The 235000-nt window shown below is 37.5% G+C and overlaps 9 protein-coding genes, 1 non-coding gene and 1 pseudogene across 12 annotated transcripts in view; 8 read left to right on the top strand and 3 right to left on the bottom strand.

Annotated features, from left to right (window-relative positions):
• The first annotated feature begins 31512 nt into the window (after window positions 1–31512).
• znf710b (zinc finger protein 710b) lies at window positions 31513–41177 on the top strand. Its single transcript, XM_041993104.1, has 5 exons — window positions 31513–31587; window positions 32986–34557; window positions 38219–38410; window positions 38689–38860; window positions 39107–41177. The coding sequence occupies exons 1-5, from the start codon at window positions 31543–31545 to the stop codon at window positions 39286–39288; spliced, it is 2163 nt and encodes a 720-aa protein (XP_041849038.1). The 5' UTR covers window positions 31513–31542; the 3' UTR covers window positions 39289–41177.
• Window positions 41178–43616: 2439 nt separating this feature from the next.
• Window positions 43617–52792, bottom strand: LOC121650641 (isocitrate dehydrogenase [NADP], mitochondrial-like). The gene is made up of 14 exons (XM_042002268.1): window positions 52187–52792; window positions 51646–51891; window positions 49303–49530; window positions 48006–48330; window positions 47008–47099; window positions 46703–46868; window positions 46376–46536; window positions 46137–46280; window positions 45890–46026; window positions 45624–45775; window positions 45411–45523; window positions 45056–45153; window positions 44883–44975; window positions 43617–44742 (listed from the first exon to the last, which is right to left on the bottom strand). Exons 1-14 carry the CDS (start codon window positions 52328–52330, stop codon window positions 44658–44660), a joined length of 2184 nt encoding a protein of 727 aa, XP_041858202.1. The 5' UTR covers window positions 52331–52792; the 3' UTR covers window positions 43617–44657.
• Window positions 52793–53378: 586 nt separating this feature from the next.
• Window positions 53379–57090, top strand: si:ch211-107o10.3 (uncharacterized protein LOC407663 homolog). Its single transcript, XM_041993116.1, has 7 exons — window positions 53379–53662; window positions 54220–54360; window positions 54560–54751; window positions 55062–55223; window positions 55394–55510; window positions 55642–55846; window positions 56026–57090. The coding sequence occupies exons 1-7, from the start codon at window positions 53587–53589 to the stop codon at window positions 56120–56122; spliced, it is 990 nt and encodes a 329-aa protein (XP_041849050.1). The 5' UTR covers window positions 53379–53586; the 3' UTR covers window positions 56123–57090.
• A 20145-nt stretch (window positions 57091–77235) lies between these two features.
• LOC121644629 (ras-specific guanine nucleotide-releasing factor 1-like) lies at window positions 77236–105723 on the top strand. The gene is made up of 27 exons (XM_041992716.1): window positions 77236–77856; window positions 82071–82177; window positions 84429–84576; window positions 86642–86734; window positions 87792–88045; window positions 88156–88235; window positions 88710–88903; window positions 90162–90271; window positions 90555–90673; window positions 90974–91134; window positions 91453–91516; window positions 92436–92578; window positions 93007–93089; window positions 93547–93795; window positions 96896–97269; window positions 97599–97715; window positions 99089–99259; window positions 99931–100037; window positions 100155–100267; window positions 100624–100684; window positions 100811–100917; window positions 101082–101166; window positions 101316–101513; window positions 101859–101938; window positions 102079–102196; window positions 102309–102377; window positions 104031–105723. The coding sequence occupies exons 1-27, from the start codon at window positions 77581–77583 to the stop codon at window positions 104121–104123; spliced, it is 3774 nt and encodes a 1257-aa protein (XP_041848650.1). The 5' UTR covers window positions 77236–77580; the 3' UTR covers window positions 104124–105723.
• Window positions 105542–108815, top strand: LOC121650558 (annotated as a pseudogene).
• Window positions 108816–111088: 2273 nt separating this feature from the next.
• On the top strand, window positions 111089–116464 carry wdr76 (WD repeat domain 76). Its single transcript, XM_041990356.1, has 15 exons — window positions 111089–111252; window positions 111491–111607; window positions 111688–111777; window positions 111874–111966; window positions 112498–112553; window positions 112723–112840; window positions 112942–113043; window positions 113229–113266; window positions 113397–113550; window positions 114186–114344; window positions 114442–114557; window positions 114681–114779; window positions 114878–115030; window positions 115121–115174; window positions 115292–116464. The coding sequence occupies exons 1-15, from the start codon at window positions 111220–111222 to the stop codon at window positions 115545–115547; spliced, it is 1638 nt and encodes a 545-aa protein (XP_041846290.1). The 5' UTR covers window positions 111089–111219; the 3' UTR covers window positions 115548–116464.
• Window positions 116465–116665: 201 nt separating this feature from the next.
• Window positions 116666–202615, bottom strand: LOC121643108 (FERM domain-containing protein 5-like). 2 transcript variants are annotated; one of them, XM_041990333.1, is made up of 14 exons: window positions 202213–202615; window positions 133330–133434; window positions 132094–132136; window positions 131853–131931; window positions 129453–129550; window positions 128034–128157; window positions 126643–126730; window positions 126387–126475; window positions 125288–125351; window positions 124995–125086; window positions 124836–124910; window positions 124611–124679; window positions 124406–124512; window positions 116666–121032 (listed from the first exon to the last, which is right to left on the bottom strand). In XM_041990333.1, exons 1-14 carry the CDS (start codon window positions 202312–202314, stop codon window positions 120443–120445), a joined length of 1725 nt encoding a protein of 574 aa, XP_041846267.1. In that variant the 5' UTR covers window positions 202315–202615; the 3' UTR covers window positions 116666–120442. The 2 variants fall into 2 exon arrangements, with proteins under 2 accessions (XP_041846267.1, XP_041846275.1); XM_041990341.1 differs by lacking the exons at window positions 131853–131931; window positions 132094–132136; window positions 133330–133434; window positions 202213–202615 and adding an exon at window positions 130671–130926.
• Window positions 202616–203749: 1134 nt separating this feature from the next.
• Window positions 203750–203821, bottom strand: trnah-gug. Its single transcript has one exon. It is a non-coding gene; the product is annotated as a tRNA-His (tRNA).
• Window positions 203822–204152: 331 nt separating this feature from the next.
• Window positions 204153–208464, top strand: cry5 (cryptochrome circadian regulator 5). Of its 2 annotated transcripts, XR_006011224.1 has the most exons (12): window positions 204153–204256; window positions 204627–204851; window positions 205197–205391; window positions 205476–205594; window positions 205734–205888; window positions 206098–206238; window positions 206358–206525; window positions 207228–207368; window positions 207595–207746; window positions 207821–208041; window positions 208149–208283; window positions 208350–208464. XR_006011224.1 is itself a non-coding variant. In XM_041991802.1 (11 exons), exons 2-11 carry the CDS (start codon window positions 204637–204639, stop codon window positions 208208–208210), a joined length of 1569 nt encoding a protein of 522 aa, XP_041847736.1. In that variant the 5' UTR covers window positions 204153–204256; window positions 204627–204636; the 3' UTR covers window positions 208211–208442. The 2 variants fall into 2 exon arrangements, 1 of the variants encoding a protein (XP_041847736.1); XM_041991802.1 differs by having other exon boundaries at window positions 208149–208442.
• A 5581-nt stretch (window positions 208465–214045) lies between these two features.
• LOC121641308 (serine-rich adhesin for platelets-like) lies at window positions 214046–227309 on the top strand. The gene is made up of 14 exons (XM_041987384.1): window positions 214046–214062; window positions 214315–214481; window positions 216074–216195; window positions 216468–216585; window positions 217130–218372; window positions 219809–221921; window positions 222585–222732; window positions 222870–222997; window positions 223116–223151; window positions 223230–223504; window positions 224680–224768; window positions 224885–225102; window positions 226161–226209; window positions 226333–227309. The coding sequence occupies exons 1-14, from the start codon at window positions 214060–214062 to the stop codon at window positions 226646–226648; spliced, it is 5025 nt and encodes a 1674-aa protein (XP_041843318.1). The 5' UTR covers window positions 214046–214059; the 3' UTR covers window positions 226649–227309.
• A 5575-nt stretch (window positions 227310–232884) lies between these two features.
• The window catches only part of sec11a (SEC11 homolog A, signal peptidase complex subunit), an 8444-nt gene continuing 6328 nt past the window's right edge, over window positions 232885–235000 (top strand). The window contains exons 1-2 of the mRNA XM_041990143.1: window positions 232885–233066; window positions 233462–233571. Of these exons, the coding sequence (XP_041846077.1) occupies window positions 233016–233066; window positions 233462–233571 (161 nt within the window). The 5' untranslated portion in view covers window positions 232885–233015. The remainder of the gene's footprint in view (window positions 233067–233461; window positions 233572–235000) is intronic.

The raw sequence follows: 235000 nt of genomic DNA, 5'->3' as shown, positions 1-235000 counted from the left end.
ACTGGTTGTCAGTAGCAGTCACACATTACTCACTACTCTCACACTACTCTAAAGGTTGTGTAGATGGATTTTTAAGCACATGAAAGTCTATCTGTTTAAAGTGAGAATTTTGGTTTAAAATTTTCTGCAAGCATAATCTTTGCCCTCAACCAAAGCCAAGGCCAAACAAACCGTTGGCTAAGCCAGTGCTGAGGGTATATGACCTGCTCATTTACATGAAAATGATACTGAAGGCGCTAGGGAGCTGAGTGTTAGCATAAAACTTAGAAGTCTGTTGCCAGTGAGGATAAACATATTTATGCAGTCTTCCCTCACCTTTGGCTTCAAGAAAACATTGATCCATGTGTAGGGAAAGGCAGTTTCGCTGGTTTGTGAAGCTGCATAATTGTGCCTGCTGAGGCCGCTCCCACATCGTCAATAGACAATACAAGGCAATAACAGATGCAGCTTCTGCAATACAATGGGCTCTGACAACATGAAATTACAGCCTGTGCAGCTGAAAAGTGGCTTTTTATTTCTGTGCTCCTGGGAATGGCAGTAAAAGGGTGGGACATTGAATAAAAGCTCTGATTCCCATACAAAATGGCTAAAAAGGAAAAAAGAAGGGAGAGACATACTGGATGTGAGATGAATCATGCAGAAACAGACGTTGTGAAACAACAGTTCTTTGGTTCTTCCAAAACCACACAACTCCTGAAGAGATCAAATTCTGTGGTGCAGAGCTGGGTCGTCATTCATGTGGGCCTGGTGCCGAGCTCACTGAGCAGCTGTGAGGCTAGCTGCAGGTGAAAGATGAGTCAAGTCCTATGGGGAGACATTAATCATTGAAGGATGGACACTTCTAAGAAGAAAGGCAGAGAGAGACAGAAGGAGAGCCTGAACAGGGAGCAGGCAACAAACGTACCCTTACACAATTCAGTCCCGACCTTTTTGGGAATTTAAAAAGTAATCGGTGTACAGCCCAGCCCGGCCCAGAACATATGAATTCAATCAGCCAAGAGGGGAAAAGAAGGATATGATGCAATGCTTGACAAGGGCTTGGACTGTACACACACTCGTCCAGAGACTCTCACCATTTCCTGTACTTCAGCGCCATTCTGCAAATCAATCTCTGCTTAAAGCCAAAGCTTGGTTTTTGTACATCTCTATGTCTTTTGGTGTGTCAGAATAAAAATGAAACTGTTTACGTGTTTGTTTTTCATTTAAGATTGAGGTCATACATTAATACTGTAGCATGGAAAAGGTTGGAGCAAACAACATATTTATGGCCACTAAAAAGCTATTGAAAAAATGTTGCGTACCTTATGATGAAAAATAGTTATCTTTATTTTATATATATATATATATATATATATATATATATATATATATATATATATATATATATATATATATATATAATTTTTAAATGAACTTGCCTTATCTGATGTTTGGTGCAGAGCAAGTAATGAAGAAAAGTTCTAATTGAAGGCTGCATAACAAAAATTAGTAGCTAAAATATCATTAAAAAAAGATCTGCTTAGCTGAGGATTGCTAAAATATTTTGATTTTGCCCTATGGTTTTCACACTGTGAAAGCTACATGGCTTTTTGGTGTGGCTTTTTTCATCACACACTGTCATTTGATCCGTTGTTAATAAAAAATGTTGACTAATGAATCTTTGAGGATAAATTAATCATTAACAATAGATAGGAACATATGTGTGAGCATTGGGCACAGCTTTAAAAAGCCTTTCTTTTGTATACAGTCATATTTCAAAACCATTTGTGTAACACTTTAACCAAACAAACCAATATCGATTTTTTGACTTCACATTGTTTAACTTTTTCAAACTAAGTAAACCCAAAACAAAACCAAATAACACTTCTCCTGTAGTACCATTAAAATCCACTTCAGCCACATTGATATTTAACGTACTGGATCTTTATACTCACAAATTCAGAGGCCAAGTACTCATCTTATATTTCAGCAAATAGTCTTAGAATGGCTTAATGCACCTCTGAGAAAAGAGAAGAGTAATAACTCATCCCTGCCTACAATAAAGCCAGAGAGTCGCAACGAACAAGGCCGCTGGGGCTTTTTGCTTCTCTTTAATGATGTGATACAATCAGTCTTTGAGAGTTAAAGTGACTCAGTGGTAACAGGAAGTGCTGAAGCATCATTACAGCCTTCTCTTTTGATCCAACGGATAACAAATAACCTTTGAAAGGTCGGATTTAATTGATACATAAAAGCATGAGTGAAACTGCGACACAGGAATGTATCGCAGTGACATATGAGTCAGTGACCAGTGTCACACGTTCAGCTCATATAATGGATGTGGTTTTTTTTTAAACAAAAGAAATGCTAAGGAATACTCAAAAGCTGCAAAAGGTGATCAGCTAATTGTGTGTCTTTAAAATGCAATGATAATAAGTTTTCTTCCACCAGCAGATCACACTAGCAGCCTGCCTGTCTGCACCAAACCATGCAATGACCAATTCTATGGTGGTGATGGTGGAATATAGTTGAAATAGTGTCAAAGTGGCAAAACACAGCTTTTTGTTTGTTTGTTTTGCTTGTCAAGTGTGCTGTAAAACAAACAAACAAACAAACAATAACTATAGACAAATGACCTAAATGGTGTTTTTACAGAATACAGGTAACCAGGGCTCGAATTACACCGGAGCTTTTGGGGGAGTCTTTGTCGGGCGTGCACCATGACTTTGCACATCATATGCATGCACAACGCTGCTGTCCACTGTGCTAAAGGAAACAGAACAGATCACATTTGGAGGATTTAATTAATAAAATAAAATCAATAAAAAAATCACAAAGCTGACAAATTAATGTTATTCTTTTCAAGACACATCAGGAACCTTTTTGAAAGATTAAATGTAACCTGAAAGTGAACTATTTTTAGGGCTCCCCCTCAAAGTATCAGTTGAATGTGTTTAGGGGAGCTCCTGTGCCTTTCAGGGGAGCCGTTCTCCCCTTACCTCCCCTGTAATTCAAACCCTGCAGGTAACAACTTTTATTTATGCTTTAAGAATAAGAAATCCCAATCTAACTGCATGCAAAATGTTTTAAAAATTCATTAGACATGATAATTTTCTAACCCTAAGCAAGTTATGTTGTTGCCCAAATCCAACTAGGATGTGATTAAATAGGTGTTATGTTTACTTGTAACTATGATAACCAGCAACATGGTGCCTATGAAGTTGGCAGGGGTGTTGGAGCAGTTGTCATTTTTTGGTCTTAGAAATGTCATGAACACATGAATGACTGAAAGCGCTGTACATAACATGCTTTCCAAATTTTTTTTTACCTCCTATTTTAAGAAATCTTTTGCTTATTAAAGTAAGATGCAAACTTTTATTTGAAAATGTTCATGGCACCTGTAGGGGTGCAACTTCACAGGATAGTAGAATAGAATAGAAATACTTTATTAATCCCTTCAGAGAACCCTCAGGGAAATTTGGGTACCAGTAGCAATACAACACCAACAGTAAAGCAGGACAAGCACAAGACACAATATATACAAGTACAAAGCAAAATAGAGGCAAATAGAATGCAATAAATATAACAATATTAACAATAAGATAAGTTAAATAAAACAATATAAACAAGCATTGCACACAGTAGAGGTGGTACAGATTCCCAGTTCACTAATGCACGTTATTGCAACTGTTTGTATGGGTAAAAATTAATAAAGAACTTATTGTGCATGTGTTCTATCAGGCGAACTGCACACCTCCCTCTCCCCCCTCCTTCTCCCCCTCCTGCCTAATGCAGAGTTGTACAGTTTGATGGCTCGGGGGACAAAGGAGTCTCTGAGCCGGTTGGTCCTACTCTTGGGGAGGAGCAGCCTGTTACTGGTCAGGCTTCTCTGTGCACTGATGACAGTGTGCAGAGGGTGACTGGCATCATTCACAATAGCCAGTAGTTTTTTTAGTGTTCTCCTCTCTGCCACTGTCACCAGGGAGTCCAGCTTCATGCCAACCACAGAGCCCGCCCCCCTGATGAGTTTTTCTAGCCTGTTAGCACACCTTTTTGTCATGTTACCCCCCCAGCAGACAACAGCATAAAAAAAGTGTACTAGCTACCACAGACTGATAGAACATCCACAGGAGTTTCCTGCAGATGTTAAAAGATCTCAGTCTTCGCAGGAAGTACAGACGGCTTTGGCCCTTCTTGTACAGGTGATCTGTACAGCATGTCCAGTCCAGCTTGTTATCCAGCCACAACCAGAGGTACCTGTAGTTGCCTACAATCTCCACCTTATCGTCCCTGGTGGTCACTGGACGTGGTTGTGGGCTGGACTTCCTGAAGTCAATAACCAGCTCCTTAGTCTTTGAGATGTTAGGCTGGAGATGGTTCATCTGACTCCAGATGACAAAGTCACTAACCAGATTCCTGTACTCAACCTCTCCATCATCCCTGATACACCCCACGATGGCTGTGTCATCTGCAAACTTCTGGATGTGACACAGCTCTGAGTTGTAACAGAAGTCTGAGGTGTAGAGTGTGAAGAGGAGGGGGGCCAGCACCATCCCCTGGGGTGCTCCTGTGCTGCTAATAACAGTGTCAGATGTGATGTCCTTTAGCCTGAAGTACTGCGGTCTCTCTGTAAGGTAGTTATCAATCCAGGACACCAAGCAGGGGTCCACCTGCATCTCCCTCAGTTTGTCCAGAAGCATCAGGGGCTGGACTGTGTTGAAGGCACTTGAAAATCCAAGAAGAGGATCCTTACTTACTCCAGATGAACTTGGACACGGTGTAGGAGGTAGAGAATAGCATCCTCCACACCCACACCTGCGCGATAGGCAAACTGTAGGGGGTCCTGGGCCTGTTGCACTTGGGGCTTGAGGAGATTGAGGATGAGCCGCTCCATCGTCTTCATCAGCTGGGATGTAAGTGCCACCGGTCTGTAATCGTTCAGCTCACCAGGACATTTTTTCTCTGGAACTGGAACAATACAGGATGTTTTTCACAGGGTAGGCACTTTTCCTAGCTTTAGACTGTGGTTGAAGACATGCTGGAGTGGTTCCCCCAGTTCACCAGCACAGGTCCTAAGCAGACAAGGAGGCACTCCGTCAGGGCCAGCTGCTTTCCATGGGTGGAGCTTCCTCAGTTCTCCCCTCACCTGTTCAGCTGTTATGTGAGGAGGGTGTTGAGATGGGGGGAGGGGTAAAGGTTGACAGGGGGGCTGCACAGGGGATGAAGTCAGGGAGTATGTGTACTGCAGTGGGGGAGGGGGGACAGTGGGCTGGTCAAAGCAGTTAAAGAAGATGTCATTGGATGTCAAGGATGTCATTGTGTGTAATATTTTATGGGTATGAACAGAAAACCCACATAGCTGCTTTGTTTGGAGAACTTCTTTCTGAGACTACTGATGATTCAAAACAGAAATCCTCAATCATAACTTAATGTCTAGTTAGCGTATTGTGCTCATAATAATCCATGGCCTGGACATTTAAAAAAGAAAGAAATAAAAAATGAGCATGCTCAGGTTGAGAACTTATTGGATTTTTATTGTAGGGGACTTTAAAAGGGGCTTTTACTCATTTGAAATGTGCAAGATTAGATCATTTCTGAAAACAGCTTTCTTTTTTCCATAAAATTAACAGCTACATATGTTGGCAAGTTGGGTTGGGTACCTTCTTCAATCAATCCCGTCTCATATTTTTAGCCACATGGTAAATGTTGCCTCTGAGACGCTTCATTCACCTGCTTCAAGTACTCACCGGCATTTCACTTTCCTCCACGTCAAGAAGTAGAAACAAATCATTTAACGTTGTTTAATATTTTTATGACTTTCCCCCAAACAGATTTAAGACAGTTTAGGTTTTACAAAGAACTTTTGATATGACTGTTTACTCCTCTACTGCTGACCGTAGAATAACTGATGTAAAGTTTTCATCAATTCGTTTTTGCATGACTTCAAATAAAAAAACATACACACGAGATATGATACCCATAATAGATCAAAGGTGAGGTGCATGACCTGTGGCTAACTCTTAGTTGTGGTCAGAAAAGAAACCCTCAGGTTAATATCTTATTAGTCCCCACCCCTTCTATCACATGCCAAACACACATTCTTTATGTCCACTGAAAAGCCCACTTTAAATTCAAAGAAGAGAACGTTTTCAATAACCTCCACAAATGCAGGTGGATGGATTTCCCCGAGTGTGTCTACATCAAACAGAGGCAGCATCTGCACTAGTATTAGCCCCAGGCAACAAATGCTCTCTTTTTCAATGAAGGGGGGGGGGGGGGGGGGGGGGGGGGGGGGGGAGGGGATCCCATACAGGTGCATTGCTTACAACCTCCCCCCCCAAAAAAGTTTTTTGTCAAATAAACAGGATTGCTTTCTTGTACATGAGCCATCAGTTTTGGAGGGAGATGTTCCCCTCATCTAGGCATTCAGATAGACGAGGAGCAGTGAATCCTCTCTATCCTCTTCTTCATCTCTGCTTTGTAGCTGCTGCATGTCAAAGCTTCTGACTAACAAGACACAAGACTGGCAATTTGGCAAAGGAAAAAGAAAGCGCTGAATACAGTATTCACCATTTCTTTATAAACCATGCTCTTTTCCAACACATTGTCCACAGTCTCACATCTGACAAATGTCACTCTCAAATTTGAGCTTTCAAATTTTTCATGTGCTCAGTCCACCTACACAGCACACATACACACTTTCACACACAAAGCCTCAAATGGTTGATTAGTCTATAAAAATTTTCAGAACAGAGAAAAGCTCTTTATTAGAGAGGTTTTGAGTCAATGTTGTGTACTCAGTAGACAGAGCAGTAAAATCCGACTCCATTCTGTTATCAGCTATGGCACAAACAAGAATGACTGCTGTAGGCGAGCGGAAACCCCTCCACCCCAAGTTTTATTAAGTTTTAGCAAAGTGTTGAAATCAGTATAGACAATCCTTCAAAAAGTTCTACAGTTTTCTTAATGTAACTTATTTTTTCTTGTTGCTGTGAGTGCTGGATTCCTGTGTGTGTGTTCGAGAGAAGATTAAGTACGCTCAATTTACTGTCCTGGTGTTCAGGGGGTTGCAGTAGCATGTGTTAATGTGTTCTGAGTATTAGGAGTGAGGAAACATATGTTCGGTGCAACAAGTCTGAAGGACTAGAAAAACAAATTGATCAATGATGGTTTTTTTAAATTGGGACAGCGATCTATTTGATCAATAATTAATCTTTTATGTTTTCACTTCTATGTTTTATGTTTATCATGAGAGAATTTCTGACTCTGCACATATAATATTAGATAATGAAAAAGTTTTAAGTGTTGCGTGGAAATGTGTTTGAAATCCTCAAACAGAAATTATAAATACCCATAAAAGAAAATCAAAGTGGCAGGGGAAGTGTGTGGTTTTTTTTTTTTTTTTGCATTCATACTGAATATAAGTGCAGTTTTTAAGGAAAACTGGGTGTTAATGGCATTTTCAGCACCATGGCTGTCCTCCACAGACATGTGAACATTCTTTAAATAAAGAGAAAGTTGCATTTGCTGCAAAAACCGCTCTGAGGACATGCTAAATTTATTTAGATTCTTTTCTGTCGCTGTTCTCATGTGTACCTAAATTCTGCTCCCTTCATAAAATTTTTGTTAGTGGTGGCCCAACTGTTCTTTTGTTAAGTTTGAACAACCTTTAGGGACAAGAGGAGTTTATAGAAGTAAATGCAGTGGAACCAGCATCATCTCATCACAATCAACATCACTGTCAAATCTGAACCATCTCTGGGGATCCATGCTGGTGTCTGTGTAAGCACTGAGCCGTCCCAATCCAAGGCAGGTGTTATTATAAAGAAACATCAGGAAATGCAGCGTAATAAAGATTTTAGCCCCCCCGTCACTCACTAAAGCACATGTGGATTTTTGTGTTTATGAAGTAATTATTGCTAAACAGGGACTATTTAAACTGGGGTACCCTGAAAAGAGGTAACCCCACAAAAAATTCAGAACATCAGTTATTCTGTGTTATGTGAATCAAGAGTTTGCTGTTCTCCGTGTGTTAAAACAGGAGCCCAGTTGTCCAGGAGTAGATAAGTCACAAGTGTTTTATTTGTCAAGTGCCTTCAGACATTATGCCACTCCTGTGCATTCCCCTCTCCTGGTAGGGAGAAAGCTTGCTTGAAATGAAACATGTTCCATATTGACCGAACTGCTGGTTGAAAAATGATTGATCTCTATGTGAATAATATAACCATGCTGTAAGGCTTGCTGCATAATCATAATCAAGCACTTGATGCACTCAAGTAATCAAATCAAGAGCATATTTCAAAAGTGAATGCTTCAGTTAAGTTAAAGCCATGACACAAGTCTGGCTTTTAACTACATAGAAGTTGGGATGTAAAACAAATTCTTTGATTGCGTTTTTGAGTGTTCTTTTTAGTAATTTGCTTTTTTATGTGATTCTTTTTTTTTCCCATCATCTGTCCGCATGCTCACGTATTTCTAATTCTCCACTTCTGAACAAACTAAACCGGAGCCATTTATCCTGAAATAGGCTCCGGTGGGCTGGGGGGCAGGATGTCAAGCAGGCGGAGAATGCCCCCCGTCTTAATTACTGGTCTCTCATCAGGGGGTGAAAAGGACCTCTGCTATATTAAACTTGAGGGGTTCTTGAGACACTCTGACCCCGCTGTGGCCCTCACGCTGCCATGATGGTTCACACACATCTCTAACGACGGTGTGGAATGTCAGCAGTCAATACTTTTTATAGATTTCAGACTATTTGTAGTCTGATTTGGCTTTTCTGTTGCAGCGGTGCAGCAAAATCTTCAGTGTTTAAAGTTCTTCATGACAACATAGGATGTTTTTTTTAAAGAGTGTTACACAACAAGCTTGTGTGATCTCACTGGATTTGAGTTTGAACATGTGAACTTTGGCTGTCCCAACACGCCCTGCCTGTACATCTCTGGAAAGCTCAGAAGGCTTGGAGTGAGCTGTCAGAGTGCAAATGAAGTAATACTGTTACACCCTAACAAAAACACACGTTCGAGTGAATAGGAAAATAGAATACTACTCTGCCCGGGGTGAACAACAAACATATGGCAGTGGAAGAAAAACAACCATTGATGTAACAAATCAAGCTCGCTGGGCTCTTTAATTTTAATAAATGTCTGAAATTTGTGAAATTGGAAGTATGATAAGTTTTGTCTTCAAACTGCTACAGTTTAACCTTACAATACATTAACATGTAATATTCAGTTTACAAATGGAAGTTCCTCATAACTGCATGGAGAAAGAAGTAGTCACACAATGATACTGAGTTAAACAATAACAATATAGGTTCACAATGATAATGTTACTATGGTGATGTGCATGGTGATGTCACCATAAAGACAACAACTCTATTTTTTACTTTCTTTGTGTTGCTGTCAGTTACACAACTCTTGCCGATGACATCACCTTTGGCTATATGTGTAGATTAAGAAGAAAATTGTATGTGATCACAGAATAAGTCTCTGCCAGCTGAGGCCATAACAAGTGGCCAATTCCCTCCCTGATCTTATTTCCCTTTAAGAGATTGCCTGTTTCACATTAATCATTGTGCAACCAATCTCTCATCCTGAAAAACAAAAGCAGTCATGGACTCAAAACTCATCTCACTGTTCTTGCATCTGTCAGGATATTTTGTGCAGGATGAGCATCAACCTCTAATGTTGTAAATTTTTGTGTACATTAGAGAGAGAGAGAGAGAGAGAGAGAGAGAGAGAGAGAGAGCACAGTAAACAGTGGACCATCCTGAGTGATGAAGCAGATGGTAATCACAGTCTAGACAGGCAGGACAGAGAGTAGGTGGGTGAGGAGGAGAAGATGGGCCTTTCTGTTAAATAACCACCCACAGGTGCAGCATGTTGAAGCTTTTTTGAAAAAACTACACAGATTTCTGCAATGTGAGAAAAAAAAGCAGGCAGACAAATCATCATGGTAGGTTTTAATGATCAACCAGCAAAACTAGACCTGAATATTAATATGCTGGCTTGGAAATGGAGGAGGCTAAATTATTTCACATACTGAGGAGGGTTTGGGGAGCACTTTCTATGCTAATAAATGACTCTGAGGCATATGCTCTGGTGAAGCCTATGACAGACTCTCAGATGGCCAGTGTTAAACAGGAATGAGCTATAAAACCTGTTTTCCTAACATCTCCATACATGTGGAAAAAACAAATTCCTGCTCTGACAGTCTGCTGTATTCTTACCCTTGAATCTTTTACACAACACGGAACACTCGTTTCACTCAGCTAGCCCCACTGACCTGCAAACATTTAAATTCACAGCACAGTATATTTACAGACCTGTGAATATCCAAGGGCACAGTAGGATTTATTATGTAAAAGAGCAAGCTCTATCAATAACACAGGATAAGCACAGGCTGCAGGAGGGCTGACACCACAGCCTCCTTGTGGACTGATTTCCACAGAGCAACAGTAGAAGGTCTTTACATTGTGCAAAAACTCAGTAATTCCCTGAATGTCAGCGGCAAATAATCTTGATCAGGTGGGTTTTACTTCATGTGTGCTTTAAAAGCAGGTCTTTACTGAGCATGTCACACAGTCAGATGGTGTTAGACCAACTGTACATTGATCTTTGGTGACAGGTTGTAAAAAGGGACACTGATGTAGTTCCTCACACGCTGACAGCTATAATTTCATTAAGGAATTTTAATCATATGAGATGTGAATAACTTCAGAGACGGAAAGAGCAGTGAGCCATGAGTTTAGTGGAATGATTGTGCCCTCTAGTGTCGAAGATGTACACTTTCCTCATGATAGCTCAGTTTGTAGCATTCCATCAAACGGCACAGTTACTGGATCTGTAATTAATCTAAAAATAATCACAAGATTTATTTAAACTACTCAAACTATTTTGACCAAAATGAGGAGATACTAACTATTCAGTTAAGTTGTTTTTCATGTGATCATCTTTATATGTTATGGTTAGTTTATTATAGTCAAAACCTATGAATGACAATAGAAAAAAAATCAGGATAAACAGTTTTAGTGAGTCATTAAGGCATGGTGTGTCATAACAGAGAGATGGAGTAGATTTGGTGTTTTGATGATGATGGTGCAGGTGCAGTTGACCACATTGGTCCAAAATCTCCAAGAGGTGTTGAGTTAGGTCAAGATCTGCTAATTACTTTGTTTTATACTAAGCAGTCTGCTCTTTAACCATTCATGATCTATTGATGGAAACTTTGTCAGCCTGCAGAAGTACAACCCATCAAGACAGAGATGTTATGACAGGATAAAAGTGATGTCACAGAACAGAATTTGTGTTGTTTTGATGTCTTCTAAAAGGATACAAACTGTGACAAACAAAATATTTGAACCAACAGATCCCCTTATTGTAAGTTTTTCCTTCCATTTGCCTATCTGCAGAAATCTTAAGAAACAGCATGAGGATGACATCACATCTGATGAGGTTTGGAAGTCAGATATTGTGAAGTATGCAACATTCTGGCCACTTTACATTATTGAGTGCACCTTTCTAATACTGGGTTGGACCCACCTTTGCCTTCAGAACTGACTTAATTCTTTGTGGCATAGATTCAACAGGGTGTTGGGAACATTTCTTGGTCCATACGGAAATGATAGCATCACACAATTTCTAAAGCTGCATTGTCTGCACATCCACGATGCAAATCTTCTTTTCCACCACATCCTGAAGGTGCTCTATTGGATTGCGATCTGGTGGCTGTGAAGGCCACTGAAGTACAGTGAACCCATTGTCATGTTTGAGAAACCAGTTAGCGTGGTCTTCTACTGTTGTATCTGCTTCAAGGTTGGACATGTGTGTTCAGAGATTGTATTCCGCGTACCCTGGTTGTAAACAGTTACCTTTGTAACATCTCCAATCAGTCTGCCCATTTTCCTCTGATGTCTGGCATCAACAAGGCATTTTCATTAAGCCAACTGATACTTACTGGATATTTTCTCTTTTTTGGGCCATTCTCTGTAAACCCTAGAGATGGTTATGTGTGCATGTTCCAGTAGATCAGCAGTTTCTAAAAGACCAAATGATCATGTTACGTTCAAAGCCACTTAAATCCCCTCTCTTCCACATTCAGATGCTTGGTTTGAACTTCAGCACGTCATCTTGACCATGTCTAAATGCAATGAGTTGCTGCCATGCAGTTGAGTGATTAGCTATTTATGTTAACAAGCAACTGAAGAAGTGTACCTAATCAAGTGGCCAGTGAGTGTATACAAGGGTGACGTAAAAATTCTCAGTAAGCTTTATGGGATTCACTTTTAGTTGCAGTCTGCATTTAGCTATACTGGTTTGGCCTCCTACTGATGGAAATATGCCAGGTCAGACAAAACAACTTAAGTAAGATATGGATAATGACCCAGTTTTCGTGAGTGCTGACACAAGTTATTTAGTTTTTGACCATATTTAGAGGATCAAAACATAGTCTATTGTTATTTGACATTTCCCTAAATGTGCAAATTGATACTAAAATATGCACATTTGGACATATAATGTTGCATTTTAATTAATAATAATTAATAATTAATAAAGTATGTTTACCATTTCATTTTCATTAATTTAATTTAATCAAATACACAACCACAAACTACCAAGAAACCATGAGGAAAATCAGACACAGCGCCACCTCGTGGATTGTTTTAAAGACATCAAAATGACGTTTTCCAGGGGAAAGAAAACAGATATTTAGCTTAATACTGAAAATAAAATAAAACAATGGTGCAGTTTTGATATAGAATTTAAAGCTGAAAAAACAAACAACAACAAAAAAAAACTTACTTGCGTGCATGCAAAAACCGCCCTTTTAAATGATATGATGGCAGAAGCTAACACTAGTATTAATCAGTATAGGGTACATAAATCTGATATTTAATTCGTTGTGATTAATTTATTTAAAGTCTGTGACATTACGCTTTACTTGTGGGGCTGAGGAGGAGCTCGGTTGTTTATTCATTCACGTCAGACCCTTTTCCCTTCCCTTCCCTCCTTCCTGCTACACACAACGGGGACCCACCGTTAACTGTTTTTCTAATTTTAATATCAACCACAGTCACGTCGCCACCATAAACCGCTTTTGGAACCAGGTGAGTAGTCTTTTGTTAAAACGTTTCTCTTCTTTTTTGGAGAGGTTTCGTGGAGAACGTGAATGTGTGGAGCTGGAGCGTTGACTTGTCCGGCCCGGCGAGGCGGAGCAGGAGTGTTTCAACCGTAACTTATCAAATTCCTCCTGACCAGGCTACAAAATGTACGCGCGTTTTGTGTAGCCATATATGTGTATATATTTTTAAACTGCCGGCTTAATTTTGACAACTGTCTTTCGGAGCGGCTTCCCTCGCCGTGGCGAACACAAACGCGCGATGTAGGTCAACAACTACAGTCAAAATGTCGTCTTTTCTTTTTTCCTTTTTTTTTGACTTCCACATTCTCTCGTGCCACAAACAGATGGCGTCGAGAGGGGGATGGAGAGAATGGGGAAAAGAGACGCATAAAGGAGTAGGGGCGACACCAAGCTCCATTAGCCCCCCCATCACTAATCTGTACCAACAACCATCCCTTCATGCCAAGACACGAGAGGCTAAAATGTCTGTTAGTAGGCCTGTTTGGAAGAAAAGTTTATTTTTACTGTTGAGTTATGGCGTATTCACAAAGATGCAGCGCAAGTTGTTTTTCGGAAGGGGGGAGATTGTTTATTTTGAGCAAGCGAACGTATTCACGGTCTCAGCGTTGAGACAACGCCAATGTCTGTCAGCTCTAGAGTATGTAACATGCAGTCGAGGACATATTTTGGCCCCAACCAGTGCAGAGCAGAGGGATATTTTGACACCGCAGAGCACCTGGAAGATGCACTGCAGCAGATAACCTGTAGCCCGGGCTGCTTACTGCTGCGTGGAAGACAGCCTGCCTGCCACCAGTTGGCTGACTCTCAGGGCTGTCAGAGATCATTGATAGACCACACAGGTATTCTCCACTGCACTAATGAGGGCAGTGCATCTCACACTTGCTTCTCGGGGGGATATAAGGGACCTGTATGGCTCGCAAGTTCTCAGTGCAGTTTTATGTAATGAAATGCAAAGTCAAAATCTGCAGTCACACTGCTGACCCCTTGCATTACCAGCCATGCGTTGTCTAATCAAGTAATGAGGATGGTGCACTGCATGCAGCAAGTCAGATGCATACTGTACCAGTTGGCAGCCTGGGGCCTATAGATGTGCTCTGATGCAGTTGGGTGTCAGTGCACTTCAGTGGTTGACAGTAATTAAAAAGACGTCCTCTCCTTGTGGTCTTGGGGGTCATCTGATTGATGGTTATTTGGATGGAAATTTCCAAATGACTCAGCAATGTTCACTAAGGTATCTCTGCTTTGCAGATATTAATTCATGCTGCAGAACCAAGTGTTGCAGTTTTGAAAATGACCCATATGTGATGCCGGCTCAAACCAAAGAAAATCCTGAAATGATGCTTTGACTTTATTATCTCAGTGCTCAGGGAAGCACAGGATGTCAGCCACAGCTGTCCATGTGCACCCTCTTACGGCGGTCTTGTAGTGGTTTCCCAGGAGATCCCATTTCTTATAAGCTCTTCATCGAAGCATCTTGGCCTTCTATTCCTGCCTGGCGGGTGTTTAAGTGATATCAGCCTGTTACTCTCAGACTGTAGAGCTCTCCTCCACTCTTCCTTTTGAGAGAGAGTGTCTGTTGGCTCTTTCTGTCCTTTTTTCTGCTGAACTGTGAAGCAGTCCTGGAGGATGACCAGTCATGGTCACATCTATTGCAGTACTCTGCCTCTCTGAATGCAGTTGTGAGGTTCTTAAACTTCGCCTGTTTCATGATACATAATCTCACCTGTTTTTGTTGGAAGGCATCTAAAGCAAATTCAACTTTTCTTTGCAAAACATGTCTCTTATATTAACTAAATGTATTCACCTAGTCTGCATTGTTTGTCTTACCGAATGACAGTGTTTACACTCTAGGATAGGACAGTCATTTTATTCCACAGTTCCGACTAACAAAAATGGATTGATGAGTTGTCAGTAATTTAGGATCATGTTCTGTCTGCAGGATTTCTGCCTGTAAGTTTGACTTTTTTTTTCTTTGACCAGTTGAGGTTACACAATGAAAAATTAATTCACTCAAGTTTGGATCAATAATATGTTATTGCACTGCTGCTGCCACACAATCTGTATGCTGCTCAGGGAATCATAAGCCAGTCGTTCATGGATCATCAGCAGCAGCAGGGTGTTGAATGAAGTCCATCAGGGCCAAACGGAAAACATATCCACAATAATGCCCAACAATTAACAGAAAAATGACTAAAAACTGCCCAGCCAGACACTGAGAATTAGACACATTTTTTATCAGTTAAGACAAATGTTAAAAAAAAGATAGTTTTTCCTATTTTTTCCCCTCTATCAGGAGGTAGGAATGTAGCTGTGGTAAAAGCTTTAGAATTGCAGCTGATGGTGTCAGCACATTGCAGCGCTTAGCTGTGCTGCAGGGAGGGTTAAAAAAAAAAAGAAAGAAAAAAGGCTGATGTTTCCCAAAGCACAAAGGCCTAATGTGTGGTGCCTGTTGGTTACAAGCATGCTGAATGACCTCCAGCATGCACTGCCAGTTTGTTTCTACTTGCTGTAATAAGGGAGAAATCACAATGCTCAGACCTTAAGGACAAAAAAAGGCGTTGTAATGTTAAATAGTTAAAAAATAAAACCAAATTAATACCTTACATAAGCTGACAGTTTACATTGCATGGATTCATTAATTAATGCGCTATTTTGCATCGCCTAACAGTTTGATAGCAGTTTTGGCGAGCTTGTGCTTGATTGTTTTGTTATTAATCTGTTATGGCCGTGTGGGTGAACGTGAAAGCAACCTCAAACAATAGCAGTCTTGTCAACTGTCATTATCACCAGGAGCCTTGCAACACGGGTCGATTCCTTGCAAGTAATATGTACTTTGTGTTTGTTTTATGAGACAATAGGCAAAATATGCTTAGATTAACCCCCATTCTCTAATGAGCAAAGGAACTATTTACCTTGTGCTTGTGGCATGGCTGAAGGAATTGCAGTGTCTGTTAGTTCAGCTTCAAACATCTCAACATCTTATGGGGTGAATTGCAGTGATGTGATTTACAGACATAAATGTTGACGTTTAATCCTGCTTGCTTTCAGCTGACTTATATTTCTAGTTTAACGTTGCACCTCCCCAGGATCAGTTCTAACTTCAGTGTTCGATTCTCTTCTCATCTAAAACTACTATCACCAGGCCGCATTTTAATTTAGTCCAGTGCATTGGTATATAACATGCATTTAGTAATAACCTGGAAGCAACACTGCTTCTAAAACTGCATAGTTCTTTCTTCTTCTATGCTTGTAATGCAGTTGTGTTGAATTTCTGTTCCAAATTCAAGAGGCAGGCAGAATAAAGTGATCTGTTGACTTAAAAACATACCACTGAAAATGGACCATTTTATTTAAAGAGTATTTTTATGAAAGCTTAGGCCTGCTTTATGGATTGTACTCCAAAGAGTTTTTTAATAGACAGCTCCAGTATGCTGTGCTTAATAGGTGCTAGTCATGCCTGTCAGTTTTGGTCTCACTGCTGGTCTAGCTAAATGCTGCCCTTGCCAGCCTTTGCAGTGTGAAGTTGTTACTAGTTCTGTCGTGAGTCGGTTTGGCCCTCTCCGTGTACCCCAATCATGCACTAAAAAGATTAGCAGTGTTAAATATATTGTGTTGCAGCTGCTATTACATGTACATTAATTATGCTATAGCTGGAAACAATTTCTAAAAGTCAGCTTATCCTTCTTTTTCCTCTCACTCATGAGCAGATCTATAATTATCAGTCTGCACCTATATATATGTTGGCAGCCTTTAGCATTCAGGTCTCTGCAAGCCTCTGTTGAGTTAGCTAACTACCACTTTCAGAATAATGCAGAGCAGTGGCCTAGTTCATGCCCTCTTCAGTGTAATTTTAGCAGTGTGTGTCTTAGCATGCATGCATTGTGGGTATGTCTCTGCTTTTGCTTCTGTGTCCTTTCACGCTGTCCCTGCATCTGGGTGTCATTGAGTGATAGGAGTCAAGTCATGACACTGTGCAGTGCTCAGATGTGCAGTGCTGAGCTAGTGTCATTAGTTTTATGGTTGTACCAATGATTTATGTTTAGCTTCCTTTCACATCTGTGGCTGGATAGAGGAGACCCGTTGTTTTAGGGAGTTGGTGAAAATATAGACATTTTACATTGATGGACCCGTTGTTGCTGAGGAATTAATGCCGAGACCAGGTTTAAACAGAGGCTGTGATTGGGTGGAAAAAAGTTCTCTAGTTGATCTAGAGCAAAGAATTTGAAATGTCTTTTGTATTATTTCAGCAGTCTTGAGGAGTGATGAGTTTAGCTTTGTTGGGAGGAAAAATAAGAATAAATATGAATGTAAATGTGGTTATTTTTGACATTTCCTTCAAGGTGTGAAACTTCCAAGAATTTTGGACAATTTCTAAAAGTTGAGGCAAAAACTTATTTGTATCAAGTTCATCATACAGCTTTCATAATGCAGATGGAGATGTAAACAAAAATGATTTGTTTACATTTTGTAAAACTGTGAGGAGGAAGTATGCAGATATTTATATGAGCAGTTTATTTAAAAATGTGCAGACACCCTTGTTACTGATAAAAAGCTGAAATGCGAGAGTCCTCAGGCAGGTTCTGGTGGTAGTGGAACATCTGTCCTGTATGATGCCTGTTGGTCTGGGGAGCACTTTAGGATACAGATACAGCGAAGACCACAGAACTGTGAGAAATAATTTAAGATGTTCAGACCAAGCATTCTGACAAATTCCTTTTAAAAATAATCTTGTAAAGTGTACTTATTATTGAAGAACTTTTGAATTAGGTGTTTTCTGTTTGCTAAGCTATATTTTATTTGAAAGTAATTGATAAACACAAACCACCATTATTTCTATACACACAGTATCAGATTTGTGAATACTTCCATCCTTTTCGTTTATAGGTGTGACTGACTGCTGCATGAACATCGTAACACAAAAACTTAGTTCACGGTCGGAGCAAAAAGGATGTCTTTTATATTAAATACACTATTTAAATCTCGCCACACCGGAAGTGCCCCTGTGCAAGTCACTCAGTCTGAGACTCATCTCTGGGAGCGCTGTTGTATAGCAGGTCTCTGTCTGGTGGAAAACAAGACAAGAGAAATCTTTACTTTAAATATCCTGTTTTGTATTTCCACGTGGCTCTGGGAGCAGGGGGTCAAGGGATGCAGTGTGTGACTTAAAGGAGATCTGTACTAAAGTCATTTGTTTTGGGAGGGTGAATGGCAACCATGGAAGGGGAAGGATAATAGTCAAAGGGAAAAGATAAAAAGGAAGGGATAAAATGCAAAAATGGCTTGGAGAGAGAAGAAAAGGGGGGTGAAGTATCCATGGAAACATGAGGAAAGAGTGATGTAGTTTGAAACTGCAACAGCCACAAAACACTGGAACAAAATGGTAGGCCCACAGCAGCACTGAAGGAGCTGCAGAGTTGACATGTATTGAGACTTAAAATTGTTATTACCTCCACCATGGACAGATTTAGCGGATTTTCAGGAAATCTCCAGAATGGAATAAGGAACAACTGGTTAGATTTTGGGGGTGATCCGGATCACTGCCTGGATCCAGGAATTATTTTTAACGCTAGAACTGTCAACAATACAATAACCCCTAGAACTGCCAGACGGGGTCATTTTGATACCGTGCTGATGCAGCATAAAAATGATAAAAGTTGCGTTTACAGAGGCCAATTTTTTTTCTCCCCTTTAAATATTTTTTCTTATCATTTGGAAGTAGACAAAGCTTCAATAAATAATGAATTAATTAGCATGTGGGATTACTTTAGGCTTGTATTTCAAATAGAAAATATCAAATGCTTACTAGCTCACAGCATTCACTAATAAGCTAACACAACAAAATTAAATAATTTTTTTAATTTGTTTATATTTTTTATCAATTATTTGAGGGGGAAAATTAGAAAAAAACATAATCTATTTCTAAAGTAACAAATCAGAGCACTGGATGTCAGCTGATAGTGATTTATTGTATCTCACATCAACAGCTTAATAATGAACGCACATCGGGTTCACTCAGTGCAGCCATGTCCAAAATGTATCATGGCAGATGTTATAATCCGACATTGTTTAACCCCAGCCATGTCGATATTCTGGATCTGGTGAAAATATAGGGGGTACTGGGTGAGCTGCTGATCTCAGCCTCCGAAAAGTTGATTTTTTTGTGAAAGGACCTCTCCTCACCATGGTTTGACCTTGCTGGGCGAGACATGTGGACTACAAATAATTAAGGGCGTGACATTTCAGCTGCCGCTTCATCAAGGCCTGATCATTCGTAAGCTGGAATCGGTCTGATACGAACATTTCATAAATCCCACGTGGATCCAATCGTAAGATCATTCCTCCATCCAGATATGCTCTTATTTTCACGTTCGTTTGATAAATGTGGGCCTTTAGTGCTGCTAGTTTTCTCATAATTCCACTCAAAGCGATTGTGTTTGACAACTTCAGCTCCTGAAATTAGGAATGCACCAAGATCCCATTTTTACAAACCAAGTACATGTACTTACATTTGAATACTTGCTGATACTGAGTACTAATAAATCCCATTAGAGTTCAATGGTAAGAAGTGTGAACCTGATGAGACGACTGAGTGATTGTGTGTTATATGAGTCATCCTGCAGCATCCTCTAAATGTAAGACTGGAAAACTGTCAGAATCTTCATACATAAGGAGGATAAAGTGGTTTTTAATGGATTCTGTTCACCGCTGTAATAAAGCACCTATATGCCCAAAATAAGGTTCTTTCACTGAGATAATGCCAAATTCATATTTTTATTATGGCACAAGTAATAACTTTGTTAAAAAGAATTAAATAAAAATAGTAGGTTGAGGAGAAAATTTTAAATAAAAGAAAACGTTAAATAAAGGAGAATACTAATAATGATTGTGATTACCACTTAAACTTAAGGTAGCTATAATTGACGGGGAGGAGCGATGACAATCCCCTCTTGTATCGGGAGGACAGCACTTTCTTGAATTCCTTCCTCTGGTCGAGCAGCTCCAAGGTTTAGTCTTCATAAACTCTGAATGAATGACCCTGGTTAAGGGGCGTACCTCTCCCCCGAGCCTCCCGGACTAGCTGTTCCCTTCTCTGGAAGTGGTGGAAGCAAGAGGATAACAAGATGTTGCTTTGGTTTAAGGGCCGCACAGCGGAGATGCCTGGTCCGGGTGCGGAAGAGATTTTCTCAGGGCCTCTTGCAGAAATTTTGAAAAGAGCTGCATAGGTTGTGGACCTTAAATTCCCCCAGGGAGCCCAATAAGCCAAATGTTGCAGCATCTGTTTCTCTCCTCCAGGTCAGTTAGCTGAGTGCATATAGTTAATACCTCCTCCAGCAGCTGGTAAACAGTGTCAGGTTTTTCTTCCAGTGACGACAGTCTGTTGTGGTGGCTAGCATGGTTGTTTGGACTCTGTCCAATTTGTCGTAAAGTTTTTGGAAGGGTGTCTTGAGCTTGGAGAGCAGGGCTGATCTGTGGTCTTCTATAGTGCTATAATGTCATGTTTGATAACATGTGTCAGCCTCTGACTTTTCACCTTGTTTAGTGGTTTTTGTGTTAATGCATTTTAAAAAATGTGCGTCACTTACACAGATTAATCTCTTTGCATTAACGTGTTAAGTTTGACAGCACCGTTTTTTTTTTCTGGTATTGGTTTTGTAGTATCGCAGCACTTTTATGAATACAGAGTACAAGTACACATAAACAATACAGAGTACAAGTACACACACACGATACAGAGTACAAGTACACACACATGGTATCGGACCGATACCCGATACTGGTGCATCCTTACCTGAAACATTATCTTAATGTTGCAAGTAAACCAGAAATATACAGTAAGAGAAATGCATTGCTGGAATAAAGGAATAAAATTTATTTTGATACAACTGATGATTTTTGTTGCCAAGAACTAAAATCATCAACAATCATTTGACTTGTTTTTTATGGAAAAATTATGTTGCCCAGTAGGGCAGTGTGTACATGTTTATTTACCAGAAGTGGTTTATACACCATGTGTTGGGAGTTCGGGACTTTATTCCCAGCATGTTTTTTTTCATGAATTATGTCAGTATATTTGCCTCAAGTGCTGCAAAAAGATTTCCTTTCAGGTGTTGACATGTGCCGTGCACTCTAAGGGCATGGGTTCACATAAAAACTTGAGGGAAACTTAAAAACAGTTTTCTCTTTCTTTATATCTTTACATTTACTTACAGTCATTCAGGAAACCTTTGCAGAAACAGAGCTGCATCTGACCTATAGGTCAGTTCGTTTTGACCTATCACCAGTGGTGTACGACCTCTGCATTCATCCCATTGATGCTGCTTAGTGTAATGGATGCAATTTAGCTTCTTGTGCTGGAGTTTTTTCTGATGTTTGTGCATGTATGGTCCCAACAGGCTGCTAATTACTGTGAGATTCAGGGTTACTCAGATAGTTTGTAAAAGTTTGAATTGGAATTTAACTTTGGGGTCAAAAAATAATTAATAGCACTGTGTAAGATGTCAGTGTAGGGTTTCAGGATTTAACAAAGCATACTGGGTCTTTGTAATGTGCTGATCTGCCATAAACTTTAAGTACAGAATTAATTAAACCATTGTTCCAAAAGATATTTTCTCAACATTGTTTCAGAACAATCTGGGTTTTCCTGCTGAACTGAGAACTGTTAATATTATTTATGTTTGATAGAATTTCACATATAAACACAACAATGAATTCAGACTTTGTTCCTTTAATGGAACAAAATGTGGAATTTCAGCATGTATTGAATTGTAAGCAAACGTGTTATTTAGGGTTTGTATCACTTTTACCAACAGATAAACTCAGCAACAACTAACCTTTTTTCTTTTTTTACATTAAAACCTTTTAAACATGGAGCTTTATTCCACTAAGCATCAGTGTAAGTCGACACTGAGGTTTTTTTTTTCTGTACAGAAAACAACACGTTAATGGCAGCTGTAAAATTTTGAGCCTTGACTATTACACTATGTTGCAAAGCTGCTACCATTTTCATTCTTAACACATTAACAAAAAAATACAGAAGGATTGTTGATACAAAATCATAATGGCTACGCTCAGGCGTTTGCTTTTAGACATAGTTAAATTAAAATGTCCAAACCTCCGTGGTATACTAAGCTGACAATTCAAAAAAACATTTTTCATGTGTTTATTTGCACTTTTAATTACATTTAGGGATAACAAACATATAACTTTATCATTTTAAGATTAACAAATAAAAAGTGAAAAAAACTGCATCAGTTACTGATAACAAACAGCTGTCGGTTGAGCTCAGGTTTTGTGCTTATGTGCAGTAATTTATGCCAGTACCTTCTGTTGTTAAAATAAAACCTGCTTTATTATTCACTTAAAGTGATATGAGGTCAGAGATTGTTATGGCATTAAAAAACATTGAAGAGAACAGAGAAGATTTTTTTTTATTTCAATAGCCTTAGAAAGAAAGGGCATTTGATGCATATGAGTCCTACCTTTAACCTTAAAACGTCTGTTACTCAAACAACCTGAGTATGGGATCAGTATAACATTATACTTTTTAGGACTGTTTTACTTGTATAATTTATCACTTATCTGAACATGTCAGTTTTAGAATAAACTTTCCACTGCCCTCAGGTGAATAAAGAAGGCGATGTCAGAAGTAGCATGTCATTCAAGATTCAGTTTGATTACTGTTATGTAACACAAGGTGGAATAACAGAACTTAAGATCCCCTTATGCTACAGACAGAGGATGAATCCAGTAGTTGCACTGCATCTTCATGTTCGTCTTTTTGGTATTTTCTTTTGGTATCTTACTAAAACCACCCATCTCTACTATAAAGAAGTAAAGAGCAATTTAACCTTTGGCTGATTTATTGTTTTCTTTAAAATCTCATAAGTGCACCAACTATCTCGTGATCTTGCAATTTCTGCATGATCGTGTGAGCTGGACAATCCAGCCCTGGCAGAGGCCACTGCTCTGAAACGCTCCTGGTGTGACAGGGTACCAGGCGGAAAGCTCGGTGTTTGCCGTCTGCAGCGCTTCTGCATTCTGTGAAACAGCAGGGTTATAACTTATTAAATCATGTCGGAGTTTGACAAGAAATTATTTGTACTACCTGCAGGACTTCAGTTTACACTAATTTAAATCTGTTCCATCTGCTAAACTTTTACTTAAAAGGTATAAACTCAAGAGGACATACTGACTTTGTTTTGTTTCACATCTGCTTAAATTAGCTGCAATGATGAAAAGTAGAATTGAACTAGAAATTAACATTGAAGAATAAGATGATATTTTTAATAAGCATTTGAACTACAAAACCTGATGACCTGTATATTTAAACCTTTTACTTAGTTCTTGTCATTTTGTTGAGATGAAAATCTGGCCTACCATGTCACTTACTTAGCTATATACTTATCTTGGAACAGACAAGTAAAATATGTTTGCAAAGTTGTATGACAAAATGTGTGTACTGATTAGTTATTGACATCTAATAATGTTTTGGCTGTATTTGCATGTAACTTAGACTATTTTGTTGTGTCCAGCCATCTCATTGTTTAGAAAAAGGGAGAGAAATTTGAAAAAAAAATATGATTTTTGATTATTGAAGAGTTTAATTTAGGTATTCATATTAATCAACATTACTCAGAGTATTTATTCAGCCATTAGGATTACAAAGTTAGTAGCTTAGTTTGTACATGTATGCAGTCTGTAGCAGCTACCAGGTATAGCCTTACTGCTGTGTAAGTTACATCTTGCTGCTAAATGCAGGGGATAAGCCCATGTGGGATGGCAGGTAATGTGTGATGACAGCCTATTTTAGGGATGAAAGAATTTAATGGTGGGGCAAATTTCCAGACTGAGAGCTGAAACTTTCTAGTGAACTGTCAGTGTTTCACATGTTTACTGACAAATAATTTAAAACTCGAAACAGAGGAAAGATGGGAGTGATATAATTATCTAATAAGACTGTAAAAGTGCAGTATTTTTCTGTGCTTTTCTGTACATAATATTTATTTAGAAAGGGGGGAGATTGCATTTTTTTAAACCATAAATATTTAATTTCCTGGCTGTACATGTTAGACACAACACTACAAACATTTAGCCCACATGCAAACTGGCCCTTATGAATAAGTTGTTAAACAGAACTGGTCCATACCATCTCTTTACTGTCATTTTGCTAACTTATCAAGCACTTCAGCTTAACCTTTTTTCTTGTTATGCTGTTATGCTCTTTCCTGTTAAGTCCGACTTTGAAATCCCTTTGAAAATGGTTTTGAGAAGCCCTGCAGTACACCCATACCGACACTGTACAGCTGTGGTGTCAGAAAATGAGCTGACGTATGCTGTTGAAGGCCTCAGCAATTCAAAGCAGTAAGACCGGGGTTTTTGAGAATCATTACTAATATTAAAATGTAATTGTGTTAAAAAGAGAGGACTTGCAGAAACCAGCAATACCATTCTTTTCCTTTTTTGGCTGCAGCCATGTTCGTGAAACCACAAAACAGAGCGAGATCGGTTTTGCGCTCTCTTCCACTCTCCCTCGCTCTCTTATTTTCTACCTCTTTCTGTTTTTCTCTCTCCAGTTCTCTTCCCCTCCCCCTCTTTCTGTTCCTCTCTCCCTCTTTCATTCTCCCTCCCTCCATGTATCTGTCTTTTTTTTCTCTCTCTCTCTTGCTCTGGCTTTCCATCATGCCTTTCCCCTCCCTCTCCTCTCTTTCTCTCTCTCCCTCTTTTTCTCCCTCTTCCTCTCTCACGTTGCACACTGCCCCTCCTTCCCTCTCTGTCTCGGTCTAACGTCGCTCCCTGTCTCATCTCTCTTTTTTTTTCTGTCTCGCTATCCGTCTTTCTCTCTCTCTCTCTCTCAACATCCTCCCCTCCCCCACAGCCTCTCATTTTTTCCTTTCTCTTTCTCTCTCACTCCTCCATTTCACTCACTCGCTCAATCTCACCCCCTCCCATCCGACTCTATCCCCTCCCCTCCCTCCATTTCAATCCCTCTTTCATTTCATGCAATCATCTTTTTTCTCCCTCTTTCTCCCTCTGCTTCCTGTATTACGCCCCCATTTTGTCTTCTGCCATTTCCCGCTTTCTCCCTTTTCTCCATGTTCTCTCTATCATGTTGTTTACCACACCTCTGTCTGACATTTCTGATACAAAACTTTATTAACAATGTTTTCTGTCAGAAACAACAAATACAAAAGGGTTGAATCGGTTAGAGTTTCAGAATATAACCTAAATCTAGAACATAAATAATATTTGTTTGTGTCTGTGTTTTTTTTTTAAAGCCTCGTGTTGCCATTTACAACATTTATTATCCACATTAACATAAACACAATACACTGCCTCCTCTAACAGTGTGGTTTAAAGTTAGTTGTTTATCAGCAAACATAGTAGTTTCTTTGTTTGCACGTATTCAACAAGTGGCCAACTTGCTTGGCTGCAACTTAAGCACAAAAGACAGTCATGATCCTCAGAGGAGTGGAAGCTAGATGAACCAGGTGCCTCAACTCAGGTTCATAAAGAAGCCTCATTAGCTGAGCTGCTCCCTCTGCACATCTAGAAGCTGTAATCATTAATGGTTTACTCAGGTTTTACTGCATGTCAAGTACAGGTGCTGCTCTGTGGTGCTGTGTCATGCCACACCTGTGCTGTTTCCCCTCTAAACAGTTCGACTCGACTTGCTTTTTTCACTGTGTAAAACCGCAGCGAGAATATTGTCTCAAATATGGATGAAGCTACAGGGTCTGAAATTTGAAGCCAGTTAGGAAGTGGCCTGAAGTGTAAGGCTTTGTGCACCAAAACTTCTCTGGCTTCAATAGATAGACGCTACAAAAAACAAATGATTATGTTAGTCTGACAAAATAACAGACAATCACACTGATTTTGAATAAAATTGAAGCTGTCTGAACTAGACTAACATTCAGCTGAAGGTCGAATAGCTCCTACCTGTACACACTCAACTAGACTCAAATGAAGCTAGGCCCTCCATACTTGCTCCAGATATCCATATATTTGCATCTTTTTGCATATTTATGAAAACAGTAAAGTGTAGGTGTATATTGATACAGCAAAATTCCCAGTGAAGCCGCCCCCATGTAATTATTATTTTCTGTTTTTTTATAGTCAGACTGCAACCTGCATGGAAAAATTGTGAATGAAAAGCTGTCCATTAAATGTGTTTGTTAACTTGCAGTCACCTAAAGCATTTCCAGAGTCTTGCTTCGCTCTAATAACAGAAACTTAAAGAGGTCTGTGCACTGAATTTGGCTTTACTTTTATGTCTGATGATCTCCCACTGAAAAGGCTAATTGGTTGAATATCATCAGCATTTCCTTGTACAGTCCCCAGCATTGCAATGTTGGGAATAGTAGAAGGAATAACTCAGTCATTCTATTAAGTGGGTGTGCACCAGTCCAGTTAACTGGCCAGTTTAAACTCAACAGTAACCTGACTCAACTGCAACTCAACTTAGAGTGAGCTTCTATCATGTAATACTATTACTAGGAAAATAAAACTGGTCTATTATGATTGCATTATCTAGATTCTCTCCTGCTAAACAGTGGATTGGTGTTCCATATTTAAAAAGGCATCAGGCTTCAAAGACAAACATTTTAATCTGTTAGCATTTAATTACTAGTATTAACTAACTTCCAGTATTAATAAGGAATAATTTAATCCAGCCAGAGCAGCCACATTCTGTCATACATTCCTCACACATCCATTCAGAAATGTTTGTATTGTGCATGAATTGTTTGAAATTTGTGCAAGATTGGACTGTCCTCACTGTAGTCTGTGTGAAGTCTTGAATTTCTTGTAAAGTTTTCTACATATCTTAGCTTGTTGAACACTTTCTATTGTAATGTAATATAATATCTCTAATAGTATTAGGTGAAGCACAGGGTACACCCCAGACAGCAATGCCATACAGCCCAGGTATACATGCAAACACAGTTTCAAACCATACTTAAGAACATCACAACTATTAAAAATCTATGTATTTGCTTGACAATTAGTAGGTCTGCAAGAACAAATAAGATTGTCTACAGAAAACCACCAGGATGCTCATTCAGACATGATGCTGATACATTCAGCATTTGCCACATGATGAATGTTAAGTGTAAAACCGCCATGATGAAAAGATGTACTATTTGTGTTGGTACTAGAGCTTCCACTGGCACTGAGTACAAATTTGTTGCTCCTCTTCAGAGAAAAATAAGGACATACACCCCTTTTCAGCCAACTTGAATTAGGTACTGGTGCTGACACTCTGCTAGTCCAGTTTGGAATTGGTTTACTTAAAAATCTCTTCAGAACTGTTTTATTTGGCACGGACCATAGTCACCACAGAGTTATGTCTTTGTCACTTTAAACATCTGTTTCGACACTGGCTAATTGTCTTTTGAATTTCCGTCTAGTGTATTCTGAATTTTTGTGGAGAACCACAGTGCAGGAAGAAAGCTCATCCTCTCCGTAAATCAGTGTTTGTCTTGCTTTTCCTGCAACTTGATGTCAGTTACCAGTCTGGGATTATACATGCTGCTGCACACAGCAGTAGGTGGATTTGATCATTTCAAAGTGGGGTTTTTAAAATGCCTGCTTGTAACACTGTTGCAAATGGTGACAGTGATTGGAGCTTTCTGCAGTGTACAGGGCAGCATTTACAAAAGCCAGCTACCAATAATATTTTACACTGTTGCTTTTGCTTTAAGTCAGTGTTAGTGTTTTTTTAAGCCATACTAAATGCTACACTTGCTCTGTTTTAATTTAAGAATAAGAAAAAAAAAAGTTTTTCTGGTCGGTCACCATAATCCCACCTCCAGTTCCTGACAGGGCCAGTTCTTGGGTCTTACTCATAGGTAACACACTGCCTGACTCAGACCAGCTGACTTCAGAAAGTTTAAATGTTGGGCTGTAAACAGGACTCAAAAAAGCAGGAGTTGTTCTGCTTGAAGCAGAACTTGCAGCAGTTGGCGTGCAGTGCAGCAGCATTGGGAAATAATCCATTTGGTTTCTGTAAATGGAATAATATATCTCTGTGATACTGTCAGCTTAAAGCAGAAATTTATTTAAAGTAAGCATCACTTTAAAGGCAAAATAAGTAGCATTGACACCTTGTATTTCATATCAGAACTGCAGTCGAAAGAGAACAACAAGGAGAACGTTCTTCCTCCTTCCCCCCCTCTCCCTTGGAGAATTTTGCCAGGTTGCCGGTTTATAAGAGGACAGCTCTTTTATATACAGTCTATGAAGGACGGAGAACATAGCGCCAGCAAACATCACGATGATGAGCGAAGATGATTCACACACAGTAAGTTGTTATGCTATGCAATGCTTGCGCTAATTTCATGCTCTAATTTACGTTAACATAAAATAGAGTGTAAACAAACGCTACATTAATCAACAAATGCCACGCAGCGGCTGTTTTCCCTTAGTCTTACTTAATAAATTAATTTGATAAGAACAAACACACTATTCACTTGGCCAAAACATCATTATATTTGTTGTTGTAAATTAATAGGCCACCAATTTACTCCACTAATACATCCATACAGTCACACAAATTAATTTAATGAGAAATAAATTAGACTAAAATCTTTGTAAATAAAGATAAACTGTTTGGTTAATTTAAGCAAAATTCCAGTGTTTACCTGTCAAAGAAAAACTTTGCCAGCTCTGCATCCATCTTGAAATTAATATGGTCTCTTAGACTTCTCCATCTTTTAAAATATCCTCCAATACTGATCCTCGTTTTATTCTGTTTTTGGCCGTTTGCTTTTTAGCAGGACGCCGAGGCTTTTTAGGTTTCTCTGAAACTATTTCTGGTCCGTTTCTTTTACTAGCTTCCATACCTGCACGCTGCTGCTCTTTTGCCGACATAAAATACCAAACGCTGCTGTTGTTGTTAGGCAACCGTGGGGAGTCGCATATGATTGGTTAAGGAACCAGGAAGTAGGAAAGAGCAACAAGTTATTCTGTCACGTAATTTTTATTTTGAAAGGAGAAAAACTTGACAAAGACATTGTTGATGTAGGAGACAGATTGTTTATAGGGAAGCTTCCTTTTATCCCTCACAATTTTAAATTATTTTTACAGAAAAAAAAAAATTATTCAGCCTTTAAATGATCAGATTGAAGGGGAACTATACAAAAGAAACTAAAAAGGCCACAATGAGCAAACTACATTTTATGACTTTTAAATTCTACCCCAGCTTCTACCAGGAGTTTTCTCCAAGTTTCCTGTAAATTACCATGTAAAAGAAGGAATGTTATCATCCTAGTATTTGGCTGCTCATAAACACAGCACTTCTCTTCACATTGCATTTAAAACTGGCTTCAAGTTAGTGTTAAGAGAAGTTAGTGTCTGTGTTGGGAGGGATGTATGATTGAGGTAAAGGGAATATTGCCCCTTTTATGGGGATATATGTTGCAGAGAGAACAAACCTTCCACACTTGCTGCTTTGGCTCACACGCTCATTAATAATGCACACTGCTGTCAACAGCTTATTTTTGGCAACTTCCTGTGACTTGCAAACCCTCAATTAATAGGAATAAAGTAATAAGCCTTTTGTTTGCTTTTTTTTAGAGCAGAAAGTAAAATTTTTTTACAGGTTTACTGACAGAATGAGCAACTGTTATGATATTCAACAAATTGTTAATGTCACTTTATAAAGAAAAGTAGAGAAAAATTCAGTACCATGTAAAAAAAAAAAAAAAAAAGCAACAACAAAACAGTTGGTTCTGACATTGGTGTAGGTTTTGCATTGTTTATTTATTTTTGTGCTGTTTGAATTTTATAAGCCAGAGAATATGCATGTGTAATAATAATATATATTCATATAAGTCCATACTGAACTGACTATAAATTCACTTTTAACCTGCCAGCTCCTTAATAAAAAGTCAACTTAATGCCCAACTTAGTCATTATAGTGGGTGAGTATGCGCTGGTAACAGTTGCTGCTCTATTCAACCTTCATACATATTGCTTTAACTTTTCTGTACAGTAATCATTACAAATAAGTTGGTACTCATCTGTCATCCCTTATGTCATCTTCAGCTGCCAGAACTGATTTCCGTGGTGCGCGTTTTGCATCATGACTTACTTCCTGTACGATCTGGTGGCACTTGGGTTTTCAGTAGTGAAAATGCATCTCATAATCTCCTGGTGTTGTGAACCAGCTCTTGAGACATTTTTGATGGATTTTGATAGAAAGATTAATGCATAATGTGAAGAATAGTCAGTTAAATTCCAAGTTTATTATAACTTGTGCCTCTTGGCTTCAAAATACATCCAAAACAACACTGACAATGCTGGTGTCATTCATAGTTTGCATCTTAGCGCTGTCTCAGCTTCATCATTGGCAGGGTATGCATGACCTTTGTGGACTTTGGTCATTAAACTCTCATCTCTGTGGCTATCTTATCTCCTCATCCAACCTTAATTTCACTAGAAGTGTGTAGAGCTTGAGATGATTTAAAAAGAGATCAAAGTTCTTCCTTCATACCCAACCCTCAATGTTTCCTAACGTGTCTATCAGGAGTTGAGTTTGTGTGTACATCTATCATTGAAACGAGGTGTTTGATTCAGCATTAAAAGAGGAAAAATTGCTTTGTTCTCTTCTTCAACTCTTCTCTTTCTTTCCTTCTTTCAGCATGTTTCTTTTTCTTTTTCACTGCATTCTGCTCCCATCCCCCTCTGTCTCTTTCTCTCATTCTGTCTCTCCCCTCCCCTCTCTTTTTCTTGAGTATTCTTTCCATCCAATCTCACCTTCCGTCTTCCTCTCTTCCATTTGCTCATCTCCTTGTCAGTCACCTTCTATCTCTTTATTTTCTTTTCCTCTGATCTTCCTCTTTTTCCCCTGTCATTCACTTGAAGCTGAGTCTGTGCATGAAACAGTCTTGCAACACCGTATTTACAAACCTCACTTGATAAATGGGAGAAAGAAACAGTGAGGATGGACAGAAAGGACTGAGCTAAAGATAAAAGAAGAAAGACAAACGGCTAGGCAGAAAAAAAGATGAAGAATGACAAACAGACATGGAGGAGAGACCAGTGGGTGAGGCTGAAGGCAGCCTGGAGAATCCATAATTTCACACCGATATGTTGATTTTATTTTATTTTTTATGTTTGGTTTGTGTGTTTTGTTGTGTCTTTGAAGGTGACTTAGTCCATTCATCACCAGACAATCAAGGAGTCTTGTGAATCAGTGATGTGTGAGCTGATTAGCCATGTGTTTGTTTTAAAACCTGCTGGCCACATGCTCATTTGGCAGAACAACATTTTGTTTGTTTGTGTCTGCTGGTGTGACCGGAGTCACTACTGAAACCGTGCTGAGGAGGAAGGAGGAGGGTAATGCTAGCCCCGCCTCCCTCTCATCCTTCACATATAAATAGGAGGCAAGCATAACCTATTCTCACTCAACACTCGCACTGAAGAATGAGATCCTTAAAGCACCTGAAACCTCACAGCAGGAGGAGTGTGGTGAGTTCATTAAGTGTCACTCTTAGCTTCTTATGTGGTAGATTAGAGGTGGTGGTAACGTGCTTGAATTCAGCGAGGCTGAAAGATGAGCAGAGAACTGTCTGTAGGGATGCTTTGATTCTTTTAAGATTTTCTTTGTTTATAAAGTTGCCATTAGTGAATTTTATATCTGTCCTAGATTAAGAATAGTGTCAAACATGGACTCAACACCTTTTCTTTTGCGATCCTCTAAACTCTTCCTCATTGCTCTTTTTCTACCACTTGTCTGTTCCACCTCACATTTTTCATTTAGTCTGGCTTTCATTTGGGCTTTTTCTTTTCTCTGTCTGTATCCAGGTTACTCACTGCCTCTCTGTCTTCCTTTCTCTCTCTCTATCTTCTTTTCTCTTTCTTCCTCTTGCCGTCTTTTGCCCGCTGCCTCACACTCACCCTCTCACTCTTTGACTCAACCTCCCTCCTCCCTCTCCAGTGTCTTTCTGTCTTTCCAGCCTTCCTCCTCTCTTGCCCACCCCTGTTTTTCTTCATCTCTCCTTCACTCTCCCTCCATTTCTCCATTCCTTTCATTTTCTCTTTTTTCCTCTACCCTTCCTCCCTCCATGAGACTCTTGCCTGCTCTGAGCCTTTTCTTCCTCTTTTATTTTTTCCTCTTCTCTTTTCTCTGCTCTCATCTGTTTTTGTCTCCTCTCCTGCTTTTATATTCTTGTTTCTTAATCTTACTCAGTTTTTTTTTCTTCCTCTTGCACTTCAGTGCGTGTGTGTAGATGAGTTAGCCATCTAATCCCCCTCAACACACACACACACACACACACAGGCCATACATGGTTAGCACAGTAGATTAGGGATGTTGTCTTTTATAGTTCCTGTGTTTCAGTCACCAGATTTCAGGGTTACCTTTAGGTCAGCTCTCATTCAGGCTGCCTACTTTTACAAGACAGGCTGATTGGGAAATAGGTTTGTGTTTGCAGGAAAACATTTCCTCTCCAGTGATGAAATTACACAACTCTTAAAAATCAAAGTCGCTTTCTTTCTTCCTCTTGACAGCAGGAACAAAAATACTGATCAGATGATGAGCCTCAAATCCTTTTTTCCCAGTGATGATTCAGATTTGATGAAGGATACATTCTTGTTGGAGGATAGCATGCTCTAGTTTGGCTTTTGCCAAAATGTAGTTCAAACTTTTCTGCCATTTGTGGTTACAATTTGCATATGATTTACTTTTTTAATGATGAACACTGAGGTGATAATTTGTAAAGTATTCTCATGTGTCAGTTTTTGGTCCTTTTTCATAATCTGGCTAAAACAACAAAGCAGACATGTTACATATAAAATTGCTATTTTTTCTTTGACATGCCGATATTTTGACTGATATCTGTGCATGCATGTCCTGTTCTGTTCCAGGAGGAGGCGAGCCGGCGCCTGGGTAGATGTGAGCCCAAGGTAATGGCCAGGCTGGTGGACATAAGCACACAGACAGATCCTGTAGTCGTGCTGTCCTTGGCCCAGGCCGCCGTGCTAGGTCTCATCTCCCAGAATGAAGTGTTTGGAGCTACCATTGCACCCAACGGCTTCTATACAGGTGAACCCAAAGAGTCCCCTGCACCCCCAGTAGACGGAGTTGACTACGAGTACGCGGACCAGCTTATTGGAGCCAACGGAGATTACCTAGGAGACAACTTGGGAGAAGACGGTCAGATGCAACCCAGCTGCAGTCAGAGGAGGTGGCAACAGGGGCTGCCTCAACATCAGGATGAAAAAATGGTTGTCCCAGACCGTCATGGTCTTCAGGGCACTATTGTGCCCTCTTCCCATGTGAAGGGGGAAGGGGTGACCTCTGGAATGTCCTCCTGTGTCCACATGTTGAACAATATGGCTCCCCGAGGTGGTTTAGTTCAAGTTGATCCGGCCACCCTCAGAGGCACCAATAAGAACTGTGCAGAGTGTGAGCGGGAAGTAACTAACCAGCAGCAGGCTAGCACACACGGCCATCCTCCTCCGGCCCAGGTGGCCCACAGAGGAGCAGAGCAGGGCCACAGAGGACTTCAGGGCCAGCGCTCTATGGGGGGTCACAGTCAAGGTGGCAGAGAAGATGAAGAGGATGTAGAAAACAGGGGCAACTCCATGATGAAGCCCACACAGCAGGAGGAAGCCATCAGCAGCTACTTCCAGACTAGCGAGGTGGGCAGCTATGATTCAGCAGAAATGGCCATGGGTGGCGAGTATGAAGACGGCAGCCAGAGCATGATGTGGACAGATGGGGGCGGCGGAGCACAGCACCAGCAACCTCCACACCCCCAGCCACCTCGTCGTCATGGCGGCCGCAGGGTAGACCGGCTAGATATCAACATCCAGATTGATGAATCTTACTGCGTAGATGTTGGAGATGGATTGAAGCGCTGGAAGTGCCGCATGTGTGATAAATCTTACACTTCTAAGTACAACCTGGTCACACACATCCTGGGCCACAACGGCATCAAACCACATGCCTGCCCACACTGCGGGAAGCTCTTCAAGCAGCCCAGTCATCTTCAAACCCATTTGCTAACCCACCAAGGTACGCGGCCCCACAAGTGCACCGTCTGCAAGAAGGGCTTCACCCAGACCAGCCACCTGAAGCGACACATGCTCCAACACACCGACGTCAAGCCCTACAGCTGCCGCTTCTGTCGCCGTGGCTTCGCCTATCCCAGCGAACTGCGAGCGCACGAAGTGAAGCACGAGCGAGGACGCTGTCATGTCTGCTCGCAGTGCGGCATGGAGTTTCCCACCTATGCCCACCTCAAACGACACCAGACCAGCCACCAAGGACCCCACACCTTCCAGTGCACAGAGTGTAACAAGTCTTTTGCCTACCGTAGCCAGCTTCAGAACCACCTCCTGAAGCACCAGAGCCCAAGGCCTTACACCTGCTCCCAGTGTGGCCTGGAGTTTGTGCAGCTCCACCACCTACGTCAGCACTCGCTAACTCATAAGGTATTAGAACCAGACACTTCCACTCAGACTTTATGACTGCTGTAATTATAGACACACTATAGATGTTACTTATATAGATTATTAGACTGTTGAAGTACTATTTTATTGCTGGGGAGAGTGAAAGCTCAAACACAGAGATACAAAAAGAACAACTTCTGATCCCCAGATGGAGGCCACGCCTCTGTCATACAAAGGCCTCAGGTATTTACCGGCTCTTTATTCACTGAGATCTGGTTGAAGTAGTTGAGTAAGAATTCTTAGCCTGTCAGGTTAAAAGTCATGCTTTCTTTTTGTTAGATTTATGTTGTGGCAAAACCTTTTTTGGGATTTTTGAGGTGAGAATTTTCACAAGATTCAAACCATTTCCATTATGATTCAGCCCAAGTTACACTCAGTTCAAATTTTCATAAGGGAAAAAATAAATAGTAAATACAGGAAACTTCATTGATATACAAGAGCAAACTGCCAATATGAGCTTTTGTCAGTGTGGTGGCAACATGTCTATAAAGAAATGTTTTTGCATGCTGTAACTCTGAGCTCAGTTTATCACCTTTTCACTTTTCATTCGTGTATGCTCCATGACAGGCTGGGTATCACCACTAATTTCCTAAGTCGATTTGATTAGATTCACAACAACCTGATATGATTAATTTGTATTAAATCTGACTGTATATCAGTTAATTTACAGATATTTATGTAACACCATTTTTTATATTAAATACATTCTCAGATAACTTTTTATAAAACACTGCTCCATGACAACAGTCCATTTACAGGAGCATCAAAATCAGATTTCTGGGAATAATTAGATAATTTTAACAATCTGACGTGTCCACATGTGCTTCTGAAATGCAATATTTGAAAGATCATTGTCTACATTTACTGGACAGTGTTTCCTTCAGGTTCACAGCAAGAACTGATCACCGGTGCGTGCACACTTGTCTTTGTATGTGGCATCAGGGCAGAAGTCTGCCGTGGACACAGAGAGCAGCTATGATATGCCGTCATGTAAATCACATAAATAACATCAAACTGTTGACTTTGTTTTTTTATATATATATATTTTAATATAAGAACGAAGTGTAAATCTGTTCTAGAGGAAACAAGACTTTAAATGACTTTTGCTGAGACAAGACAAGAAAACAAAGTAAAAATTTTTTTTTTTAAAAGAAAATAAAAACTACAAAGCCTTGTATTTGGGATGGTGGGTCTGGTTAGAATAGTTTGGGTAACGCTGCTGGTCCATTTTCGGATTAATTTCATAGTCCGTATGTGCTTGGTGATGTCCCTTCCTGTCATTTTCAAAACATTCTGTGTATTGAACATGGTGGAGCCCACGGCCTTAGCAATAGCTGCTAATGTGAAAGGCAATAAGCTGCTAAATAGTTTACTGGTGAATATAATCCAATGGTGAATGAAAAAATAAAATCTGAATTTGGCATCATCTCTGCAAGAGAAGGTAACAGAAGCAACCCTACACTGGCAACCTTGCAATTGTGCTAAAATCTCCTCTCTAAACTAAACTCCTGACTAAACTTTTAGTCACGTGAGTCGCTGTTGTCACCTTACAAGGAAATGATTAATTAAATTTGAATCTATTTAAATCTATTGAAAGAAAAGAAAAAAAAGAACTTTTACTTTTAAAAAAGGTGTATGTATGTTAACATTTCAGATCAAAGCTGTTAAGATTCTAGAAATGGAATTCTTCATGAATAAAGGGTTTTAATCACCCATCTTCTGCATATGATGGCGCTTTATATGCTGAACTTGTCATCTAAAAAGCCTTCTTTGCAGTTTAAGGAGACAAAAAAAGAAACCTTGGAGGGAGATATGGGTTTGTCTGTTATGCTTTTAAAATTCTGATCTGTATCTGCACAAAGCCAAGCATCGTCATATACTTTTCATCACAGTCCTCTGAATGAAATATGCTTAGTTGCCCTTGCCTCTTCTAAACACATTAACACAGATTAAGAAGATAATGTCAAAGAGCTCAACAGCCTCTGTATTCCTAATGACTCCCCGTCACTCTAAAATCCTTCATCTTGCAAAGACAATCTTAGTCTGATGGATAGAATGATAGAATTATATAGATACATAAAAATGAAGCACAGTAATAGATTTAAAAGAAAACCTTAATACTAGATCTACCTATAAACTACACTCATCATCACACTGAACCTCACTGCTCCCCCTGGTGGACATGAGCAACATGACCCATTTCCTGTAGATTGTGGGCGGACCAGCAGTCTGCCAGACTTGTTTCCTCTCACAAACCTTGGCTTTCGACCTTCTAGTGACTAGTGTAATTCGCATTTAGTTTTCTCAATAACCCAGAATCTACTCATCCAATCTCCAGCCATTTGTCTGCTGCAAAGTGGAATGGACGAGGAAGCAGCAAATTGCAATGAACAACAGAAAGATGTGCATCACATGGTTTTAGATGAGTCTGGATTATGACTTGAGTAGTGGTATTTGAGACACTTTCTCTAAATCTACCAGGACATAAATCAGAAAAGCTTTCATTGCTTTAATGTTGTTTAACACCTTTTTGTTACCTTTGACTCTAATTTAAGTTTTGTCACTTTCAGGAATCGATATTACCCTCTTTTTTTCACAAGCTGACACATTTTCTTGAGGTCTTAAAATGTCGGACATGCTTACTTCAAATTACCATGGGTTTAGAGGACTGCAGTACCCTTCTTAACAAGGAATTTATATCTCTGTTGATAGCAACTGGTTTTAGAGGTTGGAGTGAACAGCTCGACTCTGCTCCACCCCTTCCTTCTGCAGCATGTGTGAAATCTGAAATCAGTTTTACTGCTTTGCATTATCCAAATTACATCCAGTAACACTTAACACACACTACTTATCGTGAGAGCTCACATTTGCACACACTAACGTAAGTTTATTTATAAAAAAAAACTTTTCCCTCAGCTGTTTTTGTGTCTTTGTAGATTGGGGTGTGTGCTCTGTTTTATCAGTAAGTGCAGATTGACTAAATTGTCAAATTTTGCATTTGTCTTGGTTCTGTTTGCTTCATATGTCAGTATTTTCTGTTGTCAAGACATTATCTGGGTCTCACAAGTGACTGAGACACAGACAAGGTTCAAAGGAACAGGAAATTCTGAATGAATGGCTTGTCAAGCTATAAAATGTCAGTTTAGTGTTGTGGTTTGTGTAAATGGGTGAAGGTTTTTTTTCCATTATGGACAATAGGACAAAATAACTGGTAATAATAAGATTTCACTTCTTTCAGTCAAATGATCAGACTTTGTTTGGTGCAGGCAGCAACTTACTCCGTTTGTGGTGTGCTACCCACGAAACAGGAAACATGCGGTAGTGTTACATGGTGATGCCATAGAGTCATAGAAGACAAGTCTGAACTACAAACAAGGTGTTTTGGGCAGTTTAGGGGCAACATGTGCTGTGTGAGAGTTACTGTCCTGTGGAGATTTTATTCTTTTCAGGAGCAAAACAGTAATGTACTTCTTATTATTTGAGGGCATGTATAAAAATTGTAGCTGTAGCCTTCATGTCTCCTTTGCAATTTTAAGAAGTGACCGTAATCGGCCCAATTCTGCCTGACTTTATGCAGCCTAGTAAACATCAGCCACTATTACATTTTGTTGACTGACCCATGTGCTCCTTTTGGACTCCGCAGGGGATGAAAGGCCACAAGTGTGAAGTGTGCTCTCGAGAGTTTACGCTGTCTGCCAACCTGAAGAGGCATATGCTCATCCACAACAGCGTCAGACCGTTCCAGTGTCATGTCTGCTTCAAGAGTTTCATACAGAAGCAGACCCTTAAGACCCACATGATTGTCCACCTGCCTGTGAAGCCATTCAAATGCAAGGTGGGTATTTGAACTTCTCATTGCCAGCAGCAAGAGCTCAGTTCAATTCAATTTAACACACCAGGATTTAGCAACAGGAAAAACATGCTATGAGGAAGTATCTCACAGGAGAATTATACATTAACATCAGTTATTTCTCTGAAGTTAAATGGAACAAAATTTCTAGGATTTCAAGGCAACTGTTTTCATTAACTACCATTTTCTATCTGCTTTTGTAATGTATTAGTTCGATGCATCTGTCATGAATTTCAGCCTTTTGATTTGTTTATTTTGTCCAGGTATGTGGCAAGTCTTTTAACAGAATGTACAACCTCCTGGGCCACATGCACCTCCATGCTGGCAGTAAGCCATTTAAGTGTCCTTACTGCACCAGTAAGTTCAACCTGAAGGGCAACCTCAGCAGACACATGAAGGTCAAGCACGGAATGGACGTCTCACCAGAAGGACAAGGTGGGGATGTGTTTGGTTGTTTTTTTCTCCCCGTCTTTTAATTAAATGTTTTTGAGTAAATGCACCTTGTATTTTCTGTGTTATATCCTTAATAAATGATAAAAGCATGGTTTTGAAGCCAACCAGCTGTAAGAAAAACATAAGGAAAGTCATGACTTAAAGGCTATAAGGTTATTCATTCATTGCAAGAATTCTTATTGGCAGCTTTGAAAGGGTTATAATAATGTAATGTTTTGAATTTTCCAGAAGTTCTTCCAGAAATGGAAAGCCAGGGGGAGTATGAAGGCCAGAACTTCAGCTTTACATCACCAGACAACATGGACAATGGTAGCTCCCAAAACCTCACTAAACTCACTACAGCAAACATGGAGGACATGGAGGAGTATTACAATTTTGGGAAGGATACAAGCAGCTACACTACACCATGAGTGTTAATGGACCACAGAAGATGGGTTTCTTTTTTTTTTTCTTCTTGTGAAGACTGAAGAAAAATGAAAGAGTAGTTGTGGAATCTTTGGGGGAACTCTGGGAAAATGGTTTTCTTTTAGTTTTGGCCTCCTTCCATAAGAGCCAGATCTGAGGGACAATGATAGGAGGCCAGAAAGGAGGAGCACTTCAAAGGAGACGTTTCAACTCTGCTGCCTATCGCAGAGACGCTGTTCACGCTGTCCAGTGCTCCTTCTACGAGAATACTACACTTACAGACTCAAAGACTTTCACTGATGAACAGTCAAATTGTATGTTGTGTGTATGTATCAGTTATTTGACAAAAAAAGAAAAAATGTTGCAGTTGCAGAATAAAGGTTGTTACATACTCCGCGAGGAGCGAGAACTTTTTTCTTCTTGTGGCCTCGAAAACAAGAACAAAGTTCTTGCTTCTCGTGGAGTATGTAACAAGCTTTATCAGTTACATTTGATGTGATAGAAACTTAGTCTGGCACCTTGTTTTCATTCACAACCTGTTAATGCCCTTATATTTTTTACTCAAAGTGCCAGCTAGAAACAGATTTCAACTAAGCTTCCACCTTGCCAGCTTTTTACTCACTATATAACAAAGTTTTGATACATGGTCACAGCATATCCATTAGTCTGAATGCTCATATTTATCATTCATTCATTTTCTGAACCGCTTAGTCCATTAAGGATCGCCATTAAGCTGGAGCCTATCCCAGCATCACCAGTACATTGCAGGGCCAACACATAGGGGACAAACAACCAGTTTCTAATTTTAGGTACCTGTTTCAGCCCAGATGTTGGTGGTAAGTTTGAACAGGTTCCGCTTCCAGTGTATTTGTTCCTTTTTTTTTTTTTTTCTTTTTCTTGCACAGGACACCATAGCTTTTCTCTTTGGTAGGCACTTACTACCAAAGCTGCTACTGTCCCATGTTAGCTAAAACCTGAAGACATAATTGCTGGCATGTAAAGCCCTTTCACTGTACAAATGATTCTGCAACCCGCAGTGTGTTAACCACCATTTTTGTTCCACACAATTTAGCTTTTCATTAACAATCTATCCCGTGCAGTGAATATACCGCTCTAGTTTTTGAAATACTGAGTGAACAATACAAGCACTTTTTCACTTAACTTTTCTTTTCCCCATGAAGGCAGTTTTCAGTAGTAAATTAATTTGCCTCAAGGAGAGGAGCAGGGTAGGGAATAAGATTGTAGGATTCTTCAAACCCCCATGATGGCAATATTATTAAATTCAAATTTGTTTTCCTCTTAGGTTTTTTTTGTAAACTGCAGATTACATGATATAGATATTTCACAGTTGTCTGTTCATATATGAGATGAAGAATGAGAAGTTTGTTTGGAGAATCTAAAGTTATGGACTCTCTTCGTTGTTTGTGGTTTCAGCACTCTTAAGTTCAGGGCTGGTTTCACTTCACTTTTAATTTAGTTTTGCTTTTATTTCAGAAAAGGGAAAAAAATTATCAACATTGGAAATAAGTATACATATATATATGTGTATATATATATATATGTATATATATATATGTATGTATATATATGTATGTATATATATATCTGTAAACTTAAAAAGACTAACATATATAATTTGGCAGTCCTGCTTAATGAGATTTGGAATGATTGGATTGAAAGTGGACTGACACTAGTCCTGCTCCTCAGATTCATTTTTGGGGAAGACTCAGCTCCCCTTGTCCTGCCATGCAGGTAAGCCTTGATATGCACACTAAAACCAGAAGAATGGTCTACTAGTTTTTTTTTTTTTTTTTAGATGAAAAATATTAAACTGGGACCTCATGGAAATTGACCATGAATTATTTAATAAAGGTTCTCTAGTTTAAATGATGAACACGGCTGTTTTAACCTCTCACTGTTTAAGGGATTGATCCTGAGAATATGCCTTTTTTTTTTTTTTTTTTTTAGCTACACCAGTGTTATGACTCTGGCCAATCCAACACTTTGGTCCGTAGTGAAATATCCCAGTGTGATGGATAACCATGAAAATCACTGTTTTCCCCAGAAGGATAAACATAATGTGCTCACGTTTCCTGATTGGCCACTACCAGACTGGCATTCTGCATCACAAAGGGATGATCCAGGACTTCCATAAGAAATTAAAAGCTTGAGATTCATCAGAGAAGTAGCTCTTTTAAGGCTGCAGATAACATAAGGTGGGAGGTTCTTTAGCAATTTTTGAGGAATGTTAATCCAGCAGGAATAGAAAAATGGAAGGAGAGTCATGTAAATGCTAATTTTTCTGATTATCTTTTATACTTTAATTAAAAAAAAAAATTGTGAAATGGGGTTAGAGCAGGAGACTTGTCTATTTGCAGGTCAGTGGTGGATTATAAAGTTAGTGTGTGTGTTAAAGACGTTATTTTCAGATAGTTGAGAAACACAATATTAAGTAGGTATATAAATGACTAAAAGCTATTTATTTGGTTACTTCAAGGTTTTTATACGAAGATTTAGACAAGATTAATAATAACAATAATGGATTATATTTATAGCACTTTTCAAGGGGACCAAAGTGCTTTGGGTGTGAATGAATAATGGACATTCTGTTTGTTATTCATTCACTCATTCATACCTGGTGATGGTTGCTGCAGCTGCCCTGGGTGACACACACCAGAGATACAGATGCTGGAGGTAAGTAGGATGAAGTGTCTTGCCCAAGGACACAACAACAGATTAACTCGGGGATTCAAACCACCAACATTCCAAATATTGTACAACCAATGTACCGTCAGTTGCAAGCAGTGTGGTTATCATTTGTTTTAGCTTAGAAAGTTTCAGACAAGCGTCAACCACTTCAGGCCAGTACTCAACTGGCTGATGCTGATATTGTCGACATCTAGTGGTAAAACGTTGTAATTACCACCAAAACTAAAAGCTTTGTCAAAACTGTCAGACAAGCCACCTGCTGGCGTCAACACTACTCCCTGCTGGGCACTGGAAGGAGCATGTCATGGCTTCTAAGGGAGCTTGCAGCGCTAGTGGTGGGTGAGCTACATGAGCCAGTGTGTGAATATAAAATATAATTGCATGAGGACAACTCTTGCCTAGCTGTTGACTTGCACATCTGGATTTGTTGTCTATTGCCCCCCCCCTTCACCAACATCAGTATAACCACAACCCAAACAAGTCTGTACAGTGTCTGGTAAGTTTTTTGTGTCTCAATATTATGTTGACAAAACATCAGTGACAACCAAGCAGAAAAAAGGCAATCATCTTTTATTCAAGTTGATTGTGCAAAACACAACACTTGTAATTAGTATATACTGTTCCCTGTATATATATATTTATATATATATATATATATATATACACACATTCATACGGTACAATCATATAATTTGTGTGATTTAAAAATGTCAGTAGGGAAAGGCAGAGAAACATGGGCATTGTATAAAATTGGCACAAAAGACAACAAACTGGTTTCCATTACAAAAGTAAAAAGCCTTATACTGATAACTGATAAAAACTAGGGATGGGCATTTCAGGTGTACTTTGAAGTCGACTAGTCAGGCCAATCAAAATCGATTAGTTATGACATCATAAATAGCGAAATGAATAACACTTCGTCTCCACATGGAAATTGTAAAACATTTGTGAGACGTTGATGTTCCCTACACCAGTGGGGTTTTTTTTTTTTTAAGCTTTGTTATATTTTAACATTGTGTGGGCTCTACTGTCCTTTCTTGTACAGTAGGTAGGTAGGTAGATAAGAAAGTGGGTCAGGGAGAATGGGATCGAACCTGGGCCGGCTATGTTTGAGGGGTGGCTGCTTTGCCAGGTGAACTAAACACTGCGTCTACAGAAGTGTTAAGCAACAACAAAACAAGTTATTTTTTTCTGTCTGTCTGGTGTTTTTGCTTCTGAGGTGCAACATTTTTTTGGATGGTTTAGTAATCGCTCTGCTCTGGTCTGCTGACTCCACTATCAGTGAAAACTCTGACAGAAACAGCTGTTAAACTTTACCTGCTTCCACTTCCAAACCAACGTAGGGAGACGGAGACGAGGTGATTCCTCCTGGGCTGAAGCTGAAGCTAGTAGTGATGTGCAGTTCGATACTGAAATATCGATACCTCAGATACCAGCTTTTTTTTTTTTTTTTTCTAGAATCGATTTTCATGTTAGAATATTAAAAAAAGTGTAATTTGGTGGTTAACTGGTTAAACTGTTAAAATGGAATACAGTGGAAAGTAACTATACTATCAGGATCTTGTTTAAAGTATTCTCAGTTGGTAGAAACTACTTTTTTTTCTGCCTGCCATATTCTTAAGTGAAATAATGCACAGCAACACACAGCTCACTCACTCAGTCCATTGCAGTTATGTTTGGAGCTGAACAGCATCGGCGACTTATAGTGTGTTTGGGACGACATGGATGTTTTGTAGTGACACCACAAACCTTAAACAGCTGATGGTCAATCATAACAGAATATGCTGAAATTATGCTGAGAAGGTAGGCAGGTGCTGCAAGGGTGAGACAGATGTCACTCTTGGATGCTGCAGGCAGGTACTAACCACTTCAGATGGAGAAAGGTTGGAGCTGTGTAGCACTGATGCTGAATTTAGGGAAAGTGGTTTTCATCTGTCTGCTAGATTTAGGTTTTAGTGTTGATGTTTAAACAACAGAAATCCCACTCATTCTTAAGACTGCGGCATCCTCTTTTGTTATGTACATTTATGACATAAGAAAATGCTGCAATAAATGGCTGTATGATTTCGGTTGTGTTCCTAAGATCAACCCACAGAAGTTATTGTGGGGTTTTAAAAGATAAAAATATGGCTGAAAAACATAACTTCAATCGTTCTCATTCTCTTTAGTGTAGCTTTGAGAGTGATTTTCCAATCACATTAAGTTTTGAATTTTACTTTGTATTGGATCGGAAAGACAATCAGTGGTATCACACATCACTAAAAGCTAGCTTCGGAGTGAACTCCCTGCAGTTTACCCAGTGGCGGTAAAGCAGACACGGGACTCTGCTGTAACTAGAACAGCTTTGTGGTGTTTACTGTTGGAGAAAACAGCTAACTTTCTCTGCTCCACCGCCCACTTTGACTCAGACCTGTGCGTGTGTCTCTCTCCCCTTTGCTAGCTCGACATTACAGGGTCACACCGTTCTTTTACCACAGCGCTGTCAACAGCACTATGTCTGCATGTTGAGACTCTCATCCAAATAAAAACAGTCGACTTTTTTTAAAAGCTGCCAACTTTTGCCCCATTTCAACTAAATTGATTAGCCGTGCACATCCCTAGTAAAAACAGACAAAAAATATCTTAAACAGGATTTTACACTGTAAGTGTGCTTTCTGATTGTTCTTCATTTGCCCAGAGCTTTGTCCAGGTTGGTCTTGATGGTATCCAGGAAGTCTGATGTGTTGACAAAGTGTTCATTCAGCTTACAGCTGCAGGATTGGAGTGCAGTGGTTAGAGTATGAACATAAATGCTAAAAAATAAAATCTGTTCTGATGTTAAGCTATCAGAGTAAAACAAATATACATACAACATACAGCTAGACAAATATGAAAAAAAATTCACACTCACTTGGCCAAGCCATGGATGCAGCCTGCAAGGTCTTTGGTCATTATACCATTTTCCACAGTTTCCACACAGACTTTTTCTAATGTCTGGGTGAACCTAGAGAGCAAGGATGTAGTTTGACAAAAATTATTATATAAAATTTACACACTCATGAAATGGCTTACTGAACAGCATACTTTATTAAATCAGGATTTCCATCCAGCTTCCCTCTGTGTTCCAGTCCCCTGGTCCATGCAAAGATGCTGGCAATGGGATTGGTGCTGGTTGGTTTTCCCTACAAAGCAATAATGCAAATAATATTGATTATTTAAAAACTTAAAAACCATCGACATTGGGTTGATTTTCATAAATTCAAATATTTCACAAAATACTTCAGATTTTTTTTTCTTTCTTTAATGATCTATTCACTCCAAATATGATTTGGCACATTTGTTGTCCGCTCTGAATCATTGTCAAACCTTAAATGAAAACTGCATTTTTAACTTCAGTTTAACATGATTGTCCTCCCACTGTGAAAACTGTTGACCTTACCCTCTGGTGTTCACGGTAGTGCCTTGTGACAGTGCCATGAGCAGCCTCAGCTTCAATAGTCTTACCATCTGGACACACCAGGACAGATGTCATGAGACCGAGAGAGCCAAAACCTGCACCAAAGAAAAGAAAAAGGAAAAACATGCCATAAAAAGAAGAAAACCACAGTGAGAACTGTGGTTGCGTTGCCTCGTCCAACTGTCCTCCACCTACCCTGAGCCAGAATGTCGGACTGCACATCTCCATCATAATTCTTGCAGGCCCAAACAAATCCTCCAGAGGACTTCAGGACTTGAGCCACCATGTCGTCGATGAGCCGGTGCTCATACCAGATCTTCAGCTTATCAAACTCTGGCTTATACGTTCTGAATTAGACCAAATGATCAAATACTTAACACAGACAGTCTAATTGATTGCGGCCTGGTGGTTTTTAGGAAAACTGTGACAAGCCGACAATGCTTTTCTGTAGTCCGTCTTACTTTTCAAAGATGTCCTGGAAGATGTCTTTGAAGCGGCCATCATAGGACTTGAGGATGGTGTTCTTGGTGCTCATGTACAGTGGCCACTTCTTCTGGATGGCATACTGGAAGCAGCTGTGAGCAAAACCACTGATGGACTAAGCAAAGAAGACAAAAAAGAAAGGTCCAGATTTTAATCATAAACAATCACAGCGCAGAAAACCTGAGATTCCACTCAACTTGACAATTCATTGGGACTAATTCTTACCTCATCAGTGTTGTACATTCCCATCCCACAGCCCCCTGCAGGAAAGTTGTACACCTCCCACTCCGCCGGCTTGCTTCCATCAGCTGGGGAAAACACAATCTTAAACGTGCCGGGCTTGTCAACAACAAAGTCTGTGGCCCTATACTGCAAGATCAAACAAGAGTGTGAAAAAATATTTTAGTTTGGATGCATTTATGAAAAAGAAAAATACTCATGTATGCATATTAAAAAAAAAATACCTGATCACCAAATGCATGTCTGCCAATGGTTATGGGTTGTGTCCAACCAGGAACAAGGCGGGGAATGTTTTTGCATAGAATGGGCTCACGGAAAACTGTGCCACCCAAGATATTCCTGATGGTTCCATTGGGACTCTTCCACATCTTCTTTAGTTTAAACTCTGGCAAAAGGATTAAAAGGATTATACGGTTAGCTTCTGCTCTTTGAGGATGTAAATAAAGCTTTGCACAATTAAGAAACCAACTGGTAAAGATCTAAAAAGCATGTGGAACAAACATTTTGGTGCAAAGTTAGAACAAGAGAAAAAGCATCCAAGTCTGACTCACCCTCAACTCTGTCCTCATCGGGGGTGATAGTGGCACACTTAACGGCCACATTGTATTTCTTGGTTGCCAGAGCAGAGTCGATAGTGACCTGATCGTCTGTCAGATCTCGATAGGGCAGACCCAGGTCAAAATACTTGAGCTCTACATCCACATTGGTAAGGATGAGCTATATAAGATGTCGATTTGTTACTTGTGTACAACACTGCACAGCAATTCCACAAATACAATATGTTGCATTCTTTATTGCATTCTGTTTAAATAGTCACCAGAAAGTTAAAGAGATTTTACAGCTCTGTTCACTTTACCTTCTCTTTGATGAACTCCCATATAATGCGAGTCATCTCATCTCCATCCATCTCAACCACTGGCTGGTCCACCTTAATACGATTAGTTGCATCTGAAAAATTTGGTTACTTTAACTTTAAGGTTTCATTTCCACTACAGAAGGAAGAAGGATGGGAATTGGATTAATGGTGGAAGAGAAACAAAGGGTCAAAGTTTGCACATAGCCAAGGCTGTCACTTGCTAGATTATCTTCTAAAGATTTTTAAATGGTAATGATAGTTCTTGCTTTCTGAATTCATTCTGACTGTTCCCACTCTGTCTGTAATCTACAGCCCAAGCTAATCAGCAAGCCTGGAATAGTGGCAAAATATTTTTTTTATGTTATCTCACCTGTGAGAGTTGCCTGATATACAACAGAACAACTCACTTTTATATAACCACACTTACAGATACAATGATACTACAGACTGTGTATGAAGATCTATTAAATCCTTCATATGAAGTTTTAGAAAAGAAACTAAGTCTTCAAGCTGTGGCCTTGAGAGCTTTGATAGCATTTATTACCAGTCAAACCTTTATTGTACCTGATAACACATGGACCTAAAAGTAAAACAGGCTGAAACAATATGCAATGACACACTTCTTAAAACTAAGTATGCAGGTTATATAACTTTAGGAATTTGCTGGTGATTTAAACATGTTTCTCTTCAATATTTAACATGAATATTAAGAGACAAACGAAACTGTCTTGGATAAAATGGTTGGAATCATAACTCTTTGTTCCAGTTAGGTCTGATTCACCAGTGGCTAAAAGCCAAATAGTAACTTCCTGCCGCTTGCCAGAGTCATGCTTTATAAATATATATATGTGTGTGTGTGTGTGTATTACACACACAACTATTTCAAACTATTTACTCATTTTACGCAGACATAAAACACATTAAGCTTCACTGACAAAACCAGCTGCAGTGCATATTGAGTCACATTGTGGTTTCAATCGACGGCACGGCTGACTTACAGTTCCTGTGGTGCAGTCTGTGAAGGCAGAGCGCGGCGGGTGAAAACACTGCGGGGTTGTTTTGCGACAGCGCAGCAGCCGCGCTCCTCGACGCTGTTGTCAGAGCTTTCAGGTAGCCCGCCATGTTTTCAGGGGATTGACTGATATCACGAACCACTGGAACTACACTCTTTCTGTATGAATGAAGTAAAGCCCTGTAAAGTAGTGACGTCGGTCGGATGTAGGCGAGGGTAAATTCCAACACGTCAGCGTAAACACAAGGCGCTTCGATCTGATTGGCTAAAAAGACCGGCTCAAACTGAGCAAGACACTTCCTGGTCTCATGCTGCAGTTAAAAGTACCTCAGAAATGGTCATTCAGACCTCCAACTTAGAATAGAAGGAAACTTGGAATAAAAGAAGACGCTCTCGTCTGCAGCTTTTTTTACTCACCAGCTTCGCAACTCAAAATGAACTATCGCTCTCTCTCTATATATATATATAAAAGTTCACAAAGAAATCATTAGGTGATACTGTTAATAAACAGGACACTGCACTCAATCTTGCTTTTGCATCTTCGTGTTTTGACAATATAACAAATTGGTCTGAAAACACAATTTGATAAATATATATATATATATATATATATATATATATATATAGTCACTTTCTATTGTCCAATAATGTGAAATGAACTGAAGAAAACAGATTCCAATCAAACAATAATAACAAGATGACAGATATTTAAATTAAAAACAAACTTAAGACACAAAGAGAAATATGTGTATTAAGGCACTTAGTACAAGACAGACAGGGACATAAGAGAGACAGGGTTCATAAAGGTTGTAACAAACGTATTAGACACTAATAAAACAAAATATATTTATAAGCCATGCCTCTTTGGTTTCTATCCATGTGCCACGATTTTAACTGTAACTGCTGGGCATCACGATAAGGACCCACAGAGACCCTACTACAGAAGTTTGAGCAGTTCTGAGCTCATCTAACAAAACCAGCTTATGTTGTATTTCTATTAAATTATCATAAATATTCACTGAAATGTTGAAAGACATCAAATAATGCATTTGTGGTGGTTCACCTCAGTTCTACTTGTTAACAAAAACAAACACGAAGAAAAGAATCAGGTTTGTTGGACACAGTAAGCAACTGGGAACAGAATAATTTTTTGCTCTACCTATTTAACAAATCCTTGTTAAAGAAACAAATATACAGAATGGACTTGTGTCCAAATGCACAGTCACATGGCCAAATTTTAACTGCTCTGCCTGAAGGCAGATCAGAACCAGTGAGTTCTAAGTTGTGGCCATCACAGAGCCTTTCTTCTCACTGAAGAAGCTCTTTAGCAGCATAACTTGACCAATACCGATGACGAACAGCAGGACGGTCTCTCCGATGGACCAGTAGGTCACCCGCTGGAAGAGGTGCTCTGCTTTCATGCGGTCATGGGCTTCTCTTAGCCTGTACCATGTCTGCGATTCCGCTACCACCTTCAAGACCTCATGAATGGCAACGCAGGATGACTCCAACTGAAAACAGAAAGGCCAACACAAAACAATCAACATTTCCAACAAATCTCAGGACTAAAAGAAGAGATGAGAGAGTTTACTTTTATACTCGACCTGAATAAACTATAATAACTTTAAAACCAGCAGGTGTAGTACACAGTAACAATCATCTAGTTAAGACACAACGTTCAGTTGAGAACCCTTCGGTCGTCACATTCATATTCATGTTGTTTTGAAGTCTATGTTACACGGACAATCCCATTTGGATGAAAGTGTTACTGGAAGACAAAACAAGCCAGTAAACACATTTTGAGCCAAGTATCACACACTGCCTGGAGGAAAAAAAAAAAAAAGTATCACACTTTTTATCACTTTTTTTTTTTTGCTTGGATAACCTTTGGCTTTGAGTATGGCTGCATTCACAGCTGCACTGTTTTTATAAGCTTACAGTGTTGGATTTTTTCTAGTCCACAGTTGCATTATTATTATTATTTTTTTTTTTTGCCAAGATCTTGTATCTATGATGGGAGGCAGCAGCAGCATAAATTTTTGTGCAGCATATCCCAAAGTTTTCCAGCTGGGTGAGATCATGGCTCTGTTGTAGGCAATCCATTTATAAAAGTATCTCCTGTCTCCTGAACCATTCTTTCACACTTTAAGGCCGTCTGAATCGTTTTTTTCATGTAGGAATATATCCAAGCCATCAGAGAAGAAAAACTAAATCTATAGAAAAAAGATTTAACACAGACCGTACCCACTGAAGCAACCCTAGATCCCAGCTTGATGAACTCAAAACTCTGGAACAAGGTAAATCTGGACTCCTTAGTCCACATGACCTTTTTCTGTGCTCACGTGGTTTTTTAAGGCTACACAACTGCCTGGTCTCCATACATTGGGCTCTTTTAACACTGTACTTACGACCTGCGAGTGCTGATGTCGATTTCATCAAACGTTTAAGTGAACTCCATTCCTGGATTTTCTTTTGACCGGAATTTTTCCTTATGTGTTAGACACTTGTTAACCCAATTTTGGTAGTTTCAGTAATCCCCTTACTTATTTTGTTTACTTTATGTGGAACAATAATGTGACACTTTTGAAACAGTAGCATCTTTTCCACAAGCACAAGCACATCATCTGACCTGGTAGCTGCTCGCTGCATCAGCTAGGGTTAAATGGCTTTCATTAATCGCTGCAGTACTTCTCCAATGGAAGACACTTCTCTATTTGATTGACTTAATCAAGGTGGTGACTTTTGCTCTTTGGCCAGACAGTTAATCGAGTTATATAGTTGATCCTTCTGATTTCCCCAGTCTGTGTTGTGTCACTTTACCTAAGCCCAAGTCAAAATTAATAAAACTGATTAACATGTGCAAAAGTATCATTCTAATATAAAAATCATGGTGAATGAGATTAAATACTAAACCTTTATTGCTGCTTCATTCTGTAGCCATACCCAGGTATACTTAGAAAAACCCAGGACCACAGGTTATTAGACACCCAAATTAGGTACCTGTCCTGATGGATCAAAGCTAATTTGGTGGTCAAAATATGAGGCAGGTGGTCTTCATTGTGTAGTTTATGACTCTGTATGGATAGAATATTAAACTAAGTTATTTAGTAAAGCATAGAAAAACCAAGAAATCTTATATTTGATATGACGCCACTAAAAGTGGCCACTGATTGATAAAGTTTATTTTTTGTATATTTTCCCATTTGATTGAATTAATCAAATTTAATCAAATCAAATAAAAAAACAAAAACAAAATTGTAAACATTCAAAATGTTATTAAAGTCACAATAAAACACTTGCAAAATATATTTAGTCATTTTTCAAGTTTTGCCTTCCGACCTAGATGGGATGAAGTCCAAGACAACTCTGGCACCACCCAGAGAACTTGCTTCATCAATTAAATTATTCTAATAATAATAATGCATCAGTGTTTTCACACTTACCACAAAGTCAACAAATAATTAAACCTAATATATATATATATATATATATATTTTTTGCTTCAGTGTTTTGTCCATTTGGTTCATTGCTCGATTCTAAAATATGTATAGCATAAACGGCCACGTCTCTTATTTGTATGCTTGCTTTTGCTCCCTCTAAATAATGCACCACGTTCCTCGACTTACTTGAGTCAGTGCTGTACTCCCGGTCATACTATGTAGAAGAGGTTCCTCATCACCATGACGGAAGTCCAAGTACACTATTTTATGTGTAAAAGTGGAGAACTCATTGCTGAAGCAGACCTTGTAGATTCCTCTCATCGCTGTGGTGTGAGAGAAGCTGTCATACTGCTTCTTCCTCTCATTATACAGGACATTGTTTTGGGGATCAGTGACAAAGCAGTCCACATCATAGTTGCCTCCTGCAATGACCTAAAAGTTATTAAAATACAAAAACATATTGATTACAAGAGAATGTAAATAACAAGGTAGATGTGACAGTGTAACATGCTACTTTAATATATTTTGGGCTTTTCAAATACTGCAAATAGGTAACAGTATCACTTCAAATTATTTTTATTTTTTTCCCAGCAATTGAGACCCAAATACCCTTTCTTTCTGAGAGCAAAAGTCAGAAAACATAATATATAATCGCTTGAACTTTAAGAGTAAGTTTGGCAGCATCTTGCACACACAGTGCCGTTAACAAGTTTTGAGACTAACTCACTTGGAAGTCTATGTCAAACTTCACGTCTTTCTCCAGTTCCTCGTAGAAACATTGCTTTTCGTTGTCAGGGAGTTCAAATGTGAGCTCTGTCCCAAACACCAAGCAAACAGGCAGCAGCAAGCAGCACAGTCCCAGGTAGAACATGATGAAAGTAGAAATGAAGCGTAAAAAACTGTAGAGGCTCCCCTTTACAGTGATGTAGAAGATCACAATGGCGCTGCTCTGACGTGGCGCGAGTACAAATAACTTCCGGGACAGGTTCGCATATTTTGTGGTCAAAATAACACAACTGTCACAAAAATGTCAAACAGGGCTGAGAAAAGCCTCCTCGTGTCAGGCAAAGAGATTTAATATAGATTAAAGATAAAAGATGACTAAATAAACTGTAACAGACATTATGGTAACCCGAACCAATAAGATCTTTACAGCAGTCAAAGACTACGGAAGCGTAAAAAAAGGTCTGTTATTCGAAATAACGAAATAATTAAATACATAAGTAAATAAAGCGATAGATACGTAATTTAGGCCAATAGGTTTCCAATCAGAGGTTGAAGTCTCAGGAGGAAAGTCGACAAACAAATATCACTAAGCTCTTTTTCTTTCTTTCTTTCTTTCTTTCTTTCTTTCTTTCTTTCTTTCTTTCTTTCTTTCTTTCTTTCTTTCTTTCTATAATCTCATTAATTCAGGTAAACTGATAGATAGATAGATAGATAGATAGATAGATAGATAGATAGATAGATAGATAGATAGATAGATAGATAGATAGATAGATAGATAGATAGATAGATCTTGTTAATTAAATACACAAATACACACAATGGAATACACAATAGACCAAAATAACATATTCGAAAATAAATTTGCAATATTTTAAAAGGCCCCCAATCCTTTTGGCTGGAGGAAACAAGAATAATAAACTTTTATTAAATTCCAAGGTCAACCTTTGTTAGTCGTGGAGGAAGTTTAAAGTAAAGGCACTAAATACATTCCTACTTGAAGTACATGGTCAAACTTTGCGTGTAAGATTGTGTCAGCAACTCACTGGATTAAATGACACTCTGGTAACCTGTAGAAGTCTTGACACGAGCTAAAAACATGAACGAAGCAATCCAAATATGCTGATTATGAATGCGGACGACTCCTCAAATAGGAGAATTACTTTGAAAATCTGTCCTTGCTTGCCACTCCCCCACTTCCGGCTACGAGTCTTTTATTACAACATACAATATAGACCATCTATGCAACACAGGGAAGGGAAAACGTCTATTTGAATTATTTTCCTTAATATTTGTTTTGTTTTTGTCCAGGGTACGAGGGAGTTTCCACGAAAACGTTTAATTAAGTTAAACTTTGCTGTTACATTGAATTTTTCAAATTTTGTTTGGCGAACTGCCTAAAATATGCAAAACTACGCAGACGCTATCAAGGATTTTGTAGAGAGCCATGCAACGGGTCTCACAGTTGTTGTTGTAGCAGGTAATCCGATCGTTTCATTATATCAATGTGTAATGCAGTGTTTTATGCCATTTGACATTTTCTCTACAGTCAACTCAAGAGAACAGGCTGCTACTACAAATGTCCACAGAATAGCATCGTGTAGCCTACCGTATGCTGACCTCATGGTTCATGTAGAAACCTTGTAAATCAGGTAGATAGCCTGTTCCATCATAACAGCGATTATTGGTCATTATTGGTATTGCACATTATTGTTAACGTTTGCGCATGCGCATGCATTACATTAACTATAAAAGGTGCCTTTGAGTAAATAGCTTTTGTTTCTGGACCACAGTATTTACCATCATAAACATGCCACAACACTTTGGAGCTCAAACTGTTTTAAAAAATAATATTTTATACTCTTGTAATAGAATTTGTAGTATTTTTAGTTTTTTTCAAGGTCAAGTAAACAAAACTAACAAGAATTCAACAATATGTGGGTAAATGATAATGATTTTTTAAAAAGTCCTTTTCAGCTAATTTAGTCTCTATTTGATCTATTTATTTATTTATTTATTTTTTTACATTTTCTTCAGGGGTTGGTGTGTTAGCCTTGCGAAGATGGATGGCAGGGGGGGTGTGTCGGAGCAGGGCAAGGCTATACGGCAAAACAGTCCTGATAACAGGAGCCAACACTGGCATTGGGAAGGAAACGGCCGTGGATATGGCCCAGAGAGGTAAGACTTTTTTCCTAAGAAGAGGAGCCCATCTCTTATATTGTGTTTAAATATAAAGTCTGTACACTGAGACAATCAACAATAAGTTGAAAGAAAAACACACCTAAGAGTACCTTGATTATTACTGTACCAGCAATTTGTCCAGTGTGAGCATATTAAAATTAAATGAATGAAATTCATGTTTCTTGTTTTAATCAAGGAGCCAGAGTGATCCTTGCTTGTAGGGACATGAAGAGAGCCAACACTGCAGCAGATGAGATCCGTCAGAGAAGTGGGAATGGCAATGTGGTGGTAAAGAAACTGGACCTTGCCTCTCTGCAGTCCATCAGAGACCTGGCCAAAGATGTCCAGGAGAATGAGGAGCGCCTGGACATCCTCATTAACAATGCAGGTATCTCCCACAACTGCGATGGACTGGTGACCTGTCCAGGGTGTACCTGCCTCTCACCTGCTAATTGCTGGGATAGGCTCCAGCTTCCCTGCAACCCTGAATTGGACGAAGCGGTACAGAAAATGAATGAATGTATCTCCCAGTATTTTTTCTTGGTCTTTCACAGAAGAGACTTCAATTCTAGAAGGGGGAAAACAATAATATAAATCTATTATATTGTTGGACTAAATGGTACAGAAAATGAATGAATGAATATAAATGTATATTGTTTTTTTGTGTATTGTTATTATTATTATTATTTTATTCTTAGGCATTATGATGTGTCCCAAGTGGAGTACTGAAGACGGTTTTGAAATGCAGTTTGGTGTCAACCACTTGGGGCATTTTCTCCTCACCAATTTACTCCTTGACATGCTGCAGAAGTCCGCTCCAAGTCGCATTGTCATCGTGTCCAGCCTGGCACATGAGAGAGGTAAAATCGGTTTATCATTTGTATATATATATATATATATATATATATATATATATATATATATGACACATTTCCTCCTAGTCCGCTGTTCTATCTTAAATAACTAATATTATTTTATGTGTATTATATATAGTTTTTGCTTAATAACTATTCTAAACTGTTTCTTACAGGAAGTATACACTTTGATGATATTAACCTGGATAAGAACTACCAACCTGATAAGAGCTACCGTCAAAGCAAGCTGGCCAATGTTCTCTTTGGCAGACAACTGGCTGCAAGACTCCAAGGTAGTGTCCAGTGCTTGTTGATGAATCTGTAATGTTCTTGGTGATCTTGAGTGTATTATTTTCGGAGTTAACAGCAGTATTTTTTCTGTGCATTGCAACTAACATTTGATTAATTGGATCTCTCCTATTAGGCACTGGTGTGACTGTGTACAGTCTTCATCCGGGGGTTATTCACACAGAATTGGGTCGCCATTTGTTCCCTGCCTTAGCTCTGTGGAAGAGGGTCTTAGCCTCCCTCTTTATGATGATAGTCAAAAGTCCCTGGGAAGGAGCCCAGACCACCATCTACTGTGCTGTGGATGAGAGCCTGGCAAAAGAGAGTGGTCTCTATTACAGGCAAGTACACATGACAGTGAACATAACAAAGTCTAATATGGAATTTTTAAATTTTGATGGCCCTTTTAGTTCACTCCTTTTGTGGGATCATTTTCTCAAAGTCGATGAAATCAAATTTTCTTAGAATCCATCAACAACAACAAAAATCTCAATATTCATTGATTTATTTCTCTATACAGTGATTGTGCCCCCAAAAAGCCGGCACCACAAGCTCTAGATGACGCTGCTGCCAAGAAGCTGTGGAACCTCAGTGCGTCCATGGTTGGTTTGGCTTAAACACAGCAGCCTGCCATGTTGCTACCAGTCCTGCCTGCCGATGGTGTGAGCAGCCTTGTTTAAAAGGGTGAACAATGTGCTCCAATTCATTATAATTGTCTAATACGCTGAGGGCCAGACTATTTAATGAGATTCTTCACTTGCTCTTATATTTTAAATCCGAGAGGGTTGCAGCACAACATTTTGCACTATTACACTGTTTCTAGTCACCTGACACCTGTTATAAGCAGGTGTCATGCTTTGTCTTTGTCTTATGTAAATTTTTAATACCTTTATGATTTATTCTATATCTATGCTTGTGCCATTATATTTTATCCAAATAAGGTAATATAAGTTAATTAAGCTAACATTTATGATTATTGTTTTTAATTTCTGTTAACATTTTTCCATTGCGTTTTTTTTTGTGCATATAAGCCAAAACACTCAATGATTTTTCTCAAAATTACAAGACACTATTAAGACCTTAAAAAAATCAGTTTTTATTATTGACATTTAACATTTGCAAACAGGGAAAGCAATACATTATTTGTATAATCAATGTGGTACCATCAAAATTAGGAGCACAACCGATCTGAAATGATATGAAGCAAAAAGGTAGAATGTGTTGCATAAAGGAAGTGACCTTTGACCCTGTGCTGATAAGAGGTGAGAAGACTGTCACACTTGAGAGGAGAAATGATGCTCCGTCAGGTGTAGGGAGGGAGTGGATGCTTCAGGGGCTTGGAGCAGTTAGGATGCACCCGGTCTACCCAGAGGACTCATCAGCTCACTGAACACCCCCAGTGTTTGTGTGTGTTTTACACAGGGGTGCTGTTTTTTGTGTACCGATGAGGTTTTTTATGCTCATTCTTTAAATTGAACATTAACCAGTGCGTGAAGTTGTCTGCTGAACATACAATAAACAAAATGTACATCAGGAAGCTAATAGCAGTGAAATATTTTATCAATAAAATGTTTGATGAAAAAAGTGATTTCCTTTAGTCTTTTTATTGGCAGCCGCAAACACACAGATTCATACAAGTATTTAAACAAATTAATGACATCTTAAGTTTTTAAATTCTTAGGGATTTTGTTTGAGACTAAAGAAAAATCTTTGAACCATTTCAGATCCAACATGAAGCTTTTTCAAGTGAAATTGTAAAGTGTAAATTATCTGGATGTTTGGGAGAATTTCTAATCTGATAACTAAACACATTTCCACTTTAAAAGCAAAACCCTTTTTTTTTTAAGCTCATACTAACTTATTTTAGTTTTCCTGCTTTAGGCCATTAGCCACCAGTACAAGAACTAACTTGTTCTTTCACAGAACTTACAGAGAACTAATTAAAGTGTAGAAATGTACATTTTGTGCTTGCAAATATCATAAGTAGAAACACATAAAACACTGAATTTACTCACCCAATTATGTGCTCCATTGGTTGTGCCGTCCTCAATGTACAGTACATGTTAAAGTTAGCCTTACTGTATCAGAGTGCCACGCAGCTGGTTTTTAGACTTTTTTGTGAGGGAGCATGTCAGTAGTTTTGTATGTCCCATTTTTGTGAAGTCCTGCAGTGACAGTCTAAACTTGCACTAAATGAAAAAAATTAAATAAAAGCTCACCATTGACAAATTAAAAGACATAGCACAATGCAGAGAAAATGTTGGAGTGGGCACTTACATAAGTTCCTGTCATATTTTGTAACTTTAAGCTCTATTTTTCTAACATTTCTTTACAGCTTGAATAAAACAAGAAAAAACAAAACACCAAAAAACAGCTCCAGTAAACTAACCAAAAGTCTGTTTAGCTGCAAAGTAGAAACACTAATAACAGCATTCAACATGATTATCAATAATAAATTTGAATGACTGAATTACCCCTCAAGCTCCCTGGCTCAGATGTTGGCTCTCCAGTATCTGTAGGTAATGTCATGCACATGCCCTTATCAGTTCTCCGTCCAACGGATACAGAGTCTATAGCTGGGCTGGAAAAGTGATAAGGAGATGTGAGCGACCACAGTACCACAACAGCATCTGACTCCCTCGTATAGTGATGAGGGAACTATTGTTTTCAGGATAAAAATGATTCCTGAGACTTGGAAAGTCTGTGGAGAAGTTTTCAAAACTCCAAGCAGAGATTTTTTTTTTTTTTTACAAAGCCAGCTTTGCTTTCCTCATAGTCCTGAAAGTGAAGCTCCTGAGGTTTCAAGCAGAAAAGATTTGCTGTTTCATTTCCTTCATTTTGCCAACGAAGATGTAAACCATCTCTGCCAGCTCCTCAGATCCCCACGCAGCAGAGGACTAGTTAAGCTTTGACCAGTCGAAGTGGGTTCCAGCAGCAGTAGCCCTTCACTGTTTGACTGCTGACAAACTTTTGAGACCCACCCCATTGATGAGTTTTATTTCACTGCAGCCCCGCCTGGCCAGCAGGGATTTCTCTGCTGCCATTGGTTCATACTGTGAACTCACCATACCTGCCCCCTGGCTTCTGAGGACCTGAGCCAAATAGTTCTTGCAGTTGTCTGTCATGGGGGAGATCAGCCAGTAGGGTGCAAGAAACCAGGTTTGGTGGGTGTGTTCCACACAGGTGTGGCTAAGAAGCACATTCCAGTGTACACATACCTGTCTGCTCCTCTGGTATTCAGCTGCTCCTAGAAAGTGAGACCTCTGTTGACCATTTGCTCTCCCGTTTCGTCTTTCTGAGGCCCACACATAGGGTGAAGGAAATAACTCCTGTTTCATTTGCACACATAAACAAGCCATGCTGCTTTTCTCTTCAATTCTTTCTTTAAGGACTCTGCTTCATTTTTCAGTAACAGTGTCCTTGTGAACAAAAGGAAAACGTGAAACCAGTGACACCTCTACTTTATAGGAATGAAAAAAGTGTCTTTGTGACTAGAAAGTTGTCCTAAGTGTAAACACAGAAATCACCAAGAAGTGTTTTCTTTGTACTGATGAAGCAACAGTTTTGTGAATAAAAGTGGCTAAAGGTTTTCCAGAAACCACAGTTAAATCCAAAGCATACACCCTGCCATGTGGCGTCAGTTAGTGCAGGTGCAGGCAGTGGCATGTACTTCCCCCCCAGCAAAGAACTAAAGATTATCTGTGCCTGTTTTCTCCCCCTGGAGATCATAAACCCTTATAGAGAATGTGTGTGAAGTGGAGATTTGTGTTGTCTGCCCCTCTGGTATGCAGGTGTCTCTCTCTCTACCTTTCAATTCTGGTCATTTTGCTTATGTCTTTCTCTCAATCTCTCTCTCCCCCTCCTCCTTTGAGTCACTCTATCTCTCAATTGCTATTTCTCTGCCAGAGTACAGACATGAACAGTGTATGCCTCAGGCAGGTGCGGGAATGCAGGTTTGCTGCATTTGCAGGCCTAAAAGGAAACAGGACATATCAGCCCATGCTGTGTCTACTAGTGAACGAGTCTGTACTTGTGTTGAGCTGAGTCAGAGCAACCACAGTGACGAAGATTGTGTCACCATTCATGCACAAAAAGTACAGCTGATTTGATCAGCACTTAAGTCCTCGTTTAGGCAGCAAGAACAGAAAAGAAAGTGGTTAAATACATGAAGATGGCTTAAACAAAATCTCATAAAAGACCAATGAAAGTGCCAATTATAATGCCACAATGTGATATATGGGCTTTAAAAGGCTGTCTAGTACCCTAGTACACAGACAGAAGTATTCATTTAAATCAAGGCAATCCAAAATATAGAAGCAAGAACATGAATACTCCCAGGCCAGTCCAAAGTCTTCTATGTAGCAGGTCCTGGATCAAGTCTCAATTCATGGCTCTGCATACCGCATGTTATCCCCCTTCTCTCTGCCTACTTATTTTTGTCTCTTTCCTTTATTTACTTAAGGTCAATAACAGCAATAAATAACTTCAAACACTACTAAATCTGAGGTTTCCAACAAAATGAGATGCAGGTTTTAGAAATATTTTTGCTACTTGGTGCAATTTAGTTCAATAGGAAATACAGTGGTGTATAAAAGTGTTTGCTCCCTTTCTGATTTCTTATCTTTTTGCATGTTTGTCACATTTAAATGTTTCAGATCAAACAAATTTAAATATTAGTCAAAGACAACACAAGTAAACACAAAATGCATTTTAAATAGAAATAGAAATAGCAATATATAAAGTTTCTCTAGCTATACCTGATTACCAGGCTCGATTACGCCCACATCTGTTCTCAATCCAGAAACCACCTAAATAGGACCTGCATGACGAAGTGAAATTGACCGAAAGATCCTCAAAAGCTGGACATCTTGTTGAGATCCAAAGAAATTCAGGAACAAATGAGAAAGAAAGTCAGCAAGTCCACCTCTGAATAGCTGCAGAAAAACAAAATGAAGATTTTGGAGTGGCCTAGTCAAGACCATACCTGAATCCTATTGAGATGCTGTGGCATGACCTTTTTAAAAAGGCAGTTTATGCTCGAAAAACCTCCAATGTGGCTGAATTACAACATTTCTGCAAAGATGAGTGGACGAAAATTCCTCCACAGTGCTGTAAAAGACTCATTGCACGTTATCTCAAACGTTTAATTACAGTTGTTGCTGCAAAGGGTAGCCCAACCAATTATTATTTTTGGGAGGCAATCAGTTTTTTTAAGTCTCTCTACATAACTCTTTCTGTGTTGTCTTTGACTAAATTTGTTTGATCTGAAACATTTAATTGTGACAAACATGCAAAAAATGAGATTCAGAGAAATTTGTGTAGACCAGTTCATGGATTAAAAACTTCTGAAAACCATTATCAGTGAAGATTGAGCTGAAGTGGAAAAGGTCCTGTGATCTGAGGAATCGAAATGTTATCATTTTAATGTTTCAAAGCCAACACAAAGACTAATGTTGGTAATAGGATAGCATTTTAGTTTTTAAAAGGAGCATCAACTCCTCCAAATAGTTTCATTAAAAGAGGTGATGCAACTCTGTGTTTTGAAAAATAGAAACGTCCTTTAATTTAAGAATTTGATACGCTATATTTCTACCATTTCCACCTTATTTTAGACTGATTTGCATTTGTTTTTAATTTATACTCCCAAAGTTATAGGCAAAACAGATTGTAAAAGGTCTAATAATTAATCTATGTGCTCCAACAGACCCAAAACACGAGTAAAATATGTGTAAGACACATGAGCGACAATGTTTTCCTCATAATATAACTTATTCTTAAAAAAATAAGTTTGCTACAGATGTTTCTGTATATATAAATAAATATTTGTTCATAAATAAAATATGACATTTTTACCCCAGAAAATAAAAAAGTAAAGCCAGTGTGGATAAATTCTGAATGCTTCTATTAGTGTTATTGACTTTAACAGAAAGCCACCAGCGGGGCATAGCTGGTGTGGGTGGAGCTGAGACTTCTAAAGAAATGAAAACACAGCATGTTGGATCAAAACTGCTGTCTTCTGTATTTGGCACCTGTACACTAATGTAGTACTGAAAAAGCATTATAAGTTTGATACTCATGGTTCTGGTTTTACTTTTGAGAGGCCAGAAAGAGAGGAAGGAAGAATGGGTCGACCAGAATCAGGAGCAGGGGTGTCTACAAGAATATCAAGGCTGGGTCCTGGTGGAGGGGTTTTCAGAGGGTTGTGGGGGGGTATTCGGGCCCTGAGGCTGTATTCTGTCACTGGTAATAATGACATTGTTCATTGAGCACATAAAAAACATGGGAGGCGCTAAGTCAGCTGTCTGCCTGGTTTAGCACACGCTGTGCTGCTCTGGACTTTTCAACAAGTAGTTCCCATCAGTTCCTCAAGTCAGAGGTCATCTCCCACATTTATGCTCAAAGAGGCAGCTTCTTAAATCGTCGTTGTTAAGTATTTTAAAAGCTGACAATGAATGTTTTTACTCTGTAAATTCAAAGCCACAGCAAATGGAAAACATTTCCCAAACAAATAAGGTAAAAATTGGCAAAAGTGACCTTCAATGGTCTTTTTGTAATTAATAAATGCTTTAAAATAAACATGAATATCTAAATTTGTTCATAGTGGTTTTGATAACATGATAACATAATGATAACATTTAACAGAGGTGAGTAATGGCAGTGAGAAAATGTGGTGACTAAGCAGCGTTTTAATATTGAGCATATAGCTTAACTTAGTTTCTGATTGAATGTCCAACATGAAACCATTTACATGATCATTTTACATTTTCAGCATCCATAAAATTACAAAATATTTACTCTTCCCTTGTAGTATTATTCCATTAAATAAAACGCAGCCCTTTTTCTGCATGGGTTGACATTCTGCTTTTAATGTTTTGTGATGTCTTAGCATACCATCGCCAGAGGAAGGACTGAGGCTATCTCTGCTGGCATTGTTGTCGATTATTTAGTTGAGTTCCTCTTGTCAGTGCGAAAGTCTGGTGCAAAGCAAACAGGCACCAGCTCCTCTTTATCTAGTTCCGGGGGTTTTATGGGAACATCAGACGCCAGGTTTACTCATGTGGAGCAGAGGAGATCTACTAAAACATCTTCCGTCCCTCAGTGGGATTAGAGAGAACGCATTCCTGACCTCTTTGCTCTGAGTCTCCCATCAGTCTGCTCCACATTGTTCACATATGTGTGATTACTCACACTTGCATATTTGTTCAGTAAGAAAATATGCAAAGACAAAAACATGGTTAATGACTTCAGTTAGTTTAGATTTATTGTTCTGAATGTGTTTACAAATTTTAATTATTCTTGAAATCATACAAATAAAATCACTCACTAATATACACTGGCATCTCACGTAGAAAGTCAAAGACTCCACCTAAAACGTGTTTTTAATGCAGTAAAAGAAACAAACACACATAAGAAAACCTGTCAACTATCAAATTTCATATTTAACATCATGAGCAAACTGATGGGATCAGTGATTCCTAACAGAGACGACCAAAAGAAAAACACTTTCCTTCAGTATCTTCTTCATGTTCTGTCTACATTAGGCCATAAAATGTTGTCCACACATCACATACCACATGTTGGTCACGGCCAGGTGGAGAGGGGGCAAGTACCCCCTGGAGTGTTGAATCCTCTCCTGGATAGACTCCAGTGGAATGCCCCCACATATTTCCTTTGGCTCTGCAGCAGGTTTCCTCACCTGTAAAGATTCCTGTTGCACATCTTATACCACCAGGCTGATATACTCCTACCGACTCCTGCTTATTGATCCTGAAATTCAAATTGCTGTGGAATTGTTGCCGTTAACTGTTTATGTGGCAGGTTTGCACGTGATGGCTCAGGTTAACCATCCTGGCTGGTGGAGCTTCATGGATGAATACATGATGGAATAGATCTCTTTTCATGAGAACATTTATTTTCATAGAAGAAAATGCACAATTGTATGTCAATAACTAATGACCACTGTCTTCCACGTAGTCATCAAACCTTGCTGGTTCATTGTCATGCAGGAATTTTTCTATGAGGCCAAAATGATTTCTGAAAAATGTTTTTTTGAGTTCTTTATAAAAGATTCAGCATATTTGGAAAATGTATAAAAATACATGGGTATAATGTGATTATTGGTAAATAATATTATCTTTTAATCCCAGCCATAAAAATAAAAACTGGAAACACCTAAATGCTACTAACAAAGATGAGTGACATGAGGAGCAGAGTGCCACCAATGAAAGGAAAGGGAATCTGTCCTGCACCAAATCACAAAATAACTGTAATGTTTTTATTCTTTTAGAATATGCTGTATTTGTACAGCTGCCATATTTGTGCAGCCATTTTTACTACGGTATCTCAGAATAGACAAACAGCTGTGCAAAGTGAAAACCCTCTGAGTTTTAATGATACAATACCCAAATTTATCTTATAGGGCACTGAGAGGAATACAGTACACATGCACACAGTTTTGAAGTTGTTATCTGTAGTGTGCTTGTTGTGTATTTGACATCATTGCTATGCCCATCTTTACCGTTAGATGTCAGTAGTTCTTACTGACATCTTTAACCCCTTAATGCTTGATGTTGCAAATTTATGACAAACCTTTGTTTATTTTTTTTTATTAAACTGATTTATACAATTTATTTATGTCTTTATTTTATATAGATTGTTTATCTCTATTTATTAACTGTTATTAATTATTTAATATTTTATTGTATTTTCTTTTTTCCAGTCTTATTCTTTTTTTCCAGATTTTTTCCTGTATTTACTTCATTTTTATATGATTGTAAATAAAATTTAATTTGTAAGGGGTTAAAGTAATGACAAAATTTACACACAAAAAAAAAAATCATTAAAAATGTGTCATGTAGCCTAAATCATCAAACAACAGTTCCTGGGAACATAAGTAGTTAAACAGAACTCCCAAACATCCTGTCACAGCAGAAAAACCTCAGTATGTTACAGCTATCAACATCAGCATCAATCATTTCTCAACTTAGAATTTACACAAACTGCATCATTTGAAATCACTTAAAACAGGCATGACATTAACTAGTCTAAAAGTGTGAGGTTAGAGTGCAGGCACATCCTCAAGCCTCAACACTGACCTCTAGGCAGTTTCCAGGCACACCAACAGTTTCCAGTCAAATGAAATGTGGAAATAGACATAATATCAAAGGACCATTCTACAAGTGTGCAATTCTAGACTTCTAGTGGCTGAAATAAAAGAAACACAATAAGAACTGACACCGAGTTTAATGTCTAGGCTGAGATTAAACTTAAATAGCCAATATTGTGCTGACAACACAACTTTCAAGAGATGTTGGCTTGTTTAAATATTTGCTTTGCTTGGTCTTATACCAAACTACAGTAATCTCTGGATATGGATTTGTACATATTTGTATTTTGTACAAACACACACACACATAGATAGATAGATTTATACAGCCCTACATGACTGGTTCAGTGTTTTATGTGTTAGTGTATATGTTTTTTGTTGTTGTTGTTTAAAGCACATTATAAGAACCAAAAATGAAATGAAACTAAAAGAAGGTCCATTTTACCAACTTGGATTCATTACTGCAGTTGTCTTGGGTTAGGTGTAACCAGTCCAAAAGAAATGTGTAATAATCACAGATATATCCTCTGGGAAAACACACCGACTCCAGTGTCTGAATAGTATTATTTGTACAGTCTTTACGTGTATAGCAAGCTTGCATTTTTGTGTAAAACATACTAACCATACTATCCTACTGAAGCCTAATGGCCTTCATCGTTCTACCTGACTTGACTTTCTGTCCAATCCCACTAAAAGTCACTTTTATATTTCTCCACGTGAAGCTGTACAGAACAGCAACACACAAGTGAGCAATACTTGAATAACTAAAAGTCTTTATGCTGATAGATCAATACCATGAAATCTATGTATCTAAAGTCTTTTAAAAGCTAGGTTTTGATGGATGGTTTATATTTTAGAGGGAAAGTGATAACCATGTTTGAATTTTAATTTCTGATCAGCCACAAAGTGAAATAAAATAAACTTTATTAATCCAGCAGGAAACTAATTTTATTTAAACTTGTCCATATTTTCATTCGGCCGCTTAAAAAAGAAACTTTGCATTTTTTTTCTCCCCTGTAATCCAACGTGCTCACTGTTACACCATCAGACTCTGTCACGCCAGCTCCATAATTATCTGTGGAAGTTAAATCACTTAAATATATCCAGCTGAGAGAAGGGGATATTTGTAATATTTGCATGTTTGTAGCAAAAAGAAGAATAGCATAAAGATGAACATCACCATAGTTTATTGAACTGGCCACACAGTGGTGCCATTGTTTTAGTTTCTGATGATGAAAAGCATTTAGCCAAATTCAAAAAGGTAGCTCCTTCAAAATCAGGTCCTTTACCACAGTGTTCTCAATCCTGGTCCTCAGGACCCACTACCCTGCATGTTTTAGAGATAACCCTACTTTAACACACTTGAATTAAATGAATGGTTCGTTAACAGGCTTGCAAAGAACTTTATGTGGAAGTTCATTAAAATGAGTCAGGAGTGTTGGAGTAGAAACAGGACATGCAGGACAGTGGGTCCTGAGGACATGGATTGAGAAACACTGCTCTTGTGAGCCTGAGGGTTCTTCTATAGCAGGGATCCTCAATTCTAGTCTTCGAGGGCTGGTGTCCTGCACTCTTCTGCACAGGCATCTGTCACAGTTGGTCTTCCTAACATCTATAGAGGCCACTTTCTCAGTTTTTGGGGTCATAGCAAAACTTAACTGGGTTGGATGGAGCTCAAACTTGAATATTTGTGTAACAGTCAATATCACCAGGCATACAGAAAAATATATTTATGTTAACAAATGATAGCATTAAACATTGCATTTTTGTTGATTAATTTATTTTTAAATCAGGTTTAGAACTGACAGTGGTAGCTGGCATGAATACTGAAGTCTTCCAAAACTTGTTAAGCCTCAGCAACATACTCTGTAACCGCGCAGGTATCGTCTGGAATGAGCTTAAATCCTTTAGACAGAAATCAATACTATGCAACCTTATTGTTTTCTGTGGTACGGACACATAATTTTGATGCTTCTATAACAAAATGTTGTATTGTTATTGTTGTTTTGTTGTGCTCATTTTACATTTTTAGGTGAAACCAGGCTGGCCCCAAAAAAATCATTAACCCAAGCTGGAGACAGACCCCAGAACATCTCGCTCACAAACTAAGCCTTAGGGACACACAAGCTTTCCAATGAGACACAGTACTTGCAGTGACAGTTGGCAGGAGCATATCATGATGCCACATAAATGCTGTACACAACAAAGGAGTTTGCAGTCACCATTACTGGGACTGGGTAGCAATGGGGTGAAAGGTCAAAGGTGCTTGACTTTACAATCTGTGTGATGTTGACTGAACTATCCATTTATTGTATAGAAATGATTAATAAACCCACTATACAATGAAAAGGTATGACAAAATTAAAATTTTTCTGTCTCCTGTCAATCTTTTGGAAACAATGCCTGGCAGTGGGAGGGCTTCTTTTTGTTGTATTGCTATATCATTAATTCTACTACATTTTTACCACAATCTCCCAGTTTTAGTGTAATATTAATTGTTTCGATAATAAAAAAACATTAATGCAAAGAGCTGAAAAGTTAATCCGTATGTTTCTGTACTTTAGGACGTGAGCTAGAGGAAATAACTGAAGGAGAGCTTGTCAGCCTTGCTGAAGCCTGAACAGATGAGAAGCAACACTGTGAAGCTTGGAGAGCTGCGGCTGCCGTTGTGCTGTGCTACACCCCTGCTGTTCACTGGAGGGTGAAATGTGATCATGGAGGGCTGCCAACACACATCAGGACCTGGTAGTTGAAACGGCAAACCCAGCGAACTGTGATCTGACGTGTCTCTACTGTCACTGTAAGCGTCTGAACGCCAGAGGGCGAGCATCACATTCAGGAGGATAATAGTGACTCTTACATAAACCTGAATCTGTGTGTCCCATACAGTGGAAACAAAAAAATATAGAACTTTGAGCAGACAAGAAACACTAGAGTCAGAGACAAAGTGTGTGTGTGGGTTTTAACTTCACCATGGGGACTGTCAATGTCCTGTTGCGTCTTCCTAAAAAAGTACATAGAAAATATTATCATTGGAGTAATCCGTGTTCAGGGTCTAAGGATTGAAGATGTTCTGTAATAAGGTTTTTTAAGCTTTGATTAAAAAAATGAATAAATAAAAAAGCTGTACAAAATTGGTAAACTCTGAGCTTCTATCAGAAAATCATCATTTTAAGATAATTTAAGAAGATACAGCAAGATAGAAAACCAGAAGGCTGTGTTGCCCCTCTCATAAGCCATTTTGTTTTCATTTCCCAAATTTGCTTCCTAGCTTTTCATTTAGTTTTCTGAATACATAATAGTCACCTATGCTTATCTACATAATAGTTCTTCCTTGTCTCATATTTAATCTTTCCTATTTGTTTATTCTTACTTTATGTTTTTGCGCAGTGCTTTCACCATAAAGATTTTCCACAAAAATATATAAACAAAATTAAAATCTTTATTTTCAGATAATGCAATGAACCTTAATAGTTTGCAAATATGCAATAATTTCATCATGTCATAATCATATACTTTCTCATTACCCAATAACATAATAAAATAGCTACGCCATGATTATAAAGACAAAGTATAAAGATGTAATAAAAAAATAGATTTGTGGTGTGCAAACACCACACAAGGTTTTGTTTTTATGTTGTACTTACTAAACTACAACACATCAGTATGTGGTTTCCAGCTGCCAGTATTAGATGGTTTATCGGATAATTAGTGAGTTATTAGACAGTTAAATGTCTCTCACACACATCTTCACTGCATCCCCATTTTTAAAATATCACAGTAGTCTTTAACTCTTAGTCTTATACAATAACCTCCACAGTTCAGAGCTTCAGATTAATTAGGTGTGGCTCAAATCTCTGGAAATGGGGACCTCTTGTGGTTGTTTTGGTGATTTTCACACACCAGGTGAGTTCAGGACAACCCACAGCTTCAAATTAAACTATTGTTTTATGGTACAGTAGGCCAAAGTTATGTTTATCTTAATAACAGGGGAAAACTAGTTGCAACTTTTGAAGTGTTTTTTGAAATCCTAATGTGACACGACTGACCAGCTTTATGATCTCATCTACCTGACATGTGTCCTGTCTTACTTTGCATCTCATGATTTGACTAATCTGCTCGGACTAGCTGCTTATTTTCTGTATGTTTACCATCATTTTCCACTATAAAAATATATGGAAATGCTTTATTGCGTGTGTTGAAGTTTTTAATAACAACGATGACTACAATGTCAAAAAAAGTTAAATTGTTTTCTTGTAAAGGTTGAGCAATGCTCCTCCCCTAAACAAAATGTATAACATGCCGAGCTCTAAATATAGCTTGTGAATTACAGGCTCACAACAGAAAAAATTAGCCTCATAGAGAAGGAGGATATTAAAAATTTTAGCATTCCCTCAAAAGTAATCTACTTATTTATCCAAAATCATTAGTTAACTGATACTCTAACATACTCTGTGTTATTGGTTATCAGACATAAAATGATGCGATATTTTAAAGTTACTTTCCATAAAAATGAGAAATGTTAGGTGTTTATAAGAAAAAAAACTTTCTACAAGAGACGCTGGCTCTCTCACCCTGGCTATTGGCAAAGAGGGTTTCAAAACAAACTGCCGAGGTCAGGCTATCTATTCTTCCAGTTATGCCGACCCTGTGCTCTGTGCCCATTCCACGCTTATCTGTATATTCATGCTTTGTTGTTCACTGCGGGCTGTGAGTGCCAGTTCTGCTGCAGTTTTCAGACTAAGCAAGGCATACATTGGGGAGGTTTATTAGTATCCTCCCTCCCTCGTTTACACTCTCTCCTCAGGGCATGGCGAAGGCAACTGGGGAGAGACACTGCCACAAATAGACTCTCTAAATATGGAGGAATTCAGTCAAGAGAAAATACATGATCGAATTTTTGGGTCCTTTCCACCAAACAGCTTCTATAAAAGGTACAGGACAGGGGAGACTTTGACTCAATGACACTTTCTGTGGTAATAAATGTTTTGAATGTTTAGCTTAGTAAAATAATGTGATTGTAATTAATACTGTAAATGTGTAAATGTTATCTGTGTGTGGTTTGTGTTTAGCATAATTTCTCAGACAAAATTTTCTGTTTGCTGAGATTTTAATTGCTGATCCTGTGATGCATTACTGCCACAACTGACAATAAAATGTAGCTTTGTTTTTGTATGAAATAAACAACTGGATATTGTGGGACACTGTGTAATCACAGTATTTTGAGCACAACTACCCATTGACAGTGTGACTGGTTTTGTGTTTAGCCTAGTCCAAACTTTGAAGGCGCACAGGAAAAAAATGGAAAGCCACGTGGTTCAGAATCCTTATTTTTAACTTGAACAAAAAGATTATTACAAACAATTATATATCTGCAAACCGATGACTTATGAAGCATGAGTTGGTTACCTAAACATCCACTTAAATACACTGTAAAATCCAATTAGTTTAACTTATTTTGACAAAGCTGGCAAACATGATTTCCTTAAAGCAAGCAAACAAATGGAATAGAAACTTTTATATTTTGCTTATAAATGTTTACAACACATGTTATTAAAAAATACAATGCAATGAGAACTGAGTGCCAACCATGCATTGCTAAAATAAAATTACTGATAACAGTGTTACACACGCAAGAAGTTTCATCACATACTTTACGGTTGTGCAGCCGCTACACATTTTGATGGAAACATGTTTGCTGAACCTGGACTCGCATTCTGTTGCTTCACATGCTGCAGTGCTGCAGTTGGCCACAATGCCCTATGCTTGACCCTTTGTTCTAACTTTGAACATATGTGCAACAAATATACATATATATATATATATATATATATATATATATATATATATATATATATATATATATATATATATATATATATATATATATATATATATATATATACATATATATATACATATTTATCTTTTTTAAATTTATTTTTATTTTTTGCAGGTAGTAAATCCCGCAAACAAAATTGAATAAGCAAGCAGTTCAGGTCTGTAAAAATCTTCCACATATTTAATCTGATCAAAAATCTGATTCCACACTGACTATATTATAATAATGAACTCATGCCTTCATGAGTCAGCTTTCATCCCACAGCTAGAGCTCTGTGTGTGTGTGTGTGTATGAGAGTGAAGTGGACGGAGTCTGTTTGTGCAAATGCCTGAATGTGAGCATGTTCATAAGCACACGCGACCCTGATGCATGTGTCCCTCGAGCCACGTGTCGCAGCAAAATGGTGCCTAAAGCCTCAGTAGTGTCTCCAGTGACGTGCTGTCCGTTGACCTCTGCTAACATTTGAAGATGCGGCAGCCTGCTTGTCAAGGACAACGAACTCTTCTGGCTGATTATAATGCTGTGTATTTCATTAATATGCTTCACCTTCAGATCTGTTATATGGCATTTGCATGGCATTAGCATATATCATTGGGCCAGCCGTTCGATGCCACAGTGGGCTGAGCTTGTGGGAACGACACCTGTTAGACAGAGCTGCAGATGCCACTCTGGCAGGGTCACACAAAAAAGGAAAGGCAAAAATGTATCTAGGATCTTTGCTTGATTCACATCTTTGTCAATGAATTGTTACAATTTCACATCTTAAATGATTATTCAAATGAGCAAAAAAGGGTAATGATGGCTACACCTTTTATGTTTAGATGTTTATATTTTTTCCACTGTAGCAAGCTTCTAAAGAATTTTGATTATTTAATAGTCTCACGGAAGTTTACGAAACATTCACAAAACATTTTTTTTAATCGCTCTCACGTATGTGGACCAAAGAATAGCTAAAATTTGACTCCAGTCCCACGGCTTTCTATACTTCCTTTCATTTTATTTTAACTTATTTTCATTTGCAGTTTCTGTTTGATTAGATATTGACATTAAAAATTCCCTTTTAGGGAAACAAAAATGCCCTGGCCTGCCTTAAAATAGACCGCAATATCTACCACATGTCATTAATCTGCTTTTTCTGGCTTGCAGGACAACAAGTGCTGCCTTCTTTCCAAATGACACTACTGTGGTGCCGACACAAAAGAAGGCTTCCACCAAAATGAAATATGTTCCATTATGCTGTGGGCTGCTTGATGTCAAACTATACAGCTCAGGAAGCACCACTCAAAAGGTAACAAAACAAGAATGGGATAAACTGTCTCAAAAACACGACGCAACAAGTCTGCCTCATCATTCAACTCCTTCAGTCAATCTGTTTCCCATCTAGTGTTGGAACACAAATGCAACATGATGGTGGGATCAGTGATTGTGTCTGTTGCTGTCTAAGACTTGTGCTTTTTGTCAGATCTGATACTGCTCAGCCTGAGATAGCTGCAAGCAGGTGGTGACCCTGCATGCAGTACCTGGCACACAGCAGAGTGCGTAGAGCTGCAGCCAAGTCCCAGAGTCACAGAGCTGCTGACTCTGGCCAACCTGCCACCAGGGAGTAAAAGACGAGAAGCAAAAAGCAAATCATGTGGTATGTAACACATCACGGTTTAAACTGCACAAGAGTCATTTGTATTGTGCTGATTGTTTACCATCAGCGGAATTGCTTTTAAGACAACTTGTCTCACAATAAAAACAATGTTAACAGGTTAATTTGCATAAACATCTCACACAGTCTGGCATCGCCTCTAAAAGTGTGTGTGTGTGTGTGTGTGTGTATGTGTGTGTGTGTGTGTGTGTGTGTGTGTGTGTGTGTGTGTGTGTGTGTGTGTGTGTGTGTGTATGTGTGTGTGTGTGTGTGTGTGTGTGTGTGTGTGTGTGTATGTGTGTGTGAGACAGAGAGAGAGAGAGAGATGGGGGGATGGGGGATATATCTTATTGTAGTTGAATGGATGCAGACTTGGGAAGTTTGTAGGGGATTGTTTTATAAGCCAAACAATTTTGGTTCTGCATTAAACAGTATAAACAGCTGTAATTTACACACAAAAATGATATACCAGGCATGCAAAACCGTACAAAAACACAAACAAAAAAACACATGTAAGGTATAATATTTGCAACAACAGAAATGACTATTTTTTGAGCTGTCTATAACCACCATACTATCATTTTGGTGATATTGTCTGGCACTCAGAGACTCAGAGTCAGAAACTTAAGGGTCTTTAAAAAATTGAATTTGGTTTTCTTTATTAGCAAGCTTACTCTGCAATGCAAGAACTGATCCTGTGGTTTTATTCACAGGAGCAAATTGGGGGCATTTATTAGGTTTACTATTGTGCACAAGTTCACTTCAACATATAGACTAAAGCAGCCAGGGGCTGAACAACCAAATGTCTGATCAGAGAGTGAGTAATTTCACTTTGATGCACCCTATACCTTAGATAAACTCCTGCAGAAATCAACAGAAATGAGAAAAGAGTTTACTCAAGAAAACCTAGGTGTTAAATGGTTAAGCATTTGACCAAAACGTAGCTTGAAAAGGAAATACTTACTTTAGATTGCCAGACATATGACTCTAAATAATACAAATAATGGTCTGTGTCTGCTGTATGTGTAAGCAGACTACTGTCTTCATCGTGCCTGAAAAGGATTTTATAAGTCACAGCTCTAGACTTATTACTTTTTTTTGCCCTCTAGTGGCTAAAAAGCCATAATCATGCAACTTTAATATTCACTTTGATTATCTGCACTTTCTATTAACCCCATTTTTATCTCTTCTTTGTTGATGAATAACTGTTGACACAGCAACCCAGAAACCCAGAAAGGATGCTTCAAAATCCTGTTGCACAATATGTCTCAAATCACCCCAACCCCCCTTGGAGAGCTGCTCTCTGATTGGCCGCACTTTCATGGGTTTGAATCCCCTTCATGACCTTTCTCAAATGTCATCACTGCTCTGTCTCAACAATCATCTACATCACTTTCCATTTTGAGCCGTCTATAATAGGAAGCCATAAAAATAATCTTTACTATCAGCCGCGGTCAGTGAGGAGAATCACCACCTCATTACCACTCCTGTCTGTGGGGCTGATTATGGGATGGATGGAAGGAACTCAGACGCAGAGCAGAGCCTGGGGTGCCCTGGCAGACTCAGTTTTTTAATGGCTGCATGGGGTTAAGCTGCAGCTCATTCCATGTTGTAGCTCTAACACTTTCACTTTCCTCTTTCATTGCACCTGTTACCAATATGGGAAAAAAAAGGAAAGAGAAATGAAATACTTAAGAAAAGTGGAGAGCCCTCTCTTCTGTTCAATAAGAAAGAGCAGCAATGAGCTGAATCTCACTCAATTATACCCAGTTACCTCCCTGGATCATTTTAATGATCCCACACAGGCACAGCAGTGTGATCCCACTGTGAAACGCCCTGTGATGAAATAAACCATTGTGCGTGTCCTCGCCCCAATATGCTAATCCAGGATTAATTATGGGCCAACCCTAATGAGTATCTCTCTGGCCCTCTTAGATATGTAAATGTACCAGCAGTGGACAGCGTCAAGAGGCTTTTGTTAACTCTCTGGGTTGAATAAAAGGTGCAGGATAGGATAGAAAGCGACAAGGACAAAAGGTTTAGTGCTGAAAGATTATTACAAAACATATTGTTGCTGGAAGAAAACATATTCTCATGTAGTCACAAAGTGAATTTACAACTCTGAAAAATCAGCTAAAGCTCAGTAAATGTTACTTAAATTTCAAATAAAAATGTAAGCAAGTTAGAGCAGAAATGTTAAAACTTGATATGTACTCATCTGACATGGTTGTGGGGGAGTAGCTCACTGTTAGTACCAGTGTCTCTGCAACATGGATGCTGATTAATTTATTTTGTCTATTAATTAGAGCGAAAGTATAAAGATGGACAGAGCCAAATTAAGTCTGCTTTCTTAATACATTCATCCTCTACATCTTCACTTTAAGTGAGAGTCCAAAAGAAAGAAAGACATTCAGCACTTGCAACTTTGGATCTTACCAGAGATGAATATACTGTTTCAGCATCAACCTAGTCTGAAAGTGGCAGTATGTGAGATCTTTTGCCTCCTCTTCTGAGAAACACAATCAATTGATTATTTTTTATAAGGGGGCTGAGCAGAAGTACAAGCGTACAGACTGGGAAAAAGGTGGCACATGTAAATGACTTATGAAAACTTTTAAAAGAAGGAACTTTTAAAGGAGTCAACACCTGGAAATTGCACCTTTTCAAGTTAAAACATGTGTAATAATGTTGGACCGAAGTGTTAACTTCCCTGAAAGCCTTTGTTTTAAAGAAGGTGGAGTTTATTTGTCTGGGCCCTTTGTTCACAGCTGAACCGCACACAAGAATGAAATCTCGCAAATGCATGATTTTAATTTGCTCCTGGAATTTTGTCATCACAAGAGGCTATTTGAATAAGCCAGCCCCTCTTCAATGCCTAAAGTCATGCTTTAGGCGTGAAATGATATAAAGATATAACAATATAAAGTCATGCTTTATCGCTGATGCAGCTAATGCTAATGCTAATGCTAATGCTAATGAAAAGGGATGAACCTTAAAGTTTAACCCCCTGCAATTTACAAATGAGCCTCGTGTTTTCTTTTTTTTATAAGTGGGGTGAAGTGCTCTGCCACGTAAATTTTTGTAAACATTTTGTTGTAAACGCGCTTCTTCTATCATCTCGGTATCTTCACTCTGCTATTTGCGGCCGTTTTAGTCAATGGTTTGGTTTCCACCGGGTGCACCACAGCGCGTATCAGAAGCGTCCCAAACGCGTCCCAGAAGAGCATTGTCGCGGCTCTCCGCTAAATTTATGCACGAGTCTATTTTTGACTCTTTACACACCCAAAATGCATCAATTTCCGCAGTTCAGATAGGGGCAGACAGGAAATCAGACGTAATGTTTACATGGTTCAGCAGATTTGTGCTGCTGAACCATGTAAACATTACATTTAACCGGTCATGGGGTCTCAAGTGTTTTCTTTGTCATCACAGACGATGAGACGTTTCCTCAAAAAAAAAATTGAGGAAATTGTGTCAAAGCAATTAGTCGTGTTTTTATTTATAGTAACTGTTTAATTTAGGATGATCTTGTATTAGGGATGGGTATTTTAGGTGATTTTTTTAAGTCAACTAGTCAGGTCAATTAAAATTGATTAGTTGTTTAATAGATAATTAAAACGATTTTATCCCCATAGGGAAAATTCAAAATGTATGTGAAATGCTATGTGTATAATGTGTATGTTCCACACAAATATTTCTTATTTAGTTTTTTTTTTTTTTTTTTTAACATTCTCTGGGTTCAAGTGTCTTTATACAGTAGGTAGATTAGAAATGGGGTCAAGGAGACACTGGGATTGAACCTGGGCTGGCAGCCTGGGGCAGTTGATATATCAGGTGAACTAAACACTGTGGCCACAGGAGCGTTAAGCTACTGGGCTGAAGCTGCAGCTAGCTTCGGGTTTAACTCCCTTCACTTTAGCAGTGGTGAATCAGACGCGGAACTCTGCTTTTAGCAAAACATTTACCGCTAAACAGGTAGTTTACCACAGCTAACTGTCTCTGCTTTAACCATCCCACTTTCACTCAGACCTGCCCTGTGTGCCAAACTAGCTGACATGCTGTAGGCTCTCACTCTTCCCCTCTCTAGCTTCTTCTTAAAGGGGCCACACCATTCTTATTAACAGCACATATTTGTCCAGTGACACATAACTGTCCTTCAAACAAAAACAGTTGACTTTTAAAAATAGCAGTTCACTTTGTGCACCGTTTTGACTAGTTGACTAGTCAAACCATACATCAGCCCAAGTTGATATTGTGTGATGAAATCATGCACTTATGACCAAGTTGATATTGTGTGATGAAATCGTGATCTTGTATTTAAATAAAATGCTGTGTATGCTGTGTATTATGCAGCTACTTAGTATTTTATAATATTCAGTATCATTAAAGGTACAATGTATAAGAATGACTGACATCTAGTGGTAAAGATGGGCATAGAAATTACTTGGCCTCAGGTGCAGCGTTGACTGCACTCCAGCTAACTACTTCAAAATTATGCATGTGTGTGCTGTCTTCTTCTAAGAAGTTACTTTAACCAAACGGTGCTCTAGTACCTAAAGCCAGTAGAGCAGTTTTAAAGCTCAGAGGGTTTTCACGTCAGAGTTGTTCGCCTATTCAGAGACACCATACTAAATATGATGGCACAAATGTTGATATTAATGTCTAATCTAAGCTATTATTTTCTCCATCAAACTACTCTACAAATACTCTTTGGTCTTATAATCCAGACCTGATTGTGTCCAAAGAATTTTCAGGACAAGAGTGAGAGGCAGAGCTTTGTTTATTCCCCATCCCCCATTAGTTTTGTTAATCATTTTAGTAGCAATAGTCTGTCAGTTTGTGAATTGTTTCTTCTGCACCCAAGTAAACATTAGATTGTGACATCTTCCACCTTTTTGAGCACTGCAGGTTGTGGCTGTAGCATGCTGTATTTAGGTGCATTGCCGTGCATTTTAGTACTAGTATGTCATGTTGCAGTTGTCTGAAGGCAAATCTATTCATTTTATTACTAGTGTGATGAAATTACTAAAATGTTGAGGTTTGCGTCTCTCCGTCCGTTTTTTTTCTCTCCTCGGAGTCTCTGTCCAAGGTGCTAAAATCTGCTGCTCCGGGGACAGACCACATGACCGCGCTTCCTCCCTCTGAGCAGAGCAGGAGTGTGCGTGCGCGCGCGCTTTTGTAGGCTCTGCACGCGGCCAGTTCAGTCCTCATCATGAGCGATTGAGAAAGCTTCTCTGAGACGGCATCGAGGCTGCTGTAGTGTGCCTGCAGCGTGGAGAGGTCTGTGCAGTTGAACGCGTGACTGAGACTCTGCATCATTTTCTTCTCCGTTCCCCCTTAGCGGTTGCAAACGTTTGTGTGGCAAGTGGTGATGGGCACTCGAGAGTGGGCTGCTGCCCACCAAGTGTGACTGTGTTTCGGAGGCGCTGAGAAAAAAAAAGAACATGTAAAAATCCGCAGGCAAGTCCGCAGATCCCTTGGATTCACGGCCAAAATGCAGAAAGGGATGAGGCTCAATGATGGCCATATCACCTATCTGGCTCTTTTGGCGAAGAAGGATGGGACGAGGCGAGGTTGCTTGAGTAAGAAAAGCTCAGACAACACAAAATGGCATTCAAAGTGGTTCGCTTTGTTGCAGAATATGCTGTTTTATTTCGAAAACGACTCCAGCTCACGCCCCTCTGGACTGTACCTGTTGGAGGGATGTGTCTGTGATAGGGCACCGTCACCGAAACCGTCTCTCTCAGCGAAAGAATGCTTAGAGAAGCAGGTAAGATGTTGACCAGAGAGGAGCAGGAGTTTTCCTACTGGCTGAGACTGCCAAAGTAATCTATTTCCCTAAAAAAGTAATTAGTTGTGAAGCTTTTAAACTTGTCTATATCAATTTTGGCTGTACGTTATAGGCACGTTTCTGACTACAACTCAGGTGGATTTTTAAATGTACAAAATAAACACGCTGTACCACGCAAGCAATTTCCCAGAGATGCTTTTGTAATTATAGTTCACTTGACGTTCGTGGTTACGTAATAGCGTCATTCAAACTGATTGATCCCGAACTAAAATATTCTCACACCCTACCTCAAAAGGTAGTAACTCATTAAAAGCATTAAATACGAACATCAACACAGGCTTAAAGTTTACAAGATCCACGCAAACTCATAGCAAACTTTGCAAAGTATTTTCCTCTAATCATTTTCTCGTTTTAATCACTTCTGTTGTATCACACTTTTTAAAAATAGTGACGCTGTATTTGTAGACACACACAAGCGAGCAAACTTAAACTGCAATCCAAACTTTATAGGTTGCCATCTTGTGGCGGAGAGCTGCCCCTTCCTCGTCGTTTTGACGTATAGATTTAATTCCTTGTCCTGATATTAATAGCACCCTACCTTGGCAACCGTGTCTTCCTAGTTTATAGAGGTGGTTCAATTGACAGGGCTCTCGTTATTATGAGCTGTTAACGACAGCCACGAATGACAACCAAACGATGTTTCAGCCACGGTTTGGTAATTTGGCATTTAGTAGTGAGGATTAATATGAGTCAGGGTTGAACAGTAACTGTATTATTAAAAGCCAGAGACACAAAATAACCTAATTTAAAGAGCAAATTAATCCAGTGAAACCAGTTTGCTGTGTTGCTGGAAGAACTAAAGATTGTGGCGTGCAAGTGTTGAAGAAGCAGAGAAGTGCTCAAGCTGCTGTGAGCTATGACTGCAGTCACCTTCTGAAATCTGCTCTGCCAGCTGCAGTCTCTTGCTTTCCATGCAACGGAGGGGATAGAGACTGCCAATTAAAGGCAAAGCAAGGGGTTATTTAGAAGCAGAATATTGGTTTGAATTTTTGCAGACATGTTGCTATGTTTCATAATTGTACAACTAGGCATTTAAATAAAGTTGTTTAACACAGTGGCATTTTGCAAACTTGCAGACAGCATGATTTGTCATTTTCATAAAATATATTTCAGGAATGTTTAGTTGTTGTTTTGGTACCTTCACATCTTGTTGTAAAAGGCAACTCTAATGGAACAACTCTTATGCAAAATATGGCTATAGCGATCAGCTCATACACAAGTACAAATAGTACATAAAGTTTCATGAGTTTACTCAAGACTACAATTTATGAAACCTATCAATAAAAAGGTGGGGACAAACAAACAAACCAATAACAAACAAACAAAAAAACAGCTTGACTGCAATGTACTTTCAGAAAGGAAAACTCTTTCATTAGCGTTTCATCCATAATGTTGAATGTTCCCCAACCCTGTGTCTGGCACATCATTCAGTTATCTGTTACTCTGTCATTCAAGTCTATCTTTTAACATTTGCATTGAACTGAACAGCTTTTAAGAAGATAAATAAAGAATGTAAATTCATTGTGTGACTCCTCCAGTGTGTCCTACAGTTACTTGATGTTTGTGTCACTACCTTGGTATCATTGTCTGTGGTGTTGAACTCTGATACTCTCCTCTAACGCCTCCTTTTTAGCAAGTAGAACTGTCAGGATTAGTATCAGTGTTAGTGTCACTGTACATATGTACCAGTAGAATTCAGATAGCTGAGATTATTTTATGTTATCTAACTGTCCATGCGTTTTTTTTTTTATTTTTTATTATCTTTTTGCTTTGGATTCTGGGGTAACATATCTGCCCACAAAAAGAAACGCTTGTTTGTTAAGCACTCTCTTTTGGACAAGCAGCGTCTTGAAGATCTGCATGAAACATGTACTGAGTGGCATCTATTACAGCAGCTGTTCATGCTGACTGCGCTGATGAATTTATTTCAACACTGAATTATATTTATTTGAAAGGATTTAGGATTTGCACAATGCAATACTGTCTTCGGCACATGTGCTTTTATGAAATGTGTGTCATAAATGCATTTTAATGTTTATTTTTTTCTTATTTAATGTGAACTCAAACAGTTCTTTATGCATGAAAAGCGCAGTGTCCAGTCAATCACGGCTGTGTGTGTCCATATCGGCACATCTTGTGCAACTCATCTGATCTTGTGTGTTTGCCTTGAAGTCTATATTTGTCTCACTGTGTCATCCTTCATACACCAGTGTCGATCTTTAAAACGGAGCGGCTCAACAACAAAGGTGAAATGAGGACAGAGATACTAATCAATGCTCCATGTTTCTCAGGGTATGCAGATTTTAAATTTTATTTTAATTTTCCCCACTCTGAGAAAAACAGAAAATAACTCCTGAGTCAATGTGTTGACTGCAGAGGTCATCAGAGGCAATTCTACTGTACACTCCTGGCATTAAACCTGTTACATGTCTGGATTACAGCAGGTTCCAGGATTTTGTCGAGCAGTGTGAACCCATATTCTGCATGTCAGTGAGTGTGTGTGTGTGTCAGCGCTGCAGAAGGAATGGCCAGGAGAGTACTGGATCTTATCTGTGTGTGACAGGGAGAGGGACAATGCAGCAAATAGATGCCAAGCCAACTGCCACCTTGCAGGGCTACAGCGCTTTTTATAGCCCTCACTCCTCAAAAAGGCAGAAGATCCTTCTCTCTCTCCTGTCTGTCTGCCTCTCCATTCTCATTGTATTCTTTGGAGTGTTCTACTTTTTAAATGTTCTTATTCCCCATTTAGAAGGCGAGTTACGTTTAAGCCCATGTTACTATGGCAACCCCTATTTGCATCTGAAAAAGTGCATTTGAAGGGGCCAACAAAATGTACAACAACATGCTTTGGCATTGTGCTCCATTTAGCAAGTACAGAAAATATGGACATGTGAAAAACAGAAAGTGGGCCATCTGAGTTGGTGACAGGGAGGACTGTGTTTTCTTTTATGTATTTACTGTTATCATGATGATAGAAATGAATTAACTTTATAGTAGTCTACATCAGTTTCCATAAGTGTTCTGCTGAATTTATAAACCAGAGGTCCAGCTTATGGAGTGAATTATTTTGATGAAAACAGCATGATTGTAGGGATTGTTGTAGCCATCTTGACTATTTTTAACAAAATTTGTTCCCTATTGCTAAGGGATTTATACACTCCACTAATACATGTGTTAGACACAACAAACAAACAAACAAAAAAGCTACCCAAAGAGCTTTGTAAATACAAATAAAATCTTTCATGGCTTTAGTAATTGAAAATTAGCAGCTTTGTCAGTATCATCATATATTCATGATCTGTTTTTCCTTATTCTGGATTAAAATTCAGTCATTTTCTTTCATTTTAAAATAGGACTTCCTCAGTTCTGTGTTGTCTCACTTAACAGCGACTGAATCTGTAGCGAAAAATGTAGTGACGTGGAGTTAAATATAGCTGCCTAAAAGGCTTGACACACCAGCTCACAGGATGCGAGAGATGGGAACCACATTATTGACAAAAGCCCATTCTGCTGCTCATCAGGAAATATGGAACATTACTCCCCTTCACAAATGATTTGCTCCTGGCATTTGGGAGGGATAAAAAAAATCCAATATATTGGATTTGAGGGGGGTCTGTTTACAATGCATCACTGTTATATAATTTGATGCGTTTCAACTACAGATAACCGGTCTGTACTATTAGGGCAGTGACCACCACTTTGTAGACCTGAGGTCTTTATCTCATCCGCCTATTTGAAGACAGTTGCACATGCATTTGCCTGAATTATTGTAAGTTTAAGGTTGCAAAATCACTTAACAGAGTTAATAATAGAGTAAAAGGGGTAAGGACCCTGAGGTGCTTGTGTCACTGAAAGAGTGTCAGATCACTAGAACACAGCAAAACAAAACAGAAGATGGCATCAGTCGGGAGGCTTCTGCTAACTCAGAGGTGAGTTGCCAGGTTACAGAACAAATGCACAGAGGCTTTATAATGAATCTCTGAAGATTTTTCTCTCTGGAGCCCTCAGTCCCTCTTATTCACATACATGTCCAATCTGGATTTATTATTTATTTCAAAACACTTTAATATATCCTAATTATCCTATTAATTGTTGGGAAAGTTTAACTTCCTGTTTATGTTTTTGTATTCCAGTATTACTTCACCATCACGTTCAGTCATGAAAACCAGAAAGCTGTGGAGCTACGCACAGAAGATGTCAAGGACTGTGACGAGTGGGTGGCAGCCATCACACAGGCTAGGTAACACACACGTCATGACCTCCCTCTCATCTACTTACACACATGCATGTCTTCATGTGCATTTAGCATCAGTTTATTTGAGCAATGAAATACATCTCATACATAATAATGAATTCATTTTTCTTTCAATTTTCAAGAATATAAAAAGTTTTTCTTTGTTTGCTTTGAAGTGACCTTTTTATTTCTGTGTCTTTAAATCTATCACCATACGTTGAGCTGCAAATTTTCCACTTAAAACCATGATATTAGTCATTAAGAGGGTCGGTGGCCTCTTACGGCCTGATATTTGACCAGTACAGTGAAAAGCATCCTAGCAAGCATCAGCTGACCTTCCAGTGACTGCGTGAAGCTGTACGTATGCACAACTGTTAGCACTAATATTAATTTGTTATGTTTACTAAGGTCAGCTTCTCCAGCCAGGATTTTAACATTGATAATTTTAGTTAACAGCTAGCTGATGTTCAGTCTGATCAACTCAGACCCCTTTTGCTGCCTTTTCAACCAGCTTAAATGCATTTACAACATTGACATGACACAAAAATAATGCGTTTGTGTCATCATATTGATCTGTTAAGTATGCTAAAAAGGGTACAGTTGTTAGATTGTGTGCTGTCAACTAAAAGCCTTAAGGACAGCTTAATAGGAAAAAAATGTTGATGTAAGATAGAAAATTGTGCTCTCTTTAATAATCTTGTATTATTATTCTGAGGGTATGTGCTTCCTATCCTACAGAAATCAGTGAAACTGTGTTGTTGTGTTTAATTTTTCTTATGTTTCTATTAGTTTTATTTATTCTTTTTATGACATCTAATCATTTGTTTATTGCCAGAATTTAATTTGTTTTGTTTGAAAATGCTAAATATATACAACTGAGCTGAGTTCAGAATTTCCATGCAATGATTGGATTCCAAATAGTAAAACCATAAATTTCCTATTTCACCTTCTTTTTCCTTATTGATCTAAGATCTCTAGCTATGTTTTTAAATAGTCATTGAACATGTTCACTTTTACGTTTTTACATGGTTACACAAGCTAACATCATTGTAAATTGAAAGTTTATTATTATAGCTTTCTTAAAATATAACATATAAACATTAATAATTTATATTAATATTGTATTTTATGATAAGAACATAAACTGAATCACAATTGAAATTTGTGGTCACAAACCCAAGTATTCCTTGTCTGTTTCTTGTCATTTTTCTATTATGTTGTCAACATATTAATTATTTCTGCCGTCCTTGGAGTTGCACTTTTTATATGGCTTAGTGGTTAAGTCTTTTCTACTTCTGAAATATACTGTAAGTGGATAAATGCTTTTTGGCTTAAAAACAGAAATAGAGCTTACAAATGAACTTGTCCACCATTCTTAATTCACAATCATAATTATAATTTCCTGCTTGGAATCCCACAAGATGTGTATTGTGTATCTCAAAATTTGACGTTAAAAATCAATATAGTTGAATACTTTTCATACAATCTGACTGGAAAATCAGCTAAATACATGAGGCTACAGCTCAGCAATGAATTTCCAACAAAGGGCAAACAAGATTTGCTAAAAAGAAATAAAAGTTCTTCATTGTCTTATTTGTGTAGGCTAACAAAATCAAAACAAACAAACAAAATGCAGTATTAATTGCTGCAGAATCTCAGATAATTAAAACAAATTGCTTCTTTGCGGAAGCACCATCACTCTAAATGTCAGCAGTGTGCATTAATTTGGCAAAAAAAATCAATTGGTTTGACTCCCTCAAAATTAAATTGATTAGAGGCGCTTGCTGTACAAGGACAAGCCACCCGATAACACTGTAATTGACTGCGGGAGATAGTGTAGATTTATATATTTTCGGATGTTCCTTATCAACCATTTGCCTTTTATTTGACAGTCTTCTTTTAAGACTATATGTACTGTTCAGTCAGAGTTAACCGAAATGCTTTCTGAACATTTTTTTCAATCCTGAGCTAACCATATTACAACTTATTTTAAGCCTCACAGGGCATGTACTTAAAATTCAGAAGTGTATAATCTACAGATAGTTTTGCTCATGCAGAAGCAGCTTTTACACACGGTGTGCTAAGCCTAAGTATTTAAAGAATGGGTTGCATAACTGCACTGCTCTGTGTGGCCGGAAGGTATATGGTTCAAACATATGCTGACCGCAAGTCTGTTTTTGCTTAGATGAATCTATGAAGAGCTCATAAAACATGTTAATAAGGTCCTTACAAAGCCTGTGCATGTGTGTCTTTATAGTTACAGGAACCTGGCGACAGAGCACGAGACCCTCATGCAGAAGTATCTCCATCTACTCCAAATAGTGGAGACAGAGAAAACGGTTGCCAAGCAACTTCGACAACAGATAGAGGATGGGGAAATCGAGATTGAGCGGCTAAAATCAGAGGTAATTTGCCTTGTAATTTTTATGCTAGTATTACCTGTATGTGAAGGTGTGTTTTGGCTTACTGTACAGTGCTCAGTAAAGAAGGAGAGAACTAAAATTATTGTTAGACAAAGAAGACAAAGGCACAAACTGGTCACAGGTCAAAGGTTCTGTCCCAGATTACAGACCACAACTTCATAGTGGGAGTTCATAGGGAGTCTTGTAGCTTGCAGTGCCCCCTAGAGACTATGTACTACAATTCAGCGTTTTGTATCCTCATTATTCAGTCTAAACCAGATCAAATGGAGCTCTCTTTAATGTGCTAATGGAGCTTCAATTGAATTCAGTTTTTTCAATATGCATGAATCAGCTTTTGTTCTACATGATACCACAGCCTGCACTACAAAATGAGGATCTGCTTTTCTCCCTTTTTTAAGGCTAAAGTGTGTACTAGTAATAGACTTTTTTTTTCATCACTGCTTTACCCTAAGTTTTTCTTCTTTGTATTATGAGTAGAGTGGTTGTAAATGTAACCGACTTGAATTAAATACAATAGGTACATTTGGATTTTGTGGGTTTAGCTTCTGGATACACCAATTCTTTGAAGCAGCTAATGGACTAAGACAAAGTTGATCAAATGGTAATTAACATAATTGAATAAAACATTAATAACCATTATTAAATCATGCAGTGGAGTGAGAGAACATGAAATCACCAAGATCGCAAGAAGGATTTTGCAGGCCATGAACAAAAAGACTGTGAACTGTGAAGAAGAAATAAAGAGTCATTGCAATGATTTCAAAATCAGTTCAAACTTATTTTTGTTAGAAATAGTGCAAAGACATTCTAGCAAGGAAAAAACACATTTATTTGATGTGAGGGCATAAGGTTGCTAACATGACTGGCATAAGAAGGGCATCCCAAAGAGGCTTTGTCTCTTAGAAGGAAAAATAAATAGCTTAAGAATTAAAATTTTCAGTTACGTTTTTGTTTATGCATTACTGTGGTTTATTTTTTTATTTTTAATGTCCTTAGTTTGTTATTTTGTGAAATACTGTTATTGTGTTATGAATGCTGTGTCCCCTGTCTTTCAGTAAAAAAAGAAAAGAATAATTATAAAAAAAATCTGAAATGTAAAATTGCAATGAATTTAGGGAATTTAGGGAGTTCATAAATACCATTGAAAGACTCCGAATGAAAGAAGAAAACTTTGCCTGTAAGGAACAAAGCCAGAAATTAAGTAGAAAAGTTTGCATTCAAAAATATAAAATAAAGGCAATTTGTTCGATGCACTGTTTGATGAAATCGTGATCTTGTATTTAAACAAAATGACTTACAAAAAACTGAAATAAAAATGATAAAAAAATTATATGCACTACATGACAACACCTGGATCCAACTGGACTCACAGCAGTCTGACTTAATTATGATGTCCCATCTTGTTTGAGTTCTTACTTGTGTTGTTCTTACTCTCAAATGTAAGTCGCTTTGGATAAAAGTGTCTGCTAAATGACTGCTGAATGTAGAATGCTCATCTGTGAAGGCACCACTATACTCAGCAATATTTAGAGGTTTTGAAGCAACATTTGCCACCATCTGGATGGCATTCTTTCCAGAAAGACTTTAATTATTTCAGCAAGACCATGCCAAATAGCATTCTATGTATACTGTAATATAATGCAGGAGTCTTGGTGCTAAACTGGTCTGCCTGCAGGTCAGATCTGTCACCCATTTAAAATATTTAGCTCATTGTGAAATGAAGCAATAGAAGCAGAGACCTTGAACTGTAGGGCATCTGAACTCTGATACCAAGCAAGCTTGTGAAGATGTTTTACTTTCCACAATATAGCAACAGAATATTAGAACAAAATATAATTTTTTTCTATTGCTGGTTACTAAAATTCCTCTCTTTTATTATTTGTCATGTTATTGTAAAAACTACTTTCCACTGAACTTTACATTAAAATATTGTGCAAAAACAATGTTTATATTTCCATTTGGCACCATGTTAAATCTTTTAGAAAAATGTAGTTTTAGCTTTATGTAGTATGATGTACTCTTTGTAATCCCATAGTCTAAATTTCAGATTGCTGGACTTCTGAAGGACAATGAGAAGATTCAGTCAAATCCAGAAGTACCACCCAGTGAGGATGACACAGAGATCAAGAAGATCAAGAAAGTGAGTTTTATCTGCTGTGCTGATGTGCATTTTTATCAGGGAAATCCAAGTTCACAGTTTTTAGTCAGGGAAAATTAAGTATGCACATGCAAAGAGGGAGTAAAGGAGGGAAAAGGATCAGTGGTTTAGGAAAATAACCCTTCCAGCAGCTACACCATCTCTACGAACTTGAGGGTTTCATTCTGAATCTTCATTTATGCAGTTCAGTTTGCCTTTACTGCAGGAAGCACCTTACTCATGATGATCACATGCTTCCTCCTATACTGAAAGAAATACTTGATCCTACCTAAAGCTGTGAAGTTTTAGAAAACCAATTACGTACTATAAATTAACCTAAGATAATGAAACACTACATGACTGTAGTGCATTTTCTCTCAACTCCACAGAGGGTCTCGGTGTCTTTTAGCTGATTTGTTTGGATTTCATGCTGTTTGATCATGAGTTGGTAATAATTTTAGATAGGAGTAAACAACTTACATGTTTCACATCACATGAAGAATAGATTATTATATAATAATAAAGAATTAAAGCAATAAAAATCCTGATATTTGTCTTAGAAGTTTGAGAAAATGAAAACTACCTCAAGGAGCATGAACTTTTTCAGGTTATATAAACTTGACTTCAAATAAATGTTTAGGTTAGCTGGGTGTCTAAAACAACATGCTAGCTTATATAGCAACATCATAACACAGCACTGCATGTGTCAATACGCATGTCTGACTGCCTCAAAGCGACAAATCAGCACAAAATCTCAAATCTTATCTTATCTTTTGTTTATTTTTCTGCTTTGAAGTTGTAAACTTGATTCTGCTGTTTGTTTTATTACTGGACATGCACAGCTAAAAACCTGAGGTTGGAAAATCTTCAAGTTACAGTCCAAAAAAACAAGATCTGCATGTTGAATACTGTGTGCAATGTAGATTTTTCTAGTAATTTCTGTCGTAATTTTACATCATAACAGTTATGTTAATATCTTCTGGAAGTCCAATGAAAACCAGGTAATGATATTTAGGCTAAAGGCTTTATAAACAATATGTACTAAATATTTCCATCACAGGTCCAGAGTTTTCTGCGAGGTTGGATCTGCCGCAGGAAGTGGAAAACCATCATCCAGGACTACATTCGTTCACCCCATGCTGAAAGCATGAGGAAGCGGAATCAAGTGGTATTTAGCATGCTAGAAGCAGAAGCCGAATATGTCCAACAACTCCACATCTTGGTCAACAACTTTCTGCGGCCGCTGCGCATGGCAGCCAGCTCCAAGAAACCCCCCATCACCCATGATGATGTCAGCAGCATCTTCCTTAACAGGTGGCTGGTGGTTAGACTGGTTGTGAAAGTGATGTGACTGCTGACATTTATGAGCAAGAGACAGAAGAACAGTCGCCCATGACCAACATGTTGCTTGTTTGTTTTGTCAGTGAGACCATCATGTTCCTCCACCAGATCTTCTACCAGGGCCTGAAAGCCAGGATAGCCAGCTGGCCAACACTTGTGCTGGGTAAGAGACACGCCGTCAGTCACCAATTTAATTGTTTTCAGGGGTCAGTTCACAAAAAGAAGAGACAAAAAATAAATTTCAACTCAAACAGTTTTGGAATGACTTTTTATATATGTATATATGTATGTATGTATGTATGTATGTATGTATGTACGTATGTATGTATGTATGTATGTATGTATGTATGTATGTATGTATGTATGTATGCATGCATGCATGCATGCATGCATGCATGTATGTGATTTATTCAACTGTACTTGAATTGAACCTTACTTAAATACTTTTAATCACTGTACAAATCAAGTGCTGCATTCAGATCAATACAAACACAAATCTGCATTATACGTGTGAAAATGTGTAAACAGTTGTGAAAATACAAAGAATCTAACTTTACAAGCATCACTTATTTATGGTGTTAATGGACATCAGTTAATACTTTAACAGTTGTTAATCATTACATTTCTGTCTTTTCAGCTGACCTGTTTGACATTTTACTGCCCATGCTTAACATTTACCAAGAGTTTGTGAGGAACCACCAGTACAGCCTGCAGATCCTGGCCCACTGCAAACAGAACCGAGACTTTGACAAGCTTCTGAAGCAGTACGAGGCCAAGCCTGACTGTGAAGAGAGGACGCTGGAAACCTTCCTTACTTACCCCATGTTTCAGGTACAATTCCAGGACCAGAATGTAAATGACTGCAGGAGTTTTACACAATGCACATACAGTTTAAAATATTTTGCAGCATGTATAGTGCATGTTCTGCAGTGCAAAATTGTACATGACCCAGGCGTTATTGTTCTAATTCAAATCTTATGAAATAATAAAATTAACTTTGTGAAAGGGCTGAAATAAATCAATCTTATTTTACTTTTAGAACTGCAACATTTATGTTGCTCTCATAAAAAATCTGAGGCTGTGTGTGCAACTTACATTTTGCCATTTATAAATTCTGCCACAGTTAAACTAAACAACATTGTACACTAGTGAAATACCTCACATGGTTTTGTTTCTTGCCTATCTCAAACTGAAATAGATAACATGAGTGACAACATATTTTCTTCACTTGAAGTGGAAAGCACAGTTAACACTAATATCAGATGATGTTTTAAAAGCTGAGGTGAAAGCATGGAGGGCAGCTAAAAAATTCAGGAACACTTTCTGGCCCAACAGTGATGGAATTCAGTGGCTCTGCTAAACTGTGGGGGGTAGTTTGTTGGCAGGATCTGGCTCCAAATGTACCTCGAGAGCAGTGGTTCTCAATCCTGGTCCTCAGGACCTACTGCCCTGCATGTTTTAGAGGTAACTATTTTAGCACATCAGAATTAAATGAATAGCTAATTAACAGCCTTGCAAAGAACTTGATAAGGAAGGGTATTAATCTGAATCAGGTGCGGGAAGGGTCTCTGCAAAGTTGTTCTGATCAGGATCCTGATGGGAACTGTCTCCCCCAGGGAAGCAATGCTCCATAGGTCTCAAAGGGTTCCTGAATGGGTTGATAACTTTAAATATAATGGAAATCATAAGCTTTGGCTTGTATAGTTATTAGATTTTACCTCAACTGAAAACTTATGTTAGAGTTTAGACCAGTCTGTTATGCAATATTCTCCACTACCTTCATCTAAACGCCAAATGAGGGAACATATTGTGGAGGAGTGGTGATGCATACCTCCAAACAGAGTTCCAGAGAATTGTACAAATCAATGCCGAGGTGCACTGAAGCTGGTCTGGCAGTATCATCACAACTTAACCCCTTGCTTACTTGATGTCTATTGTTTTGTTATATTTTTCTTCATTTAAATTTTTATACAAACAACAGTGTGGCAACAGTGTGTGATTTTTTTTAGCTTTGCCAAAGTGAATGACACATTCAACACAAAATGATTAAAAGTCACACTCATTTAAAGCATATCTCTCTGCCTCTTAGATCCCTCGTTACATCCTGACATTGCACGAATTGCTGGCTCACACTCCCCATGAGCATGTGGAGAGAAATAGTTTGGACTACGCAAAGTCAAAATTGGAAGAACTTTCCAGGTAGATCTACCTGTGTACACCTCCTTTTATTGAGATCTGCAAGTCAATTAACTAAGATTGTTCTTATTAGGTCTTTACCTACACTTAATTCCTTATTAACTGAAGCATGGCTATGTATATCACACAAATATTCTATCAGATTCATATACTTTTAAGATCAGTCTTGTTTGTTAAGGTTATTGAACATTCATACATGGGTGAGGAAATCCATTTAGGTGATACAAAAGAACATATAGTTTTGAACTGAGAAAGCTGAACTGATGTGGATTTATTGGCCTTTCAGAATTATGCATGATGAGGTGAGTGAGACAGAGAACATCAGGAAGAACCTTGCCATTGAGCGCATGATTGTGGAGGGTTGTGAAGTGCTACTTGACACCAGCCAAACGTTTGTTAGACAAGGTAAGAGAAGTTTGTTTATTTGTTCCACTAGTGCACTGACGCTGATTATTTAATAACACTTATGAATTTGAAAACAACACCAACCTCTCTGAAGCCTGTAACTAAAAAATGTATTTATTGTGCAACTAAAAATCATTAATGACCAACACACAAATGAATGCTTTACATACTAAATTCAGCCTGATATAATACATCTTTAAATGTTTACATGTTGCATACTTTTTATAAGCTATTTAAGTTTTAAAAACAAGTTAGGAAGTTTCATTATTTTTTCATTTTAAAACACATGTGTTTTTATAGGTTCTCTGATCCAGGTGCCAATGAGTGAGAAAGGGAAGATCACCAGAGGCCGACTGGGCTCGCTGTCTCTGAAGAAGGAAGGCGAGAGACAGTGTTTCCTCTTCTCTAAACATCTCATCATCTGTACTCGAGGGTCTGGAGGGAAACTTCACATCACTAAGGTGCAGCAGGATGTACTCAAAATGGCCCTCTTCATATATCATATTTACATAGAAAGCAGATCAATTCTTTTGAGTTTTAATTGACAATTTCTTGGATGTATTTAGTAAAAGCTAATATTTGTTTACAGCAGTTATTCAGTTATGGTACTGTATTACACCAATAATTTGTAGGTTTCCATATTTAAGTTTAGTTTGTTTAACCTGTGTAATCACAACCTTAAATTTTAGGATCTAAACATTATCTAGAAAGCGTGATCTAGCATACCTTAGTATTTCTGATGGCTGATAATATGCTGTAACTTCTCAACTTCATCACAGAATGGAGTTGTGTCTCTCATAGACTGCACCCTGATGGAGGAACCAGAGGGAACAGATGATGAATGTAAGTTACTCTGTGCATCATATCCAAATGTTTGTAAACATAAACATTAAAAAATTCTTAATTTTTAGTACATGTTGTCATCAAACCAGTAAGCATTACAGCTTTTCTATTATGCCATTCATGCCATATACAATGAGTTAGCATCACCTTTTTCAGGAGAAATTAAAAGATGTGAAATGTAAATTACATAGTGTGTTCCTCTATTTTTTGATGAGTTAGGCAGTGTGTTTGAGCACACTGGAAGAGAAGACTGAAAATCAAGACAATTGTGGTTTTCTTGAAGCAAGGCATTGTTTCTTGAGTCACCACCACAACATTAAATCAAAACAACTGCAGGCCTAATTGTTGGTTGATTGATGATTGCTGCATGGGATTTTATAAAGTAAGCACAATAGATTATTGTGTGTGTATTAGTGCTGTGGTTTCATCATGCACCTTTTCATTATGTGGCAACAGATGGAAAACGCTGCTGTTTAGTTGTCAATCTGTTTCAGCATAACTGGTTCCAAAGCATTTGGACTGTTGTTCCACATTTGTTATTTTTTATAACAGGGGTGTCCAAAGTCGGTTATCAAGGGCCACTGTCCTGCAGGTTTTCAGTGTTTCCTGCTTCAACACACCTGACTCAAATTAAATAGATCCTACAGCCTATTAGGTTTTGCACAATGACTCATTCATTTGAGTCAGGTAGTTTTGGAGAAGGGACACATTGAAAACCTGCAGGATTGTGGCCCTCGAGGACCTGAGCTGGGCACCCCTGTTCTATAATGTCTTCTGTTTTCTTGTAAAATTGGGGAAGATTATTTTTAAAAAAACTTACACAGTAATTCTGTATTGATACATGTCAGAAATGATCATGTAAATCTAATCTTGGCATTTTCAGAGTGACGTTAAGAAATATTCAATTTGTGCATTGCAGCCAAAGGGGAGCGGAGCGGCCAGGACACTGAGCACCTAGACTTTAAAGTCATGGTGGAGCCCAAAGACAGCCAGCCTTACACTGTTATCCTTGTGGCTTCTTCCCGACAGGAAAAGTCAGCATGGACAAGTGATATCAGCCAGGTATGTCTCACCACCTGTGAGTATTCATTAAAAAAAATGATTATGGGTGTTTTAGTGGGTTGTTTTACTTTAACTGCAAGTTTGTTAAAATACATCTGCTGATGCCTCTGGACAAATCTTTAATGATGTTCCTGAAGACTTTAATTAGTATTGTATGTTGAGTTATGATTTATGGTCAGATGGTGTAAAAATGAGAGTACAACACTGGACAGCAATCATGGAAAAACAAAGGCAACAATTAATAAGCTCCTAGTTTGTCAAATGTCTAATGTAATAATTAAGAGGACCAGAGGAAGAAAGCCTTATGCCATATGGTAGGAGAGGAAGGGTTTGAAGCTTATAGTATCAATATATTTGTGAACTGACTACCTTCTTGCATAGTTACACTTACAGAGAGCACTTTTTCTGTCCATTTCCCTGCCTTACAGTGCATTGACAACATCCGCTGCAATGGTCTGATGATGAACGCATTTGAGGAAAACAGTAAAGTCACCGTGCCACAGATGATTAAGTAAGACTTGCGCGACACACAACAATGCACATACATTATACATGCACAGTCAGGTACTAGTATCAGTGTTACATAAAAAAATGATAAATGCATGAAAAATTTAATAGACAACTCACACGGTTGTGCTTTTATTCTTGTGGGGAGCCTCAGTGACATGGATACAATCCCCTGTCGGAAAACTTATTCATCCCAGCTAAATGCCTTAAAACAACAATTTTACTTTTTGGTAATAAGATAATGTGGTAAACCACAAGCCAACATCAGGCCTTATTAAACTACTCCTCTCCTCTCACTTTACTCTAAGTGGGGAAACAAACAGCTACCCATATCAATGTTAAAGCTTTCATCACTGACTCGCACATGACCATTATTGTGCTCACTAGAATTTGACAGAATTACTACTGGGACCTAAATTCATGCGAGTAACTTTCCCACCCTCACTTGAATACCCAAACAGGTCTGACACCAGCTTGTATTGTGATGATGTTGACATTCGCTTCAGCAAGATGATGAACTCGTGCAAGGTGCTGCAGATTCGCTACGCCAGCGTGGAGCGCTTGTTGGAGAGGTTGACTGACTTGCGCTTCCTCTCCATTGACTTCCTGAACACCTTCCTCCATTCATATCGTGTCTTCACCAGCGCCGATGTAGTGCTTGACAAGCTCATCACCATCTACAAGAGGCCAATCAGTGCCATCCCTGCACGGTAAGCAAGGAGACTTTAATGGGATTAGATAAGTTCCCTGGAATGAGCTATAAGCCATGCTTTATATGTTAGAAATTATTACAAAGTATTTGTATTTGCGTCTGCAGCATACCATCAGTTTTAAACATAGACTCTAGATGATGGACATAATGTCACCTGTATGCTGATCAGTCTTAAATGACTCTTCATTGATTGCATGTGCATCTGTCTCCCTATAAAAGTCTGTCAATTTGTATAGCATACAGTAAACTGCTCTAACCAATATCAGCTAAGATGGGCTGGGGCCTATGGCATTCCTGTTCCATATAAGTTGATTATCAATGTGGCTCATCCTTAGTTTATATGCATTCAGACTCCACTCTGACTAAGACATATAAAGCGACATAAAAAGGCATAAAACATTATCACATCCACCAGAACCAGTCATGAGACTATCACTTAAAGCACTCAGCCACCTATTAAGTAATATTTAAGTTTAAGCATTTAGACAGTTTAAACAAGGTGAGTTCACATCCTGTTCAGGTGTCATGAATGGGAGAAGTTAACTAAAGAGACCAAAATTGTAAACATGTTATTTTCTGCTTTTAACATGGGGCTGATTAGCGCAACCAGCACAAAATTACTCCACTTCATGCCGACTTAAAATGTCAGCCTTGGAGGATCCCGGTTAGCAACAGTATTTCATAATATGCACTGCTATCTCTTTGGATCATTGGAAAGTTGGTAGTTTGAGACTGCAATTCCTGAAAGACAGATATTTGGGTAAATGTGCTTATTCAATTTCTTGCTAATAGAAAATTCTCTCAGACCAGTCTGTGAAGTATGAAGCTCGATATGGCCAGAAGTTAGCTTAGCTTAGCATGAAGCCAGCTAGCCTGGCAGTGTCTGAAGAGAAGAAAAATCTGTGAAGAGACTTAAACTCTGTAAAATCTAAGTCTCTGGTAACAGCCTGACAAAAGTAAGACCTCTAGAAACTATGTATGTACTGAACAAACAAACTAACATTTTTTATTAGCCTTTAGAGATGAAAATGGTCTTTTGCTTTATGTTATAAAACTTTATGCTTCGCAAAGCTAATTTTGTTCACATGAAGCAAATGGACTTCTATTCTTGATTTTTGGGAACAACTCACCTCTTTTCTGAAAGGCTCCTGAAGCTTCTTGGATGAAAAGGTGTAGGCTATTTAAGTATTTAGACCTGTTTTTTTTTTTTTTTTTTTTGTTTGTTTGTTTGTTGTTGTTGTTTTTTTTTTAAGTATTTAGACTTCGATCACAGAGAATCTACAACAATATAAGCTAGGCTCACAGATAAGAGAGGTACTGTATAATTTCTCTTCTCATCTGATCCTAAACAATAAAGTCAAAAAGCACACCACTCAACACAGCAACACAGCAAGTTAATATTATTTTACTTTTAAACCAGCATGGGATGACTGGATGATTTTCTTAGCCAGTTAATGGATCTGATCTTGTTATTTTCAGAAAAAAACAAACATTAAAACATACTAGCCATAACATCATACTCACATTTTGAGCTAAAACTTATACATGCATTTAAACTTGCTTGTGTTGTTTTTGTAGTGTTAAGATTTCTGAATCACAGCTGTTGCCCTTTATATAACTTTATACATAACTACATTAATGGTCTCTGTTAGCATCTAGGTGGAGAGCTTTTTACAGCAGTGCTACAATGATTGGCTACATTAAACTCTTACAAGTGCCTCTAGGTTGATCCCTGCAACTTGTGATAACTGAGACAGGAAGAAAGTTTGAGATTTCCTCATATTTTCTTCTGAGGATGCAACAACAGTGCTATAATGGTGCAGTGAAGAGGTGGGACTTCCCCAGTGTCTGAATTAGTCTTTGCTCTCACGTGGACTGTCTGTAAGCAGCCCATCATGCTATCACATCCAGTCCAGGTGAGAAGGGACTAGAGAGGAGGCAGTGAGAGGTCACACCAGTACATCCTCTGCCCGCAATCACAGTTAATTGGGTCCAGAGTCCACCCACCTCTCTCTAACTCCTCCTCCTCTTCCTTATTTTTTCTTTACCCTTTTCCATTCTCTCGCTTTTATTTTTCTTTCCACAAGTCTGACCATCCCTCTCTCCGCTGCACTGTCACCATGGCAACCCTGTACTCTGCTGCAGGACCCCACCCTCTCCCCCTCTCGCCTGTATTCTCCCTCCCTCTCTCCCCCATCATCTGCAGCAGCTCCACTGTATTAAATATTGATGGTGGTGTTTTGCACCCTGCTCTCTTCTCCTCCTTCCTCCTTTTTGTCATACTTCTGTCTTGTCTCCTGTTCATTTAGCTCACTTTTCTGACTTAACATGTACCTCTCTTGACCATCGATTTTGCTTTTCTTATTTACTGTTTGCCTCGTCCTTACCTCTCCGCAGAGACAGAGACAGAGACAGAGATTCCTCTCATCTCTTTGCATTACTGTTTTGTGAGTTTTAGGAAGGAGACACAACATGGCTACAGTGAGCACCATATAGGGTTGGAGGCTTCCCATTCGCCCACTCTAAGCCAGCAGCTTTAGATGTGGTGGAATCCACATCCACTATTTTGCTCTTCTCTTGTGCCCTCCCTCTCTGTATCAGTGTTCCGCCCCTGCATTTTTTTTTTTTTACATTGTACCTCTGTCTCCTTCTCCCACTTTCCCTCTTTGTCTCTATTCGGCCCCCTTGTCTCTCTGTTTCTCTCTCCCATGTCTCTGTGGGCCTCCCCTGGGCTGGTTGCTGCTGGCAGCACCCGTGCCTCCCACACTGTCACTTGACATGCTATTTATAGGCCTTCAGAGGGGGTGGCTCTCAGTGCAAGGAGGATGCTGTCTTAAACAATGTGGCTTAAATAAAAGAGGCAGGAGCTCCTGAGGAACCCTGCAGTTAATGTGTTTCCTCTGCTTCTGACACCAAGTACACCATACCCCCCATTATAACTATCTCTTCTTTTAACAATACCTTATTCTGATCACATGGTTTTAAGCTCAAAATTAATAATAAAAAAAGTTGTCTTTTAGTTATGAGAGATGTTCCACCTACAGTTCATCCTTCAGTCTCTCTTTTTTTTCTCTCTTTGACTCTCCCCTCTCCTGCAGCTCTTTGGAGCTTTTCTTTGCCAGCAGCCAGAACAACAAACTCCTCTACGGCGAGCCACCCACGTCGCCACGTGCCAGCCGCAAGTTTTCCTCCCCTCCTCCTCTCTCCATCACCAAGACGTCCTCTCCAAACCGCCGCCGCAAACTTTCCCTCAACATTCCCATCATCACAGGGGGCAAAGCCCTGGACCTGGCTGCACTTAGCTGCTCTCCCAATGGCTATGCAAGCATGCACTCCACCATGTCACCCTTCAGTAAGACCACACTTGACATCAACAAGCTTTACGTGTCGAGCACCATGGCCAGCAAAATCCCTGATGAGGGAGAGTCCAAAGCCGAAAGCAAAGCTGAAGAGTCTGTCCTCAGCAAGCAAGGTTAGGGATTCTGAGATTTTGTCAAATTTCATTGTCACATAATACACAAATCTTTTATAAATAAGCAGTGTTCTATCAAGTTTTTGAAGTGTGACTGTAAATTGTAAACTGTATATTTGTGTACATAAAAGGGAAAAAAATAATTCACTTTTTAAACACTACCCACCTTAATATGAAGAGGAAATGAGCAACCGGTTAAATTTTATGCTTTTGTTTTTTCCTGACTTCTCCCTCTCCAGCTATGTCCATCGCTATTCTGAAGCCTTTACACTTCTTACTTTTCATTATCATTTTCTTTCTCCTAACTGCTTAATGCTATATATGTCCAGATCTGTCTGTCAGTGAGGAATGTGATGAAGCTCCAAGTCAGAGTGATGAGGCTGAAGCAGAAACGTCTCCTCCAAAGTCACCATCCACACCCAAGAATGTCAAATCCAAAAACTCTGGTACAGTAGCACTCTGCCTCCCCACTGATGTGCTGATGCCCTTTCTGGGCTGTTTAAGCTGTTCCATGTCAACAGCCTGTTTATGAGGTCTTTTGATCTACTTATGAATCCTGGCTCAACAGCACAAATGCAAGCATGTAAGAACCAGCAAAATGCTGAGGCTTAGTGGTTAGTGCTACTGACAAGTCATTCTTGACAGCAGAGTGTGTTGGCAAATGCTCATTAATAATAATGAAAACGATATTAACAGGCCCACTGCAATATTACATCCTTATTGCCCACTTGAATAAAAAATAACTACTGGCAAATAACTTGAATATGCTTTTTAGGAAACCAGTTATTAGATGAGCTATATGGATATTTAATGAATGGATGAATAGAATAAAATTAAAATAAAAAGAAAAATGTTTAAAGACAACCAGTAGCAGAACAAGTCCATCTGGAATAAAAATCATGTAATTTATTGACTATTTACAGTCAAACTGGCCAAACAGAGGTGTTTATTGAAGTAATGTGATCTGTACACTTTTTTTTTGTTCATCTTTTTTAAAAAATTGAGCTAAAACACAGATACTTAGAGCCCCTGAGAGGATGTATTTTCAATGCTGAGAAGATTTTTAGTCACTTGTAGTTAATGCTTGATGTCTGCATGCACATTTAACTTTTTAGAGTAATGAAACAGTTTAAAAATGACAAGTTTGAAACCAGATTTTAGCTCAACAACAGAGGTATTTTTATTATCTAGTCATGGCGTAGGACTAGAAGGATGAACACTGTGCACTCACATTGATAAAAGTAAATAAATATAGCCACAGCAGACTTATTGCAAAGTTTTTTTTCTTTTAGAGAATGATGAGCACAGCTACAGCCAAATAAGGGCTTGGTAACAACCACCCACAGCATCCTGGCCCTCCCCGTACCGCATAGAGAGGGAGCATCCACCTCGTAGGTAGTCAAGCACAATTCATCCCCAGTGTGTTCTCTTCCCACGTTGTTGGATACAAGGGAAGCCAGTGCCTTGTGTGAGTAGGTGGAAGGAAACCTTGTACCTTAGCAACCATGTGCGTGTTCTTCTATGCCACCCCCGGCTGAACAGAGGAAGGCAGGGAGGGAAGAAGGCAGTAAAGGAGGGAGGCAGGCACAGTATAGAGTACACTGTCACTGCCACGAGCTGCAGGACATACTGTGCTGGCTCAATTTTAGCTCTCTGTTGCCCTCCAATGGTCAACAAGTTAGTTTGATCGTCTTCATGTTACTGTATATGAAGTGACAAAACGGTCAGGCATAATGAAATGTTGTGTGCTTTAATGTTCTCTTTTTTTGCTGTGTGATGATAAATTTAAAACTATTTTTAATTTGGCTCATTTCTGCAGAATTTTCCCTGTTTTCCTTTAACAATGGCATGGTGGTGTCATCTTGCCGGGAGCTGGACAACAACCGCAGTGCCCTTTCTGCTGCCTCGGCCTTTGCCATTGCCACAGCTGGTGCCAATGAAGGCACGCCAACCAAGGAGAAGTACCGTCGCATGTCCCTCGCCAGCTCAGGTCAGTCACCTCAGAGGCTGGCATCTCTGTTTAACATTTGGGACTTTTTGTTCTCGACTGGAAGTTTCCTGTGTCTACCATTGTCCACTTGTTTAGATAGGTGCCTGAAGAATCAAAGGTAAACTGGTTGCAAGAGCTGTATGTAAAATGTGTGTTATCAATGACCAAATAACCTGCAGCTGCAGAAAAAAGCAACTGTCTTTGTTGGCCCCAAAGGTTTAGCGATTAAGTGTCTTCTGGCCACTAGAGGGCCCCCATACCACATTGAGCCTGCAGTTCTCCACAGCCTTATCAAAGCATACATTTAAACAGTTTTATTTTCTCATTTATAAAAGAAAGAAAATTTGATGTGGTTATTTTTTTTCCATACATATATAGGTTATTGGTGATGATTTTCTGCATATTGCAAACCTGTTATATGGCAAATTGCAGATTGTTTTAAGCAAGAACTTATAATAATGTTTGATTTTCTGCACTCCAGATTAATAAATAAAAATATTCTCTGCTTATGTTGCTTTTGCTTTCATTCTCTGTGTGAGTTATAGTTGTATAGTTCTGCTTATGAAATGCCTTGTAGAGACCACATGAAGTAAAATTAGTAAAATGATTTAAAAATAATGGTATCAAACTATGGAAGTCAGTTTTAATGTAACTATTAAACCTGGTTTTAGGCTTTCCTACAGACCAGAGGAATGGGGACAAAGAGTTTGTTATCCGAAGAGCTGCCACAAACAGAGTCCTGAATGTGCTCCGTCACTGGGTGTCCAAACACTCACAGGTACAGTTTACCTTCTTTCTTTTCGTTTTGTTTTCTCCGTCTACCTTTCATTGTCTATGAAGGAGATAAAAAACACCTCTATAATGACAGTGTTGTTTTTGCTGTGTGCGTCCTCAGGACTTTGAGCAGAACACAGAGCTGAAGATGCGGGTAATTGGCTTCCTAGAGGAGGTGATGCATGACCCAGAGCTCCTGACACAAGAAAGAAAGGCAGCTGCCAACATTATCAGGTTGGAATTCTTGCTGAAATCACTTGATTGTGATAAAGTAATTATACTGGCACATCTGTTTGTAAGTATCCTGTGGAAAAGCATCTTTGTACCAACATACTTCACCACTAAATCATTTGAGATAGTAGAAACAGGAAGTGGAGATGAAATGCATCAACACACAAACAAAATTTACCTGGACAGTACAATTAAATGTTTTATTCTGAAGGAGTGACTGGTTAGTAACAGATAAAAAAAAAAGTTCATTATGGTGTGTAAACTTCATCAGGCTATGGATTTGCACAAAAGATAATTTAGTACCATGTCAGTAAATGAGAAGCTGTTTAATAAAAGCAGTTGTTTCTTTTTGCGTGCAGGACTCTCACTCAGGAGGATCCTGGAGACAGTCAGGCCACCATTGAAGAGATAACACAGATGGTGAGTGAATGATAACAAATCGGGTCACAAAAAAACCCTTCTTACATTTTGAAATCACATGGTGTTGTCTTGCATTGTTTTTTTTTTGCTTCATTTAAATGATATTTGTCAAATATCTGTTTTCAGGCCTTGGAGGAAAGTAAGACTGAACCGTTTGAGAGCCACTCTGCCTTGGAGATTGCTGAGCAACTCACAATGCTGGACCATCTGGTCTTCAAGGTCATCCCATATGAGTAAGTACATGCACGTGGTGTACTTGCATGCAAACAAAGTCAGAGACTTAGTCATGCAAGACAACAGTGGGAGGTTAGAGAGGGTAAAAGAAAGTTGAATATTTAGATGAACAATTTCTTTTATTGCATTTATTTTCTTTTATTTATTCATTTATTTTTTACAGGGAATTTTTTGGTCAAGGGTGGATGAAGAACGACAAGAATGAAAGAACACCGTACATAATGAAAACAACCAAGCATTTCAATGATGTAAGTTTTAACAATACTAAGACGGACGGACGGACGGACGGACGGACGGACGGACGGACGGACAGACAGACAGATAGACAGACAGACAGACAGATAGATAGTTAGAAAGTTAGATATTATTGTGTGTATTTGTTTCATTTTTTCATCAGATCAGCAACAGGATTGCAACAGAGATCCTGCAATGGGACGATGTCAACATGCGGGTGGCCGTGATAGAGAAATGGGTGGCAGTGGCTGACATCTGTCGCTGCCTCCACAACTACAACGCTGTGTTGGAGATTACGTCCTCACTCAACCGCAGCTCAATCTTCCGTCTCAAAAAGACCTGGCTGAAAATATCTAAGCAGGTATCTGTCATCTGACACCTTCTCTTAGATGTTCTTGAGATGTATTTGCTGATCAGTCAGATGATGAGGTGCTGGTAGGAAATTTTTTGTTTTTTTCTTGGGTTGATGTGGTTTCAGCTTTAGCTTCATTCTTAGCATAGAGATGTGACAGTGGTATTGATTACATTTTCTCAGCTGACTCTTGGCAAGTGAGCAACTTTCTGGTATTAATGTAGTTTTAAAGCTGATGATCAAGAATGGCCAAAGTTACTTTGATGTGGAAACAAATGCAGCACAGTGTTGCAGGAGCACAGTGACACGTCTAGCCAGTAGTGGTAACAGTTTCTGTTTTGATCCCCTTTCTAGACAAAAACTGTGGTTGACAAGTTGCAGAAGCTGGTGTCATCAGAGGGCCGATTCAAAAACCTGAGAGAAGCTCTGAAGAAGTAAGTCACTGTGATTGTCCTTATCAAGTCCTCTCATATCCTGGTGGAGTAAAATGGATTCCTCCTTGTATATGTTCCTTTGTGTGCACTTGAACAATCCTATCTCTGACATTCCTGCTATCCACACCTGCTGTCCACAGCTGTGACCCTCCCTGCGTGCCGTACCTGGGCATGTACCTAACTGACCTGGCCTTTATTGAGGAGGGAACGCCCAACTACACTGAGGATAACCTGGTCAACTTCTCCAAGATGAGAATGGTAAAGGATCAATATGATGATATACACTTTTGGTGAAAGTGACTGAGAAAAACAGATTGTTAAATTTTATTATAAATATTATATTATATTAATCTGTTGTGTTTTTCTACAGATATCTCACATTATCAGAGAGATACGACAATTCCAACAGACAGCTTACAAGATAGATTTTCAGCCAAAGGTGAGTTTACTTACTGCTGTTTTATAGTTTTTTATTGAGCACATTTCTAGGAGTCTAAGCTTTATAATCTGACAAGTAAAAATGATTGCCTTATGGGTGGAAAAAGGACTAAGCAAAATTAGTGATCTTTTTGAGGAGGGAACAAGTATCCACTAAATATGGTATTCCAAGAAAGAACTTCTTTAAATATTACAAATCAGGAGTTTTATTCTCTCTATGCAAGATCAGTCTGTAGAGTTGCCAGCACTTTCTTCTTTGGAGGAATTAATTACTAAGAAGTGCAATAATAGGGGATTAATATCAGTTTTTTATAATTGGCTCTCATCCGGATCTACCGAATCAACAATCCCCAAACTGGAATAATGGAAGATGGACTTGATGGAAACAAATATGTGTTAATTCCCAGAGACAATCGGGTAACGTTAGCTTAAAGTTACTCTGGTAATAACTGGTTAAAGCAGACATATATAACTCCTGTCAAATTAAGTAGATATAATGAAAATATCCCTGATACATTTTTTAGATGCAGAGAGACTCAGGGGACATTTGTACATTGTGTTTGGGAGTGCAGCATTATTAGAGAATTCTGGAGGGAAAGGATCAATATTACAAAAGTAATTTTATCCAAGTATATCCCATTAGACGCAAAAATGATTTTGTTGCACTTGTATCCAGGGAATCTTAAACTAAAATATCAGCAGCACAAACTTATAGATTTTTCAATTCTACAAGCTAAAAGAATGATAGCTCTTTGTCAGAAAAAGCTTGATCCACCTAATATCGGAGCCTGGATTAAGTCCATGGCACAGTGTGTGGTACTGGAAAAAATAACATATTTTATTAAAAATAAACTGGATGTATATAAAAAAATCTGGAAGCTATTTACTAATTACATTGATAAGACTAATATTGGTAATTTCTTACAAGAGGTATAAAACTGAGAGCGATACCTTGTTCTATGTTGGGGTGGGAAATAATAATCTACTATAACACTGTTCATTTGTGAACTGTAATATGTAAAAGGGAAATTTAATAAAAATATTGTTAAAAAAATGACTGCCTTAAAAAGATAAGTAAATATGACTACTAGTCTAAACTATCTTTGTTTTTATTTGCAAAGATGACATAAGATTTAGTTTAAGTTCATATTAGAAGGTTTTTATACCTTAGCAGTGGCATGAGTTAGCATGTCAAAGTTTCCAGACTGCTCAGTTTTTAAATACATCTTACTTCCTGTGCATGTGCACTACTGAGTTCCCTCTTCGCACCAGGAACAGAAAGCTGCAACTTAGTCCACAAAAGTCACAAACACAAGAACATTTCAATAAAAATAAAATAATCACTTTATCTGACAGCAATTTAAGTGATGTAAGTGTAAAAATATATTGTGTCATATGGATTGGATATTGTTCTCCTCTTGTGGGACAGATTTGTGCCCTTGTAGTTTGTGAAGCAATTAAAAACAAGAAACAAAAAGGATTGAATAAATACTTGTGCAGAAGAGGCTGATATAACTTACCAACCTACACAATAAAGAACACTGAGAACATGTTTGCATGTTTAATTAAACATGTCCATGCTAAACTAAGATGCTGAGGAGTAATCAGTCTTGTGCACTCTGCTTTGTCACTATGTTGCTCTATGTGGCTGCAGGTGGCAAAGTACCTGCTGGACAGCAGTACAGTGCTGGATGAGGAGAGCCTCTACGAAGCATCTCTGAGAATCGAGCCAAAAACTTCATCGTGAAGAGGATTTCTCTTGTTCTGCTCACATACAATGAATACAGAAACATGATTTCAACATGTACATTTATTATTATTTGTATTAGACACAGTAGGCTGTGCCCTTCTAGTATATGCTCCCCAATGGACTTGTTGTGTAGACTTAGTTTAAGCCCAGAGATGTTTTATTTCTATAGTTACAGAGTATTTATATGTTATTTATTGTCTAAAATGTTATATTTTATGACAAAGTTATTTTAAACCACAGAATAAGGATGAAAGAGTTTAAATATTTGATATTTAGCTATGTCCAAATGAGAATGTGCAGCATGAAAAAGGCTCTCATACATGACAAATGTTGACTTTGGCACATGATGATCAACTTTCACTTTTTTGCTTTGATGGCAGAAGTCAAGAAAAAACAACATTTACCAGCAGTCTTTTAATAATCCCCACAAAACCTCTTTATTCCTTGATTGTGAATATGCAATTTTACACCAAATTTGATGTTTAAGAAGTCTGTGGTGATTCAACTCCACAGCAAAATATCAAATGCACATTAATCTGAATGCCTGTTTAAACTAAAACAGACAAACATTCAAATCTTTTGCAATTAAAACAGACTAATATAGACAACCATAAAGGAGGCAGAAGGTGGGGCTGCAGTGGCGAAAGTTTGAATCATGTGTTCTCTTATTTAATGTAGCCACTGAATGACAAAGAGGTTTGGAAAGATTGTGGTGAAACTTACATAGTTTGTTTTTAGTTTTGTTAAAATTATTTTTTATGCTTTGCCTATTATCACTTTATTCCCCTGGTGGGCAACCTGATGTAAATACAGTATAATCACCAGGCAATGTATGTAGCAAATGTAACCAATATCGAGCCACTTCAGGAAGTTAAATTCCCAGCTTCTACACTCAAGACATTGTGAGCGTAGTCCTTATGGTTAATCCTCTTTGGCCAGTGCATTATGGTTTTGCCTTAATCATGAAATGGATTATATACCACAAAAGTATGTAAACTATTTTGTTCTACAATTTGCCAATGAAGCTGAAATATTGGCTTTGTACTATATTGTGTACAGGCAGTCTGATGCATTTCCTAACGTGCAATGTGTTAAAAACATATCCCTCAAAATGTGTTATCCTTATGATCGTTCAACTCTGTAATAACTTTTCTGTGTATGATACTTTAAAACAAATGTTGAAAACAACTTATAAGTGTAACACATTCTGTATCCTGTCTACTCCAATGCGTTAGCAGGAACTATACATTAGTATTATTGTGCTTCTTCTTGGAATATTTATATGTATTTTTTACAGGCTTTGTATAGAAAAACTCCTAAAGCTTAAGTGGCAGGCATGTACCACTTTCATGTGTTCAAATCAAATATATATCTAAAAAAGGTATGTGTGCTGTATTTAAACCCCACCCTTGCACATGAATCTTTACCCTCTAACAGGGACATCAAATGTTTGCAGTGAGCAATACCCAGTGATACGAGAATTATCTTTCAGTCTACTTCAACAGCTTGAGTAGTATTTCCAGTTTTGTATCAAAGTGTATTCTTTCTTGATTACCTCTTGTTAATAAATCTATTCTTTCTCAGGGGGAAAAATGTCTCTGAGGCTGCTCCATATGTTTTACATGGTGAGCTCAGCTATGTGTACTGAACCATGAAAACTGTAGCTTTTGCATGTGAAGTGGGAGTCAGGGTAAAGGGGCTGTTGTAGTCATCCAGATCAGTAAGAGGGAAAGTCCCTTGACATCCTTAAAATTTGAAGTATGGTTCTCAGACTTGTGTAGTTCAGTACTGCCACTTTTAGTTTTGTCCAATTCGCACCTTTGAATTCACTGGAAGGTAAGTGATCTCTTTTGCGTTTTCTTTCCTCTTTATTCAGCTCATTTTGAAACGTTATCAGCAAAAGCAGCTAAAAAACTATTCAGATTGTTTTGTTTTGTCATGAAAAGTTGTAAAAAAATGTTCAGATCAATAGTTTTTATTAACTAAATCAGGGATCACCAACTCCAGACCTCTTGAGCCTATGTCCTGCAGCTTTTCAACATGCCCGTGCTGCAGCACACCTGACTCAAATAATGGATCATTAAGAGGCTGGTGCAGACCTTGACAACATGCTGTTGGAGAACTATTTAATTTAAACCAGGTCTGTTGCAGCAGGGACTCATTGAAAACCTGCAGGACACTAGTTTAAGAGGTCTGGAGTTGGTGATCCCTGAACTAAATGTTCAATAAAGCTTAGAAGTTTACATTCATCCCTATTATCTTTAGCCTAAAAAACATTTTACTTCTGGTCATAACAGAGATGAAGATGATTAATGTCTTGTTACTGACACTGTTCTAAGAAATATTTAATTTAAGTAAAAATTTCTATAAAGTTTTGTTTGGTGTCCTGTTAGAAGAGTTTAATTTAATGTCAAAGGTGGAAACATATAAAAAAACTTACTTATATTTTACATTCTATAGTCCTTGGAACATTTTTATTTTGCATGGTTACATGGATGTAAAGAATGCTTCTTTTCATTTTATGCTTTAATATACTTTTGTTTTTGATTGTCAACATCAAAGGATACAACGTTTGTAACAGCAAGGAGTATTACCACCAGCTCAAAGTATTCAATGAGAATAAGAGAAAGATCTCTACAGTGCCGGTTAGCATTCATTCACAAGTAAAGTACAGCTCTACACTAACTCCAGCTTCAAAATGTATATAGTGTCTAGACCACTGCATCACATCTAAAAGGGTGATTTGTTAGTGTTGAAATTTAATTGAACAAATCATAGTTATGAAGCTGTTATTCTCAAGTAGCTGTCCATTATATATTTTTTAATGTAGTGGGCCTGAACCAGTTCTCAGACATGGCATTTACAGAGTTCAAAAAGTTCTTCCTTTTGACTAAACCTCAGGTTTAATCAGTGTTGGACATCTTAATCTTAGCTTGCCAGCTGTTTGCATTAGTGAACCGAGAAGCCTTCAAGTTGTGTCAGTACATTGTATTCCTGGTTGTTTATCTGTGTGTCAGTCAGACCAGCAGCTGATGTACTGTTTGAAAAACTCTTCAACAACTATGGATGCTACAGGTAAGATTCATGCATTGGATACTAAACTTTAGGCTATAGCTGTAAAACAAAGCTATAGACAAATATAAACTTTAATGTTTGTTTTAGTGGGCTCCAGGCATTTGACTACATCAAATACAACACAGATCTTGTGACAGGGGAGGATTTTCCTTACAAAGGTTGAATGAGGGCCGCTGTGAACTAAGCTCGGGGTTATCTGCCAGACGCGTGTTCCCAATTACTCTAAAGCACTTCTGTGTCAGCAGTGATACATTTACTCTTTCCATCAATATTTCCATAATCCATGCAGTCCAATTAAAGAATAGTCTTCCAACTAAGACAGACTTTCTATACACAAATATGTGCGTCAACAGAATGTGTGACCATCCATTCATTCCAAACATCAGTGAGTCGGTACGTGCACCTTTCAAACTGACACACACGCCCACAGCAACACACCAATCACCCAGATGCTGATGCTACGCGTCACCTGTCCCACTTCACGAATAATTCAAAACATACCAGTATGGCTCTTACAACATATATGTTACTGACAACTGTTTATAGAAAAGATTTATAAAAAATAAGTTTTGTTTTTCCTGCTTCAGGACAGCACTTGCCATTTTTAGCCAAAACTTGCAGTGTTTTTTTTTTTTTTTGTCCAAGAGGTTGTTAACATAACATTTGTATGTATAAGACTGTGAAAATCCACAGGGCAAAAAAAACGGTTTCACCCATTTAAACTTGTGTGTCCATTCACAGCATGATGAAAAGGCCATGCTTGATGCTGTGGCCTGGCTCAACCCCATCACCTTCAGTTTTGATGTCACTGTTGACTTCAAGCACTACAAAGACGGCATTTACTCCAGGTGAGATGACAACATCAATAACTACGCAGCACTTACCTTACTTTTTACATTTTATTTACTTCATACAAATAATGTTTGGTCAGACGTGGTTAGAGCTGCAGCATTGTGGCTGTTTTTTGTTGTTTTGGTGAAATATTTAAAATACATTTTGGCATTTATGGGAGGAATGGGAAGAGAATTTTGGAATAAGTGTGGCTACCAATAAAGTCTCTGGTGACCAGACTTTTAATTTATGAGTATTTGTGGTATGTGACAGAAATCTGCTTGTACCATCACAAGAACATCACACATATGTTAGACTTTAGTCTATAAAAATTCTTCCTTATTTTAATGTGTATTTGAAAGATTTGATCTACAAATTGTGTATGAATCAAATTTCCAACACTGTTTGCATCTACAGAAAAAAAAATGTCATAAAGAGTCCTTCAGCCCCCTCATCCCACAAAAGTAATGTTCTCTATTGATCTGGTTTTGTCTGTTCAGCACCTGGTGTAAGAACACAGCAGACAGCGTGAATCATGCCGTTCTAGCAGTGGGTTACGGCCCTGATAAAAATTATACTCCATACTGGATTGTAAAGAACTCTCAGGGAAGAGCCTGGTGAAACAACGGGTAAAAATAGTCTATGTGTGAATTTCAGTGTTTGGACTGGTTCAAGCATCACTTGCATCTTCTGTTTTTATGCCATCAGATATTTTTGATTGAATGTGGAAGAAACATCTGTGGGCTGGCTTCATGTTCTTTCTACCCTCTATCTGTAAATTGAAGAATGTCGCAATAAAGCGGGAGAAACTTGGGAAAAATGCCATCCAGAACCCATGCTGTTGGAGGAAAAGCACCAGGAGGAGGTCGCTAAGGAATTTTTTTTTATATCCCGAAAAGGTCTTATCTACAAAGAGGGTTCTGACTCTGAATTAGTCCTTATTTCACTATGTTGTCATAAAATTTGATCTAGATAGTTAAAATACAAAATACAAAAAGTGTTTGTGTCAAGAACTGTAATCATATTAAACTAAACACATTTAAATCAGATAAAAGAACATGGGCTTCGCTCTGACACAGAGGTACATTTCAAGTACATTCTTGTGCATTTAGCTATGACACTGCATTAGGGTATATGCACAAGTACATGCGTGCATTGAACTTGAGATTTCAATTTACTGTTAATTGTGTAAAAGCATGCCAAAAAAAAAAAAAAAAAATCTATTTCTGTTTACTCTTTCCTAAAATAATAAATCTGTCTGTATTCAATAGGAGAGGGAAAGTTTTCAGTGTCATAGGTTTTTGTTTTCTTAATCCATATATCATTAATGAAAACAATAATAACATCACATATGAGCTTTTGTCAAATCTAGGAAGGCTTCACGCTGCTATGACATAACGATATTACGTAGCTGATGCATCTCTCGCTATGATATACTGATGTGCTGCCTACTGGGTAAAGGTACGGTTGACTGGGGAAGCACAACAGAGATCAACGTTTACCAAACTATCCCATATCGACCTGAACACGTTGGTAAAAACGTGGTTTTGGATACTGATATAACCACTTCCTAGAGGCTGTTCTTCATTTGGGTGAATGTTGTGAAGAGTTTTTCTTTGTGTTTTGTTTGTTTTCTCATAATATACCAAAATGGTGATTTGACAAGCCTTAACATTTCTGCTATTTCTCTGATGGATTTCTTCTTTTTTTTTCAACCTAAGGACCATCTATTTGACAGTATGTTGTGAGTCCACAGCATCAGCTTCCAAATGCAAATACCACACCTGGAATCAACTCCCTGCTTGACTGATGATGGGAATAAACCATACAGCCCATGAAATAGCATTTGAGTCAGTTGTTCTATTACCTTTTTACCCTTGAAAAAGGCGAATTTCCCTTTTCACCTTCTGCCACAACCAGTGATGTTACTTAGTTTTATCTTCAGTCATCATGGCAACCTGGAGAACATTGTACATAAACGTGTAAGCGTGTCTCAATGGTACTACCTGTATAAATAAAGGTTAAATAAAAAGTTGTTGCAAAAAAGGCACACTGTGTACCTCTGAAGCCTTTGCCTTGTTGCTCCAGCAGAGAGGAATTTTTCACACAATAGCCTAGCTGCTAATTGATCTGTTGAAATGTCTCAACCTGTCAGAAGACCTTTGCATTCAAATTACCATTCGACCACATTATATATATATATATATATATATATATATATATATATATATATATATATATATATATATCTCGCTATATATATATATATATATATATATAGCAGGAGGTTGCAGGCACCTCCTTAGCGTTCCATGGCCAGTTTGGTAACACTGTTGAATTGCTATCCAGCAAACAGCACTGTGACAGATTTAGCTGAATGTGAATGAGTCCACTCCTTTACCCTCAGCAGGGGGATGACCCGGGGGAAGTGATGAGCAGGGAAGGAGGAGTTTGCCAGTAGGAAGAGGTGTTACCAAACTAAAGGAAGGATGGATCTTTCACCACAACTACTACAACTACTAATACAAACAAAATAACTGAACAATTTTGCATGCATTTGCTTCAGACTGTTCTGTTCTGTAAAGTTCAGCTGTGTCCATTAGGGTCAACAAAGGACAATGCATAATAACAGGGGTTGGAAATCATTTTGTTGCCTAGAGCATCTGTATCATTATATAAGTTTATCTGCAGACCGAGTCTGATTTGTCTGTTCCCCTCACGTGTTTAAGGGGCGTTCTCGCCGAGCACGTCGTCGGATCTGAGCGGGTCATCCGGCTGCCCGCCTATTTTAAATGTGGTGAACACTCCGCCGACCCGCTTGGTCACCCGGGCAATAAATGGAGCGGACCCTTTTGTCATCTCTGCTGCCAGGATGTTGAGGTCGCTCTTTCCTTGAAGAGCTCTTAGTTCTTGTTATGGAAGAAAATGACTTGATTTCAACCAAAGTGACGCTCTACCGGGAACAACCCCTTTATTCTGATGACGTTTTGATACTATCCAATGAGCTACAAGAATTCTGTTTTGCAACGCAGACGGGAGGGACTTGTTACAAAACATTTCTTCCATGTGGCGCCAATAACTCTCCTTCACATTACGAGTATCAATAGTTGGCAGCTGTGAGGTGCGCGTGCATCGCCTTCGCTCGTCTCTAGAAGCTACTGATACATCCCGTTACAAGTTTACTGAAATGACCACTCAAAGACGTAAAGCTTCTGTTAAGGTACAGTAACTATCGGGGATATTTCGGATAAGGTTTCGTTTCTTATTACTCTGACAGCCGCTGTCGTTTATTAACATTAGCTAAGTGTGGGCACAAAACTGGAGATGATGTAACAGATGTTAGAGGCAATATTTGTAATTAATACACAAGTATGTTAAATATAAACTTCTTTGGAAAAGCTGCAGGAGCGGCTTAGTTTCTGGAAAGTTGTTAATTGTTAACGATGCCCACCTGGCAGGACCTGACTCCCGAGGATCCCGAGGCAACAGTTCGACGATCATCTCGGAGCGTCCTGACACCGAAACGTCTCCAGTACTCTCCAGACACGACAAACGGAACTACCGTAAAGAAGCGGGTGAGAGGAGTCAACAAAGTCTGTGATGTTGGAAAACTTTTTAGCTGTTGTTTTAGTAATATACTCATACTGTCTTTTAGAAAACAAAAGTCTACAAAGAAGAAAATAGTCAGATGAAAAGACCAAAGAATGAGGAGGATGTTGAAAATGGTGACATGGAACGTACATCTGTAAGTACCAAAACTGTGTAATTCTGTATCTTTACATGTTTTCTCGACACCAAGTTTTGGAAGTTTAAAAAAATATCCCGTGGTATTGTATAACAGGATGACTGTGGAGGACTTTCTGCTTATGAACTGGAGCGCCTGGAGAACATCAGACAAAACCAAGCTTTCCTCTCCTCTATTAACTTATTCCAGGTAGGCTGATGGGGTGGCTGTGGTCACACCAAGTCTGAGTAGTAGTCATCAGATACATTGCTTAAATTCCCAATTATTGACTTGGCTTTACCAGAGAGGACATCTATCCCAACAACATGTTGGAGCTGGTTATATCGTTGTTCTAAATTAAAAATTGCAGTACAGGAAATGTTGCACTTAATTTTATTAAAGTGTGCCTTTGCCCTGGTAATGTATATCAAGTTTTAAAAGACAGTGTGTGTATATATATATATATATATATATATATATATATATATATATATATATATATATAAATAAACAAGATCAGAGTCCATAACCAGCTTTCTAAGAAGGGAAATGTTGGTGGAGCTACATAGTAAAGAACAAAAGGAAGGTTTGAAGTTGGAAAAAGTTCTGACCCAAACCCTTATGGCACAAAATGACTTGATTTAGCAAAAGCTTGTTTGGCTCACTTTGACTATCTTGTGATCTGTTTCATATACTGACTGAACATACAGTATTGGTATTACTTGTTTTCTATGTCAAAAGGCAACTGTGGAGTTGAAGCAGTTGACACGACCAAAGCCTTCACAGAGGGGTCTGAGGTACAGTCTCCCACCAAACTGTTGCCACTCATCTCAGAGCTCATTTATCAGCATTTTATGAATGATGGAATTTCAGTAATAAAAAAGAGAAGAAATCCCTAATAACAATATTATAATTTCCCTTCAGAAATTATTTTTCTATTATTGTCAATCTAATCTGTATTTGCAGGCCACAGGCTGCTGTGAAGGAAGTGCTGCCAGCTCGCAAATCCTTGCGCCTCCAAAATAAAGCGGCAGAGGTATTGACACTTCCTCCTGAACCCAGGGGGACATTCGTCCATGAAAGGGTACTAATATATGTCTATTTATATACAATACCCCATTTTTTTGCAATTCCACATTTATCTTGTTCTCTTTCAATATTTTTTTTTATTTTCTTGCTTTAAAGTCAAAACCAGAAAAGAAGCCTGCTGGCCCTCTGCCCATGGATCCAATCAACATGGAAGAAGGCTCCAAGCTTCCTTCACAACTTCTTGAACTCTGCTCTGAGGTAGAAGTTACTCTTCTCAAGTGTTTTAAAACAAGACTTTTCACATTAGGTGCTTATATCTATCCTGGGTGATCTGATCATAAGTGACGTAGATAATGTTAAAAGTTGGATATTTAACCAAACTTTTTAGGGCTGCATCTTTAGTAAGTAATTCTTTAATATTCACCCTGTTTTTCTTTCTATAGGACACAAAAGAACGAAAGATGGAGCTTAACTTGAAGGAGTGAGTTTTGTTTTTCTTGTTAATGTTCAGAAACACATTAGTACTTTTCTTAAATGAACTTGCATTTTAAAGTGTTTATGCTATCTTTGCCATGAAAGCTCATTCAGTCTACACTGATATCTAAACACAGCTACCGCTCTGCACTCATGAGCATGAGGATAACGGAGGAACAAGTGGTTAAGGTGGTGAAAGATCGCATCTTCTCTGCAGCCTTCCACCCCTGCAGCAGCAGCCTGTTGATGGCTGCAGGAGACAAGTGGGGAAAAGTGGGTCTCTGGAATTTGGTGAGTTTTCTTTGCTCCACGAAAGTTTGGGCATCTACGTCATTCCACAGTGCATTGTGGGACGCTGCCTGCATATTTGAGAAAACAGCAGAGTGAAACACCACAACAGAAGATCAGATAAAAAAAAAAAAAAATAGATGGAGAAAATATAAGAGTGCTGTTCCATACAGAGAAAAACTGAACAAGCAGGCAAGGGAACGTTATCTAAAACAAAATCCAGTTAGGTGGAGTTGGCCCATACAAGCATGAGGACTGGTCCCAAAAATCTAGATACTCGCTAAGGCACTTACAGCCAATGATATCTGATACGACAAAAGAGCTGCCTGGAGACACTGGAGTTGTGGACACTGAGTTTGTGTTTTGTTTCCAGGCTGGAAAACTAAAAGACTAACACCATTTTGCAGTGATGTACCATGTCAGCCCTGAGGATGGTTGGTTGTGGCATTTTAAAACACAACAAGCCCTCATCATAGTTGAAAATATATCAGAAAGAAGTTCACTTCAAGCTAGCTGTTACTAAACTTGTTAGCCATGATATTGCCGGCGTGTCTGCAAAATCCCACAATGCGTTGTGGTGTGACGTCACTAGGTGCGTGTATTAACACACACCTAATGTAAGAATGTGTTCGTATCAGGGTGGAGGTTGGGGCGATGATGGTGTTCTGCTCTTTGAGCCCCACACCCGTCCTGTTGTCTGCATGGCGTTCTCCAGGGCTCATCCCACCCAGCTGCTGAGCCTCAGCTATGACGGATCTCTGCGCTGTATGGATGTTGAGAAATCTGCCTTTGACCATGTAAGTCACCGTAGCCATATTTTCTCCACTTTTTCTAGCTGAGATGTATCTGTTTCTCCCAGAGGGGATGTATAAATAGGTTTGTACATTCTTCCAGGTTTATGATATCGGCGATGGCCTGAAAACGTTTGCTTTCATGTCACATGACTGCACAACACTAGTAGTTGGGAACTGGTATGGGGAGGTCGCTATCGTTGATAGGAGAACCCCAGGGTAAGACCATTCTCCTCTTGAGCTGATGAGAAATTTCATCTTTTTTGGTGGTGCTGAAAATTAATTGTATGATATGAGCATCATAAAGTGGTGGTTGTAAATTGTTTTTAAATTCCTTCGAAGAAACTCCCATGAGTCTCTCCATTCACTGGACCCCAAGACCCTGCGCTGTGTCAGCGTCCACCCTCTCCAGATGCAGTACTTTGCAGTAGCAGAAAGCAGGTACGACTGAATACTAGCTTAATCTTTACTATTTACCGTTCTCCATTTAGTCTTTTTATTTTTTGTTGCCTGTTAAACAAATGTGTTCTCATTTGCAGTGAGGTGAGTATTTATGACAGTCGATGCCTGAAGAAAACCAAAAGTCAGGCAGTCTCTCAGCTGTATGGCCACAATTTAAGCATAACCAGTGCTTATTTCTCCCCGTGTACTGGAAACAAAGTTCTCACCTCCTGTATGGACAACCACATCAGGTAAAGCCAGCAGATGTTAGTAATTAGACTAGTTTATTACTGGGGTTGACACCTGAATGAACTTTTATTTTTCTACGTTTTTTGCCACAGGATATATGACACTGCAGCGATGAGTAGTGAACCTCCCTTGCTGGCATCTATCAGGTACAATCACATGTTACTGAAACTTGTATTGCTTGTTTTTTCATTTTCACATTTCACATTGTCCTGTTTTCTTTCTACTTTTATGCCTTTTTTTTTTTCTACGACTTGAATTTGCAGACATGACATGCGTACAGGCCGCTGGCTGTCGAAGCTATCAGCAGTATGGGACCCCAAACAGGAAGACTGCTTTGTTGTGGGTAGCACAATGAAGCCTCGACGGCTGCAGGTGTTTCATGAAAGTGGACAACCCCTGCACTCTTTTACAGATGATGAGAACCTTAACACAGTTCTGTCTGTCACTGCTTTCCACCCCACAAGGAATGCCTTGCTGGGGGGCAATGCATCAGGACGCCTGCATGTCTTCTCCAGTTAAAATGAAGACCAAAGAGTTGGTGAGCCACATCCCTGGTCAGATTCAGCAAGACAAGACGAACTGTTGGTTTGGTCACAATCAAGTTGTGCAACCCAGAATGTGTAGATGGCTTTTTCACTGTTGGACCGTATTCCTTCATGTTTCCTCATCCTCTTTGTGTCTTTATAGCTTTAATACATTAACTGTCCTGTAACAAGTAACGTTCTGAAATATTGAGGCGCTAAAGTAAGTTTTCAGATAGATCTTAACCTTAGTTGTAGTATAAACTTTCATGTTGTGTACTGTGGCCCTGTATCAGTAGTGTCACAATTTTGTTTAATTTCAACAAAATCGATATTGCTACATTTAGTTAGTGTTAGGAAATAGTTAAACTAATATTCAGCTGGAATAACTTCAACTTGGTAAATGCTGTATCACAGCATCAGGGATTGATGCAGTTTAAATAAAAACAAAATGGGGATTTTCATGTTTTGTACTTGAGGTGTATTAAATTAGTGTATTCAGACTTTCAGTTTTTCCGTTTTTCCAATTTTTTTTCGTTTTCCTTAGTCTGCACAATCTCTGGTTCAGTCACTTTTCTTTCCCATTTTGACTTGTTATGCAGAGTTGCCAGCCCATGACTTGATTAAATCTGTGTTAATGGAAATGCAAATGGAATACACTGTATAACCAAGTTTTCTGTTAATCATTTTGGTGATTCCTACATACTTGCCTTACAGAAGTAATGAGTATATGTAAGTATATGAAAATGTTATGATCTAAATATCTTATAGAATTTAAGTAATTTTGGTTTTCTCTGTAAAGCTTGTACCACAGTGAAAGAGCAGAATGACCATTTGTAAAATGTGTTTATCTTCTTTGATATTTTCTTTAATAGTTGTGGCTACTTTAACAGAATAAATATTTTTCTTGTTTTAAATATTTCACTTCTGTTAATATTACCTGAAGATTTCAGCAGTGTAACAAAGTGACCCTGTAAATCATCCAGGCATTACTCTTGAATGTTTTTCATTCTCAAAGCCTTTTGCTTGTTTTTTTTTTTTTTTTGTTTGTTTTTTGTTTTTGTTTTTTTGCTCTGTGGATTTAGCATCAAAATTATAATTAGAATAGTTGCCAGTTGTAAATAATATTTATTCATAGATTACACCAGTCTTGTTTGGAGGTAATAAATGCAGAACACATGCTTACAGAGAAATTGCCATGTGCAAGGCCTTGGTACAGTAAGGAAGCTTATGGTAAGAACATATGAGACCTTGTTCCTGTTGACATGATTCAGTTAAATGAAAACAAGAGTTGCTTGTCAGTGAAACTGTCACAGCTTTTCATTACTGTGCCACTCTAGTTGTTAAAAAATCAACAGAAAGTAATTGCACAAACAAGAAAATCAAGGCAGTAGAAAATGCTACTTTTGCTGTTTATGACCAGCTGTAGAAAAGCTAAAATGATCCGTTTCACCTTCACTGCTGTAAAACTTTTTTTTTTTTTATCAAAAACAAGTGATAATGGGTGACTTAAGAAAAATTAAAATTGATCAGTCAAGCACTAGCAGACTTAAGATTTGGCGGCTCTATGGGATTTATATGAAAACGTCTCCAGGAACAGGAATCCGTTCCTTTCATTCATGCATCTACAGGCTGTTTTTTGTGACAGGATTTTAAAAATATTTTGCATTTGTTGAAGACTGAGCCTTTTAACTGCAGTTAACAATTCATGGTAATTATCCTAAACACACTATTGCTGAGGTTATGCTGTACTTATTTTTTTTTTTTGTTGCACTTGAACAAAATAGGCAGGTAAAAAGCAAAATGACTGGCTTTTTTCCCTCCTCACTCCTAATTACCCAAGTACCATGTTAATAAAAGCATATACATAAATGTGATAAGTTACTATATATATATATATATATATATAGTAAATGATCACATTTAAAAACCAATGCCAAAATATTTTTTAATAATATATAAACATATCCGTTACTGTTTCTGTTCCTTATGCAACCTTGAACAAAAGGGGAATAAGAATAGAATTATTAATGCTTCTTGTGGTGATTTGTTTTTTTGTTTTTTTTACCATGTACATATATAAAATCAGCATTTACAGCTTAATAATTAACACTATGTGACTCTAAAAGTTATGCTTTGTATTACCTTGAAAACTGGGAGTTTTTGAGGAAAGACTTGGAATATTAATATCTTTTCACACTACATACAAGCACCTAAATAGACAGAATCCCTCAGCCAATCACTGATTTAACAGTAAATACATCAATTACATCCATGTACCTGCTGATTAACCATAATTACCATTGATACACACTCTTTTATACATATCCATATCTTGAGCAACCACCTGTAGCATTGAAAAGCAGAATAATACTGAACCTTCAAAACTTTTGGGACTAATTCAGTTGATCTGGATTTTAAAGACACACAGTAGGTTAGTTTGCAAAATACAAGTAATAAGGCTAAAGAAGTACAGCAGAGCATAGACATTTCCATCTGTTGATGCAAACGCTAACATATGAGACAACAGAGGTTTCTTTGGTAGGTGTAATGATAAAGTTTTACAGTATTGGACATAAACATAACTTATCTTAGGCTCTCTTATGCAGGGTTGAAAACCACATATTCACTGTAAAAACAATGCTTCACACACATTAAAGTCACTGCGAGGAAGCCTCAATATGTTAACAGGACAGTAGTGCACAAAAATCGAAAACATGACTTTAAACTCAGCTTTTACTGATAAATGCAAAAGTCTAAACACAGTAAAGTTAAAGAAATTTAAGCTAATCACTTCATAAGGGTTTTAAACTAAAAATGAATTCTTAACAACAGTATACACTGCAGGAAATAGCGCTAATTTTAAAATCTCACAAAGATGAAATAAAGACAAATTTCCCTTAATGAAAAAAGGATTTCTGTTCTTTGTTTTCTAATATATATCAACAGTATTGCACATCAAGATGAACCCCTTCTGCTGCTTATGGGAGTTAAAGAACTAACCAAACACTTTACTACTACGGTGCTAGCTCACATTGTCCCATCACCTTTACATCTACTGTAAAAGTACCTACAGCAAAGTGACAAATTATTCCTCACACACAGAAACTGATTGTAGTCACTAGTGCTAGTGTTATTTGGCTGCTTTTTAATCAACTGTAAACTGATAACTTCCATTATTTACTTAGAGTCACATGAAAAGAAAATTACACCCTTTACTTCCTTAGCAGGTCTTAAAATTAAACAAATATAACCTCAGATTGAGCAACAATTCATGGTATATTATTCTACTGTTATCTGATTCAGTAGTTTATTAAACCACCTTTAGCAGCAATAACTTGAATTGTTTTCTGTATAATGTTATCAGTCTCTCACACTGTTGTATGATCAGCTGTCTTTAGATAATGCTGCAATGTTTTATTGAAGTTTGGAGGCATTTGATCCTCTTCTGTTACAGCTATGGTGGTGAAGATATATCAGTGTGCTCTGGATCATTTTATTGTTAAATGACCCAATTCCGGAAAACTTTAGTTGTTGGACAGACAGTTTTTTTTGGATGAATTTGATGGGATGTTCACTTGTGGGAAGATTGGAAATTGTCTTGAATGTTTTCCGCCTGTACATAATCTTTCTAAAAATAAAATGATGGACAGCAAACTGTTTGGAAATGGCCTCATGAGTCTTTCCAGACTGATACTTCTGAATTGCTTCTTTAGGATAATTGGTGGTGTGTTACCTAAATGACACTGTTAACACAAAGTGATTGTTTCAAGCCTTCAGTGCTCCCACTTGCTGATGATCAATTAATCGAGTGTATTGCCAGCTGATACTTACCCTCTTAATGCCTGTGGAAGCAGTAAGGGTGTAATGCTTTTTGCCAAAATAAATAAAGATATGGTATAAATGACTGGTATAAAATATTAAATGGTGTTTTTCGTCTGAGGTTGTATTTTCCTCATTTTAAAACCTAATAAAGAACAAATACTTTTTCTATTATATCCTATTAGTAAAACTGTCTTCTAGTGTTCTGGACAAAAACGTGTGATAACATCTAACAAAGCTCTGACCACAAACAAAGTTAGCGTACTTCAAAAATAATTATCCAACCCCTCACAGGGCAGCACCTACATCACACATGCTATAAAGCTATTGCAACTAACTTTTTTCAGTTGTTAAATTTATTTATAAAAGTTTTAATTTAGTTCCATACCAGATTTGGAAAGTTGAGGAAAATATATAAAGTGTATTTGCATCTGCTTTAGAACTAAATAATACAATAATATTTAAATTATCATCAGACTCAAGTCACATCTGCTTTCAAGACGTGCTGCTTACGTGTTCATTTCATACATTCTCCAACCCCCAACAAACTGGTCAATCTTCAAACGATGGCCATCAGGAAAGTCACTGATTGTTTGATATCATTACAAATAAGCAGGGTTGCTCCTGTTCTCGTTTTCTCTCTGAACTTTACTTAACTCTCTTCCTGTAACACACACCTTCAAACTTCAGGTCATTTTGTCCCATCCTAATGTTACAACATAGAAATGAATAGAAAAATAAAGGCAACTATGATCTCTGCTTGAACAATGAAGTCTATCAGAGTTTGAATTAAATTTAATTACTGTGACTTCGTGTAAAAATAAAATACCTTGAGATGACCTGAATTTCTAACGTAAAATGTGACTTCTTTTCTTCATAGTGAAAGTCGTACATTATAATCACGGCAGTCCGTGGCTTGTGACAGGAACCCTTGCCGGGAAAAGCCGAGCTGATATTATAAACATAGCATCTTTCCCATCCTCTCCTCCATCCTCTGACCTGTCTGTTAAACATGTCCCACCTTCATCATCAGTGGAGCCTGCGTTCAGTCATTCTGTATGTTCATTCAACTCACTTGCTGACGAGGAAACCTCCCAGCCACCGTAACTTACAGGCGAACCAGCGCCGCAGGGGACAGAAATATTCAAAGTGGAACTGCTGGAACTCAGGTGTCTTGCGAATGTCTCTCAGGAAGGCTATATCCAGGTCTGACTCAGTCAGCATGATGAGGAGCAGCAATAGGACGAACAGCAGTCCGATGGTAACCAGGAACAGGCGCAACACGCTTAGGATAAACTTGTTGAGCTCCTCTACATCACTGGGTGGTGATTGCCTGCTCCTGACCACACCCAGTGCTCTCCTGCTGGACCTGAACTCCACTGCATGCCCTTCCTTTAATGCCCCTGCCTCTGACTCCTTCTCCTCATCGATGCTGCAGGGTGCGCCGTTGAGGTGACGAGCCAAGGGCATCTCCATTCCATGTTCTGCCACAGGCGTAGGCAGCACGCTGTCTGAGGGGCTGTAGGCCTCGTCAGAAATCACTGCTGACGTACTAGCCTCGCTGCCATCCACCATCTGGCCCCGGGAAGGCATGAAGGAGTCACCATGGGAAACAGAGCGCACAGGCGTGGAGTGGGCACTGTCTCGAAGAGACTCTAAACCTGGAAACATGGATGCATTAATTAGCCATTATTCAAAGGTACAGTATTATGGAGCTAGTTAGAACAGCAAACGATACTGATTTGACATTAGGAGTGATAACGAGACTGTTGAGAAGTTTGGGATTCATTTCAGCTGGTACATTTCATCTCACAGGATAACACATTAAAGCCGAAATTACCATCCCATAGTTGTATGCCTCCACCAACCAGTGAGTTTGAGTCTACATAAATACCTGTGGAGACTTGTGAGCCAATGATGTTTCTGTGTTAAACAATGGGCAGAAAAGGGCACGTGCAAAACACAATGATGTCACAATAACCTTTTTAATCTAAAATGTCATCACTTTACCCTTTTATCCCATTACACCTTTGTGCAAACTTTCTAATAATTATGATAATACAATGTTTTGTGGTCATAGGGAATTTTGATCTTTGATCAGGAAAATGTAGCTGGTTGAAGGGAACATTTCTGCCACAGACATTTACAGAAGAAATCATAGTCACAAAAATGGAAAAGGATGGATGGATGGATGGATGGTTTGTTTTGGTGCATAAGAGTATATATTTGGCTGCCTGAAGTCACTTCCAAGTAAAAAACCATAAAAAAAAATAAAAAAAAACTTTAAAGCTTCAGTTTGAACATCTGTCATTCCCATGTCACAGAACCAGTTCAGAGTAAAACTGATCTATCTTTCCCATTTTTATTTTAACCAAATTCAACTTCAGATGAGATTGCACCTCGGAAGTGGGGAGTCTCATCAACAGTTATACAGTTATTTCAAAGGTATATTTTTACTCCTACATTCATGTCATGCTTAAATACAATAGTTTCAGTTTTTTGCTTTTTAATAAAAAACCCACACCCTTAATTAAAAAATTACACTAAGACATACTAAGACAAAGTAATTAACAGTGCAAATGTTTAAGTGACTATAATATTCAACATTCTCTATAAAAATTCAGAAAGTGACTCCCAGTTATTATAATATCACAAAGCCAGCACAGTTTTTTTTACCTGAGCAGTTGGCTTGTGACTGCTTGCTGCCATGGAATGAGGTTGGTACAGCTAGCCTGGATGGGGTTCTGGAGCTCTGTCCCAAACCAGGACCAGAGCCTGAGGTAGAAGAGCCTCCAGGGAGAGCTGGAAATAGTGGTAGGACCCCAAGGGCTTTGCCCAAAAGCCTGGGTCCCAGTGAGAGCACACGCACCTTCACATCCCGATAACAATGGTTGATCATACGCAAGTGAACATTCACCTTGGTCTTGATCCGGATCAGACACTTCACCATGATTCAGCTACACTAAAAAAAACAGTTTAACCTTGAAAAACTTGCTCTTTTTCTTGTGTGGCTGTCTTCAAACGGCCTCTTCTTTCTCTATCCACTGGTTATTTGTCTTTGCCTTCTACTGCAGCTGGCTCTCAAAGCAGCACTTCACTCTCAGGCTGATAGTTCATACCTACTGGCAGGCAGGCTGACAGCAGCAGACAAAAAAAGAGAGCACTAAGAGAGTATAAGACAAGGCCAAGGAATGCAGTCCACTTGTATCACAGTTCACATTGCTCCCTCCCTGCTGTTGGCTGTGACACATGCTATGGACCCATGACAGCAGGAGTTATTTTCAGGCGGAGATATTATTACCAGTTGAAATACCAGGGCAAACAGAGCAACATGACAAAACACAGGGGGTTCGTTTGTCACTGCTGCATTTAATGGGGTGTCTAGAGGAAGTCTAGTTTGACAAAGGAAGTTTGTCCCTGTTGCTGTTAATAAACTTTGCAAAAAGTGTATTAATCTGATCAAGTTGATCAACTAAGAGCAAACTTGCTCTCAGTGGAAGCATTGGCAAAAGGTTAATAGCCAGTTGGAGGAGGGAAGGGACAGTAAGTGCCCTTTATAAACTGACAGGATGACTTTCTCATGACAAAACAGTGCCTGAGGCCAGTGTGTGATGGGCGATCTTTAGTCTGTGTGTCTGTATGTGTGTGTGTTAGAAAAAAAAAACTCATCCAAGAGAGACAGAGAAAGCTAAAATGCAAATACTGAGTGTGAGTGACACTCTGTAGGGGAGGCTGTTGACATGGAGAGGCACTTACTGCAGTCTACTTTCACCATTCAGGAAAGTGTGTGCAATGTGTTAAAATTGGGTGAGAGTGTTAAAAGGTACTCCACTTGTGATATGGATTTGTCCACAGCAGAACAAATCACACTGAAGATAGTGATTCATGACCCATGGGACAGTGAGAGGTTTGAACGCTCAGACGAGTCCAATAAAAAAATATTAGCAACAAAGACATAGCTATCATACAAGCAAGTCAGAACCTCCTGAGAGACCCCCACCTCCACCATTTTCATTTTTCTCATTACCACTTTATTAATGAGACTTTTTTTAACCAGGTTCATACCTTCAGCAATAACATAATTCACCATTTCATCCTTGAGTTAAGTTTGAATACTAAATGACTGACAGAAATACACACATAAGGAATCCTGGGTAATGGAGCTACTGGAGAGCAAAATTCACACAAAGAAAAAATGACTTCTGCAACATTTTCATGCAGAGTGTGATGAGCAGCGCCTTGTTGCATTGCGGCTAGACCCTGCCTTGTCACACGACTATTGTGTTGAAGAAATAAAATACATGGATTGTTAAGTGGATGTTGGACATGCTGGGACAAACCTGGTCAACCTTACCCCAAATCTCCACTTACACAGAGCATTTTGCTCTTGTTCCCACATGTCTGATCCAGTCTACCATGGATTGTTTTACTTCAAAAAGTAAAACAGCTGTGCAGACTGTATTGATGTATTGGTGCATAGACAGCAATGACTTAATCTGCTATTTTAAAGTGGTTTAAATCAATAGCACCAGTTTCTGAGTAGTTTGTTGTACCAACAATTATTCCAAATATTTGCCAAGCCTGTGCACTTATTTCTGGGAAACACAGCAGCAGTATTGTGTGTGTGCTCATCCTGTTTTAGAAAACAGATGAACAGTGTAAATGCATGAATAAATAACTTAGAAGTAGCTTAGAACAGGAATCTGTGCAGGATCTCTCAGTTCAATATTGGACTACAGAGCTACTGTCAACAAGAATACTATTTGTAAAGAATATATAAAAAGTAAAATATTTCTTTAGTTTTTAGAATAGCTGGCTAACTTATTATACTTTAACACAGTAATTAGAAAGGCATTAAATTCCAAAAGTTATTTTCCAAACTCTGCTCAGACAACTCATCTAATCCAGACAACTTCTGGATTAGAAGAGTCTGAAGACACACTTCTCCAACCCCTGTTAAATGGTGACTGCTTTTATTACTCCTCACTTCAGAGTGATCTCTCTTGTGTTTTTGTGAATGTGTGTGAGTTTTACCTTCCATTATTGAGATGTGCACAGCTCTCCGTCGGGTTCTTGGTACACTGGTCAGACGAGGACCATGAGTGATAGATGGACAGCTCCTACTGGGCACCATGCCAGCCCTTGGGATAAAATAAAAACAAATAAAAATAATTATGCAAAAGGATCTTCAAAGCTAAAATGCAGAGTTCCAAGATTGCTTAATTTAATAAATTAAGACCTGTGGATCTCAGGGGGATCTCTCTTAATTTTGGCACTTTGCTCCATTACTTCTTTTGCAACTTTTCCACTGAGAAAAACAGAGATGAGAAAAAGATGACAACATGTAATGAACTCACCCAAGGCTCTGCAAACAATAGCATAAGTACTATATATGCAAGTATGTCCTTAATTTTTGTGAGTGATTCACTTTATAACTTGTGCAAAGACACTTTGAATTTCATACCTGTATCTAAAGCGACTACCCTTGAAGAAGAGATTACTACTGGACACAGTGCGGACTTGACTCGATTTCTCCAACCTGTGAGTGAAGAAACCATATGTAATCAGAAATTTAAATAACATGTCAGTTCCTAGGTCAATTTTTGCATCTCCTGTTACTCACTTATAAAACGCCTGATTCTCAACTCCACATTTCCACAGATGCTTACAGGCCTCTGGTGTAGGTGCAAAGTAAGTAAGTATTATCTTCCTGTCCTGTAACAGATCAGGTACCTTAACTCGTGTTGTACAAGTTATTCATACAAGCAATACTTTAGTCATATTGAGAGACCAAGGAAAAAACAATAATATCAACCAACCAACACATCCCGCCTTTAATGTACTGATTTGTAAGGGAAAATCAGATAACAATATAGAAATCTTTCTGGAATTGTTATAAGTTTGTTTCTGTTTTACCTCCTTCTGATTTGCATAAATATGGAATGTCTTTGCTTCAAACTTGAGTTTAGTCACCTCCTCCCTGAGATACAAAGACAGAACAAATAGGGGACAGAAAATAAACGAGAACATAAAACATTACAAAATAAAGCAAGCAGAGAGAATGAGTGGAACAAAACGAAGTGAGACGGAAAAGGACAAAGATGGTAAAACAGCACTTGTGACAGAAGGTCAAGTAATAGCCACAACAATGTTATATTTGACTATATATATATATATATATATATATATATATATATATATATATATATATATATACGTATAAAGATACTGATTCTGCAGAGAATGTGAAAAGATAGTTCAGTTTTTTAATGATTTAATGATTACTGATAAAAAAATAATCTTGTTGTTTACTTCTCTTAAAATTGATACCACAACAGATGAAGATCAACATATGACAGAATACATTGTTTAATACAGCGTTTAAAAACTTTGTGCTGCTGAATAAATGCAAGTGTGACCTCCTTTAAAAAAACTGAAGTTTTTGTACACTCCACAGTGTGGTGTACAGGTGTGTGCTAATACAGTGTCAAAGAGGAAAGACATTCACAATGAACTAAGAGAAGCAGCTGTTGCTACACATCAATCTGGGAAGGGTTATGAGACTATTTAAAAAGAAAAAAAAAGATTATTTAGAAGTGGCAAACACTGAAGACAGTTTCCAGTTTTCCCATATTGATAATGTGGGTTTGTTTTGCAGCCACATGACCTGGTTCTACTGTAATGATCTCCAAAGTAATCTAATCAAATGTCAGGCCATTTCTCTAAACAGGTTGTGCTTGGCTGAAATTAGGTAATATAACAAGTCAATGACCCTGAAAAAGAAAAATAAAGGTGTTGCAATAGCTTAGGTAAAGTTCAGATGTAAACCTAACTGAAATGTTGTGGTGGCACCTTAAGAGAGCTGTCAATTTTATTTCATTTCATTTCATTTCATTTCATGCAAAGCACATAATATTCCTTACAAATCTAGACCTTTACATTTAAATATGCCTCCAGATATGATAGATAGACCCGAGATATGAATGTTATGTTGGGGTCATTCATTTGTACTCACCATTTAAGAAAATGGACCCTTCTGTTTCCTTGCAGCACGGTGAATCCAAAAGGAGTGAAAGCCAAAAAGGCTGGGTTCCCAGACACATCCTGACAAGAACATAAAGGATTTTTTTTTTTTTAAAGAAAGTAAAACCATCAACAGTTAAAACCACAGTGACATTATACTTTCTCACAAATATCCTGCATCAATAACACACTTTAAAAAAAGAAGTTATAATAATTTAATATTAGGGAACTTGTTTTGTAAATGCTACCTTGCAAGGATGAGGGTCCACTCCATACGTCTCCAACATCTGAGCCTTCTGGAGGAAGTTCATCTCTGATGTTTCCGGACTCTGACCTCTGAGAAAATCAAACCAAAACGTTAAGTTCTTGTACTGGCCTAAAACTTATCAACTCATCATTTGCTTTTAGATTTAGTTTTTATTGCTGAAACATATGGAAATAAAAGAGTTAATGAATGGTTTTAACTAAGCCTCTGGCTTTACGCATGTTATAGGCATATGGTTTGCTTAAGGAATTCACTATGTCCAAGATCACTAAAAAACATGAGGTTAGGATCTTTGTTTTTTTTTTGTTGTTGTTATTTGTTTGTTTTTAAGGGAAAAAAAAAGTAAGAAGAAGTGAAATAAAACCAAAAAGGTAAATTGTGAAACATTTTTTAAATTTGGTCAAACCATATTTTGCTAATAGTGGAAATATTTTCTAGTCTATTCACTGTCTTTTAATAATTGAAGAAATGCTGACTAATTTTAACCCTTGGTTCAAACAAACAAATGTTGTAAAAGTTGTATTGACCAAAAGTGTTAAAGCAGTGGTTCCCAACCTTTTTTCCTTGAGGAACCCCTAGTGCAAATACTAAAGAACCAGGGGCACCTGCCCCACCTCGTGCTAAAACCATGTTTGGTTTTATGCTTTCAAAAGTGAGATTCTCACCATAAATAATGTTTACTGGCTGAGCCCTGTCCCTTGATGAAAGGCAAAGTTAAATGAAAAACAAATAGTCATACTTTTTTCCCTTAAAACAATTTGTGGACATTAATCACAATGGTTCTTAATGTTCAGGCTCAAGGACCCCCTGTGCTCTTTGGGGGACCCCAGGTTGGGAACCACTGTGTTAAAGGATAAAAACAAATTTAGTGTATGGGTCACATTGACCTGAGTAGAGTAAATATTTTAGCTCTTTTCTACCTATCACTCTCCTGTAGCATGATATTTGATTTAATTTATTTATCCTTTTGCAAAACAGGATACAGCCTGGCAAAAATAACATCAAAGAAAATGTATGCAAGCAGGGGCAAATTTATGCCAAATTTTTTTAACCCAATCAGTCATTTATTTTGTTGTCTTGAGTTAAGCCTGAACTGTCATCATTTTTCCATAAAATGGTTATTTCAAAAAGTTTTCTTTTGCTGACACAACTGCATGAAAATATATTTAATTCTAAGCAAAGGGCAACAGATGGCAGTGTAGGATTAAAAATCCACCCAGTTTTAAGCCTGGGCTGAGTGTCCTATATACACTGCATATATACAGTAATATATATATATATATATATATATATATATATATATATATATATATATATATATTAGAATGAGCGAATTGCAGAGGTGGGCAGGGATCTGGACAAGTGTCCTCTTACATTAGCTCAGTCTTGTGGATGTCAGCAATCCGACGCTCCAACTTCTCTGAGTGTTTAGGAAAGAACTGGAACTTGGAGCTGTAGCCTTCGGGGTGCTTCCCAGGGTCATAATCACCAATTTCAGCTGTATATATGGGAAAAAAAAGTAAGAGATGAAAAATAACAGGCTTAAGATTACTGTTTACGGTATAAAACTCTTGAACCACTCTAATGGCATTTTTCACTTTAACCTCTGTATGTAGTTGTGCTGGTGTTGAATCATAAAGCCTCAGCATAGCCATTAACCAAAAAGTTGAGGATTTTAAGGCAAATATTCCCTAAAAGGTGCACACAAAAAACTTTTGTTAGTGTGCAAACAGAAGAGTTCAAGGCTGACCAGAATGAGCTCCAACACTCAGGGATCCAGATAACTTAGATAAGAATTAAATATAAGACTAGGGTGAGGAATTGTAAACATCCATTATTTGCAGACTTGTAACATACAATCCTTTATGTGTACTGGTCAGTTAACGCTTACTAAATTCTCATTTCATAGCCTTAGGATTATGTGTTATGACAGGAGCATGTCCATCATCAAAAACAGTTGTACCAGCCTCTGTAACACTCCTCTTACATGCATGTTACATAATAGATGAGTTTAAATGTAAAGATTGTTACTGAGTCACATGTTCTGGTAGATTACCTCTGCAAGAAGGAGACACCTGGTTTAAAAAACGTTTAAGTTCAAGCAGAATTTAAAGCTTAATTAGCCAGTATAAATAATAATTAAGGTTGGGCTGTGGCAGTCACCATCCTCTGGTCCTTTATCACTCATGGACGTAATGTACTTTTCCCTCACGCCTTTAAACAATGAGTTTATTACCCATTTCTCAGTCTCATTTACGACTGAATGATTTACCTGCACTGCTTTTCCTCCCTCCCTGACCATGTTGGACTATTTTAAATTGGCGCAGTTAGCACTGCTGAGCAAATGATCTGCAGCTGTGAATAACTAAATTCAGAAGATAATGAATTCCAGTACATGGACTCTCTATCTTGCAGGGACACAGTTAGAACATTTAGATTCAGGAAGAGGCTAAGAGACAAAATGCTGGCAGGATAGATGGTTGGGAGACAGTGCAACTTTTTTGCAATATATTTTTACTCTGCATGTTAATGAGCCAACACCCGAAAGAGTAAAAACTGTCAGCTTTTCCACAAAAGTAAAAGTTTTATCAAAGGTAACAACCTGACATTTTCCATTATTTCCAGCATAAAAACAGATAACTCAAAATACCAAGGTTTCCATCAAACATCAGTTAGCAATACTATGTCTAAACATGCTCTATTCACTCATTTACACAAACACACCTGCATGGAACACAGCTGACAGTAAGTAAATTAGCCTGGTCTGATGCCAAAACAACCCATCTAATCTACCTTGTAAAATGTAGGCAGCCAGCAAAGCTGCGTCTGATGTCTTACAGAGGAGACGGCCATGGTAGAGGTCCCTTTTGACCTGCAGGAAGACAAGATATCTGTGGAGTGGAAGAAAGAGAAGCAGAGAAGCCGACTATGTTCATCACGATGATAAAGGATTTAATGTCAACACACTTTGTGGATGGTCATAGTTTAAAAAAAGGCTTCCCTTAAGGCTGTCAGATTTACTAATGTGAATTATTTGCTGTGAAAGTAGTGACTAAAGCTTCTGAGACAGCTGCTATGAGGCCATTTTCAGTGTTGTTTTAGTGGTAAGGAAAGATAAGCAGCCTTGTCATTCTACAACATGGAAAGTAAAATAAAAGTGAGGACAAACATGTCCTTCACTTTTTGGCTGTTTTAACAACCCATTTAGTAGTACATCTACAATTACAGTTTAAAAAAACCATAAATGACTGCCAATCATCCACTCGAAGTTATTATGAAGTTTAACTTGAGGTAAAACTGAAACTAACAAATTGAGAATAAACAGTAACTTAAAATATGGCTATACATCCATCCATCCATCCATTATCTTGACCGCTTATTCCATTTCGGGTCGCGGGCTATACACACATTCTGAAATCCATTTGGCGTAACTTAGTCATCAGATCTTTTCTACTATATCTAGAAACTTTTCTATTACCTTCTTTTGTGTCAAAGATTAATTTTATACCCATGTGATTCCGCTACTCTCTAAGCACCAAAGCAATAATATGTCCGCACACAGCATTGCTGTGAAAGGTATCAGAGTTGAGTTAACGCAGATTTAGGCAACTTTACAGTAAAGAGTACTCATGATGTCACCTGATATGTTGTCTGTTATACAAATTGTTAAAAAAAATTACACATCCCATTTATATTTATGTGCCTTTAAAGTCTTGTTTATTCCACGCTTGTCTTGCCAACTCATCATGCATGTATAAAGCTATAAAATACATCATGGTGTCTAAGTAAAATTTCTTTAAAATCAAACAAAAGCAGCTGTGAAATATCTGGATCTGCGGTGTGTTTGTGTGCCTGTGAAAGCCTCCAGCCAGAACAGATGGATGGAGAATGGAGGAAGTCTCCCCTGCCGGCGCTCTGCTCCATCAAGAAGAGCTAGATTGCAAAGGAGAGATTTCACTGCGTGGCAACCAGACGAGGCATGTGATTTACAGGGATCTGTGTGCTCCTCACAGCAGTTTGTTCAGCTGTCGAGGATGCCACATTCAGTGCCGCAGTGGTGTGGATCTTGGCCACACTTCGGCTGATGAGAAGTGAAAATACTTCAATCCTCACCACATATAGACTTCCTCTGTTGAGTTTTGAATAAGACAATGACATTAAATGTGTGGGCTTTTGCATCTTTAACACAACTCATCTTAGATCACATTTTAAGATAAAATTGTGCTTAAAATTACACATGATTTCATTATTTAACTTGACAATGACGGTTTTTGTCGTTGCCTTTACACACTGACATTTCCTCAGACTTCCTAAATAAATAACTTTGTTTTTTCTTTTTTCTTTTATTTATTTATTTATTTTTTGCAATATATAATAATAGAAATATCTCAGTATTTCCTACCTACTTGACTTGGTTTTGCTCATTTTCCATTATAACTGAATACCACCTCAGTGTGGGAGGTGTTATTAAAAACTGAGTAGAGTCGAGCTGAGAAGGTATTAGTTGGAAAAAGATCCACTTAAAAACGTGCCAGAATTTTTCAAACGGATTTGTGGAGCTTAAAGCCAAAATAGATTTGGTTTAAAACTCATTGAGGTGTTTTTTTTTTTTTTTTTTTTTTTGTTTTGTGTTGTTTTTGTTTTGCATGACTCTAATTGCTGAAATGTGGAATGTTTTTGTCCATCGCATGGGAGGGACTGGTATTATGTTAAAAAACAAACAAACAAAAAACAAAACAAAACCAACAAAAAACCCAAACAAACAGCAACAACAAAAACAAACACACAAACAAAAAACACCCACTGACATAAAGCTGCATCATCTTTAGTTTCTCAGTCCCATAACTGACATCACAAACACTGACGATAAAATATGCTGGTAAGAAACGTGCTTTATCTTAACAGGATGTATAAAGCAAAGCCTGATAGGATATAAAAATGCTGTCAGGGGAAAAAACTGGTCAGTTAACTCATTCTTACATTCTTACATACTAACATGGTGTTTGTAAACATGATTGTACTTTGCATGTTTTTATTTTGTTTGTCAGGTCAAGTGTAACCTGCAATTGAAAATAAGCCATAAGCTAAGTCTGGTACAATATATGAACAGGGAACATTTGAATTAATAATTGTAAATGTACACTTATAAAATATATACAAAAAAAACCTTCCTTTCTCAACCTGCAGTCTTACCTGGTGATTTCCTCCTTCAGAGCAGCAGGGTCCGGCGGGTAAAACTTGACACGCAAACACATGGTGAATGGAGGCTGGGCTACAAATAGAAGAAAAATAGAAGAAACGGTTTATCTAGCATTACCTTAGAATAAATGTGTGTGGACACAATTTAAGTTTTGCATGTTTTTCATCAGTGTTTTTTAAATTATCAAATCTGTGCTTTTTGCATTGAAGCCAATCAGGCATGATTAATACTTACACTTCATTTGTTTGGCAATTGACTTTGTAAACTCCAACCAGTGCTGAAAAGGAGAGAAGGAGAAGTAAGGACCGGCTCCGTGAACACAGAATCCCAAGCTTCTGATTGCTGAGCAACTGAAGAAGGTGATTTATAATCTATAGCTGTACGGCACAGTTGAATTACTCCCATCTCTTCATCTGCTGTTTATTTAGAATCAATTCAACAGTCCCCATGCAGAGAGAAGGCATCAGAGAGAAAGCTGCTTGAAAATTTCTAAAAAGATATATATATATATTTTTTTATGTTGCTGTATTTAACATAATGAATCACTACTCAGTGAGATAAGGACAATAATAATAATGACATCAACGAAGTCACTGTAAGTAACTGTAATACACAAATATGCTTTTTTTTCCTTTTTCCCTATTAAAAAAAAAACAAAAAAAAAAACGCTCTGGTTGATTTCTTGACCCCACACAGCATTTGTTATCCTATTCACAGCTAAATCATGCATAATTAACAAATAATCAATTGAAGCCCGGCAAATTCACCCATCACATGCATCTATGTGATGGTCTTATCAGAAACTAAACCCAAAAATGATCTCTAGAAGTGGCTCCTGATGCATAACTTCTGATTATTTCCTCTGACCTTTTAAGGATTTACATCTGAAAAGCTGTTGAGAACCAAAGGGCATTACTTTATGAAGACATAGTTTCCAGAATGGAAATCTTTCTCTCCCCAAAGCACAAGCTATTGGATATTTCAAACATGTAATCTGTGTGACTTAATAATACCCCTTTTCAGCAATTTCCAAGAATTACATATTCATATTAAGGAGGATGAATAGCTTTACTATGCACCACTGATGTGCTAAATTTTTGTTTGAATAAATTAGGTAGACACTATGCAAGTCTTAATGGATTATTAAAAAGGAATTTGGTTGAGAACTGTAAGTGCGCATGGTTGTTTGTCTAGTTTGTCTCTTGTTGGTGTGTCCCAGTGATGGTTTGACTCTGTCAGGGTGTACTTTGCCTCTAGTTTTAGCCTCGATTCTCAAGACTAGGATACACTGAGTATGTACATGAATAAAATTAATGTTTATTTCTTAGGCAGTTCAAAAGTTACAGCTCATAAAAGTAAATAGATAAGTTAGTCACTTTGAGTGAAAAAAAAATGGGACGAAGGTTTGAAAAAGAGAAAGCAATGACCCAAATAATGACTAAACACATGATGATGAAACTAAATACTTACTCTTTGCTTGTCTGGGTCAACATATCTAATACCAAAGTAATCTTTCTCCAGCAGGTTGAGATGGTGGCAGATGAGGTCAAACAGGTACTGTCCTTTGGCATCCCGCTGAAAGAAAGACATGAAGAAAGTTATTCAATGTTCTTCCCACCGAGAGAGAAAAAGAAGAAGAAAGATAGAGACAAGATGGGAATAATAAACCTTACGTCACCTGAGCACTCATCCTTCCCTTTCCAAAAATGTGCACACTCACATGTACTGTAAATCAACTCGCAACTGATAAAACATATAAACATACAGAACATACACTCAGATCTAAAGTCCAGACTCTGTCCAGGGCAGCAAAAAATTTAAAACACAATAAAATGAAAATAACTAAATCATTACATCCACGTGATTTCTTTTAAACTCATCAGGGAATCTTTTTTTTGTTAGTTTGTTTGTTTTTTTTTTCTTGTTTTTTTTTGAGCATTTGAGAAGTCAAAACAGTCACCAGAAAGTGTTTTAATATTTCACAACCCTCAAGGGAGGTATATGAGGGCTATCAAATATTCATATCGAGGCTGCAGCCATCTGTGAAAGCTCAAAGAAATTTCTGCCACAGAAAAAGACCTGGGAGCGCAGCGAGACAAGGTGTGGGCAAAGAAAAGGGCAGGCTGAGAAGAAGAGGAGGCACTCATCATGCAATGAATGCTGTACAGATAGCTTTCTCTTGCACTTTAATTCACTTTTTTTTATTCTAAAAGAATGCTGACATAAAACATTTACAATATATTCACTGTCATCAGGGGATCTGTGGCTTAATTTTCCAAAATTATTTAGGAACCACAGAAAAAAAATCAGTGATTAAATCTGTAAATGAGATGGAGAGGGACAACACTGCTATTTTAACACTAGCACTTAAATCCAGAGTGAGCAGGAGCTTACAAAATCCTGCGTCTACCCCAAAAGACCCATCAAAGTCCATTTTTAATGAAGTTTTTAATTTATGTCTAATTGGAACAATGAGGTAGTGAAGCTGCTACTGAATGCATAACGAATCATTAACCAGTAATTAGAAGCTTCAAAGCAAAGCCAGCAAACTTCTAAACCAAAGCAGTGCAATATTTTGAAGTGGGCACTGTCACCCTCAGGGTTTCAGTATATAGTGTAGTAAAGGAGACACAAACAGCCTTAAGATCACAGCCCAGAGATCTAAATAAACAGCAGGTTCAAAGCATCTTCAGACAGAGAATATAAAAGAACATTAATTTGAACAAACAATTCAGTCAGAATCATGTTGCGCCTTGATAGAGATTGTTAGATAATGACTAGTCTGTGACAGAACTTTGGCATAAAAGCTTAGTATACGGGGGAACAATGTAGAAACTGACATGTTGTAATTTGACAACATGGGTTTATTTCTAGTTTGGAACTGAAGAAAATAATTTAAGCCACTCTAAGTCTTTATGCAAAGATAATCTAACTGTCTGCTATTAAAAGCAATGGCTGCAGGTTTGATTGACCTCCTTTACCTTTTTGTCATGCAGGATATATGAAGAAGCAGCAGTGGTTCTCAACTTATTTTCCTCGGGGACCCCCTTCATGCAAATACTAACAAGCCATGGACCCCCTGCCCCACCCCGTGCTGAAACCATGTTTGGTTTTATGCTTTCAAAATCGATTCTCACCATAAATAATGTTTTCTGGCTGAGTTCTGTCCTTTGATAAAGCCAAAGTTAAATGAACAACATTTCATTAATCACAATCAATCTTAATGTTAAAAGCCTCAAGGACCCCCTGTGCTCTTTGGGAACCAAGTTGGAAACCATTGGTGTAACGGGTGTAAAGATTGTCTGTTATGCTCAGCAGCTTGTGAAACAGTCTTCTCTTTACAATCAGCTCCAGTGGTGTCAAAGTTTTCCTTTGTAGTCAGCCTTCTAGATTATTTTGTTTAGTTTCAAGTCTCTGACTGTGAAGCTGCTGTGCCAACAGATGGCTGATAGACAAATTTGACTTAGAATATATGTAACATCTTGGTGCAGACATTGAAGAATCTCAGCTTTCTTAAGAAGTAACATCTGAAATCTACAATAATTTCTTTTGTTTTGTTTGTGTTCAACATGAGTTGATTGTTACCGCACCATCTCACAAAGTTGACAGACCAGTTCTCTGCACTCAGCTTCTCGTCCATCACTGATACACCCAACAACTGCAGAGTCATCAGAGCAATCCCGCAGATGACAGGACTCAGAGTTGTATTAGAAGTCTTATGTATATAGAGTGAAGAGAAATAATGACAGTAAAATCCCTTGTGGTGCTTCTGTGTTGCTGACCACCTTCTCAGACTCAACCTTTCAGTTTTACACACTGTGGTCTGTTTGTTAGGTAGTCATTAATCCAGGTGGCTGTCGAGGTATCCACCTGGACTTTCTCACACAGGAGTGCAGACTGAAAACTAAGTCATCAACACAAAGTAATATCAAATATCTCGCTCAACGTTTCTTCCTTTAGATGTCCAACCTCGACTCTACAAAGGATATTTAAAGGTTGTCTCATCAGCCCAGAGATAAAGGTTTCTTACCTTTAATAAGAGTTAAAATTGTGTAAAGGTCTTATCTCATAACATCTCATGAGACTGACAAGCCAAATTCAGGAACACTTTAAAACTAGCAAACTTATGACATGAAAAATGGAAACCTTGGGTACACAGAAAATGGGCTTCCCAGTAAAATAGGAGACATCCTGTCTCCAGCCATATAGTTTTTGAAATATGTAAAATTTCTATTTTTATAGACATGAGATGTTTCACTGAGGTAGGAGGAGTAGCTGTAGCTTTAAAACTCTTTTTAAAACTCACTCAAATACATCCTATAAAAGTTCTCTTTTGGGATGCATAACCAGGGAAATTTGTGCATGCTTAGTGAGTGCAGGTACATCCAGTAGAATTTTATTTATTTATTATTTTCATTCTGCACATATAGGATATCTTTTGTATCTACAAGGGTAAAAGATGCTACAAAATATCCCCCTCTGCCCTTTGGAAGAGACACTGTGTTCACATAGGTGACATAAAACTGCACAGTCAGACAAAGTCCGGTGCAGATATGTGAGAATATGAGAGGGAAAGAGAAGACAAAATGAAGCCAAACAGAGAGAGGGAGAAACAAAGACAGAGGAGAACAAATATGCAAGTTGCTGATGAATGTATCTCAATATCATATGGCATAAACTGAAAGAGGGGACAAAAAATAGTTCTGAAAGACAGATTCCATGTGTAAGCCACAAAAATCTTTATTAAAGCCTTTGAGACATATCATTGTAAACTGTGAGAATCTATGATGAAGTCTGTTGTCACCTTTTTTTTCACTTATTATCAAATCAGATCTGGGAAGAAACCCTCAGGTGATTTAGTTTAACATTGTCATGACTCGGACATTAGAGCACTTATCGTCAATCATAACCAAAAACCTCAACATGATGAGTTCCTTTCTTTTGATTTACATTAATGAAAAGTGCATCAACAGTAATCAACAGTGTGAAAATGTGGTTTATAAAAATTATTTTTGAAGACGATTATCCTGAGCCAGACAATGAGAAACACATTATACGATACCCAACAAACAAACCTGCGTTCAGCTTAGCCTTCAAATCATTACTTTAAATGAAGCTAATTCAAATATCCTCATTTACATGCATGAATATTTCACTCAAGTTAAAACCTCGATAGCCTCTTCTTGTCAGATCAAGCTGCACTGGTGGATCAATCTGACAACATGTCTTTCCATTGACTCTCCATCTATTCCACCTCTACAGTTTGCATTATATTCACTTCTCTTTCAGTAACGTCCACATTATTTTATTGTTGTTTATTAACATCTACAACATCATTCTTTTTTTCTATACCACTGAAGCAACAGTGTACAGACACAATTTGAGACTTTTTTTATAGTCATAGCTCCTTTGGGATCTTTTAGTTCGAGTTTTTTTTTTCTTTTTTTTTTTTTTTTTCTGTGCCCACACAGGTTTGTCTCCCAGACATTAATTTAATTGGTGACTAGAACATTAGCTATAAAAGTGATTGTGGGCTTGCATCATTAGCCAGTGATGTACTGGCGGCCTGTCCAGGGTGTACCTCACCTCTTGCCTCACCTCTTGGCTCCTGGACAAAGGGGGTAATAATAAATATCCAGATGTTTCAGCAATAATTAATCCATAAAATTTGTTAAACAAATAGTTCAACTCACACACAACTGAACTCCACCTAAACTCATCATGTTCTGTGTCAAGCTGTGCACTGACCAGACCTTTCCCAGGATGCACTGGGATCACCCTCTCGCTCTTCTGTCAGTGTGTCTGTATGTCACTGTCACGACATGCACCCTGACTCACCAGGACGGGCTGCTGACTAGCAAAGCAGCAAAAATAGACTTGCACACACTGCCCTCTCTCTCTCTCTCTCTCTCACACACACACACACACATGCACACACGCATGCACACACACAAAAGCCTCAGTTTGTCTTGCACTGTTATAAATGTCAGCAGTAGACCTGTGAAACCTGTATACACAGTGGTCAGTAGCCACACCTCCCACACCTGATCTTTAATGTAAACTTGGGAAAAAGAAAAGAAAGAAAGAAAGAAAGAAAGAAAGAAAGAAAGAAAGAAAGAAAAAAACAAAAAAACAAACAAACAAACAAAAAAACAGCAACAACAAAGAACACCAAATCAATCACATTGTTACTATATTTTTTCTCTCATGCATACACTCTTGCTTTAGCATTCACTCTGTGCTTCTGCGGGTCTTTGTTTTCTTGGGCATGTGTGCACTAGAAGCAACTGATGATCCATATCCATGTTTGTGGTTCTGAAACAAGAGCGAAGATGCAGGATGATTCATCTCAGTTCAACACTTAAGTAAATAAATGCAGGGGAATGAAGCAGATCTGGACAAGCCATTCATAAAGAATACTGAACTTCTGAGAACAGATTTCCTCCCAAACCAGAGTGCTTATTTATAGCAACAGCACAGAGTAAGCACTTTCTGCAATGGGTTGAGCGGCTTTTACATCAGATTTTAAATTGTAAGACTTAATAATGAACCTCTGATTAGACGTTCCTGTTCTGCATTACAGTGTGTGCAGGTAATCCTATTGTTCCTGCTAATTTACCAGAGTGTGCACTGTGATGCAGTTTGTAACAGTATGATCAAAGTGCATTGTCTACCTTGACTAAAAGCTGTAGGATAAAGCAGTAGAGATCCTTGCCAATAGGAAGCTGACTTATAATGTATATGTGGTGCTACGTTGCATACTAATGAAACACACCGTATTTCAGTGAGCTGACCGGGCACTGCTGGGAAACAAAGGCGGCTCTGAGGCAGAAACACTATTGATCTGAAAATAAGTGTTCTTCAACATCTTTATGAGATTTAACCTCAGAGCCAAGTGGCAATACACTGGTGGTTAAAGAGTGGAAATTCTATAAGTTCCCACTTAAAGCACTGCTTTATTGTTCTTGTGCAGATAAATGGCATATCCTTTATGCAGTTTGCAGTCATGTGATTTCAGTTTGTCTTGCTTCTCCCAGTTTCTCTCTGTGGGTTTTATTACTGTGGGTAAAAATAATTAGATCATTGCTGCTTTTGGATTAAAACACTTTTATTGCCACAATGGCATAAAAATGGGAAACTAAAATAACCTGCTATTGATATAAATGGACAATTACTATGGAGCTTTTCAAAGCGACTGCAGTGAGACTTTTTTCTGTTTTCTGTTAAATCTAAAGACCTTACACCAACTGTGTAAATGATTAGTGGAAAGTAAAAAATAAATAAAAAAATAAATAAAATAAAATAAAAATAAATAAATAAATCAGAGCCCACTAATTGTGGTTTAGAACTGAATTATTTAGTTGACTTTGAATCAGTAAAGCTCCATCTCAGGGTAAAAAAAGCATGGCTTAAATATTTTCACATCACATCCAGGGAAATTGGAACAGTTAATGAGCTTTGTGTCAACTTCTTTCTCTGTGGGTTCATTTGAAATTTGTTTACACTGGCCAGCAAAAAAACATACAAACAAAAAAACAAAAAACAAAACAAACAAACAAAACAAACAAAACAAAACAAACAAACAAAAAAAAAACAAACAAACAAAATAAACAAAACATGAAAATGTTTGGTTTTTGCAAATAATATGCCAGTAAAACGATGTTCTAAATCTCTTTGAATCAAACTGAAGTCATTAAATATCTGTCAAGTTTTCATAGCGTCCCTACTCAGCAGCACTTCTGAACTACTTTTTTTCCATTATAGGGGAGTTGACGATACTCATTTTGGGTAAGATCTGTGAAATGAGGCTATGTACAAGATTTTTATCATATTGTTTCTCATAGGTGGGGGCTTACACTGCCTCACAATGGTTTCTAGTTTGAGCCTCAGCAGGGTTTTTCTGTGTGGAGTTTGCATGATCTTTCTGCATAAATTCTCTTTAGGTACTCTGGTTTTCTTGTACGGTGCAAAAACATGATTGTCAGGTGATTCTAAATTGAGTATGTGCATAATTTGTTTGTCTCTGTATCACTGATTACAGTAAACATGAAAAATAAATCAATATTACTCATAAGTTCTAAATATGACATGACAATAAGCTAAACACAATAATCATTAGACCCAGCATCACATTTTCCCAACAGTTTATAAAACTGTTATGTAAATCTGGGCATTGAAGGGTATTGGAGTTGCAAAGATAGGTGTAATTTAGAAAACCCAAGGTTTAATAAAACAAAATAAAATAACAAAACAAAACAAAATGGATGCTGTAACATAATTCTCCTTTTTCAAGCAAGCAAGTAACACATATCTGCTAACCAAAAAGTTTAACTTATAACTATATAAAATACAGAATTTGTGTCAATCAGGACATTAAAATGATTCTCTTTCATGCTTCTTTCAAAATGGAGACTTGGCTGAATATAATATAATGGTACCATGCACACTTTTGACACAGAATCTGGGTTAGGTTCATTAGGTGATAATTTACCTTGATAATTTAACTAGTATTTGATTTCCCTGATCAGGACCAATGGGTGGCCTGAAGGCTCTGATTGCGTAAATGTACAAGATTTAAAAAGATTACTTACACTCTGGGGCACAACTGAATTTAGAAAATAATAACATCAGATGAATGTGATTTAATATATATTTGTTGGACTATGAGGCAAAACTGAACTGCTTTTTGGGTTTAGTAAAGATATAACAATATCCATTTGGGTGTTGAGGGGAGAGGAAGCTGAAGCATTACCCAAAGAATACATTGTTGTAGCTAAGGAAATTTAAATTACAACCATGTAAATCATTAGTGTATCTGAATTTATTTTTGCTGAATTGTGTGTGTGTCATGGACAGGCACAGCTGAGGAAAGGAGATGTCACATTTAGCAACTTTTCAATTCTGTATTTCTTCATGTAATGATTTACAATGGTTCAGGTGGCTTTATTTAACTCACCTTAACTTGGTTTTACGAGTTTGCATAAGCATATAAAAGCTGCAATAAGGCCGAGGGGTAAAAGTCCCCTAAAAACTGGACACTCAAGAAACTCGGCCCATGGAAGGAAGCTTGTACCAGAACAGCTGAACTTTCACCTGGGGTTATTTATAGTATCTGATCTGAATATTTTATGGCATATTTCACAAATGGATGGTATTGAATATTCTTGTTTTGGACAGTTTAATAATATAACATTAACGCTGGACATTTTGTACAAGGGGCATTACAAGCTGACTGCTGGAAGACTGGAAGCCAGACAGCAGCTGTATGAGTAGCTGCAGTAAGATTCTTTTCTACCTGCACCACACTGCCTATAGAAAGTTCTTAGACCCTTAAAGGATTTTCTCATTTTAGCCCCTTTTAGATATTCATTGCTTGTATTAATTAAATGGTACCTAAACATGTCGTAGTCATGTCTCAATAAAACCCTTTTTAAAATAGCAATATACATGTAACCCAAGTGAGTATAATTAGATTCCTAATCCACAGTTCATCACAGGTGATGATGGTAATGCACCACAAATTAGTTTTACAAGCACTTTGTAAGTACACAAAGCCAATCTTTTCCAAGCCAGGCATACAGCAAAAATCTGTAGTGTTTGACCTGGTTATAAGAAAAAAAAAACACAATGTGTCAACATCCAGAAAATTATTATTAGTGCTTCGTTTACCTGACATTGTTAGATGCAGCAGTATCTCCAGAAGCAATGCCCCCCTGGCAACTCGTGTTTTTATTGTAACCTAGCTTGTGGCTGATTATTAATTATTGTCTCCACCTACTCTTTATAAAGTGAAACTAATTTACAATCAATTTACAATTAATCAAGACGAGCTAAGAGCCAAATTATTACAACTGTAATTGCTTGACAGCCCTGCTAGAAAAAACCTTTCCAAGAGCGCTGATTTCAGACCAGGATTAAAGAATATATTTTAGCATCCTGCCAAGAAAACACAGGAGTGGCTTTAGGATAACTGTGAAAGCTCTTGACAAGAACAGAGTAGAGCATCTTTGGAGTTGTGGAAATGGCTGTACAACCATCAAACTTGGTTGAGCGGAAATGTTTTTCCAAAAAAAAATTTTTGTCTTATTGTTAAAAAACAAAATAACAAACATAGCTTGCATTTACCAAACAGAGACGTCCTGCTGTAATCCTGGATCTGTTGGTTCATTGTGCTGTTCATCTTCATATTCTGGATTTGATTCTGGTTGAAACATATAAAGTTGGATTTGAAGAGTTGTCATGCTAGAAAATTTTTCTTTGTTTTTGAGCTGTAGTAACGTCTTGGCCAGTTAAGTGCATTCACAAGTCACCGTCATGCCCTCATCCACCTCATTACTGGAAGGCATTCTCCAGGAATTCAACCAATCAGACAACACTTTCCCCAAATCCTCTCATACTCGGGAGGATGCTTCTAGGATGCTCTCCCTCCTTCTGAAATAATTACAACCTATTTTGAGTTATGATGGATGCAAAGCAAATCTAAGCATACCTGGAATTAAGAATTAAATGAGTGAAAAAGATCGTGCCAAATCCGATTAATCAGCTAAACTTTGCTGCATTATTGCAGATATCTGTGAGTAGACTGAGAATGAAAAAAAAAAGACTCCAGTTCAAAATGAGGCTGATGCAAAAAAATGTAGATAAGTTGAAAGTGTATAAAACTGCATAAAAACTTCTGTCTACGTCATGTCTGTACAAATGTTCATGTATGTAAATATGCAGTTGGCAGCAGTGATATTAGCCACAATGACTCATGGGTAAATGAGATTAGTGCAGGCCTGTCAGAGGAAGAGGAATGTATTAAACAAGCAAAGGCCCATAAGAGCTTTATGGAAGCACACGCGCTGCTTCATCATGGCTATAATAAAAGTGATAAATGGTGAGATGGAAATAACCCAGACTGGGGCCAAATGATCACTGTGGTCCTTGGTGGAGAGTCAGCAGCAGCAGCATGCTGCGCTTCCAGCCTTGCCAGGTCTTGCATTAGATTAATTATTGAGTGGGGTTCCATATCAGCTTGGGAAACACCACATCAATAAATGATGGTGTCATTTTAAGCTTGTGGATGGAAATTGCAACAACCAAGCGAATGGTCCTGAAAGGTTACTGCTTCTGGTAGCACCTGCTAACAGAAGTGCTTGATTAGGTTTTGTTTTTGTTTTTTTTTTGAGTTGATGATGTCTCACTGCTCTGAGTTCAGTTCCAGTAGGTGAATGTGTGGAAGAATGGTTTGTGGTGGTCTTTAACATCGCTTGCTTCTTTTGGGTTTAACAGCAGCATTGTACGATATCTCAGTGCTCCACTGTATGATTTTTATGCTGATTTCCTCCATTCTGAAAGCTGCTGCCTGAAGGCTGTGAGTAGCAAAGCCTGTAAATGGCTTACTATAATCTCATGATATGGTAATGTGTATTTTCCATTTTTTGGAGAGCAGACACAGACGTAAAAGACTGAAGTGGCATTTTCTGTCAGAAAGCAGCTGTTTGGTGTTCGTAGATTTATATTAAACATACTGGCCCTTGTAATATTAAGGAGGTAATAAATTAGTTGCAATGGCGTCAAAAGTTTTTCAGGTATTCTGAGTAGGCATTACTTACTGAAAAAAAAAATAAATAAAAAACACATAAGCTAGCAACACTACTGTGATGACGCAGGTTAGTTTGATTCCAACCACGGAAACAACCTTGAGAAATTTATTCTGTCAAAATAGAGCTAAAAAAAAAAAAATGCACTGCTATGATCAACAAGTCATTCTCCACAGAAAGTGCTGCTGATCAACAGTGCTCATTGATCTCTGCTACAGACATGGACAAAATTGTTGGCACCCCTCTGTTAATGAAAGAAAAACTCACAAAAGGCACTGAAATGACTTGAAACTGACTAAAGTAATAATAAATAAAAATGAACCAATGAAAATCAGACATTGCTCTTGAATTATTTTCAACAGAATTATTTTTAAAAAGCAAACTAATGAAACAGGCCTGGACTAAAATAATGGCACCCCTGGAAAAGATTGAACATAATTTGATCATAAGGACATATTAAACTAAGGTGTGTCCTATAATTAGCATCACAGGTGTCTTCAAATTTGTAATCAGTCAGTGTTGCCTATTTAAAGGGTGACAAGCAGCCACAGGTGACATCACATTTACCACACTGAATACATACCACAGAAAGCGAAGGAGAGACTTATCTCAGGAGATTAGAAAGAAAATCATAGACAAGCATGTTAAAGGAAAACGCTATAAGACCATGTCCAAGCAGCTTGACGTTCCTGTGTTACAGTTGTCCATGTCTGTATGTTATATCAATACTTCTTTTGAGCCATAAGAATTATACAAATTACAGAGGATTCATCCCAGAATATTTAAAGCCCTAGAATATGTAAGCCTCTGTAAAGCTATTAGCACCAGTTTTGTTCAGTTCATCTTAAGTGTAAGGCTACACACTCTGTGCTGGCTGGAAAAAATAAATAAATGAATCAATAAATGGCTGATGCTTAATAAAACTCTCTTCAGTGGTAATTCTTCAGGGATGACTCACACTGCTTCTTTTAGTTAAGGCTCTTTCATTTCTATGTCATTCTCCCAAACTGCATCAGAGTTTTTATTTGCCCGCACGACCACTACTTTACATCTAGCTGTAGGATGATGAGTCATTCTTACAGCACAGCAGGTTGGCACTTATTTAAATTGTTCAAAGTATATTGCTCATCCCCAGATTTATCCTTGAGCTAAGTGAAGAAACAAAATTTGAAAAATGCTCTGAGAGCATGTTTTTTCATAGAGTACCTGGCCAATACTATCTTACAAAAGAGATATTTGGTATATCATTGAGACAATTAATTTCATGCATTATACTACCAGCTCTGATTTTTGGAAACATGTACATAGGACGTACCGGGGAGCCCTGACGCTTCTGCTACTGGGATGTTGGTAGCAGGTTTAGCAGATTTGGGACTGTTTTGGTAAAATTCAATGGACATTTGTGTTTAGAGACCAGGAGAACACCCTGTGTCATATTTCCAAGCCAATCATGATCAGTTTTAGGTGTGTTGTTATGCCTCTGGTATTGTTTGCCTTTGTAAAGTCCCAAGCTGATGATCAATGTTCCCCTGACCTTGGTTTTGTTATTGATCTGTGTTTGTGGAGCAGAACAAGATGCTAGCAATTAAAGCTCAAACTAAGCAATCACTTCTGACATTCACTAGATATAAAACATAAACCAGCTTGTATTATTATTTGGAGGTCTGAAAAACAGATGATAGGATTGTCTTCTTCTCCATGGCAACCCACAGTTGAGTCTTTGATATAATTTAAATGGCCCTGATATCAGTATCACAGACATAATGTGACTTTTCAGAAGAATAGTTTAATATGTATGAAGTCAGAGCTGAGTTGCACTACTTGAATACATCTATAAACTCAAACATTAACTCAAAACTTTATTTGGTAGATTGTGACGGTGCTGACCATCAACAGAAGCAGAAATGTCAGTGCCTGTTATTTCTCCTGAAATCTACAGTCTACATATAATCTATATACAGTATATGACTAACCCCAGTGTATAATAATGTTATTGCTGTTTTGAACTTCAGTTTTACACAGTTTACACAGGCCTGTATACACTATCAACCTGTGAAACAACGGTATGTTTTCATCTGTTGTGACCGTTTGATGACATGTAATAAAATATATAAGCCCCTGAAACATCCCTTTTACTTTCTGAGGTGGAACAACAGCAGTCCACTTAAAATCATGTCCACTGTCAGCAGGATATCATCTCATTGCCCTTCAAGTACCCCAGCGGGACTAAAAGAACTGTTTGGACTGTGTTCACAATCAGAGTTGTAACTTTGTTGTCACTTGTGTAAATCTTCCTGTTTAGATAGAGATTCAGAGGCTGGGGGCTTCTATAGATATACCACAGAAAAAGACAGGAAAGGAAAGGAAAGGAAAGGAAATAAATAAATAAATAAATAAAAAATGACAGCCATACAAAGTGTCCCATCGCCCCAGTTTCTCAGGCTTTTCTTAATCAAAAGGATGGTAATATGCTATTATACAGCTTATATACTCCTGGAAAACAATGCTGCAGTTTTGGACCCAAAATTCACATAAACACAATTACTTTGTCAGGCCTTTTACTGTAAGTATCTAGGCATACACTTGTATTGCCTCTCCAGCTGCTGACAATACAAACCCTTTTGAGAAAATGACTCACTGAAATGGATGCTATCTGTTGACTTTACATCTGTAAAACTGCACAACATATAAAATGCTTAATCAAGGTAATATTTATGACTTTCAAGCTTATAACGCTGACATTTTGAGTAAGTAGCTACAAGCAAGTGCAATTCATTTGTACAGTTGTTCGAATCAAATGCACCAATGTGAAATGTGAAATGTGAAACAAACTGATGCAGCGGTAAGCGATGAAAATGATAGAGCATACGCCAGAGGAACATTTTAAGTTAAGTGGAGAGTCGATTAGTGGTGGCTCGGCCATGTCCTGCATCTATGAAAATCTGGAACAATGTCTGCCGTCCATCAGTTTTATCCCAACTTCTGTCAAACTCAAGCAAATAATACATTTACAGGCATTTATTTGAAGTGGTTTTCCAAACATTGACTAATTCATGATATATGTAATATTTAAACTTACATAGAAATATATTTTATATGTGCTCAAGATCATAATTTCCTTGCAATTAAACCTCAATGTTAGAACTTAATTAAGTGTCAAAAGTTTCCACTAACTTCAAAAAGGAACGCGTAATGTCACCTCTGCTTCAGAAGAGTGGGCTATGGGACATAGAAAACAAAGTAAACTGCAGTGTAAGTCACAATCTTGATACTGATGATCACAGAGGGCAAATAAGAGGCTGGATATATTATATGGATAGCATTCGATATAATGGTTTCTGTTACAGATGCACTGTCAGCTGTATTTGAGAGAGCTATTTTTTTCTCTTCTTAAAAAAGAACTTTGTCTTGTTATTTGGTAAAATATGGTTGGAATAACTCTGATAGAAGACAAAAAATGAACAAAATTAAAAAGTCTTGACGTAGTACTGTATACAGTTCTCTTCTGCAGAAAATGACAAATATACTGGAAAACTCATTATTGTGAGCTCTAACTGGTTTATTGTTGATACCTTTTCCTAAAAGTTTTTTGGTAGATAAGATTTATACTTACACAACCCACTGGATATTTAAAATGTATGAATGCAAAAGCAGTTATAGGGGTAAATTGGATTTATTAAACTATGCCAAAAATCTGGAACATTACATCTGATTGCAAGAGACTTTCTGCAAATAGCACCACAATGTCCTGCACACTTTCAGTTATTAGACTGAGGTTTTCTGCATTAGACTGGAGTCACTGAACTCACTAACAAAAAAGAAAAAGAAAAGGAAAAACAAAAACAAACAAAATACTGTATAACTGGAATTACAGATTGAATTGTATTTTATGGTGCCACTGTGGCTGAATTCAGTGACAAACTCATCAAACTCAGTGATCCCATTCCCAAAATGTTGGTACACTGTGTACAATGATTTGCAAATCACATAAACTAATATTTTATTCACAAAAGAACAGAAGCAACATAAATCAGATTTTGAAACGGAGGCATATTACTATTAGCTCAGAACATTGGCGCATTTTGAGTTTAATGCCAGCAGCACATTTAAAAAAAAGATTGAAACAGGGGCAACAAAAGCCTAAAGAAGTAATTGGCAGAAATGAAACACAACTGGAAGACAAACTGAAAACTAATTAGGCTAATTGGCAACAAATCAGAACATGACCGGGTATTAAAAAAACATTTCATGGAGGCATAGCTTTCAGATGTAAATTTATGGAGAGGTTCACTAATCTGTGACTAAAAAGTGCAGAACAATTTCATGTTCCTCAACTTAAAATACATCAAATAATCTTTAAATCACTCATAACCTAATCAAACCATATGCTAACATAACACAAACTGAAGTAAAAGCTTTGTGCCGAAACAAATTTTAAGTGGAAAACCTGAAGTCTGCTCCAAACCTTGGTTATTTTAAATTAGGTCTCAAAATGCTTATAATTACCAAAGCTTTTAATTAAGATAAATTTCTTTTGTTGTTTTTTTTTCATGATGACGATGATGACAATGATGATAATGTGATGATGCTTACGATAATGTTTTTGCCATTGATATCAGTTTGAGCAATATGTAACTCGCTGTATGTATTCTCTTGTCTGTTTGTTTACATCATGTACTGCACATTGGGTTGTCTTATGTATGAAATGTGCTATGTAAATACATTTGAAACATCATTTTTAACCAAGCAATACTGACTTCATGATCACGGAGGATATAGTTTCATATATGGTTATTAAAAAACAGTTTGTGTTGGCATGTTTGGCCAATATTTGATAAAGATTATTTAAGACACTGCACAAAAATAGCAAATGGTATGTGACAAAAGTCAAAGCTTGTTCCTTCAGATGTTGGAATTGTTTTTCATATAAATGTCTACCTGATTTGCGTCTAGCTACGTGTATCCTCTATGACACTTGTTATGTAATGTGGATATCAAACATAACTCTTTGTTACAGGAGTCATTTGCAGCAGCAGGGATGCATTGCATGGTGATGTATTCATTGTGACATATTTTGACAAAATTCTGTGTAAACAAGACTTCTTCCTCCACTCCTCAATTGGAGTGGATTAAAAGTCACTGTTAAAAGTGGTGATGGGTTCCATGTTGATCCATTTGTGCAAAGTGGCAGAAAGGTTCAGCTAACTGCAGTATATCCCCAGGGGTCATTTTACCTAACAATTACTCAGTTTCCTCAACCCTATAATAGCAGTTCAGTTAATAGTATAAGTCAGTAAGCACTGCCAATATGGAGATCTTATTACTTGGATGATTGATTACCTTGTTCACTTTGGAAACGTGAGTGTTAAGGTTCACAGCACAAGTCTGAGGTTGTATTATTTGAGGGAACTGGTTGTCAGTAAAGCATTAAAATGATGTGCAAATGAAATGTTCTATGTAATAACATACAGTTGTTGCTTAAAAAACAAAATGAAAAAGCCATCCTGCACAAAGACTAAAAAAAAAAAAAAGCTTTACATTTTTCAAAATCACAAATACTTCTCCCCCGAGAAGCCTTGGCTTCTCTGTACGAAGTGCCTGAGGCCAGGACTGAAACAAAAAGCAATGAGTTCTGACACCATGTTTGTTCTGTGGAAAGTGCTAGCAGCAGATACTGTTGCCCTGACCGAGCAGTCAGCAGGTCAAACGTGTTAGTGATCACAGCCCATGATAGACAGAGGCGCCCAGCATCTGCTGTGCTTGCATCCAGGCAAGGATTCAGAAGGACACTAGGTGTCACACACCACGCGCTTAGGATCAGCTATCCAAAAAACATTCTCACATGCAGGCGAAAGCACACATGCACAGCATAGGCTTATTGTTGTTCGTTGATCAAAAGTAGCAGGTGGCATGCACACTCAGACAATTTTTTAAAGACAATAACGCAAAGATGTATCCCCCACTCAAAAGACCTTTTCAATATCTTTCCTAACACTACCCAAAACACCAAAAGCACACTTGTGCATTGAACTGATTTATTTCCTTTGGGGATAATGTGGCCAAGATAATTTTGTGAATGGAAATCTGAGATCAGAATTAAAACAGTCTCTCTTTCTTGTACTAATCTTTTAATAAAGGAAGCTGAACATACTACTGTAACAAGCAGGGACCCCTGAATAACTTCAGTAATTTTGTTTAGATTGATAAGGAAAGGAAAGGTTACCTCAGTGAGCCACAGCTGAGACTAACATCTAGGATCCAACAGAACATCTAAAATAGGACAAGATAATCTTTAAAAAAATGGAAGTCTTAATAAACTATGTAAGTTCAGTAACTCTGACCTCTGTGATTAAATTAGACTTAGAGAGATTTGTAAGAAAACTGTAAAATTCCCAAGAAAGACACGCTAGATGTTAGATTCTTAAAAATGTACTTTTCATGTAGTTGCGGGCAGGATGGAAGACTTGAAGGCAGTCATGGTGTTTACACTAGTTTTTCTTCTTCTCTCTGCAACATAGGACTCAAATCACAGCATGAATCCACCGGAAATTGTTTTGGAGTATGATATCTACTCTGAAGCAACCGTAGCTCTCACTAGCATCTCTGCAGACATATTCACTGCAGAGCACACAGTTTGGTCTGATAAGCTATGATATACTCATCTATCAGACTCATCTTTTGCAAGTTTTGGCATTGATTGGCTACATGGTGTCTGTTTGTAATTACTAACTAATTCATTAGGAATTTGCAACTTGCAAAGCTTTCTATCTACATTTTCCCATTTCTACAATTGGATTTTGCATGCAAGCATGGTCAGAGCTTATATTTATGCGAGTATAAGTACAAGTTTGTAAATTCCACACTTTGCAGGGAAATGTTCCCTAGCACTCGTTGCACACACATCTGATAAATGAGGGCCCAGATGTACGTGGGATTAGACCGCTATTATGTGCTGCTAACATACATTTTAAGCAATTACTGTTAATGTTTTTGCCTCAAATAAATAATCAAAGTTCAAGGTTAGTTTATTATTACCTGTGTGTAGATTTGTTTTGCAGAAACAATAACATTTGGAAAAGTCAAAACAAGAACAAAACAAAAATAGTGCTCAGTGTTTTACCATCCACTAATATAGCAGCAATGATAAGTTAAATGAAAAAGTAAGATAAATAAGATCATTATGTCTGTTTGGTATAGAAACCACTGAGATGGAGCCACGTCAACCTAACTGACTGTCAAATACTCACCATGCAAAAATGAAAGAAATATATCAAACACCAGACACATTTTCCAAATCTTCAATTAAAGAGCACAGATGAAGCTTCAGAGGTCTGTCACGATGGACGGATGCAGAATATTGGAAAATTGTGCATTTTCTGCTGTGAAATGCAATAAATTGATGTGTACTATATAAAATAAAAGTGTAATTCTCCATGACTACTCATTTCCACAGATCTGTACAGATCATTTTTTGTGTTCAAAAGCTGATTCTTAAAACAATTTCAGTGCCTGCAGAGAATAATATTTTTTAACCCAATATAATTGCCTTTTCATTCAAAACAAACAGAGAAAACAGCTGCCTAGCTAACAAATCACCTTTATTTGCACACATCTGTTTACATTAATACACAGAAATTGATCACTGAGCTAAACCTTTAATATCCACGTGATAATGTTCTTAAACATACGTTAAAATCTGTCCAGAAACTTATACATTTGATTAAAATGATGCTTCTGTTTTTATATAAATAAAACAAAACAAACAAGCAAAAAATGGTTCATTACAACATTTTGAAACCCTGCTCTATTCACAATGTTATACTAATGTGTTTCCCACTATTCTACCCCACAGAAACACACAACACTTATTGTAGTCATCTCACTCATGTAACCTCAGCACATGAGGATTATGCAGTGATGAACCACCCAAACGGGACCTTTATCTCTGCATATGCACATGTGAAAAAAACAGCTTGGAAAGCTGTGCTGGACAGCTGCGCAAAACCTGGACAGCAAAGAACCACACGAATTGCAGTTTTATGAAGTTTTGGATTGGGCAGCAGACCCACAAGGTTCTTTGCCTTAATGACTGAGAAGTTTGCAGAGATGCATTCTTTGTTTCCTTGTTTAAAGAAAACATGCTTTCATCTACACCATTTTCTCGGAGGATCATTACTGAATTCTGGGCAGCACTGCTCAACACAACTATTACATGTTTACAGTAATGCAAAGAAATGAATGCTTACCCTAAAACCCACCCACTGTATCATAATTTGAAGAGGGTACAGTCACAGAAACCATGCAGTCAAGAAATATCTGGCCACATGAGGCAAAAATGTTGGTTCCTTCTAACATTTTTCAATGTACATCCAGTAACTAATGTCACAATGTTGTATTATATAATAAAATAGTCATTGCTGTGTCATTAGTGACACCTTTATTGTTACCTCGACAGATGCTTGTTATCATATGTACATAAATTAATGATTCCTGAGCACACAAATTCATTCAAACCACTAACAGCACAGCAGGATGTCAGTTTAAATAGGCTATTTTACAAGCTAGGACGACTGATGAATGGTGGAGCCTATGATTAAAAATGCTTTTCAAATGGTTGCATGATACAAATATCTCAACAATAAGACTAATTAAAATTAAAAATGAGAAGTGTTCACAAAGAGCATCTCAACTCTATCAAAATCACTAAACAGCACGTATATTTATAAAATGATCAGCCACATTCTGCAGGCATCTGCTTTGGTCCGAGGCATTTTACAAAATAGCAAAAAATAAAATAAAAATAAAATAAATAAATAAATAAAAATATAAAAAAAATCCAAGTAATTTTAAGTTAAATTAATTTCATCACGTGCATTTGTTTGGACACCACTCTCATTTTGTTGCACTCTTCCATCATCCACAAGTCAAAAGACAAAAACAATTAAGAGCTTTCCTACCACAAGACATATTTGTGTATTTTGGCTATGCTTGCATGAACAAAAGCATGTAAAAGATTAATGCAATTTTTGTTGCATGATCAAACAAATATAAAGCAGATTTTGCAATTACATCCTTAGAGGAAACTTTATTGCACTGCACATGATCATTACAGTGCCACTGATCAGATTTAGGCAGATGAAGAAATTTGGGTTTGAAATTATAGCTGCTGCATGCCAATCAGCATTAAGTGTACAAAGGAATTTGTCAACTTCAATGCTAACTGCAAATATTATAAAAATGACAGCTGTCTGTGACCAATATACAGTTTTTGAGTGTGTTCACGACATCCTGACTGAAATGAGGTCATCCCAACATCTCAAAGATGAAAACAAGAAGGGATCTTTGCCCAAACAAGAACACACAGTAACATCAAAGATGCTCCTTACAGCTGTTTAGCTTTTATCCTCTTTTCCATTCTTCTGATTCTGGAGTCTGCTCCATGAGCGGAGGGGTGATGCTTTGAAACTACAATACAACCTTTTTCTTTCTTTTCTTCTTTTTTAAAAAACAGTTTTTAAACAACAAGGACTCTACTGAGTTCTTCTTTTTGGTCTTTAAAACACTTATCTAATGAATAATATCTGAAGGGAATAAGGCAGCAAAAAAGTAAACAGTGTCTCTTTATTTTAGCAATGACAACTATAATACTAGTGTCTTCTATCCAATACATTATGTTTCAATAAGGTCTTTTAGTATTGACTAATGTGACCCCATCACAGTAATTGAATACACAAGCATGTCTGTATTTGCATCATTGCTAAGAGATAAGTTCAAAAGTCACTTGTTCTGTTATTTTAGCACTGTAGTCAACCTTCTGCTCTGTCAAAACAAATCTATGGAGTATGAGTAAAAGATGTCTGATGATAAAAGTCATGGCAACTAACCCTTATAACTCCACAAACATCTGTTTGCATCATGTCAATATATTCAGACTGCTGGATTCCATTAGTGGAGGGACTCTTGAAGAGTATTCTTATGTCTGCCTTGCGAAAGTAGAATATTAGGACAGGTTCTGATACAGATATTTTCTCATAATGATTTTTTTATATGTGCCAGCCTTCTGTATTAAATTTGATTTTTAAAATCTGATAGGATCTGAATGTAATGATGCTATGTGTGCAGTTGTCCACTCACTTACCTATGTAGTTTTTTGCCATGAAGAAGACTTGCTTGAGAGGCTCTGATAAAGTCTACTTACTGTATTGAATTTGTGAAGCTGCAAAGTAATTTATTTATCAGATTACTGTGATTATCTATCACATAAACATGTGACAAACATATCACTATTATATCACTGCACAGAAAAAAATGCACAAGGATGCAATAATAATAATTATTTCATCACATGGCAGCTCTTCGTTACTGCATCGTAAGGTTCACTTTCCTAATCAGTAGTTTACAAAATATGAGCGTTCTTTTTGAGATTCTTTACACACACCTACTGTATTATTATACCATTGGGTTTTTGATCTTTAGTAAACACATCCTTCTTTTTTCCTCTTAGACTAAAACTACCATGCTGACCATTTAAACTTTGTTTTGATAGCACATTGGGAATCACATTGCTGGAGTCCATGTTAGCAACAGCTTCAAACAGATATACACTGTTAGCTGGCAGTGTACATACCACAGTGGCCTGAACTCTCAAGAGGGTTGAAAAGAGAGTCAAAGAATGAATTTTGCTGAATCATTAAAATGCAACTCAGCTGCAATACAGCAACTTTGCCTGCCAGAAATAAACACATTCACAGACATTCAGTAGAGCTCAACTGATTCAAGACAATGCAAATGCAATATAAAGAAAGCCAGTCTACAGTATTACAGCCATCAGTATGACTGGATTTGTTCCCTACAGTGAATTATCATGGAAATGAATTGCAAGTTAATCTGATTGGATTTACTGAAAATAAATAAATAAACAGTTGAGAAAGATTGATAAAAAATTACAGTAATGTTTCTACTGTAGAACATTTTTATAGAAATAGGTCAAGAAGAAAGCGCATCAAACAATCCTTTCAGCTGAGAAGGCATACTGATTGCTTGTCTGCTGAAGAAAACTGGCACATCAGGCCAGTCAGAAAAATTTTGCATAAGATTTTGACAAAAGATTTTGGACATTTGTTCCAAATATTATTAAGACTTCTGATTTTATCACCTTAATCATGAGGAAAATGTTTTCCATTGTGTGGAAAATAAAGACTATTAAACTATGCTGTCAAAAGGTCTTCAATGGATTTTGGTGGACATGTATTTTTTTTAAAATCCATGAACCTAGCTATACTCTAGGACTAGACATGGGTGGAAGGATATTAATCAGTGATACTGGAGTTTAAAATCCTCCTTAAATTATGCAGGTATGCCCATTTAATAACACAAAGATGAAAAAAAAGAAAAAAAATGCTGAAAAATATACTTGTGGATGTAAATGGGCACACACTAAAATCTTTAAGAAAGTTCTACTAAAAATAATAGGATGTGTAAAAAAAAGATAATCCTTTGACGCCTGACAGTTTAGGTAGCTGTAAGATATTGGGAGGAAAACTGTTTTATTTCATAAAAATAATTAAATAAAATCATGGACAAAGTTAATGTTTCAAATCAAAGTAATTATTCTTATATTACCTGCTTTTCAAATTCTCACCCTCATTACTGCCAGAGGCAACATCAGCCTGTAATGTGAACAGTGCTGCTGCTGCAGCGTTCAGAATGCCGACTCACAGCGGTGGAGGCAATTAGCTGCAGGGCTGCTGAGACTCACCAAGCTCCTGAGAGGACAACCAGGAGTCGTTCTTATTCCTGTCACACAGCCCTGAGCTCAACAACACACTCCTCACACGTAAACCAGACTGTCAGAATAAAGAAAAAAAGAAACAAGGTTGATCTGTGATTCAGGTTGCTAAGGTCTGGGTCTAATATTATCGATTTGAACACAGACCTAACAAAGACAGGTCAGAGGGAGGATGCCTCCACATCACAAGCATACTTCCTTTTCACTGTTTGACAGTTTCTGTTGTTTTGGGCCTTCTTGCAGCTGTAACTTAGCCGCTAATAGTGTTTCTTTTGTCATTTTTTTAATCCTTTTCAACGTCAATAAATTTGCATGAGTGAGGTCTAAGGTGAGGCATAAATATGGAGGTCAGTCTGGATGTTTCTGCAGGTCATACCAAAGTCAATATTTCATTTAGAAATATAATTACACACAGAACTAAGCTGGCTCAGTTCACAAGGTCTGGTCTGTTGCCCCAGAATAAGCTCAGCCTCTTCAGCTAAACACCACAGCCAACGCCAGCTTCCCCTTGTAGGGGGAATTGTAAGTGGTGATGAAATGGGCATCCAGCAGCATAGGCAGGCTCTGCCAAAACATCGTCTAGTGAAACAGGAGAGTGAGCAGTCCATTCTTGGGAGTATTTTTCTTGACTAGAGTAAGTAGGAAGGAAATAAGATGAATGAAAGAGGAGAGGGAACAGAGTTTAACATGGATTTGAAACAGGAATTCACAGGAATTGTTTTTCTTGCCAACCCTAATAAATTGGTGACTTGATAGATTCTATGATATCTTTGCAAATACATACTCATTATTTTGACAGAATAATACAGATGCACAGCAAAAATGACTAGTTTAAGCTATGAAACTGTTCAAACTGGTCCTGAGACCTCAGCTTCTGAGCTCACCGCGGCTTCTTATATTTTAATCACCAACTGTGCAAAATTTGTCCATCATCAAAAAAGGTGAATATTACAGTATAAACGGTAACAAAAGGTAATAAATGGGCAGTTCATTAGGTGAAAAAGTGTCATTATTTCACATTCAGCAAAAGCATCAGGGGTCTTAATGGTCTGTTTATTTTTCTTCCCTGGAGTGATAACATTTTAATAAATTATAACAAATTCTATATATTGTGTTTTTATCTTCACAGCCATCATCCTTATTGATCTCTCAGGCAATATGAAATATGAACACCAAAATTTAAATATATACATATTTTTCAGTCCTATTGAATATGAAGAGAAACTTGGAGCTTAAAATAATTTCCTCCTTAGTGTTCTGGCTTTATATTCTGAGCGCATGACTAAGTAGTGAAAATCCCATTGAGACAACACTTTATTTAGGACAGATACTTCCAGTGCAACGCTTTCAATTAAAAGCTTCCAGTACCTCAGACAATTCTCTCTGAATGTGCGCTGTGGAAACAAGGACGGCTGCTGTTTAATGGCAGTTGACTCCTGAGCGCTCTACTCATGTGTTGCCAAACAGCAACATATTTTATTTGTCTGCATGCATTAAAGAGGATTAACAACACATAAACAAATCTTGTCTATATCAACAGTGAGCATTACTGTTCCATTTTAAAGAAAATATTTTACATACGCAGGAACACATGCATCCTGTAAACTGATGACCTCAAGTTTCCTCTGAAGCATTTAAGATTCCTAAGTGTCTTAGTAGCTGTTATGCCTATTTAATGCACTGCCTGGCAAAAACAAATGTCACCACCAAAAAATAAAATAAATTAGAAGGCACAAGGCACAGAGAACTTTGTTGTGCCGCCGACTGTATGTTCCCTGGCTAAGAGCAATTCTGCATCCCGCCAGTATGTGCGCCATGGTTTCTCTCCCTCCACACAGCCTGCACAGTGGATCCTCCCTCACTCCCCATCTGTGGAGATTTGTTGGTGATGGAAGGGTGTCATACACTGCACTGAGCAGGAATGAGATGGTTTAAGGGCTCCATTCTCCAGAGTTCAGGCCAGGTGAACTTCTGCTTTGGCAGATCCCACTTTGTCCAGGCTCCTTGAGAACCAAGTTCCACTGCTCTAGACCTCCTCCTCTCCTCCTCTAGGTGCTGGACCTCGGCTTGGATCATGTCTCTTCTTCGCCTTGGGTCTGTTTTACCCCATTGCTGTACATGAGTGGATCCAAGACCCTGCCTATGCATGGGTTCCCTATGATGTCCTTCGGCTTCAGCGCACTTGCTGCTTGAGCCACTGATGTATCCGCTACCCATTTGCATCCTGATCTCGTTGTGACACCTGCATGTCTGACCTTCCCATCGCTGGAATCTAGGTACATCATCGCAACCCCCCACTTAGCTACCTTGAATTCTTCAACCACTGATGACAGGGGTAGTTGTAACTGACCAGACCTAGTGTATAGCCCCACTGATGTGAAGCTTGGTGGAATTCCTAGCCACCTACGAAGATGCCACCTCCGCTTGTTTCCAAGACAGTGGAATGTTACCTTTTGTACATATCCTCCGCAATAGTTTCCAGAGCCTGCAAAGTAGCATTGAAAGCAATGGTGCCTCATTATCCTTCCACTTTTTAATAATGTGTTGGACATGTCTTAATCAATTTTAGTAGTTTCTGCAATCTTATTAGATGTTTTCTCAACTTAATGCATGCCAGCAACCCTTTGACTCTTAAACAAACGTAATTTCCACGACCACGGGATGTGCCTTTCAACATAGTTGTTTGAGAAATGAGAAGCTACTCGTTGCATTAGTTGGGGTTACATAACTTTACCAGCTGAAAGATAATTACCCATGCAGTCATTATCCAATAGGAGGCTCATACATATTTGCTCTGTTAAATCCAATAGGGGACTTTTTTTTTTCTTTTTGGCCAGGCAGTATATCAGTGGCTGACTTCAATTATATTGAAAAAATAAAAAGTTATATGAACACATTCTGTGATGTGTCAAATGAAACAACCCACTAGAGTGGGAGTCAATCTATTTAATACAGATTAATGGAGAGAAAATTGGGTTTTGAGGCCTTGGTATAATTATTAGACTCCGTTCCCTTTAAAGAACAAAGCAATTATTGAGCCTCTGAGTTGGTAAATGACTTTTAGAGGCATTCTAGATGGCTTTAGCCTGGCTGACTGTATGGGAATGAGATAGCATGAATTTGTCTCTCCTAAAACACACCTCTTTAAATTCTCAATAAACCTTCAAATCTCAATAAAACTGAATTTTTCATATAGATGAAAGAAAACGTAATGTCTTAAGGTGATTTATGAGTGGATTTATTTCTGGCATAGTCTCACCCTGAAATACAATTGCACTAATATTCTTTAGTGAAACAGTAATGTGCAATCACAGAATAGCAAGATCATAATATGAGGAAGTCTTATACCCTACAATTTTGTTTTATTAACTTCGACTGCATATTTTAGGGTAAAGCTAACGATAGTTATAGACTGACATGACCCTGCACTGCCAGAGCAAGTTCAGGTACTGTAGTCACTTACCAAATAACAAGCAAACAACAAACAAAAGCAGCAACAAGAGAACAAGCATTACTCAAACAGAATATCTGTTACATCAAATAGCAGTTGATCAAAGAAAGGTGTAATCTCAATTAAAATATCAATAATTAGTTACTTTAGGCCCATGTGAGTTTTACTGCTGGATATGATCAGCTGTCTGGATGCCCGGATATTCATCAGTGGCCCTCTCCCTCCCATCAGAGGAGGAGTGGAGAGATTCAGTAGGCTGTTTAGTCTGAATGCATGGCTGTTGGCTGTATGTACCATACATCCAGTTAATTCATAGACAACTTCAACTTCTTCTGGGACCGCAGGCCCTTTTTTAAGACGGATGGATTTTGCCTGAACAGGTCAGGAGTGAAGCTGTTCGCCTCCCACCTATTTTATTTTCTGACACTCAGACAAGGACAACAGTCAAAAGAGACCAAGAAGCCTAGAAGAAATCTTAAGAAAAAACCACCTCAGCCCCTTCCCAAAGAAAGCTCCAAAGCTCTCAGCGAGGACCCCCTTCATCTCATCATACATCTCATCATACTCCATTCAGGTCACCCTCCCTTTCCTCATCCTCCCCACCCCTCCTGGTCTTCACTTCCCAGATGAAGGAGCTGGTCACTATTGCAATCAAACTAACCCCATGCCCCAGTATGTTTTTGTCCCCCATAAACCCCCCACCAGAGCAGCTAAAGGGAGGGCACCCAGCCCCTCCTGTACCACCATGCCAGCTTCATGTTTCGGATGTATGATATGTGGAGGGTCCAGGCTGCATAGATAACGGCAGTCGTGATTTTTCCCAGGACCAGCTGGATCCCTATTTATTAGAAAGTTCAAAAATATCTGTACTGTTTGGTAACAGAAGGAGAAAAGTAGCTTTGTCAGAACACAGACAGCTGCTTTCTAAAAGCTCTCCAAGTAGAGTTAACATACCCTGTTAAAAACAGCGTGCCCCAAAACAGGGTAAACAATTCTAAACCGATAAAGTTAGCTTTATTAAATGTTAGGTCATTAGCAGGGGAAACATATTTAATTAATGATTTTATAACTGAGCACAACCTTGATTTTATGTTTTAACTGAAACTTGGATAAACCAAAATAACAGTACAGCCACTCTTATAGAATCAACCCCTCCCAACTTTAGTTTTATCAGTGAGGTCAGACTGAACAGGAGAGGAGGAGGAGTAGCAGTTTTATTTAATGAATCCTTTCAGTGTAAGCAGTTATCGCTTGGAAGTTTTGCTTCTTTTAAATACGTGGCCTTTTAGTTGAAAGCTTATTATTGCGGCTTCCAAAAACATCCCCTTTTGGCCGCTGAGAGTGTGAGGTTGGGTTCTCGGGTTTGTAGCTTCGTGACGCGCCAGAGGGCTATATTAACAGATACGCTGAGATCCAGGATGCGTTTAGTGCATTTATTATAAACAGAGCTATCACAGCGCAGCAAAGATGGATGAATAGAAAAACGAAAACCAGTAATTTAAACAGATAATGAAATGATGAATGAATGAGCAAGTAGCGGTCAACAAAAATATGGCTCCTGCCCAACCCTGACTCTCTCATTTGTGTCACAGGTGAGTGCGCACCTTTACACACATATGTGCACACACCCACTCCCACGTGAACCACATTCCGGAGCACGCATACACACTGTTACGACCCAGTACAGGGGTATGATGGACGTAACAAAAGAATGAGAATTGTGGACAGATGTAAAACCGGGTGATAACAGAATTTGATACAAGTGGGAATGAGGAGAAATCCAAAGACAACTGGTGGTGAATCAAGTGCTGGGGTTAGTGAAGCTGCTTAAATCAAGATAACAATATAAGAACTATCTTCTAAAGTTAACTCAAAAACAAGCCAGTAAAAAGCAAAGCTGATAATAACAAAAAAAAAAACACAGTGAACAAAAACTGGCCAAGTAATCTATATAGTAACAAAAGGTGAAGCAGCTCCAATACCTAAAATTTAACCAAAAAAATATTACAAATCACTACAAACCTAAACTAGCCCAACACATTCTAATTTTACCAACAAATGTAACTAACAAAATATAGCTAAGGGAGAAGCCAAAAGAGCTTTAAGACTTACCAAACAAAAGAAAAACAAGACTATCCGTCAAAAACCACAAAAGAAGAACACAAAAGCCCAAACAGTTTTTACACTGTGGGAGATCTACTCTAAACTAAGTTTCTCTAATCATAAAACCACCAAACAAAGCACATGCTCATAACCAAAGCTTTCAGACCAAGGGCAGACTGTCTGTGCAAACAGTTGCCAAAGAATACACAGCTGCAGATGGCTTTTATTTCCTCATCAGGTGGCTGTAGGGATGATGATTGGCCTGGCAATTATCCAATCAGCTTGATGAAGGCAGAGGTCTGGTGTATGGAGCCAATCCTCAGTAGGCAGGAAGTAAGGTGTGTAGAGCATGACCAATCTCAGATGAGTGACGACACACAGGCATTTCCATGCAAAATCAGAGGGTAATTAGTGAAATGACACTCACTCAACCTTACAATGCATCACATCTTAACCTGTGTCTCCTACACTTATTATGAAATAATATATCTCAATTTCTATAGACCACCAGGGCACGGCACAGAATTTTATGAGTTTAGTGAACTGTTGACTACAATCTATTTAGATTTTGCCTGTGTAATTATTGTTGGCGATTTTAACATCCATGTAGAAAACCCTCAGGACAAAGCGACTAAAGATCTGGGTAACAGTCCGGAGAACTTTGGGCTGACTCAGCATATAACAGAGCCCACATACATTAAAGGACACACTCTAGACTTAGGGATTTCTAATGGTTTGGATGTTTCCAAGGTTACTGTGTGTAGTGTGGGGTTGTCTGATCATCACTATGTTTGTAACAGTGTTTTTACAGGTCTACCTAAAAGTCAATTAGACACCTGCAGCTTATTCTGAATTCTGCTGCTCGAGTCCTCACTAAGACCAAGAAAGTGGACCACATCAGTCCACATCAGTTCTCTGCTGCATTTCAATAGTTTTTATTTAGAAGTCAAAATCTGCATCTGTTTTTTTTAAGCTGGTATCATGTTTTAATATAGTCCTTCCCCACACTGAAACTTTATTTCTTACATTTTATCCATTTTATTTTAGCATCTTCCTTCTGTTTTTATTTAATTAATTGCATTTCATTTAATCTTTGTTTTCTTTTTTAATGTACTTGTATTGCTTTCTGCACCCTGCTGTAATGTTTTACGTAAAGCACTTTGAATTGTCTTATACATTAAATGTGCTATACAAATAAATTTGCCTTGCAAGAGTATAAATCCAGCTTAAGGCCTAGTCCTGGCTTACTCTAAGACCTGCCTCTGAAACTGACCCATAGTGCTCAGTGCTCGATTTACTGCTAATCACTCCACAATAAAAAACTGCTGCAACCTCACTGAATGATTCAGTACATTTAACTCTTTGTTGGAATTTAGTCACAGATGGTTAGAGAAAGGATGCTGTCTACAGAGATTCAAAAGGGGAAATTAAACTTACGTATTGAACACCTTCACAGCTTTCTTCAAGTGATTCCCGCTTTGCTCACTTTCATGGTCTTTGTTTTCCCCACAAGAGTAAATTAACATTCCAAATGTCTAGGAACCTGCGGTCACTCACTTCTGCAAATTCAAAACTGACTGATTAATAACTGACAACAGATGAAGCATATTTATGCACTTCAGGGGGGAGCTTGAGGAAGATGAAAGAGATGTAGAAGGCTTATGGCAGCTTTAGTTATTATTTGTGAGGGAGAAAATGCTCAAACAACCACCACATCTGCTAAAATGAAATTATATTTCACTAAGCAACTTAAGTTGTCTCCGAATCTGTTTTTTTTTTATCTTTTATACCATAATCAGTATGACTGAAGTGAGCAGAAAATATGTTTTACTAAACAAGTAAAGCCTCCTTTATTTTAAATTACAGAATAAATTGACAAGTTTACATGCTATAGCTCTCTATGTTTATAGCTTATTTTGATATGATTTTCTGATCTCCCCTGATCTTTCTAGGATAGGCACTCTAGCATAAATTTTAATTTTTAACACAATATATTCAACAGCAGTCTGAACTCTGGGAATGTTAATTCTGGATGCAGACACCACTGCTCATTTTAAAACAAATGTCTTTGTAAATTGATGTCAATGGGTGACATTTCATTTACTGAATAAAAGCCACTTCGCTCACACCCCTTCAACATTCCCATAGCTCTGGGACATCAGTGATTTAGCAGCTAAATACAAAAAAAATGCTGATTCACTATAACTTAGTAAGTTCAGTTTATAGCATGTGTCATAACCATACTCTTACAAACTTTAGACAAAAAGAGTTAGGAACTCACACACATGTATATATATATATATATATATATATATATATATATATATATAAATCATTTTTATTATTTTTTTAGTTCCTCTGTTGTGTCTGAGGTCATTGTTAAAATAAATGTTTAGGTCTGATAACAAACATTGTGACTTTTTGTAAAACATCAAATAATGTGGCTAGCTCTATAAATTATACACTCCTTAAAACTGATGATACACCATAAACAAAATAAATAAAACGGACATATGCCAGACACACTTTGCTGTGCATGATTGTGTCTTTTAATAAAATTTTACGTATTTGACAACAGCTCAGTGTTTTCACTAAGCATGAATATTATTTATTTATTTATTTTTTGCTTATCATTAATTTACACTGAAATCCAAAGAAAAATATGTGGAATATTAATTGATTAAGCTGTGTTATGACCTCTTCTTTAAGAAAAGGCAAAATTAAGAAAATAATAGCAAAAACATATTTTTTCCTGTTCCTCTACTACTGAAAGCACATCTGCCTGGACTTCACCTCTCATTCTGCCGCATTAGACCCCACCTTCTGACAACATATCCATTTTTAATTTCCACCCATGACCAGGCAGCAGATGTGTGCTGCCATAATTCTTATTTTAGATTTGCTCTAAGATGTACCTGAGTTACATAAAAACTAGACTGGCAATGGATAGAGGACACTGTAATAAACATATTGTGACTTCTTTCCATTTTGTAAAATTACAATCACATTAGAGAGCCATCAGTAAAACCACAGACAAACAAGTGTGTCACTTAAAGTTTCTTTCTTCTCTCACTTCTGTCACAGCTCACCTGAAAGTCATCTCATCCATCCAGAACTCTCCCCTCTTAGCAAGACTCTAAAGCCTGAGGCAAGCTGCACACACACACTGATGTTTAGTGGCCAAGGGACTTCAGTCAGAACGACGAGAGTTCAGTCAGGTGGCAAGGTCGCCCAGACCTCGGCTGAAGTAGGAAGTACACACATCCTTCTGGGATATGCTGTCCTGCTTGCAGCAGTAATGGCAACATGATGAATGATATAGCTGAAATATACAGTGGATTTTTTCACCTTCTCATAACAAAAAAGAGAGAAAAAGAAGAAGGAAAAAAACAAAACATAACAGGAACTGCAGGTACAAGGCTTAACTGTGGAGAAGCTAAAAGAAATGATAAGCCTAATGTTGTGAATCTTTCTGTGCTAATCACAGTGTCACCCTCTGTGTATTTGCACAACCCAGCTATCTTTACTTTCATGTGGTCATCTGTCACACACACACCCACAGGGAGCAGGCAGACTAAAAACTGGGCTAACACAGACAGTTAACCCCATTTAAATACTGCCAAACATTTTAGGAGCTAACCTTCCCCAAGGCACAAGACAAACTGGGGTAAAGACTGTAAGAGTCTCAGAAGCACTGACAATATGATTTCAAATATACAGCCATTTGCTGTTACTGGGGCTACTCATAGTTTTCTTAAATATATATTAATATAATCCCAATAAAATGTGCAAAATTTAAATAAAAGGAGAATGCAGTGATTTGTCCTTAAAACCAACATTTTAGTCACAATAGAACACATTAAACGTGAGACATTTTGATTTTTTATGATAAATATTAGCACGACTTGAAGTTGATGGCAGGAATATGTTTAGAAAAGTTGATTATTATCGCAGATTGGGCAAACTCAAATTAATGCATGTTTAAACACTGGAAATTATGGACATCACCAAATGCTACATTTAATAGCAGCCACTTTCTGGTTCCTCTAACTTCAATTTTGTATTCATTAAGTGAAAATCATGTTCACTGTGGTTGTGCTCAGGTGTCACATACACAATACAAACCTCATTAGGTGACTGATTTATTATAAATAAATCTGTTGTGACTTAAGTCCCACTTTAATGCTACTGGTTACTAATTGTTTGCTTTAGGGTTGTTTTTACGTGGACTTAATAAAGATCACTAGGTTCTTCCTTCGTGTTTCAGATCATAAAAGCAATTTATTTTCTTTCATTTTGCTATTTTATTAAAAACATGACACGTCCTTAATATTGAGAACCTTTCGACTTCTTTCTCCTGTATGTTTTGAACAGTATCAGTAATTTTTAACTGTGATTAATTGCATAACTCTTTATAGGTAATTACAATTAACCACAATTTAATTGCAATATACCTTGTTTTCTCATTTGTTAAAAGATTTTACAAATGTTCAGTACAACAGTACTAAAAACCATGCCTTCCCACGTGGCAAGCTCTCAGCTGATTTAGGTGGATGCAGTTAAAAAATTTGTTTTATAATTCAAGCTCAAGGGAAACAGGAAATGTAGCAATACTTGACAGTCTTTACTGTTTTTTAGTTAAGATGAATACTACTTTTTCATTTTTATTATTTTTAAACTATTGAGTCTTTATGGTTGTTGAAGATTAACTTGGCAGGCTCAGCAGCATCTAGTAGCAGTGTCACAGCTCGTCACAGCCTTATCAGGGCGGCAAGCCTTGTGTGACGATACTGCTAAAGCGTTATTATTCAGTATTTAGAATTTAGTATGCTTTAGTTTTGCTAGTGGCTTGCTTATGATTTCATTGGCATGACATACAGGTGAAACCTAAACTCACAGATTTAAATTATGTTTAGCAGTTTCTACTTTCTATTCTGTAATATTGCCGGCAAAAAGGTCGGAGGAACATTGATAGCCTCAGCTGTAATGGACAGCGTCCCATGAATCTGACCAAGCATTCACTTGTGGATAATCAGGGATAACTTTTTGTAATGGCTGCACTACTTAGAGTTTGTCATGCTCTTTCAGTTAGTAATTATTATTGAACTTTTAAACAAACATTTCAAAGAAGAAGCTTAAAATTTAAGCAAAAAAGTATGAATACAATAAGCGTGTTTTATGCTAGCAGCTGTTTAGCTAACGGAACATGTACATTTGAAAATAAACACTTAAGCTTAAGGAGGATTTCTTACATGTAGTGCCATTTCATGTGAGTTAATGGATTAAGGTTGTTTATTATGCTGACAACACTAAACAACCAAGTATGTGAAACCTATATAGAAGTCCCTATTAAAATTGTTCACTTAAAGTGCTATTACTGACCAAAAAAGTATGAATACAATAAGCATGTTTTATGCTAGCAGCTGTTTAGCTAACGGAACATGTACCTTTGAAAATAAACACTTAAGCTTAAGGAGGATTTCTTACATGTAGTTCCATTTCAAGTGAGTTAATGGATTAGGGTTGTTTATTATGCTGACATCACTTAATAACCAAGTATGTGAAACTTATATAGAAGTCCTTATTAAATTTGTTCAATTAAAATGCTATCAGTGAGCAAAAAAGTATTAATACAATAAGCATGTTTTATGCTTGCAGGTGCTTAGCAAATGGAACATGTACATTTAAAAATAGATAGTCAGCTCAAGGAGGATTTCTTACATGTAGTGCCATTTTATGTGAGTCAATGGAATAAGGTTGTTTATTATGCTGACATCACTAAGTATGTGAAACCTATATAGAAGTCCCTATTAAAATTGTTCACTTCAATTGCTATTACTGAGCAAAAAAGTATGAATACAATAAGCATGTTTTATGCTAGCAGCTGTTTAGCTAACGGAACATGTACATTTGAAAATAAATAATTAAGCTTAAGGAGGATTTCTTACATGTTGTGCCATTTCATGTGAGTTAATGGATTAGGGTTGTTTATTATGCTGACATCACTTAATAACCAAGTATGTGAAACTTATATAGAAGTCCCTATTAAAATTGTTCACTTAAAGTGCTATTACTGACCAAAAAAGTATGAATACAATAAGCATGTTTTATGCTAGCAGCTGTTTAGCTAACGGAACATGTACCTTTGAAAATAAACACTTAAGCTTAAGGAGGATTTCTTACATGTAGTTCCATTTCAAGTGAGTTAATGGATTAGGGTTGTTTATTATGCTGACATCACTTAATAACCAAGTATGTGAAACTTATATAGAAGTCCTTATTAAATTTGTTCAATTAAAATGCTATCAGTGAGCAAAAAAGTATTAATACAATAAGCATGTTTTATGCTAGCAGGTGCTTAGCAAATGGAACATGTACATTTAAAAATAGATAGTCAGCTCAAGGAGGATTTCTTACATGTAGTGCCATTTTATGTGAGTCAATGGAATAAGGTTGTTTATTATGCTGACATCACTAAGTATGTGAAACCTATATAGAAGTCCCTATTAAAATTGTTCACTTAAATTGCTATTACTGAGCAAAAAAGTATGAATACAATAAGCATGTTTTATGCTAGCAGCTGTTTAGCTAACGGAACATGTACATTTGAAAATAAATACTTAAGCTTAAGGAGGATTTCTTACATGTTGTGCCATTTCATGTGAGTTAATGGATTAATGTTGTTTATTATGCTTACATCACTAAATAACCAAGTATGTGAAACCTATATAGAAGTCCCTATTTAAATTGTTCACTTAAAGTGCTATTAGTGAGCAAAAAAGTATTAATACAATTAGCATGTTTTAAGCTAGCAGCTGTTTAGCTAAAGGAACATGTACATTTGAAAATAAACACTTAAGCTAAAGGAGGATTTCTTACATGGAGTGCCATTTCATGTGAGTTATTGGATTAGGGTTGTTTATTATGCTGACATCACTTAATAACCAAGTATTTGAAACTTACATAGAAGTCCCTATTAAAATTGTTCACTTAAAGTGCTATTACTGAGCAAAAAAGTATGAATACAATAAGCATGTTTGCTAGCAGCTGTTTAGCTAACGGAACATGTACATTTGAAAATAGACACTTAAGCTTAAGGAGGATTTCTTACATGTAGTGCCATTAATGGATTAAGGTTGTTCATTATGCTGACATCACTTAATAACCAAGTATGTGAAATTTATATAGAAGTCCTTATTAAAATTGTTCACTTAAAATGCTATCAGTGAGCACAAAAGTATGAATACAATAAGCATGTTTTATGCTAGCAGCTGTTTAGCTAACGGAACATGTACATTTGAAAATAAGCACTTAAGCTAAAGGAGGATTTCTTACATGTAGTGCCATTTCATGTGAGTTAATGTATTAAGGTTGTTCATTATGCTGACATCACTTAATAACCAAGTATGTGAAACTTATATAGAAGTCCTTATTAAATTTGTTCACTTAAAATGCTATCAGTGAGCACAAAAGTATGAATACAATAAGCATGTTTTATGCTAGCAGCTGTTTAGCTAACGCAACATGTACATTTGAAAATAGACACTTAAGCTTAAGGAGGATTTCTTACATGTAGTGCCATTTTATGTGAGTTAATGGATTAACGTTGTTTATTATGTTGACATCACCTTATAACCAAGTATGTGAAACTTATATAGAAGTCCTTATTAAATTTGTTCACTTGAAGTGCTATCACTGGGAAAAAAAGTATGACTACAATAAGCATGTGTTATGCTAGCAGCTGTTTAGCTAACGGAACATGTACATTTGAAAATAAACACTTAAGCTAATGGAGGATTTCTTACATGTAGTGCCATTTCATGTGAGTTAATGGATTAGGGTTGTTCATTATGCTGACATCACTTAATAACCAAGTATGTGAAACTTAGAAGTCCTTATTAAATTAGTTCACTTAAAATGCTATCAGTGAGCAAAAAAGTATTAATACAATAAACATGTTTTATGCTAGCAGGTATTTAGCTAACGGAACATGTACATTTGAAAATAAACACTTAAGCTCAAGGAGGATTTCTTACATGTAGTGCCATTTCATGTGAGTTAATGGATTAGGGTTGTTTATTATGCTGACATCACTTAATAACCAAGTATGTGAAACTTATATAGAAGTCCTTATTAAATTTGTTCACTTAAAATGCTATCAGTGAGCAAAAAAGTATTAATACAATAAACATGTTTTATGCTAGCAGCTGTTTAGCTAATGGAACATGTACATTTGAAAATAAACACTTAAGCTAAAGGAGGATTTCTTACATGTAGTGCCATTTCATGTGAGTTAATGGATTAGGGTTGTTTATTATGCTGACATCACTTAATAACCAAGTATGTGAAACTTATATAGAAGTCCTTATTAAATTTGTTCACTTAAAATGCTTTCAGTGAGTAAAAAAGTATTAATAAAATAAGCATGTTTTATGCTAGCAGCTGTTTAGCTAACGGAACATGTTCATTTGAAAATAGACACTTAAGCTTAAGGAAGATTTCTTACATGTAGTGCCATTTCATGTGAGTTAATGGATTAACGTTGTTTATTATGTTGACATCACTTAATAACCAAGTATGTGAAACTTATATAGAAGTCCTTCTTAAAATTGTTCACTTAAAATGCTTTCAGTGAGTAAAAAAGTATTAATAAAATAAGCATGTTTTATGCTAGCAGCTGTTTAGCTAACGGAACATGTACATTTGAAAATAGACACTTAAGCTTAAGGAGGATTTCTTACATGTAGTGCCATTTCATGTGAGTTAATGGATTAGGGTTGTTCATTATGCTGACATCACTTAATCACCAAGTATGTGAAACTTATATAGAAGTCCTTCTTAAAATTGTTCACTTAATATGCTTTCAGAGAGTAAAAAAGTTTTAATACAATAAGCATGTTTTATGCTAGCAGCTGTTTAGCTAACGGAACATGTACATTTGAAAATAGACACTTAAGCTTAAGGAAGATTTCTTACATGCAGTGTCATTTCATGTGAGTTAATGGATTAGGGTTGTTTATTATGCTGACATCACTTAATAACCAAGTATGTGAAACTTATATAGAAGGCTTTATTGAATTTGTTCACTTAAAATGCTATCAGTGAGCAAAAAAGTATTAATACAATAAGCATGTGTTATGCTAGCAGCTGTTTAGCTAACGGAACATGTACATTTGAAAATAGACACTTAAGCTTAAGGAAGATTTCTTACATGTAGTGCCATTTCATGTGAGTTAATGGATTAGGGTTGTTTATTATGCTGACATCACTTAATAACCAAGTATGTGAAACTTATATAGAAGTCCTTATTAAATTTGTTCACTTAAAATGCTATCAGTGAGCAAAAAAGTATGACTAAATAAGCATGTGTTATGCTAGCAGCTGTTTAGCTAACGGAACATGTACATTTGAAAATAAACACTTAAGCTTAAGGAGGATTTCTTACATGTAGTGCCATTTCATGTGAGTTAATGGATTAGGGTTGTTTATTATGCTGACATCACTTAATAACCAAGTATGTGAAACTTATATAGAAGTCCTTATTAAATTTGTTCACTTAAAATGCTTTCAGTGAGTAAAAAAGTATTAATGAAATAAGCATGTTTTATGCTAGCAGCTGTTTAGCTAACGGAACATGTACATTTGAAAATAAACACTTAAGCTAAAGGAGGATTTCTTACATGTAGTGCCATTTCATGTGAATTAATGGATTAGGGTTGTTTATTATGCTGACATCACTTAATAACCAAGTATGTGAAACTTATATAGAAGTCCTTATTAAATTTGTTCACTTAAAATGCTATCAGTGAGTAAAAAAGTATTAATAAAATAAGCATGTTTTATGCTAGCAGCTGTTTAGCTAACGGAACATGTACATTTGAAAATAGACACTTAAGCTTAAGGAGGATTTCTTACATGTAGTGCCATTTCATGTGAGTTAATGGATTAAGGTTGTTTATTATGCTGACATCACTTAATAACCAAGTATGTGAAACTTATATAGAAGTCCTTATTAAATTTGTTCACTTAAAATGCTATCAGTGAGCACAAAAGTATGAATACAATAAGCATGTTTTATGCTAGCAGGTGTTTAGCTAACGGAACATGTACATTTGAAAATGAACACTTAAGCTAAAGGAGGATTTCTTACATGTAGTGCCATTTCATGTGAGTTAATGGATTAAGGTTGTTTATTATGCTGACATCTCTTAATAACCAAGTATGTGAAACTTATATAGAAGTCCTTATTAAATTTGTTCACTTAAAATGCTATCAGTGAGCAAAAAAGTATGAATAAAATAAGCATGTGTTATGCTAGCAGCTGTTTAGCTAACGGAACATGTACATTTGAAAATAGACACTTAAGCTTAAGGAGGATTTCTTACATGTAGTGCCATTTCATGTGAGTTAATGGATTAAGGTTGTTTATTATGCTGACATCTCTTAATAATCAAGTATGTGAAACTTATATAGAAGTCCTTATTAAATTTGTTCACTTAAAATGCTATCAGTGAGCAAAAAAGTATGACTAAATAAGCATGTGTTATGCTAGCAGCTGTTTAGCTAACGGAACATGTACATTTGAAAATAAACACTTAAGCTAAAGGAGGATTTCTTACATGTAGTGCCATTTCATGTGAGTTAATGGATTAAGGTTGTTTATTAAGCTGACATCTCTTAATAACCAAGTATGTGAAACTTATATAGAAGTCCTTCTTAAATTTGTTCACTTAAAATGCTATCAGTGAGCAAAAAAGTATGAATAAAATAAGCATGTGTTAAGCTAGCAGCTGTTTAGCTAACGGAACATGTACATTTGAAAATAAACACTTAAGCTTAAGGAGGATTTCTTACATGTAGTGCCATTTCATGTGAGTTAATGGATTAAGGTTGTTTATTATGCTGACATCTCTTAATAATCAAGTATGTGAAACTTATATAGAAGTCCTTATTAAATTTGTTCACTTAAAATGCTATCAGTGAGCAAAAAAGTATGACTAAATAAGCATGTGTTATGCTAGCAGCTGTTTAGCTAACGGAACATGTACATTTGAAAATAAACACTTAAGCTAAAGGAGGATTTCTTACATGTAGTGCCATTTCATGTGAGTTAATGGATTAGGGTTGTTTATTATGCTGACATCACTTAATAACCAAGTATGTGAAACTTAGAAGTCCTTATTAAAATTGTTCACTTAAAATGCTTTCAGTGAGTAAAAAAGCATTAATAAAATAAGCATGTTTTATGCTAGCAGCTGTTTAGCTAACGGAACATGTACATTTGAAAATAGACACTTAAGCTTAAGGAGGATTTCTTACATGTAGTGCCATTTCATGTGAGTTAATGGATTAAGGTTGTTTATTATGCTGACATCACTTAATAACCAAGTATGTGAAACTTATATAGAAGTCCTTATTAAATTTGTTCACTTAAAATGCTATCAGTGAGCAAAAAAGTATGACTAAATAAGCATGTGTTATGCTAGCAGCTGTTTAGCTAACGGAACATGTACATTTGAAAATAAACACTTAAGCTTAAGGAGGATTTCTTACATGTAGTGCCATTTCATGTGAGTTAATGGATTAAGGTTGTTTATTATGCTGACATCTCTTAATAATCAAGTATGTGAAACTTATATAGAAGTCCTTATTAAATTTGTTCACTTAAAATGCTATCAGTGAGCAAAAAAGTATGACTAAATAAGCATGTGTTATGCTAGCAGCTGTTTAGCTAACGGAACATGTACATTTGAAAATAAACACTTAAGCTAAAGGAGGATTTCTTACATGTAGTGCCATTTCATGTGAGTTAATGGATTAAGGTTGTTTATTAAGCTGACATCTCTTAATAACCAAGTATGTGAAACTTATATAGAAGTCCTTCTTAAATTTGTTCACTTAAAATGCTATCAGTGAGCAAAAAAGTATGAATAAAATAAGCATGTGTTATGCTAGCAGCTGTTTAGCTAACGGAACATGTACATTTGAAAATAGACACTGAAGCTTAAGGAGGATTTCTTACATGTAGTGCCATTTCATGTGAGTTAATGGATTAAGGTTGTTTATTATGCTGACATCTCTTAATAATCAAGTATGTGAAACTTATATAGAAGTCCTTATTAAATTTGTTCACTTAAAATGCTATCAGTGAGCAAAAAAGTATGACTAAATAAGCATGTGTTATGCTAGCAGCTGTTTAGCTAACGGAACATGTACATTTGAAAATAAACACTTAAGCTAAAGGAGGATTTCTTACATGTAGTGCCATTTCATGTGAGTTAATGGATTAGGGTTGTTTATTATGCTGACATCACTTAATAACCAAGTATGTGAAACTTAGAAGTCCTTATTAAAATTGTTCACTTAAAATGCTTTCAGTGAGTAAAAAAGCATTAATAAAATAAGCATGTTTTATGCTAGCAGCTGTTTAGCTAACGGAACATGTACATTTGAAAATAGACACTTAAGCTTAAGGAGGATTTCTTACATGTAGTGCCATTTCATGTGAGTTAATGGATTAAGGTTGTTTATTATGCTGACATCACTTAATAACCAAGTATGTGAAACTTATATAGAAGTCCTTATTAAATTTGTTCACTTAAAATGCTATCAGTGAGCAAAAAAGTATGACTAAATAAGCATGTGTTATGCTAGCAGCTGTTTAGCTAACGGAACATGTACATTTGAAAATAGACACTTAAGCTTAAGGAGGATTTCTTACATGTAGTGCCATTTCATGTGAGTTAATGGATTAAGGTTGTTTATTATGCTGACATCACTTAATAACCAAGTATGTGAAACTTATATAGAAGTCCTTATTAAATTTGTTCACTTAAAATGCTATCAGTGAGCAAAAAAGTATGACTAAATAAGCATGTGTTATGCTAGCAGCTGTTTAGCTAACGGAACATGTACATTTGAAAATAAACACTTAAGCTTAAGGAGGATTTCTTACATGTAGTGCCATTTCATGTGAGTTAATGGATTAAGGTTGTTTATTATGCTGACATCTCTTAATAATCAAGTATGTGAAACTTATATAGAAGTCCTTATTAAATTTGTTCACTTAAAATGCTATCAGTGAGCAAAAAAGTATGACTAAATAAGCATGTGTTATGCTAGCAGCTGTTTAGCTAACGGAACATGTACATTTGAAAATAAACACTTAAGCTAAAGGAGGATTTCTTACATGTAGTGCCATTTCATGTGAGTTAATGGATTAAGGTTGTTTATTAAGCTGACATCTCTTAATAACCAAGTATGTGAAACTTATATAGAAGTCCTTCTTAAATTTGTTCACTTAAAATGCTATCAGTGAGCAAAAAAGTATGAATAAAATAAGCATGTGTTATGCTAGCAGCTGTTTAGCTAACGGAACATGTACATTTGAAAATAGACACTGAAGCTTAAGGAGGATTTCTTACATGTAGTGCCATTTCATGTGAGTTAATGGATTAAGGTTGTTTATTATGCTGACATCTCTTAATAATCAAGTATGTGAAACTTATATAGAAGTCCTTATTAAATTTGTTCACTTAAAATGCTATCAGTGAGCAAAAAAGTATGACTAAATAAGCATGTGTTATGCTAGCAGCTGTTTAGCTAACGGAACATGTACATTTGAAAATAAACACTTAAGCTAAAGGAGGATTTCTTACATGTAGTGCCATTTCATGTGAGTTAATGGATTAGGGTTGTTTATTATGCTGACATCACTTAATAACCAAGTATGTGAAACTTATATAGAAGTCCTTATTAAATTTGTTCACTTAAAATGCTATCAGTGAGCAAAAAAGTATTAATACAATAAACATGTTTTATGCTAGCAGCTGTTTAGCTAACGGAACATGTACATTTGAAAATAAACACTTAAGCTAAAGGAGGATTTCTTACATGTAGTGCCATTTCATGTGAGTTAATGGATTAGGGTTGTTTATTATGCTGACATCACTTAATAACCAAGTATGTGAAACTTATATAGAAGTCCTTATTAAAATTGTTCACTTAAAATGCTTTCAGTGAGTAAAAAAGTATTAATACAATAAGCATGTTTTATGCTAGCAGCTGTTTAGCTAACGGAACATGTACATTTGAAAATAGACACTTAAGCTAAAGGAGGAATTCTTACATGTAGTGCCATTTCACGTGAGTTAATGGATTAGGGTTGTTTATTATGCTGACATCTCTTAATAACCAAGTATGTGAAACTTATATAGAAGTCCTTATTAAATTTGTTCACTTAAAATGCTATCACTGAGCAAAAAAATACGACTAAATAAGCATGTGTTATGCTAGCAGCTGTTTAGCTAACGGAACATGTACATTTGAAAATGAACACTTAAGCTAAAGGAGGATTTCTTACATGTAGTGCCATTTCATGTGAGTTAATGGATTAAGGTTGTTTATTATGCTGACATCTCTTAATAACCAAGTATGTGAAACTTATATAGAAGTCCTTATTAAATTTGTTCACTTAAAATGCTATCAGTGAGCAAAAAAGTATGAATAAAATAAGCATGTGTTATGCTAGCAGCTGTTTAGCTAACGGAACATGTACATTTGAAAATAGACACTTAAGCTTAAGGAGGATTTCTTACATGTAGTGCCATTTCATGTGAGTTAATGGATTAAGGTTGTTTATTATGCTGACATCTCTTAATAATCAAGTATGTGAAACTTATATAGAAGTCCTTATTAAATTTGTTCACTTAAAATGCTATCAGTGAGCAAAAAAGTATGACTAAATAAGCATGTGTTATGCTAGCAGCTGTTTAGCTAACGGAACATGTACATTTGAAAATAAACACTTAAGCTAAAGGAGGATTTCTTACATGTAGTGCCATTTCATGTGAGTTAATGGATTAAGGTTGTTTATTAAGCTGACATCTCTTAATAACCAAGTATGTGAAACTTATATAGAAGTCCTTCTTAAATTTGTTCACTTAAAATGCTATCAGTGAGCAAAAAAGTATGAATAAAATAAGCATGTGTTATGCTAGCAGCTGTTTAGCTAACGGAACATGTACATTTGAAAATAGACACTGAAGCTTAAGGAGGATTTCTTACATGTAGTGCCATTTCATGTGAGTTAATGGATTAAGGTTGTTTATTATGCTGACATCTCTTAATAATCAAGTATGTGAAACTTATATAGAAGTCCTTATTAAATTTGTTCACTTAAAATGCTATCAGTGAGCAAAAAAGTATGACTAAATAAGCATGTGTTATGCTAGCAGCTGTTTAGCTAACGGAACATGTACATTTGAAAATAAACACTTAAGCTAAAGGAGGATTTCTTACATGTAGTGCCATTTCATGTGAGTTAATGGATTAGGGTTGTTTATTATGCTGACATCACTTAATAACCAAGTATGTGAAACTTAGAAGTCCTTATTAAAATTGTTCACTTAAAATGCTTTCAGTGAGTAAAAAAGCATTAATAAAATAAGCATGTTTTATGCTAGCAGCTGTTTAGCTAACGGAACATGTACATTTGAAAATAGACACTTAAGCTTAAGGAGGATTTCTTACATGTAGTGCCATTTCATGTGAGTTAATGGATTAAGGTTGTTTATTATGCTGACATCACTTAATAACCAAGTATGTGAAACTTATATAGAAGTCCTTATTAAATTTGTTCACTTAAAATGCTATCAGTGAGCAAAAAGTATGACTAAATAAGCATGTGTTATGCTAGCAGCTGTTTAGCTAACGGAACATGTACATTTGAAAATAAACACTTAAGCTTAAGGAGGATTTCTTACATGTAGTGCCATTTCATGTGAGTTAATGGATTAAGGTTGTTTATTATGCTGACATCTCTTAATAATCAAGTATGTGAAACTTATATAGAAGTCCTTATTAAATTTGTTCACTTAAAATGCTATCAGTGAGCAAAAAAGTATGACTAAATAAGCATGTGTTATGCTAGCAGCTGTTTAGCTAACGGAACATGTACATTTGAAAATAAACACTTAAGCTAAAGGAGGATTTCTTACATGTAGTGCCATTTCATGTGAGTTAATGGATTAAGGTTGTTTATTAAGCTGACATCTCTTAATAACCAAGTATGTGAAACTTATATAGAAGTCCTTCTTAAATTTGTTCACTTAAAATGCTATCAGTGAGCAAAAAAGTATGAATAAAATAAGCATGTGTTATGCTAGCAGCTGTTTAGCTAACGGAACATGTACATTTGAAAATAGACACTGAAGCTTAAGGAGGATTTCTTACATGTAGTGCCATTTCATGTGAGTTAATGGATTAAGGTTGTTTATTATGCTGACATCTCTTAATAACCAAGTATGTGAAACTTATATAGAAGTCCTTATTAAATTTGTTCACTTAAAATGCTATCAGTGAGCAAAAAAGTATGACTAAATAAGCATGTGTTATGCTAGCAGCTGTTTAGCTAACGGAACATGTACATTTGAAAATAAACACTTAAGCTAAAGGAGGATTTCTTACATGTAGTGCCATTTCATGTGAGTTAATGGATTAGGGTTGTTTATTATGCTGACATCACTTAATAACCAAGTATGTGAAACTTAGAAGTCCTTATTAAAATTGTTCACTTAAAATGCTTTCAGTGAGTAAAAAAGCATTAATAAAATAAGCATGTTTTATGCTAGCAGCTGTTTAGCTAACGGAACATGTACATTTGAAAATAGACACTTAAGCTTAAGGAGGATTTCTTACATGTAGTGCCATTTCATGTGAGTTAATGGATTAAGGTTGTTTATTATGCTGACATCACTTAATAACCAAGTATGTGAAACTTATATAGAAGTCCTTATTAAATTTGTTCACTTAAAATGCTATCAGTGAGCAAAAAAGTATGACTAAATAAGCATGTGTTATGCTAGCAGCTGTTTAGCTAACGGAACATGTACATTTGAAAATAAACACTTAAGCTAAAGGAGGATTTCTTACATGTAGTGCCATTTCATGTGAGTTAATGGATTAAGGTTGTTTATTAAGCTGACATCTCTTAATAACCAAGTATGTGAAACTTATATAGAAGTCCTTATTAAATTTGTTCACTTAAAATGCTATCAGTGAGCAAAAAAGTATGAATAAAATAAGCATGTGTTATGCTAGCAGCTGTTTAGCTAACGGAACATGTACATTTGAAAATAGACACTTAAGCTTAAGGAGGATTTCTTACATGTAGTGCCATTTCATGTGAGTTAATGGATTAAGGTTGTTTATTATGCTGACATCTCTTAATAATCAAGTATGTGAAACTTATATAGAAGTCCTTATTAAATTTGTTCACTTAAAATGCTATCAGTGAGCAAAAAAGTATGACTAAATAAGCATGTGTTATGCTAGCAGCTGTTTAGCTAACGGAACATGTACATTTGAAAATAAACACTTAAGCTAAAGGAGGATTTCTTACATGTAGTGCCATTTCATGTGAGTTAATGGATTAAGGTTGTTCATTATGCTGACATCACTTAATAACCAAGTATGTGAAACTTATATAGAAGTCCTTATTAAATTTGTTCACTTAAAATGCTATCAGTGAGCACAAAAGTATTAATACAATAAGCATGTTTTATGCTAGCAGCTGTTTAGCTAATTGAAGATGTACATTTGAAAGAAACCACTTAAGCTTAAGGAGGATTCTTACATATTTTGCCATTTCAAGTGAGTTAATGGATCGTGCATATTTAGTTTCTCAAACATAAACACAAGCATGGGAAAAACAATGATAAAATGTGCATGGTTCATGCTAGCAGCTGATAAACACATGCTAATGTTTATGTCCTGGCTAAACTAGCTTAAATTAGTAATTGTCCATGAACTCTTAAACAGAGATTTCAAATAAAAAGTTTGCATTTGAAAAATATTTGGCTTTTTCGTACAAGTTCTTATTAAATCTGTTCACTTAACCTGGTATTAGTAAGCAAACAATTATGAATACAATAAGCATGTTTCAGGCTAACAGCTGTTTAGCTATCTGTTTATGTACATTTGAAAAAAACACTTAAGCTTAAGGAGGATTTCTTAGATGTAGTGCCATTTCATGTGAGTTAATTGATTAAGGTTGTTTATTATGCTAACATCACTAAATAAACAAGTATGGGAAGATTAAATAGAAGTCCTTATTAAATTTGTTCACTTAAACCTCTAATAGTAAGCAAAAAGGTAAGAATACAATTAGCATGTTTTATGCTAGCAGCTGTTTAGCTAACAGTTCATGTACATTTGAAAGAAACCACTTAAGCTTAAGGAAGATTTCTTACATGTAGTGTCATTTCAAATGAGTTAATGGATTATGCGTATTTAGTTAATCTAACATAAAAACAAGCATGGGAAATAAAGGGTAAAATGAGCATGTTTCATGTTTGCAGCTGTTTAACAGTTGCTAATGTTTATGCTCTGGCTAAACTAGCTTAAAGTAGCAACTTTCCTTGAACTCTTAAACATAGATTTCAAAGAAAAAATTTACATTTTAAAAATATTTGTCTTTCTTTTTCTTAGAACTTCTCATTAAATTTGGTCAGTCTAATCACCAGTCGCATCATCAATAAACACCTTAAACTAATAGTACTCAGTCTATTACTCTGCCTTCTTCATGTTGCCAGATGATGTGATATGTTTTGGGTAAAGGGCCTTTTCTCTCTCTTCTTTTTTTTTTTTTTTTTGCTGCTGGCATATTCTTTCGTGTGACCAATGAAGCCAGTTTGGCCTTTCTGTTAACACCAGTTTGCATCTAGAGATACATCCAAATCAAATCAAATCCAAATCAAATTGCCACATCATATATGGTATAATGAGCAGTGAAAAGATTTTTGCAACAACTCTAGACGCTTGAACACCACATGGAAAAAAAAGATAACAGTATCAGACATGCAGTAAACATATAAATATGAATATAAATATCAAGATAAATATGAGTGTGTGTGTGTGTGTGTGTGTCAATGTTCGCTGAAGATGTGGATGGCCTGAGGAAAGTAGCTCTTCCTCTGTATGATCCTTCGCACAGCGGTAACGTCTCCCTGAAGGCAGTGGGGTGAAACAACTATGGCAGGGTGAGCAGGTTCTTCAAGGATTCTGGTGGCCCTTGTTCTGCACCGTTTGTTGTAGATGTCCTATAAGTGTGTGTGTGTGGGGGGGGGGGGGGGTCCAGGTGAGCTGCTCAGCTGAACAGACCACCCTTCTCATGGCCAGAATATTCTGTTACTCGCCATCCATGTGATGATGCTCCCTGTAAGGATACTCTCTTGGATGGCTGTAGCTCAGGAGGAAGAGCAGTCGGCCACCAACTAGAAAGTCGGTGGATCAAATCCAGGCTTCCCCTGACTCCATACCATAGTGTCCTTGGGCAAGACACACCTATGTGTCTATCGGGGTATTAATGTGTGTGTGAACTGGTGAATATGACGTGTAGTGTAAAGTTTTAAGTAATCAACATGGCTGTAAAAGTGCTGTAAAAGTACAGTCCATTTCCACTGTGCAACTGTAAACATTCCTGAGTATCCTGATTGGAAGTCTGAAGTCCTTTAAACATCTCAGATAGTTCTTCTTCACCACAGCATTGATGTGGGTAGTTCATGTCAGATCCTCTGAGGTATCTAAATCTGTTCACTTTCTCCACCTGCATCCCGCAGATGGTAAGTGGGCTGTAGCTCCTCTGCTGCTTGCTGACGTTTAGCTGGAGGTTGTTGAGCTGACACCAAACCTCTAAGTGGCTAATTTCTCTCGTTGTTGGAAATGAGACCCAGCACATGATATAGTAGGCACTACTATATAAGAGTCTGTTTTATTTACTTCCTACTTATTCTATTCTTTTACTTATTTTATAACCTTTACTTTTATCTTAGTACTTTCTACTAGAGTGAAAACATCTACTCTTTGTATTCCTTGTATGTGTTCATACTTGGCAAATAAAGCTAATTCTGATTCTGATAACCTACTTGTTGACTCAGCCCCCCTCATTTGCACACTTTTTTTAACACTTTTGAGGACAACGTATTGAGAACAGTTACCTAATTAAGCACTTGATATAATCTCAGACTTTTTGTCCCCTGAATTTTCATTCATTTTCTGTACAGATTATTCCAATTCAGGGTTGTAGGGAAGCTGGAGCTTATTCAAGCAATTAGCTGGCAAGAGGTAGGTTATACCCTAGACAGGTTGCCAACAGGACCAACACAGAGAGACAAACAACCACTCTCACACGGTCACAATTTAAAGTGAACACTTAGCCTAGCCTGCATGTCTTTTGACAGCGGGCGGAAGCTGGATTACCCTGAGAGAAATCATGCATACAAAGAGAGAACATGCAAACTCCACACAGAAAGGCTCCTGTTCAAACCCTCTTCACCCGAGGACCAAACCAGTGACCTTCTTGTTGTGAGGAAACGGTGCTAACCACAATACCACTGTGCAGCTATATCCTGAATCCGTCACGACATAATAAAGAAACAGGCTTATTGCGTCTTACCAGTCAACTGTCCAGTTAAAAATACCAGAACTGCAAAAAGTACCAGAAACAGTTAGCTTGAACAGGATCCAGACTCTAAATGACATCAAACAGTTCAGGGTTAAATGTGGTGTTTTTGAAAAAAAAAAAAAAAAAAAACTCAAACTAAAGTCTGTACATCAATTCTATTAGGATATCTTGGTTAGAAAAAAACTTCCCATAGACTGAGTCAGTTTCCAAATGATGAGACTACCAATATAGTTTCCAGAATAGCTGCTACAAACAATTATTTTTAGATTAATCAAATAATTTTTAATGTCTTTGTCTGATTTGATAAAAAATAAAAAATAAAAAAAATCCTGGAATATGAACCAATTGAAAGGAGTGTGTTTTATATAAAACAATGCACTGACTTGTATAAGACATCCTCAGTGGAACAAAGTAAAACTACCTTAACATATTGTAACATATGGTCATACATAATCAGAGGAGTTCAGATCGGGGGTTTTGGCATGCACAGCACTGTGTGTGAGAAGTGTGTGGAGTCACTGTTGGGCTGCTGCAGAGCTTGGCCAAACACCAGCTTGACGACAGCAGCTGGAGAGAAGTGATGTAATAATCTAGTTGCTATGGAGACCTGTGGTTCCCTCACATCTCCAAAAATTCAAGGGCAGTGGAAAGTCACTGGCTGGGACACAATGCTGCTGTGATGAGGCGAGACACAGCAAGTAGTGAAGAGACATCTGGATGGACTTCATTCACATGTCATCAATAAAATGTGTGCACCGAAAAGTTAATATTAGGGCTAGCATGCTGCACAAAGCTTGATTCTAAAATGCAGATTGCCGCATTGCTTCTTGAAAAAGGCACAAACAGGAGAAAGATTTTGATCCAAGGAAGTTAGCTATTGAAACTAAGTCATCACAACCTTGTTAGATTCTAATTTGGTGTCTAAACAGATGTGTTGGGATTACTGAACCCCTCAGCCAATAATCTCCCACTAGAAAACCTGCATTTGAAATGACATTTCATCATCTTTTATCATATTAACCATAAAGTAAATGTAAATGGTGGAAGACTTTCAGAGGGAACTCACAGCTCCAACCTGTCTATTATGTGATCCTCCAGGTCAATATTAAACCCTAATTGAGGCAAAGAACCTCTTCATTCTTTTGATATAGATGCTTTGACATCCAGATGAGGCTCTGAAGAGAAATAAAAAAACAAAAGCCTGAAAAATTGGCTGAGACAGTTAAAATACACAAGAAGAAAACAACAGGGAACAAAGGAAAGGGAATGAAAAGGAGCTACGTGGTTAAAGCCTGGGGATTGTTTCAAAGCATGCAAATGAAGCAATGCCCTTACCTTGATGTTCAAGGCCTGCAAATAAACTGAGAAATTTCATTAGATGTCTGTTTATATTGAAAGAAAGTAGGATGTACAACTATTTCAGAAGTGACTCGTTTAAAAAATATTTAATTAAGCTTACATGCATTTTTTCAAGTTCATCTATATGTATTTGTTCCAGTAAGCCAAGTATGCAAGGCAAGTTTATTTGTATAGCACAATTCAATGACAAGGACTGAAAGTGTTTTACAGAATACAAGAGGCATAATTTTAAATTAAAAACGAAAGAAAAAGGTAAAGACAGAACAGTGGATAAAAACAGTATTAAAATATGAGCAAGTTTAAACGTTTAAGCCTAAAAGAACCAGACGCAGATTTAAATGTTTTTAAGTCAAAATTACTGAAATGTAGCAGAGAACAGGTGGGTCTTTAACATAGATTTAAATAATTTCGGCTAAATTGTTTCAGCTGATCTGAGGCTTTCTGGGAGTTTGTTCCAGACATGTGGAGCATAGAAGCTGAATGCAGCTTCTCCATGTCTGGTTCTGACTCTGGGAACTGATAAGAAACTGGATCCAGATGACCTGGGAGTCCTGGTAGGTTCATATTGGGTCAAGAGGTCACTGATGTATTTTGGTCCTAAACCATTCAAAACTTTATAGACCAGCAGCAGAACTTTAAAGTCTTTACTCTGACGAACAGGCAGCCAGTGTAAAGACCTCAGAGCTGGACTGATGTGGTCCACTTTCTTGGTCTTAGTGAGGACTCGAGCAGCAGAATTCAGAATAAGCTGCAGGTGTCTAACTGATTTTTAGGCAGACCTGTAAAAACACTGTTGCCCACTAAAGATAAAAGCATGGACTAGTTTTTTTTGCAGGTCCTGCTGAGACATCAGATCTTTTACCCTTGATATATTCTTAGGGTCATAGTAGGCTGACTTTGTGATTCCCTTAATGTGTTTTTCAAAGTTTAGATCTGAGTCCATCAAAATACCCAGATTTCTGTCCTGGTTGGTGGTTTTTAGTTGTATAGACTGAAGCTCTGTGGTGACCTTTAATTATTTCTTTTCAGAGCCAACGAAAATCACCATAGTTTTGCTTTTGTTTAATTGAAGAAAGTTCAGGCACATCCAGTAATCAATCTCCTCATTGCATTTACCCCTGTATGGGGCCTCGGTTTCCTGGTGACATTGTAATATATATTTGTGTGTCATCTGCGTTGCTATTATAACTAATTTTGTTTTTCTTTATGACCTGTGCCAGTGAAAGCAGTAATCGCTAGTCAAACCCTGTATAAAGGAGCTTGTTGGGTGTTATCTTATCTTAAGAAATAACCTCTCCAGCCTAATATTTTCCTGCCTGTGGGAAATTGAGGCTTCTCCTCTGTCCATAATAAGTTTCAAGTTCTCCAAGTCAGACTTCAAGATTACCTATTTTTCCAATGAAAGGTATTTGCTGCCCGTTTTAAATCTCGAAAAACTATAAAAATGACTGGGGAAACTGCAGAACTTTCAGTCAAAACCAAATATCCCCCAACTCATTTTTGTTTATGACTTTCTTAAAAAAGCACAGAGATCTGATCAAGGCTGAGAGCCAGTCTAAGCAGTGAGGTTTTCTGTGGACATTCAACTCCATATTTAATGTGATCACTGAAGCTGCAATGATGAATGAAAAAACAAGTCTGGAAGATATTCTTAACCTGGAGAGGGGCTTGTGACATAGAACATGGGTATTAAAATACATCAATCAGCCATAACATTAAAACCACTGGTATGTTATGAGATAACGGGCCTTAACAGAGCTGAGTTTAAAAATATGATTAATCAATTTGGATTGATTAAAATTTTATTGATCCATTGTCGATAAATAAAACTTGGAGATTCTGCGATAGACTGGCGACCTGTCCAGAGTGTACCCCACCTCTCACCTGTTAATTGCTGTGATAGGCTCCAGCTTTCCCGCAACCCTTAACTGACTAAGCAGTATAGATAATGAATGAATTCATAAAAAAACCCGGAGACTGATTTTATTTATATTTATATATGTTTCCTTTTCCAGTGACAACAGTGTCCTTACTCTCACATAACTTAATAATGCTTGGTGAGTTCGTAGCATACACACAAGTGAAAGGTTGCCTGTGTTGCTTTCATTCAAAATCAGCTTTTCTCGCCGAGATAATGCCAAATTCTGATTTTTAAAATGGCACTCGTAATAACTTTGTTTGTGTACACATGATGTAAGGCTGGACAACTATCAGAAAAATAAATAAGGACGACAAGTGGTTTATGGTGGATTGCGTTCACTGCTGTAACAAGGCTATATGCAAAAAATCAGCTTCTCCTGCCGAGATAGTGATAAATTCTGATTTTATTTTTCATTCACTATTGAATTACCTGTTAACTATTTTGCAACTTATTACCTTTCACATTGGCAGCTAACGCTAAGACTGTGGGTTCCATCATGTTCAACAAACACCAAATGTTTTGAAAATAACACAAAGTGAAATCAACACGCACATACATACTCCAAAAATAATTCTGATAATGGACTGGTAAATGTAGACAACGATCGTTTGAATGTCAGATTTCAGAAGTGCATGTAGAGACGTCATATGAGATTATTACAGTAATCTGATTAATACCAGATATCTGATTTTGATGGTCATATAAACAGACTCAGTGTTTTATGATTATAATTAGGGCTGTCAAATGACAGCTTACAAATTAATTAATCATGAATAATCACCATTCGCGACTATGTCTGAAATTTACCTGTTTTCACTGCAAGCCAATGCATACATTTAGTGTTAAATACCATCGGGTAAACATGAGATATCCAAGGGTCAGTAAATGCAGCAAGTAATAAACTTCAATATGTTGCTCTGCATTATCTCTACCATGTTCTGGATCATAATGCAGAATTCATGCATCATCATCTCACCAACCATCTAATTATCACATGGTGATAATATCGGATATAAAACCACCAGATATTGACAAACAAAGTTAAACAGCTGACACTGGTGAAGATACACAGATAAAACTGATGATCTGGTTAAAAACACAAAGGTCTTATTTGATCCTCTTTTTCCTGGGCAGTGCTCCTGCCCCCCCCATCATTTAATAAAGTTACCATCTTACAATTTGCAATCATGGGTTGTCACAGTATTTTGGACAAGAGGACAAATGTAGCTATTCTAAGATATCTAAAAAAGTGCTTTATCCATAATTGTCAAAACCAGCCATAAAATTTCAACATTTAGGTGTATTATACAAAATGCAAGCAGATGTATGTGAGGTAGATCAATCCCTCGGTGAGTCAGGGAGTCATTCTCATGCGGTCCACCTCTCTGAGAGCTATGATGAAGAAAGGGTAGAAGAAGAAAGAGCTCCCACAGCGCAGGCAGACCTGTGCTGCCTCTTCCCTCCTCTAGTTTTAAGAGGCACATACATACACAAAGCAGACGGCAGCCCTGCAAAGCAGCACAGGAGCTCTCTCTAAAACGTCATGAGATTACAAAGCAGTCTTTTAGCCAGTCTGCTCACTGATCACGCTGCATATCCTTCTAGAGGATGTTGAAGAAACTAAGCTCTGCAAAGACACAAAGAGAATATTAGAAGGGCTTCTGAAAGGCAGATGAAAGAAAGAGAGAGATTGAGGGGAAAAGATGACATACTGCTTGTATGTTTGTGTGTGCACTGCATAGTGCAAGAGGAAGAGCAAGAGAGCCAAGAAGAAAAGCCGATAGCTTTTTGGCTGGCACTTGACTGAAGCGTGCACCGTTCTTAGTATGGGAGTGAGCCAATGATGACTACAGTTACCCACAGTTAGAGAAGGATGAGCAAGAGCAAGTGCTTAGTATTCCACGCACACACAGTTGCTCCACTATAGCAAGAGTTTAAAAATAGACTGAAGCAGACTTGTGGACTGAGGAGCTAAAAAGAGAGGTCCAGTCACAGATGAAGAGGGGGATCCAGATTTGGTTCAGATCCAGGTCTGGATGATGTGAAGACAAGAAAAATAGATGGTCTAATTTTTGGTAATTATAATAGTTATGTCTCTCCAAATAAACATACTACATTGCAAAAGTGTTGTAAACAAAAACATGGTCTTCATACATTTAATGAAAGACTGGCCAAAGAATCAGAAGTATTTCGGAATGAAAACCTGATTCATATTTCATATCATATCATTCCCGACCGCTTGAAAATCAGCTAAAAGTTTAGTCATCTATGATTGTTTTAATTGTATACATACTTCCTTCTATAAATGTATTTAACTTAACATAGAGACATGTCTGGCACATTGTTCTTTTCACATTAACTTCTACAAAGTAGCTACTTATTGTTTTTCAGCTCCCTCTGACAAACTTGAGGAGACACACTTCCACTGAGAGCTGCATGTGTAGACCAAGCAGCATTAAATATTTATTGTGTTTCTCACACTACAAAAAAAGTGACTTTTTTTAAACCAGCAAAACAAACATGAATGATTACAAAGCCACCGAGTTTGGGAAATGGGGTTTCAAAATTGCCCCAAAAAATTATTGGTGCTGCTGCTTCATGGGTGTGTGTTTGCACTTACCAGAAAAACAAAACTAAGTTTGTTATACCTCGCTGAATATCAGCTGTGTAGCTAGTTGGTATAGTTAAAGTAGATGTATAGAAGCTAAGGTTTCTAGTATTCATAAAATACTGTTGAAGTGGTTCAGGTGGTTTGTGGTGTCCCAACAGAATCTAATCATTTTTAAACTTTGTTTTGTGCTTATACTTAACACATATACACATACTGCCAATCAGTATACCCTCTTTTATGAATATGAAGTTATGTTTACAAAGTATTCCATGTGGTTTTAGTCAATGCCTTTGCTGCAAGATAACAAACTTAAGCACTTCAGAATATTTCTTCCCAATAACTTACATTTTATTTACTAAATATGTAAAAAAAAAAAAACAAAGTCTATCAGTATCAATTTAATACTCTGTGTAGACTGTTGGCCTTTTGGCCCAGGGGACTGAACCAGTGAGGCTTACTGTTTATGTTGTTTCTGTACTGTTGTTAATGTTGTGATATTCATCTCATAGTCGTAGAATTGTACTTATCAAACATATGTTGTTTATAAGTAGTGCTCTATTGGCAAGAAAGCAAATTGTATTTGGCAGTGCACAAATTCACGAAAAAAAACCAACAAAAAAAACCCAACAAAACATAATATATGGTGCCATATCTAAGCCGGCAACTTTGATCAAGTTATCATTAAAAACATTAACAGTGGCAGCTTATCTCCACAGTAAATTACTTTATGTAGACTAATATAACAGCTCATAGAAACTAACTAGAACATCTCTTGTTAATTTGATTTAATTGCAAATGTGCAGCTGAGTTTTTTTCGGACCAAACATCACTAATAATTCTACATTAAACAAGAGTTTAAAAGCTTGAGGTTTTCGTATTACAGCTGCTCCTTTATAAGTCTCAAGGGAACAACAAACCACCATATCAAAAGTGTCTCCCTTATCTCTCTTCCAAACCTCTGTGAAAAATTCATAAGTACATAAAATTCATAATAGTCAAATATGGACTTATTCTGACAAATTCTTGAATGAATAAACAAATAAATTACAATTTTTTCATCTGAAAGACTTATTTTTCAGGAAATTAAGACTGAGTCATTCACAATACTAAGGATTTTGTAGCAAAACAAAAGTAACTGGGTTCCTGTAATATATACCTATTAATATATATTCTTTTGCCCCTGGTGTAAATCCTGTTTTGGCACAGAAATACTGGTGTTGAAATTTAGCATAGTGACAAGTAGCATCTGGCTCTGTAACATATGTTTCTTCTCAAGTTTAAGGAGGAAAGTATTTAAATTAATCCCAGTATAATGAATAATGTAATGTGATTTACTAAGGTTTGTGGTAGACAGTTAACAGCCTTTGTTTTTCTTCCCTTTAAATTCCTTTTAGGCATTAATTGTACAGTCAGATGACTTCTCAGCGTAACATAAAGTCTTCTTTCATGCCTCCTGTGTTAAATGTCTAAGTCACTGTTTAGCTGAGCATGGTGATTAGTAACAAATTAAGCATATTATGTTGATAATTTTGTTACATACATTTGAGGATGTGCAATAGTACATAATATTACATAATAATATTGTATTGGACACACTTAAAGAGAACAGGTGAAAGACCTGAGAGATTTGACAACTCATTGCAGGCAGACTGTGCCTAAGTGGCTCTGAGACACCAGGACTGGTTGTGTACTCCCACTCAGTAAACACCTACTGACAATAGTCCAACTATGAATAAGTCTTGAACCAAGAAAGAGAATACTACATGTGTGCACTTGTTTCACCTCAGCTCAGTGTGAGAGGAAGCAAGTGACAAACTGACTGAGGCTAAACAGTGGATTAGGTTTCAGCAATATTAAGGTATAAATGGGTTATTTTTGTTTACACATATAATATTAATGAAAAGAGATAAGTTTAGAGATTCAACTAATACTGAGAAAAAACACTTAAAAGGATCTTCTGCAAACACCTGTGTATATGATGCCACAAGACATCCTCCAGGCAGTTGCAGAACCCATGTCTTGGCAGGCTGGAGCTGACTAATATTCCACAGTGTCCTCATCTGTTAAGCAGGCTCTGTAAGCTTAGTAAGAGGGAGCACATTTTCATCACACATAATGGCACAGGCAGCCACACATTCCCAAGGGATGGTAGACAATACATCTACAACACAAACACATACACCACAGACCACATCACATGGCTCAGAATGACCACACAGACAGTGGAAGCACTCTTAATTAGTGTATCGTGTATCACAAACCAACTTTTTGAATTTCATATGTAGTCTGTAAGAGACTATAAAACACTACTTTATGTTTTATATATTTGTTTAGTCATGAGTTTTTTGCTTCTATGCTGCTCACATCATAAAAAGGCAATGCATTACGAGAATAAAGTCGTAATTTTATGGCACATCAGCACCACTTTATCATAAGTATCAGGAGTTCGAAAAGAATCTATTCCGCAGAGAGAAGCAGGCAGACTTTGAAGAAATCACTGCTTATATGGAAGGGGAAATGGCTGGAACTAGTACAATTACGACTTTATTCTAGTAAAATTACATCTTTTTTTCTCATAATATTACCACTTTTTTCTTGTAAAATTACTATTTTTTTTCCTCACGAAATTACAACATTTTTCTAATAAAATTACAACTTTTTTTCTCATTAAATTGCGACTTTTTTTGTAATATTAAATTTTTTCCATCTAAAAGTATGACTGTATTCTTGTAATATTACAACAGATTACGACGATATGTCAGATCTTGAAGCTTGTGATTTTTTTTTTTTTTTTTTTTTTTTTCATGTGGCCCTAATAGTCGTAAATTTGAGATCTCTGGTTTTAAGTCTTATTTTGCTATGTTGAAAGATGTCTGTTGATTCTTTTCATGTTTTGCATTTGCATTTAGTCGCTATGCTGCAGAACAATTAACAGTCACAGCGTGTTGCCATGTGACAGTCCTGGAGTTCTTACAGTCATTTTCATGGTGTTATATCACCTATTTTGTTTTTTTAAATTTTGCCCGCATTTATATGTACCTCCATCCTAAATCCCTGGACACACACAGACACACACACACGCACACAAAGAGGACACTGATGCCTGTAATGTGCAGAGCCAGCAGGCACCCAACAGGACATCAGCATCTGAGTGTAATTAAAGCTTTTTGCCTTTTTAAAGCTCCCCACTCATATCTCAGTGGTTACAAAACCCCAGCAAAATTTTCAGTCCCATCTCTCATTAATGGAGCAATTCACCTAAATGTCCTAAAAAAAATACATACAGCAACTTTGTGTTGACCACCAATACACACAAATACAGTTACAGCAGATACACAGGCAAAGAGTAGGATTCACACAAATTCACCTTAGTGAACATCATTAGGATTGTGATTAAATAACTAAGAGCCAGAAGGAAATGCATAATGACTAAGACATTTGACCCATTTCTGAACAGAAATCATAAGAGAGTCATTTCTAAGTTCAGTGAGGTTGTATGTACCTCAGCTGGTCCTCTCCAGTGGCACACTCAACAGACCTCTGCTTTTCCCAAACAAGCATTGCCTCCTCTTTTATGTCTGACATAAAAGAGAAGAGCAAAAAGAGGAAGAGGAGTGTTAGAGAAGACTCCAGTGAGAACAAGAGATAGCTCTCTCATTTCTGTAGTCTTTTAGATTTCCCTGCTGTACAGCCTGTGCTTGTGTGTGAAGGATTTCTCTCTGAGTCTCATCAACCAACGTTGAGAGGCTAATGCACATCCATTTGGCTAGTCTTCAGAACCTCATTGCTGCAGGTCTATGAACACACAGGGCATTTCTTACCTCCAACAAATTATTGCAGGTGAATGGACAAGTGACTAAGAGATGCGCAAAGGTGCTACAAAGGGAGAAACAAAACGAGGGGATTAAAAAGTTAAAACACATTGATTTTCTGATTTGGGATTTCCCAATCCCATGGTAGTAACACCAAGTAATCCTTGAGCTGAAACTGCTCCCATACATCCAGTGGGGTGATTTGGTTTGGCTGGTCATAGTTTGGCTGCTGCTCAGTTCCTCATATTAAACCATAATCTTCTTCAGGTCTCACAAATATAACAGAAAAATGACAGAATTATATTTCATCTACAAAATTAGAATGACATTCATACAGCACAAGACAAAAAATCTCCAACCCTTGATTGTAACCATTTTAATTAACTAAAAGAAGCTCAGCTCAATTCATTGAGCTCTTGATCTGCTCATCTGCAATCACATTCTCTTTTGTGAGTTTGATTAGACTTGAGAACCCTGGTGTCTCAGCGGGCTGCAAAAGGCTCATCTTTAGTACCTCCCCAGCATGGAGGAGGCAAAGCCTTTGGGCCTCATTGCTTAAATGGCACATGAGAAACAAAAGAACCTCAGGGAGAATGAAAAATTCTGCCAGAATTTGTGTAACCTACTTCCAAATGTTGTGTGTGGATGTCTGGTGGATGAGATGGTGGAACTGACTGTGACTGGAGTTGGATTGACTCATTGCTGATCTTCAACACTGGATTCAGTGAAATTTTTTACCTCTAATTTATTAATTGGAAAATATCTGGAAAATGTGTAAGTGAAATTTAAAAAAGGAAAATTTTGAAAAAGATAAGGCTATAGGTAGTCACAATGTTAAGAAACTATTGCAGCAGGCTGTATATCTGACAGCTGCAGAATCCCTGAGGTTGAAAAAACTTAACAATTCCTCTAGTAGCAGCCGTAGCAGAGCCAACAGCAGCGTCAGCAAGTATTTCTGCTACACAGATTAACCTCAAACTATTAAGTAGTTGGCTAACTAGCTTGACAATCACATGGATTGTTTTGTGACAATTGACTATACACATTATTGTAGTTAAATTTAAATGAAGCTCTCAAAGAAGATTAACAAAAGTCTACAATATATCAATAACTCCTGCATGCATACACTCAACTGGTCAACACAAATGTCCCTAGGCATGCAGCACATGTTTCATATTTCTGCATCTTTTTTGTAAAACTAGTAAACTGCAGGTGTATATTAATAATCCCAGTAAAGCTGCTCTCATTCATATATATTTGTTTCTTTTGTTTAAAAGCCAAATGCATCAAAAACTGTGACTGTGAAGCAGCTCATTCAAACGGCATCAACTAGCAGTATATTATAATATAAATCTTTCATCGTAACCTTACAATTATTTGACTTGTATTTGGAGCAGCAGTTGTGTTTTGTTATTAAAGTGTCAAGGTCATATTTCTGCAGGTTGGATGGTGCAATAGTTGATGGGAGAAGGCTGCCACTGGAAAAAAAAATTGTAGCCCCTCAGCTTTAATGCCATTTGTATCAGAGTATTTAATTCAAAACCAAAAATATTAACGTCAATGTGGTACTAGAGAAAAAGAAGAGGATCCTCCAAAGTCACAGGCAAAGACAGTCATGGAATAGATCAAACCTGGAAGCACCATGTGCAACTACAACTTGTTGACTTAGCTATACTCTTTAAGTCTTTTGAGCACAAAACAAAGTCTCTATTGTATATCTTTAACTAGGATGCCTTCAGCATCCTTAACATTGTGTCACATAATGTGTGTCTTGGCTGTGTCATCTACCGGTGTCAGGTTCACTCTGGGAAAGCTCATTAATTTGCTCAGTTGCAGTGTTACTGGCATACAGAGGACAGACAGAGGTGGAGGGAAAAAGAGATTAAATGAAAGTGAAAAGGAACAAAGGGAGGATTTTGTAGAATTTGGGAGCCAGGAGCATAAAGGAGAAAATGGTTGAATGAGACATGAGGAGAAAAGACACAAAAAGATAAGATTTGTTTTAATGGAAACTGAGCCTCATTCAGATATACAGAAAATCTAAAGACATACTTTCAAAGCTAAACTTCCACGTGTACTGTCAAGTTCTCCTCGGTTTAGTCACATTTATCTGTTACTTTTGTCTGATAAATTATTGTGTTTTATAGAAATTTTTATTGAAAGAAAGCTTCAAGTTGCAAACCTGTCAGTAAGTCTAATATGCAATTATCTGTAGAATAGTTATCGGTAGGTAAAAGAGAATAAATCACTATAAGCTGCACTATTTCAACATTAAGTGGAATAAGTATCTAGTGAAAGTAATTTTCACTGACTTCGCTTTATCATGACATACAGTATGTTGTACTCAAGTCTCAAATCCTGTGAACCAGTTACATAAACAAATAGCAACTTTGAAATGTAGTAGAAAACTCTTGTAACAATCTATGTGAGCATTATTATAATCATCAAACATGTGCTGACTAAAACAGTCAGTGAGGTGAGGGGAGTTACCTCAACTGACTTTACTGGAGTCAAAGCCAGCAGCTAAACACCCCAAACAGAAAGAACACCAAAGTCTTGAGGGTTTATCTCACCATTTCTACACATTTCGGATTTATATGTTACTTACTAGAATTCCCTCTGATCATAAAGTCATGTCACAAATTTCAGCAGGACAGATTGAAGTTGGCATCAAGGCAGAGAAGCAAAAGCTGTCTCAAGCCCATCCTACTTTTATTCAATATTAAGCCGTTACTAGTTAGAAATAAATCTACTTAGAGGACCAGATGGCAGGTCAAAGGCTCTGCCTGAATGCCATGTTTGTGAGCTGACTATGTGGACAACAGGTGAAATTTGGATCACTCTACTTATTTAGCATATGTTAAATATAAAATGTTAAAGCTATCTAAAAAAAAAGTTTACTGAGAATACATGTTTTTCTAACACTACTCAAGGTGCTACATGTAGCACCACAAACTGTGATGTGAGAACAAGGCAAGGCTTTCTTACTGCTAAGCCCTTTAACATTAGAGGCAAAGCATCAAATGGCTTATTCAGCTAACATGTAAGAGCTTCTCAGTTCAAGTAAAAGTCCGTTATCTGTTACTGAAAACATCCACTTGAGACTGAAGGGTCTGATTAGAGAAATTCTGACATCAGTGAATAAACGGACTGAAAGCTGATCCAAAGTTCAATCTGTGCACAATCACAAGTGAGCTGACTGTCCACAGACTGAACAAGGTCTCCAAATTACGATAGATATTGACTTTTTTTCTTTATATAATTTACACATGACACCAACACATTTAGTTGCCACCAGATCAACAGAAATGTATGTGTGAAAGCAGATTAGCAAATCTGAGGACATACAGTATTCAGAAAAATTAAACTTTATTAGCCCGGCTATTTTCTGTGCTCTTTAGTTTGCAATCTCTGTCATTTGATGTGGCAATGAATAAATAATTTTAGACTCTATTGGATGAATTTCTGTGACATTTTGTGTGGACATGCTGTATTCCCAGATCATTGATCTTTTGACAGTCCTATGAGTTTAATATTTGTGGTTTTTGGTGAAATGTCAAAACTACTATTAGATGGACCACAATGAGATTTGGCCCACACATCCATGTCCCCTCAGGGTGAACAGTAATAAGATAAGTAATTCTCTGTCTCTTCATTCCCCTTCAGCTTCAGCTGTACTTTGTGTTTTATGCTAATTATAAAAATGTTAGCATTAAAACGATCATGCTGACATCATTATTTGAAGCTGCTATGCCTAAGTACAGTTTTATTAAGCCATTAGTGTGACTATAGACTCTTGCTGACAAGACAAAGAAAGTGAACTGAAACATCAAGAACTTAAATGAATCAATGATTCATATAGTTCAGTAAAGAACAATATACAGTTAACCCTACAGTCTCTGGGGTCTCCTGAGTTCCATTCTTTGTAAAACAAACATTAAAAGCTCTTTACTCCAAATTCAAATAATTCAACCTATGCACTGCATGATAATCCAATTTCATTGTTTTAACACAAGGGTTTTGAGGTGAAGATGACATTTTCATAACTTGTCCTTGCATGTGAAAACAAAACATGTTACAACATCTATTCCAATTTTAGCAGTGCACACCAAGATGAAAACAATATGAGAGCAGAGAGACCACTTTGGAGACAAGAGCAACCTATTTCAATAATGCATTCACAGCGCAAACGAGACAAGCTCCTTCCAAGTTCTGCATTTGGCTTCAAAAGAACGGCCCTAATTTCATTAGTGAGCTATAAAGAATCTGAGCTGGTGCCAGGTGACTGAACCTCTTACTCACAATGATGAAGTGCGTCTTTGCATCCCTGATGTTATATCATTCATTGTGCTTTCAATGTCTAATATGCAACTTTTCTGTTCATAATATTAACTAGTTAACTCCAAGGAAATATTTGATTTTCTGTATGATGTTATATGAGTTTACAAGAAAAAAAATTCTGAGATTGTAATTTACATATTCTCCATTAATAGTGACTGAATTACAAAAAAAAAAAGTATGTTCATAAGATATTCATAAGATAACCCTCCTGATAAATCATTGGAGACATCGGAGGGTTTCTTTTTATTGTTCTTTGTTTGGATATTGCTGATGGTGCCGACTGCATGTATTTAACCATGACAAAATAACTGAACCACATCCATCTGCCAAACAAAACGTAGACCTCAATAATCCTTGTAATTGTGTTTGTAATGAGTCATTCAGTGAACTATAGTGATTGAAAGGAAAAAAGGAAAATGCAATGTGCACAGAATGGCAGTGTACGGTAGTTTAAAATCATGATTCTGATAAGAAAAAAAGCAGAAACAAAGATAAGCAAATAAATAAATACATACATACATAGCTGCTGCTGGCTGATCCCGCCCTGCCTTACCATCAGATATTAATGCCAATTAATGAAGAGTGTGGACGAAAACATTTAGAAAGATAAACATGTAACATGTTGTAGACTCTTAATTAAACAGCTGGAGTTGTTAGTTAAAGTTCTTAAAAGACACTTCAACTTTAGGTCTGTTCATTTTGGGCCAGGAAGTTTTTTATTTTCCTTAATTTAAATGCAATTAAATGCTTTTTTTCTAGACATTACTAGATCTTGAGTTTACTGTATTAATGTCTGTGTCTATTCTTTGATTCAGTTGTCCCGTAAGATTCATTAACATAAAAAAATGTGCTTTTTGGGGCCAAGCGGTATGGAGTTAAACAAATTCCACATCAAACACATTCTGTGGGAGGATCCACACTTTAGGAAAGTAGTGAGATAATGTTCAACATTATCTGCCTTTATTAACATGCCATCAGACTTGTGGTTCTTCTTCTGGTATCTCTTGAATTCTGGGAAGCTCTTGTTTCACCACTCATCTCAGTATCATCTACATTTTTTGCTAAAACTGAGCATCTGTGCAGTACAGCTATATCTCAGTGTTTTAGTTGCTCCCATATCAATTAATCCTTTGTCTAATGTTCTACTTGCAGAAACAAGTCTATCGAGTCATGGTTTGGGTCTTTTGTGTAGCTTGTTTTGAGACTTGTGAAAGTGAGGTCATGTGAATGTCCCAAAGAGTAAAACTGTTTGACAGAACTTTAAAGATCAGTGAGTGAGACACTCACCTTGCTTGAAGAATGACGATGTAATCAGCAACACTGTCAACACTGCCTGAGACTACGTACACAAATTATGTAAGAGAAAATGTATTTTCATAGCAGAGTCTAATAAGGCTTGTAACCCACTCTGCTAATAGACAATGTAAATAGTCTGGGGTCCAATGTACCATTAAAATAAGAAGCGTTTGAGTGCTTTATCTTTGCTTGGGTGCCAGCCTTTCACACTTTCCTGCCTTCACATTTAGATGTTTTTTTCATTTTGTGAAGGTCAAAACTACCATTATTCCCTGCGATGTGATTTACATGTAACAGCAGCAGTCTGAAGTGTAGGCTAATTGAGCTAAACGGAAAGTGTGACTGCCCCCAAGCCCCAAGAGCCCTTTTTTTCTGGGCCACATCTCTAAGGTGTCCAAGGAAGGACAAGGAATCTGCTCTCCTTTTTAATGTGAGCACAATTGTGTTAACCTGCACAATGATGAATTTAATGTCCTTTACGCAGGTGAAAAAAAAAAGTCATCTGCAACGCTTTTTTAGCTTTATAGACCCCTTGTGTAAAGCATGATTATTACAGCTCCCTAAATGTCATGTTTCCAAATTCTAATGACAGCAAATAAATGGAGATCTTGTTGTGGTAAACAAAGGTAATCTATTAAGCTGATGATCCTATTTATGTTTCTATTTAGACCAGTTGAGCTTCATTAAAAGGCCTATAGTGTGAAATAAAAAGATATTTCATTATTTCTCATGCTGGGAATATACGCTGACAGAGAGCTAATCCGTCTCCATAGAAGCTACAAAACAAATTAAGCATTATGTCCCTACTGTGTCCATCCAGTTACTAAAAGAGTGGGATCAGCATATCTTGACAGCAAAAACCTTGGACTAGTGCTTGGGTGCAGGAGCTGCTTAGAAGTTGAGGGGGAACTAATGCATGCTGCACTTTGGTGAACACAACTCAACACCACAGCCTCATTCATGTTAAGTTATGTCTTCCCCATACCAAGGCAAAGGCCTGTGAAGGATGACAATAAAATCTAAAGAAAAAGTTTTTGATCTAGCAACAAATAGATAAATATAAAATAACATGAAAATTGAAGGAAACTATGAGGATGGGTAGGAAGACTTCACCATCTGACCATGTAATCCCTCTTGTTATATAGAAAACACTTTATGAATAAAATCTAATAGATAAACAATCTTCTTACTCGCCACTACTCAGTCCCTAAATCTTTTTACAAACACAAGAAGGGCAAGAGGATGACCTGAAACAAACACAAAATCCCCATTGTATGTCTCCTAAACACTGCTGTTTTAAGTTGTTACATGTTATGAAAGACTTGCTTGCCTTTGCTGTCAGATCCTGAAACCATGCAGCTGTTGATAGGCTTTGTGTGCTGTCTGTCATCTCTGATTCAGCACCACTGAAGTCCCCTCAACTAACAAGTATCAAACACAGCTCCAGCACATCAAACAACTAGGTCAGAGGATGCACACAATAGGTTACTTAATGATGTTGTCATATATCAGATGCATATACACTCATTTTATAAAGTTTATATGCATCCACCATCTCTTTCTCTGGTGCTCTCTTATTCATATATGCTGTGTTTACTGATTCTAATCACGCCTCCATCCCATTTATATCAATATGACAATTTAGTTTTGAGACAACAGCAATTACTAAATTAAATGAGAAATGGTTAAAACATGTCTGCGAGATACTGACTGAAACTGAAAGTCTGAAAGTGTGATTGAGTGACTAATCCGATGTGCAGCATCAATGTCACCAAAACACATAGAGGCTTCTGACTCAAACTGAACAAGGACAGTGATCTACTGGTAACCACAGAAGAAAAGATTTTAAAAACACAATAAAACAGACCCTCTCTAAATTCTACCATTTCTTATTGTGCACAACAATGCCTTTAAACTCACAATAAATTCTCACTTTAGTGCTGTTCAGTTGTTTTATCAGAACTAAATAAAAAAAATAAAAAAGGAAAAACTATAAAATGACTCATTAAATGAAAATGAGTCAGTGGGATTCACCTGTAATTTTCTGAAAGAGCTATTTTGCTTCAAAGGAGAACATTCATAACAAAAAAAGTCTTTCTTTTTGCTGTTGTAGACAGTGTTATGAATGAACTTTGTTTGATCACCAGCCAGTGTGGCTGGTAGAATAAGCAATCAATCAGAGTTACCATCAAGTGCAACTGAACACATCTAGTGTCCAAAGTCAGTCCTCAGGGGGCCGCTGTCTTGTAGGTTATGGATGTTTCCATCTGAATCAGAGGTCCACTTGCTTGGCCAGCTCCTGAAAACAATCAGAAACATCTGGGAAACATCTAAAACCTGCAGGACTGTGGCCCTCGAAGGCTGGAGCCGGACACTGCAGAAATACATGTTTCTTTGAACAGTTTTTATTGATTTTTTTTTTTTTTTATGAAAATGCTGAACAACAATAACAACATTCTTTCACATTTTCTTTTCCACTAAAGAACACCAACCTAGTTTCTTACACTGTCCAACCACCACCACATTTTTGTGTTTCCTTCTACACATCTTACTTTACTGAAATTTTTCTTGGACGTTTTTATTTATACCCACCAAACTGAATTTTATCCAACATTTTGCAGATTGGTGGATTTTAATTTTAAGACATGCTTCCAGTCATTACTTAAAGTGGAATTACTGAACTATTACAGCTTTTCACACTTTGGTGCTCCTTTAAAAAAAAAAGACTAACTAAGCATCCAAATTCCTTATGGGGATCCTCCACACCAGGATCAACCTGGCCAGAGTGGTTGGGGTGGGGCATGTTTTTTTCATACTTTGGTGAAGTCCTCTGTGGTCCTTGGCGAGGCGGCTCCTGGTGTGGACAAATCCCCAAAATATTGTTTTCTCACCTGAGCCTCAAGCCAGATGTTTATCTTCAGATGTTTTATCTCCATTTATACTTTTAAAATGTTTCAGTTAAAGAGACAACATCTAGACAAATAAAATTCAGAGTTCATGTTTGTGCATCTGAACATATATATATATATATATATATATATATATATATATATATATATATATATATATATATATATATATATATATATATATGTATGTATATACAATTTTTTTAATCTGTTTTCTTGTCCTTCATTGTTGGTCAGTCATGTTGCACATCCATACTGATGTGTTGAAGTTGTACAACTTTCTGACCTCATGTTCCTGACTTGTTAGGTAGCACAGTGACATTTATTATATACATTTCTAGAGCAGTCGCTGCCCAGCAGCGCCCTGAGTAAGAATTGACCAATACATCAGCCAGCCTGTGTATTTGTGTTTTTTATGCCTAAGCATTAAAGACTAGGTGCGAAATGGTTATTTTTAAAATTAAGTATAGTACAATGTGCACTACATTATGCTCCTTGCTCTTTGTTACTGTGTGCATCATTGTCATTTTTAGTTTTATTTATGCTTAAATATGTATTGTTAAATAAATTACTTCAATTAAGAGCACTGAACTATTTTCTTTTGTTTTTATTTGAACGTATATTTGATTACTTTTAACAAAGATAAGCTGTTAAAGGCTACTGTATGCAAACAATACTTGTTCCACCTCACCTTTCTACCTGTTTTTACTATTAGTTTAATTGTGTTTTAAGTTCAATAAAAGTTTCTTAAAAAAAAAGAGAGAGAGAGAGAGAGAGAGAGAGAGAGAGACTCATGGCATTTGCCACCATTGTGTCAGTTTTATTATGTAAACTGAGGGAGCAAAAGCAGTATCGGCACCAAATATTGGGTCAAGAAAAGCAGCAGCCCATATCGGTCATCGGCTAAAACTGATTAAAAAAAAAAGAAAAGAAAAAAAATCAGCATCAGCCCTGATGAATCCATATTGCTTGATCCCTAGTCCTGAGACAAACAAATTGTACTTCACAACTAGCTTCAGATATCAACGGATACTTTGAATGTGCACAGTGGTCAATTCAGCAAAGAAATACAAGGGGAAATTATCGGAAGAAGAGAGGAAAAGAAAGACACCCAGCTCATAGACATAAGACTCAACATAGGACTGACTTTTACTTTATGGAGAGAGCACACAGTACAGGTAGGATACAACATAAATGTTGAATTAGTCGTTGTTAGGGGGTGCGTCACCAAGAAATCTGCCAGTTTTGTAGTGTACCTTCAGTTGCTAGCATAGCATGTGATACGGTAAAATGCAGCTTCATGTGATGCTCCAGGCTGGAACACAAAGTTGTGAAATCCAGTTTCTCATTTTCAGGACACTGCAGGGCAACAATGGCCTCAGTTGTATGTGAGTGTGCCAACAACATGAGTTAGAAGCACTGAGTTTTAACGAATTGTTTGTGTTATTGTTTTAAACTGTGGTTACTGAATGAATGAATGAATGAATGAATGAATGAATGAATGAATGAATGAATGTTTATTTCAAATATATTATTTTATTACATGGAATTATTACATATGACATTTGAACATTTAATTTATTTTCTTTTGTTTTGATTTTTTTTAAACCAGAGATCATTTTGTCATTATCAAATCAGCCATGATGTCAAGGTCTTGGACCACATCCATCATAGAAAATATGTAAATGTTTCATGCAGATGAAGCTGTTGTATACGAACAATTATAAAATCCTGAGTCCTTTGATTTTGAGCTACTGGGAATTTGACTCAGTAGCTAGTAACTCACTAACTACATACCTAAAGTTCTGTAACTGTACTTTGCATATATGTGATGTCGTTATTTACATGACCAAAGGCAGCCAGTGCCTGCAGTCCTCAAAGCAACCTTTGTGTTTGCTTCCAGTCCTGCTGAGCTTCTGCTGAGTCCTTTTACATTTGGAATTAACTCATTCTCACATAAGAGTTTGATCAAAATGCATTTGTATTTAAAGAGAGAGAGAGAGAGAGAGAGAGAGAGAGAGAGAGAGAGAGAGAGAGAGAGAGAGCAACAAAACTGAGGTGAAGTCCAAGTCTCTCATCTGTATCCCTCATCATTCATATATTTCAATATAAAGGACTATCTGAGGCAGTGACACCTTCTTATTAAACACCAGCTTGGAGATCCAACAGTAATCTAATTCTAAACATTTCACCATCATGCTGCCAGCTGATGCAGAAATCCTCCAGAAATCATCCAGTGACATTGTTCAAGTACATATCATCCAGATTAATGCATCCAAAGCAATACAAGCATGAAGCTGCAAAAACGACAACAGCTTATACACAGATTAATGTTATTCTCTCTTAGCATGCAGTCCTGCCTGGTAATCTTTTAAATTTATAACGCAACGCACGCACCACATGCAGTCATGATGGCATGTCCTAACAGGTAACTCTGATAAAAACGTCTGCAGCCTCAATGGCAGGTGTCTGACAATAAACACACGACCAGATATGTCATGGAGCTGATTGGATCTAAACCAGAGGATACAATCTTCAAAAAATGTACATTTTCTGTAAGCAGATCGAGAGATCGAGAGAGAGAAAGAGAGAGGTGGAGAGATAGATGGACGGGCAAACGTCATTTTACCTGATCACTGCCCCTTTACGTGCCAAAACACGTCCTATACCACAAGGTGATCATAGCAAATAGGAAATGTTGGTCCCCACTGACCTGAATCGTGCAGGTGTACTCTGAGTCGTCCAGCAGTCTCACAGTGCAGTTGCATTCCCTGTCCAGACTCCTGATGCTGCTGCTCATCAGTCGGCTCAGCATCTTCTCGATCGTCTGCGAATGGGACCAGAGAGAAGTGCGCACAGCACATAGATACAGGTTAACCTTCTGTCACGTTAACGGCGTCCCTGTTCTTTGCCCCAACACCTGGTCAGCGGCTGTGACTCTGCGGCGAAGCGGCGCTGGTGCATCGTTTTATCAGTATATGCAAGCGCTCAGTGGTGGAGGTACGCGTTTCTGCACTCAGGATTGCAAACAGAACTGCTCCTACTGCTTCTCTTGCTCCCTCTGGTCCGGTTAGACTGTCACCACTCACCACACCTTGTCCCCCCGTCTCCTCGCCTTTGCCATGCCGCTCTCAGTGCAGCTGGGCGGACTGCGTGTCCACTGACCAGACTGTTAACCCAAAGAAAGCAGTGAATGAGATGCTGCCTTCGCAGAGTTGACGACAGGCGGCGAAATTCCGATAGGCTGCTGTACGTCGTGACTGCAGCCACATGGCTGAGAATAATAACACAGCGGGGCCTCTGCTTTCACAGCAGACAGGCGCTTTGTGCTGTTCAAGAAGTTAGCTGGCATATAGATAACTAATAATAAATCATATAAACTCGAAATAACTGGATCAGGAATACACCATCAGCTATTATACATCTTAAAAGCCACTAGGTCGTGTAGGCTATTCCAACTTTGTTGAGATGCCCTCTTTGTTAGTTGTGAAATTTCCGACAGGGCCCAAAGGCAGCATTCCATTCAAACATTACTTTTTATTTAATTTTCTACAGGTCAATTTAAAGGAGCCTTTTTCTTAATATATCCATACGTTACTATTTTTTGTAGTAAGGTCACGGTTTACTATGAATCAGTGAATAGAAATTCTGTGTTACAAATGAAGTAATTATTAATAAAATAATAATAATTAAGTCATTATTGACTTATAAATGTTTTTCTTATTGAGTTTTTAAGAATGTGATTAAGTAAATAGAAATGCGTCGCGATGTTACAAACATAAAAAAAAATTTGTACGATCTAATACTTAAAGAATGTTAGGTTTATCCGAGCCAAAATGTCTAAAGCATTTGTAATTTACTTGAATCATCATACTATTAAGCATACGTTTTCCTAGTTTCTTGAACAATGTCTCTCTCTAGTGGTGTTTAATGGCAAACGTCAGTGAAGAAGTATAAAAACTTCCGCATCAAGTTGAAGGAGATGTCTTCTTTGGAACTTACGCGTAGTTGATTGTATACCAGCTGTTTATGGTGGCTACACCATTGGTTAAAAAATAACAAAATAATAATAATAATAATAATAATAATAATAATAATAATGAAGTTCCAAATGAATGTTTAGTCTGCTTCAGTGTAATCTAAAAACGCAAATGATGTTATTGTTAAATTGTTAACCGCTGGCCATTGAAGAATGAAAAGGTAGCTTAAATAAATAAAAAACACACTCATCTGCCGTGACAATGTTTCATTGCCGTGACCCGGATTCGAACCGGGGTTGCTGCGGCCACAACGCAGAGTACTAACCACTATACGATCACGGCGAGCTACGATGAGCTTGCGGATTCATGCGCCCAGTTTTTCCGTGTGTTGAGTGATCATCAAGGTCTCATGGGGTTTTTTTCTGATAATTTTTAATTGGAGCATCTGTGGACATCGAAACTGGGTGCTTATTTCTTTTTATCCCTACAGGAAGAATAAAGACCGCTTTTAGGTAAGGGATATGTGGCATTTCTTTAATAACGTTAACCTCGATCATTTTCTGCACAATATGGGCATCTAGTGGACAAACCAAAGAAGCGCTGTTTGGCCTCCACGTGTGGTTTCATAAACTCTCCCCGGATTGGCTGATTTTGCTACTTACGTAGCCGTTTCCTTGTTTTGTAACGCCAGCATCAACGTGCGTGTTACCAAACTCAAAATTGTCTCTAGACGAAGCAGACAGAGCGGAACCGGAGGGTGTTTTCAAGTTCGTTAAGGTAAAAAGAAAATAGCCTGAATATTATGCAACATTTTTCATTTAACTTTCAATATCTAACGTGCGTTTTGGGTTCACATTGACGGTCCTGTTTTCAGTGTAATGCATTTGAGCGACTGCTCTGAGCTCGGTTACGTATGGCCCTGTCCATTTGAAGCACCTTTGCGAAGTATACGTTTATTTTAAATTTTTATTGCGATAAACTGTAGCCTATTAAGAGATAATTATGTCCTTGTTTTATTCAGTAATATTATTTGCACCAGGCAGACCTCTCCATTATGTTAAATTTGCGCTTCAGTACACTGATTTTTTACTAATACTCTTAAGTAGCCTATAGATTTAGTTAAATGTGTGCTATTTATGTTCCACAGGTTCACAGTCATGACTCAAATAAGCATTCACTGGTTCCGCAAGGGACTCAGGTTGCATGACAACCCAGCACTCATGGCAGCTCTGAGAGACTGTAAAGAGCTATATCCTGTATTCATCTTGGATCCTTACCTCCACAACAACACCCATGTGGGCATTAACCGCTGGAGATTTCTCCTTGGAGCACTAAAAGATCTGGACTGCAGTTTGAGGAAACTCAATTCTAGGTAGAAAACACAGACAGCACTCACTTCTGTAAAGGAGGGAGTTAGATTTCAGTAAGCAACAACATCATTTGAGCAGTAGATTCAAGATGGGAGACAGGTAAATAGATGGTGGTGGCTGAGTCAAGAGGTGTCTGAGAAGGTGAGATGCGATGGAGATGGAGATATATATATATATATATATATGTATATGTGTGTGTGTGTGTGTGTGTGTGTATATAGATAGATAGATAGATAGATAGATAGATATATTACACTGAATGAGAAAGAACAGATCTTGCTTATTGAACGTATCCTTAAGCTTGATGAAAACACACTCTTACTCTGTGTTGTCTTTGACTCTTTCAGGCTGTTTGTTGTGAGGGGGAAGCCAGAAGATGTATTTCCCAAACTGTTCACCAGGTGGAGTGTAACAAAGCTGACCTATGAGTACGACACAGAGCCCTACAGTCTGAGCCGTGACAAAAAAGTGACCACACTGGCCAAAGAACATGGAATCGATGTTGTCTACAAAATTTCACATACTCTTTATGATATAGACAGGTATAGCACTTACATATAGTTTTACCTTCATTGGCTGTATTATATGTTTGTTAAGAGCTGTTGTGACCTGTCGTGCCTCCATAGGATAATTGAGGAAAACAATGGGAAGCCTCCCCTTACTTATAACCGTTTGCAAGCAATTGTTAGGATGCTCGGTCCACCAAAGAGGCCCATTCCTGCCCCAACCATGGAGGACATGAAAGGTAATTAAGAAACAAAAACACTCTATAATGCTGTTGACTTATAATTTAAAGTTGTTTGCTTTGATATAAGAACTGCTGTCCAGTACACAAATGTGACATTTTAGCAGTAATGTGATGAAAGTCCTTTCCCCTCTCTAAGATATCAAAACACCCTGTTCAGAGAAGCATGAGAAGAAATATGGGATTCCTACTTTAGAAGAGCTTGGCATGGACATGGCATCTTTTAGAGATGAGCTGTTTCCAGGAGGAGAACAGGAGTCTCTCCAGAGATTAGATGAGCACATGAAAAGAACGGTATATATCTTCCACCACCATCACCCATTTTAGTCTGCAGGGCTGAAGTGTATGTACAAGATCATTATAAAGAGGTTATATATATATATATATATACATATATAGTCAACCTCACCCACCGTACAATGTTTTGAGGTTTTTGTCAAACATTTTGCTCCAGAATATACAAGTCTTTCTGTCTTAATTACACGATTTATGTTTCGAATCAGGGATGGGTGTGTAGCTTTGAGAAGCCGCAGACCTACCCAAACTCTTTGAGCCCAAGCACCACTGTCCTCAGTCCATATATCACCTTTGGCTGCCTGTCAGCAAGAACCTTCTGGTGGAGGCTCGCGGAGGTCTATCAGGGGGTCAGTATGACATCATGATTCAGGTCTAGGTAAAAATATAGAAATAAATCTGCACAATCTATAGGTTTAATTCTATAACATAAATTCTATCATCTTTCATTTATGTGTGATTTGTGTAGAAAAAACACTCAGACCCTCCAGTTTCCCTACATGGCCAGTTGCTCTGGAGAGAGTTCTTCTACACTGCCAGTGTGGGCATCCCTAACTTTAACAAGATGGAGGGCAATGATGTGTGCACTCAGGTGGACTGGGACAAAAACCCAGAATATCTAGCTGCATGGAGAGAGGTACTGACACTGGTTATTGTAATCATGTCATCATCACACATAAGATAAGGTCATCATAACCTCTGCCAAGTTGGAGGATATGTATTCAGCGACGTTGGTTAGTCTGTCTTTCTGTCTCTGTCAGCAACATAACTCAAAAAGTTACAGATGAATTTTGATTAAATTTTCAGGAATTGTCAGAAATTGAATGAGGAACAAGTGGTTAGATTTTGGGGCTGATCCAGATCACTGTCTTGATCCAGGAATTTCTTTTATTTATTTTTTTACTATTGGGCGATAGGGATAATTTTGCCATTACAGCTTCTAGACCAACAGATTAAGCCCAGAATCATTGGCAAAAAAAAAAAAAGACTGCTAACACACATTGCATCTAGCCTAGATTTCCACCATTAGAAAAAATGCAAATTTCTTCAGTAACTTCAAGACCATTATGGCCATTTGCTTCATCTTTATGTCTAACGGTATGTTGCCCGGTTCGGTGATTCTGAATAAGATGTGCCATCTGCCCTGATGATGGAAATAGATAGTGATATCAGCTTGAATAATACATAATAGTCTTGGAATAGGGTTAGTGACTGGGTGGACTGTTGGGCCTTTTGGGGTTTTTCTTAAGTGACTGACTCTGTGGTTACTCTCTTAGTGCATCTAGTGTTTCTTTTGCAACGATTAATTCATATAATTTTGTATTGTACGTGTCTTAAGGCTCGGACCGGTTTCCCCTTCATTGATGCGATCATGACTCAGCTGAGACAAGAGGGCTGGATCCACCATCTGGCCAGACACGCTGTCGCCTGTTTCCTCACCCGAGGAGACCTGTGGATAAGTTGGGAAGAAGGACAGAAGGTAAGTAAATCAGCTTGTATGTTTAAGCATAAAACCTGTCCAAAACCACATGTATTGAATGTGCAGCTTGTAAGCTGCAAAATAACAACATATAAATAAACTAGAAAATAAATCAGTGTGTTTGGATCCAAAAATACCCACCACAAGTCTAATAATGTTATAAAAGTGTTTATTTCATACTGAAATGTTATATCAGTGAAGTGCAACTTTAGCATTTTGCTTCAAGGTCTTTGAGGAACTCTTACTGGATGGTGACTGGGCTCTGAATGCTGGAAACTGGCAGTGGCTGTCAGCAAGCACCTTCTTCCACCAGTTTTTCAGGGTTTACTCTCCCATTGCTTTTGGCAAGAAGACAGACAAAAACGGAGACTACATCAAGTAAGCTCATGAGCCTATTCAATTCACATTCTGAAAATGTAAATGATCTAATTTAATCTTATCTGTGTTTACAGAAAGTACCTTCCTCTTCTGAAGAAGTTCCCAGCACAGTACATTTATGAGCCCTGGAAAGCTCCACGTAGTGTCCAGCAGGCTGCAGGATGCATTGTGGGTAAAGACTACCCACGTCCAATCCTAGAGCATGAAGTGAACAGCAAGAAAAACATTCAGAGGATGAAGCAGGCTTATGCTAAGAGATCTTCAGATGGCACTGAGTCACCAACAAAAAAGCAAGGTATTTCCCAAAACACATACTTTCATAAACACTGCCTTCAGTGACTTTAGACATGTTTTGAAGTAATTCCTGTATTTTAACAAATAGTGTCGTTGTTCTCCTCCAAGGTGTAAAGCGCAAGGCTCCAACTGTCATTGACATGCTCCTCAAGAAAGCTAGAAAAGCGTAGCAACTCACCACTCAACTGCTGGACTTATCGCGCTTATCAGTGACTCCATCACCAAATCATTCCAGTTTTCTTTCAACACTGATGCTCTGTCTGTGCTAGTAATCTACTTTAGCCAATTTTGTTCATTTTATTATGTACATAAGTTTCAATTTTATACTGTTTTCTGAAGTCTTTTTGTTTTTTTTTTTTTTTTTTTACTTTTAATTTTGTAACCTGAGTACAGGATCTGGAAACAATAACCAGACATTTAAAAAATATCATATATATATATATATATATATATATAATTTTTTGTTTTTTTTTTTTTCTTTTTTTTTTTCTTCACAGACATGTTTCCTGTGTCACTAAGAAAAATGGCTGAAATGAAGTCAGACTTTGACTTAACCGACAGCTGTGTGAAAAGTAAAGACTGCAGACTCATAGCCGCTCTGGTATTTTTAATGAGACAAGCCACGTCTCTGAATAAACGCAATCCTCTTCTGTAGTTGTTAAACATATTCAGATATGACATGCTGGCTTACATAATCTAATTACTTGCTATCACAGCCATGAACAGAATGTGTCAGAGCAGTAATCTTCACTAAATGAGCAAAAACGTTAAGTAGCCTTTACTACTTTCTACTGACATCTCCACTTAGTTTGTGTTAACGTATGTAAGTTTCTTATTTAATTGGTTCCTTAAGGTCCATCCAAATTAGTGTGAAGCCATGAAAGCCCCACCCAGCAAGTAGTCAGGTTTGTTTCCTCCAATATTCTACCTCGAAAAACATTTATAGACATGTTTACATCAGAGAAGAGGTAAAGTACCGAAACATAATGTTTGAAAGTGTTGGGTTAAATACTATCGGTTAGATAAAATGAATACTTTTTGCATGAAGATACATTTTCTCTAAGGTATAAGGTAAAGATCTCATCTTGTCTGAAGACTTGAAATTTGTGAGATGCTGAATCAGTACTGATTACTGATAAAGCAGGTGATTATCCAGGGAAGGGAAGTTTGCTGTTAATACACAATATATTTGCCCAGTTTAAGGTAATGAGCAAGTCATGAAAAAATAAAAAAATAAAAAATAATCAAGATAAATGAACTGGTAGTGAACAAAAATGTTCTAAAACGTCTTTGTTATGAAATAAATGATCAAGTGAGTTAACATGTCCTCAAACTATGTGTTAAAACATAATGAGTACACAAGTATTTGTGAATTATTGATATGACAGCATTGTGAATTTAGGACAGTTACTATCTTGCTTTCTACCTACTCAGGCATTTGTATTCAGTTTTAATAAAACGCATAAAAGTAAAAACTGTGTGAGATTATTTTTTTATGTACCCCTTTTTAATCTAAAACAGAAGTGTAATTTCCATGTCTATCAAAACCCTTTCTATTATGTCTTTCTGATATTGAGTCCACTGAAAGTAGTTTCATACCATTTCCACTAGAGGGCACTGCAGCTCTGCCTGCAGAGAAATTTGTCACACCGCTGCTCCCATGGGGATAGTTTAGTAAATATATTTAGTGATAAAAAGGCTTTATTCTACTATTCTTGTTTAGTGTTATAATCCTTCTAAACAGAGTTACAAATAAAGATAAGGATTTTTTTTCAAAATCTTTACTGCTCTGAGGTTTTTAACTTTAGGGTTTTTATTCTAGCAGCTCTCAGATGAAGTTTCAACTCAGTCTTGTCAGTCTTGTTCAGTTTTCTGACCACAAATTTCTTTTGTTTGATTTTTGTAAAACATAGGGTAACATGTTCTGCTTCCTCATTCTTTAATGCAGAATAATGGACATCAGATTTTATGTAATCAGGAGTATGCTGCAAATGCATCATTACTGAAGGACCATAAGTCACGAGGACAACACGCTGTACATGTTTACTGTCTGTGTCTTAGATTGACACAGGGAAGTATGAGCAGTGCAGTGCTACATTAAAAAAGATGTGTGTGTGTGTGTGTGCGTGCATGCGTGGACATGTGAGAGATGGACAGCTGTTCATGATGGTCAAGTGTTCTCCTGTTTCTGCTTCCTTGGAGCTGACACTGGTGTGAATATTGAGAAGATGATGTCACAGCCTCAGCGGTGGGACAGACGGCCGTACAAAGCTGTGCTCAGTTTCCACAGAGACCTGCAAACATCAAAACAATCTGTTGTCCAACAGTGAATGCATGTTGGGAGTGTGTTTGCAGGCCACTCAGCCAGTAAACTATCAAAGCAGAGCTAAGCAGGTTGAACCAACAACACTTGGAACGGATGGACATGTGTTTGTTTGTTTTATTTATTTTCTATACCTGGACATATTTATCTGTTTTCTGATCCTATAAAATTGTCAATTTGGAGCTAGCTCCAGACAAATTTGTTAGTCTGTAATCAAAATCCCAATTGGGCCCACCTCCTCCACTGCATGTCCGTTGATGTGCCCCTCTCCTTGTGTCGACACCTCACCTCTCAAACCATCTTGGATCTGCGAACTGTAAGATCGCAGCTGAATTAGAACAGCATGTTCCCATGCAGCTGGTGTTTCATGGAGCTTTAATAGTAGAGATTTATCTGTGGAGCATATTTACAAAAAGCATCAAAGCATCAACATCAAAGAAATGAATCCCACTCACAACACGGCTTGTTTTAAGAACAGTGAAATATCCAGCCAGCTTGTTATGAAGCAATGAGTCTTTAATTTTTTACAACTCTCTAGCTCATAAAAGTTTAAAAAAGCATCTTATGTGTGAAATGTTTTTCGTCAGCTGACATTACAAGTGAACGTAAACTCACTCAGCCATTTGAGAAATTCTCTGAAGGTCGTCTCTGGACTCATCAGGTCATCCGCTTTTCTGAAGATTTTTAAACAAAGACCTAACAAGTTGTGTCATTAAGTGCAAAAATCCCGTTTGGGACGTTACTTTCCCTGGTGTTAAGTTACAAACTGTATCTGTTTCTTACAAACACGCTAGGATTGATTCATTGCCCAGAATAAACAAAAAACCCACCACATTGTCATCCATTCTAGCTGGCATTGTGCATGACCGTATGTCGTGAATTGCTGGAAGCTGATGTGAGGTGCCTGATCTCAAAGTAAGAAGATGGAGGGATATTTGTGAAGCTGATTTATGGAGTAAAAACACTTTCATTTTCTCTTTGAGTTGTACATTTGATATTGTAGCTGGTGAAATTGTGAGGGACAAGAGGAAATTGTGGGTAAAATGTTCATGACCACACACTGAAAGGTCACTATTTATTGGCTGTTCAAGGACTTGGTAAATAAATGCCAGCATGAAACTGAAGAGCTGACCATCGTCCAATCTATTTCATACCTTTTAGTCTATCCTTGTCTCCACCAGCCATACACACACGCACACACACAACACACAACCTGAGCAATAACAGGCCTTTGGACCTGCTTGTCCATTACCACTCTGGTTCTAATGATGGGCTCTAAACCATTTATATTTGCCCAGGTCCTGCTCTCTAGCCCTGATAGTGCAGTTATGTTTGCAAAAGACAGATAATGGTGTTGGAACCAGAGGTAGTGAACTCAGAGAGCATCATCAGTAGCAGCTCTAGACTGGGGCTCAACAGGATTTTGTGAAGTGCTAAACATAGCAAAACATGAGGCAACAGACACGCAAGGCTGAACTCATGCCTCTGCACTGACCCTAAGTGCATTCAGATTTGGAAAGTGGGCACAAATACAGAAACCAATAGTTTGCATTAGAGGAAAGGGACATAATATGATGTGGATGGCAAAAAAAAGGAAAGGAAAGAAACTTTACTGTTGGTTGAATGTCTGTCAAAATTCATCAAATCCTTTGAATCTCTTGAATCTGTTTTGCAGTCAGAGAGGATGATCTACTTAAGATAGTGTCCAGTGTTTTCTATCATATAGCTGCTGTCGAGCGGAAACCTCCTATGTCCAAAACTGTTATTTTTCAAGAAATTAATAAAAATGTATGGTTTTTGTAATAATTGGACATAATGTCATCAAACTTGGTATTGTGTTTTACATCATATATATTTGGTTAAATATTTGTAAAACTACAGACAGACAGAAAGGGTGACCAATAGTACTGATTTATGAAGAAAAAATAAAAATCACAAATTTTTGACATAGGAGGTTTGTGCCCCACAGAAACAATATTATATTTCTTATGTAAAAAAAAAAAAAAAAAAAAAATGCTAGCACGCACTTTCAAATGCCATCACATGACAGTGTTTCCCAGCTCATTTGGTGTTACTCTTGTGCTTTGATTTCTCTGTACACTCCCCATCCAGAATATCCAGCCCATCCTGAGCCAACTGTGTTTTCCAACCCCCTGACACGGGACAAAGCTCTGCAGCTCATACATGCCCATACCACAGCGCATGTGTCTGTGTGTGTGTTTTGAGTGCTGTAACCAATGAAATCATCCTTAGAGGCCCAACTGAATACTTATTTAGCTAACTGACATCTCCCATATTTTGTAAGAATATTTAATCTAAAATAGCAAAGACACTGCATCAACAATAAGAAAAGCTTGTCTCTTTATGAAGTTGAATTCATCATTTATTTTGTTGTATTTCTAACAGTTAGTTGTAAATCTAAGTCAGTTTGTCACCTCTGGAAAGCAAAGTGGAAAGTGTGGGAGTTACAAAAGAGAATGATGGATGAATGGAATAAAAATTATTTAAATAGCTGAAAGGATGGCATATAGGCATGTGTAATATGATAACTATAATTGCATTGATATCTTTGAACCTGATAGCAGAGCTCACTCAGGAGGCTATAATTCATAGTGGTACCAGTGCCAGTTTGAAGTTTGTTTACTACACAATATGGATATGAAAACAAACAAGAAAAATCCCATTTCAAGGCAATTTCAACATTTCTTCCTCAATCACATTCATTTCTACGTGAGGAATAAAATTGCTACCATAGCATCTGTTAAATATTTGCGTAAAACATTTTTAACCAAAAAAGACATTATTAGTACATTATATGACATACAAATCTACCAAAACCACGTAAACCACTCACCAGTGGTGTGTGTTTGTGTGCTTGCATGCTTGTGTAAAGATAAGACCACATAGCTCATTGGCAGTCAGTGGCATCTGTCTATATAAGGCTGTTCTATTTCTACTGCTTTTCCTCAGAGGACTCAATGCAATTGTCAGCTACGGGACAATGCATGCCAGCTTGGTAGGCTTCACCATCTTATTTCATTTATATAAACACGTACTTTTGACTCTGTAAAATAGAGATAATTCTAAATAAATGTGTTTTTTTATGCTGTTTGGGATATTTTGCACGTTTATTATTGGAAAGTAACCTTGTAATGCTGACTGAATGCCCATTTGAATGGTTTTAAATCTAAAGGCATCATCCTTTTGATTGACAAGCTCATGTGACTGTTTACCACATACTGTGAGTTTAAACTTTGAAGAGAGGAAACAAGTACTGATCACACAAATGGTCCCTCTCTTCTTTGAGGAACACTACGGACAAATGTTAAAAGTAACAACAAAAAAAAAAAAAAAAAGAAAAAGAAAAGAAAATATTCACTCATTATTTGGGGAACGACCATATCTGGCTGGACTGGTATTTGGGACATGATAATCATGGGAATTTTTTACTTAAAAAGATTGTTTTCCATACAGAACTTTTACAAACAACTTTTTCTTTTTCTGTTGTGGGAGGTTGTTTTTCTTTACAAAACGGACCAAAGGCAAGTTTAGGAAACTGTGATGTGCTTGTGTGCCTATTTGCAGGCTAGCTATAAATAGTCCAGGAGCCTACGCATGCTCATGTTTGATTGGAAATTGCAGTGCCTTAAGTCAGTGCTGTGGGGCATCTGTCAAAGGAGGGAATGAAACTTCTGAATGGTGAGTTAACTTCATGAGCCAGATATCTAAATATTGACAATATAAACAATGAACAGGGCAGCAAGTAGAAGCTACTGTATAATTTAACAGGACATCTCACCTGGATGTTTGTGTTTTTAATACCACAGCAAAAGTTTAATGTTAAATGTTTTTACTGTGTTTTCAACTGTTGGTCTCTTTTAGCTTGAATCACTTTCTCAGGGAGGCCAAGAGGAAGTGAAAAGGAATTTCTTTTCTTTTTTTTTCTGAAAGATTTTTTTCCCTCAACAACACCATTTCATCTATTGGAAAATGGGTTCAAGGAGGACAGCAACACGCTTGTCTTTTGGGAATGGAAGGTCTAGCAATGGAGATGATGTCACTGGAAGTAGACGGTCTAGTGGCTGCAGCTACCTCATTAATGTGAGGCCAGAAAACAGGTACAGACAAAAGCATAGTGGTCTCTGTCATGTTGAAGTTCCTCTGCATGAATCAAGCTGACCAGGGTTTGCTCTATATTACACCAATAGCTGATTTTCCTAACCTAGATTTAATATGTGTCACGTTGTATTTCTTTGGGGTTTTTTTGCCATGGTCACGCAGAGTTTAAATAAGCAGCAGATTAAAAACAGAATTTCAGTCATGCGTCATGGGTCCCCGTTTAAAAATACAGAGCAACTTCTGGTCGGAAAGAGTTGTTGATTGTATTAGTGGTGTTGCCCTTCAGATTTAATAATAATTTTTTTATGACAAAAACATAAAAGATTTTATTGAAAGAAAAAAAAACTGGCTTTCTTTAAGGCATGGGGCAGTCTGAGCATTATTCACGGAGCTCGTACAAATGCACTATTGTCATTTAAAGAAATGTTTTTTTATCCTGCCTACCTCCTGTAGCCTTTCACAACACAAGTGCTGATGCATTTTGCACTCAAAATCTTTGTGCATCATAAACATGCAAAACACAGATTATTACCCAGTGCCTTTTCTGTAGCAATAAAAACTGATATAGCACTATAAAGCACATTTTATGTAAACCATTGCTAAAGTTAACTGGATTTCAAAGTGCAACTGTCTTTGGCATATGTATCATGTGTAATAATGTCCAGTAAAGCAGATCACTAGTTGCACATATATACAAACACTGTATTTATTCCTCCAGAAAACATTCAATCATTATTTTATATTATAATATATGCATGTAATGAATCATAAGCCTGCTTAAATTTGATATATTCTATATTTGTAACATTAGTGATTAATGGTGTATGGAAAGCTCTAAAGCAAAAAGGAAGTGCAGTTATTTACAAACACCTGCACAAAACACTTCAAGTGGTTGATAAGAAAAGATTGTTTTTTGTTTTTTTTTTGCCTCCTGTTAGAATTAAAACTTTGCTTGACATTGTTTTCATGAAACTGCGAGCAGCGTCATAACCTTTGTATCAAAGTTTTTGGAGAAATGTTCCATACATCCATTGCTTACACTCATTAATTCCAGTTCAGGGTTGCAGGGAAGCAGGAGCCTATTTCAGCAGCTAAGGCGAGGCAGAATACACCTGACCAGACCACTGCAGGGCCATGAGAATGGAGAGAGAAACAACCTCTCATACTAACTGCTTGTGAGAATTTACACCAATAAGCATGTTTTTGGACTGTAGGAGGATGCCAGACCACTTGGAGAGGATCTTTACATGCATGAGGAAAACATGCAAACTCCACACGTCAAGCTGAGAACCTCCTTGCTGTGAGGCGATGATGCTAACCACACCATACAGACTATTGCAGAAATGTTGAATGTTTGAATTAGATGTTGCCTCTGAGCTGCAGTGTGATTTGTGTGTAGTGTGTTCGATGCAGCCAGTGTGGATAATAGGGGGTTGGGTCTAAACAGAGCATATTTTCTATTTTAATTTAACAATCTAATGTGATGTTGCTGAATTTTGAAATGTGCAAATTGGATGAATTTCCAGCTTTTTTCATTAGTATGAAAACACGTATAAATGTCATTTCTGACCAGCCATTTTTTGTACCACAGGAGCACACTCTGCAGTGTGATGGCACAGTTAACGGAAGAAAAGCAGCCCTCTTTTGTGACTACCCTTAAGTCAAAAGCTGTGTCAGAAAGTTGCAATGTGAAGTTCTCCTGTGTGGTTACAGGTAAAGACTGCTTAACAGCTTAGATTCTATAGTAGCATGAGCCCATACTCCAGATGTTTGGATAATAAGCAAACTGAGATATATTGATGATAAAATGATATTCTACCACAATCTAAGTATGATACTTATGCTGAGATATTTTAAAGAAATTAAAAGAAAAACCCATAATATTTTGAGTGCAATGCATTGAGCTTAATATTGCTCATAAACTAAATAAATCTGAATGTAAATATTATTTAGTATTGCCTTGTTTCTTTTTTCTCTCTTTTCAGGATACCCTGCTCCTCAGGTTATGTGGTATAAGGATGACACACAGCTGGACAGATTCTGTGGGTTGCCTAAATATGAAATATTCCACAATGGACAAAATCATTCCCTGCACATTTACAAGTATGTATATTTAGAAAGACTGTATAGCATCTAATTGCACAGATTATTATTAAAAACTAGTAAGCTCAACATTATATTAACTTTTCTTTGAATGAATTTTGTTAATAATATAAAGCTAATGCAACAATTTCTTTAAAACAAATATTAGCCTCACTTACAAGTTTATAATTTTATTTGTGGGTGGTCCACTTGTTTTTCTTATAATATATATTACTGCAGCGGCTGTTGTTTATTTTATTGCTTCTAAATCTGCTCTAATTGGACAGTTTTCTTGTCACTAATAATGTTTATAAAACCAGTCACTACACAGGAATTTTGCAAATATGTTTAAATATAGGAGGAGAAATAAAGGAGAAAAGTCTGGCATAAGAGCAATGTCTTCTGTTTGGTTAATTTAAATAATTCCAAAATACAAAGTAGGTCTTTAAATTTTGCCCCAAAGTGGACCACTTAACAAAGAACATTCCTGATCATTTTTTTTCCATGTGTTTACCTTTAACTTTAATAATAATCACCTCTTGATATGACTCAAATCAATCTGTAGATGCACTGTGGAGGATGCAGCTATATACCAGGCCTCAGCCATCAACAGCAAAGGAATTGTGTCCTGCTCTGGGGTTCTGGAAGTAGGCGAAATGAACGAGTTTAAAATCCACCAGCGTTACTTTGCCAAACTGAAACAGAAGGCAGAGAACAGGCGAAAGGAACCAGAGGGTAAAGAAAACCAGGAGCCGCTGAGAACCATCAGTCCAGACCGCACACAGAGGAAACGACGCTCAACAATGGAGGCCTTTCTCAGTACTCCAAGTTCTATGGAAGATGAAGGCAATGAGGAAAACCATCAGGCTGTAGCTTTAGAGACTGAACACAGGTTACAGGAAGCCACTGTGAAGGAAGTTGAGAAAAAAACAGTCCAAGTCACTAATGGAGAGATGTCTATGACGAATGGACAGACTAACAATGACAATGGCAGTAAGAGTGGGACATACATATATGATTCTGTCCATAAGACTTTTACTGCACACCACCCATCAAAATCTCCCTTTGTTAAGAAGAAAATTAAAATTTCCAACAGCACAAAAATAGCTAAATCAGATATTATGGGAGAGGGGGTGTCCAGTGAGACAAGGGCAAAAGATGAGACTTCCAATGCTGTAGCTCCCTCCTGCAAAGAGGCAACACAGACCAATGGGACCTCAGAAGAAGTTATGGAAATAGAAAATGATGTTAGTTCATTAACTTTGGATTCAAACTTTGGAGACATGAAAGAAGAACATGAGAAGCCAGTAGAAGAGGAAAGTATGGTTGCTCTAAAGGAGGATAACACATGTATCGAGGTAACTGAATCTTTACAAAAAGAAAATCTCACAGTCTCAGTGCCCCCTGTTGCTCTTTCGTCTCCAAGTGACATTAAGCCAGGAACTGAAGGCAAAAAAGCTGCAAAACATGAAATGAAAAGTGATCACAAAGGTACTGAGGAAACGTTGGAAATTTGTATTAGTTCAACCCAAAAAAAGTCAAGCATCAAATCAACAGCGCTCAACATATCTAAGGAGAACATTCATACAACGGAACACATCCCAACCATGGAAATTAATGGCAAGTTTAAAGCATCCTCTGGTGGATGTTTCACAGACAGCTCCAATGAATCAGGGGGCACACCATGGGATACAAGGACTGCTTTGCTTCAGCGTCCATGTGAATTGGCTGGAAATCAGCTGTCTGAGAAGGAAACAAGGCTCTGCCAAAAAATGGAGTCAGTGTCTCGATCGGCTGTGCCAAGTGAGGTGAGTGAACCATTTCACATGAGCTCATGAATGCTTTGTGCTGCCAACACAAGCCCTATCAGCAACACAAGCATCCTGGAGCTATTTATAGTTTTACAAGCATGCCCTGCTGAGTGAATAGCAATATATGACGCACATGTTAACAGTTGCCACAGGTATAGGGATGCAGTACATTTACGTAAGTGTGATGGTCTGGAAGTAGCCCTTTGTGATTAGCTTCATATAGAAATTTTCAATTGAACATGGCTATAAATACACAAACTAAGCACATTTATGTTAAGTTATTGGTTTAAGATTTGGGGGGAAATACATTTGTTTTCTGACCATAATTTAGATGTGAAGGTGAAATACCCCACTAGATATTAGAAGTATAGTCAGAAGTAAGACTATAGAAACTGTTAGCCTCTCTCAGTCAAACTGTTATTTCCTGTTTGCATAGATTAACACAATATAACACATTATTTAGAGAGGTCGTTTTATGTAGATGATTTTTATTAACTTTGGTCAGAAGTAAGTTAGTTATTTCTCTTTACTTCCTGTCAGTTAACTGCCTAAAGGTTGCATTACTGTTGTAATAAACTTATAACCAACTTCTTGTCCTCTGGAAAGAACATGAATGTGTTTAGTTAACTACCCTTTGACATTTTAAATTGATAAATATGTCATAAAAGTACCAAAATATAGCCTTGCTTTAAAAAGAAGCAAGTTTCTCATGGAGGGTCACTTGTCAACATCCCCACTTAGCGCTAGTATAATATTGCTACTATAGAATTGCCTGTCCTTCTACACTGCTTATGCAATCAACCTAACCTCAGCTGTATGTCTGAGCACTGACAGCGCCGAGAGTTGAGACAAAGCACTGCATGGCTGCAGCACTACTTAAAATAATTTGCAATCCTTTCCGACTACCCTTGCATGTAAAATTGAAAACTTCCTTTTGAATGGGAATCTACGTGTCAGACATAGAGGAAGGGAAGCGAAATATGCTAGAAATGGCATGACACATTTTTTTAATTTAAAACTTCAGTATCTTAAAGTTACTTTTGAGTTTGAATCTTGAACTTAATTATGGCTTGTCTTGCCTGTAATGCAGTGATGATGCACTGAGATCAAGTTTAAAAGTATTCCAAAACAAACTTTGCAGGGGTATTGCAAACATGCTTGTGTTTTGCAGTTCAGTGAAGCAAGTAATGAAACAAGCTTTTGTTATTAAATCGCTTTACTGTGGAGATTGTCTATATCATGTTCACAAAGCGTTATTAAGTAGCACCATTTACCATCTCGACAATAAATGTGTGAGGGTTCTTTTTTCCCATTCCTTTCTCTGTTTGTTGCTGGTTACGCTGTTGCTGTTTTTAAAATTGCATGTGTTTATCCATGTCCAGCATAGTTAGGGATAAGGGAAAAAGTATTTACAGCTTGTATTATGTCCCAAGGTTACACAGGCCCATACAAAGACGAACAGGAATGACGCACCTGCCAACCTTAAGCTGCCACCTGACCAGTGTACGACCGAACCACAACTGCCACAAAAGACAGACGACATCCAGACCTCACCTTTATGCAGTGATCTTCAGACACCTGCTGACAAAATGGCACAGGAAACATGGGAAAATTCCAGAGAATCAAATGAAAGCCATTCTGTACTTCTTACACGCCTACATCAGTCACCGCTTGAAAGCCCTGACAGTGGCAAGAACACCCCAGGGTGTAATGTTTCGCCAGCCATCCTGCAAAGCCATGTTGATACAGCAATAAAAACTGTTGAAGGGACAGAAATACAAGATACTGAGAAGGTAGCGGGTAATGAGGTAGGTGAGTTATTTGTACAGACTGACAGTGTGGCCCCAAGTGAGAAGATAGCTGAAACTGAGACTAAACCTGCTGCTCTACACATGAATGAAGCTGAAGCAGGAAATGTAAAAAGTGCAAAAAATAACGACTCAGTTGCATTAGCAATGGATGCTACATATATAGAAACCATGAAGAATGGACTAATATCAAAAGTGGTGGAGAATACCAGTTCAGAATTACAAAAACTGAATTCAGAGACATTTGAAACTTCTGCCACACTCCTAACAAAGATCCCCAAAAGCATAAAATCACTGGAACATAATGTGGACTTTAACGAAATTACAAAACCTGTGACAAAAGTTATATCAATTGCTGAACTTTTGAGGTCCCAAATCAAGGCACTTGAAGCAACACAGGAAAAAAATGCCTCCAGCATACCAGTCCATGTCAATATCACACAAGTTCCTAATCCATCAGTCACAGGAGCATGTCAGGAATTTGGAGCTGATAACAGAGAATGTAAACTGGAAGTGAAGACACTGAAGTCTAACAAGGAAATTAAGAGCACTGACAATATGCCTCCCATGAACATAAAGGCAACACTTATGAAGATTTATCAGCAACTGAATAAAACTGAATATGAGCAAACCACAACGTCAGATGCAACTTCAGCAACAGTTCGGGATTTGTGTGAGCCATCTGTGAATCCACCTCTATCTCTAAAAGAAACTGGTGCAGATGTAGACCTAACTGAACTCCATCAAAATGCCAGAAAAGATAATGAAGTTGTTATGGAGATTAGCCAGGAGACTGAGGCATCAACTAAGATTTCTGTAACCGAATGCTCAGTTGAAGCTTCCCATTCTGGGAGTAAAAATGTAAAACACAGTTTTTTTACCTCGACTTCAGATATTGAAGTTACTGATAGGTTTCAGTCAGTTTCAAATTCACCTGAAAATGCCATACATGAATGTGGGTCTCCACTTACAGTGACACATGCAAAGGCCAGTATTCAAGAGGAGAATGCTACAATTTCAGAAGAAATCAAAGATGAACCTGTTCAAGACCAGGAAGTTGGATTAATACATAAACTAATCCCAGAAATAAAACTAAACAGCAAAATGGAAAGGGGAAATACAGAAAGTAATATGAGAATGCTTCATGATCAGCAGAAAATGGAGGAATGCAACATAAACATATTTTCTTTACAGAAAGTAGATAATCACTCATCTGAAGGTGAATTTAGCATTGGCACACCAAAGAATGATATTCCTCTAATTCAGCAGGAAAGCTCAGCGGTTAGGGAAAGTTTGAAAGTGGACTCCTGTATAAATTCAACTCCAGAGCCTAGTCCACGGTTAAAGAAAATAAATGATGTTTCTCCAATCCCCTCTGCTACTCCACAAGAGTTAGCCTCTGGGGCACGCCGCAAAATCCTTACACTTAAGGCCAAACCTGAGGAAACTGCAGAGTACACATCACCCACTGACTTCCAAACTCTAATTAAGGAGGTACATGGCCAGAGCAGCAAGCTCTCCACAAGTTCATTGACCCTCTCCGTGTCTCCAAGCCTGTCTCGACAGTCACGTTTACAGCAGCAAGCTGAAGAACAAACCTCCTCAGCAGAAAGGTGTGTTCCATCCATCACCAGACGGAAGACAACATCTGAAACTCAAGAACCAGGTCAGCAAATTACTGAGGAGATTCACAATGAGGGTAAACCTGCAGAGAAGGACAAGCATGACCCATTTAAAGGTAAGAAAGAAAGAAAGAAAGAAAGAAAGAAAGAAAGAAAGAAAGAAAGAAAGAAAGAAAGAAAGAAAGAAAGAAAGAAAGAAAGAAAGAAAGAAAGTCTGATCTAACAGAAATTTTGTGATAGTATGCTACACCTCTATGCCAATTATTTCAGTATTATTTTAAGACTTCCCTTTTATACTTGCCTGATTTTAATAACCTTAATATCCTTAAGTTTAAGAAAAGATAATCATTTCAGTAAAATGGGCACTTTTACTCTTACTTTTTCATTTTTATTTCCATGACTTTGCCAGGGTGATGACTCAGCAATTCCCTAAAACAGTAACTTTCACACAATTCTAAAGCCTTTATTGTATGACCAACACATACATACATACGTTCTTGTATAATCTAAAGGGAAACAAACCATCATTAGTGTTTCCTAAACATTATTCTCATGTAACGCAATAATGCTAAGAGTTACAGTGTACCTGATAACATCTAATTGCAACTGTGTGCAATATAAAGATCACATCATATATCAAATCATGCTTTACTATGTAGTTTGTAGTCGTTTATATACTATAGCAAATATGCCTGACTGCTTACAGTAGGTTACTTAGCAGAATATAATGAAGAGTCCATCTTCACCGTGTGGTCTGTGCTGGGTCTGCTTCTCTCCAGCTCCTCAAGTTATCCGTAAGATCAGGGGTGAGATATTTGCAGATGCCTCAGGACACTTGAAACTGTGGTGCCAGTTCTTCAACATCCTTAGTGACTCTGCAATCAAGTGGTACAAAGATGAAGAGGAGATTGCTCAGGTTAAAAGAAAGTAAGTTATTTGACCAACTTAAAGTCATACCTATGGCCTGACAATAAACTGAATATTTGGAAATGATATAATTATTATTATTATTTAGTTAATGTTAATGTGTGTAAACATTCTGTGCTATTTCATATTTTTTCCAGTGCAGGGGATGAAACTCAGCTCAATCTTGCCATTGTTCAGGCATCATGCAAAGACTCTGGTGTTTATGGATGCTCCATAACAAATCAACATGGGACAGACTCCACAGACTTGCTTCTCAGTGCAGATAGTTTGTATTATTTTAAAATAATTTGATCAAAAATAAAATATGAGAACAATATTTTGTGTCACTTGGCCATGACATGATGAATGTGATTTTATTTCTCTTCTCTTTCATTATTTTGTAGTATTGGCTGGCATGTCCCTGCGTGAGGATCTTGGTGGTAAGATGAAGTTTATTTGTTTAGATCCCACTTTTTCCTGTGCTTTTCTTACTGCCTGTTATATTCTTATTCATGCAGTTGGAGAGGAAATCGAAATGACGCCGCTAATATTCAACAAGGGTTTGGCAGATTCTGGTGTCTGGGGAAACAAATTCTTCGGACGTATAATGATGACAGAATCTCATATTGGAGATGGCTGCTCCCATAAAGTCTGGAGAGCGAAGGTCATCTATGGTCTGGAGCCTGTGTTTGAGTCCGGTAACACATGTATCATTAAAGTACGTAGCCCTATCACATATGGAGGCAAAGAGGAAAGCTGTCTCATAGACAGGAACCTGGACATGATGAAGCAGGTACTTTAAAAATTAAACTTCATCATTTGTACACTTCATCTAAGATTACATAACAGTAGAGTGTATTTAGTTATTTAGCAAAGGTTTTAAATCCAAAGTAACTTAAAGGTGAGGGAACAAAACTGAAGCTTCATTGCAGGAATAAACTGTGGTCCATACACAGGGAGCTAATGGGGCATGCCCCTAAGTTCTACTGCGTTGCTGGTGACGCAAAAAGTCACTTATCAATCATACTATACATCTATGTAAATGTCAGAGTACAAAAAGAACTGATACAGAAGTGCCACTGACTTCAAGTAAGGTGTAGGGAAAAGAGATGGTCCTAGAGGAGAAAAGTCTTAAAGAGATTATTGAAAGAAGAGAGAGATATTCTGTTCTGATAGTATTTGAAGGCATTTTCCAACACTGTGGAACCACAAATAACAGTAGCCCCAAACATCCAGTCTGTTCCAGTGGCAGTAACATGCTCCTAAGAGGAATGCCATGGTCAATAAGTTTATATGACTGTGTTCAGATAAGTGGGTGTAGACACCCACAGACACAATCACTGAGTAGGCAGGAATTAGTTGCTGAAATCTGAGTCAAGAGACCGTAGGCAGCCAGACCAATGACTGGTAAAATCACATCTGTCTGACTGAGACTAAGAATCCCAAATTTTGATATCTTGCACTCAGTGAGTGATGCGATGAAAATAAGTGCCACTGACTTGGGAAAACAGAGGACATGTAGAAGACATGTTACATGTTTGGCTACTGCATGTCCAACTCTCAGAGTGGGCTGGCTTGAAAGGGCAATATGTCTTTAACCAAAGTTGAGCAATCATCAGTGGGTGAATCAGAATACTGATTGTCATTGCATTCACTCTAAAGAATTTGGCAAAATGAAAAGTTTGTGGCTGGAGGTGGGGGAAGGTTGAATAATGTTTTGAAGACTGAAAATAGTTTCTGAGTTGGTGTAGTGGTGCTGATCTTATCAATGTAATAAGTATTTTTAGCAGAACTGATTAAACTGATTAACAATGTTACTGAGAATGCCAGCATTTCCAGCATTAAAGTGAGTCGAGTGTCATGTTGCCCACACAGGATTACTGACACTAATCAAATTAAGATTGAATAAATATGATGCTGGAGCTTGAGTGGATATTTACTGGCCATTTTCCAATGTTCTGTATACAGGAATGTAAAATCCAAAATTTGGCTCGGGAATACTGCAAAATCTTCTCTGCAGAGGCAAGAGTCATAGAAAGCTTTGGATCCTCTCTTGAGTGAGTACAATCATTTTACTCTGCATAAGAAGGATTTTGTCATTTTAAGTGTCATCCACAGAGCAAGTGCAATTAAACATCTATAAGAGCCATTATGACCATGTTTTGCTATGCAGGGTAATACCAATCTACTTGATGTACCGACCAGCAAACACAATCCCCTATGCTACAGTGGAGACTGATCTGACAGGAGTTTATAAGAAATATTCTGTCCTGGATCGTACAGGCAAGATAGACATGAGAACTGGCTCTGAGGTGGAGCAGAAGTGCTGTACATTGCAGCACTGGATCTTTCAGTGGACTAATGGCAATCTGTTACTCAGTCAGCTAGAAGGTGAGCTACCTCATGAATTCAACTGAGCAAAGTGGAGTTTTTATGTATAATTATCATTAGAACTAATAGTATAATCATGGTTAGAAAAAGCCAATTTGTCAGTAGCTGCACTCTCTACATATATACTGTTTGATCCCATTCCTCAAAATCTAATTCCTACATTTATTGAGGTGTTTATAGCATGCTTTTTTTAATGTCATAAGACACATGATTTGCAAACTCAACCATCAGTTATATGGCTGAGTATTTTAATCTTCAAAATACCACCTATATTTTGTAAAAGGCAAGGTTATTTAACTCATATGTTTCACACCAAATATTGAACGAACCCATCCAGCTAGCAGACATATTTGGCCAAATCCGGGCTACTTTTGGCACTTATGGCTCAATTACGGCACTGGCAAGGGTTGTGTGGGCCAGAAACGGACCAGATGCAATTTACCAGCATGGCTTGGATTATGGCAAGTCTCCTGGTGGTCACATGTGGTCAGTTGTTGGCCTGGATGTGGATTACAGCAGGTATTTTGTGGGCCAGAAATGGTCCTAATAGAGGAAGCCTTACTTATGGCAATCCCCTTATGGGCCCCATGTGGTGGTCATGTGGCTGAGTTTTGGCAGCCGCACCTACATTCAGTCAATGCCTTAAGTCAAGGCCAAATTTGGTCCAAACAAAAATGAACATTTGGGCCATATTTGGGCCAAACATTTTTTGCTGGGTACTGACTACTTGCAGGATGGAGCTGTAAAGCTATTTTGAATGTGTTGTGACTAACTGATAAAATGAGAAGCTACATGAGCTAAACAGGATAGTTAACCCAAGTAAAGCAGCTATAAATGTCAGTAAAGAGAATAGACTTACAACTTCAAGTTTGCCCTTAATACCATTTTTATTCTTTTGCTGAAGAAAGGTATGATTATTTCAGGTCTGTTACGTACATTTACATTTTTTACTTACGGTCAGTTTCTATGGTGACAATTTTTGTGTGCATGTCTTTTCCATATGAACATGTTACCTGATCAACAGAAAAATGAAGTAATTGCATGGTGTTATTTTGCAGGTGTTGACACTAAGATCACCAATGTTGGAATTTCAGTCAAATCAACAGGGTTAGTATATTTTTGTTGAGTTGTTTCTGTAAATGATATTGTGAAAACCTCATTTTACAAGTAATTTACATTTAAACTGACCTTAACTACAACAGTTTGCTGTGTGTGTGTTGTGTGCTGCAGGCATCAAGGTTTATCTGTTGAAGGGGACCCCAAAGTTTTTGAACAGTTTGTCTCACAACACAAGTGCAACTACTTCTGTGGTCTGCTTGGTTTGAAATCTCTAAAGGTCATGGATTCTTTAATGACACCAACAAAGCCAAAGGGATCCAGAAGCCCCTTACTTCAACGCAAGATGACTGCCGGCTCTTCCAGCCCTCAGACCAGCAGGAAAGCTGCTGGAAGCCCCAGGGTGCCCAGGAAGTCTGAGCAAGATGGCAAGAAGACTCCCACCAAACAAAAAGCTACGGATCTTCCTAAAATGGCCAAGACAGCATAGAATAAACATCACTTAATAAGACTTTGAAGATCAGTATATTCACACAACTCAAGAGTAGTTTGTTGGATCCTTAGCGGATCCCAACAGCGAAGAACAAAGAAATTTATTAATTTTTTGGCTCAACTATTTAATTTAATTGTCACCATTCCTTGTTTTTTTTTTTGTTTTTTGTTTTGTTTTTTGCCACTTGCCATGGTGAATCTCTGTTTTATGCTTCATTCATTTTTAAAATTAAGAGCAAAAACTGTTGGGTAGGAAAGGGTCTCCTTCAGAGAATTTTGTTCCACAGTTAAGCTCCATGGATCACAGATTTGGATCCATCTCAGGCCAGTGGATATTTACTACATGAATGCCTCTTTGACTAAAGTGGCATTATTTGGTATTTACTGTTTGCATAATTAAAAAAAAATTGCCTCAATATGTAGTAAGCCTTTGGTCATATTGCACATTTTTAAAGCTGGGAGAAGTTAATTACTTTCAAGAGTGTATAAAACCAAATGTAGCTTCACATGACACTGTTATACAGTGGCAAATGGTGCTGTGCTTTTATAATATAACCTGACATGTTTACTTGCTATTCTACTTTGCACTTTGCATTTCTAGAAACTGCACCTTTGAACTCAACTGGCTGTACAATAAAAGATACAACTGCATTTTTTTTATGTCTTTATTTTTTTTTTTATTATTGCTTTCTGCACCCTGCTGAAATGTTTTATGTAAAGCACTTTGAATTGTCTTGTACATGAAATGCGCTATACAAATAAATTTCCCTTGCCTTGCCTTGGAGTTGCTAACAAAACATGTGACGTGTGTTTTTAAATGTCTGCTTGACATTTCCAGTAAAAATTTGGATGTTTTTGAGAAGTTTGAGAAACAAAAGCCACCCCACCCATAAGTCTGTCTGTCATCAGCTTTCACTCATTATCATAAATATTATCTGCAAAAATAATCGTCTCATTGACTCCTCATATCTGAGAAGACTCCTTTCACATCTTTCATCATGACGTGCAGCCGTTATTTACATCATGGCAACTTGACAACTGACAACTTTATTGCTTATTGCAGTATGTTCAGTCCGCCATCTCTTCTGACTGAAACATAATTATTGAAATGACGAATATTGGTTTTGTGAAAACTGACATCAGTTTATATAACTTCACATATGACAAAAATACACTTATTAGGGACAAAAAGGCAACAAAGTGCCAAGACAAAAGCTAGTATTGCAATCAGGATTTATCAGTGTTATGAGCCACACACCATGGTTGGTTTATATGTGAATATTAAAGAAAACAAAAAATACTAATAAATCAAGCCATGCCTCACTTAATAACCCAACGTTTGCAGGGCAAATTACATTCCTTTAGAAATCTTAAAGAATTAGGTGCCATCCATGCACAGCCACTGTGCGTTTACAAGGTTAAAGGGTATCTTCATCATGATAATCATATGTGATTTCCAGTCATGAGTGAGTCATCACTTATGTAAGTGGTGATCTCACATGCATGTGAGAACAATGCTGGAAAAATTATGTCTATGCAAAGATCAGAGTACATCACTTCTGATGTTGTCTGTGAGCATGAGGCGATTTAAAGAAGAGAGAGAGTTTAAAAGGAAAGAGAGATATTTGATGTAAAGAAGCTGATACTGTTGTTATATAGTTTATTGTTATCTGTAGCAACACATATCCTGCTGGCAGTAAGATGCTTCTGTAGAAATTTGTCATTACAGTTTTGGTTTAAAAGCTACAAAGTATAGGCAGCTTTTGAGGGAATTAAAGACACAAACTAAGATAAAAGAGAGAATGTAAAACAGGTGATTATACAGAAATATGACAATATTTTTCATCATATTTTGAATTTTAAAGTAATTAAAGCAATCTTATGCAACAGTGATAACAGGCCAACATCTAACCAATGTACTGACCAATGTATTTCAGGCACTACTTCACATGACACTGAACCTCTATTCATTATGTTTTTTTTGTTTTTTTGAGACAGTGTGACTGAGATGTGGTAACAGCATGAAGAAGACTAGACTCACCAAGCACAGCACTCCTGCCACCTACTGTTAGTTCAATCATCATGCCATTAATGAACAAATACGACCAGTAAAAAGCAGGGGTGTAACTCACAGGTTTAAACACAATGCAATAATTAAATGGATAAGAATTCAGTGTTTTCCAATATTACACATTTTGTCACAATATGATTGGAATTTGATTTCAAATCAGCAATCAGTAGGAGATGATATCACATGCTGATTTAACAGAATCCCTTCCATTCATATCAAATCATAAAAGGAAACTACAATATCAAAATATAATTTTATTGCTGAACTCAATCAGATATTTAAGTAAAAAAAAAGAAAAAATATGTTTTTAACTAAAATTAACTGTCACATTCTGGACATTGAGCTTAAAAATTCCCATGTGATATGAAAGAAATAGTAAAAAAAAAATGTCTTATTTGCATTTATTAGAAAATAAAACAGTATAAACTACTTTTATTTAAAGTCTCAAACAAAATGTTTTCTGAACTTTGATCACAGCACCCTTTGCATACTGGCGTTCACTGTCTTTTTTTTTTTTTTTTTTTTTGGAAAGAAAGTACAATAATCTGAAATAGTCTCATGCTCCTTCTGCATGACTTTTTTATTGTGAGAGTTATTCATTAGAAATAAATATCTGAGAGGAGCAACATCAGAACTGACACATACCTTAATCCGGATGCTTACTGCAAGACATTAAAAACCAAGATTATGACTAAAGTGGGGAAATTACAGGGAAAAGATGTATTAGCACAGCTTTGTATGGTACGGTAAGCGCTGACAAAATGTGGGGGAAAAAAGAGATCACACAGAGTGATCTCAGCATTAATACCCATGATAAAACACGGCAAATGAAAGAATTGTTAGTCCCCTACAGTAGAAATTTTGCATGTACATTCAGTCCAAAGTAATTCTTATTACATTTAATAAGACATAATGTTGAGTTATTGTGAATATCTTGCACTCAGCATGGGAGTCTGCAGCACATTTAACACATTTTGAGGATTCAAACTCACATTCTAGCTCATTATTAGGCCACATGTAAAAATATGCTCAACACATTTCATTTGGATAGTTTTGACAGATAGTAGCAGCACTCACAAGAAGAAACTAGTCCGTATAAGCTGTGCATGCTTCTGTCAGGATGTATAGTGAAGCACTGGGAGATGTACAACCTGTAAGATCTAACCGAACCTATAGAAGCTAAGAGAAAAAAAGGAAACACAAACTGGGTGATGTGGTATGTACAAGGCTAGATGTGCTTCTGATCTCACATTGTTGTGCCTAACTGACCTCAATTAGCATCAGCAGGCCAGTGCAGTTGTGACCGTTTAAGCAGATTAAATGAAAAGGATCACGCGTTCCTAAATGCCACAGACTACCTGGCATTTGAAAAAAGTTTTATCTCCACTCCTCCAAAAGGCACATGCTGCCACTGGTCTCGGTGCCATCGCTAAGTTGACCGTTGGTTCTATATTAATCTACCATATCACAGCTGACAAAAAAATAATGACATTCTGATACATATCTCACATTATTTTCTCTCCCAGGAGAATATAAAGGCTAAATCTGAATACAGTCAGTGTTGTCAACATACTGTATATTGCTGAGGAAATAAAAGATGAGGATATCCGATGAATCCTGAGCTGTAAATAATATGCTCAATGAAACATATTTTGCATAAAGCTCACAACAATCTTCTTTAGAGAAAACAAAGTGTGAAGTATTTGTCATATTTAAAACAACATACCATAGTTATTTTTGAAATACAAAATCACTTATGGTGTTCATATGACCCCTATTATGGTTTCACATCACTCAGCACCTTAATGGGACGAATATCTTTTTACAACATCTGCCCCTCTTAAAGAAAGAAAGAATGAATGAACACTAATGAGTAGTACACAGCATCAACAGCATCCTCTTCATCATAAGTGGACCTTTTAGCTATTAAAAAATTTAAGAAAAGAAACAGAACCATCTAAAGGAATGGTTCTGTTGGGTGCAAACAACTATTGGAACTCATTTCTGCCACTTAAAATTAAACCTAATTTGCTTATTTATTTAGCTATTTTGCCTGAGAATTTACAACAGCAATGCTCTCAAAACACAACAATTTTGTGGAGCCTCCTGACTGATGAATAGTGGTTGAAAAAAAAAACACACACACACACAGACAGACAGGCACACACACACACAAACAATGGTTAATGGATAACTCAACTCTGCAGTGAATGTAAACTTTACAGCTGCTAATTTTCCTTCTGTTAGATGTTCATGCATTAGACAAGTGCTGCTTATATAACCAAAACATTTGTTTGTAAAAGCGCGTGTCCATAAGTTTTGTGACTGATAACATAAAAAAATCTTGTTGAATAGAGTAGTAAAACATTGGTGGGTTTGGAAACTGGATCATCTGCTTTCAAATTCAGAGGACAAAACACAACAACAACTAACAAATAACAACTAATCCTTTATTAAATGCCTACTATTATGAACAAAGAGCAACATTATTTTAACATTTAAATCACTGGGATTACAGTTACATATAATGTACATTTCCAAACACTTTAATCACCTGGTGCACATGCAGGCATTTTCATTATTTATGCACGTGGGAGCCTACTGCTGAAATTGTTACATAAGGAAACCAAAAAGTGTTTCTCAAGCATGTTGCTTAAAAGAAACAAAGAAAGAAACTAGAGCAACTAATGAAATTAAAAGAATCTTACAATAAAAGAAGAGAAAAATTAGGAGCTTAATCACAGAAATGCCAACATTAAACCTAACCATCGGATGATGTTTCAGTGACACATGACTTGTGTGTTACTCATCTGCTCCACGATGGTGAGTCAACAGCCGGAGAGGACTTGTGATTTCAGGTGTGTGGTCATTAATCATGTTATCACTTGCACAGCCAGATGCCTTCCAGGAAATTACATATGGTATATGACAGAAAAAAACAATTAATAGTTAGTGGCCAAAATAATTTTTCTTAGATTATTGCAGTGCTTGCTATGAAAAGGGTGTAAGTAAACTCATCTGTTTATAGAGTTATGTTTAGCTCTTGTAAATACAGCCATTAATGTGAAATAAATGACTAATTGTGTTTTTATTGGTAGTTGTTAGGTTTATGACACAATTAGTCCCCATATTTCATATTATATGCTTTACCTCATCTTGTTCATATTTGGATACAGGATGACTCCTGTGTACTTATTGCAAGTGATTAAAGCTGCACTCTTCAAATAATTTCATAAAAGAGGCTAAATATACGCATCAGCAAGGCTCACTTAAAATAAAATACAAAACCTTTCAATTGTTCATAGTTCTTAGTAAAGTTTATGGACAAATGCAGCTCTGTATCATCATGGATGCTAGCTCTAGAGCTTTCACAGAAGAACATAAAGGCTAAATCTGAATAAAAATAGTGTTGTCAACACTATTTTTGTATGTTTATTGCAGAAAAAAGGGGTGAAGATATCAGATGAATCTACAGCTGCAAATAATATGCTCAAAAAGATTTTGTGAACTTTTTTGCATTAAGTTCACAACAGCCTTCTGTAGTGGAAACAAAATGTGAAGTAAGCTATTTGTCATATTTAAAACAACACTTGTTGGCAGACATACAGTATAGTATCCATTCTCTTCAGTCTGGAGGATGCATCGTCCATACTTCCGAAAAGGCATTTCAAATTTTCATTAAATCAAGCAACAGAAAAGTTTTCAAGCTCACATCTGTCTATTTTAAAACATTGAATGTAAAAAACTGCAGTGGATTTTTTTCAGTCTTTCACAGAAGGTGATGATCTTATGTCTAATCTACTAACCTACTGACAAGAAGCATAATTACAAAATGTGCCATCTGGTGCTTCCATCTATTGGGTGTAAGGGTTGCTGCCATCCAATCCAAATTAATATCCTATTTTAGAAGTTAATTTTCAATTTTCAAATCAAACCACGTATGAACTGTGGAGCACATAAAGTTTAAAAACAGTTTCTTTTCAAGTACTTATGTAAAATTTTATTTTAATGCTCTAATAAATAAAAATGTTCCCTCTCACCGTAGCACATTTGAAACAAAGCCAACGACGTGTTTCTTTTTTTAGGTGTTTTTTAGAAACCCCCTCAGCTCTGAACTCTCGTATCCTGAACTGACACCTCAACACAGCGCTCTCACGTGGGCGGGACTTCCGGTTGAGCGCACCCGGAAGATTCGGATGCAAGTTTTTCTTTTCGTCTGTACATCCATATGCTCGTTACTTTAAACGTGTTAATGTAATTTGGGTGTATTTTCTACTCTGTAGTATTTCCAACGATGTTATCTTTAGACTTTCTTGACGATGTTCGTCGCATGAATAAGCGGCAGGTATGTATCGGAGTATTAGTTGCTGACTGTCTCTTTGTGTAGCAGTGCACCTCAGAGCTAACCGCAACTAGCCGCCGATCGATTTTTAACGTTTGCAGACTGTCAGTTGTTAGCGAGCTGCAAAGTGATCTGTTTTATGCACATTCATCTTTTAAATGTAGTCTTTTATACGGCAGCGTGAATTACTTGTGTAAAGCTTGTGTAAAAAACAGTTCTCTTTACAATGTTGCTAGCTGCATCCCTCGTTTTTTACACTATTGTCTTTGCACCATTACTTTAACCCACAACTAACGTCAGATGTTGTTGCAAACAATGTTTTGTTTTTTCCAGTTATACAGGCACACTTATGCTTAGACAGATATTGACGTTTGTGATTTTCTTTTTCTATTCCCCAGCTCTATTACCAGGTGCTGAACTTTGGTATGATTGTTTCCTCTGCGTTGATGATCTGGAAGGGTCTAATGGTTGTCACTGGTAGCGAGAGTCCCATTGTAGTTGTTCTCAGGTAAGTTTAGTTGGTAGGTTTCTGATCTGTTTTGAATGTTTAGCCTCTGCTAGTGAGAGTTAGTGTTGTGTCAGCTGAATGGACATCCCCAAGGTTGTAACCCATGATGATGTTAAGTCCCTAATGGTGGTGGAGGGAGGTACCTCCATCACTACCTGGAGCCATCACTTCCCTTAACGATTCTGATGGTTCGGGAGGTTTACATTTTCTTCCAGATGACTTCAAAATAATATTATGAAAATAGAGTTTTAATCACTTAGATATATATGCCACAAAGGATTATTCATATGTATTATAGAAGCTGAAGGGTCAACAAGTCTAATGAATATTTCATTTTCCCACTTATACATAAGTTTTGCAAAGTTTGTTACCAAGGTAATATTTTTATACATTATATTTCTAGTGCAACTTACCAGTTAACACCCCCAGTGAGTCTGAGCCGGACAAACGTCGAAGAAGAACCATAGCATCAACCGGCAAAAAACAGAAAAAACATAGTAACAACCGGAAAACACAACACACAGCATGAAAGGGGATATATAGGATGAGGAGATGATGGTGGTCTTTGGACTATTGTTAACAGAAAAAGCCAGAACTGAAAAAAATAACAGATTGGAGACGGCATGAACACGGACTTTATTTACTTCCCTGTTCCCCAGCCAGCTCGCTCTCTTATTGGCTACATTTTATACCACGTCACCATCCACGTAGTCAGAATGCACGAGTCGTCGGCTCGTAACACACCACAGACCAAATGATGATTGGACAGGGAAATCTCACGATGATCGGGCGTTTGCCATCCAAGGTCGGGAAGAGGCAAAATCGGGACAAAAACAGCCCAAAAATCTTTGTGTGTACCAGGCCTTAGATGCATCCCTTCTCCAGCACACCTGAATCAAATGGTTGTCTCGTTACCAGGCCTTCTGCAGAGCTGGATGACATGTGCATGAGGGAATTCAGCCATTTCATTCAGGTGTGCTGGAGAAGGATCGCATCTAAAAGTTGCAGGATAGTAGATCTCCAGGACTAGACTTGGGCACCTCTATGTTACGTAGTTCCTATACCATGTGGACCAGCTCCACTGGAGATGTTGGCTGAAGAATCAGATACTCTTATTTCACTGTCTGAGCCCTGCATGTTGTCTCTAACTTTGTGCTTCCTCATATTGCAGATGCTTTGCCTCTTTCCTCTTTTCTCTGTTGTGGTCTCCCGCCCCCACCTCCTCCTCCTGTCTCTCATCGCCTTGCCTTGCACTATCTCACTGTCACATTTCTGTTGCTCTTCATGCGCTCCATTTCTTCCATCAACCTTGCTCAGTTGTTCAGTCTGATTCTCTCACCTTACTTTTGGTGAGAAAGAAAAACGAGATGCTTACTTTCCTCATTATTTATGCAAGATTTGAAGTAACTTTACAGTGTTTTCCTTGAAA

The sequence above is a fragment of the Melanotaenia boesemani genome, chromosome 1 (genome assembly GCF_017639745.1).
Source record: "Melanotaenia boesemani isolate fMelBoe1 chromosome 1, fMelBoe1.pri, whole genome shotgun sequence".
Classification (NCBI taxonomy): domain Eukaryota; kingdom Metazoa; phylum Chordata; class Actinopteri; order Atheriniformes; family Melanotaeniidae; genus Melanotaenia; species Melanotaenia boesemani.
Note: the sequence above shows the minus strand (reverse complement) of the source record. Positions and strands in the feature narration are given on the sequence as shown.

Coding starts and splice junctions, on each gene's coding strand:
- znf710b (XM_041993104.1), top strand. CDS start 31,543: ATGAGATCCTTAAAGCACCTGAAACCTCACAGCAGGAGGAGTGTG. Junction 38,411..38,688: donor TGAAGCCATTCAAATGCAAG/GTGGGTATTTGA, acceptor TATTTTGTCCAG/GTATGTGGCAAGTCTTTTAA. Junction 38,861..39,106: donor CGTCTCACCAGAAGGACAAG/GTGGGGATGTGT, acceptor TGAATTTTCCAG/AAGTTCTTCCAGAAATGGAA.
- LOC121650641 (XM_042002268.1), bottom strand. CDS start 52,330: ATGTTCTACCTGGGACTGTGCTGCTTGCTGCTGCCTGTTTGCTTGGTG. Junction 49,531..51,645: donor GGAGTACAGCACTGACTCAA/GTAAGTCGAGGA, acceptor TTCTGTTTTCAG/TTGGAGTCATCCTGCGTTGC. Junction 44,976..45,055: donor GGAAATCCTGATTTAATAAA/GTATGCTGTTCA, acceptor CTTGCTCTCTAG/GTTCACCCAGACATTAGAAA.
- si:ch211-107o10.3 (XM_041993116.1), top strand. CDS start 53,587: ATGCAAAACTACGCAGACGCTATCAAGGATTTTGTAGAGAGCCATGCA. Junction 54,361..54,559: donor CGTGGATATGGCCCAGAGAG/GTAAGACTTTTT, acceptor GTTTTAATCAAG/GAGCCAGAGTGATCCTTGCT. Junction 55,224..55,393: donor CAGCCTGGCACATGAGAGAG/GTAAAATCGGTT, acceptor TGTTTCTTACAG/GAAGTATACACTTTGATGAT.
- LOC121644629 (XM_041992716.1), top strand. CDS start 77,581: ATGCAGAAAGGGATGAGGCTCAATGATGGCCATATCACCTATCTGGCT. Junction 82,178..84,428: donor GCAGCCATCACACAGGCTAG/GTAACACACACG, acceptor GTGTCTTTATAG/TTACAGGAACCTGGCGACAG. Junction 86,735..87,791: donor AGATCAAGAAGATCAAGAAA/GTGAGTTTTATC, acceptor TTTCCATCACAG/GTCCAGAGTTTTCTGCGAGG.
- wdr76 (XM_041990356.1), top strand. CDS start 111,220: ATGACCACTCAAAGACGTAAAGCTTCTGTTAAG. Junction 111,253..111,490: donor GACGTAAAGCTTCTGTTAAG/GTACAGTAACTA, acceptor CCCACCTGGCAG/GACCTGACTCCCGAGGATCC. Junction 111,967..112,497: donor CCTCTATTAACTTATTCCAG/GTAGGCTGATGG, acceptor CTATGTCAAAAG/GCAACTGTGGAGTTGAAGCA.
- LOC121643108 (XM_041990333.1), bottom strand. CDS start 202,314: ATGCTGAGCCGACTGATGAGCAGCAGCATCAGGAGTCTGGACAGGGAA. Junction 133,435..202,212: donor AGTACACCTGCACGATTCAG/GTCAGTGGGGAC, acceptor TCTTTCTTTCAG/CGGGATGCCAAAGGACAGTA. Junction 125,352..126,386: donor AGGGTCCATTTTCTTAAATG/GTGAGTACAAAT, acceptor TTTGTATCTCAG/GGAGGAGGTGACTAAACTCA.
- cry5 (XM_041991802.1), top strand. CDS start 204,637: ATGACTCAAATAAGCATTCACTGGTTCCGCAAGGGACTCAGGTTGCAT. Junction 206,526..207,227: donor ATCTAGCTGCATGGAGAGAG/GTACTGACACTG, acceptor ACGTGTCTTAAG/GCTCGGACCGGTTTCCCCTT. Junction 207,747..207,820: donor AAAAACGGAGACTACATCAA/GTAAGCTCATGA, acceptor CTGTGTTTACAG/AAAGTACCTTCCTCTTCTGA.
- LOC121641308 (XM_041987384.1), top strand. Junction 218,373..219,808: donor GATCGGCTGTGCCAAGTGAG/GTGAGTGAACCA, acceptor TTATGTCCCAAG/GTTACACAGGCCCATACAAA. Junction 223,505..224,679: donor ACCTGGACATGATGAAGCAG/GTACTTTAAAAA, acceptor TTCTGTATACAG/GAATGTAAAATCCAAAATTT.